General features: G+C 42.0%; 3 protein-coding genes and 3 long non-coding RNA genes across 22 annotated transcripts in view; 4 read left to right on the top strand and 2 right to left on the bottom strand.

The window, feature by feature from the left end:
- Positions 1–44,553, top strand: part of VAV3 (vav guanine nucleotide exchange factor 3) — a 214,802-nt gene extending 170,249 nt beyond the window's left edge. For 2 of the 4 annotated variants that reach the window (XM_081917452.1, XM_081917449.1), the window contains exons 21-28: positions 8,888–8,953; positions 13,362–13,396; positions 16,126–16,248; positions 17,222–17,309; positions 22,105–22,249; positions 29,012–29,095; positions 39,772–39,923; positions 41,425–44,553. In XM_081917452.1, the coding sequence (XP_081773578.1) occupies positions 8,888–8,953; positions 13,362–13,396; positions 16,126–16,248; positions 17,222–17,309; positions 22,105–22,249; positions 29,012–29,095; positions 39,772–39,923; positions 41,425–41,466 (735 nt within the window). In that variant the 3' untranslated portion in view covers positions 41,467–44,553. Of the gene's footprint in view, positions 1–8,887; positions 8,954–13,361; positions 13,397–16,125; positions 16,249–17,221; positions 17,310–22,104; positions 22,250–29,011; positions 29,096–39,768; positions 39,924–41,424 lie in introns of all 4 variants that reach the window. The other 2 variants (XM_081917450.1, XM_081917451.1) reach the window with 2 other exon arrangements.
- LOC309373348 lies at positions 30,660–37,298 on the top strand. Its single transcript, XR_014169988.1, has 2 exons — positions 30,660–31,298; positions 36,161–37,298. It is a non-coding gene; the product is annotated as an uncharacterized lncRNA (long non-coding RNA).
- Positions 44,554–49,237: 4,684 nt separating the features above from the next.
- Positions 49,238–51,833, top strand: LOC309373350. Its single transcript, XR_014169990.1, has 3 exons — positions 49,238–49,780; positions 50,996–51,136; positions 51,731–51,833. It is a non-coding gene; the product is annotated as an uncharacterized lncRNA (long non-coding RNA).
- Positions 51,834–67,031: 15,198 nt separating this feature from the next.
- Positions 67,032–279,600, bottom strand: NTNG1 (netrin G1). Of its 10 annotated transcripts, none has more exons than XM_081917460.1 (10): positions 279,590–279,600; positions 271,041–271,753; positions 195,382–196,019; positions 142,380–142,552; positions 131,632–131,658; positions 111,958–112,023; positions 109,268–109,327; positions 101,081–101,248; positions 92,238–92,375; positions 67,032–68,359 (listed from the first exon to the last, which is right to left on the bottom strand). In XM_081917460.1, exons 2-10 carry the CDS (start codon positions 271,284–271,286, stop codon positions 68,124–68,126), a joined length of 1,752 nt encoding a protein of 583 aa, XP_081773586.1. In that variant the 5' UTR covers positions 271,287–271,753; positions 279,590–279,600; the 3' UTR covers positions 67,032–68,123. The 10 variants fall into 10 exon arrangements, with proteins under 10 accessions (XP_081773586.1, XP_081773584.1, XP_081773587.1 ...); XM_081917458.1 differs by lacking the exon at positions 279,590–279,600 and adding an exon at positions 279,355–279,452; XM_081917461.1 differs by lacking the exon at positions 279,590–279,600 and adding an exon at positions 279,355–279,447 and having other exon boundaries at positions 101,091–101,248.
- On the bottom strand, positions 114,193–117,513 carry LOC309373351. Its single transcript, XR_014169991.1, has 2 exons — positions 117,383–117,513; positions 114,193–114,533 (listed from the first exon to the last, which is right to left on the bottom strand). It is a non-coding gene; the product is annotated as an uncharacterized lncRNA (long non-coding RNA).
- LOC309373345 (uncharacterized protein) lies at positions 177,250–246,896 on the top strand. 5 transcript variants are annotated; one of them, XR_014169985.1, is made up of 6 exons: positions 177,250–177,496; positions 200,484–200,557; positions 211,286–211,493; positions 223,167–223,422; positions 226,404–226,498; positions 227,681–229,093. XR_014169985.1 is itself a non-coding variant. In XM_081917480.1 (4 exons), the coding sequence occupies exons 1-4, from the start codon at positions 177,407–177,409 to the stop codon at positions 245,895–245,897; spliced, it is 294 nt and encodes a 97-aa protein (XP_081773606.1). In that variant the 5' UTR covers positions 177,250–177,406; the 3' UTR covers positions 245,898–246,896. The 5 variants fall into 5 exon arrangements, 2 of the variants coding, with proteins under 2 accessions (XP_081773606.1, XP_081773605.1); XR_014169984.1 differs by lacking the exon at positions 211,286–211,493 and having other exon boundaries at positions 223,309–223,422; XR_014169983.1 differs by lacking the exons at positions 211,286–211,493; positions 223,167–223,422.
- Positions 279,601–288,358: the final 8,758 nt, after the last annotated feature.

Below are 288,358 nucleotides of genomic sequence, written 5' to 3'. Positions count from 1 at the left end.
TCACGTGGCCAGCGTGACATCGCTGCTCTGGCGAGCCAGAGCTGCACACGGAAACGCCGTTTACCTTCCCGCTGGTAAGCGGTCCCTATTTATCTACTTGCACCCGGGGGTGCTTTCGAACTGCTAGGTTGGCAGGCGCTGGGACCGAGCAACGGGAGCGCACCCCGCCGCGGGGATTCGAACCGCCGACCTTTCGATCAGCAAGCCCTAGGCACTGAGGCTTTTACCCACAGCGCCACCCGCGTCCCTTAAAAAACTAAACATGTTTAGTTCCAAGTTAAATTCCACTTGAATTTACTGGTTTTCTGGTAAAGTTGTTGAACATAGCCTTCATCCAACCCCCCCCCCCAAACGCTTGTCTTTTGTTTTTACGGTAAAATAAACCAGTGGATATTGTGCAATTGCAAAGAGAACCTGCAAAGGCAACACTGCATCACAGCTTACGTTATATATTTTGTTATCTCTGAGAGCTTATCCCCAGGGTTAGGAATGCACCTCTTGGCTTGGAACAAATTAAAAAACAAACCCCAAACAAACAAATCTATGATGAAAGATAGGTTGTAGTTCAAAGGTCCAATATTGCAACTTTATTCAGTGCTCCAGACAAGTGTCTGAAACTCCTCCTTAATTCGTCAGTTTTGTGCTTCATTCGTCTTGCATTTGAAGTGATGTTACTGCTTGTTAAGAATGGAAATCCCCAAGACTGGCACATGGCAACCATCATGCCTCATTTTAGGGAGCCTTTTCATAATAGAAGGAATCCAGATCTATTAAAGCCAATCTGCATGTTCAGAATAATAATTTGGTAGATCCCACCTGGAATCACGCTACTTAAAAATGCAATCGGTGTATTGCTTATTTGAATGCAATGTATAATACTTTTATTGTGTGAAGAAAACTAGCACACCAGGGAGAGGATTAGGACAGAGTTCTTTTTAAAATGGATGTACTGCTTCTCTGTACACAGGGATTTCATGCATAACTCATTTGATCTGCACCTTAATACTGAACCACTGAGAGCTGCCTCCTCCTCCTATAGAGGTGCATCTATGATGCTGGAATTAGTCAGCCGTCCCAGTTTGTGGAATGATGAAGAGGCCTTGGCCTGCAGCTCCTCACTAAAATAAAATCAAGAAAGCTAATTGCTGACCAGTGCTCTGCATTGCCAGTGCAGTTATTCTCAAGGGTTGAGCTGTTAATGGCACAAGAGTTCTACTATTAAAATTTGAAAACTGGAGAATTCCGTGGACTCAAGACACTGGCAAAGGCCTAATTTTCAGCAGCGGTGTTAGTTCAATTACTTTTTAAGCCCAATGTAATTGTTTGTAGGTTCTTTGTTCAGAGGTTCTTTCACTGGGCCTACCTGAGGAGGTACATGGTTGTGTGGGCGACCAGGGAGTGAAGCAGCCAATAGTTGCTTTTGTGCACAGTAAATCCTTCCCCACAGAGCCAGGATACTTTCCTAAGTTGCTACACACCACTACTGTAGTAATTCCTACCTTTACCACTACCTTTACAGTCCCCTGTGATCTCTCGTGAGTACCCAATAGCTACAAACATTGATTCTGATACTTGAAACTGGAAATTTTTGAGCAAAGCATATGTAATATGTAGATGTAAGTTTGGGGATGTAAAACAGGTATATGGTTACTTGTACAAACCTAAATTCAAAGGTTTTTTAAAACAACAACAACAACATCGACATTATTGCTATTTCTCCATACTGTTCCTGACTGGCTTCCAGAGATCCTTGAAAGGAGTACAACTCTTTATGTACAGTGGTACCTTGGGTTACAAACACCTCAGGTTACAAACACTTTGGGTTTCAGACTCCACTAACCCGGAAGTAGTACCTCGGGTTAAGAACTTTACCTCAGGATGAGAACAGAAATCGTGCGCCGGTGGCATGGCAGCAGCGGGAGGCCCCATTAGCTAAAGTGGTACCTCAGGTTAAGAACGGTTTCAGGTTAAGAATGGACCTCCAGAACGAAATAAGTTTGTAACCAGAGGTACCACTGTACTGTGGCAATACTACATGCACAAAGTTTAGGGCAACAACTAGCATCCTGAATAGCTACATGATTTGTTAATTGCTTGTCTTGAGAGAACTCTTATATTTGGTTCACGGTGTTAGAAAAAAATGAATAAATTGTGTCCCTGTCCAGTCTGCTCCGGGAATGATCTGAAGTGACCAAATTGGACATCCAATGAATGTATTATTTATTTTTAAAAAAACTCAGGAGAGTGTGGCATTAAATATGCCCTGACACAGCAACCAGGCTTTGAGTTGCTGCTGTTGGGGATGGGGTAGAAATTTGATTCAGTTCACATACATAATCCACACTTTCCAAAGCAACATGTGAACTGAAAATAGCCACCATTCTAAATTTGCACGTCTCTGAATTTTGCAGTGCAGTTCCCCAGTCAAATAATGTGTACAAAATTAGGGCAAAACTGTACACAGAAATGCACATGTATTTTTAAGCAGTGTTTTATAGAATTGTCAAGTTGGAAGGGACCCCGAGGGTCATCTAGTCCAACCCCAACTAAAGCATCCATGACAGGTTGTGATGGGACGATGAGCTGCTTGTGCGTAAAATGCAAGTCCCTCAGAGTTTGATCAGGCTTTCAAACCTCTGCCTGTGACGGAGCCCCTCCAGCATGGCTGCGTCAATCACTAGTAGAATCCGAAAGTGGCTGCTTTCGGAAACGTTTCCAACATAAAAGCTCCTTAACGGAAACACGTCGTCTGGCCTCTCGGCGTGACAGTTTCCGTCGAGGTGTGGGTGTCCCTATAGGAGGTCCTGAGACCTCCCCACTGGTTTCGCTTGAAGCGTCTCTGAGCCATCCCTCCGACTCACTTTCCCTTGGAGTTCTTGCTCGCCCTCTACTGGTTCCCTCTTCCGCTGCTACTGCTCTCTCACCCTCAGTGAGCCTTTGCGCCTCCGGCGCTTTAGATGTCAGTTCCCTGACATCCACCTCCCCTCCAGGGCCCCCTTCACCCCCTCCCGTCTCCTCTCCTACTGGCGGTGAGGAGGTAAAACCCTTGAAAGAACCTCCCTCATCTTCCGACGTCGCGAACACTTCCTTCCACTTGTTGCTGTTCCTACTCTCTAAGTACTCTTCGTCATCAGAGTCCACTCCCTCTTCCAACTCCGACTCCGCGAACCCTTCCATTTCCTCTTCCTCATCGGTGGTGCCGAAATACTCCCTCCTAAACCTTGCTATCGGCTGAGGTTTCCTCGGGAACCTTTGATGGAACGTTTCTGTTAAAACCTCGTCATTGACTTCCTGCGCACTTACCCAGGTGTTTTCTGACTCCGGTTCCCCTTCCCACGCCACTAAATACTCCACCTGATTTCCCTTCCACCTGGAATCGAGGATTTCCGCTACATGGTTGCGGCGTTCCCTCTCTTCCAAGGCTGGTCCCCTGACGTGCTCCCCTTCACCTCCTCCCCTGTATGGTGACAGTAACGACCTGTGGAACACTGGGTGCAATTTCATGTGATTGGGTAATCGGAGTTTGAAAGCTACCGGGTTGACCTGCTGAATCACCTCAAAGGGTCCCAATCTTCTGGGCCTCAGTTTCTTACAACCCCCTTTGAACGGCAACCCTTGGGTTGACAACCACACTTGATCCCCCACCCTTATGGTTTCACCTTCCCTTCTGTTCTTGTCTGCCTGCTTCTTATATTGTGCCTTAGCCCTTTCTAAGTTGAGCTGGAGCTGCTGATGGATGGCTTCCATCTCTTCTACAAAATGTTCAGCCGCTGGGACGCTCCATCTCTCCCCTCCTTCCCCTGGAAATGCCCTGGGGTGACACCCGTAATTAGCCAAAAAGGGACTCATCCCTGTGGACACATTCTCCGCATTATTGTAGGCAAATTCTGCCAACGCCAACTTTTCGACCCAATCGTTCTCTCTGTCATTGACATAACACCTAAGATATTGTTGAAGAATGCCATTTGCCCTTTCCGCCTGCCCGTTGGTTTCAGGGTGCCGGGCAGTTGAAAAATTGACTTCCACGTGTAACAAGCTCATGAGCTTCCTCCAGAACCTGGAAGTAAATTGTTTGCCTCGATCTGAGATCACCCTCGAAGGAGCCCCGTGCAACCTAAAGATATGTTCCACAAACAACTTCGCCGTTTCTTCCGCTGTGACTGCATGTGAGCATGCTACAAAGTGGCACATCTTAGTTAACAGGTCTACTACTACCATGATGGCTGTTTTCCCCTTGGACCTTGGCAGATCCGTCATAAAATCTATTGATATCGCTTCCCAAGGCCGTTCTGGTGTGGGTAAAGGTTCTAATAACCCTGCCGGCGCCCTTCTTTCCCCTTTGGCTCGCTGACATTGGTCACACCCTCTTACATACTCCCTTACATCTTCCCTCACCTTAGGCCACCAAAATTCCCTGGTAACCAACCACATGGTCTTGTGTTGCCCAAAATGTCCCGCCGTGGGGCTATCATGCAACTGCTTGAGTACTCTCCCCCTCAATTCACCTTCGGGTATATACAGTGCCCCTTTGTAATACAATGCCCCATTTCTTTCCTCAAAACCTCCGGGGCTCTCGCCCTCCCCCCTGAGACCTCTGAGCTTATCCTGGGCATATTCATCATTTTCCGTTTCCTCCACCAGTTCTCGTTGCCCCACCATCGCCGCCCCACACACCCAGCGGTCCTCCGGGATGACATGTCTCTCTTCGATCACCCCCTCCCCTTCCCAATATTCTGGTTTGCGTGAGAGCGCGTCCGCCCTGACGTTTTCTGGGCCTGGCACATAACAAATCTCAAAGTTAAATTTGGAGAATTCCTGTGCCCATCTCACTTGTCGTTGGTTGAGCACTCGAGCTGTTCTCCAATACTCTAAATTTTTGTGGTCGGTGCACACTTGCACCTTGTGTTGTGCCCCAATTAATAAATGTCTCCACCTCCGGAATGCTTCGTGAATGGCAAGTAGTTCCCTGTCATACACCGTGTAATTCCTCTCGGACTTATTCAGCTTCCGCGAGAAGAAGGCACACGGTCTCCACTCCGACGCACTCCTCCCCGGTTGAAGAAGGACCGCCCCTACCGCCCGGTCGGATGCATCTGTTTCCACTCTCATGGGTTTTCGTAAATCCACATGCAGAAGTTGTTCTTCCGAGGCGAAAGCCCTTTTCAGTTCTTCAAAGGCTCGATCCGCCTCTGCCGTCCAAACAAATTTCTTCTTGCTGCTGAGACAGTCGGTGATGGGCGCCGTCAAGTGGGCAAAGTTCTTGATGAACTTCCGATAAAAGTTCCCAAATCCCAAGAATCTTTGCACGTCCTTCTTGGTCTTCGGTGTCTTCCATTCCAGTACCGCTTGGACCTTGCCTGGATCCATGGCCAATCCCTTGTCTGACAAGCGGTACCCCAGGAATTCCACCTCCTTGGTATGAAACTGGCACTTCTCCAGTTTCACCCACAGCTGGTTGGCTTGCAGCCTGCCCAACACTTCTCGAACGTCCCTCACATGCTGTTCCTCATTTTCCGAATACACCAACACGTCGTCTAAAAAGGCCACACAATTCTTGTAGAGCAAAGGTCCCAGAACGTGGTTTATAAAAGCTTGAAAACACGCGGAGCCCCCTTGTAGACCGAAGGGCATAACGAGGTATTCAAAGGCTCCCAACGGGGTAAACATGGTGGTCTTCCATTCATCTCCCTTCCTTATGCGTATCAGATTGTACGCCCCCCGCAGGTCCAGTTTTGTAAAAATCTTTCCCTTCCTTACTCTGGTCAAAATGTCATCAATTCGGGGCATAGGGAAAGCCAGGGGCTCCGACACTGCATTGAGGGCCCTGAAGTCACACACCAGTCTCGGTTTGTCTGTGTTCTTTTTGTCCACAAAGAACACTGGGCTGCCCCCCACCGCTCGGGACTCTCTGATGAAACCTCGCTTCAAGTTTTTGTCAATGAACTCCCTCAGCTCCTGCATCTCCCTGTCTGACATGGCGTACAGCTTGCCTACTGGGAGTTGGGCCCCTGGGAGTAGGTTGATTTGACAGTCAAAGGGTCTATGCGGTGGCAGTTTGTCTGCTTCCCTTTCGCTGAATACGTTGCTCAGATCTGCGTATTGCGGGGGCACCTTCCCTTTGTCCATCACTTCCATCCCCGCTAGGGTGACTCTGTCTCCTCCCGAAACCTTCCCCTCCTTGCAGTGTTCTAGGCAATGCGCTGACCCAAAGGAGACCACCCTCTGATGCCAGCCCACTAGCGGATCGTGTAGCGCCAGCCAGCTCATCCCCAAAATGATGGGCGCTCCTCCCAGGATGGCCACATTAAACGCTATCTGTTCAGTGTGCCTTGCCACTCTCATTATCATCGGGACAGTCTGTTGGCTAACTTCTCCCCCCAACAGCTCTCTGCCGTCAATCGTAGTCACCTGCAAGGGGTTACTTAAAGGGATAGTCTGTATCTGGTGCTCAGCTGCAAACTCCTTACTCATGAAATTACAGGAGCTGCCTGAATCCAAAAGCGCCTTGACCTTTAGTGGGTGTCCGTTTGGCAGTTCTAGTAACACCTCTATCACTAAAGCGGGTCTGGGGGGTTCTGGCATGGGCACTTTCATTGCTCTTTGGCCTGGCTGCTGTGCCCCAACGGTGGCAGCCAGGCGTTGGCTTTTACTTGCTCCTTGCCTTCCTCTTCCTTTCCCCCAACAGCTCCTGCCATCCCTTGCCATTCCTTTCTTTGTGGGCAAACTCTGGCAAAGTGCCCTGGCTGTTGGCAGAGATAACATCTCTTGGCGCTCTTTCCCTCCTTTTTCCGCCCTTCACTGGGATTTGAAACTGCGCGCGCCCGCGCTGTTCCAACTTCCATCGGCTCTGCCGGCGGGAAAGGTGGCTCTGGAATGTCTGGAATGCGGAACTCCCTCCAACGGTCTCCTTTCCCTTCCCGCTTTTCCATAGCCCTCGCCTCCTGGCGCGCTCCTATGGCCAGCGCAGATTTGGTTAACTGGTCCATAGACTCCGCCCTGGGGCCCCGGGAAAGCTCATCTTTGACGGTTGAAGAAAGCCCCTCTTCGAAAAGCATTTGGATGGGCTCCGCCGATAGGTCCCACCCCAATTTGTGAATCAACATGGTAAATTCAGTCCAGTACTCACGGACAGATCTGCTTCCTTGCTGGCAAGCCATTAACTGCCTTCGCACCACCCCCTGCTCAATATCGCTGGAAAACATCAGGTCCATGGCACGAAAAAACTTCCTCGTGTCCTTTAAGATCTCATTATTCGCTGCCATCAGGGGTCTAACCCAATCTTTCGCCCCGGATTCGAGATGGCCAATCACATACGCCACTCGCGATTCCTCATCGGGGAAGTCATCAAACTGCAAGTTTAGAGCGTATTGCATCTCTGTTCTAAAGGCATGATAGTTCCTGGGATCCCCCCCGAATTTCTGCACCAATCCTGGCACCTTTCTGGCGAGCGGGGTGGTTTTCTCCTTTCCCTTTTCTGCATCCTGAGCCCTCCTCTCCTCAAGCCTCGCCGTTTGCAGCGCCAACTGGATCTCCAACGCCCTGTACCTTTCTTCCAGGCTTGGACCTCCTCCAGCTGCTCCTGCTTCCCCGGTTCCGGCTGGATTGCTCATGATGCTTCTCCCTGCACAAGCTGGCTTTCGGAGACTTTCGGATTGCTGTGATGGGACGATGAGCTGCTTGTGCGTAAAATGCAAGTCCCTCAGAGTTTGATCAGGCTTTCAAACCTCTGCCTGTGACGGAGCCCCTCCAGCATGGCTGCGTCAATCACTAGTAGAATCCGAAAGTGGCTGCTTTCGGAAACGTTTCCAACAGAAAAGCTCCTTAACGGAAACACGTCGTCTGGCCTCTCGGCGTGACAGTTTCCGTCGAGGTGTGGGTGTCCCTATAGGAGGTCCTGAGACCTCCCCACTGGTTTCGCTTGAAGCGTCTCTGAGCCATCCCTCCGACTCACTTTCCCTTGGAGTTCTTGCTCGCCCTCTACTGGTTCCCTCTTCCGCTGCTACTGCTCTCTCACCCTCAGTGAGCCTTTGCGCCTCCGGCGCTTTAGATGTCAGTTCCCTGACACAGGTGAACATCCAACCATCTCTTTTAACATTGTACATCACCCTGATATCTCATTATACGATGGTATAAAACTACTTGTATAGTGATAGTGACACTATCTGAACCATTTTAGATCAGGTAGGGGGATCCTGGGTAGGGATGCTTGCGGAATTCAAGAATTCCGATCTGATCTGCCCTGATCTGTAGCTCCTGGACTGAAGTGTGGGGTTGGAAGGTAGTTATTCACTGGCTTATGCACTTGGAATGAAAAAATGTATATTGATGCAGAAAAAGGAAAAAAAATGGATTTATGAATTTATGTTTGTGACGTGGACCAGATGTAGATTTATTCAACCATCTCTATTCTGGGGACTAATTTGAAATGGGGAAGGGATGCAAAAAATCTGGTGTTCACCAAATGGTGGAATTCATCCCATCACTGAAAGTCATTGCCTGCAGAGTTACAGTGGTACCTTGGTTTGTAACCGCTTTGGATTATAACCGTTTTGGATTACAACCCACTTTTTTTTTTTGGATTACAACCAATTTCTCTTTTTTTTTTTTTTTTGGAGGCCCCATTGGGAAAAACGCACCTTGGGTTACAACCTGTTTTGGTTTACAACCAGACCTCCAGAACGGATTATGGTTGTAAACCAAGGTACCACTGTATCTTCTTGTAATTTAGGCCAGTCCAATAGCTATGAAATATGAACAGATTACTGTGCACATGTTGATAATTGTTACATGGAAATTTGGAGTTTCTATGGATGTGCAAAGGGTTGTATGCACAATGGTGAGCTGCATGTGTTGTTTTCCCCTAATTGGATCTTTCTGTTTCTTTTAGGGTAGAAATGTAGTGACCCGGGAACTTGGTTTCTTTCCAAGTGATGCAGTAAAGCCTTGCCCTTGTGTAAGTAGACCCATGTAATTGTGTTTGTCAATATAATTGTTTTCACAAAAATGTTTGCAGTGAGCTTGCCTGGTTCGTTCCAAGGTTTTTATTAATCCTGCCTAGTGGGATTTACATTATTTTTGTGATTCTTTTTGTTTACATGCTACACTTAATTTTATTTAAAAATGTAACATGGTTATGTTCTTTGTTATTGGACTTAAAACTGGAAGTCAGAAGGAACCCTGCACAAGAGACAGGCTTAACTCGTCAGAATTTAATAAGTTAAATTGTCTAACTAGTTTTCAAATAAAATGCAGTCAAAACCTACAATAAATGTATTTTGCAATAAAGCTGCTGTCTTAAAAGTGGAGCAAGAACGCTCCATTTCTAATACATTCCCCAGTCACCTTGGGTTATAGAGAAAGATTAGACCATAATAATGGACTCAGAAATGCATCTGAAAATGCAAAAAGCTATCAAACCAGAGCTCTTGGCCCATTTTGTCATATGTCTTCTTGGTTTGACTTTCCTGGATCCCTTCTCCTTCTTTCCTATCAAAGGCATGCATCACATCTGAATGTTTTAAATTGCTCACGACTTGCAGCTTGTGCTGTTATAATTTTATCTGCCAGCAAAGCTCTGCATGAGTCAGCTCATTTTATACCAGGTTTGTAGAATCAGACAGTTGGATTAGGACTGGAAGGAGCAACGGTGGTGACTCCAGCTATACACTGTAACTTTGGACAAAATCCCCCACCATCATTCTCCAGTTGCCCTTGGAATGTTGACTTCAGGATACTATAGTCACACAGTAAGTTCACTGAAGAAATGTGACTCAAAGGCAAATTGTTCCTCATGGCCTAAGCTAGAGATCCATGCCACAAAGGGAGTTTTAAAAGGAAGTTTCATTGAAGGTGGGCAAACCTAAATAACATGTTAAGGTAGAAATGACTTTTCAGTCTCCTAAAGGACTGTTAGCTGCTAAGAGTGAGCAATTTCCATTACTCAAGTATTTCCAATTTTACTGTAGTGGAAACCTATAATAGTGGGCAATTCCATATCTGATTTTTTAAAAAAGGATCCAGTGAGGTTAGATTTATAGGAGCCACTTTTTGACCACAACTGAAGCACCAGAATACAAATCACAACATAGAAATCGTAAGTATGGCAAATTCTGGGTGAGGTTCTTTGCTTCTACAATAACATATGCAGTTTTGCATTTATGTTAAATCAGACCTGCCATGTGTACCAAGCATGTAGGGGCTTTTTGCTGGGGCTCAAGTGCCCCAAACAAGGCCCACAGTATTGGGATGTTGCCTGCTCTACCAGGTACCCACTGCCACTTGGGCTGTATCTACACTGGTCTGGAAAAATGCAACCACCTCTCCCCCACATAATATAGGTCTCAGTGCAATTTCCCATTGATGATGATGACTGCTCTACAGCGCCCTCTGGTGATGCATATTTGCTCCTTGCTCCCTCTCCTTACTCACTTACCCAGAAGCTGTGAAGAAGTGGTCTGACAACTAAGCAGATGCTCAGCTCCTGGCCTGCTGATTGTAAGCTTGTAAGTGAGCAAAGGGAAGGGAGATGCTGCAACTTCCTCGTCTTGCTTTTGAATATCCTTGTTGCCAGAGAATTTACCCTAGCCACTGCCAGGTAACCCTCCTTGCACATGAGCAGAAGGGCAGCCTCGGTGCAGTCAGGGATACAAATGGCAGTAGGCGCTCAACAATTTTGGGGGCTTTCTAAAAAAAAAGATGAACAGTTCCAGTGGCTTCTTAAAATTTTGGGGTGTCCTGGTTTTTGAAATATGGCAACCCTACCAGATACATTGAAGGTATTCAAGCATTTAATGTAATGTGTCATTTGTTCCTAAAGGGTTCAAAACCTCCTTCTGAACTCTAGTTTTAAATTGTGAACAATCCATTTGTAGGCAGTGCTTCTTTTTATTCCTGTTCTTGAGCTTCTTCTGAAGTGAGTACATAATGTTTCACAGCTACAATTTACCTACGCGATATAACGTTCCATAGACAGGTCCACAAAAGCTATTTGAATGTTGTCATGTGTGTGGCAATTGCACATGTGCTCCCCACCCCTTCTCTCTTTTGAATCCATGTGCAAGTAGCAAAAAAAAAAAGGAAAAAGGAAAAAAAGAAAAAGAAACAAAAAAAGGAGAAACACCTAAAAGCAAAACTCAGCAAAGCCCCAAAGCAAAATGAAAATTACCGCCTAAGGTACAGTTTTCAGTGAAATGCATTCTTATCAGGGAGAAGTTAAGTCATGAAGCTTGCATAAATTTGCAATATGAATAAACATCAATTTTCAGCGTATTACAGGCAGACCCTTGCTAGAAAGATAAATTGATGCTTCACCACTGTTCACCTGGAAGGGCAAAGTATAAACATTCCCTTATGACAAATGATAACGGAGATGATGAAACATCTATCAAATTTTCAGTGCACCATCGCTTTTACTATTATTATTAAATAACAGCCTTTACAACCAGCCCATATAAAAGTGCCCAGAAACAGTATAAAATACATACATCAAAAGGCATGAAGAATAAATATTGAATGAAAAATGGTTGAGGTCTGGAATATCTATACTATGGTGTGCTCTCAGATACACTGATAAAGCATTTTTTCTATCTGCAGTATGGAATATGTGGCAGCAAGAAGTCTTCTGTATTGGATAAATAACAGCTTATAATTCACTTTATTTCTTTCCATTTTTGTTGTGGTTAGTTACCATATGTAATCTGCACCATTTATTATCTCGACAGTCCTGTGATGATGATATCATTCCAGGGTTCGGGATTGTTTTGTATATTACAGTTTAGCAGATATGCCATGGCATACCCTGTACAGAGAGGAGGCGGTGGTAGTGGTGGTGATGTTATTCACTGTGCATGTGAAATAGACAGACGATGGTGATAAATATCCTTTATTTATATCCTGAATGTGTGCAGTTGCAAAACAGTTATAAATACGTAGATCCACTAACAAATGCAATAAAACATTTCTCTAAATTAAAACTGGCAATTTTGCACCAGATATAGCAGAACAACCAAAAACAGATGGAATAGTAGAATCAGTCAACCAACCATTAAAATCTTGCCAAAGCAGTAGTCTGGGGCCCAGGCTTAAACACACCTTAGCACCACACTCGCATCTCCATCAGTGTGTATGAGTACAAGGGGAAAAATCCAGGGGTAATGTGGGGCTTCTTCTTCGTCCTGGCAACATCTACAGAAAGCCACATCTACAGAATATCTACAGAAGCCACTCATTTCCCAGGCAGAAATATCACTCTCAAAATAACTTGGCTCCTCCACCCACTCTTCCCTTTCCCCCTTTTAAATAAATGCTGTTGATATATAGAGTTTAGTAAAGGCATCGGCAACATGGTGCTGTGCCAGTATTGCTGGACTACAACTCCCATCATCTCTGACCATTGGCCATGCCAGCTTGGGTTGATGGGAGTTGGAGTCCACACCATATGGTTTGGTTGGATACTTAAAACAACTCAGTATTTGTTCATGTTTCAGTAGATGATGATGATTTTATTTTTATGTGTATCCTACCTATCTGACTGGGTTGCCCCAGCCACTCTGGGCAGCTCCCAACAAAATATAAAAACCTCAAACATTTTAAAAGTTCCCTATACAGGGCTGCCTTCATTCAGATGTCTTCTGACTGTCGTGTAGCTGTTTATCTCCTTGATGTACACTGGGAGGGTGCTCCACAGGGCGGGCACCACTGCTGAGAAGGCCGTCTGTCAGGTTCCTTCTAACTTCATTTCTCGTAGTGAGAGAACTGCCCGAAGGCCCTCAGAGCTGGACCTCAGTGTCCAGGCTGGACGATGGGGGTGGAGACGTTCCTTGAGATATACAAAGCTGAGGCTGATCAACACCAACACTCTGAATTGTGCTCGGAAATGTACTGGGAGCCAGTGAAGATCCTTTAGGACCTTTAGGTGTTATATGGTCCCAGTGGCCACTCCTAGTCCCAGTCTAGCTGCTGTATTCTGCATTAGTTGTAGCTTCCGAGTCAATTTCAAAGGTAGCCCCACATAGATGACCATTTTATTGGCTGAAGTAGGAAAATTTATTACCAAATGTAATTAATGCAGACACCCATTATATATATAGTGGGGGGTGGGGGTGGGCATAGTCAGGTTTCTAAAGTTGTCGCCTATCATAATTAAGTAGCTGTGCAGATGTATTTATGTGAACCAGTGCTGTAATAACACATTGTTTTAGTCATTAATTTTAAATAATGGGTAGAATTATAGGATTTCCTCAATTTTATGATCATTTATATCCTTGTCTTAAAGCCATAGCACAACACTATTTATTCAATACAGTACATCACAATATTATGCATGTAATTTATTTTTCTCTTGTAATTTTTTTCAATATTAGGTTCCTAAACCAGTAGACTATTCTTCCCAGCCATGGTGAGTGCTTCTAAACTATGTTTGTTTTCGCTTTTGGTGGTGTTTGGGAGTTTAAATAAATAGCCTGAGCAAAAAACCTGTTATTAATAGCAATCTAATTTGTTGTAGTTTAACCTTTCTGATCTTCTGCAGAAGGCATTTTGTTGCAATGTAGGCAAAAATAATTGAATATATGCACTGCCTGACGGCATTTTTCATAGGTTTACCATACTTTATGATTTTGACAGTCTGTTTATACCAATTTCTCTCTCTCTCTCTCTCTCTCTCTCTCTCTCTCACACACACACACACACACACACACACACACACACACAATCCCTTAGTGTGAAATCTGAGAATCTCATGCCAAATCTGAGATGAGACAGTCCCTGATCACCAGCATACTCTTTCTGTTGTTGTTGTTGTTGTTGTTGTTGTTGTTGTTGTTGTTGTTGTTGTTGTTTTACTGCCCTTCATCAAGAGACCCCAGGGCGGTTCACAGAATAAAATACAAGATAAAACTCCTCTATGCAAGTTCATGAACCCCAGCCACACCCCTCCTTACAGGTTCCCCTGATCTCAGTTTGTGGATGAGAGAGGTCTCATAGACACTGGAGGAATAGATAGTGATGTATCTATTCAGCCCAAGTGCAAATGGGAAGTAAGCATTTTGCTTGCAAATTACAGTTTCTGTTTGTCTTTGAACCGCCTGGCTTCCTGGAACCTCCTGTTTGGTGGAAGGACTGTAGCTAAGTGACAGAGCATCTGCTTTTCAAGTAGAAGCTCCCCAGTTCAGTCCTGGCCTCTCTGGCTTGGGCTGGAAGAGGTTCCCTGTCTGAAACCCTAGAAAGCATCTGCCATCAGCATAGATAATAGAGGGACCAATATTCTTACCAGTATAAAACGGGTTCCTTTCTTGCCAACTAATTGGTATTCATTTTCCAAATTTTTAACAAATTAATTCAAATTTAACACAAAATTTAAAATGGACTTTTCCACCCCCTCTTCAATATGCTTCTTTCCCCTCCCTCCTTTGCTGGTCACAATAAGGTAAAGGTAAAGGGACCCCTGACCATTAGGTCCAGTCGTGGCCGACTCTGGGGTTGCGGCGTTCATCTCGCTTTATTGGCCGAGGGATCCGGCGTATAGCTTCCGGGTCATGTGGCCAGCATGACTAAGCCGCTTCTGGCGAACCAGAGCAGTACACGGAAACACCATTTACCTTCCCTCTGGAGCGGTACCTATTTATCTACTTGCACTTTGATGTGCTTTCAAACTGCTAGGTTGGCAGGAGCAGGGACCGAGGTATGGGAGCTCACCCTGTTGCGGGGATTCGAACCGCTGACCTTCTGATCGGCAAGTCCTAGGCTCTGTAGTTTAACCCACAGTGCCACCCACGTCCCAATAAGATCACAATAAGATACTTTTTCTTAATTTCTAATAGTTTTTCATCAATTCCTGTTTCCATCAGCTGTGTATGTTCAATTCTTGCTTAGACATTTACCTAACTAGTTTCCCAATATAAAACAGCTTCCTATGTTTGAATGTCCATCCACAATGATGTTGATGATAAATCAGGATCATGTGTTATATGCAAGCATATCATGTGATGCTTCCCCAACTTTTGACAACTCTCTCTCTCACACACAAAACTCTTCTAAGGGACAGGCGATTCTTATGCATCTCTGATGAAATACAGTAACTCAGCAGAAGTACTGGTCCTCACAAGCCACTGATAGGCGAAGGAGACTCATCCAGAACCTCACAGAAGCCATTAATTATTATTGCACAGCAGTGGTTATTGCAAGTTACACTATTATGTCTTGGCACATTTTGGAATGACTAAGATATTGGTTATACTGCAATGAAGGAATCTGTATATTGTACACAGCACTATTTTTCTAGGGAAAGAGGTGCTGGAACTGATTATGAACGCCTCCCTCATTCTCTTAGAATGGCAATGGTGTCTACCCAAGAGATGCCGGAACTGAGTTCCGGTTGAAAAAAAGCCCTGATTGTACCTATACTGGAATTCCTGTTCTAATCATAGAAGCAAAGTGCCATTGCATTCACTCCAGTAAGCAGACATGCCTTTCATGTACAAAACACCTTTGTAGACCCCACACATGTGAAATGGTTCTGTGCATGCAGCCCATCGGCTGGAATCCAAAGTCCGCAATTGGTACGATGCAACACAGTCTATCTAGTCTTTTATATATTGTATGTGTTTGGGTTATTAATGTATTTGGATGACTCTGTATGATTTTATGATTTTATTGTCTAAACTTATGCCATTAAAGGCTAATAACAATAACAATAATAACAATGTAACACAGTTGAGTGAATGAAATTCCCATAATTGGATTCACCACTGAGTATGTAGCAACCAACTTAATAGAGGTGGGTATCAGTTGCTGATGAATATCAGGACGTGCATGGCCCACCTCTAACCAAGCTCATGATTCTTGCTGGTGCAATCATTTATTCTGTTTCAGTGCTAGGTTGTGACCTATGTGGAAGGGCCTGGGCACATGCCACAAAACTTCAGCAAATCTTAATTTCCCCCACGACGCCACCTCACAAGCTGCTTGCCAAATCAGCCGAAAACCCCAGCCTCGCTTGCGATGGGGTGGGTGGAGCTATGAGCTGCTCAGCTCACGGACATGCCCCTGCAAAGTGCCTTTTGCTCATCTGCTTAGTGTCCATTTTTAAGGAAAGTGTAGTTAGTAACTTCACACACTTTGTTGCAGGTATGCTGGAATGATGGAAAGGCCGCAAGCAGAGACTGAACTTATTAACCGGGTAAACAGCACATACTTAGTGCGGTATAGGACTACGGAATCGGGAGAATATGCCATCAGCATTAGCATTAAGTAAGTGAGAATTAATTCCCGCCTCCTGCAAATGCATTTCTCCTTTCCAATATTGTTTTAGCTCTTGTGTGAATAGATGTGACCAAAGGACGACATTCTCATTGCCTGCTGCAGTTACATTTGGCGAAAAATAATATATTCTGTTATTTATGAAAATCTGGATAGTTTGAGAAGTACTTTTGCCTTGTTGATACAACTCATGAAACTTGTATTGAAGGTCAGTGTTCCCTAATCTAGCAGAAGGATAGTTAAATATGCAGTGAAGCGTTTTTGCTTGTGAATCACACCGTGTGTGTGTGTGTGTGTGTGTGTGTGTGTGTTAGTCAGGATCTGTTGCTGCACAGACACAAATGCTCTTGCATTGCAACTGTGCTGCATTTCAGTCTGCACATCCTTCTTCATCTCCCACAAAGCCATTCAGGTTCATTTCCTTTGATCTTCAGGCATCCACTTTTGTTAGTAATCTGTTCAATGGAGGCTGTGGTGCAGTGCACTAATTAATGTATGAGTTAGGACACAAATGACTTTATGCTAGTTAGCATAAGGTGATTTAGTGGTCCATTTGCATTTTAACTAGAAAATGTTTAAAATTGATTTGACTACCAACTGAAGTCAAATAGAATATTTCCCTTGAATTGATTGCAAATGGAAACAAGCTTAACGTCTAAGGAATATTAATTTTAAATAAAGCTGCCGGTCTGTTTTGTCAATATGAAGTTGAATGCAATCAGCATTACAGGATCCCATAATCAGATCTTGCTGGGAGGCCTTTTCTAAAATCTGAATTGAGTCTGCATCTCGAGCCAAACCCTAATAAATGTGTTTTGTTAATTAGGTGTCAAGGGTGTATTGGCATGGATATACATTTTGTCTTAAGAATTTATTTGTGTAGTGGTGGGGCATGCCCTCAAGTAATTTATTGATTGTTGCTGATTAAAAACACATTTATATTCATGTTATTCATTGCCCATAGGTACAATAATGAAGTGAAGCACATAAAGATTTTCACAAGAGAATGCTTTTTTCACATTGCAGAAAATAGGAAATTTAAAAGTTTAATGGTAAGCATCAGTTTTGATTTCTCTCTTTGCAAATATATCATCTAACTTTATCTTTTTGAAAACTGATTCTTTGCATTTCTAGAAAAAAATACAGCAGAAGAATGCTAAAACAGTCAGTATATTTTTTTACTGTTAGAATGCATGACAAATACTTAATATGGCTTCAGTGAATTGGTTAACTTCTAAGACTGTTTGCATTCACAATCCTGGTGATCAAGTGGTAATTAAAAAGTTGACTCTATCTTCCAACTGAGGCAACAAATGGCGACCAAGCACTGTAAAGCTGCCTACCCCCTCCATCCCCAGCCCAGTAGCTGTGTGGAAAAAGACTGCCCTTTATCAGAACACATTTCGAGGTCATCAAGCAACATGCTTATATGTTGCAGATAAACAGATCAAACTGCCTTGGTTTATTTATATAGTTTTATTCCTAGCATATGAGTCACCCTACAAACATGTCAAGAATACAGGATATAGTCTTTCTCTATACTGCTAGTTTTTTCTTTGATTTGTCCTACTAGGAACGTTCCATAGTTTGTGATGTTTCATTATACTAATTAATATATTAATAATATACTTAGTCATGAATGTCCAGGGAATCCATCCTACTAGATGATTAGAATTATTTTGATCTGTAACACAGATAAAATAAAAATATAGTTTACTTTTTTCTCCCAATGCGTGGATTTTGTAACAGCAGGTTTATGATAGAGAAATGAAGTAGTTTTCATAACAATGCATAATAATCAGTGGAATTCACTGTTGAGATGGAAACTGTCAAAAAACAGTTTTTTGATGGATTGGGTAAATTCAAGGTCCACTAATGATCCCTTTATGTTCACAAACACTATTGTCTCTCAGTAACCAAGAGATGGATGAGTTATATATTCTTGCAGTTTCTGAATTTGCTTCTCAGGGATTTGTTTGGTAGTGGTATTAGATGTGATGACTCATTCTTCCTTTTGTCCTGCTACTTTGGTGCAGTCTTAAATGGGGACTTTTCCAAAGAAGTGTGTGTGTCACCAATTCTTCCCCTTTTTTATGCAAATTGTTGTATCTGAAGTAGTCCTGAGCAATCATTTGGGGTGGAGCTTTGGTCCAGTCAAACCGTGCAATTATTGTGTTTCATAAATAACAGTACATTTCCCCTCTGCTTATTTGGTCTAAAGCTTGCCCTCATTGATTTTGCTTTTAGAGACTTAAAAGTGGCTGAATAGAATGAGAATATTGAATGAATTGCTGATGAGAGAGCAGTTTGTGCATTATGCTTCCATTGTGCAAAGCAAAAAGCAGTGATTTGAAAGAACGGAATGATTAGATGTTATGCTAAACATTTTTATAAACAACTTGGATGATGGAATAGGGGATGCTCATCAAATTTGCAGATGACACCAAACTGGGAGGGGAACTAATGCTGCAGAAGACAGAATTGGGATTCAAGATGACTGGGCCCAAACAAAATGAATTTCAACTGGGACAAAAGTAAGGTCCTACACTTAGGCAGGAAGAACCAGCTGCACAAATATAAAATGGGGGACATCTGGCTTTTTGGTATTACATATGAAAAGGACCTAGGGGTCTTAGTAGACCACAAGCTTAACATGAGTCAGCAGTGTGAGGCAGCAGCAAAAAAAATGCTATTCTAGGCCGCCATCAACAGAAGTTCAGTGTCCCAATCTAGGGAAGTCATAGTCCTGCTCTAGTCTGCCTTGGTCAGACCACACCTGGAGTACTGTGTCTAGTTCTGGGTGCCACAATTGAAGAATATTGACAAGCTGGAACGTGTGCAGGGGAAGGGTGACCAAGATGATCAAGGGTCTCGAAACCAAGCTTTAAGAGGAACAGTTGAAGGAGTTGGGTATGTTTAGGGGTGTGTTTAGCCTGGAAAAGAGGAGACTGAGAGGAGATATGATAGCCATATTCAGATATCTAAAAGGCTGCCACATGGGAGATGGAGCAAGCTTGCTTTATCCTGCTCCAGGACCTGAACCAGTGGCTTCAAGTTACAAGAAAGAAGATTCCGACTATACATTGAACTGTTCAACAGTGGAACAGACTCCGTCGGAAGGTGGTGGACTCTCCTTCTTTGGAGGTTTTTAAGCAAATATTGGATGGTCATTTGCGATGGATGCTTAATTGATATCCCTTCCCTTCAAGGTGTTGGACTAGACTAGCTGACCATTGGGGTCCCTTCTAACTCCACAATTCTATGACTTTATGATTTTGCTTTGATCTCTGAACTTACTTCTTAACATAACCAGAATTCAGGGATCATGCTCAGTCTGCTTGTACAAGGAATTTCAGAGATTTCTTAAAAATGGCTCTTGTATTCTTCCCAGATCCCTGTATCTTTATGGCAGTGATAACTAATACTGTTAGGAGGTGTAGCCTCCACTACAGCCTTTAAAATGTAACAGAATGAGGTGTTGAATTAAGTTTTCCAGAATAAGTTCACCCAGAATAAATGATTATCACGTTGTGTGATGGAAGGGAACATATTGATTTCATTTAGGTTTTGCTATTTTTTTTTTGTATTGTGTTAAATTACTCGGTCCAGGAGTTAAGATCAGCCAGGTTGGCCATCTTTTGTGTCCCTTCAGTGGGATCTGTGCATTGGGAAGTGGGGTGGGGGTGGGGCTTCCCCATGGTAGCATCCCAGCTCTGGAACTTTCTATCCCAGGCATAGGCAAACTTGGCCCTCCAGATGTTTTGGGACTACAACTCCCATCATCCCTAGCTAACAGGACTAGTGGTCAGTGATGATGGGAGTTGTAGTTCCAAAACATCTGGAGGGCCAAGTTTGCCTATGCCTGTCCTATCCCTTGAAATTTGGTTTGCATCGTCACTGCTGTTGTTAGTCACCAGCTCAAAAGATGGCTTTAGACACAGGTGTCTGGGAGTTAACACTGATGTTCCTTGGATATATTTGTGGTGTATCTTAGAGTTATTTTTTATGATTTTATCAGTATTGCAGTTTCCTTGAAATTGTTTTTACTCGTCTTGAGATCTTTGGATTATAAGGGCATGATAGAAATGATCCAGTTAAATGTTTGATTGCCTCTGTAACTCAGATGATGCTTATCCCAAAACAAGCATTCCACCTAACTTGCAGTCCACAGAAACACTGGCAAGGAGGTCAGGCCAGCTGCCCATCCCTGTTCTGGCAGTGGCTTTTCTCTCTGACTCAAGTGAATTGATAACAACAGGAGGCCCAGGCAGGCTTTAAAGTTTGTTTAAGTGATTAATGCAAATGAGGTGTGGAGATATAAGAAACTGGAAAAGTGCTTAGGGTGGGGCCCCAATTATCACATCTTTGCTAACTGGAGCTTGCAGGGATTCCAGAATAAAATCCAAGGGGAGGGTGTGCCGGCTGAGCTTGATTTCCTTCGTAAATGCAAGTCAGAACAAATATTTAGAATTCTAAAATTTCAAACTGTTGCCCTGAAATGTAAGATACTAAAATCCCCAAAAGATAAATAATTAAAAGTAGAAGAGCTAGTGAAGAAAAGAGTCATGCAAGGGGTGCAGGTACGTGCTTCTCTTCCTTTAGATTTTAAAAGTTATTTGTAGGATCATCTAGCTTATCATTAGAAATGAATGGTCTTCACATCAGGGAGGAGAATTTTTGTTAAATGTGTTTTAAAACCTGCTTCTCTGCATGGTTATTCAGAGGCAAGTCCCACTGAGTTCAGTTTACTCCCTTGTAGTTGTGTAAAGGACTTTCAAGGCCACAATGAAAGCCCAAGGCAGATCGTCTTATATGCCAAAAACCTTTTCGATCCTGATTCCTGAATAAGAATAAGCCCTGGAGCATAGGTGCCAACTCCCTGGGGCCCTGGGTGCCTGAGCACCCGCAAAATTCCCCATGAAGGAACCAGGCACCCACAAATTTAGGTGACAGGGCTGCATGGCACCCACAGCCCTAGGCACCCATGGTCACGGGGTCAAACTGGCACTTGCCCTGGAGGCAGAAGTTGAATGCATGTAGCACTTTTTTATACTGAAAAGTATTTGGAACATGAGACTGAAGTGTGCCCCCAATAAAATCCCAAAACAACTGTGCCTTGATTATCTTGGGGTTTGGAAAATGTTCACATATGAACTGTTTGGTAGAATCAGAAAATGACAGCATCCCCACAACTCAATACAAGAGCCATCTGGAAATGCTATATAATTTATCTTGATTGATTTTACTACGTTTTTGTCCTGGCTTTGCTCCAAAGAGCTCAGGGTGACTTGCAGGTTCCTTCTCCTATAGCTGGCATAGGTAAACTCAGCCCTCCAGATGTTTGGGGACGACAACTCCCATCATCCTTGACTACTGGTCTTGTTAGCTAGGGATGATGGGAGTTGGAGTCCCAAAACATCTGGAGGGCCGAGTTTGCCTATACCTGCCCTACAGCAACCTTGTGAAGTGGGTTTTGAAGAGAGGGAGAGGGAGGGAGGGAGGGAGGGAGGGAGGGAGGGAGAGAGAGAGAGAGAGAGAGAGAGAGAGAGAAAGAGAGAGAGAGAGAGAGAGAAGTACTGAGGCTCATGAGTTTCATGGCTCAGTGAGAATTCGATTCTGGATCCTCTGTGGTCTTTGGCACTCAAAGCACCGCACTATACTGACTCTCAAAGGGGAATTTGGAATCCCCTTTGTCTTGTTGCTTGCACTTTTGGGGAATCCCCTTTGTCTTGTTGCTTGCACTTTTGGGGAGTCACAGTGGTGCATGCTGTTCAAGATCATGTGATACTGGTGGGAGAAGAGCACAAACTAAAGATTTCTATTCTATTTCCCCCTGTCTTCTGGAAGGAACTTGTGGAGTATTACAAGCACCACTCTCTCAAAGAAGGCTTCCGAAGTCTGGATACAACTCTTCAGTACCCATACAAAGAATCCGAAAATTCGCTGGACCAAAGGAGCAACAGAGCAAGTGGGAACAGAGCATGTGGCAACTGTGAGCATTAGAATTTGCTGTCATTTAATAACAAAGGAATAGCAGGAGGTTAAAAACATCTTCATTTTGCATTTTTGACACAGAACCAATTAATATGATAATGCTTTTAGCTAGGTTTTTGTTTTGTTTTGTTTTGTTTCCCTGCAGCTAAGCAGAAACAGGATCTGCTGACAGGTTTATGAACAGGTCTAGTTAGACTTCCTGACTGCCTGTCCTTAAATCAAATCACCGCTCAAACATCTATTAAAAATGTAAGTGAGCGATTGATTTGTAAACAGACATTTTGCATTGGCTGCGCTGTTTTCGGCTACATGAATTAATAAACATGTAATTCTAATCTTGCATTTGGCATTTAAATGAATAATTTGTGTGATTTAAAACCATAGATTATAGAGCAGAATTTCTGTGAAAAAAACTTTTAAGTTCTTAACAGATTTTCCTCTACAATGTTGCTCTTGTTAGAATATCTTTCTGGGGCCTGACGATATTGGCATGAGAACCTGAATCACCATCAAACATCGAAAATTCATTAGGGGAAAGGCTCATATTTGAAGAGAAAAGGCTGGGTGTGTGCAGAAATAATAATAATAATAATAATAATAATAATAATAATAATAATAATAATAATAATAATAATTTATTATTTATTATTTATACCCCGCCCATCTGGCTGGGTTTCCCAGCCACTCTGGGCAGCTTCCAACTGAATATAAAAACAATACAGCATCAGACTTCCCTAAACAGGGCCAATAGACAATGAACAATGACTAGAGAAAAGAGGTTTCGGAAGGGGAATGCAGCGGAAAAGCAATAGGCAGAGGAAGGGTTAAGTTTTCCCACTTCTCCTCTCCCTTAACATCTAATAACAACCTTCTGAATGTAGTCAAAATGGAGAATCCCTGGTCCTTCAGGTGTTACTGGACTACAACTCCCATAAACCCTGACCATGAACCATGTTGTCTGGGACTGATGGGAATTGTAGGCCAACAACCTTTGGGGGGAGCACAGGCTCCCTATCCCTGGACTATGGGATGGGTATCCAGTGGAGAGAATGAATAACATTTATGTCATTTGAATGTGTGCTCTCTGTCTCCTTCTTTTGTGTGTGCACACACTTGCACACCCCACCCCACTCAAAAGCATGTTTTCATTGCCACTTGATCAGCAATTGACAATGTACAGCTGTACCTTGGTTCTCAAACAGAATCTGTTTCGGAAGTCTGTTTGACTTCCAAAAATGTTCGCAAACCAAGGCATGGCTTCTGATTGGCTGCATGAGCTTCCTACACTCAACCTGAAGCTACGTCGGACGTTTGGGTTCCAAAGAATGTTCGCAAACTGGAACACTTACTTCCAGGTTTGTAGCGTTCGGGAGCCAAAGCATACGTGTACCAAGGCGTTCGAGAACCAAGGTATGACTGTATATAAAATTCATCTTTTTAGACATAAGGAATTGAGTGTGGCCTAATAATATTCCATTGATAAATGGAAGCATGTTGAAAAACTGCCAGATGATCTGTAGATGTTCTTCAAAAACAAAATTGCACTGTTTTACGCGAAGTAGGTCCATATAACACTCAATATCAGATAAGGAGGAAGGAATGCTTTTAATGCTGTTGACAAACAAACAAAAAGATCTCATTATATCCACTCATGGCTCTAATTTTGAAGAGCCCGTCACTTTTTGCTCATTTTAGATGTTCACCTCCTATTTCCGAGAGCTTCTTATTTAGTAGCTGAGGCTTGTAGGAAAATAAATAGGATACTCTCACATATGTTGCTTAAATCAAGCAGTTTTTTCTATCACTTTGTATTGCCTACAGCACACTGTAATATGGGAGACACCTGAATTGCCAGCAGTACATGTGGAAAGGATCTGGTGGTCTTAGTAGACCTCAAACTTCACATGAGCCAACAGTGTGATGCAGCAGCAGCAAAAAAAGTGAATGCTATTCTAGGTTGCATCAACAGAAGTACTGCTCTATTCTGCCTTGGTCAGACCACACCTGTGGTCTGGGCACCGCAATTCTGGGCACCACAATTTAAGAAGGATATTGACAATCTGAAATGTGTGCAGAGGAGGGCAACTAATTCCTGCATTGCTGGGGGTTGGACTAGGTGTCCCTCAAGGTACCTTCCAACTCTACAATTCTCCAGTTCTGCCTTGTCTGCAGTGGTGAAGTAAGATCTACTTGCCACTCCAACCAGCTTTTGTATGTGGAATGGGGCGGGGTGCCATCTTGTCTGTCTCAGGCAAAAATATGCCTTTGGCCATCTTCATAAATCCCATTGAATTCAGCAGGACTTAGTTGCGTGTGTGTGTGCATAGAATTAAACAAAATTATCTTGACCTTCCTATCATGTTCTCTACTCCCCATTCGGTTCTCCCCATCAAACAGTCTTTGTTGTTTTGTCAGTTTATGATTTTCTTTTCTTTTCTGCCTAACACCCCTTTCTAATGCTTATTTCAGTTTCTAATTCATGTACATGCATTCCTTTTTCCTTGCAATTGCTTGGGAGCTTTTAAAATCCCCACTTCTTTCTCTTGTCTCACTTTGTTTCATAGGTCTGTTATTTTATTCTAGTTATTCTTGTGTAGGAACAGGTACAGGTATTGTACACACATTCTTGTTAAATTAGTAAATGCAGCTAACATTAATATAATTAACTCCTGCTTCTCTTCCCCTGACTTTCCCCTGTTGAGCATGAATATCTAAGGCGGGATTGTAGGTATGTGGTTAACTGAATGTGCCTACTATCCTCCCCCTGGCTGGGAACTCTGCATGAGTATTGTAACCGAGGAGGATAGTAACTGCATTCAACCAACTGGGTTTATGACTCCCCTATTGATCTTCTTGTTTAGTGCAGGCCTGGCACTTGCTCCACAGATACAGATACATTTTGAGAACTCCTGAATAGGTCTACAGTTTTGGGTCTGATTCAGATGGGACAACAAAAAATGTGGTTTGTTATTAGAAGGAGCCACACAAAACCCTTTAGGTTCAAGGGGAAAGAGATCTGAAGCGTTTGCTTCAAGTTTTGCTTCTTCTGATGTTTGCCATTGCAGCAGAAAGTAGTTTGTGCAAGCCTCTGTTTCCAAACCAGAATCTGAAGTCACAGTTCTGTCGTGGTTTCATTTATACCTGCTTTGAACACAAAACCAGTGTGCAGCGTTCTCATGCAGTGGTCAAACTGCTGTATTCTATAACTGGAAGCAGAGGTTTGGGGAGTGTGTGAACTAAGCTTGTACTCATCATATATTAATGCTACATTTGAATTGGGCTTAGGCGTCTACTCTGTACACAGTTTTAACGGGATTAATATCCTGTTCTGACCTCATGCTATGTATCCTCATCTAAAGTTAGGTCCTGAGTCACTTCACTGTTTAAATAATTTCAATATAATAACTAATAGTTTATACTTATTCCTACTTTCTACCATGTGAATATTAGTTTATGAAAAAATTCTACTCTTTTGTTTATTCACCATGCCAGGGTGCACCAATCTTTTTGGGTCCATGGGCACATTTGCAAACTGTTTTAGGTGCCAGACACACACTGTAACCAAGTACATACCACAACCTGTTATTATGTTGAACCGTAACATAAATGCTTCTTTCAAGCCTCATTTCAGCAGGTGGAACAGCAAGGGCTATTCAGGTGCCAGGAGAGGCTTCCACCCATGGGTGCAACATTGATGACTTTTGCACTATGCCATTTTAAAAAAAACACACACACACAATTTCCAAAAGTCCAACCAGTTCATATTTGATTTACCCATATTCATCCAAGTCTCTTAATATCTAGAAGAATCTTGCCTTTTTCCTTTACAGAAGTCCTGTTGATTTGCCTTACAAATGCTTGCACACATTTCTGATACAATTTGAAAACATGATCCAAAAACACATTTAAGAAGCCACACTGAGCTCTAAGGGTAAAGTGGCTGATAAATCACCAGTGAAGTAATTAAAGGCTGGATTCTCCTAACCCAGCCTTCCTCAACCTGGTGCGCGCTAGTTATTTTGGACGACATGGAAGTTGTAGTCATTGGTCACGCTGACTCTGACTGATGAAAGTTGTACTCCAAAACATCTGAAAAGCAGCAGGTTTTCAGGGGAAGATGTTTCTAAGGATTTCTCGGTTGTGTTGCAAAAAATAAAAAATAAAAAGAATGTCCCATTCCTTAGTTTCACCAAGGAAAGACTCCACGTGCCCTCCCAGAGCCTATATGTAAAAACTATTTTCTTGACCTTCCTTTTTGGAAAAGGAATCAGTGACTTGTCCAGAGTGGGACTGGAAATCTATAGCTGATTAGGAATTTGAACCTTCATCTTCTTAAAGTCTCAGGCCAGCATCGTCTCATCTTATATCTCCATATAAAATGTTTAAAAAGAGAAAATAGTTATCTAACATGCTCCCTTCATATCAGGCTATTAGAGGGGAGTTGGCCAAGGGTTTTGCTAAGAGGCTCAGTCCCAACCCAGGAACAATTTTCCTCCATAGAATGTGAAAGAGAAGCATACCTTACCAGCCTTCCTTTTCAACCTGCTAATCCTGCAGCATTGCTCAGTGGTTGAAAAAAAAAAAAAAGGAAGTAATATTGAACTAGATTGGAAATTTGTCAGCTCTTTCTTGGTTTCTTATTTCTATTCAAAATGTGGTTGAGGCCATACTTGGGATTCAGGAAATAGCAGAGGCCCTTGTGGGATTCAGGAAATAGCAGAGTGAGCTTTACTGCAGCCTATGATGATTGCTTGTGCATTTTTGATCCTATGTGGTTTCTAGGGCAAGGTTGGAGTCAGGTATTCTGTGCCACATTATTTGTTGATTTGGGCTATGGTGAAGGTGGCGCTGTGGTCTAAACCACTGAGCCTCTTGGGCTTGCCGATCGGAAGGTAGGCGGTTCAAAGCCGCGCGATGGGGTGAGCTCCCGTTGCTCTGTCGTAGCTTCTGCCAGCCTAACAGTTCGAAAGCATACCAGTGCAAGTAGATAAATAGGAATCGCTGCGGCGGGAAGGTAAACGGCGTTTCCATGTGCTCTGGCTTCCGTCACGATGTCCCATTGTGCCAGAAGTGTTTTAGTCATGCTGGCCACATGACCCGGAAAGCTGTCTGTGGACAAACGCCGTCTCCCTCGGCCTGAAAGCAAGATGAGCGCTGCAACCCCATAGCTGCCTTTGACTGGACATGGGTCCTTTACCTTATTTACCTTTTTACCTTATGGTGGAGTACCGAGACTCTTCTGCTTTCTGCTGCACTGGAATGTCAGGAAAGTGAAGGGGTGAAGTAAGTCGCAGCCACTTCCCATATGAGCTAGTACTATGTGCAAGGGAAGGGGGACAGATGTAGCCTCCAAGGAGAGAAAGAAAAGAACATAAGTTTCTTATTCCATAAGAAGAAGAATTTTATTATTTATACCCCACCCATCTGACTAGGTTGCTCCAGCTACTCAAGGTGGCTTCCAACATAATATAAAAACATAATAAAGCACTTTTAAATCTTCCCTATACAGGGCTGCCTTCAGATGTCTTCTAAAGGTTGTACTCCATGGCTTGGGAGTCGCCTAACTACATACCCGCCAACATTTTTCTGATGAAAATAGGGACATCCTAAGGAAAAGCTGGACATTCCTGGACCACATCAGAAACCGGGATAGGCTTCTGTAAATCCAGGACGGTTCCTGGAAAATAGGGACACTTGGGAGGGTCTGCGTACCACATGTGATAGGAGAAGTTGCACATATTAAACATCTCCCGCTATGCAACTGTTAAAGGCACTGGTGTCTTCTTTGATTCAGGAAATGGCAGCAGTGAGGTGGCTTATTTATGCTCTGCATGGTGCTGCCCACAATACAAAGTGGTACATCTGTGTTAGGAGGTTTTTAGCGCCTAGCAAGTAGTGCATAAAAAGTAGCCATTGTGCATGCATTTTGCTGCCCTGTCGTGAACAGGAGTGTTGTTGAAACAACAATGCAACCAACTTCTGCGTGCATACCTTTTTGAGAGAAAATCAGTCACAAAACTGGGAAGTTTGAATTCATATTATTTTGCTTGTTTATTCTAGAAGCCACTTGCTTTATTTATTTAATTAACAGGCCTCCCCCCAATTCAAAGTGACACACGCGTTTTCCTTTCCTTGCTTCTCCCATGCCCCAAATTAATCCTGGGAGATAGGTTAGACTAAGAGAGAGTGGCTGGTCTTCCCCACCATAGTCTTGACACTCTAAGCACTAACAATGCCACACTGGCTTTCGAAATGCCCGCTCTTCCAGGGTGGAAGGCATTGACTAATGGGTTTATTCTGCACACTGTGCATTGATACTAATTCTGAGGTGGGGGAAGAAGTGGTGAGGAATGGAGCTATACAAGTGGAGGAGTTAGAGCAAATTCACAGCCTCTGGGGAGTCTGAAAAAGACACCAAGTTTCTTCAGGGAAATCCATGTTTCTTGTTAACAGAGACAGCCACACCATACCTTTGAAACACTCTTATACCATTTTATGAGGTATGAAGAATGCAGGGAACTGCAGTTCGTTGCAGGTGCTTGGGATTGCGTAGGTCTGTGAGGCCAGCACCCTTAACAAACTACAGTTCCCAGGATCCTGTAGTTAAAAACAGAAGAGTGTTTTAAATGTATGGTGTGGGCTGCTAATATTTCAATATCATTTAACCAATTTTATCAGCAGTATTATATTACCAATATTATTTTATCAATATTTCAATGTCATTTTGCTTGTCTCTCTCTTTTTCCTTTCTTTCTCTAAGCCCCTTCTTTGTTCTGTGGGTTTTCTTTTGTAACTCCTCCAGACTACAGCTTTGTTCCCCCTTCCTCCACTCCTTTCTGGTCAGGTACTGCTTTACTGCTTTTATATTTCTTCTCAATTTGCTTCTGTTTTGCAAATAAAATATTTCAGTTTCTGTGTGCAGTGCAAGCTAGGGAAGGGACGGATTCTCCCCCTGCCCCCCCCATTTGAATATAATTTGACTAAACACCAAATTGTGGTTTATAAAGATGGTCTCAAAGCCTTTTGAAGTGACTTATTTCTGAACAGCTACTCCACGGCTGGGAGAATATTTAACCTGGCCAAACAAGTGAATGGGACACCATTCAGTGGGATTGCCATGTGATCTCACACACAGATGAAGACATACAAAGTTTGGTTAGCCAGTGTTTTCTCAGCTATGCAGGTGCTGCTCTCAAATAGGTGATTGCCATACATTTTTGAGAATGTTGAAAGGCCATCAAGGCTGATCCTGGAATAATAATATGCATTCAGAATTTGCAGTTCTACACAGCTGTGGCTGAACTAAGCCCAAGATGTATGATCATGATGATACTATAAATAGCTGTTGAACATCTCAAATTACCATATTCTATCTGGACATAGTCTCAAAATCTGAAAACAATGCTTTTGTGAATCAAAATATTCGTCCCATCCCTAAGTCAGAGCTTAATGCAACAGCATTCTTTGGTAAAATACTTCAGTCTAAAAAACAACAACCTTCATTAGAGTGTTGCATGCACACTATCCATCTGTTTTTATTTTCTATGCATTTGTATTGTGTTTCTTATTCTCTTTCAAACTTTTATTGTACATCAAGACGCATTTAGAATTTTTTAAGATGCCACAAAGGGCCAAGTTTCTTTTTTCTTTTAAGAGCAGAGAGAGCTTTACGGATGTGACCTCTGCTGTTATATATCTATTTATATTTACAGCTCACCCATTCCTAAAATGTGTTTGTGTGTTGTGTGCGATATCAGTAAAAAAAGGTCCTACATAGAGTAAAAATCATCACATGATAGCTAAAAGAGACCTTCCATAGTCAGAGCGTGCATATTTTCTTAGAAATACAGGATATAACTATCCATACCTAGGACTGCCAATCTGGTAGGTTAAAAATATGAGGCATTGATTCAAATGTAACCTGGAAACAGAACCTCTGGACCGCCAGATGTTGTTGGACAACAACTGCTGCAGACCTTGACCATTAGACATACTGGCTGGGGCTGACGGGAGTTGGGAATCCAACAACATCTGGAAGTCCATAGGTGCCCCATCCCTGATGAGATGGTTTGGTGGGCCAGGAGATGGAGGCTGACAAATGTAGTCTCAGTAGCAAAAGGATGGGTGGGAAAGAAACTTCCACAAACTTGAGGCAAATCTGCCAAATGGCAAGTAGGATGCATGACAGTCAGCAACTCTGTTAGCTCCTCTGCTTTGCAAATCTTTTTGGGGCTTTTGGTTGGCTAACTGTTCTAGACACAGTGACTAAAAGAAGATTAGACATTTTTTCTGGAGGTTACTGACAGCCACAATGGCTAAATGGAGCCTATGTTTGTAGACCTGGTGTACCTCCAAGGGGATACAAGTAACAAGGAAGGACTGGTTTCTTCATGACCTGTTTGTGGAAGCAGGATTTCAAATGAAATCCTGGCTTAGTGGAACATCTGTCACAAAATCTTGCTTGATGTGAGCAACCCCTTACTTAAAGTCCTCCTTATTTAGCCTCTGTGCATTCTTGGAGTTCCTGTCCTCATGGTTGCTGATTTCCTCCTGTCATAGTTGACATCTCCTTAAGTGATGTAAGGGAAAATTTACAGCATTTGACAACTTTAATAATAAATAATAAAATTTTATTTATATCCTGCCCTTCCGCAGCCAAAGCCGGGCTCAGAGCGGCCAACAACAGTAAAATAATACAACATTCTAAAATCACTTCATTATAAAATTAATTCAAATCAAATTAATGGCAACCATTGGGCTAGAGTTCTGTGAGGATTGCCAAAGGAGGGGGTCAGGCTGTGCCCTGGCCAAAGGCCTGGTGGAACAGCTCTGTCTTGCAGGCCCTGTGGAAAGATGTCAAGTCCCGCAGGGCTCTAGTCTCTTGTGACAGAGCGTTCCATCAGATCGGAGCCACAGCCGAAAAGGCCCTGGCTCTAGTTAAGGCCAGCCTAAACTCTCTGTGGCCCAGGACCTCCAAGATGTTTTTGTTTGAAGACCGTAGGTTCCTCTGTGGGACATACCAGGAGAGGCAGTCCCGTAGGTACAAGGTGTTGGGGATAAGCAGTGTCCAGTGCACAGCGGAATGATGAAAAGTATGAGCCAACATGCTCTATACTACTTTATTTACAGTTCAAAGCTGGTAAGTTACAGAAAAACATCTTCCCTCTGCTGGAGCAGAGAAAGCGTCATCTCTCCTCTAAAGCACGGAGAGAATCACAAACTAAAACTGCAAAGAACAGTGAAAAACAGGAAACCAGTGTACGTCACATCCAGTCTCCCGTGGGAAAACCTCCAACAGTACAGACTCTGTGGAATGTAAACAACCTGTCTCGTGACAAGCACTTCGCTGCACAGAGAAGAAAGCAGAAACCAACATCCTCCCCCTTTCTGTGAACATCTCTGGGCAGCGTGTTCGTACAATATCAGTACAAACCCAACTTCTGCACATAGGTACAGTGTTGATCCCTTGATACAATCTTGGACAATACATCAGCAGGAATTTCATTACCTGGCATATAGGACACCGTTACGAGTCCCTTTTGAATACGTTCCCTAGCATGTTGCACCTTCAATTGCAAGTGCTTCGTGCTTTGCTTACAACCTTCAGAATTCAGCAAAGCTAAACATGCTTTGTTGTCCTGGTAAACCTGGATTGGACATTTGACAGGAATTTTCATGTCTTTGCACAATTGTAACAACCATTCACAATCTTTAAATGAATAAGACAGTGCATTCAGTTCAGCTTCACAAGTACTTAAGCTAACTGTTGTTTGCTTCTTGCATGACCAATCAAATAGACCCTGATTGTACTTATAGCAAACTCCAGACGTACTTTTCCTGTCTGTAGTGTCACTTCCAAAACTTGCATCTGCAAATATCTCAAGACCACCAGACTTCTGATTGTTAAATCTTAGTCTGTAATGCATAGTGCCTTTCAAATACCGCGCTATGCGTTTCAGAGCTTTCCAATCCTTAACAGTAGGATTGTTGACTTGTCTGCTTAGCAAATTACAGCTAACAGCAATGTCAGGTCTTGAACATCTGGCAATGAAGTTTAGCTTGCCTAGCACACTTCTGTACAGTGTAGTGTCAGAAAATGCTTCTTCAGTGTCATCTACCTGATAACCTGTTATCATCGGTGTGTCCACAGGGTTAGCATCCATCAGGTTTAGCTTGCTTAACACATCAGCAATTTTCCGTGACTGGTGTACTAGAATGTTACCATCTTGATCTCTCTCTATTTCCAGAGATAGGTAGTTGTTTACCTCACCAAGATCTTTCATGTCAAAGTGCTCTTTCAGTTGAGCTAGGGCGTTATTGTACATTGTGACATCTTTCCAAAAGAATAAAAGATCATCAACATAAAACAAACAATACAGTTTCTTTTGCCCCTCCTCTTTGACAAATACACATGGATCAGCTTTCCCTTGCTGAAAACCTAGAGAAAACAATACTTCAGTGAGTTTTGTGTGCCAACACCGTGCACTTTGTTTGAGTCCATAAAGGGACTTTTTCAGAGCACAAACAAATCCCTGTTTTACCTGTACGCCATCAGGTGGAAGCATATAAAGTGATTCACCTAGAGATCCGTACAGAAAAGCTGTATTCACATCATGGTGACTAATGTGTAGATTCTCCTCTGCAGCTAGCTTGAGCATAAGCCTAATGCTCTCATACCTCACTGTGGGTGAGTAGGTCTCGTGATAGTCTTCACCTGGTACCTGAGCAAAACCTCTGGCTACCAACCTGGCTTTGTGTCTGACTACCTTGCCATTTTGATCAGTCTTCGCTTTGAAGACCCATTTGCTTCCAAGCAATTTCATTCCTGGAACTACTGGAACAAGCTCCCATGTTTTGTTCCTTTCCAAGGAATCAAGCTCAGCCTTCATGGCATTTAACCATGGCTCAGCTTCCTTTGAATCCAAATCCTGGATTTCTTGGAAACTTGAAGGTTCAAAAACCTTCTTGGAGCTTTTAACAGCTGTTACTGCTATCTTAGCAAACTCATCAGCAAATCTCTTTGGAGGTCTGCCTTTTGTGGCTCTCTGTGACCTGCGAATTAGCCTTAAGTCTTCAACACTCTCCTCTTCCTTCTTAGGAGAAAAGTGACCTATTGTGAACAATGGTTCCTCCAATTCTTGATCAGAGCTTTCAGAGGGTCGCATAGAGGCTTTCGCACTCTTGAAATCCTCTGAATCATCTGATTCAGTTTCAGACTCAGAATCAGAACCTTCATCAGTGGGTGTGGGTTGTTGTGGTTGCTTTTGACTATCCTCAGTCTCATCACTGTCATCAGGATAACATTGGAAAATTCCCACATTCTCCCCCCACTTGGCATTGTACTCAACACTTCTTGTGAGCTTAATTTCCTTTGAGTCAGTCATCATTATTCTGTAAGACCCTTTCTGATAACCTAGAAAGATACCATGCAATCCACGCTTGTCTAACTTGGAGTTTTGTGGTGAGTGAACCCACATGTCAGAACCAAAAATTTTCATGTGTTTGATGTATGGCTTCTTGCCAAACATCTTCTCATAGGGGGTACAACCAATCGCTGAAGATAACCTGCGATTATAACTGTAAGTGAAACATGAGAGAGCTTCGGCCCAATAACTCTCTGGAAGATTTGCATCATGCAGCAAGGTTTTTAACCCTTGAAGCAATGTCTGATTTGCCCGTTCCGCAAGTCCATTCTGCCATGGCGAGCGAGGACTAGACAAATCGTGTTGAATTCCTTTCTCAGCCAGAAAAGCTTCAAACTGCTGAGAAGTGAATTCTCCCCCGCGATCAGAGAAAAGAGTCTTTATTTTCTTACCATGCACATTATCCAACCAAGCACAGAATTCCTTGAACCTAGGAAAAGCCTCTCATTTCTGCTTGAGATTGTACACAAAAATATACCTGGAAAATGCATCAATAAGAACCATGAAGTACCTATTCCCACCCAAAGAGGGCGCTAGTGGTCCAACCAAATCAGCATGAATAATTTGGTATGGTTCTGTAGCTTGCCTACTAGACACCTTACCTTTCGCAGCCATTTTCACCTTGTTTGCTGCGCATGCCTTGCACTTCATGTGGTACCTGCAGGGTTTAATTGTCATACCTTCAACCAAGGCAGGCATTTTAGATACTGCCTCAAAATGCAAATGACCAAATTTTCGATGAAAATCGTGAATACATTCTGCATGCAAACTTTTGTTAGAACCTGCAATGCAACAAGTGTCATCCTGCACAACATCATCATAATACAAAACAAACAAACGATCAACAAATTCAGCATGCAATTGATAATCATTTTTCTTAGTGATGATGCATCTATTGTTTTTAAAGGAAACGTCAATCTTCTTCTCAATCAGCTGTCCAACGCTGAGCAGATTATGTTTCGCATCCGGCACATAAAGCACATCCTGTATCGATAAGTCCAAACTGTGAAGAACAACAGTTCCGTAGCCTTTACTGGGGATAGTGTGATCATCCGCCTGGTGAATTGCACCTTCCTGTGGTGTAAAAGACACGAACAGTCGCTTATCGTTGCACATGTGATGCGTCGCCGCTGAATCAACAACGAAGAAAGATCTAGACTTCTTCTGGACCTCTGCAACCTCCGCAACCTTTGTAACCTTTGGAGCGTAGCGTGAGACCATTGCCTTGTGCTGCGTTGTCCTGGACACCGGACTTTTGCCTTTGCTCTGGCCTTTTCCACGCGATGAGCTTTCGCTGCGCTGCTCTGTCTTGGCCCTGGGATATTTGCATTCCCTCTTCATATGGCCTAGACGTCCACACGAGTAGCATTTCACTGCCTTCAAAGCTTTGGCGCCATCTGGTGGTTCCACTGCACTATGGGATGACGTCTGTGAAGCCTCCCCATTTCCCATGCAGCCAGCACCTCGGCGATCTGCTTCATTCTGAATCATGGCAGTATCACAAGCTACTGTGAGTTGAGCATTTGGCTGATCAGTGGTATCAAATTCCCCACTTGCTTCATCCAGCCTTCTGCAGCTAGCCATCATGACTTTGGCATTTGCCTCTTGCGTCATCAATGCTGCTTTAAATCAGACTGCTTTATACAAGCTGTGTCTGTGTACAGCTGCTTCTATCGAAAGGCAAATTCTAAACAGCCTCTGCCTTGCCTGAGCCTCTTTGCTTATCTGCAGCTGCTTCAAACTGCATTCCAAAAGGCAAGTTCAATAGCGAAAGTCCCCAAGTGCTTTCTCTATGTTGCCCTTTAATTCTTGCTGCGTCATGTCTGCAGCTGCTTTGAAACTGCAGCATTTGTAAAAGTTACTTTCACTTTCCCAGCCATCCAAGCCACTACGCTTGTGCCGTGGAAAACGGCTTTAAAAGTTCAAAATCCAGCCTTAAAGCCATTAATTAGAAGCTGGCAGGCTGCCCGGAGCAGTAGCACATACCTTCATCAATCATTTTGACGTGCAGAGCAGATACCGTGCGTTCCGTCTCTCTGCTGCTGTTCCGATACTTTGCCGGCACTTCGTTTCTTGCTCCTTTGTTCCTCTGCCAGGAGCCCGACTTCTGAAGTCCATCCTCAAAACACTGCGTTTTTCTGGGCCCGAAACCAAATATTGGGGATAAGCAGTGTCCAGTGCACAGCGGAATGATGAAAAGTATGAGCCAACATGCTCTATACTACTTTATTTACAGTTCAAAGCTGGTAAGTTACAGAAAAACATCTTCCCTCTGCTGGAGCAGAGAAAGCGTCATCTCTCCTCTAAAGCACGGAGAGAATCACAAACTAAAACTGCAAAGAACAGTGAAAAACAGGAAACCAGTGTACGTCACATCCAGTCTCCCGTGGGAAAACCTCCAACAGTACAGACTCTGTGGAATGTAAACAACCTGTCTCGTGACAAGCACTTCGCTGCACAGAGAAGAAAGCAGAAACCAACACAAGGGTCCTAGGCCGTATAGGGCTTTAAAGGTTAAAACCAGCACCTTAAACCTGATCCTGTACTCCACCGGGAGCCAGTGCAGCTGGTATAGCACCAGGTGAATGTGATCTCGCAGTGAGGACCCCGTAAGGAGTCTCACCGCGGCATTCTTCACCCGCTGGAGTTTCTGGGTCAGTCTCCAGGGCTCAACTTTGGCAAAAGTGTTGGTTTATCGCCAGTAGTGGACAATGTTTACATATTGGAAACGTAAGCGGTAATCAAATGGCGGATTCTCTTAGTCCCTCCCCCTTCCTTTTCCCCCCAAAGTATTGATGTGGTCTTATATTTATAATACTGGCTGCTTAAAGGGATTGTGCATTAGGTTCTATAGTGACAAAAATAGGGCATAATTTATTTTCAGGCTGTGATTTTATATCAGGCATTTCAATTTTGGTCACTGAAGTGTGTACAGTTATTATTTTCCCCCAAAGTACAGTATCTATTACTGTTATGGGAAAACTGCCGCAGTGTGTAAAATATTGCCTTTTGGTACCATATGAGTCCACAATAAACTATGACACAAAAGCATGTGCAGCAATTTTGGAACGCAAATGGTGATCTTCATCATAGCTGTCTATATATTTTTCTCCTTTGGATGCCATTTTATATATAACTCTTGTGGTTTTAAATTGGGGAAAGCCAGTTCTTCTGTCTGCAATGGCCTTTTTGTTTTGTTGGGGTGGTGGCTGGGTGGTGGCAGTGCTTTGCCCCCCTATGATGAAATAATTTGGGTTCAATAAATGTAACCACCACCACCCCTCCTCAATTTGCTGTGATAATGATTGTGCCTTTGCACCCAAGAATCATTTTTTGCAGTGATCTGAGAAATTTCTTTCTGTCTTCACTGCTCTAGTTGGAATGATCATGAAGTCACTTTGCTTGACTTCTAAGACTAGCTTGAAGGGAGTGGCTTTGCCTCTCTCTATCTCTCTTTCTCCACCTTAGGATCAGCAGCCATTACTTTGGTCCACACCCCATCATTTCCTGAACTGCTTCGACATTGTGCCAATGATATTTTTAAAGTAAGGAAATGCAGATTATGGCATGCCCTTCCTCTTAGCTCTACCCACTGATTTCTTCTTGTTAAGGAAGGATTTTTTTTTTTAAAAAAATCAGAATATATATATTTTAGCTGCTTAAAACTTTTTGATTTTCTGATAATTTTTAACTGGACTGATTTGGTTGTGCATGTTTTATAATGTATTCCCCCCTGCTGTTTCCAGGCTTAGGTTGCTAGCACTTGAGAGCCAGCATGGTGTAGTGGTTAAGAGCAGTGGACTCATAATCTGGTGAACTGGGTTCGCTTCCCTGCTCCTCCACATGCAGCTGCTGGGTGACCTTGGGCTAGTATTGTTAGCTGCTTTGAGACTCCTTAGGGTAGTGATAAAGCAGGATATAAAATCCAAACTCTTCATAATGCTGCAAATAATTCTTATTGACTTGATAGCACTATTCAGTCCAATTCCTGGTCCCTTGCATTTTTTTTTTTAATCTTCTGCATGGCTTCATTCCTGAATATGAGCACAACAATGGTCAGTTTTGTCATCTAATTACTTTTCTCAAGCATCTTACCCTGCCCTTCAAGAACAACAAAAACAGGTTTTCCAGAGTGAAGTAACATCCCCTCTACTTCCACCTCAGTTGCTAGAGCATGAGACTCTTAATCTCTGGGTCGTGGGTTCGAGCTCCAAGTTGGGCAAATTTTTTTCTTGCTCTACAATGATTCTGTACAAGTAGTAAGGCAGTCCTTGTGCTCAGGCTTGCAATCTAAGAGAAGTTATACAAAAGGAAGAAAAGGTTGGGGAGGGATGCAGGGAGGAAAGCAAATTGAATCAGCTAGTTACCGGTAAATAGTTTTTGTAAGGAACAGCTGTAAGGGACGTGGGTGGCGCTGTGGGTTAAACCACAGAATGTAGGGCTTGCCGATCAGAAGGTCGGCAGTTCGATTCCCCCAACGGGGTGAGCTCCCGTTGCTCATCCCTGCTCCTGCCAACCTAGCAGTTTGAAAGCACGTCAAGTGCAAGTAGATAAATAGGTACCGCTCCAGCGGGAAGGTAAACGGTGTTTCCATACGCTGCTCTGGTTCGCCAGAAGCGGCTTAGTCATGCTGGCCACATAACCCGGAAGCTGTATAAAGCGAGATGAGCGCCGCAACCCCAGAGCCGGCCACGACTGGACCTAATGGTCAGGGGTCCCTTTACCTTTACCTTTAGTTACCGATAAATAGTTATTGTAGGGAACAGTTGGAATGGAAACAGTTCATAAAGAGGAGGAGGCAGAACTTGCCAGTGTTTCAGCTGACCAAATGGTAGGGCCCTGCAGCTCCTTCTCTCCTTCTGCCTTGCCTGGTCGAATGTCTGCCGCTAGACTAGATAACATGCTACCTAGATGATGTGTGATTTACGTCCTTTTTAAGATTCTGGCTGATTGCTTGTGATCATTAATGCCCCACTGATATATGCACACCAGCCTGTGTGTGAAGGAGGTGCTCATTTGTGATAATCACATAGCTGCAGTGTGTGTATTTGTGTATGGGGGGGAGGAGGGAAAGAGGGGGATTTAAAAGCCATTTATTATTTATTTAAATTTATACATACAATAATAGAACTATAGAATTGGAAGGGATCCCGAGGATTATCCTTGCAATGCAGGAATCTCAGCAAGATAATACATGACAGCACTTGATTGTTTTTTGTTTTAAAAAGCTTAAAAGCAGTTTACAAAAAGATAAAACAAATTTGACTGGCCCCATGCCCTTTGTTTCTTACAGTGCATTCTCATGCATATTTACTCAGAAATAAGTTCCATGGGGTCTTATTATCAGGAAAGTGTGCCTAGAATAATTAGGCTTAGAATCGCAGGACGAGGAATGGGGGGAATGACTCAAGATAGAAACAGCAACACAAATTCATAGTGGAAACTTTTTTAAAATTCTAAGGCTTTTTCTCTGAGGTTATACTGCTGTACTGCTAAGTGAAGTGATTTTTTTTTTAAAAAAAGGTTGGGATTGTCCAATTACTTATACCATCCTGAACCTAAGCAGAGGTCCTTAGAAATATGTTCCGTTTATTTCAACAGAATGACAAACATCCAATGAGCCCCATATATGAGCAATTTGTGTATGTCTCTCTGTGTGTGGAAGTGTGTGTGCAAAGGTGCTGATTTTTTTCTCTTTCTTTTTGCAACCCTTCATGTTACTCGGGAGGGTCTCCCAACATTTCACATGCAAAAGCCTCAGGGTGTGTGTAGAATAATACCTATGATCCATTTGGTTCCCAGTCAATGTATATTTAGGATGATTTCCCCTACTTTTTCTGGGTTTCTGTTTTGGCTTTGTTTAAAACAAACAAACAAACAAACAAACAAACAAACAAACAAACAGAAAGGTCTAGTCAAGGAAACATCACACTGAATGGGTTTCTTTTGCACTTTTTCATATGATCAGCCTGCATTTCTGTGTTTAAAAATACATTTGCTTGCACTTGTACTACAATTGTATGTCATGCTGAAATAATTCAACAGCTACGCAGCTAGTGAATTTCTAATTATGTTGCCTTCCTGTGTTCCCAAGCAGTGCTGAGTCCCAAGGTTCTCGGTATAGCTATTGCCCGCTATGACTTCTGTGCACGAGACATGCGGGAACTGTCCCTGGTCAAAGGAGATGTGGTCAAAATTTACACCAAGATTAGTGCCAATGGCTGGTGGAGAGGTGAAGTAAATGGAAGGGTAGGTTTATGTTTTTGACAGCATACTTTTTGTATATTCCATGCTTTGAAGAATGTTAGCAAATGCTTCTTTAATTTTGTTCTGTTTATCTTAACTTTCTGAGGTTTGAGCTGAAATACAGTGGTACCTCAGGTTAAGTACTTAATTCGTTCTGGAGGTCCGTACTTAACCTGAAGCTGTTCTTAACCTGAAGCACCACTTTAGCTAATGGGGCCTCCTGCTGCTGCCGCGCCACCGGAGCCCGATTTCTGTTCTCATCCTGAAGCAAAGTTCTTAATCTGAAGCACTATTTCTGGGTTAGCGGAGTCTGTAACCTGAAGCGTATGTAACCTGAGGTACCACTGTATTCTATTCCTTGAGTCCCTTTGTATTCAGCAGGGCTTACTCTAAGCGGAGATGCCCAAGGTTGCACTGTTAGGGTCTTTAACCAAACTAGAAAATAAAATACTTAAAATGAATAGTGCTCAACAATCGGCAAATTAAAATGGCATAAGCAGCAGCAATATAGCTTTCAAAACATTTCTATGGGAGACCAGGAGCAGCTCTTCCTCACTGGTGAGTTCATTCCTGAGCCAGAGGTAAAGGCACCTGGAAGTGGTTCCAAACTGCAGAACTCAGCTGCAGCAGGGCTTGTCCAGGAAGAGGCTGTCTCAAAAGATGTGTGAGCCCCAGGCCACAAATGGCATAAAAGTAAGCACTGGCACTTTAAATTTAGTCTGGAAGCAAACCAATATCAAGTGTTGCTGATTGCAATTCCAGCTTAAGCATTTGAGTTGTCTTTCAGGACAGTCCCCCCCCATAAAGCACATTGTGGAAATCAATTCTAGGCATGATGAAAGCATGGGAAACTGTATGTGAGCATGTGAAACACTTCTCAAAGGCAGTGCAAAGCCAATGCAGATAATAGAAGATGCCTCTAGTCCCATGCTTGTCTTAGGAGCAAGACAGATGCTTCAGCCACTGTTTTGTTTGCTTGAGTAGTGTTCAATGTCTTGAGTACATTCACTGTCCTCATTGACTATGCAGTGAGTGTAATTTAACCTTCAGTTTTCTGTGTAGAGGGTGTACACACACACACACACACACACACACACACACACACACACAGAGTCATATGAGTGCCCACTTGCTGCTTGAAGTGGTACAAGCAGGTCTGCTGCCTCATTTGCTGAGTAGTGAGTCTGTGCTTGGCATGATTGTATTCCTGTCTCAGCTGAATGCCAAAAGTTCCTGAATTGCTAAATCTAATGTTGGCAGTCAGCCCTATTTCTGATCATATTTTTATTTTTTGCACACTTTGGGTCATTAACTTGATATCTTTATCCGGAGAGATGTTGAATGCTTTGCCACAAAAATTAGTTTGTCGCACCCTTTTCATCCCCTTTCTCACTGTTGTGAATCATACCTAATTTGAACAGGTGGGTTCTAAAGAAAATTATCCTGTGCCAAAGGAATATCAATTTAATATGTTGTGCCTTTTCTTTCCTGATGTTCCCTTTAGGTGGGTTGGTTTCCCTCAACGTACGTAGAAGAGGATGAATGATTTGGAGTCCTAGCTGGTACTCTCGATCATAAACTTCAGGGACTGTGAATTTCAGCCATCTGCAAAGCATTATTCGTCTTGTTAAGTATTTGAAATGCAGCGCTCCTGTCTGTTAAAACCCTCCAGTCTTAACACTGGGATTACTGAAGAAGTTTGTGTTGACAGATTAATATCTCACTCAGATCTGTGCAAAGAAGCAAACTGCCTGCCCATCACCACTGGGGACCAGTTCAAAACTCTAACTTCACCTTCCTGAAAAATCACTTCAAAACAGACTTTTTAAAAAATGCTTCTTTTCATTCCATCCTGCTGTACACATTGAATACTAAGTATGGGTATCTATTTACTAACCTTCGTTTCTTTTTTCTTTTCCTGTTAGCTAACATCTCTGATGGCATTAGGAGATGAAGGCTTGCTTTATTGTTGCCTATCATAGCTTCCAGGAGGAGCGGGGGGGGGGGGAGTTTTAGCATTCCAGTAGTCATGTGGTCAATATTATTTGTCTTGAAATATCCAGCAGCAGCAATTAACCTTGCCAATGACTGCATAGCTATCAAGGATTCAGCCTCTAAACACACTTTATGGGGACTAAGCTAAATTCAACACAGCTCTGCGTGTAATTCTGGGGAGGAAAAATACAAAGGAGTTCAGTCTTTAATTCGATGGGTCATTTTAACTGGCTTGTCTGTGTCCTTTCCTTTTTCCTTTTTTTTAAAAAAAAGGTTTTATGAAACAGCAAACTTCAGGAAGTGTTTGGTGGGTTACCATACAGTTGTGATGGGAAAAGGGATTCCAATGTATTTAAGGTTACAGATTCCTAGCACAAAATATCCCATACAGAACAGTGATTTTAAAATGCATACGTCCATATATTTTGCAAAATTCCATGTACCTAGGAGATGTTATGGTTTTATAGATAAATCTTTGGGCATGGTTTGATATTCTACCTTGGCCATTACTGAAAGCTCTGCTAATATGCAAGATCCCTCTCTCTCCAGTTGCCTTACTTGTCTCAGTGGGACCAGTAATAATATAAAAAGTTGTGCTGTGTACTTAAAGAAGGTGATATTATTACAGAAAGCAATTTGTGAGAGATATTTCCTCCTTTTCTCCCACACCCCTCCCCAAGATGAACTGTGCTTTATTTCTGAGACAAATGGTAATTTCCTCATTCACTGGCTTTCATTATTGGGGTGGACTCAGATTTTTTTCACTATAAAAGTAAACTGCAATATTTGGGACAAGTTAATAAGCTCCTTGCAATTTCTAGGACACTAACAATCAGATCTCTGAGGGTTCTCACCTTCATGTTCCATCCCTCAGTTTTGTCAGGCAGAGAGCAGAAGTGCAGAACTGTATAGGAGAGCAAGTGATTCCTAAGGCCCAGATCCCAAGAGTTAGAACAGTAGAGAATGATACCACACACAACACTTAACGAGAAAATATTCAAGCAAATTGTCTGGCAAATACATAGGGTGGGATCCAAAGGACCTGGTGCTTCCTGAACTGATTGAGGACCCAAATTTCCTATACCTGCACCTCTTTCACTAAGAAGCTGCTCCTGAAGGTCAGAGCATACTTCCACCATGGGTTCCCTACTTGTGAGAAGCTGCAAACAGAAGTGAAAACCAAAAAACTCTGGTTGATGTTTTGCCTGAGTGTCATTACCCATAAAATTAGCAGAAGCCTTGGAGATCTTTGTTTCATCTCACAAGGTTGTGCATTGTGCCTAGAGACCATCCCAACTTGGTGCATACAGCCCATTTTGTCCCTCTCTCCCCCTTGCCATTCCTAATGCTCACTTGCCTCTAGTTGCCAATTGATCCAGAATTTGCAAGCCCTCTCCAATCTGCCCCCATTAAGGAGCTTGTCATCAAGCAAAGATGATGTATACATCTCTGTGTATACCTGTAGCATACAGAAGTTCAAAATGATGTCAACTTTGATTTTATTGAATACATTATTTTGGTGGAACCAGCTGCAGCATTTGTAAAAGATTGCAGAAATGTATTTTATAAAATGACCTGATCTTAAATGTTAGATTAGGAATGCTCCCCTGGTGCTTTTTTTCTGTACTAACTAGTTTTGTCTAGTGGACTTGATCTCTAAATGGGCAAAATTGCTTTACCAAAAGCTATTGCTGACTTTTAATGGGATATGGTTTTGTCTCTAGGTCTGTGAAACGTATTGTGCAGTGTCATCAGTGTTTATCTGTCTTGTAGAGGGAGAATCAGCTTAAGGTAAAGATTAAGAAATGTATCTTTTCAAGAAAAGATTTTGATTAATAGTTTAGGTAACCTAAAGTTGCTGTTTGCTAATTTTTGCAACTCAGGGGCTTAATGGAACTCAGTGAAGTCATGTCATATCTAAATACTTCCCTCCTATTCATGCACCTCGGCCCAGCAGTTCTTTAGGGGCAGGGGATTTCCACTTGTGAAAGAGCTTCTGCATTAACTTCAGCAAGAGAAGAGAAGCAGCTTAGTATGTGCAACTGAAGTGGTCAGTTTTCAACCGCAGATAAACACCTTGCTCATCCATTTGTTCCATAAATCACTCTCTCCACCTGCCCGTTAGAACATGGAGGGACTTCTCTTTGTTTCACAGCAGTGGGGAGGAGAGGGTAGGAGAGGTGAGGGTAAGGGTGGACCAAGGCTCCATCTTCTTTTACTGCTGGATATCTCTTAAGGGTTGAACAGAGTCTCTGGATTGTGACTTTGCAATCCAACACGAAACCTTTTGCACTGCCGGGCTTTCTCTTCTCTTTCCAGGATAGCGAATGTAGGAGCTGAGTCATTCTGAAGCTCTGTGTGTGCACCTACAGAACTCTGGACAGGACTGTGCTTGTTGTGTTGTTGTTTGTAATGCCCTGTGTTGAATAAATTAAATGCTGCATTGTATTATTTTTCAAATACCAAAGATTTAATATGCCAGAGCCATTGGTTTCCCCCCTTCTTTCAGCAATGCATTTTCTTTTTGCCTCTCTGCCTGACCTTGCTCTCACTCAGGGAGCTGGGGCAGTACTTTAATTTGTAATATTGTGTAAATATGTGAATATATTAATAAACTGGTTAATTTCTTGTTTAATGACTCAGATCTTATGACTGGTTATATCACAGAGGTTTGGCTTGCTATTTTGTAAAGGTTCCTTATTATTCCTAACGTGTCTCATATCTTTCCAGAAACATATTGAACACTTGATTATGCATTGTTTTGTAAGGTTCAGTTATATTTATATATGAGGCCATCAGAGCTCAGCTGAAACATCAATTCCAGCTTCACAGCTCTTTTCATGGGCTGCAGAATTGAGCTCTCCTTTCGTCATTTATTTGTTGGTCCAACTGGGGTAGGTGGGAAGAGAAAAGGAAGAAGTCAGTCTTCTTTACTTATAATCTGCTGTTCTTAAATGCTTTAGTCTAATCATTGGTATTGTGCATTTTTAGTTTTTATTGTTTATTCTTTCACTATGTTAATCTCTGTAAGCAGCTTTGTGTGTTTTTATAACAGAGAAGTAGGATAAAAACAATACTTTTTGCAATTCTGCAGCTAAGAAATATACTAACACAATATTGGAAAATGGCTACTAACTTAATTGTAGAGGCATGATGGGATAGACCCAGGCATAGGCAAACGTGGCACTCCAGATGTTTTGGGACTACAACTCCCATCATCCCTAGCTAACAGGACCAGTGGTCAGGGATTATGGGAATTGTAGTCCCAAAACATCTGGAGGGCTGAGTTTGCCTATGCCTGTGATAGTCTATGGAATATAGCCCTTAAGGGGAAACTAACAAAGCGTCTTAGAGCAATCAGGGACACAAAAGACTGAAAGCGATTTTGACATGACATTGCACAGGTTTATTCAGCACACTGGAAAGGACATTGTCCCCTTAAATACCTGGTACCCACCATTCACTCTGAGACAATCTATTAAGGTGGAACGTAGAAGACACCTAACTGATGTAATCAACTCTAAGCTGTTACACAAACCTGCTTAACGTTTGACTGTTATTTACAATGTACAGTATATGCAAAGGATGTTTGTTGGAGGTGGGGATTGTTTATTATATGTATTTTCAAAGACCAGAGGTTAGTGAGCACAATTGCTTGGGCAATTGGGAAAGGTTCCCTTACTTTCCTGCTCAGTGCATTGAGGCTGTGAGAAAGAGGCAATTTTTGTAGCTGTGAACAATGACAGAATAAACAAAAGCAAAATAATTTTTGGGGCATTTTGTACTGTGCCTCTGCCAAATTCAAGCCGAAGGAGTACATCAGTGATATTTTGGCTACTCTCTAATTATACCTGCTCCTTATTTAACATTTCCTCCTGTGGATACAGGTCAGAGGTTCCACCAGAAACTGCATCAAGGGTTCATCAACAATGGCAGATAAGCTTCTCTGAAAATCAGTGTTGCCCACCACTATTAATTGCCCAGTTCTTTGATTTTTAAGGACTGTTTGGTGTGTTCAAGTGGGCCAAACAGGGCCTCACAAGAGCTGAGTATACACCACAGAACAAGACCCAGAATCCTCTGCAACACAGCTGGGGTGCTGTGCTGAACAATCTAATGCAGAAAGAAATTCTTTTGAAAGCAAAACGTTTGAAAACTGCTGATCTATGTCATCACTGTGAATTAATGGAATATTTTTCTTATACTACTATTAATTGCTTAGCCATACCTTTCATCCGTTAATTTCTTGATTTGCCACATCAGTAAGATCCTGAACAAGATACCTTGTGCTAAATATCTCTCTCTCTTTCATAGCTCCATTCTTTTGACACACGAGTTCAAATCTGAAAAGATCTTCTGACCCTAGGAATCATTCCCTGGGCTTTTAAAAGCCTTCTTTTATGTCCCTGCAAAACACAGTTCTGAAATACAGTCGTCTTTTTTCTTTTCTTTTTAAGGCTTAGCTGATGTGGAACACTCTCATCTTCCTTTCATAATGATGATGATGATGTTGAAATTGCTCATTTTGGAAGCCAGAAAATATTAGCAAATTATCACAGAGTCAAGAAAACATGAGAACAATCCTGCAGGATTGCCACACCAAGTTCAGATACCTAGGGGTGCAAATAACCAGAAACCTCAATAAATTATACCTCCACAACTACAAGCCCCTGTGGCGACAAATAAACAAAAACCTACAGAGATGGAACAACATGAATTTCACTCTCTCAGACAAAATAGTCACGATCAAATTGATCACCTTCCCACAACTAACCTACCTATTCCAAACTCTCCCAATCTGGATTCCCCAAACCCAACTCCGCAGATGGCAGAGAAAACTAAACTCCTTTCTCACACAGAAACCCAAGAATAAGCCCCAAATTCCTGCACCTCCCCGCCTCAGAAGGAAGATGGGGAATCCCCAACACAGAAGCATATTACATTGCCAACCAAATACACCATATAACCCCATAATCTAAAAATGTTACATGGGGGGGAAAAACCGAGAGACACTGCACACACTTTTGTAAATCAATAAAATCTTTAATAATAATAATAAACCCAACCCTGCAGGATTAGACCAAGATCTATCTATGGTTGTTGTTTCGTTGTTTAGTCGTGTCCGACTCTTCGTGACCCCATGGACCAGAGCACGCCAGATCACGCTATCTATGGTAGCGGCATCCTTTTTCAAACCATAGGGGATACCACCACTAGTAGTTGCCCATGGTTTGTCACCAGCACTTGGTATTCAAAGTAATACTGCTTTTGAACATGGAAGTTCCACCTTATCATGACCAATAACCATTAGACCTGTCCTCCATGACTCTGTATAAGCTATGTAAGTTAAACAATGTGTTTAACTATCTTGAATCTGCTACCAGTCAGATGTGATTGACTGGCTCTGAGTTCTGGTAGGATGAAAGTGCATAACGGAGGACACATTTTGTATCTTTTCTTCAGAAATGAACACATATCAAATTACATTTGTCCATCCATCCATTCATGCATGCATTGTATGCTAGGAATATTTTGAGATAAATGCATGACCCATAACTGAGAAGAAAAAAACACACTGGGAATTGCAGCGCTTGTGGGATTGTTCAGAGCTGAATGTTTGCACTTGTGCCAGTGTTCCAACCCATAGACTGGATCCTCTGAGTCCTTGCCCAATGACAAATTGAAATGTCTGGAAGGCATTTAGGAGTTTTATTATAATCCTATTGTCTCTTGCTTTGTACATGTATGCATGTCTATGGCTGTATGTGTTATATATACACATGCACTATCTCTGTCCATTATGGGATATAACCAATAAAGGGCAATGAGAGCCAGTGTGATGTAGGATAAAGAGTATTGGAGTGCTGGATTTGAGGTGATGTGAGATTATATCACCGTTCCATCGGTGGCGCATTCAAAGATGCAAGTCACTACCTTGATGCCATGGTTATTGAGCGTTGGATATAGCTTTCTGTGAGCATATTTTCTTTATAAGGATAAAGATGGCCTATGGATACAAGTGTGCTAAATGAACAGACTTAGATCACTTAAATGATAAAGAATAATTGCAGGACAGGTGTTAACTCTTAAGCTTGTTCTTCACATAGTACTTATAAACACAACAAATACTTGAGTCAGAGGATAATAAGCATTTATCCAGCAATACAGTATACCCATATTTACTCAAGTCTAATGCACCATTGAATCTAATACGCTCCTCAGTTTTCAGAAGCTTGAAACAAAAAACAAAACAAAAAAAGCACTTGCTGGCAAATGTAAACGTGCCGTTGAATCTAATGCACACCTTAATTTTCGCAATGTAATTTGGCCAAAAAAAGGTGAGCATTAAATTTGAGTAAATATAATATGGTTATAAGCATACTCCTTTTGTCATCTTCTGGAAGACCACAAAGAGATAACCTCCGTATCTGAACACGGGCATAACTTTCTTAATTAATAATCTGCAATCCCATATATGCATTTCTTTAATTGAAGAAGCCTTATAACATTTTATTCCAGTATAAATGAAAATTATTCATTGTCAGAAGCCAACCATTCATCTTGTCAAAAAGACATACGATGTTAGCTTAAGGGCGATTTCTAATAACGACATAAGTGACATTTGCCTGCATGGCATTGGCAAGGCTACACATACATCTTTGTCAAACTGTCAGAATTCGCATGTGCTAACGTTTGGGCAGTTTAAAGAGCAATGAAGTACTAATTGTAGCCCAAAGTTGATATCATTTGTCTGCAATCGTCCTTCCCCTGCACTCAAATTTTGCCTACCATATTAACCAAGAATTGTTTTGATGTGTGGGTTTATAATGGCCACTAAAACGAGCCAAAGAAATACTGGATTGCCAAGCATTTTATAGGCATTTTGGGTGTTCTGTGGACTGGACTGAATAGCCCTGTAATGTACACAGATGCTTTTAACTTACCCTCTTCCAGTTCCCACTGCTTGTGCCTTAAACATTTTACACTCTTAATTCTCTTAAATGTTTTCCAGATCAAACTAGTAACTGGCAAAATGTTCTTCCATCCAACCCTAATTCCCTTTCCTTTTCCCTTTCTCATTATGTCTTCTTTGAACTATAGCACTCATTATTACATTTATTGTGAAACAAGAAATACAAAAGTAGCATCCCCATTGCAACATTGCCGTCCCCGCTGTAACTTATGGGGAATAATTGCTGTGTGCATTTGTGCCACCCATAAGCTGACCCCCACACTTGTGCATACCATATATGCAACACGGAAACATTCAAACACACAGGCTCTACCAAGCAGTCTAGTAGTGGGCAGACCATCATTTGTAATTGGGCTCAGCCTAACTCAGATGTCTTCTTAAGAAGTTAAAAAAAGCCCAATTCAACCACATCACTTTCTCAAATAATCAGGAACATGAAGGGGTCATGTGCATTCCACTGTTACATATACTGTTCCAGTAGCATCACACAAGACCTAGGAACCATCCCGGGACTCCTAACACCCAAGCTGCAGCACATCTTATTGATTGTACTGGGTAGAAGTCAATCAATTCCCATTGCACCGCTGGAAGGGCTTCTAATCAAGTGAGTGCCTCCACTAGTGGATGAGGCAGGGAAGCAATTTTTGCTGGTTTGTTCATCACTCAGCAGAACTTCACACCATCTTCCACCCTGCTCCAGAGAATCCCCCAACTACCTGAATATGATTTTTAAAATTTTGTCATTGGGCCAAAAATTGCCTCCCCTCCTTTTTTGTTGGCAGAGGCATCTGCAGAATCAGAAGCTGCCCAGGGGACCTGCAAGGAAAGCAACTGGATTCCATCAGCTGTACAGAATGTTTTTAACTGCATGTCACTAGGGAAAATGCTGTAGGTGTGTGGGTAGATATTTTGAAATAAATAAGAATAAGCTAGTTTAAATATCTGGCATAGATATATCTTTGATTGATCTGGAGAATAATGAATCTCAGCTGGTTCAACTTTTCCACCCCTTGCAGCATGTCAAAGTCAAACTGTACCTGCCAAAATTCCTGCCTAAAAAATAACAACCTTTTTGCATTTACTCACCCTGCAAACATACTATATGTTTCTTTTGTTTTGACCCCTCCCCTCCTCCCCAAAATAGTTTTCACTTTAGGATTCTCCAAACCTTGCAAGAAATAATCTAGTTAACCAAACAGCCAGATTACCGATAGCTGCATTTTAATCTTTCCAATTATGCTTCAGCTTGTCTCATCAGCATCCAGGACTGAAACCAGCACCAGATCTAATTAGGTGAAATAATTGCATCTTACATTGCTCCAGACTGTTTTGTGTTTTGTTTAAATGATAATGCAGTCATTAGCATGCTTGCTTGTATCTGAGGGGGCATACAGATGTTTGGTTAATAGACTGAAATGTTCCTGGTGACCACAAGATGTCAGCCTTACCTGAGCAAGAGCAAATGGTTGAAGAATCACTCTGCTCAAAAGAAAGGGAGTAGTAATTAATTTGCCAGCTTTTTTGTTTGTTTGTTTTTAAAAAAATCTATTATTTTAAAATTCTGTGATTCAGAATCATGCCTCAAACAACTCAGTGGTTTAATAAAATAGGACACTTTTAGCTATCTGAATGTTGGGTTATCCTGTCTAGTGGTGAAAAGACAATTGGATATTTACCAGTTTGGCATTAGTGAGGGGGACAGGGATCCCTCCTGCAATCATTGCAGCACTGTGCTTGGAAAAACTACAATTTCTCATGTATTGCCTTTGCTGCAACAATAAAAGGAATAGGACTGTCGCTTATGGTTATAATCCTAAAACATGCTTATTAGGAGTAGTCCAGCTGAACTCAGTCAGATACCTGAGCTTACATGGTTGGCATCACTTATAGCTACAGTTGTAAGCTCACATGTCAGTGGTGCTAGGGGCAGTACTATTGAGATAAATGGGGAATCATTTCCAGGTAAAAATGGCATTGGGGTGAGAACCTAGTACTATATAGGACTAGAGGCAATCCAGTGTAGCTAAACTTGAGATCATGAGAAGGCCTGAAATGCAAGAGATGTGCTTGTTGAATGTCTGCTGAGTGCTTCTCTGCTACTTTGCAGATGCATGACTTTTGTGCCCTTGCAGTCCATGCGAGCTAAAATGGAAAAATGAGCACAAAGAAAGATGGCAAGGCTCCTGTACCCTTTAACTGTCATGTCAACAAACAGAAATTCAACTCCTTTTATCTATCCGCTTTAATGGTAAGCAAAACTCCACATTTGCCTGACTTCCGTTGGAGGGGGTGGCGGAAGAGCATGCCCTCCACGTGTCCTGATTTTTCAGGGACAGTCTCGAAATTACGAAAGCCATCCCTGAATGTCCCTATTTCTCCCTGTTGCTGCCAAGCTCAGGGAGAAGGAGGATGAATTGGCGCTTGGAATGTTCTTGGAACATCTTAGGAATGTTGGAGGGTATGGAAGAGCCATGGGAAAAAAAGGAACTTGTGTGAGCAGCTGCAGCAACCTGGGGCTTCTTTTTGCATCAGTGCATTTAAACGCAAACTGAATGGAGAAAGGGAGTGAGACATATTGTACCTGCTAAAGAGCTCAAAAACAATTTCCTTTACCTGGACTTAGGCCTTTTCATGTGGAATAGTCTGCTCACGAATAAAGGCGTCATTACAAGTGAAGCAACAGAACATCCTCTGCCTCACATTACCATCCTCAGGTTGTAATCTGGCATCCCTAAATTTAGCAGGGGAGGGCCACCCTTATGAAAAGTTTAGTCAGAGGGACAAAGGGGTTTTTTTAAATGTAAAAAAGTACTGTCTTGACACTTCATTCCTGTCATTTCAGGTTTTTGTTCACCCATGGTTGGGTGTAAAAACAAACCAATGCATTATCCTCTCTGTATATTCTGTTCCCATGACATCAACATCATACCTTTAAAGCAAGCAAGCAAGCAAGCAAGCAAGCAAGCAAGCAAGCAAGCAAGCAAGCAAGCAAGCGGCTTCACCCAAAGAAGTTTGGAGCTGTATTTTATTAAGGGTTTTGCAGATCTGTGAGGCATAAACTACAGTTTCTGGGATCCTTTAGCAGAAGCCAAGTGCATTAAGTGTATGCTGTGGATGTGACCTTGAACATACAGTGAGGTAGAGCTGAGTTGATGAGGCTGAGGGTTTTATTTATACAAACAAACGGCATGTGCAGTTTATTAAATAAGTAACGATCAACGCTGGTGTAGTGGCTGCTTGTGCGTCACATAAAAGAGGGCTTGGATTTGCATAAAATTGCACACTAATTTTATATGCATTGATGCAAATTTTGAAACAATTGCTATAATTTAAATAGAAATATGGTGCACATCACCACAGTGGGGAAGACATAGCTGGCCTGTGTGCCTTTCAGTCTGCTGTCCGAGTCCTCTCTGTTGATAGGCCTCTTGAAACACCGTGCTGTCCCTTCTTACAGTTCTTTATCTCTAAACAGGGCTTGGACTGGACTGGACAGGCAGCCCTTCAAACAGAGGGCACCTTCATACAGAGGACTGCCCTCAGAGAGCCCTTCACATAGAGGACTGACTGCATAAACTGGGACACCTGGCTACCCTCCACCCAACTTGAACAAGATAAAGCTAACTGAGCACAGTAAAAAAAAAAGCCACAGTGAGGGCCTTCTTGCGGCAACCATTCAAATGCTACTGAAAAGCATGACAAATTAGAGAAAATTAAAGTCTCTTCTTTCTCTTCCACAGCAATACAATCTTAAGTACTGAGGCTCAGTTAAACAGATTACATACTCAAATGTTTTATCCTTTCAGCTATACATTTGACTCACATTGAGTTCATTTAAATGGCTGAAATGTGACGAATCGGGCCTGAAAGGGGGAAAAAAAGTTTGGTAATGTGTTTGAGCGAGAGCTTGAAATGTCATTGTTTTCTTGCTCCTCCTCCCCCCTTTTTCTGTTTATCTTTCATTCTGTAGTGAATGGAAAGTCGTGTTCAGTCAAAGGCCTCACTTTATTATGATTTATGGGTCAATGATATTGCAATTATATCACTTTTTTGCCCAGTGCCTTTCCCCTTTCTTTACAGAGAGAGAGGTGCGGGCGGGGGGCTCTCTCTCTTTCTCCATTTATATTTCCCCTTGCTCCTTTGCTTTAAAAAAACTGCTAAATGTATACATGCCGGTCTGGCAAAGCTCTTCCTTACAGAGAAAGTGCACGGACCTAGTCATGACACCACATGCAAGGTTGATGCTGAAAATGGCAACCCTGTGCTTTGTTACCCCAGCTATGGAAATGTGTGAAATCATGCCATGCACACTTCTCTCATCCTCCAGCCTGGCATGAAAGCAAAGAAACCATCACCATATCACACGGTCATATCAATCATTCCCGTAACTAGACTACGGAGACAGAAGGAGTGCGGGACTCAGCAGGGCTTTGTCATTTTTAGTGGCAACCTTGGGGAGGTATTTCGTACATTGAATGAATGTGTGAAGTGGGTGGCGGGAATATGCCTTCTGCCCATGCCTCCCACACCAAGGGAGCTGCTGGTCATGCTGCCAGTACCCTGCAAATGCATAAGGCTCCTTCGCTCCTGATTGGCCTATTTTTTGGAGGGAGCACTCTGTGCATACAGCCCCCTTCCTCCTTAACAATAAACCTCTGGTTTCCTGGTAAGTATGCATTGGCACAGGAGGGTCATGGCAAAGACATGAGGGCTTTTGTATGAACTTCTCTTTTTATGATTGTCTACTTCCAGCCCCAGGCTACTGTTAAAGGTACAGGAGGAAGGAATTGTTGGGAAATCAAGCATTCCTAGAGCTGCTTTCGTAACAGTGAGAGAACTTCTTATTGACAGAGACACATATGCAGAGAGTTTGTTCATATTATTACAGAAAGCAGAACTGTGTGTCTCTCAGCCATCTTTTAGTCTCAGTCCTTCCTTTTAGTTTCAAAAATGAGCATTTTAAATATTTCTTTTTAAAAAAAATTATATAGCGCTTGACTGTGAAAGTGGTTTACACAAAAAAGATAGGACACCAAAACCGAGAAAAATCTCTTGAGAGGAAGCAAAGTACAACACTGTTCGCTCAAAAGAGAGAACCGAAAGGGGTAAGTCGCTTCAGGGAACTATAACTGAAGTGGTTGACATTTTGTTTAGATCCACTCTGCACACTACAGTTACTGCATAAGGGAATAAGGAGCGGTCATCGGGTTCCCAAAGCGACCTGTTTTCTAACATATTTAATAATCAAAAGGAGGCAACTAGATACCTGTAATTACACCGTGGTCCCAATAAGCTCCTTGGTGGCCTACATGTTTTGTTGGTATAATCTGCGAAGTTAAAAAATGGGTATTCCTTGAGGAATCACAAACATCATCTAGACAGATAGAGCTGGGTCAAGGATTCTAAATCAGAGGAAATGATACTCTAGCAATCCCGAGCCTTTAAAAATTATGGTAAGCGCCTCCTTCATTTATGTTGCTCGTGGAGGGTGTGTCAGCTTGACTTTCAATTACCCTTCTGTTCCCTTTCACACACACCCTATGCCACACGACACCACGTTCACTGGTGTCCCCTGACCTATGGGGGAGAGGATGGGACAGGAAAACCACCTGTTTATCCTCTTTCACCAGTTTCTCTAGAGCCAATCCATTGCAAATAATTTATTCCATGCATTATCACAATGGCCCTTCAAGGAAGGTTTGTGTTACTACTACCTGCATATGACAGACTGAGATAATACTGGCATGCCTCAGATAGTGGCTCAGGTAACTCTTCAACTGGGGCTTCACCTGTGCCCAAAAAAGTAAAGGACCCCTGACAGTTAGGTCCAGTCATGGACGACTCTGGGGTTGCGGCTTTATAGGCCAAGGGAGTCAGCGTTTGTCCGCAGACAGTTTTTTCGGGTCACGTGGCCAGCATGACTAAGCCGCTTCTGGTGCAACAGAACACCGAAACCAGAGCAGCGCATGGAAACACCGTTTATCTTCCTGCCAGAGTGGTACCTATTTATCTACCTGCACTTTTTTGACCTGCTTTCGAACTGCTAGGTTGGCAGGAGCTGGGACCGAGCAACAGGAGCACACCCCATAGCGGGGATTCAAACTGCTGACCTTCTGATCGGCAAGCCCAAGAGGCTCAGTGGTTTAGACCGCTGAGCCTAGCTCAGTTCATCTGTGCCTAGCTTACTCCTAAAGCAATTTGTTGCTGTGTGGAATATGCAGGCCAATCTTAGGCATGTTTAGTAAGATGTAATTGTGCCAGAAGTAGGCTTATGTAGGATTGCAGCTGAAGGCTAAGAAATAGAAAGATTTCATTGAATCTGCTACCAATGGACTTAGAAACCAGCCCTCTTATTTCCCAACCCAGTGCTCAGTCTACTGGCCTGCTCTCACGCTCACTTCGAACCAAGAATGGAGAGAAACAGCACAGTTAACAATACATTTGGTATTTGTTAGAAAGCAAGTGTATTTCCCTGTTGGTTGCCTAGTTATCTCACAATAGTGTCATAAATAATTGTTCTGAGGGTGGGTGGGGTGGAGGGCAGTGCTTTTTATCAGAAAAAAATCATGCCAGTTAATCTTGCCAGCTCAGTACAAAATGCTTATGTAGATTAAGACGGTTGTGGTGATGCAGCGGACGGCAGCAACTGCGGCGGTGGCAGGCAAACAAACAAGCAAACTGCAGGTGCAAACAGCTTGATTTGGAGAACTTCATTCTCCCTCTGGATTGAAACGGTATCCACTATGCTGCCCTTGCTTTTGAAATTAAGACATTTGTCACCAGCAGTGCTGTAGCTGTGGGAACGTTTGAAAGAAGATAATTTCTATTCTGCAATAATGCATGACAAAAGTAGAAATGCAGGAGGAAGAAATGGCACTGGGAAGGCAAGCCTTCTGGGGTTATTTTTGTCACTTCCCCACGTAGAACTGTCCCCCCCCCCTCTGACTCGAAGCCCATTCAAATGGGCTGCAGTTACAGTTGCTGAGTTCTCACCTGGAACTGGTGAATTGAAATAGGGCTGAGGCAACAAGAGAGGATTGAACCAGTTACCTGGCCTGGTCCTACTATTAAGTGGGATGAAGTGGCTTTTAGGTGGTTGGTGAACAGTAACTACTAAAGAACAGCAAATTGACAATTATTTTGTTATTGTAATGATACTTTTACCACCATGGGGAAGTTGCAAGTTGGACTATTCTGCCTTGGCCATCAAAACTTCTTGGGCTGCCTCTACCTTCCTACTGCAAGAAGATTCCTTATAAAGTGTCAGATTCTTGACTAACCTAGCTCAGTATTGCTTAAAATGATTAGCAGAAGCTCTCTACCTTCCAGTTCCATAGCCATGCATACGTACAGGACCTGTTTCTGAAAACATGCTTAAAGAAATATGCTGTATAACAGCACCTGAGAGGTGTATTTTTGTAGGCATGTAGGGTTGCCACTTTCCCTTTCAGCAGTTCTGCAGGGTGCAAAAGCTCTTGCAAGTTGCCTCTGAAGCAGGGGATCACCAGCATGGCACCAGTGGGCACACATCTGCCCACAGAGCTCCTCACTTGGGCACACATACTTTACCGCCCAGCCTGTACTTGCAAACTCACTTTGTATAGCATTGTAAAACTGCCAAGACTTTGTGGGCAGCTAATTTAAAATGACAACACTAAGCAAGGGCTGAAGGGCCACAAACAAACTGTGCTGCCTCCTGCCCAAGTCACACCCAGGCCAATGTCCTCTAAACTTCTCCCGTGTGAAGTCAATTCCACCAAGGGCTTGTGCAAAGTTATTTCCTTCACACCATAGCTGTCAACATTCCATTTTTTGGCGGGAAATTCCCTTATTCCAGCACTGCTTCCCGCTGCTATCCCAGATTGTTAGATATCCCGTAGACTGTCCCTGGGACAGGTGAGGCTGCTGATCCTTTATTTTCAAGGTTGCTGCTCCCTTATTTTCAAATCTGAACGTTGACAACTATGCTTCATACACCTCAGAGGAAATTCGTACTTGTGTGAGGGAGGAAATATCAATGGGCTTGAAGAACCCCAAGACTGCCCCCTCTTAGTTTACATGGGAGAATATGGCTGAGGAAAATCATGGAGGCCCTTGTGTCTATGTTTGGGGGAAATGGCTGATAGGAAACCTCTGAGGGCTCTCTAAAGTTGCTTTGAAGCAGCTAACCAAATGCAAAGAAGGAGAATAGGGTTTCTGTGTTTTTAATATGTGTGAACATGCAGGAATATTGCCAGGTGCAGCTGGTCAGGCAGGCAGGGGCGAGAAACACCACAGGTGCTAACATTCCCTCACAGCTGGGAACAGTATGAGATCCCAGTTGTTACCTCATTCTGGTCACCCTTCAGAGGTATATTACAAGTAATCACAACAATTCATCAAGTGTTGTGTACATTCAGTTCCACACCGAATGCGGTGTGCCTGGTTACGAACTTCAAAAATTACTTTTGAGGTGTGTGGAGCATTAATGTACAGCCTGAATGAGGTAAACAGAAAGAAGGAGAGGGAAGGTACCCCCCCCAAAAAAAGTCCCCCAGACAGGAAGTGGCATAAAAACCTGCTGAGTTACCACTAAGTACTTAGCTAAATTGCTACAGAAAAGTTAATAGTCTGAGAAGATGGGGACATTAGAGATAGGTAAAAGGTCTTTAAAAGTGCAGTTATGTGTGCGGCAATTCACTCTGTGCTGGCTTGAGGGTAATCTCCACCGTACTTAGACATGTTGATTTATGAACTAATTAGCTCCATACAACAAAAATACTTCCAGATTCTGTTTCTCCTAACCAGCCCCCAAACCACCTAAACAACTGGAAAATGGGTTTTACATCTGAGGAGATTAAATTCAATATATATTTATGAGGCCATTCAAAATGGAGAGTCCTTCAAAACCGAGTTTCTAGGAAGCAGAAATATCCATGTATCAAACCCCAATAATGTCAGAATCCCAGGCCTCTGCAAATGAATTTATTCTCAAGGTGTAAGAGATTTTACACATTAATTTAGAGGCTTAATGCAGCACACATTATGTGGGCATTAATAAATTTAACGAAAGGGGGGCAAGGTGTCAAATGCTTTGCAGCTGTCCAGTTTCTTTGAAAAATAAGGCAGATATATTACTGCTTTCTTTCTTTTTTAGCTCTGTTTCATTCACTCAGAAATAGGTAAATTCTAAATTGCTTCTGCTTCAGAATAATATGAAGATAGGAAACCACCTTTCAAATATTAATTGCATGCATGTGAGCTCAGTTGAGTATACTGGTTTTGCAGATGGACAGCTGTGTTTAGTCATTTGCATCAAAACAACAAAGACTCTTACAGCACCTGAAAGAACTCAGCATTTCTGTTTCATCTCTGCAAGCTGAGCTTTCCTGCTGCAAGAACATTCGGAAGCAAGTGAACAGAGGCATTGTCTCCTTCATGAGCTAGCTATAAGGGAAGAGTCATAATAAAAATAAGCAGGCTTGAACCAATCAATGACACTTATAGAAGCTGATGGTGGTTAGCTGAGCAGCTGGCACCACTGTTTTAATTAAGTATAGACATGAGCCTATAATGACACAGTGGTGGGACAAGAACAGCCACGGCATTGTATGCAATGAGCACTAGGAGAGATATTACCCTGATTGGATTCATATGTGGAAAAATTCTCACACAGAGAGCAGACTAGAACTGTGCTTGCTGGTGAAGGGAAGAAGGTACATATGAGCCAATGGGCCTTGCAGATTTCCTGTGATGAATCGTTGTTTCCTGAAGTCCTGAAGATGGAGGAGAACAAGGATCTGAGGTAATGTGTAACTGCACCTTTCTATAGTTGGCACTGAGGATAACACCTGTGGTACAGTGAGGCCTGACCTCTTCATGGGTTCCCTTGATCACCAGGTCCCTAACATTTCTGTTCAACGGTGGCTCATTTGTATCATACACATGGGATTTCTCTCACTGCTTGACCTATGGGAGGTATGGAGCAGTAAGCTGACTGGAGGGGGGAAAGAGAGGCTAGCGAAGTAGTTCTTACGCAGTGGGTAAAAATGTCTACGTAAAAGGCATTTTGTATAAAACCCGAGCAAGCAGAAACAGTATTGGGGAGGAGATTGAACTATAGTAAGCCCTCAATTTTCGCAGGGGTTGCATTCTGTGGATTGCACCTAAAGCCAAAATCGTGTACAGTTAAAACACATTCAATGCAATGGTGGGCAGGATTGCCGAAGTCATTTTTCCTGGATGCCTGTGCCCTTTTTATTGTTATTTATTTGATTTTTTTTCTTGCAACACACACAAAACTGAATGTGCACAGGTTAAATGCATGTAAATTTTGTGGAACTGCTGTACAAGGTACTGAGTTTGCCAAGGTAATGCAAACGTAGGAGGTATTTGTAAAGGAAAAACCAAAAAGTCAGACACATAATTCTTCCCATGCTTGCTGTTCTCCTCTGAAAATCTCCTTCCATTTCTTCTATCCAGGTTGTTGTTGTTGTTTTTAATCTCTTCTCCTATTCCTGAGTTAGGGGGAATTGAGTTGGAAAATGCTATTGAGAGAGGTAAAATACATTAATGGTCTGCTTAAGCTCACCCTCTTTTCTCAAACCCTTCACCACTTTCTCCAGGTTTAACAATGAGCCTTGCACCTTCCTCAGTATAACAAACAAATGAGAAAAAAACTTATGTATCTTACATTTATTTATCTGTCTTGTAATTAATCTTCTGGGTAAGAGAAGACAGTGAGAATGAGTGGTGAGGTTAATGTTTAGGGCCAACCATGTAGTGCTGCACTGTGTCATGTCAAAATGGCACCTGGTAAGCTCCAGGAGTATAATATGGAAACTCCATTTATACTCTTGAATCATCCATGGATTAAGAGATGTCATGACAATAGAAGCTTAGAATGCATGAATGCAACCAATGAAGTCATGTGCTACTTTGACATTTTCCTTATTTTTCTGTTTACTGTTTCCATCCTCCTATATTTCAATATGTCTCAATTTATTTCTAAAAGATACACATTAATGTTTCTATTAAAGCATTATTGTCCTCCAGATATATCCCAACGCCTTGCGTTAATTAACTTTGCATTCTTAACGGCAGCTAAAAATCACTTTTATGAGAATCATTCCTCCGTTGGGATAATTTAGGATCTCCTTTATTTGACTTTCACAGTTTGTTTGTTGCTGTAGGTAAAGCAGATTATTTTTTTTTGCCTGTAGCCTCCAACAAGTTACTCTGGAGTAAACCTGTTCAATTACTCAACAAAATTGCTCCAACAAAAACAGTTGGAGGCTTGCAGCCTTAGAATCATTAACGAGTTAATATGCCTGGTTACACCTACTTGTAAATTAGATGGATAATATTTTACATAATAATTTGAAGATGGCTGGTTTGATGACACTTATGGCTGACTATGATTGCTGTACAAAAACCCTGCCAAGAGTCAGATGCAGCTGTGCCAAGATGCATTACCAAAAAGAAAAACTGTGTTCTACTGGTGGTAGAAATCCATGTGACTCCAGTCATGTAAATTGGTACACTAGATCAGTGTTTCCCAACCTTTTGCCTCCAGCTGTTTTGAACTACAACTCCCATCATCCCTGACTAGCAAGACCAGTGACAAGGGATGATGGGAATTGTAGTCCAAAAACAGCTGGAGGCACAAGGTTGGGAAACACTGCACAAGATATTTGGCTGTCCCCAGAACAAATGTCCTAATCCAAAAGAGAAAACAAGCATGAAAACTGGTGTTGTATATGTGTTTCCATAAGCTGAAAAGCCCAATCTAGGTGGAGCTGGTGCTCAGAGGCCTTTGCAAATCCTCTGCCACAGTGCAGGTTATCTTTTCCAGGAGAAGGTCTGAATGGACAGTCCAATTTTAAAAAAATGCACCAGATTTCTTAAAGTTAAAACAATACCACACACTACTTTTCCATAGCAAACTTGCTGACAATTTAAGTGGTCATGGAAGCATCCAAAGACTTTGGACCATAGGCCCAAATGTAAGTGGAATCTGTCCCCTAGTCCTTCCAAAAACCTAATAGCCCTGTGAAGTGAACACTACTTTTAAAGTGTTACTCTCCCATATGTGGGAGTCTTAGGGATTATGCAGATAAAAATGGAATTTGCACATTTAATTTTCATAAATCATCCTTCCACCAGAATTTTTAGTTCCCTAATGAAAGAACAGTAAAAACTACATCTGAGAAAAATTTTATGACAAGGGGAACAAAATGGACATTATTTTTACTCTTGAGATCTCCCTAATTTTCCTCAGCAGGTCTGAATATTACCATAATTACATATCATGGAATAATGGCCTATTTCAGTAGCAATTATTGGAAGTTAATAAAATTATCACTTAATCTTAAATGTTGCCACTCTTTAATTTGCCATCCAGATTTCTACCCCCCCTCCCAGCCCCAATATGAGAGTAGAGCAAGGCAGGAATTAAAGCATTAATTATAAACTAACCTATTCATTTCATGTCAGAAAAATGTAGGAATACCAGAGCCTTTGCTTATTTAAATCTCTATCTAGAATATTGTGAAATGAAACTGGATTTAAAGTAAGCAAGAACGAAAACGGATAATGAAAGAGCAATATTTAAACACTAAAATGTCTCACCTAGGAGATTCCATTGTGCGATGCAGTATTTATACATTGAGCAGCCCTGTCCTGTTAAGTGTAATGGCATAGGCTACTGAAGTTATACCATTGTCTGGTGCCCAGGGCCATATATCTCTGCCAAATTGCTTTCTAAAAACTCCCTAGTTTCACCACTGCAATTGTTGCTCCAGTGCTGGCAAGCCTGGATAATACTGTGCGCCATAGGTTTCTTACGGCCAAACAGTGTTGATACATTTGCCTCCCATCACTCTGAAAAAAACATTTGAGTGGCAGATCTTGCTGCTAGCCAAGGCTAGGTCTTAGAAGAAGAGAAGAAGAATTTGGATTTGATATCCCGCTTTATGACTACTGTATGGAGTCTCAAAGCGGCTAACATTCTCCTTTCCCTTCCTCCCCCACAACATGCACTCTGTGAGGTAAGTGGGGCTGAGAGACTTCAAAGAAGTGTGATTAGCCCAAGGTCACCCAGCAGCTGCATGTGGAGGAGCGGAGATGTGAACCCAGTTCACCAGATTACGAGTCTACCACTCTTAACCACTACGCCACACTGGCTCTCTTAGTGCCAAGGTAAAACTTGCCTGCGTTACAAGTGTCATGTGTTTTAGATTGCCATCTTGTGGGCAGAGATGATGTCTTGATCTTATGGAAAGCAACTCCCCTTGGATCCTTTGTAGCTCAAGAGCAGTTTTAAAATGTTCTGAGTAAAATAAATAAATAGCCATTCAACTGCTTCATTTCTCAAAGTGCAGTGTTTCTCACCAGGTCAGTGGGCCTTCTAATGTACTTTGAAACCTTCCAACAACATGTAACCTACTTGGGGATGGTTTGATTGGGGAGGAAAAACATATTAAGTCTAGGTCTTGGTCCTACCGTCGGCCCCTGACTTTCAATCCTGCATTTTTGAAGTAGGCCCTGTTTTAAAAGGAAACTGAATAACTAATTTGTCTAAAATTCACATCCATTCTGTGTTTCTGTTTCACTCTTGACGCTTCGCTACAAAGGCACTGTAGAGACTACTGATGCCAAAGGATTTATTTTCCTTTTTAATGAAGAAATTCACTGTATCTAACAACCTTAGTATATGCCTGACCAAATGGGTTGTATAGCTTTTCAGAGATGAATGAAAACAATGGGTACAGTGCAAGATACGGTTAACTTGAATGGAATTAGAAGCTATTTTGTACAGGTATTCTGAATTCTATGCCAGGTTTTGGCTGATAAGTGTTAGATCGCAACAATACCTCACATAGCCCCTCCCTCCATGCCATAAAATGCTGTGTGGTGGACCGCCCTTGGTATAGGGACATCCTACAGAGCTATGAATAGAAGAAGTTTTCTGGGTGTTTTTTTTTAATGTTGTCAGTGCATGTTGTTTCCATGAATCTGGCCTATTTGTTCCTTGCTCCTGAAATGAACACACACCTCTAAGATCATTCAGTGCACAAACAGAACATCCTGGTCAGTGTTCAAAGAGCTACTAGAACTATGTCCACGGGACTGGATGTGCCTAGTGGGGTTGTGGTTTTTTTGGCTTTTTCTTTGAAAGACAAATTCTCATGCCACCCCACAAACTGCTTTTGAAATTCTCCTTCAATTCAAAGGCAGTTTGCCATTAACTGTGGGAGGCTCTTCTTAGAGAAACACAAGTTGAGATTCCCCTTAGGGTACGCTGAATTAGTCAAATGGCCGAAGTATGAAATTCATAGTAGTTTGCCATTGGCTTGCAAATTCCCCATATAATCAAACACGCACAATCTACCTCCTGAGCATTTTCTTTTCTGATAATTACACAGCCTGGGTTTTTTTGGTCTGTTCTAATAAATTTCCAGGCAGCTTAAATTCCACATTTTAATATTAGAAATCCACTTTAATTATAAGTAATCCTTGGTGCCATGTGTCAGTCAGCTGTATTTGCATTTACACTCCTCTGTGAGGCTGCAATATAATTTTCTGTTTATTATCATGAGTGTTTATTATCATGAGTGCTGGTGTAAATCTACAATTTCATGTAGGTCGTTGCTGGCAGTCAGCCAAAGCTTTAATTTATCTTTGCCTTATCTTATTCCAGTACACCCAAAAAGCCTGATGGTGCAAATAACAAACATTCCATCAGCTGTGCTGCTGTGGAGGACTCCACAAATATCACCAGTTTACTGCTACTGTCATTCTCTATATTGGCTTTCTGAGAAACAAAACTGATAAGACAGACTTCTCCCTTGGTGGGTGTTCCTGGGGAGTATTTGCCAGCCAAATCATTATTCCCTTGAGGTGCAGGCAAGTCTATCAAAGATGATTCAAAGACTATAGGCTGCCTGATTCAGAGAATACAGAGCCTGGAGGGAACAAAATAGCTGGATTCTCTTGGGCTTTCTGTCTGTGCTGATTAATTGTTTTCCATTCGAGGCTATTATATTGGTAAAATATTTGCATTGTGTGTGATAGAATATCTGCTCCTAAGCAAATTCGCCCTGTGTTGCCACTTTTTGATTCTTCCTTGTCTTTGAAACATTGCTGTGTTTAGTATTTTTTGCTTCCACTCCTTGCTCCATCTCTTGCCGTCATATGCGGTAATTGGGCTAATAAAAGGCAGAAACAAGAATTTATTACACCTTGGGCAATACTTTTAAACAAACTTTTATTTGCTAGAGCAGCACTTTCCCCACTACGTGCTACTGTATATTTTGACACTTCTTTTTAAATACTAAATCTGGCTTTATTAAAACTTAAATCATGCAGCTGTGCTCTTTTATGCATAGGGTGGGGGTTGTCCATACATTTCCTTAGGCAGACTAAGGTTTGGGATGCATATGAATATTCAGATGATGGGCTGTTGGAATCTACAGCTACTTCATTACTGTCAACCTTCTCCAGATGTTTTGCAGCAGAATAAATTTGAGTTAAGAAGATGAATTTTAGGCTTAAGTATTGGAAAAGATGACTGTGGGGCAAAGATGTCCTGTAAAGTTCTCAGTACGTGGTTCATTACCACGACAAAGGCATTCAAACCATAGTTAGCATTCTGGGGAGAGCTGTGTTCAAATCTGTTTATACTTCCACTTTTGGTGGGCATGCCCAGCTGTGCATGAGTTTGGGGAATGTGATTCATTTCTACTAAAATTTTCTCTACGCTAGACCATAGGTAATTCATAAAGCTATGCTGCTTCATTGTTTTGAACCTGCAACTCTGGCTACTTGATGCAACAGGAAAGCAATGTTTAGCATGTACTTGGAAGTCTGCCAGACAGCCTTCTAAACAGCAGTGGATTGATAATATTTGGGGGAGCATCATTACATGCAAACTTAGTAAGTGCTATTGTAAAAACCAAGGAATTCCACTTTTCTTTCTAGCATGCTGTTATAGCACCATGATTCCCACCTAGTGCCTATTTATGAAAGCCTTTCAGACTTCTGAACACATTCCAATCAAATACAGACAATTAAGGCTTTTATTCAGCTACGTATGTCCAAACACTCCCAATATTTCGATATTCAGTCTATTTTATGTCACAAGCCCAGTTCTGCTGTTTTCCCCAAAACATGGCAAAAATGTGAGTCCATCTGATCCATCTCTTACTGCACAGAGAAAGTAGATCATGGAAGGGTTATTGTAGTGTAAATCATACCACCATAGCCTTGTGCTGTGCAGGCTTCTCCTGTTATGTTGAGGCATGAAGCAGTGTATCAGGTAAGCTGAGATCTTGCATCTCACTTATATGCATCCATTAAGTTAACTATCTCTATAAAACAGATGCAAATCATTCTCCTGGTAGCAACTATTCAGAGTCTAACATTGGGGGCAAACAGATCACCTAGCAAAGTACTCAGAATGCTTATGGGGCAGGGGGGTTGCAAGACATTTGTTGCTCCACAGTGCTGGCAATCATAAAGGTAAAGGTAAAGGTACCCCTGCCCGTACAGGCCAGTCTTGCCAGACTCTGGGGTTGTGCGCCCATCTCACTCAAGAGGCCAGGGGCCAGCGCTGTCCGAAGACACTTCCGGGTCACGTGGCCAGCGTGACATCGCTGCTCTGGCGAGCCAGAGTTGCACACGGAAACGCCGTTTACCTTCCCGCTAGAAAGCGGTCCCTATTTATCTACTTGCACCCGGGGGTGCTTTCGAACTGCTAGGTTGGCAGGCGCTGGGACCGAGCAACGGGAGCGCACCCCGCCGCGGGGATTCGAACCGCCGACCTTTCGATCGGCAAGCCCTAGGTGCTGAGGCTTTTACCCACAGCGCCACCCGTGTCCCGCTGGCAATCATACCACACATCTATTAACCACAGACCTATTTTAGCTTAAGTGTATAGCAAAATGCCCCCCCCCGCCCCAGTAATAATGCTTTCAGAATTCTTGATCACAGATGTTATATTGATGTGCACATTTTTGACATATACTTGAAAATTCAGCACTGGCACTCAAAGGTTTTGCAACAATAGTCAATATATCTGATATCTGACAAGTGGCATTCAGCCCTAGTCAGTTGCTGACATGTATCCATCAGTGTTTAACAGTACTGGAGACCTGGCATGCAATACCAATCAGTGTTTGATAGTTTCTAACACATGACAATAAGCACAACAAGCACTTCATTCCGTATCAACCAGTATGTGCACTGAAGGTATCTACAAAGGTTCTCCTGTGAGTGCCTTGGTCTTCATAAGTGGGAACTAGGAATATGGCCTTCTTGGTTGTGGCACCCTGCCTTTGGAAATTCCTTCCCAGGGGATTTGCCTAGTGCCTTCATCTTCGCAGCGATGAAACTTGCATTTTCTTGGCTTTTTCAAACTGTTAAAAATGCTGCTAGAAGCTGCTAGTCTAGTACCATTTTGTTTATGATAGCGTTTTGTTCTTTTATCTTTTGTCGGTTATCCTGGGAACCTCTTTGTTGAAGGCATGCTATACAGTTAATTAATTAGATAAGTTGACTGTATCTGACATAGTAGCAATCAGTATTTGGCAGTTTTGCATAGATTACTTATACTTACGTACTTTATATTACCTTCATTCATTTAACCAGTCCAAATATTTGAATGCTGAATTTTCATGTCATAGTTTGACTTGTAAGTTTCATGTATTGGAGCTTGACTTAAAAAAAATCAACGTTGAAATATGAATTGTGAACATTGATTTCATTTCAGTTTTATAAAGCTATTTTGATACATGTATGTTATGTGTTATATGTATTACTGTGAATAAATTAGTTAGCAGAAATTATAATTAGTATTTTGACACTTGTAATCCTAGGCATCCTACTCAGAAGTAAGTCCCATTGAGGCCAATGGGGCTTGCTCCCAAGTAAGTTGGTATATGATTGTAGCTAAACTGAATTGATTTGAAGGCAATGAATTGAGCTTGTATGTCAGCTGAAACATTACCTACCATGGCCTTGCGACTCATAATTGCTGTCTCTGAATCATTTGGGGAGTTTTCTTTCACATCCATCTCATCGTGTCTGCACAATTCTGCATTTGAATTTCTATTCCATCAAACTGGTAAAATGCAGTTAAGAAATTGCAATACTAATCCCTGAAATTGTTTACGCAGGAATCTTTATTCTCTTAAATCTTCCAGTGTTAAAGCAACAGAAAACATTTAGAATGTCCTTTGGTGGAATCTTATTACACTTGCTATAATATGTAAACTGATATTCTTTGATGCCAGCACGTTGCCCATACAGAGAAATCTCTGCACAATTAAATGAAAAGCGAAAGAAAAAAGAAAAAGGAAAAAAATAGGATGAAAATAAAAAATAACTTCCCCCCCCTTAATCTGATTAGGATTAAAGTACATTAATAAATTGTCTGTTAACACAAATTGGCAATAATACAAAAAATCTACGTCTTACGTTAGTCAAGAAAAATAACTTCATTTGAATACAAAAGGATAAATACACTCTTTTTTTTTGTCCTATAGCCACTCTTGTACAGTAGGTCAGCACTGCATGAACTTGATGCAGTGCTTCTAAAATATACAAGGGTATGACTGGCTTTAGATTTATTGAGGAGGGAGCTGGTACACATGTGCATTTACTAACATCAGACAAAGAAATCGTTCAACCAACAAGGGTTACAGAGCAACGTTCACTAAAGCACAGTTGGAAAGGGAATTTCAGGGGCTGAAGCAGGCCAATATGGCAGCTTTGAAACAGATTTCCTTATACCCACAATGCACTGACAGCAAAGAATTGCCTCTATTTGGTTGGTCCACACACTGGGAAGAGGTACAGTTGCGCACCAGATTGGAGGAAGCAAGGTTTTGTAGTTTCTTTCTTTCTTTGTATTCCCGTCTGGGGGTGGTTACGAAAGCCTTTTCGATCCTGTGTAAGCTTTTGCAGCTGTGACTTAGTAGTAATAGTATTGGCAGCTGCCGACTTAAGCTTGAGTCAGAAAATAACAGTCTTGACTCGCTGGGTTGTCCACAATGGATAGATATGGCTTAGTTCGTTTGGGCCTTTATAGAGTCTATATATGTGTGGAGATTTTAGTTTTCCCCCTTTTATGTTTTTGAAAGACTTATTAGCATCTGCTTGCTGCTGCTGCTGCAATTTCTTTTCCCCAGATTTCCTGTGGCATGTTCTTTTTTTGTTTTAAGCAGTCTGAAGTTGACCCTCCAAAGCTGGGTTGCCTAGAATATGAGAAACCCACTTAATCCTAATGGAGCAATCAGTGGTAATAGGAGTATAACACGTGGTAATGATATTGCCCCTTGCGCAGAGCTTTGACTGCAACCGTCTGGGTCCATTTCGCAACTCCGCTTCTCACACAACACACCAGTGTAGGCTGCAGGGCACTGGCAGCGGACGTTGTTGTGGCACGTTCCCCCATTCTGGCAAATCTGAAGTTCATTGTCACATACGTTTGCTGCAAGGAGGAGTAGAAAGAGAAAAGCATAATCAGTATAAGTGACTTGGCTTTGACAAGCAACGAGGAAAAATAAAAATAAAAGCATTGGTTCTTCAACCCGCCCGCCCCTAAAGTCCGATAATTTCAGTACTCGGTGCATTTACTTGTGAGTAGCTTTGCTAAACCCATGGTAATTACTCACCAGCAAATGTACTGAAGAACATGGCTTGAGAGTGGGCCTGCCTCTTTGGTCGTGAATCTCTGTGACTTCATCCCCTCACCTCCCTGAAAGGGTTAGCTTTATATACGCAGCCTATAAGCAGTCAAGTGCTTGCCCCCCACAGCCAGCAGTTATGCACACTGAATGTGCTGGTTTTCCAACTTGTGTATAAACCAACCTGTGTTACAGCTCCCAGCTGAAGGCTTAAATTACCTTCCCATGTTCATGTTACCAGGGTTACCACAGACTCTGGTGTGCAGGATAGAACACGCACAAGGCTGCTAGTCTGGGGTGCATATAACCCCCCCGGGGGGGGGGAGGAAGCATCACCTTTTCCTCATGGTGAACATAAGAAAGCCAGACACGCTGTCCACCAGCCTATGGCAATCTGCTTAAGTGCAGTGGTCAAAGAGGAAAACCTAGAACATTTTAGACTGTGGAAGTTTGCACTTGTGTATTGTGCAGATTTATCCAAGCTATGCATTCAGAAAAAATTACAGTACTGTATAGACTTTCTGGGAGTGTTCCACTACAGACAGCAGGTGTAGGAGCACATGTCTGAGCTTTCCCTTCCAGAAAACTTAACATGTTAGAGAAAAGGTTACTAGTTCAACTCATTCCCTGATATGCTACTTTTCCACATGAAGGAAAACGCTATTGCCCCACCTACAGTGGTGGTACAGTCTTGGTAGGTCTATGCTTCGCGAACGTTCTGAATGTGACTTGAAAGCTATGTTAATATGCCCAAAGATCACACCACCAATTCAGCGCTAAAATTATACTGTGGCATAACCCTGATGAGATGCCCATGCAGAAGTCTTCCTGGGTGCATGTAACCGACACTCAAAAGATATAAATAATTATGTGAATAATGGAAAACCAGGCATACAGTTCTGTGTAACAGGTGGCTCTGTGTGTTTCCAAAATCTGTATATACGTTGGTAATCATTGCTTTGAATCCAAACTATAGAGCTGAGATTCAAAGAACAGTGAGTGGAAGGAAAATAGCACACAGCACTTTTCTGCAAATACATGCGGCGCTATAAATTGGTAGGTTCTATAGCAGTTCCCCAGCTTGTGCAAGGGGTTGAATTTGATGCTGCACCAAAGGAATAACAATTCTGGTTTTACGCTGCAATCCTAACCCCATTTACCTGGAAGCAAGCCCCATTGCTTTCAACAGGACTGGCTTCTGAGTAGAAATGGTTAGGATTGTGCTGTTTGCTTCATCTTTCTCAAACAAACCTTCTGTGTGCTATGTGAAATAGCCATTCTGTTAGTAGAAGCCTCCCTCTGTGGGCAGAAGGGCATTGTTGGATCCAACCCATTATGTTTACCATGCTCACATTAGTTTTTTGTTGTGAGATGGCAAAATACACCAGTCCACTTTGAATTACTGGAGACAGTGAACCTGGCTCAAATAAACTCAATCAAAGGCACATTACAGGATCTTTGAATATTTCTCTGCAGCAGTGCCTACTCCTTTAACTCAACTGATTTCTTCCTTTGACTTCTACGCAATTCTTTTGAGCGTCTATATAAACTCCAAGTATTACTTGCATGTAAATGACTTTCTTGGATGGAAGCCAAAAGCTTTAAGCGGCAATCCTATGCACCCTTAATGGGAGTAAGCCCAGATTAACACAGTGGGAGTTACTTCTGAATACACATGCATAGGATTGTGCTATCAATATTGGCTTTCTCCAGGCTTTCGGAGTGAACACGCGTGCACTTAAAGAGGGCAGGCAGGGCAGGGGTGAGCATGCAAGTCCTGATCCCAACATTCCCATGTGGACCAGCTGCATTTCAGACCTCCTTTGTGCAGAGAGGAGGGGTCTGAAGGGGGATGCTAAGCATGCTCATGAGCCCTGATACAGTCTTCCCCAAATGCAGGAAGTTCTGAAGTGAAGGCAGCATGTCCAGAAGCACTGCCGCATCTCTCCTCTTCTACCCACACAAGCATTCAGGTGAATGCTTAACCAGGGCTCAAGGGCCAAGTTAAAAAGGTAAAGGTAAAGGTACCCCTGCCCGTACGGGCCAGTCTTGACAGACTCTGGGGTTGTGCGCCCATCTCACTTAAGAGGCCAGGGGCCAGCGCTGTCCGGAGACACTTCCGGGTCACGTGGCCAGCGTGACATCGCTGCTCTGGCGAGCCAGAGCCGCACACGGAAACGCCGTTTACCTTCCCGCTGGTAAGCGGTCCCTATTTATCTACTTGCACCCGGAGGTGCTTTCGAACTGCTAGGTTGGCAGGCGCTGGGACCGAGCAGCGGGAGCGCACCCCGCCGCAGGGATTCGAACCGCCGACCTTTCGATCGGCAAGTCCTAGGCGCTGAGGCTTTAACCCACAGCGCCACCTGCGTCCCTAAGGGCCAAGTTACACAGACTCAAATACAATGGGGATTTTTTGGGATCAATGCCAACTTAATTTGTTGTCAGATTGAAGGCTCACAGTTATTCAGTAGCCAAGTAATTTTATACCTTTGGACAGGGCCAGCCCAAGACATTTTGGCCCCTGAGGCGAACCACAAAATGGTGCCTTCCCCCAGGGAAGAAGGGGTGAGTGAACATTGGTATCAGGGTCTGTTTTCCCTGTGGATCCTGCTGCCTGAGGCAATTGCCTTAGAGCTAGGCCGGCCCTGCCTTTGGAGTGCCTTAAGGTGCAGTTTACCTGACAGACAGGGCATAGCAAAGGGAAGCATTACTGTCTGAACAAAGTCTCTATATGTTGTCATTATTATTATTGAACTGGAATTATTAATAGTCATGTTTATATACAATGATGATATTTGCAGCAAACAGGACAAAACTTGTGCATTAACAAAAAGGCAACACTTAGTTGCCCAAAGCAAAATACCAATATGAGACATGATGCCATTACAAGGAGCAAACGTATCTGTGGAAGGTAAGCTGAAAGCACGAGGAGGAAATAGCAGAGCAATGGGAGCATGCTCCTGGGGAATCTCATAAGCAAGTGAATACAGAAAGAAATAGGACAAATGTCTCCCTTTTTAAAACAACACCAAAGTGACTACTAGCCACAGACGATTAACCGAGAAGTACATATGTCACATTTTAAAACATTTCTTCCTATGCATACATTCTCTTCCTTCCACCCACCCAGCATGCATCCTCTGTCCAATCTCTTGCTAATCCTTCTTCTTTTATGATAGAGATATTCTAAAAGGAGTTTAAACACTCAAAGTACCAATGAAATAAATCCCTCATAGCCTTCTTTATCGGGGGAAGGCAATAGCTCAGTAATTCAATGCATGTTGTTTAAGCAGAAGTTCTCAGGTTCAATCCAAGACTCCATTTCTAGTTAGAACAATCTCAGGGAGCAGACCTGAGTAGGACCCAGGAGAGCTGCTGCCAGCACTGGACAGGATGGACCAAACCCTGACAGAAAAATAAGGAAGTTTCATGTGTTCGCTCTATTCAAATCAACAGTGGTTGCAGCAACAAGTAGTTCTTGGTGGAATTGCTTCCCTTACAGTTGCTTATAAAGCATGCCCTTTGTTCCCGATGCACAGTTGACTTCTAATTCTGTTCATGCAAATGCGTTGAATAATAATGCTCTTTCACTTCCTCTCCAGCATACCGTGCCATAATTAACAGGAGGGCAACCAACAGGCAGCATCTAAACATGTTCTTCCTTCGTCACCTTCCTGTGTGATTCCTTTTATAGTGCTAATGTATTTTTTATGACCCATTGACACAACACTGAAATGCATCCACAGTTTCTGATCTGTAAATGTCACAACTGCATATTAAGCCATTATAAATGCTGCTTGCTCAGGGAATTGTGATGATGATGACCATATGTCTGCATTTTAGTCTTCTTTAATATAGCACACTAGACGAGCCTAATTGGGCATATTTATATTGCAGATATAAACCAAGAGAAATAATAAACCATAAAGCAAGTCTGATGAGATTTCAAGTCTGGGAAAAGATTGCAAGCAGCAACAGAAGAAATAAATGCAGAATAAGGAACTAGACTTTTTCATAGATACTCATAGCAAGATTATATTTTGTGAATTTCCACATTTGTTTGGAAATCTTCAGACTGGTTCACTCAAATATGTATATAATCCTTTGATTAGCATCTAAATTAATAAATTGACTCCAGTGAATACCATAGCATATGTTGAGTTCTATTTCTGTTTGTGGTGCTGGATGTAAAGTGATGCATTTCCAACAGCACTGAAAAGCAATGCCTCTGAGGAGAATGAAGATTTGTGTTGTTGATAAATGATTTGTCTGCTTTGCACTGCAGTCACATGATCAGCGATTATTATTCCTTACAGTCTATATCCTCAGCAAGGCTGTAATCCTATGAACACTTACCATAAGAGGTATAGTTCCATTGACCCAATGAGACCATTTTGGAGTAGACAGGTATGGGACTTAAGTGTGTGTAAGGTTGCAGACTATGCTGCTTATAGCTAATATTCACATATGATCTTTCAGTTCATTTGGCTTGAAATAAATAAAACTTTTGTAGAAAAATCCAGCTGCAAAGTCCCTTAAAAGATTTGGCATGTCTGAAAAGGGCAGCTGTGGTTTGGTGTTTCTTTGTTTCTTTCTAAACTGGGCAATGTCAGGCATGGAGTATCAATGCAATAGCATGGATATTGATCATTACTAGCCTTAAATAATTAAATGGGAAACTAATAGTTAATTAAATGCCCCTCTTAAACACCAGATGAGCTCTTAATATCTAGACGTTGAATGCAAATTGAGACATTTCCTTAAGTGAGTCTATCTCATAACTAATAATTATTGTTTTGGTTTATTTTTATTTGCAAAACATATGAGTGTTTAAGAGTGAATGATCCCTGTCTGCGCCTATGGTTTCCATCCCACAGTAACTGCAGCATTTTATTAAGTCTTATGATGAAATTACTGGCAGCTCCATTTTAATCATTTGTGCTGATACTTCTGCTTTTTCAACTGGGGTGTAGTGATATGTTTTGTGATGCTCTAACTCTTGGTTTGCCCTGTCCTAAGCACTTAGAGGGCTATATAGAAAGGATACTAGTAGCTTGACCCATGCTATGACATGCAAGCTAAAAAAGTGAAGGCAAATCCTCATGTAAAACACCTTGAAGAGGATGTTTTATGCATTGGTTTGTATGCATTGTGTGTGTGTGTGTAGTTTCATGCATTCATTATCTTATGGCTGTAATAAGATGCCTTTACCTTTACCTACCTTTGCTTGGCTGCAAATGACAATGTTTGTTACGCAAATCATATCCAGATCATCTCTATTCTTTATCTTTGATGTTTGAGTGAAGCTGGTGAGTCATCTATACCCTTCAAACTTTGGCTAGCCACAAATTTATTTCTTCCTTGGTTCTGCCACACAAGTTGCTTTCACTCACACCATCAGACAGAAGCAATATTTGAATAAATGGACATTTGGTAGGACCCATAGTAGCTATCTTCCAACTATGACTGGTTCATGGCAGATTAGCAAACACAACAACTTCAGAGGCATAATCACAATACTGTAGCACAAGTTCACGTGTTAGAAAATGGCAGTATAGATTCACAAGAAGCCATTTGTTTTCTAATCCCAGTGTCATTAATAACTGGAAATCTAGCAAAAAAAAAGGGAAGAGTTGTTTTGATCAACATATGCTGCAGTGGGAACAGCATTCTGGGGCATGTGAATCTTTTTCACTAACAGGGAGGTGATGGAACTGAGATGTATAGTACACCACTGGAGAACCCCAGAGTGTCTGGGGATGCCACAGCTTCATATGGGGCCCAGATAGATCAGAAGTAGCTTTCATGTTTTTTATGTACCTAAAACAGGATTTAAGAACAAAGGTCTCACCATCACATGACAAAAGCTGATTACTGTTAATAACGTATTGAATAAATATAAAATACTGAATACCAGTAATAAGAGAGTGGTGCAAGCCATCACCTGTATGAACTCCAATAAGGGGAAGATGCAAAGAAGCACACTGTGCTGGCGTACTTTTAGTTGCATAGAAAGGTGGCAGTTTGTCATCTACAAGTGAGACAAGCATCACCTGATGATATCCCTGCTCCCACGCGGCTATTAAATGCACAGAAACCTTGCTCTCATTAGCACTTAATAGCTGGGACTGATGGATTTCTACATTTTGGCAATGGGAGATCTGGGATGCAATTGCCTCCTGGGAAAAGCAGCCATTTCTTCCACTTGGTGGCTGATTAATGCTGAAGCAGCTGAGAAAAGGTGGCATTTGAGGCTGACCCAAAGTGTTAAGACTGAAGGGAAAGGAGCCACTCAAGGCAGACACCCTATAATCATTATAGCATAATGGATGACCCTATTAAAGACTACGAGAGTCAGTATACTATATTTAGGTGCTGCTGATTGCAGGCTTTTCATGTTTCTTAACATTTCACCTAAGGTTTACCCAGCCCAGATTTTGAATGAAGTCACGATTCCAGCAATATGGACTGGAAAATGAATGTAACAGCTTTTGACCTCTGGTACAGCAGTAGATCTTCTAAAAAGTGACATTCATTCAGTGGATTAGTATATATATACTAACATTATATCATTTTTCCTATTTTTACAATGTGAAATCATGTGAAAGAAAGCTGTATGCTGCTATGAAAAACAACCACTTACTCCAACGCTATGGAAAGAATGAATAATTATAACATGAAGACTAGGTTGAAAAAGAAATATCCCCCCCCCATGAGACAAAAAAGTGAAAGTAATGGTCTTTGAGAAGGTGAAGTAATTAATTACATATCAAGGGGGGTGGGGGTGCTTAAGAAAAATCAAGATCAGCCACAGAGCTGGAGATGGATGCATCTTCAACTATCGCATCTGAAAGGGATGTGGTAGCCACCCACTTAATTTGAAATGAAGTTAGATTTAAAATCATAAAAACAAGTTAACAACATTGCCCAAAGGCAACTCATTGCTGAATAATAACTCGATCCTACATGTGTTTACTCAAAAGTAAATCCCAATGCATTCAGTGGTCTTATCCCCAAGTAAATATTCATAGGACTTTTAGCCTGGGGCTATGCACACTTAATTTGGAATAAGTCCCAGTGAATTAAATCAGATTATTTTCAAAGCATCACACTTAATGACCTTCTGTAAATATTTATTTGAACTTATACTAGATCTCTGGAGAATGAGTTTTTTTTTAAAAAATAAAAATCTTACAGTTGTTGGCATAGCAAGTTGTTTTAAGCCAGTTTCTGATCAGGATCCACCAGCTTCTGAAGAGTAAGGCAGTGGTGCCATGTTTGATGATGATGACGACGACGACCCAATTTTGGGCTAAATTATGGAATAGGATCAGGACTGCAATAATTCATATAGACACTGCTCCATGAAAATATGGGAAGCAGAAACTTATGTTTGGATTTTCTCATTCAGAATGTTTGCATAAGGGCAATGTAACAATTTTGAAACCTCAACACTTCCTAATATGTTGAAGGAAGGAAGGAAGGGAAGGAAGGGAAGGAAGGAAGGAAGGAAGGAAGGAAGGAAGGAAGGAAGGAAGGAAGGAAGGAAGGGTTTTTTGAGACCAGGGGTATAGAGAAATAGACTTAAAACTATTCTATATCTCCTATGCTCAAAAATGTTATGAAATCATACAATCGGTTCCAGAGGTGTGCAACAGTAGAAATGCAGCTACCAAGGACTTTGAAATAACAGAAAAGGTAAAAGAGTAAAGGAACAATATCCAGCACTGCACACAAGAATAAGTGGGCACTCTCTCCAGACAGAGATAATAATCTCACATCATAGAGTCGTTTTGACAGGCCTGATAGAGGATAACAAGAGATTGCTTTCTAAAACGGACAAAATTGAAAATAAATCCAGGATTAGGCATTTTAGAATTACTGTTGTCCCAGAGGGGATGGAGCCCTCCAGTTGTTCTTAGGCAAGGGGAGGCGCGGTTAACTAAGCTTGTGCAGTTGTCTGATTTAGATCAAGTGCTTTCAGGAAGAAGATTCTTAAGGGTGGGAAGGAATCCTCAGCTCCAGCCATGCCATAAATCCTTTTGATTGTCTTTGGATACCAGGCAGTTCATAATACAGTCCTTAAAGCTGCTGGAGTCACCTGAGGGGTACAATCGGTTGGTGAAGACTGGGGAAAGCTGTAAATGTGATAATGAAGTTCAAAAGCATGAGGCTGGTAATGAAAGGCCAAAGGAACTGTGCGCATACGGCTTAGAGATAAGAAAATGAAGGGAACATAGTAGTATTCAAATGCGATAAAAGACTCCCACAGTGAAGGAGAGCAAATGTTTTCCTGTTCAGCTTTAGGTTGGACATTACATATACCGGTATCTATATATGAAAATCTGTACCAAGTATGCAGTAACAGTCCGCATGAAAATGTAGATTCTTCTTCCCAGAAGGTACTGACAACCTAATTTTTTTTGATGGAGGAAAGCCACATGTCATAACACAGAGCCTTGGGCAGCCTTAAGAGAGTCAGGAGTATGCAACCACACCAGAAGACGAAGTCTTTCTAGTAGGAACGGCTGTGGTTTGGAGTGCTTGGTATGTTTGAAAGGGAGAAATGAATCTTATATGCCTCTACATTCTTTTAATGTCTGATGTTTTATCGCATTATTATTATTATTATTATTATCATCATCATCATCAATTCTGTTGGGAGCCATCCAGAGTAGCTGGGGAAACCCAGCCAGATGGGCAGGGTAATAATAATAATAATAAATTTTATGGTTTCACTCAAAATTCTCTTCTGGTTTCCATCTGCCCACCCCACTGCATCTACTCTTCAGGAGCCCCACCCACCAACTCCCTGCCCCGAGAACACACTCCTCCTTTCCTACCCCGGGCACCAGAGGTTGACATGGTTGGGCACTTGCCTCAGGTCTTGGAAGTGCCTATTACCAGCACTACTTAGCTCATTCTCTGGGTCTCACTTGACACTGCAATGCAGGAATTGCAGCTAAAGAATCCCTGACAGATAGCCATCCAACCTATGTTTTAAAAAGAACCTCCAAGGAAGTAGATTCTACACTCTCCAAGGTAGTCTGTTCCACTGCCAGCTCTTGCTGTCAGAAAGTCCTTCTGATGTTTAGTTAGAATCTCATTTCCTGCAATTTGAATCCATTGGTTTGGGTCCCTCAGGAGCAGGAGAAAAGAAGCTTGCTCCATCTTCTATGTGACAGCCCTTCATGTATATTTTAAGATGGCTATGAAATCACCTCTCAGACTTCTCTTTACCAGGTTACACATACCCAACTGTGAGGTGATTGACAGGTGAGAGGCCTTGCTCACCTCTCGGACTTGTCCTGCTGGACAAATCCAGTTCTCCACCCTTGATATAGTGGATGTAATTTGGTTATGATGCTATAAAGATATATGACCAAATGATGATCACTGAAGGCAACTAATGTCAGTTAAAGCAAGTGAGGGCAATGACAATATGTATATTTCTCAAGGACTGTAAAGTGTGTGTGTGTAGAAAATTCTGAAATGGATTCAAAACTAGATAAAACAATAGACTTTCGAAGAAAGCTTTTGTTCTCATCAGTATTCATTTCCCAAGAATTCAGTTAGTGAGGTGGTTTCTTTCAACAAGTCTCATAAGTAGGTTTCGGGCTTGTGAAAAATGTGAAATCTGTCTTGCAGTTATCCATAAAATGGCTGTTCTGCCACCTTCATTTCAGGATCAGCTCTCAGTAAGCTGCCTCCATAGTATGTGAATATTAAATATTGCCTTGTGTATGCAACTTGGGTGCACTGTTTACTACAGAAGAGAAAAAAAGCATTCAGTACACAGTATAAACCATCACAGTTGGCAATGAGAGTTTATGGGGACCTTTGGAAAATACTTTGGACTCTGGATTATAACTATACAATTCCCCATCTTCTGAATTATTAAAAAGCGTGCAGATGATACTGGAGCACAGCTCTTTTATGGAAATCTTGCATTGGGATGTGACTAGAGGGTTACTGAGCAATATGGTGGGTTTCCGTACAGACTCTTGTCTAATACCACATTTGAAAATTGTATGCTTGACTTAAAAGGGAAATTTGTTCTGGCTGAGCTATATATGTACACTCCAGTTTTTTGTCAGGGAAGAAAAATACTGCCCTACACATTTTAATAAGTAGATTAGAATGGATCCAAAGAGGTAAGTCAAGTCTGTTATGTAAATTTTTGTGCGAGATACCCGCTGTGCATAGCAAAATGCTTATGGAAATGCTTTGAAAAGAATTATTCTACATTTGGGTAGCTAAAAGAGAATCCTTTGGATTTGGATTTCCTCACAATGAGAAAGATATTAGATTTCTGTCTGGATTATCCATGCCAATTAAAAACTTTAATTACTGCTTCACTTTAGTGTTGTGCATGGAAGCTGGTCCTATTTTTAATATTGCTTTGGCTTTGAACAAAATGACAATTTATTGTTTTGACAATTTGTGCAAATTCCATTTTAGATTTCCCTCTCCCCCTATGGTAAATCACACAAGTTGGGATTTTACTTGATATATTGACAAGAGCTGAATAGTAGCAAAGAGGCCATGTTTCCACATTATGGCTTGAAATTGAATAGGTTATCAATTAATTTAAATGTTTTGTTTTCTGGGGGGAAACCTAACTAACAACAGTAGAACACCACTTACAAGAGCAGAACGTGGCACAAATGAAAAATTAAGTGAAGGAATAAATAAATAAATATCCAGTTTATAATTGTTGTTTTATGATCTCCATATTATATATATTTTGTCATGCACTGCTCTGGGTTTGAAGGGAGGAATATAAATTTAATAAATACATTTCATGAATAAATGAATGGATAATAAGAATATGGCAGAGCCACATGTGCAATATCTTTATATCTAGCTGTAACCCTTGCTTCCAGCTAGGAGGAAAGGATTGCATTCTTGGCCTTCTCCATAGGGATCAGGGATTCCAAATGTGGTTATGGTGATATAGGCAGAAGGCCTTGTGAAATATATCCTGTGTTGCTTTACTTGCGGATGAATGCAAGTTTAGGGGGTGATCTCCACAGAACAAGATGTCACTTTTCAATCCCTCAAATTTGTATGGAGATGGAAGCAAGGCTTGGATTGACCAACTCCAAAGAATTATCTGTGGAGGTTGCAAAGTAGAGTAAAATTATAATATTACTTTTATGAACCAAGCTAACAGGTGGGGGAGGGGGAAATCAGGATTTATATTAGTTATGAGGCACATACCCCCTATTTGCTTTATGTGTGGAAAAAGGCAGATTATTTATTGCTACGTCACTGTGCCAGCACTGTAAAATATAAGGTGAAAATAAATAATCTCTCTATTGGAATGCCTCCTACTCACACCTCTTTAAATTATGATATGGTATTTAAGATTTATACATTTTCTTATCAGCGAAGACTTTTAAATAAGAAGCAAAATGTTCACAATATTTTCTCTTTTAAATACCTTTAGTAATGTAAACCAAACAGCACTCTTCTGTCTTTTCTAGTAATTATGGAAAAGTATAAGGTTCATATCTTTTTGAATACACAAAGTATTTAAACTTTGAATCTACCTTAGGTGAAGCAAGAATTGAAGTGCTATTTTCTAGGAAAAGAGGTACCAGAACTCACCATGAACACTTCCCTTGTTCTCATATAATGGCAATGGCCTATCTGAGAGGTGCCGGAACTGAATTATGGCTGGAAAAAAAGTCCTGGTTCTAATATAGTGAAGTTGCTCAAGGCTCTCAGATGATGGCTAGAACGTTAAACACTTTTCAAAGGAAACAGAGAAGCCTGCTTCTTCTCAGTATCTGTACTATAATCTACAAAGGGAATTGTTTTTATGGCTCTAGTGGTGATGAAGAAGCCTCTTTCAGTAATGACCTCAGCTGCCTTTCTGTTGCACAGCAGTTTGACATTTTGAAGAGCCTGCAGCTGCCACTGGTGGAAATGGCAGGTCAGATTATCCAAGGCAAGAAGGGGAAAAGGAGTAAGATGCGTAGGAAAGCAAGACTGGGAGTAGAAGTGCTGGAAGAGAACAGATGGGTGGAACAGAGGGGTGGGGAGAGTGCTGTTGTGTTCAGGCCCTGTGTTTGTGGGCTTCCCCCAGGCATCTGGTTGGCCGCTGTGAGAACATAATGCAGGGTTAGATGGGTCATTGGCCTGATCCAGAAGGATCTTCTTAGTTTATCATGTGTTTGAGAAGCATATTGGGAAAGACCAGGTTGGTAAATACGGCAAGGATCTGTCAGGAGGAAAGGAACCTGAAAATCACATAAAACTTTATATTACAGGCTTGGAGCTAAACATTTAGTGAGTTATTTTGAATTTCTTAAAAGTTTAAATATACTGCATGGTGATAAGCTTAACATCAGCATATCATGTATAATAGCTAGCTTGTTTAAAGTGCTATGGGTATCTGAAAATTGGGAATGTGGACAAGGTACATTTTGGGGTAATGCTCTTTGACCTTGGGTCTGCAATTCTGGTATGTTTTTGTGCCAATGAGACTAAGTTGTGTCCCTTGTATTGCTGCGTGAGAAAGCTGGATGAAGAAGAACATATTAAACTGGCACAGCCGTGTTGAAGTTAGGCATGTCACAAGAGCACAAGCCTATATGTGTCTACTCAAAAGTAAGCACCACTGAATTCAGTGTGGCTTACTGAGTATATGTAGGATTGGAGCCCAACGCTTCTGTACTTGTGCCTGTTAAAGAGGTTTGTAAATCTCTTCTGCTGTTGATAGGTAGAAGTGGGTGACTGGGCTCAAAGATACTGACCCGTTTACATTATAATATTCAGCAGCTCCTGCCTTATTCTCCAAACCCACTCTTATTGTGGTTGGGGAGGGCCACATATAGTGAAACTGTCTCTCCACAACTGCCTTGGAAATAATAATTTTTTTAAAAGGAAGAAAAAACCTAGACAATGATGACAGTTTAAGTTAAGCATCCTTTCCACTGAAAGAGGACTTTACCTTGTGACACCAAAATGGCTACTTTTCCAAATTTACCACAATGCAGCATCTCATTAACTGAACACCCTGCTGAATAATCTCCTGCTGATATATAATGAGGATGTAGTGTGTGCTTCGGCTCAAAAGCTCCTTCAATGACTGGAATCTGTGCATCTCTGCATATGTATCGTCTGCCTGGGGACATGTCTGGGAACATGTTTGAGAGATTGCGTGTTCCTGTTTGTATTTGGAACGATCTGTCCGTAGCTCTCAAAAATGCAGTTCGTTGCTTCACACTTATGTAGCCCAATCCCATGCAATATTTACTGAGATGTGAGGCTTAAACTGTTCATAGCACTTAATTCCCGGCTAAATGCTAGTAGTAGAGCTGCCTTAATTTTTCTTTTTTGTTGCCAATGGTATTTTTTTTTGTTGCTGTTGAAATAACCTTAACAGAGGCAAGTAAAGAGATTCAGACTGCAATCCTATACCCACTTACCTGGGAGGAAGTATATGTCATTAAACTGAATGGGACTCACTTCTAAGTAACAGTGTATGACACTGGTTTCCATGCTTACAGCTCATGTTTAGTGTTTTCTTTAGTATGGGATATGTTTTCTACTAAGCTCAGCATGCCCTATCTGTAAAATCAGTAAAGACTGCTTACCGTTAACAGCGGGTTCTTATCTGCACACCTGACTGACTCCATCATCAGCCTCAGCTGGCTGCAGGGGTCAACGAGATTTACCACTGAGTTTTATTTGAATTGGTCAGTCATGGCCATTTGGGTGGGCGGGCCTCTGGCGATGGACCCAGGCTTCACTCTGGTCCACTGCCACAGCATTTAAACCAGCTGCGCTGGGAGCAGACAGCAGTCAGCATGAGACTGATGCCTAGAGGTAAGTGGGCAGCACCCATGTATCACCTTGTTGTGGAATTGATGAGTCACCATATTCAGGGCCAGGGAGGAATTCCGCTGCCCCAAAATTGGGCCTGCCTTGCAGTTTTGCCTTCCTCATAGCAACTGTCACAACGCTTTGGTGGAAAGAGGCATTGGATTGAATCCTTAGTCAAGGGGGTGGGTCCCACACCCTTTCTCCACAATCAAAATTACAGGGTACCCCAGTAAAGGAGTCCAGGGGGAAGGTTGTGTTTGAAAGCCCAGATAGGGGCCAGTGAGCCATAGAACACCCCACATGGTGACCTGGTGGGTTTGCCCTATTTGATTTGCATCATTTGGTGGTGGTAGTAGGGAGAATCCTTTGCTTTCTGATTGTGGCCCCGTTGTCATTTGGGTAGTATTGTGATATAGTATTTGGTGGTAGGTAGTAGACTTGTTGGGGGGCGGGGAAATAGCTGGCCACCTTAGGTGAAGTTGCTCTGCCACCAGACTTGCCACAAACTAGGGGGCTCCTCCCATGGACATACCCCATATCTAGCAACATTTCCTTTTAATGATCTTGGCTTAAAAAAATGCAATGGAATTTATTAATAATGACTTTTTAAAAATAGTTTATATCTATTCATATTGGCCTTAATGCCAGGTTTATATATTGCTGGATTTTTGGGAATTCTTTGGTACCTGTTCTAAGTCAGTGATGAGCAAGCAGTTTATACAAAGCTTAATTTCACAACTCCTACTGAGGACAAACTTTTACAGTAATGTCTGCCCGCCTGTCATTTCACAATACGAGCTGCCCATGCCTGCTTTTGCTCAAATGAGCAATGAATAATTCTTCTCAATAAACATTATAATTTCCCCTTCAATAGATTTGCAGTCCAACATAGCAATTGTTGTTTTAATCTTTCAAGCTGTTTTATTTCATGCACCTAATAGAAGCTCTGTCTCTTTCTGTTCTAAGCTCCCTTTGCATTTTCATTCCAAGCTACTTTTGATTGCCATATCTTGTACTGAAATATTTATTACCAAGCCATCAAGTATTAACCGCTTAAAAATTATACTTTCTGAAGAGAAGAAACAGGCTCCATGTTTAACTTTTTATACATTCATTATTGTTTGCATGCTACAGAAGTGCCAATAACTCTCATGTGACTCTGCTGATAAAGCAAGATGGCCTTTTCCTTGGATTGTAATCTTTGTACACTTATGAGTGGGTATATCTAATATTTCCCCAAAATTTGAGTGAGTACCCTTGTGGAGCTTCCTGGCTTAAACCTGAGTCACTGGCTGTGGGGATGGGATTGCAAGGATATGGATAAACAAACACATAATGAACATATGAAGCTGCCATTTGTCCAAAAAATTTTATGTTAAAGGTCAGGACAGAATATTTTTTAAATGCAATAAATAAAATTTAGTCCAGTTCTGTTTGGAGTAGCAGTGGACCCCTAGGTCTGAAGCAGAAAGGGGGCTTTTCCTAGCCCTGCAGCCAAAAGTTATTTTAACTGGAGATGCTTGGGACTTTCAGCAAAGCTGAATGCCTCTCCTCCAGCAGTCAACTTCATCCAAACATTATGGGTTGCCTCTAACAAAGTCATCCTGTTAATTCAAGAACTCCCACCATGGGCTCCCTCTCTCTCCCTTCTAGATTTGGGGGTGGGTGGAAGGCGCACAGGGAGAGGGAGTCCTGATGTGCAGGAGGAAGTCTTTGTGCTAATGGGACAACTGCACTGGATACAACTGTATTTTTTAATTTGGGGAGAGGGCATAAAAATCCCCTTCTGTTTCTGCTGAGACAATCTAGGGGAGTTGACAGCCTCCTAAGAAAAGGTCGTACTTCACTGGGACCATTGTCTGAGACATCTATCTCAACAGATGTGAAAAATTATGCTTCTTTGTCTATACTGAAGTTTTACAGGTAACTGTTAGTTGTATTTCTAGTATGGTGCCCCATTACTACATTCATGGCAACACATTATACTCTGCCTGATATAAGGCCAACATATGAAGTTGTATGGAAATGAAGTGTTGTTGTTTTTTAAGATCCATAAGAAAAGCATTACTAGAGCAGACCAATGTATCTCCTGGCCAGAGTCAACTTATTGAACCAGCCCCTGGGACACATTTTGTTCTCCAATTGGCATGAAGCCCTCATATAATAACTCCACTAGATTGCCTTCACTTAAAAGATTTGATGGTAAATTCATAAGTGCAGCTTCAGGGCATCATCACATTTTTCCAACTTAGAGTGTTGCAACAAGTGTCAGACATGTTATAAAAGTTTCCTGTGTGGCTAAATTAGTGTTTATTTGCATTGCAACAACAGATCATAGTAAGAGCTGAACAAATGTGCCATTTAACTCACTACACTAAAGCAACTACTACACTCTATTGATATTATTTTGTCAAATGGAACCAAATTAAGTCTTTCTGTTTTGCTTTGTTAGAATGAGATGTATTTAGGCCATCTTTATCAAAACAAAACATTGTATTACAGATTATTGTTTAGAGCACAGTTTAGAAGTATGCAGGAATGTAATTTGGGATCTCTAAAATATAATTTCTTTATATATTGGTGGTATGAATACAATAAATAATACTTAACACTTTATCTAAATGTTCTGCACATAAATGAGAATTTTCACAACAGGGCCATAGACGTTCAGTGTTTCATGCCTGCATCCCTAATTCAGTTTAGTTGGGATAAAAAATGCACAGTAGGGAAAGGATGTGATTTGTAACCCCTCCAAATAATGAACTATTCCATTTTACAGGCAGAATGAAGTCACACATTTTAGGGGGAAAATATCTTAGTTTTATATCCCATTGAGGTCATATATGATCGCAAATGCGTAGAAAGGTTAAATACATGGTTATGAGTGAAGTAAAATGTCTAAGAGAACTGAGCTGATAACTCCTAGGCATCAAGTTCAATTCAGTCATTAATTCATTGAGTGGCTTTAGGCAAACCATTGTTTCGTAATCTTGACCATTGCCATGCAAGCCAGCTATCTCAGCACTTAATATTATGCAGAGTAGTTGCCTGAACAGTGTTTGAATGTGCAACACTGGGAGACACTTGCCCCAAGTGAAACTTGCAAATAGCTCTGCCTTCAGTGTTAATAAAACCACATCCTCTTCCTGTTCCAGGCTGGAGTCTGTGGGTATATTCCAGTCAGATGTGGTGAAATGCAATAAAGGCAGATAAGAGTCAGGACCATGGAGAGCTCCCCAAACTACAGGCTTAGGCCAAAAAGGAGACTCAGAGGCACTGGAGGTGTTTGGTGTTGACTGATGCTTTATACCAGGGATAGAGCACCTGTGGATCTCCAGGTGTCTTGGATTACAACTCCCACAAGCCCCAGCCAGCTTTTGCCAGGGGTGATGGAGTCATGGTCCAAAAATGTATGGAGGACTATAGGTTTCCACCCCTCCTTTATATAATCTGGCAAAGGAGTCTTGACTTCCTGGAATGGAGCCTCCTTGGAGGATAAGGCATGTGTGTCCTCTTATGCAGACATGCACTCCAGCCGTTTTGGAAAAGCCTTTGCTCTTACTTGACTTAGGAGCATGGATGTGTGTGTGTGTGTGTGTGTGTGTGTGTGTCCCTGGGTTGCCAGCAGCTTTAGAGAAAAGTCATTTGGAAACTAGGAGGAAGAGCAAATGTGCCTCATCCAGAAACAGAGATAGAGGCCTCACTGTCACATTGGGCTTCACTTCCATGGAAACTTCTACTGGGGTCACTGCTTTGGAAGCTGCCTCCTGAGAAGTTTAAGATTTAGCAATTCTGACTCTGATTTTCCCCTCCCCCATATTTCCTAGTCTCTGTTTGAAACATGGGAATAAGTAATATTACAAATGAAAAACTCAAAAACTGTTACATAGGCACCTGAATGCATTGAAATGTGCAACAGATTCCCTCCAGGTGAAATGTTAAAGCAGGTGATGTGACACAGTTGTTTCTATCTACATATCAGAAAAAGAAATCCTCAGATGTGCAATGTCATTATTTATTTGTCTGCTCTTCTTTGTTAAGATAGTAGTGTAGAATCAACAGATAAAAACACGGTATAGGGTGTTGATTCTTTGGTATAAATCCTATATTCACAAGGGTCATCTCTACTACCGTAAGAAAGGACATTGCAATAGGGATACAGGGAATACGTAAAGCACCTTGACATTTTAAAAAAAGAACTTAATAAAACTCTTTGCTTCCTTCAAAATTCCTTGGGATTTCTTCTGTGTAGGAACTTTCAAGTTGACCATAAAATGTTGCTGTAGGTAAATTTGGTGGCAACCCTGGTTCCACACCCTACCAGCTGTACTTATTGAATGGACACTTTCATCCCCTGCCCCCGACTAACAGCAGGATAGCAGATAACACCCACTGTCAATTTTTGGTAACATCTTCCATCCATGCTGTCTATGGTTACAAATTTGCCTTGAACATTTCACATCAGTAAATCAGTAACAACTTTATATTGCAGAGGTCCATGTGATGAATTAGGTGTCCTGTGGCTTGTAATCTTAACATCAAATTAAAATAGTAAGTAAAATCTGTAAAATAAGATATTGCATGAACATTATTGGCCCTTGAGGCATAATATTAATAAATTAAATCAAATGGCAGCAGACATATACAAAGCAACTAACCTAAACAGAATCCAGAATTCTGCAGATCTGGATGAGTTGTCAGATGCTGTAGCCCATGCAGTAGCTTGCACAAAGACCTCCTGTTTTGCCAGGGCACACGGATGTTGTTATGCTGCACTGATACAGGAGGTCTCCTTGGAAGCATGATACGGATTTCTAACACCAGAAACCTCATAGGTATAGTTGCATATAATAACATCTAGTTGAGCCTTGCAGAAGCAGATTGCCTATGCAGATGAGAACTTGACCTACAGGGAAATGTGCTGGAGGGATAGTTCTTGGGCAGAACCAGAGCTCTGTAAGGTATGTTTTAGACGTATCCACAGCCACCAAGGAACCACTATGCATCCTATGCAATTGGCAGCTGTGTCTGAATGACACAACCATGTGAGCAGGGACAATTACTTAGATTCATGACAGAAGGCCAAATTTCAAATTGCATTAGGTTGGTGTAACAGCAAGGACTCCTCTTCAACATGCATGTGCCTATTGTAAATACAGCTAGTGTTTGTAGGGTTCTCTGGGCAGGCCCATTCCCTTGACCATGACTTCACCCCAAAGGACCTTCCGCACTATCCTTTGTTTCTGAGATCAGCCTCACTGTCATTTTGCATATCCATCAAAGTACATTGACCCCAGTTATTGCATTTTGCCTGCTAGTAACACATAATCTTGTTGCCCTCCTCTTTCCTCTTGCCAATTAGGTTCCACTTATTCATTTGGTGTCTCTCACCATTCCTTCTGCCCCATGCAAAAAAATACTACCAATCCAATTTACATGCTGTTTGCTTTGCCAATTCTTCTTCCTACAGCAGAAGACTGCATAGTAATAAATATTTATAATTTTTTTGCAATAAAACTGTACGTTTTGTTCATGTTAAGCTTTTGACTTTTATCCAAGTACTGATTTTCCAACATACTATTGTAAAATGTAACCTCTCTGTTGCACACTGTCTCTGAACTAAATATTTCATTACATATGTTTGTTAAGTTCATATGCATGCTTAGATGCAAGTGTGACTGAGGCCATGGGTCCTTATATTTCCTCATTCTCATTATACATTGGACATAGCCATGCATATCTCTCTCTCTCTCTCTCTCTCTCTCTCTCTCTCTCTCTCTCTCTCTCTCTCGCACACACACACACACACACACACACACAGAGAGAGAGAGAGAGAGAGAGAGAGAGTGCCACAGCTTGTAACACACACCTCACAGCAGACCCACTGCCCTCTCTCTTCCCCGTTTTTGGGTTCCGTCTTAAAAGAATACCCCCCCCCCCAGTTCTGCATAACACCAGTTCTCTGGCTCTGTCTTCATTAACTTTGCCCATGCTACACATATTCTACTCGTTGTCATTATGGCTTAGTTTCAGCTGAGACAAGGATTTATATTGAGTGTATGTTTTGCATGCTCATGCAAGTAATCTTTCGGGAGTCTTTATAGCACATTAGAGAGATGTTGCTGCTGTTGCTGTTCTTGTAATTTTCTGTACTACTATAATAAATTTCCGTGAGAAATAAATGAAGTGAACATGAAAAGGAGCTGATTATAAAGTTTACAGAGTCCTGGACTGAAAAATAGGGAATCAGGCAGAAGACCTATAGGTAGCACAAGCTGACATCAAAACACTTCAAAATTCATGCTAATTTGAAGGCTAGTTCCCGGTGAAATATATATAATGTTGTTTTTTAAAATATTTTATGGGAAAAACACCACCTCAGATTTTCTGGCCACTCATCTGTCTGTCTGTGAACCTCCTGTAGCCTCCTCTGAAACCCCTGGTCTGACTCTTGTCTTGGCTAAGTAAACTTTTTTGGAACAGGGGCTATAGCTTAATTCAATCCAAAGTGTTGATCAATTGAAAATAGTGTGAATTTAATCAAATCAATAGCAACTATTTTTACATGCCAAGGTCCCAATCCGGTTGCAGTTTTGGGCAGCTATTAATGTGTAACAAATGGTGGACCTTGATAGTGATTCATTTGCATCAAAAGGCACTTTGAGCCTCTAGGAGGAGCATGATGTCTTCTTTGGTAAATTAAAGTGTAAGAGAGGTGGGAACCTAGACTAATAGAATGCATGGGTATCAAGATAAGTAAGGATATGAGCTGTATCTGGCACAGCTATTTCTCTTTAAAAACACGCAAATGAATTCAGAAAACATTTGGTCTACTGAGAACTCTGGGAAAGTGTTAGTTGATTTGCACCTTCCTTGAAATCTATTTACTGCTGGGGGTTTCAGGACAGATTACAGTATAAAAACAAATCAGAAACAGTACAACAGCAGCCTCTCAGTAACCTAAAAATATATCAAAATCTAACTGGATGTTACTGCATTGACAAATATTTAGATTCAAGACAAATGAGGTTTCACCTGGTGTTCCATAGGCATTGGGAACAGAACCAGTGTTATAAGCGGTTGTTGCTTACCATAACTTGAACCTCTACCAGCAGCTCATGTTGCATATTGATTTGCCTTTAGGCTAATGCTGTATGCAATACCCCCAACTTAATTGAACTTTGAGTAGCTAAAACTGCATTTGTTTACATTTGTCCCTTGCCATGGAATCCCCACTTTCCCTTCTGTCTCTGCTGTCTCCCACATTATCAAAATTTAGTATGTGATGCAGTCAAAGTCAAACACCTTAAAGTGCCATATTTCCATGGGAGATATAGGCATACATGCAACTTTAGAGTTGGAGTAGTCTTCCATTATGTTTGATAAATGTATAATGAGTAGAAAGAAGGGACTTGCATTCTGAGGGATGGCAGTGTTCTGATATGAGAGGCAATTCAATGAAATCATTTGTTAGATCTTGTGGAACCTTCAGCAGTTGCACTAGGAGCAAGGATGTAGTATTAAGATAATGTCAAGAGATTTCCAAATGACATTGAGTCAAAACAATGTAATGCCCCTACATTCAAAGTAAGCTACCAGGAAGAGCGCCAGAGGCTGGCAAGTTTACCTTTGCATATGTGCCAAAGCTACAAAACTACTGAAGGACCCACCAGTCCCCAAACTATTCTTGTACTTCACTAAGTACTTGAGACAGACAGAGGTAGCATGGGACAATTAATACTCTGCAGGAATCCACTTCCAGGTGTGGGAGGATGGAGGGACAGGATATTGCTGCTAACTTGCCTAAAGGTTGCCCAAATCATGTAACCTTTAGTACACCATTGTAGATTTAGGATGCACCCTAACTTTAGAAGATGAAGCTGATTTTGTATGCTTGCTGGAAGATGAGGGGAAATGCACAGGGTGGAACTGGCAAATAGCCAATAAACAAGGCACAAATGAAAATACATTAGCATAAAGCACACAACATCAAGTAATGAACACATCAAATCAAAGCTTGTTCTTGATAATCCACTAATGGAGAGCTAGGCAAGATGCGTTTAATGAAATGTTTGCTCTGAATAGCTCACTCTGCTCCAGAGACTTCCACTGCAAGACTATAGAAGTTGATGAATTCTAATTGGATAATTGCATTTCACCTACCTGAAAATCCATTCTTGTTTCTACTTCTCAATTAAGCTCCTGTTTTTTTGCACCCACCCTGCACTGCAAATGCACCTTCAAGCACCAGGAAGGCTGCACTATATTGGCCCAGTGGCACAGATAATATTTCCCATGCTCAACAATGGGTGTGCCCCTTTGGCTCATATACTAGTCCCCTTCCCTCTTCTCTCCTACTTAAAAGTCCTTCCCCCTTTCCCTTTCCAGTATACACTGGTGTTAGCATTATTTCTACACTAAGCTTAACACTTCACCATAGTTAGCTTTAATGATGGTTTACAAACCTGCTTTAAAGCTCCAGTTTAAAGCTAACCATGGTTTGCATTATATTTGAAGAATACTATGTTTGCGACTTTGAAACATGTTACATCTGCATGGCTTGGTGAACCACTTGGTAAGCAGACCTTTACTTAGGAGCTTCTCTGTGTGGGCAACCTTGGGACACAATTTCATATGGTCCTTGGCCTAATTTCATGTGAATGACAAGGAGGAATCTGGAGAAAAGTGAAAGCTCTGTCCCTGCCAATATTAGGCTTGGGCTCCTCCCAGGCTTTGGTCACATCCATATACATTGAAAGCACAATTTTACCACTTTTAACAGTCATGGCTTCCCCCAAAGGATCTTGGGAACTGTAGATCATTGAGGGTGCTGGGAATTGTGGCTCTGTGAGGTGTCCCCATCTTAATGCCTCTCAGCACCCTTAACAAATTACCATGACTTATGCCACATTCAATATGGTGTGTGACCTTTGTCAATGCCTTCCAATGGCTCCCATTCTGTTCAGTGTTTGCATGTGACAACCACCCCCCAAAGTAGATTACCCCCTCTCCCAAGTGACTGCAAACCCTCAATAGGGGGAAAACCACACATTTCCCACTCCTGCTCTATTGGGAAAATGAACAAGTAGTACTGTATTACTGGAGCGATCCAGAAAAAGATTTGCTAGATAGATTTGTCTCCTACAGTTCAAATGAACTTTGTCACATTTCTTAGTATTGGGTTTTGAATGGTTAGATAATAGATAGTAAACCAGAACATCCACAGTTAGGGCTTTGTAGAGCATGGAGAGGGAAAATGTGCCCTTCCAGATGTTGGTGGACTACAATTCCCATCATTCCAGACCACTGGCCATGCTGGCTGGGGCTGTTGGCAGTGGAAGACCAGCAACACCTGGAGGTTCCCTAAGCCTGTTACAGAAAGTCACAGCTCAATATATTAATTAAAATTTCTAGGGTCTAGGAAAGGGCAATGCAACGAAATAAACGTACATGCACAATTCTTCTCACCTTTCTGTTTTCAATATGCCTTTAGAACCCAGACACTGATGATACAGCTCATCATACTTTAGTTGATTGTAGCTGACAAGGTGCATATATGTGCTATCTTAGTTAAAGGTTTCTCCAGGCATTAGCAGAAGGAAAGGGAGAGGGCACTACACATACGCGGAATGTTGAAACGAAAGAAATTGCATAGCCAATTTGCTACCTTTTGAGTGCTTTCATTAAACTTCAGGCTGAAGGAGTTTTGAGACCTTGCAAAAAGGTTTCTCTTCTTTTTTAAAAAAAAAAAGTGCTGAGGGACTGCACACATTGGCACAGAGAAGCGCAGGCAGCAAAGGGTGGGGGGAAGGGGGGGAGGAGGGCAGATGTAGGGCAGTTACTTACATTGACAACCCTGGTTGTGCCAGTTATATCCCCGCAGACACTTATCACACTTAGGCCCTGTTGCTCCCTGCTTACACTCACAAATTCCTCTTTCATTACAGCGATCATGGACTGAGCCAAAACGGCTACAGTTACATTCTGCAGAAACAAGACAACACATATGAACTTGGTACAGGGGTACAAGATTAAAAGTCATTCATTACTGATAGGGGTAACAGCGGCCAAGTTTAACCATAAAGGAAGATGGTTTGATAACGGCAGACTGCTGGAAAGTCCACTTGCTCATTGGTTTAGAACGGGGTTTTCCCAAACTTGGGTCTTCAGCTGTTTTTTGGACTACAATTCCCATCATCCCTGACCGCTGATCCTGTTAGCTAGGGATGATGGGAGTTGTAGTCCAAAAATAGCTGGCGATCCAAGTTTGGGAAGCACTGAGAGTATCAGTGTTCAACTAATGCAAAGGGATCCATAACTGAGTCATATCCCCAATCCAAGGTGGATCCCAGCAATGACTCCTTTACAACACACCACAAAATTCTTTGTTGTTGTTGTTTACTCTAAAAAAAGAAAATGACAAAGGAGAAGTGAGAAAGATATGATAAAAAGATTGAAAGTGGGTCCTGTGTTGCAGTTCTTGATTAAAGGTGGGTCCCTGTTTGAACTACTGAAGACTACTGCTATACATTTAGGGTGGTATTCAGGTAAGCAGTTCTACTAGTGTAATTGACGTTTGCTGTGCAATGAAACTTTGCTCCCTCCATTTATCCTGAGGCTTTCTGAGGTCTTCCCCAGCCCTCCAGAAGGATCTCAGCATGTCCTTTGCATGCAGAGGGTCCTAAATTCAATCCCTGGCCTCTCTAGGTAGAGCAAGGAGAGACCTTCTGCCTTGAAATGCCAGAGAGCCACTACCAGGCAGTAAGCAAGCTGGACTAACAAACTGGCTTCCTAGATTCCAAAACTACTTGCATTAGTGGAACTGTTTAGTTAGGATACCACCCTTAATGGTACATTTCCATGGTGGTATGAGCAGAAAATTAGCAGAAATAAAGCGAAGAATGAAGTCCTCAGAAGTAACTAACGGTGACAGCGCTTACAACTTGTTCTTCGCGTTTTTATATCATTTTAATGAACGTTAAGACAGCTTGCTATTTCAGGAAACATCAATAGGCCATCAAGTTAAAGCTCGCTTTAAATTATTAAAATAGGTAAGACTCCACACTTGATGCTGAATATTTTCTAAATGGCAACATAAATGCACTTTACTAATTTCCAAGGCAGTCTTCCTTTATGTTTATGGGCATCGGCTTAATTTATTCATGGCATTTTAGTGATTGGAGTTTACAGGCTGTATTTTTTTTCTCCTGCAATGTTAGTACACCTTTTAAGTTATGCCACAATATCCTACTTGAGAGAACTCAATGGGCAGCAGATGAATGAGAGTGTCCCAGAGCCTTGGCCAATAATAACTTAAACCCAAGCCTGTCATTTTTGTTACCGCATTGAATGTAAAAACATACAGATGTGAAATGCACAAACTTTGACTGTATGAATTTTTGTGATAACGTGTGTCTTATAATAACCACTGGATCAGTTTTATTGAACCTATTTTGTTTTCATATTTTATTCCTAGGAAATGTATGTTCTTATCTCGCACCCCTATTGGTTCTAAATCTCTGGAGTGCTTTTTTTGCAGGAAGGGTGGGGGTGCTGCTGTAATGATGGAAGGCCAGATTACCACTGACACTCCCCCAAGGAGGCTGCTGGCAAGTCTGTACATGCAGTGCAGTCACACTCTGTTCATGTTTTTTTTTCTTTCCTGGTTGGCAACTGGGGAGTCAGATTTGGCCCAGGGCTGTAGTGTATACATGCTGGGGGTGTTTAAGCAGAGGCTGGTTGCTGCCTCTGATTAGATGACCAACTAGGTATCTTCCAATTGTATGACTCTATTGCAAATCATTATTTTTCATATATAAAAAAATTAGGTTGTCAATGTCTGGAATGCTATGTGATTTGCATCTTCCCTATATATCCTTGCCTTGTTTATCTTGTTGTTTGCACTTCTGGTAGTTCCTTGAGGATCCGATTTTGATTGCAGATACACTTGTGTAGATAGAATTGAGACTTCAAGTTAATAATAACTTTCCCAACCCCCTGATATCTGCTATCAAATGCAAAGAGTGTGAGTATTTCTTTTTGGATTTAGAGACCATGCTGGGTGAACAGCTCTATTTTTTCTTTTAATCATTCCATTTAGATTATTTCTCTGGGATTTCATTATGAATCCTTGAGATCAGAAATGACAAAACAGGAGGGGGAAACTGAGAATATTTTAACATTGCAAATAGAAATGGGGGGTGGGGGAGGAGAAGCTTAAGGGGAAAATGTTTTGAGTAGCAAATATTGCATCTATTGCTCAGGATTTCAATTTCTACAAATTACAAATGGCATTTCCAAAGGAACGTAGGCATTTCCAAAGGAACATAGGTGGTGGTTTGGAAAAATGTGCCAATTGAAATAATGATAATCCTGTCAGTTGGTTATCTGCAATACATTAACAAAGTTACTGAGAATTTTGCTCTTGGCAAAGGCATCCAACCATGTGGTATGTCACAGGCGAAAAAAGGGACAATTCCGAATGAAATTGATAGTCAGAACTTACTTTTAAATGGCTTCAGAACCAAGGTTGTCAGAGGTGGATAAATGTATTTAAAGTCAGATGTTTACATGGAAATAAGAGCTGATTGGCCTTTACCTCGTTTAACAAATGGAGGGAGAAATTCTGTCATTGCCAAAGTCAACAAAAGTTTGGCATTGACTTCAATGGTGCTAGTATTTCATCTTGGATTCAGCTACATTGGCAAAGAAAGAGCATTTTATATGCGTTATATTCTAACACTGTGACACCAGATGGTGATGTGGAGTCAACCCGATTTCTCACACAAAGTTTATAACGCATTTAACTGAAACGCTTCTTTGACATGTCTAGATCCAGCCCCAGGCAGATTTCACTCGTGCAAAGTGAGTTATGTGCCAAGGAAGTATTAAGGACTGGACATGCTGCCCACATATACAGCATGGCTGATCATTCTTGAACTGTCAAATGAGGCATCTTAGTGTGACACAAGATACCTTCCTGTGCAGCACAAGAAATCAATCACACAACTAATTGCTCCTATGCACCTTCAAATGCTGCTTGCACATTTTGCTGTTCTGGCTTTGCAGAGAAACGCAAACCAAATTATCTGTGCTGAGGCTGCCCACTGCATCTCCATATAAATTACTGTTCTGGGGTTGCCCCTTTGCAGCCAGGAGGTACCCCCTGAACATTAACCTACACACCGCTGCAGCAAGTCATGTGATATGGCAACAGGAAAGTGTGAACACAATTGGGGGGGAGGGACAAGGCTGTGGCTATAAATCTGTTGCAACCTGTTTCATACTAATGCTCTCCTCATGAATGCAAACATGCACATAGATAGGATCAGGATCATGAATCTTCTCTACACGACTGTAAGTGCAGAAGCCAATGAGAAAAAGTTAAATACAATCGCTCGACAGGCCTAATCAGAATGCAAAAACCCAGGTACCACTGGAACCTAAAAAAAATTGCTTCTGATGCTTAGGTCGCTGAAGACAGTAAGGAGAAAGTTTCTCCATCATTGAAGGGTGCTGATTGTTGTGGGAGCTGGGCCAACATCTCCATATGTTCAAGAAAGGGGGCCCCAAGCTATGATTTCCAGATAGAGTTGAGCCCTGGCACTTCTCAGTGAACCACTGTCTGGAAGACCAGGGTCCTGCCAGTGGTGCACTCAAGTTTCTATCTCTCCTTCCTTCCAAGCTGGCTTTTTCCAAGTCCAGCCAGTTCTTTAGCTATACAAGTTAGGTTCCCTGCTGGCCTTGATCCGAAACTCTTACATAGGCAATTGGTTGTCCTCCTGCTTCAGAGAGCTGGTCTAAATGAGCCCCCTCAGACTCCACTAGCTGGGGTACTGGTGCCCTTTTCTCCTGCCCGTTTCCAGTTCAAAAGGAGGAAACTATGAGGTAATTTCCTCACAGATCTCTGAAGCTAGGCACATACCTCTGATATCAGAAAGATAATTCCTTGTCTCTATCAAGCGCTAATTAGCAGATGATGCTCTGTTTAAAAGACCTGTGCTTGTCGGATGTGTTAATTGTATTGAGCAGGGCAGTATGAGCGGCTGTCTTGTTACTTGTCATACACACGTAGTTAGTATTAGTGCAGCATAATTAAGTTCAAAGGAATCAATCTTTTCGTTTCACTTAGCACCAAATGACTTTAAAAGGGATGTGAGCATTATATTGTATGTCCATGCATGTTTCTGGATGCTGTGTTCTTTTATGAAATAAGGTATTTGAAACATTGTGCACGAGAGCAAAATAAGTTGTGATTGACACCTCACCCTACCCTGATTATTTAAAAAAATTAGATTAATGTGGATCTGTTGTATTTTTATTGCACAAAATATTCTTTAAATTGCTAAAAAAAAAAAAAAATCTCTGTATAAATGATAGAAGGCATTGTGGTGGATAAAGGAAATTCTAATCAAAGCACAAAAGTTTGTTTGTTTAAGTAAAACAATACAGGGGTCTCGGATGTGCAATTAAAAAACAACATAGAACCTCCTCAGCAGATCATGGTTTTAAGACAATTTGGTAGCTAATGACCATAGAGTGAGGCTATATTTATGATAAATGTTGATCTGGGAAATTGACAATGATGCTCCCTAAACAATGTCTGAAGGAAATGGTTGTTGCTGTAGTGTAACATATTTTTTTTTGGAGACTATGCAGTATATTGTACTTGACTAATGATGTTCTACTTGAAGAAAGGAATTGGCAAACAAGTACCATCTATAGTTTATGTGCACAGAATTGTGCATTGGCAAGGAGCTGGAGTTGATGGCTGATTAGGAAAACACATTTAACTTCATGACCTTATGGCAGTCTTGCAGAATTTGTGACCCAACAATGCATGACAGCCTACTATGGACAAAAATGTGGGATAATAAAGTAAAAAACAGCATCAACAGCAACAATTATAATAATGCTGTGCTGCAAAAATAAATAAAATAGGGCTATCAATCCCCTGGCAGCCTACAATACAGAACTGGTAGGCTGAATTTGGTTTGGTCAGTCCAATTTATGAACTGTATTCTGGTCTAAAGGGCTGGTTTAGGATTGATTTCCTACATGGACAACTCTTCTGTGCAGGAAATTGCATGAACTCTATGTGTACATTATCACAGATCCTAAATACAGATTTTTCTTTTTCATGTTCTATGCACAGTTGGTACCCTGCTGAGTTGTGGTAAAAAAGCTAGGAGTGTGTTAACTGCAGGTGAGTTTCCTGCATGTGGATGGTGTGTGTTGAAAGTTCATCACACCTGAAGTGGCCCTATTGTGTGAAATTCTCTACATTTGTATTTGGGCAAAGCTTAGTTTTCAGTAATTTTGATCTATGATTGAGGTTTTGTCTAGAGCATTGCAACCAATGGAATCTAGTATGCATTGGGCCGTGTGAATAAACTTGTTCCAGGGGAATCTACAGTGGAAAATAGCTGCCAATTTCCACCTTTTTTGTGGTTTACAGGAGCGCATATTGTGGCATATTTTAAAATCATTCTTTTCATTATTTTGTGCAGCTGGTCTTTACGCCTGATATTTTCCTGTGGTCAATCTTGTTTTGCTTTTGAACATTCTTGCGTATGTTTACACATATCAATATGGGAACAGAAACAAGGAGTACCAACATTGCTCTTGTTTTCAGATTCTGTAGGTTTGAGCAGATTTCTCATTCATACAATGGAATTTACTGGAATTAAATCAGTTCCATAGTCTGTGACTGCTCTATTACAGGGGTCTTCAACCAGTCCAAACTGAAGACACACTTTAAGAACATGGGATCCACTTTCACATTTTCGCTTTTGATTTATATTTAATAGTGCTAGTATCTCACCACATATCAAACCTTGGGGTATCAGCATACTATTCTTTTTTTCAATAAAACTGAACCAATATTTCCTATATTGTTGGTCAAACTTTTAAACCCTTTTAATAGTTGTCTTTGATTTCCGGGTTATTTTTTAATTCAGGGGCAGGGGCTGTGGTCAATATTGAGCAAGAGGACAAGCCAGCACAGTCATTCATGCTTGTGTTTTGTTACCAAAAAAGTATTTCTATCACTTCCAGTAAAATGAGTCACCTCCTTTATTTCTCTATTCCTTGTTGCTGCCTTTTCCTCTCCCTACCTTCTGGCACCTTTTGTCCTCCATCACCTGCATCACTTCTGTTTTCCTCTCCTCTCTTCTTCCATCTCCTCTTTGCCTCCTCCTTGCACTTTCTCAGTACTTTATCTGTTGTCACCACCTTTCACAATCTGTCTGTTTCCTCTTTCTCTCTGCACATGCCATCTTCTACATTCTCTTCACCTTCTCAAACTTTCTTCCATTTACTTCATTTTACCTGCTCACTATTACATTTCTCCCTCCCTCCCTCTCCTTTTTGGCTTTTTCTTTCCTCACTTTCTTCCAGCTTGTGTCACCTTCTCTGCCACCTTTAATTCTTCTCTCTGTGCCCTTTGTCCCCTTCCTAATGTCAACTTGCCTGAAATAAAATTGAGCAGGATTTCTCAGGGAGGTTCAGCACCCTCAAACCTAATACAGATATCAGGGGTTCTTTGTTGCCCCTGTGTTGGATGATGATTTGAAGGAACTCCCCAGATTCTCCCTCACTGAATCAACGTAAGAGTTGTCATTTCAAAACAACAACCATTTCCCCCCCTCTTAATTTGCAAAGTCTTGCCATCTTATAATTCTTTTTAAAAAATCAACTAAATAAAGCTAATTTGCATTCCAAATCAACCCTGACATACTATAGTTGCATGCTTATTTGAGAATAAGTCCCATTAAAATAAATGGGCCTTACTTCTGAGTAGACATGCATTAGATCTGCATATTAATTTAAGATTAATGAATTAATCTGGAGAGCTGAGTCTCCGCTCCCTTTCCTTCTTTACTTTTTTTGTCAGCTTCAGTAGATGAATTTCTCTCTCTCTCTCTCTCTCTCTCTCTCTCTCTCTCTCTCTCTCTCTCTCTCTCTCTCTCTCAGAACCACCTTCCTATCTGTCCTCTCCTTGTATCAATGTGCCTGAAATCAAATGTACACAGAATAAATCAAAATGCTTCGGTAACCTCACAACCTAATCTACACAGCAATTGTTTGCTGCTGTCCTCAGGCATTGAATAGGGAGTAAGTCCCATTTAACTAAATTGACCTTACTTCTAAGTATTATTGGCAGGCAAGGGGCAGGTGCATAAGAGGCCTGAGTGTGCAAGATGCCTGGCTGCCTAGTCAATGTATAAAGCAAGCATTGCAGTGAACCTCTAGCCATGTCTACTCAGAAGGAAGCCCTGCTGAATTCCATGGGGCATATTCCCAGGTCTGCGGGATCGGCATTGCAATCTTACTTCTGAATGAACAAATGAGTTGACTGAAACTCTTCAATAATCCTGTGAGACCTGCTCTCCAGTAAACACATAGCAATCAAAATCAGGCTGTAAAGTCACAATCCTATATGGGCACATTTTCCTGGCAGTAAAGCCCCACAACTGTATACTGGGGAGTGTCTTCAGAAAATTGGATTGCAAGTGACAGCAGTACAACACCTATGCAGCAACTTTAAACTGAGAGTAAAAAGGAAAAAGGAAAGTCCTACCATAGCTGAACCCAAGTAACTTTTACTCCCCAAGTAACCCTCCTCTGGGAATCCAGCTGCAGCAAGAGAAATCTATCCATGCTCGTAATCAAAGGTGATGGGGAACTATAAAAATCTCAAGGGGACTGGACCCAAAATAGAGGGCACCCCCAAAATTGAATATCTTAGGCATGGTTGCCCATTAAGCTCTAGTGGGATCCCCTGCTGTTCCTGTCCAACCCTTCTACTCCAAGTCAAGTGTGCAGTGGAGTAGCAGTCCTTACTAGTGAGCAAACCCTCACATTTGAAGGCTTGCTCTCTAGAATTGGGGATGCCTGGATTCATTCCTGCCCTGAGCGAGTGCCCCACCAGTGCCATCAACAGAAACAATACCAGCCCCTCTTATCTATGGTGAGGTATCCCATGGCTTCTGGGCATCCTGCCGCAACCCATTCTGGGGCCATGGAAAATGGGATGGATAGCCAGGCAGCATGTTCCCAGTAGGGAGTGGGGAGGAAATAGCAGTAAGGCTGGGAGGGGCAATGTGGGGAGGAAACGCTTTTACATAAGGGGGGACAAGCTGAAGTCTCCAGGCTTGGTTGAGGAGTCTTGCTTTGATATGATCCACTTAGCATGGTCTTATGCCCACCTATGGGTCCTGAAGACCTGCACTCTATTATATGTACTGGGCTACATATGGCTGGGTGCTGTGATCTGCGAATCCTGTAATTTTTGATCCAATTATATAGATTCTCCAATGGAATCTCATGCTGGTGTTTCAATGGCTGTAATGGCGGGTTTTGGATCCATTATTGGGAACTGGTGATTTCTTAGGGGTCTAGACCTAGAGCAATTGGCAATATCAAGGGTTGGTTTTTTTTGAAGGGGGGAAATGTCTAAAATACTGAGGCATGGCCATCACAACCCTGTGTAGTCCTTATTCAAACTAGACGCTTAAGGCTTAGAACAAATGCATGAAAGGTGTGCAGATTCTCCATTGAAAAAGCTCACTCTGGCTCAGGTGGTACAACGAAGAGAAACGTTGTAAATGTCTCGCTTTTGTACTAAAGAGGTCTGAACAGCTGAAAAAAGGCAGAGAACGAAATGCCAGAATTAGAATGAAACTGACCTATGCATACATTTTCATCGTCCAGTTTTGCTGCAGCATTTCTGTAGTAGCCCAGCCTGCACAACTCACAGTGCTGCCCTCTAGTGTTGTGTTTACAGCTCACACAAATGAATGCACTGAGCAGATCGATGTAACTGCACCGGTTGGAGTGGCCGAAGCATTCACAGTCTTGCAAGGAAGAACAAAAATGTACACAAAGGGTATTCTGCAGCAGTTATAGCAATTCACATGCTCTTTTTAAAAAAAATTAATGAAGCATGAATAGATTATGAATGAACAGCAGCACAACATGTTAATTAACGTTACAGTAGCGTACATGGACAACCACAGATGTCTGACTGTATGAAGGTGGTATCTCTTTTCAGGCAGGTTAGAATGATTAGACATCCATTACATAGCACTGAGAGTAGTATTATAATCTGTAGGTCTAATGGAACAGAAGCATTTGCAGCTGTAAACCTTTCATGGGTTTTGTGGGATGTCTTTTGCACAATGTGCAATCATAGCCTCCTTTATAAAAATAAATAAATACAAAAACCCTGGTGATTTTGCCAGAAGCTGAATGCGTTATTGAGAATTTCTCATGATACATGTTGAAGGCTAAATGCACTTTTTTGGGTGGATAGGCTTGTCCTCCCCCTGAAGGACCACATTTGCAGCTTTGCTGTGCTAATTAGTCCACCTTTGCCTCTGGTGGCCCACGTGGCCTCCACAGGTTGGAGTGCCCTCTGCCGCAGCTGACACGTTTCAGCTATGACCCCTTCTGACAGACATGGCCTAGTCCTAGTAATCCATTCTCTTGTAACCTCTTGGTCAGATTGCTTTGTGGCATTTTATATGAGGCGGTCTTTGATGGTCTTTAGTTAGTTCAAAATACAGTTACTAAGATGATGAGAATGGGCGTTGGGTTCATAGCTCATCAGTGCTTAAATAGCTGCACTGGCTCCCAATCAATTTCTAGTTCAGTTAAAAGGAGTAGGTAATTGAGCCATGCATGACTTAAGGCTCGGGTACCTGAAGCTCACCTGACTCTACTTCAGCCTGCACATACATTAAGGTAGTTTTCAGAGACTTTCCCTTAGGTATTCCACCATCTGAGGTGAGAAGGGTCTTTTTGGTGGTGATGCACCAGTTATGGAATGTTCTCCTTGGGGAGTTTTATTGGGCACTGACTCTGCTATCTTTCTGGCAATAGATGAAATCAATTTCATTTCCCCAGGCCTTTAAAACCATATTCATCACTGGAGAATCTGATTTTATGCTATGCTTATATGAATTTTTAATTGTCTTTAGTTTTTTATTGTTTCTATTTTGTTTATATACGTTGTCTATCTGCCCTGGAGAATTCTTAGAAGGATGAGATAGAAATCCTTAAATAAATGAAACAAACATGTGTGGTATAAGTGGTGTTGCCACTTGGAATGTGAATGACTTTTATTTCCACCTTAATGTGTGGTGCCTCCCATCACATGTTCACTGACTGTTCCCCTCAAAATGCCCACCATGAATCGGGATGAATGGAACTGGGGGGATACTGATTGAAGATGTTTGACAGCTAAAGAAGGAAGTGGATGCTTGATGTACATGCAACTGCCTGTTTTGGTAAACCTTGTGCCCTGGAGTATCATGGAGACTTATTTCCTTCAATAGACCAGGTTCCGGGTGCATGAAAGTAAAAATTCAACATGTGAACTAACTCTTTAGCTATGGAGAAGTCAAGGAAAACACAAGATAGAAATCTGTCACTGGGACAAGGCATTCAAATGACAGGTATCACCTCTTGCTGATAGAAAAATGTAGCCCAATGCCTTCATATTTATGTCTCTGCTGTGTTGGACCAAAATCTTATGCTTGTTAGTTACTAGCTGCAACATTTTCCTCTTTCTTGTTTGAGTATAGAATTCTGACAGCTCTGTGATAACTCCCATATTTTATTTCAAATTAAGTGTTAGTTAGAATTACCAGTCTACATTTAAATAGCTAGATGAAGCCATGCTCTTATCATACTATATTAGGCAAGAATGCTGTATTTGCACAGTCAGCTTATCACATGAAATGGCTGTACAGACAATGCAAGAGAGTCGGAACTCTCTTATTAAGTGCTTATGGGGAAGAGCAAAAGCTGAGTGATAGCTTTGTGTGCAGAAGATCCCAGGTTCAGTTCCTGCCATCTCCAGGTAGGGCTGGGAGAGAACCCTGTCTGAAGTTGAGGCACTGCAGCCAGTCAGCGAAGACAAGACTGAACTCATTGGGCTAATGGTCTGACTTGGTTTATGGCAGCTTCCTAGGTTCCTATGAGGCATTTTACCAGTGGTGGCAGGCATATCAAGCAACGTGCTCATCACTGGGTTAGCACCTGATTCACCTGACTGAATGACCATGGCCATCTTGGAGAGAACTTCTGGATATTTATCCTAATCAACATGGGAGACTTGTAACAGTGAAGGGGAAAAAATGGAATGGAACAGAACCCAAGGCAACTTTCCCCAAATACATTAGCCTGGAAGTTCCTGGAAGAAAAAAAAAGTTTTTCATCAATTATTCAATTTCTTAATTGAAGCTTTATAAAGAAGAGCTGTCCTTCCAGCTATGCTTTGAGCAGCTCTTGTCTTGAATTATTTTATTTTTTTAATACAGTGAGCCCCTGTTACTTATTGAGTCCTGTCTGATGACTATCCTCTCCTGGACATGGAATTAATGCATGTAATAAAGGCGGAGGAGTTTTCCATGACAGACCTCTTTCCCTTTGTGAATTTAAGAGAGTCATTTAGGAGGAAAACACTGGATTGTTAAGTACGAAGTCAATTGCTAATTAATGGCCGTGATCCTTGAAATGGCAAAGCTGCTCAGCAAATTATAATGTAGCCTCATGTCGCCTACTCTGCCTCTTTATTAGTGACTCTGACTTTTCAAGCACATGACTAAGAGTATTTTGGACATGCTGAACAAGAATAAAGCCCTTCTGACGCACATTCACTTTCACTTCAGGTTGGCAGTATTGGTTTCTCTCACCACAAGAGGATCTTTCATGGGGAACCTCACCAACATAAAGTAGAGTTGTCTGCACATCAGGTTGGCCATGCCGTGCATCTTTTACCTATCAAAGCCAGCCTTCTCTTAAGCAAAAATGGCAATGCAGTCCTACAAGGACAGGCAGTTTAGAACCCAGACACCGGACATATCCCTTTAACTACCAAATCAGAGCAGTATGGGAAGGACCTAGCAAAGCCAAAAGAAAGGGGCTCTTTTGACATTCAGGTAACATATGATGGAGAAATAAAGGAATACTGTGAATTGACAGCACAGGTCTCTCAGCCCTAAGGTTTCTAGCTAAAACAGGTAATATGTCCCTTTTAGAGTCCCAAAGCAAAATGTAAGTGAACAGGTGTTGTTTTTTTCTTCACTGTAAAGTTAAACATACCTGTGGAGCTGTGGTTATTGTCCAAGCTCTTAAAGAGATACATTGTCCAGAAAAGAATACACCTGCCCTATTTTAACCTCAAATTCCATGCACAATATACTTTCATGCTCATTTCTCCAATATCCATGGGATCTGGCTTTTGTTACAACAGAGCAATTTCCTGTCATTCTGGCATGATTCACACTAAAACCACACTGGCCAAACCCATTGGCCAAACTCTAAGGCCATATTGCAAATAATTTCCACCACTCTGCAAACCAACAACAATCTGTTGCATAATTTTAAATTGGGAGGTAGTTAAAAGTTGTTGTTTTCAAAGAGTAGGTACTAAAAATTTCCATAGTGCTTGGAATATCTAAAATAGCATACCAGTCATTACAAGTGACAACCACCACTATACAACCTCTGTTACTATAAGGCATGAACTATGTGAATTCTTTTTTTAAAATGGAAGTGATGCTACCATTGTAACTGCATCACCAAAATAAACTTCTTTTATCTGCACAGTTTCTGTAGCACTGAGCTAGAAAAGAAACAAATGAATTGGCCATCCATGCAACCAAGGAAATTTTGTGGACTTGTCTTTATACAAGCACATGTCAATATTCTGTAGGTAAATCTCGATATAATTTTAATTTCTTAGAATATAGAACCTTCTGAGAACCTTTATACACCTATAATTATATGGCTTGTTGGTATGTCTGATTCAACTTAATATCATTTCTCAACTTTATCTGTAAAGTTACAATCCCGCTCCCCAATTCGTTGAAACTTGGAAGAGGCCACCATTTATATCTCCCAGCATTCTGATACGCAGCACAGTGCCAGAAGACACAAAAGACAGACTTCCGGGTCGGCGCTATCGCCGTATGGCGGGCTCCCTCCGAGCTCCGGAGGGAGCCTGCTCGGCAGGGGCTGGGTCCTACCGCACCGGCGATGCGGGGACCCTTAAAAACCACGGCCACGGAGGCCGTGGACATGGAGACTCGGCTGGCACCGTCAGCGCCCTCTCGATTCGTGAAGGAGCCTTTTTAAAGGCTATGGATCGGGTGCCGGGGAGGAGCGTGGTGCTTTGAGTCCTCTGCTATCCCTGCCGAGCGCAGCCGCATGCCATCCGGCGGAGAGCGCTGACTTCTTCTATTGAAAATTTGGACCCAAAAGAAGAACCCGTGAGTAATTGGAATATGGACTAAAAAGAGGGATAAATTTTTAGAATTTGGAGCGAACGGGGGAGGTGGAAAAAAGGAAGTCAGCCCCCCCCCGAATTGTAGAAGAGCCAAAACAAAGGACTGGATAACTAAGATCGAGAAGAACCTTATCTTGCCGAACTAGCAACTTCGCGAGGGAAATTTATAAGATTGAGCTGGAGGAGAAAAGTGGAATTTGTATTAAAAAGTAACCCCCCCGGAATCCCTGGAGCGATTCGTGAAAATGCCTGGAGAAGAACAACGGAGGTTTTGACAGCTGTCAAAGAGCTGTCAAAACGGAAGAATGAAATTGAGACTTTGTTATGAGGACTTTGCCGGCTACATTTGTTATAAATTGGAGATAAATTGTTTCAAATAAGGATTTATAAGTTATTTGGACTGGCGGATGTGCTCTGGAAGGGAACTTTGTTATTGTAATCCACCTAGAGGAGCTGAGGGACATTGCATGTGTTTTCGACGGGAAACTTGAACAGTTGGATAGAACTTTTAATCTCCTGGGAAACTGCAGAAATGGAACATTATTTTGTCTACAGAGGCCTACACTTTACTGGAAACAATGGATTAATCTGTTGAAAAATGAAAGGAACATGATGTAATGTTTTGCTCCTGAATAACAAGCCTCTGTAGAGACACTAGAAGCCTTTGGAAAAAGAACATTTCTGTGAGGGAACAGGGAAGTAAAAAGGAGGAGAGTGATTGACAAGAACAAGGAAACAACAAGAACTGGACAGAATGTGGGAACATTTGGGATATCCAGATTTGACAAGCTTATGGATATAAAATTGGAGTTTATACTCCTGGATATAAAAATCTGGATAGAAGAAATGGGCCCCCTTTGATAGACTCCTTCTATGATTGGACATCTGTAATTTTAAAAATGCCAGAAGTTTAATATATGCCATTTTAAAAAAAAAAAGAAGACCGGTAAAGAACCAGAGGGATGTGGGTTTAGTGAAAGGTGGGTTCATCAGGAAGACACTAGAAGTGGAAGGATAGGGGGAACGCAACAGGGAAAGAGGGGAGGGAAATTTGGAATCCAAAGGTTGTAAAATTATTGTTTGTTTTTATTCTATTTTCATCTGTATTATATCTGAAAGGGGGGAACTCGTGGAAGGGAATAGGTCGACCTTAGGGGATGGAAATTTGGATAAATTGAGTTATTGATGATGAGTGTATTTTGGGAATAAGAATTTGTTGAATATCATTGCTTTTTTGGAAGATTTGGAACACAAGAGGGGGTGGGGAGGGGAAGTCCTGGATATTGGAAAAAGTTTATGAATTGGATTTTATTTGTTTTAATTTGGAAAACCTTAATAAAAATTATTTAAAAAAAAAAAAAAACAGAAGACACAAAAGACACTCCCCCCCCCCCAATTTGGTGCTGCCTCTTTCAGCAACCTGGTGGTGGTAACTAGGGGTGTGAACAACCACAGAAGAATTTAAAGGAAAATAGATGGTTCCCCCCACTTGGGATGTGTCGGATTTTAACCCCATCTTTCATATTTGTCCCTGAGATTTCTGCTCAGCTTTTCTCACTAGCTTTTTGATTTAGTTTGTTGTATTATTACAGACAAAAAAATGGTGTGTTAACTCCACTTTTCCTTCCAGCAGCCCATTGTGGGGGAGTGGAACTTGGGATTTTCAATTTCAAAATAGCAGAAGGGAGAGGGTTGTGAGAGCTCCAAAATGTTGTGCAGTGCCTCTGGTCCACTTGTCCCACTTTGCCACAGCTATATCAGAGATATAACATTCAGTCCACTGCAGCAGCTGCTCAGGGACAAAACAGACTATGGCACTCACTTCCCAAAGGGTTACACTTTACTAAGTTACAGGTGCAATAAATCCCTTGCAATATTGTTCCTCCTTTCCCTTCTTTTAATACTTTGTTATTCCTATAGAAGAACCACCTCTTCTGTTTTCGGTTGTGCTTAGCAGCTGAAGCAGCAATGGAGGGCTTGAAAATGCTCAATGGAAGGAAATCCCCAAAAACGAACATTTCCATTTCTTGCTACCATTGTAGTAACACTATCCTATGATGATATAAAAAACATTTTAAAGCCACTGTCCCCACGCTATATCAAACTTTCTTATTCTTCTCTTGTACAATATAAATATGGAAACAAATATATTTTTCATTATCAGCTTAAAATTTCTACATTAGAAATAATCCAGGTTCGTAGTGTAGGTCATTTATCCATCCCCTGGGGCAAAACAAAGGTCAAGGGTTGTTGTTGTTGTTTTAATCAGCCCATATGCCTTGGCAACTCTCATCCCATGACTAAGGACATATTGAGAACAATAGCTTGGCTTACACAAATATTGCAATGTGTTGTTCACATGCTTAAACAAATAAAATTGGGAAGTGAAAAATAGCAAAAATAGTTCTGGTCTATAAATGACAGATGCTCAACTGGGGCATACTGTCTGGGAGCTGTCAAGGCAATTGTGCTATGCTTTTAAAATGTCAATATAATTCCATTATTTTGATAAAATATTGAAACCTTATCAGGGCACATGGAATCCGATGGATGCAGCCGGTTCACCAGGAAGTTCAAGACTAGAATTTCTACCAAATTTTGCTTAAAGCAAAATTCAAGGAAAAAACACACAATTCTGCTTAAGCAAAACAACCGAGGATGCTCAAGCAACTTCCCAAAAAGATGAGTGCAGTTTACTGTGTGTGTGGTGCAATACTGCTCACATCAGTTAAACTCCACTGAAAAAAAATGTAGCTACCCCCCCCAAAAAAAATGATGCAACGATTCATTTCAATGTACTTTGTGTGAGAATAATTTTTGGTCGACTGTACCCCATGTTTCCATAAAAGGTGTGAGAAAGTTTCACTGCGGGGTGGGGGTCAGGGAATGGATGTTATATATTGGCTATAACATTCAAGTGCAACTGAACAGTTCCACAAGGACTTTTAACTGCATTCTCTTCTCTCTCAAACCCTTCAATCGGTTCAGGGGTTCCGCTAACTCTCCAGAGCAGATTTAGGGGTTGTGTGGAGAGATGGGAAGGTGGGGAAGTTCTACTGTGCAGTTAAAAGTCCTTGTGCTAGTAGAACTGCTTAGCTGGCTACTGCCCAATGATTGTTTTGTTTGTCAAAGGCATATAATGGAATCAATTCTGCATGATTCACTTGCCTGTACTTTACTGGATTATAGTTTCTCATTTACTGTATCAAATTAGTAACACAACCTAGAGGACATTCTCTCCCCCCCCCCCAACAGCTACAATATCATTCATAATAAATTCTGTCAAAAATATGATTGCTGTGATTTTATTTTAGTGTGTGTATGTGTATATATACATATAGTGGCTGCTCATCAGTAATATATCCCTGGTGGCTTACAAACTTGACACAGCCTAGGAATCATATTTATGTGCCCCTTTTGTGGTTCATGTATTTAGCAATGCTTAATTCTTTCATTTGTGCTCACTAATGGGATGATACTAGACACCACATCACAGTTATTCCAGATTCATACAGTGCAATCTGTTACACAACACAGGACAAACGCTAGGAAACCACTGTATGAATGCAAGAATTCCTACCTCTTTTGTGGTTTGCAACTTGAACAGAAGAAACAGTAGACAAAGCTAATTTTGGAGCAACTGGATAGGTTTAAAAAATGAAGAGTAGATTAGGAAATTGTCATATAGGCACAAGTTTAAAAAACCAAACAGAGCCTAAGATGAATTTGTTGCAGCCCTATATAAACTCGCATGGGAGTAAATATTTTGAACTAAATGGGAGTTTCTTTTGCATAGACATGTACAGGATTGCACTATTGGTAATACTGGATGTGGATATTTATGTATGATATATTTGTAAAATAAAACAGGTTTATCTAAGGAGTTAGGTATTCTGGCTTAAACAGGTGACCTCAGAGAACCCTCACTACTATAAATATAAAGTTAATTAAAACCCTGAACACACACACACACAAAATATGTTGTTGGGATTTCTCAGTTCCTTTTTCATAACATAACTTCTCCTGTACTTCCATGCCCTGATCAAGAGATATTCAGTAACTTACTTTGCCAAACCTTTATTAGGCATTACAAATATAGCCCATCATAAAACATCCATATATAATTTTTTAAAAAATATATACAAATTAACAGCCATGTAAACATAGCTGTCAATGACAACCTGCAATACAACAGGCTGGGGGGGAGGGGTATCTAAGACCCCTAACTGTAGTGTTACAAATGTGTATGTGAGATGCTTGTACATCAAATATAAGTGGTCTAAAATGTAATCAGTGCTACATGTTCTGATGGCAACAGATCTATTGGTAGTGGAGGGGTATGGGGCTAATTCAGTCAGATGCCTCCTTCCTCCTGCTAAACCGGGGATTCTGAAATTTCAGTCTCCAGCTGTTAGTGGACTACAATTCACATCATCCCCTACCACTGGTCTTGCCAGCTAGGTATGATGGGAGTTGTAGTCCAAAACAGCTGGAGACCAAAGTTTGCGGAACCCTGTGGTAAACAAACAATCAGGGCTGTCAGCTTCAACAGTATTGGCCATTGTGTGTGTGTCTGTGTGTGTGTGTGTGTGAGAGAGAGAGAGAGAGAGAGAGCGCTTATTACATGCTTTTTTAGTTGTTTGGTGCTTAGACCGTCCTACTTTATCATAAGCAAGTGTAACTGTTGCTTTCTGACAAACTGCTAATGGGCTAAGCTAGTCACACAACCATTTGCAAACTATTCCCTATATGAGGATAGTTCTGTTCCCATTTTACACCATTACCTGAGCATCATAGCTGATGCTTGACCTCTCAGTGCTTAATGCTGCATTGCTCAAGATTCAGTGGGAAGTTACGTTGAAACCCAAGACCCTTTGCAATTAATTTGTTAAATAACAAAATCCATTAGACATGCTAAGTGAATCTTAATTCACTCAATGCCATCAATAGTCAATTGCTTGTGAAATACAAAATAAATAATGTGCTCTCAAATTCAGTGTCAATCTTGATGGAGAGCTGTAGAGGAAAGATCGGTTACTGTAACCTCTTCAAGGGACATTTGAAGAAACTTGTAAAATATAATATGGATTCCATGATTAAGGCAATTCTAGCTGTTAGTAATGTATGTATCTAGGGCAGGCTCAATTTCATCACTATGATCAAGGGCTAGGACTGCATTCATTCCAATCTAGCTCTCCAACAAATTGCTAATACATTTTGTTTTAGCTTAGAAGCTATTTCCTGGATCCTCTTTTGCTCATTTCCTCCTCCATCTGTATTCATTAGAGTTTAAAAGGAACATCCTGTGTATAACGATGGCAAGCTGTAGACCAATATTATTTGCTTTTAAAGAGGGAAAACAAGATAATTCCATGTGATATAATGAACGCGTTTACACCTGACTGAATGAATTTGCTGCGTAAAAGCTCCGCAGGAGAACAAACGTTTTAAATGATAGCATTTTAACTATATATGTTCTTCATTGTCTTTTTTTTATTTTTTTTTAAACCACACTCCATTCCCCACTCCCAGAATAATCATCAGGCCACAGTCTGACAGTAATTGTGTGTGTGTGTGAATGTCACTGGAATTCAGATGTGAAACTTGTGCACTAGGGATTTCAGAAAGAAATATTGCTGTCAGTGCTAGTGGAAATGTAATACTTTAAGCACACAAAAAAGGATACGGGATATGGGAAGCAACCTACAGTGTGACTTGACCTCTTGGCGGGGGGGGGGGGCGGGGAATGGAGAAGAGAAAACTCCAGCTTTTTGAAGATGCTGCATTGTTCAAAGAAATTCCCTGAGAATACTGTTGCTACCACCACCATAAGTCTGTCTCAATGCAGCCTCAGCTCTGAATACCAACCGAAATAACATTCATTTCAATTAAGAAAACAAAGCAGAAGAGAGAGACATTAAGAAATGATTTGATGGAGACAAAAGAAATCTCTGGCACTCAAAAATTCTCAAAACTTATTTATCATGCAAACCTTGATGCCTATACAATTCCAGTCTTCTCCAGGGACTCATATTCAATTTAAGCTATAAAAGCGCTTATAACTTTGGTGAAGAAGATCTGTACATGTTATATAAAGCCTTTTCATGTAAGATTCATTTTTATGATAATTCCCAGTAGTTGTTTTTGGACAGTATACTTTTTTATTAGTCCCAAGAGAGAAAAAAATGTGTTTTGTCCTTTTTGCCATCATCTCAGATTCTATGAAAGCAGTTAAAAGTATAGACCAGTAGGAATTTTACAGAATCCTACCTTGATTTGGGTTAGAAACCCCAAGGGAAGATATATTCGGCCATATCCTATCAAACTTTGGAGGAGCTGCATATATCAGGAAAAATCAGGATTTGTTATTTACATCTGCTGATAGATATTTTTTATTTGTTTTATTTCTAAACAGACGTGTATGGAGAAAAACATAAAGCACAAACATCCATTACTGGACTTTGTCAATGACACACTTGGACAATACATCAAGGCCACATTGAACAAGAACAAGCAATTGATGATTCCCAAAACATTGAATGGACATTTACATCTTTTGTGTGCACGTGTTTGTGTGTGTGTGAGAGAGAGACATTTCAGCTTTTATAATCTAACATTACCAATTTTGATGTTAAAATATGTATTACAGGAAGGGGCACTGGATAACTGGGGTAAAGCTAGACACTCATCTGTCAAGGATGATGTTTAGGGATGGTAGATCCCGAGGAATCATCAAACATGGCACAAATCAATAAGCAGAGCCTATCCTCCTCTCCACTGCCCCATCTAACATTACCAATTTTGATGTTAAAATATGTATTACAGGAAGGGGCACTGGATAACTGGGGTAAAGCTAGACACTCATCTGTCAAGGATGATGTTTAGGGATGGTAGATGGGGCAGTGGAGAGGAGGATAGGCTCTGCTTATTGATTTGTGCCATGTTTGATGATTCCTCGGGAACAATTATATCTCTGGCTAACTTGCTAGTTGCACACATCAAATGATATTGTTATAAACAATTACATGGGTGAACATACTAGGCATACATGCCAAAGACGCCAGTCCAAAGAAAGATGACTCTGACTAACGTTGATAACACTGCTACTTATTATTTGGCATATAAACAACACATCTGTGATGATGGCCCATTCATTGTTCTAGTCATCCAAGTGATGAATGAACACACGTGGACCAGTCTTAACAAGAACCCTACAAACATACACTTCCATTTTTCCTGCAACCACACCTAGTAGTGAAGCAAATCAACAAATTATCAACACTTCCTATTTAAAGCCATACTCTAAATATGAAATTAGAGTATGAGCCTAGGATAGCAAAGGCATTTTACATAACTTTTGCTCCTCCGTGCTCTTGGAAGCTAGACAAAGCCAGACGTGTTTTTTCAAAAATTATAGCAAAAGGTTTAAAAATAAGTAGACTGGGGTTTCTAGAGAATGAATTCACTTGATTTCTTATCATATCCAGCGAACTATATATGCACAAAGCAACTAAAGGGGGGGGGAATGCTTATGTGATAGCAGAAATAATCACTAAGTTTCTATGAACTTGTTGATCACAGTTTTGCTTTCTGATGAGAATTAGCAAAGGATTTTTTAAAAAATGTCCTTAGCATTAATTCAAAGTATTGCCTGGTAATTCTGATTTATTTCAGTGTAATCAGAACTGCTACATGTTAAAAAGGATTCCTAACTGGTCATCTGCCTTACTTGGTTAGGATCTACGCACATATATTTGTGATATCGAATGCTGGTCAAACTCAGAGTAGACCCATTAGAATGACCTTCTATATATGTGAGTGTGTGCATTACAAACACAGGCACACACAAAATCTCTTTTTCCGCATTCCCCTGGCAGAATTAGAAAATATGTCCTCCACAGCTGTCCTTTAGCTGCAGTAGTGTGTCTCTCTTTCTTCATTAAAACATTCCCATTATGTGTCTTATTTCACTCATGCTAACGACAACAAAAATCACAGGAAAGAAGCACCAATGAAATAAAATTTTGCTTAATGTGAAATAATACATCTAATGTTTTATTGCATTTCAACATGTTTGGGACATTTATCAACTAGAGAAGTTACAGCATTTTTGTGAGGGTAGGATTTTCTGTAACCATATTTCATATGCTTCCTCCCCACCACCCCTGATCCTCACACTGTAATCGGTTTCCTGTTTAAAGGCAAGAGATCTGACTTATGTGTGCATGGTTCTCAGTTATAAGACTTGACACCTTGATGAATTGTGCATTGTTTCTGCTTTGGAAAGGGGCAAGTTGCAGGGTGGAATGTTTGGATATTATTTTGGACTACTGATCAACATGGCAGGCTACTGCTACGTTTGTTCCTTGTGCAAAGCAACCGGTTTCACCAATTTTAATGAAGAAATCAAGCTATTTTGTGCACCCCCTGCTATTCTATTAAATAGACTCAATAGTTTAATGTCATGTGCAACATGGCAGAGCTCTGCCCCAGTCTTTTCTTTAAAAAACAAAACAAAACCCCGGCAATAATTTGTTCATTATACACACTTATCAGTTGAAGTTCAGAACAACAGGTTGCCTATTCCGATCTAGTGGATTAATTGCGTAACAGCAATTTTTTGAGAGTGCAATTCTAAGCCTCTCTGTTGGTGGTTGAATGGGAATGGAGCTCAGGTTTTTCTTCACCAGTGAAGAGTGCCACTGGTGCTGATGAGACTCTGCTGCAGCCTGGTATATGAGGTGCTGGTGGCTTTTGGAGTGGAATATCAGTAATCAATGTATCCATAGCCTGTGGTTCACCTAAGGGGCTTGATTCTTGAGTTCCACATCTTCACCAGTCTGGAGCTGGCACAGCAAATATATATAAAGAATACACACACACACACACACACACACACACACACACACGGTATATATATGGGGGGGAAAAGGTTTCCCCACTCCCTGTTTTGCTCTGGCCATTTATGTAAAAAAATAAATTCTATAGTACTTTGTAGGCCAATTGCCTCACAAAGTGGTGTGCAATCAATAAAATACATTAAAAGGCAATCAATACAACATTATAATAACCTCTCATTAAAACCTTTCTGGCTTCTGGCCCTGGGTTTGGATTGCTTTGGCTGTTAATCTTCAGTCGTGCAATGCAATCTTATGCATGACTCCAGAAATAAGTCCTCCTGGGTTCAGTGGGTCTTATTCCTTATACGTTTATTTAGAGTTGCAGTCTTGGTCACATTTGACCTTTGAAATGTCTAATATCTCCTCCTCCAACCTTGTGATGCCACAACCCCCCCAACATCTCACTGAATAGGGTTTTGGTATCTACCCCTTTATCCATGAGAACTAGATTTCAGAGGTTCTTAAAGATATCTTTATTAGTCACATCCTGTTACATTCTCAGCCTATTTTGATCTGCTCCTCCCCTCTCCTACTTCAACTACTGGATCCTTCAAGCATCTTCCTTTAAAAATAATAATGGTACAGAGCCTGTTCAGCTTTAGATTGAAGCTACTTCCACTGGGCAGAACCTTGAATTATTTTTAAGCCTTGTTCCACCGCCAGTATATCAATTATTACATTTTTTCCCCTATGACAAATATGGCCCTTATTCTAGGCATTGAGCTTTTCATTTTTTTCCCAATTTGTGGCTGGATACAGCATGAACACTACCCAATCTCTGCACATTTGGCTTTTTAAAAAATGCTTGAATAGTGGGATGAAAACTTCTGAGTCACTCAGAGATTCTTCTGGAGGCTGCCTGTGAAGTCTTTAGGTAACTGGAAAGGATGACTCATTCTCAACAGGCTTCAATCAGAATCCTTTAATAGCCAGGCCATATAATAGCCACTCATTCATTTACCGCAATTTGTTAAGAACTCTCTTTTCCTGAGCAGCAGGAAAATAACATAATAGTTCTGAGATCTCTGCAGGGGTATAGGTAAGTCTGAGAAGAAAGATATTGAATTGTAAAATGCAGCCGGTGATCTCAAAGGGCTGTTTTTTATTATTAAAAAGTGCAGGGGTTGTGGATATGCACAAAGACAGAACTTTTTATTTATTAAATTTATATGCTATTACTTTTCCTCCAGAGATGAAGTTGAGATACTTTTAATCTGATTTAGCATTTTAACTTTTGTATATTTTAAAGTATGGTCATATGTCTGTCTTATCTTTTTATTAACTGCTTAGAGGGTTTTTAATAATAATAATTAAGTGGTGTATAAATCTTAATAAATAAATGACATTCAAAAAGTACCCACATAGTTTACCAGTCAGGTACTGACAAAGATTTGCTTTGCTTTTGTAAAATTGTCTTCAGCAGCTGTGTTTTTTTGAAAGAGATGTTCAGATTCTGATGATATTTTTTTTTTAAATCACCCAATACCATATAAAACATTTTCATACTTAATTATGATGTTTTGGGCTTTATGCTGAACAGTGTGCTGTGATAGTTGCTAGTAAATATTTATTTTTCATTATTTTGATTATGACATGTATACAGGATATACAACATATGCAAAATATAATAATAATAATAATAATAATAATAATAATAACCAAATGCAAGCTTTCATACCAAAAATAGGTAAGCTATAATGTTATCAGTTACTCCAAATTATTTAAAGTGTGGGGGAAGCATATTCTTATAAAATGCTTAGCTCACTGTGCTTACCGGTATCCTCGCCACTCCTCTGGGGAATTTCTTATGGTTATTTTGATATCAGTAGTATGGGTCAGACCTATACAACTTGCTAAACAAAATGCATCTATGATATATGGTGATTTTTTCCCCCTTGCTGGAAGTGAAACCAGGAAATTTACTGAGCCACTAGTGGATTTTCGCACATGGCTGGTGACCTGTGTTAGGCTTCGTGGGTCAAAACTGAAAGTCCACTGAAAATACGGCAGGCTTCCTCAACCTCAGCCTTCCAGATGTTTTGAGACTACAATTCCCATCATCCCTGACCACTGGTCCTGCTAGCTAGGGAGCATGGGAGTTGTAGGCCAAAAATATATGGAGGGCCGAGGTTGAGGAAGCCTGAAATACGGCATACCCGCCAACATTTCTCCGATGAAAATAGGAACGTATAATAATAATAGTAATAGTAATAATAATAAAAAATACCCCTCCTGTCTGACTGGGTTGCCACAGCCACTCTGGGTGGCTTCTAACATATATAAAAACATTAAAAAACTTCCTTATACTGGGCAGTCTTCAGATATCTTCTAAAGTTTGTAAAGTTACTTATTTCCTTGTATCGGGGGTTGCATAACTCCAAAATTCTCCAACCTTTCTCTGATGAAAATAGGGGCATCCTAAGGAAAAGCAGGACATTCCAGGATCAAATCAGAAACCGGGATGGCTTCTGTAAATCCAGGACTGTCCCTGGAAAATAGGGACACTTGGATGGTCTGATATGGAGATCAGAATGAGGCCAGAGGATGCGATACCACTCCCTCTTCTATCTGTTCTGTATATATGGAAGAAAGGAATGAACAAGACAATATTTGGCATGTGATGAAAGGTCTGAATGTTTAACAGGGCTAATGGCATGTTTTGGTCATGGTATGGTCTGCTAGACAGGTGTCTATAATGTAACACATATCAACCAACCAATCACCATTCACTCCTTTTTCTCCACAATAGGCATTGCACTAATTAATGGAATTAATTAATTATTCTTGGTTCTTACCTTAGCCAAGAACAGATGTAGACTTTTAAGGGTGGTTCACATAGTCACTTGGCTGAAAAATGGCCAGAGACACAAACATAATTGATGAATTGGTGTTTGTTTGAGGGTGGTGGGCAGCACATGCTGGATCCTTGCCTAGGTGAGAGTAAACTGGCACCAAAATGATGTTTTTCTATAATAAAAGTGAGGGATATGACTGGTAGTGAGTGACATGTGGTGCTGCACAAGATGAATCTTTAGACAACTAAATATGTTATATGGCCAAAACATACATAGCACATGATATCTGTGATTGGCTCTCCTGATTTTTTCACCTTTGAGAACTTTCACCCATTTTTGAGGGGTGTGGGGAAGAAAGGGGGCGGCTCTCCCTTCTGCTTTTTGCCTTTCAGGCGATTAGGGAGAAGTTCAGCAGTGTGGGAAGAGCAGTTACAAGGATTCTTGCTGTGTTTTGTTGGCTGGCCTCCACCACTTATATTTTCCAATATTGCCTCAGAAAAATGTTTCATTGCGACATATTGTCATCCTCAGCAGCATTCTGGGAAGAAATTGGTGTCCCGTCCCCCCACTGTAGCTCCTAGCAAAGCTTAAAAAAATTGGGCCTGCCTGCCTTAGAAGTCATGAGTTTAACTTCTCCCACCAGTCCCCAGGCCCTGAAAATATGGAAACACCTATCCACTTACATAACCTTTGAATGGGTCACAAAAAAGCCCTGGTTATATGTTCCCAGGCCTGTCCACAGTTAAGTTGGACCCTAGAACCTACACTGGCAGAACGGGGGGTGGGGTGGGGGAAATTTGCCCATAGAGGAATCAACAGCTATGCTTCTCATAGCATGGAGATAAACATTCTCACTAATACCTGCTAAAGACATAGCCACAACACAGATACAAGTTGGCAACGCCAGCTGTGACCTATCTTTTTAATCTGATACGTGTTTGCTTCCTCCAGTACCAAGGTGGATAACTCTGAAAACTACTGGCAGATGGGCTTCCCTAAAGCACATGTACAAAGAAATGAGTGACCCCTTTGTTTTTTTCAGAGAAAGCTATGTGAAATCTGTGGGCTCTCAAACCTCAGGAACCAGATTGTTGCTAGAGTGATCAGATGCAACGGAGGAAAGGGCCTGTGTAAATTTGGCGGTGGTAGAGGAGAGGGATTTCCAGCAGGTGTAACTTTCCCTCACCCCTATCTGACAAGCTGCATCTGCTAAAATTCCCTCTTCTCCACACCTATTAAAAGCACAGGAGTCCCGTCTTTCTCTTCATCTGGTCACACTAATTGCTGCTGCCCTTAGGCCTCTTCCGGGGAAAGAAAGTGAGCACTGGGGTTGCTAGGCAACCACTCCTGGTCTGCTTACTGAGAAGAGAGAAGCAGGAAATTTGTTAAACTATTCCAACTGCCTGCCTCCCTCCTTCACGACAGAGGACTGTGTAAACCGTATAATTGCATACCAGTGTGCCTTAGGCTGGGGTGGGAAACCCTGTGGTCCTCCAGAGGTTGAAGCCCAAATCCCATCAGCTTCAGCCAGCTTGGCATATAGTCGGGGCAGATGGGAGCTGTAACCCAACACCTGCAGCTCCCTGTGTCTCTTCCATCCCCTGCCTTAGGCCCAATTGTGGACATTTTAATAATAATCAATCTTTATTACGGTCCAGAGACCCAACAAATCATTACAAAATTTTAATAATATATTTAGTCTTTTCTGAACGTTTATTGCAATACTTATGGTATGATACTTGTAAGCCGCTTAAGGATACCCCCCCTCCAAATGTAAAGATAGACCATGACCTAAAGTTGACATTATTTTAGCTGATAAGTATGGGCAAAATTCAAATAAGGAGATCTATAAGCAGAAGCCCTGTGCAAGGACTTCTTATTGGACAATGGGGCTTTTTCCCTCTGTGGTGGGGGTTCGGGAGATGCTCCACCACTTGGGCAAATAAGAGAGTGGGGATCATTCTGTTTAGCAAGCTGAAATGCTCATGCAGCCTGGACATTCAGAACAGTACAATGGTGAAGTCCACTCTTCATCTTCAACTGCTGTTGTTTTTTTTTAAAAAAACCCTATTAATTCTTATTTTTAATGACAATTTTAATGTATGCTTTATATTCTCCACAAACCTCCTGGGAGATTTTATTTACAGTTAGGCAGCACATGCATTTTCTGTCTCATTCTGTTTTGTTTGCTTGGAGCAAGGGACTGGGTTACTGTTCACACTTGTGAACGAACCTGAAACTGTCCTTTGGTTGGGCTATTTTTCATCAGAAAGGCTTGTCTGATTCTTAGGGCAATGTTCCAAGCAGCACAGTGGCTGTGTCTAGCCACATTTAATTTCCCAGAGCACCCCAGGGTCTGAGAATTGCTTAAGTGTCTGCTGTACAAGGGAGGAGGATGGGAGTAAGTTGAATATGCTTCAAGTGATGTCCCTGGCCTGGGCTCTCATTAACTGCCCTGCTCACCCACCCCACTAGTGATTCACTGCATTGTGCTATTCCAATTCTCTTCTAGTGCCAGTGTTAGATTAGTAGCGCCCCAATCATCAGATTAAGTTATGCACGCAGCAGCAGCAGAGCTCTGCAAGGATATTCTGAGCTCACCTGCCAAAAAGATGGCTGTGAAGGGATGGGGTTCGGAAATTCAAAAAGTGGCCTGCATTGAAAACATTTTGGGGCATCATAATCCTCATTGATTACTGGTTGGTTTGCAACATAAAAATATAAAATGCAAGCATAATAGCAGAACACCCCATAGACAGATATTATAGGGTAAGGTTTTCCTAATATAACACCATCTCGCTATATCACATGGCCACATTCAAGTTTATTTTTTCTTACTGCCCAATCCTAGGTGTGTTTATACAGAAGTATGCTCCAAATAACTCAGAGGGACTTGCTAGGAAAACATGCCTAGGATTGGGTTCTTATTTGTCTTAAAGTGAAGGCAAAATTCTTCACTTTAAGAGTTTCATTCCATTTCCCACTCTGGCCAACCATTTGCTGCTGAATATGTTTTGAATTGTAGTTCTCCTATAATGACTACAATCAGATCCAGTGTGAGAGTAAATATTGTATTAAAAAGCCTTGCTTTTCTCTCTGTTCTTTTCTTTTTTTAGAAAAGGAAACTGTTAAGATCAGCTTACTGCTGCAAAAGCTAGAGTCAGGAGAAGTTATAATACGGTGCACAGGAGGTAGGGAAGAGCCCTCAGCAACGTGTGACAACTTTTGTGTGTGAGAAAGGGGAGGTGAATGTGAGAACAGGAGTGTTACAAGTCTCAAGGGTGTCCCTATTTTCATCCATGAAATGCTGGAAGATATGATAACACAGAAATGAAATGATGTTTTCTTCCCATTTCTTCTTTCAATAAGAACCCCTGCAATGCTTCAGAGATAATCTCATACATCTTAAAGTACAGGAACATAAGACTAAACCTGCTCAATCAGACCAAAGGTCTATGTAGTCCTAGCTTTCTCTTTGTAGCCAGCCAGATGCCTTTGAGATATCGAAAAAGCAGGACATGAGAGTTACAGCGACTAGCAATCATACAGACATCGTAACTATTAGCTAGTGAAGGCTTTTCCTCTATGCGTTTATTTAATCGCTTTTTACAACTGCCTTAAGTTAGTGGCTGTGTCATGTTTCATGATAGGGAATAAGAGTCAACCTACACAGGCAGCAACAGAATCATTTGGTACAACTTTTTTACTTGGGCTGTACCACTTTCTACTCATGACAGGAGACCTCAGGTGTAGGCACTGTTCTACAAAAAGGAAACTTTCTGTGAATGGTTATGCAAGGCTGATAAAATAAACACTCTGGTAGCAAACCTCAGCGTAGTTTATGGCCAGAATGGTTTCCCTAACACTCTTGAAAGAAGAGTGGGCAGGAGGGAAATCTTTCAGTGTCTCTGAATATTACGGTAGCTCTTTGGAAACTTCTGAATCCTCCTTTCCACAGAGCAAAAGATTTCATTTTTGCGCAGAGGTACCCAAACCTGAGATCCCACTGTAGTGTATTTTTAAAACCATGTTGGCCTCACGTTATGTGGTCGACTTGCCACCATACTGACCAAACAGCCCACCTTGCAGAATGGTTGTTGCTTCCCTTCCAAGTATCTCATAATTCTAGTAGCAGGATCAGAGCAGTTTAAAAAAAACACAGTTAAAAAAATTAAAATTAAAAAGCTTTTTTTAAAAAAGAAAGTTTCATTTGAAACCGTCTGGTTTGAAAAAAAATGCTAACATGACACAAGCATGCTTTATGTAACTAGGAGCTAATAATGCAATTTTAACCATATCTACTCAGAAGTAAATTCAGCAGACCTTACTCCCAGGTAAGTGGGGTTAGGACTGCAGCCAACAGATCTGTTTCTTATGGGTATGCCTTATTTAAAATGAGGGTGAATGTAATTTAGAATGTAACAACCCAGCATTTAGCATATGATATCAGTAGCATTTTTATCTGAATATAGCTTTTTTTACTTGGGACAGAGGTGCTGGAAAGGCTTTTCTGTTGCTGCCCCCTCCTTTTTACTTCATTCTCTACAAATCTTTTTCCATATCTGGTTAATTAATGTATGTGTGCAGTATAAAGTCAATTTGTACATCTCATTAGTGTGAATTATTATGCCGAAGACAACTAGGCTTGCCAATATTGTAATCGATTACCGTAGCTGTGACTTTAACAGCAGCTTGTCATTCAGACATTAGCAAGTGGTTATATTTTTCTCCATGCTGTGAAAAGTGTCACCTGCAGATTATTATTTTTTGCACACCACTAAAGCCAGAAGAGGCGGCCTGTCTAGGCTTGTTTTAGCCAGTTGTCAACGTCATAGCCAGTATTATTTATTACTGAGCAAACGAAATGGTTAGGATAATTGAAAATCTTCTAATGCAAACAGAAATTATCTTGATTAGAATTACTAAATCAGTAGTATACCCTAGTTTCAACATTTACCTGCAATTGAAGATGGTGTCAAATCAAAGAAAATTATATTGGGTATGTAACAGCTCCCATATGATCACATTTGATGAAAACAAAACACACAGTTCTTAACAAATACAGGCACCTCCTGATTTGTGTGGGGGTTGAGTTCCAAGTCACTGTGTGCTTGCGTGAAATCATGTGCAATCTAAACACCCCATTCTGCCCCTGCTCTGTTCTGCCCTACCCCGTTGCGCCCTTCTAGTGATGTATTTTATAATGTTTCTGGGTCACTTCCAATTTTAGTGCTGTGTGTGCATGCCTAAAATGGGGGTTGCCTGTAAACAACTCCCTTCACCCTATGTTGCACCCGAAAGGGTGGAATTTGACATAGTTGTACGTAGGGTACGTATGAACAGAAGGAGGTCTGCTCATGCAACAGGGCTTTCCTTATCTCCCTCAAACCCACCTAAACCTCTTCTGTGAGTTCCCCAAACTTCCAGGGAAGATTTAGGAGGTACAGAGGGAGGAGAACAGGGAAAGTTGTATGAGCGGACTTCGTTCCACTTATGCAACAACTTAGTTGAATCCTGGCCTAAGACATTTATGCTTACTTAGGAGTTAGATGCCCTTCAGTGTAATTCTGTGTCTATTTACTTAGATGTAACTCTACCTGAATTCAATGGGACTTACTCTTAGGTAAGCGTACATAGGATTGAGCCCTTAACCCATGGCTTCAGTGACATCCATGCCACACAATGACTCTTGGCCACAATGGATCACTTGTGTGGGGTGGTGACCACCACCCCAAGAATCCCAGGAAGTGTAGTCTCTGAAAGGTGCAAGCAGTTGTAGCTCTGTGAAGGACAGTTCCCAGGATTCTCTTGGGGGAAGTGCTTTAAATGTATGTTATGTATGCAGCTTTAATTGAGGGAAACTTTACATGAACCTCCAGTGGTGCGGGATAAACCACAGTGGCGGCGGCAGCAACCACGTTGCTAACTCCTATTATACATATTGGATCCGACTCCATAAATAGGCCTATCTCCCACTCAACTTAGTGGCAATTACTTCTGAATAAATATACATAAGCCTGGACTGTTTGTTTGTTTTTAAATCCTTCAGCCTCTAGTGTTGGACATGGTTCTTGGAGAGCACTTTGCTGGGTGGGCGGCAGGGCTCTTCAGAATTGGTGCCAGCCTTACATACAATATTAATTTATCTATTTCATTGTTTATGAAAAGTATTTATATCCTATCCTTTATCCCAATGTGGAGTCTATTAATATAGTAGTACAATGACAAATGTCAACATGGCCTGCAAAGTATATTAGGTTTGATAACTTGAGGACTAATTGGAAAACAGTTGTGTGTCCCTGCCCTCGTGTGTTTGTGTGTGTTGTGGTGGTGGTGGTGTATGTGTTGGGATGGGTCCTTTATAGCACCCTGGCCAAACACTGCACCTTCTGTTACCACAATACCCCCAGACACCCCCCCCCCATAATTCCCTGTGGCAAAGGGACTTTGCTATTGGTTGGTTTACCACATTGCCAGCTTTCTAAAGACAACTGCCTTTCACTGTACAAAACAACACTTAGTGATTGCTGATCTACAGCCACTCATGCAGTAAAAGGATAGTTGTTCTTTTTCAAGTGGAAAACATGAAGTAGTAGTAAGCTGGTTTTGAGAATTGACTCTGATATACTTCCTAACATGGTTTTTGAATGTTTGGCAGATGTTAAGAGTCCAAACTTCATGCTTCACTTTGCATGGTCATAAGCGTCTATCCATTTTTAGGAGCAAGTCTAAGCAAGGACACATTTTGGTACAATTGTCTACTCTTAAGTCTTACTCAAACTAATGCCATAAGCAATATTTTCTGAAAAGGACAATCATCAGATAGTTTTTCCAAAACAACAGCATAATCATATTTCTTGTACAAATACTATATATTATGACCAAAGTAGATATGTCAATTAACACGTCAATTTCACTTTCTCATTTTCCCAACCTTAAATTTGGTTCATCCCCTTTCCTTATTTGCAAAATAAGAGGGGGGAAAGTATGCACAGGAATTTATCTGCATTTTTGCATCCCTTCTCCTACTAAACACATTTTAACACAATTTTGCCTAATTTATACATTTTCGCAAGCAGTTTCTCCTGATATAATATAGACGTGTATGTCATTTTGCCTAAGATATTTTGCCTAAGATAAATTTTGGATGGAGAACGGAATGCCACTTGAAGAAAGAGTCACTTAATACTTGGGAAAGTGTAAAAACTAGATTGCTCACATTAAAATGTGAACCAAATTTCTCCCCTTCTCCTATGTAGTGTAGGAGAAATTTAATCAAGGAAAATAGTGTGGCATAAATGACTGAATCCTCCCTTCCTGAGGCCAGCAGCCAGGAACTGACTTGTCTGCCTATAGCTACTGCTATTACTACATTGGCTGTTATTGCTGTTACTTTAAGAGGGAGATCCTGTTCATAGGTCTTATTTGGACCTACAACTGTGTTTAAAATTTTATACTCAGTCTACACCATGTGTCTTGCAGCCAATAGGTTGTGAGATGTGTGTGTCGTGTCCATGTCTTTTACTCCTTCTGTGAGCACTTGGGGAGGTGACTCCTCTGTCTCATCTCCAGTTCCATTTTGCAGCTTCAGATGGTTTGCACAGATGTGAATGAGGGGAAGGGGAGGCTCAGAAAGAAGTAGATTTTTCTTTCTCTTTCTTTCATATGCATTTGATTTTCAAGCTTGGTTAGAAAAATTGTAGTGGCGTCCTACAGCTTTTGGGTTGCTCTATTGGTCCTGGATTGTGGTTAGCAGTGCTGCCTGCATTCTTGCTATTCAATCTGTATATTGTTATGAGTGTGTGTGCTAGACACCCTAAATTCCTGGGTCTAATCGGTGTTAGAATATAATTACAATTTGGTGTTAAAACTGGTGGCTAGACCCATGTGTGTATTTGAGCTATGTACTAGAATAAGAGTTGGTGGACAGTGGAACAGACTCTCATGAGAGGTGGTGGGCTCTCCTTCCTTGGAGGTTTTAAAGCAGAGGTTGGATTACCATCTGCCATGTATGATCAAATTGAGATTCCTGCATTACAGCGCGTTGGACTAGATGGCCCTGGGGGCCCCTCTGAACTCCACAATTCTGAGATTCTCAGTTGAAGGAGAGCGTGTGCCTATTCATTTGCAAATAAGATTTGCCCTTGATCATTTGTCATCCTAATCACTCATTACCCTCAAGCTATCACCTCACAGAGGAACCTAGTCCTGGCTTAATGAGTTTTTGACACTATGTACTAGACATAGCATTGTCAGAAAGTTCTTCCTGATGTTTAGTCACAATCTCATTTCTTAAAACTTGAATCCATTGGATTGAGTTCTGTCCTCTAAAGCAGGAGAAATTAAGCTTTCTCCATCTTCCGTGTGATACCCCTTAGATATCTGAAGATGGCTATTTTATCTCCTTTTACTCTCCTCTTTTCCAAGTTCAACATACTGGAACTCCCTCAACCGTTCCTCATAAGGCTTGGTTTCCAGACCCTTGATCATCTTGGTTGTCTTCCTCTGCGCACGTTCCAGCTTGTCAACATTCTTCTTAAATTGTAGCACCCAGAACTGGACACAGAATAAAATATTACTTCCCTTGATTGGGACACTACACTTCTATTGATGCAGCCTAGAATAGCATTAGCTTTTTTCTTTCTTTCTTCTGCATCACATTGCTGACTCATGTGAAGCTTGTGGTTTACTAACACCTCCTAGATCCTTTTCACATGTACTACGGGCAAGCCAGGTGCCTCATCCCCGTCTTATATTTGCACAGCTGGTTCTTCCTGCCTAACTGTAGAACCTTACATTTGTCCCTACTGAAATTCATTTTGTTAGTTTTGGCCCAGTTCTCCAGTCAGTTCGGTGAGTGGGTTCTTAAAATTGGAGATCGGAGTTATGCAACAGATATTGTAAGTGCGGGCTGGAGAGAGTGTCAGAGAGCAACATTTGAGAACAATGGTTGAGGCGTCCTTAAAATCAAGGCTAATGTGGCTATGGGATAAGTCAGAACCTCTTGGGGTGTGAATGCTGTTAACCCCTCCTTCATAGGCTTGGGTTGTATATATGTATAAATAAGCCTAAAGACACCACAGTTTCCTAATTTTCAAGAGGAAACACTGATGCTGAGTAAGCACATTAACCTCTGGAATCTCACATTGCTTGGAGATTAGGGTAGCATGTAACAATGTATATATACTTAAACATACTACTACGAGTATTCTACAATCTCCAATATCCTGTGGTCACAAGGAAACTGGACATGTATTGGAATGCTCTATTGTCTGGGGAAGTGTGGAACATTATTCTTGGTGGTCTGCAGTTTGTTCCACAGGAGAGGGCCCTACTGTGTTTCTGAAAGAGGTAATTGGAGGGAAAATGACACGACTGCAAACATCAGATTTAACGTCTGCTGACTTTGATTGCATTTGGTACTTCAGTACATTGTTTGTTTCTAAACTCTGACTTCTCTGTCAGCGATAGCTTCGGGGGTGGTAATCACCCCCACAAAACTATCTGTGCATCATGTCAATCCTATTTTCTGCGTAATTGTGCACTTTCTAACAAACTACTTAGCATAATTAGTGTCATGGTGTACTGCGGAATACAGATTAGATGCAGTAGTTTGCTAACAAACAACTGGTTCAAATCAGGGCTTTGAAATTCCAGGAGGGGGGTGGTTCAGGGGTGATGGCTTTCCTCTACCACGACGAGTGTGGCCACATAGATGTGACAGGCAGTGGCAACATTGAGATGGAAGGCAGGGAACCAGAGAAAAACCCTGGCCAAACAGGCAGCGTGCACACAGCAAGGTGCGGTGGTGGGTTCCACTTTGTCACATTTTGTAATAAAGAAGGGTTCATAAGTGGTGGTGTATAGGCCAATCTACACTTTACAGAGAATAAGCTAATAGGGTGGTATATGATTGAGAGAGAATTATGGATTGCGGTACTTCACTTGTTAAATAGTAGTGTCACTTAAAAAAACCCCACAATTTATTTTACATGAAATATACTCACTGTATGTAGTAAACCAGTGCATTGGAAGAACAGTTTCAGCACAGTTCTTTCTCTGATGTCCTAGTTTTTGACATGCTCCGGTGTAGTTACATGGGACGTGTGAAAAATATGGCTACTGTCTGAAGTCATGCAGTGCAGTTTCAACCTCATCTACATAATGCATAGAACACCCCTGAATTGTTGGTTGAGTGCAGAAAATGTGTAAAAGGGAAGGCATGAAGGAATGGACTTTAATCTTCAGTGTTCAGTCTCAAAAGTATTTTTGACAGGTTCGTCTATACCATGATTATTTAACGATGGTCAAAGTAAGGTGCTCTGTAGGCATAACTGATCATAAAAGCTTTACAGTATTCTGAAATTGGTTTTGGGACTCATTAATTGCTAACCATCTCACTATCAGCTATCCCCCCGCCCCCAAGCCAGTGCTGAAAAGATCAGCGTTGGAATCAAATGTGCTGGAAATGATCAAAGAACCTCTTATTCAATTGATAGACAACAGCAGGTACAAATGACCTTAATGGGGAAAGCTCTGATTTAATTTTTTGTGTAGATGATCAGAAAGGATGTGTTTACTTAACAACCACTCTTTGCATTGCACTTAAACATTAATGATGTGCTGCTTTAATACAAGATCCTTTGAGATCAAAGTGAATACAGAATTATACATATATGTTACGCACCAATATATACATATTTTATTCTTCCTTGGGCATGCTTTTGATCATCTTAGTCTTATGGATGATACATGAACATCTGTTGCAATGGATTTTCTTTGTATGCTGGATGTTTTGTGTTCATTTCCCCCCTCTCTCCACTAAACTGAGCAAAAGCTCCAGGCATACAGAAGCCAATATACGCAGTTCAGTGTTTTCTAGCAAGCGATATTAAATGCACTACCTGAGAATAATCTATTCCCAGCTGAGAGAGGAAAAACCTCCTGGAATGAACACAAATATTGCATTAGCATAGACAAAAGAAGAAATCACACAGAATCCATTAAAGCAGCCTGATGTTATTAATCTTGTTTGGCATGTGTGTGTGAACACACACAATTTGCAGTCCAGTGAATCTCAGTAGATCAGAATGGGGAAAACACTGGGTTGTATCCACTGTTAGTCCTACTCAGAGCACACCCACTGAAATTAATAGGCATGTCTAATGTAGGTGCATCAATTTCATTGTGTCTCCTCTAAGTATAACTTGGATGCAACCCTCTATTATTTATGAATGGTATTTTATGCATCAAAAAGTGCTCATATTTGAATGAACACTTGTTGAAGTGAAACCTATTCCACATTTCCTCTAAGGCTATGCAACAAATTTGAAGAAGCCATATTTGTCAATAGTCACCTGACCTGTTCAAAGCAGGAAGTACCTCCAGGAGAGCAGGCAAGGTTGATTGCCCCCCCCCCCCTTTGTAGGGACTAACAGATAACATGAGCTACTGACTATTTCGGAAGGCCTGTGACGGGGGGACTCTGAAAGGTTAGCACAACTGAAACAATTCCCTTTTTAGCAAAGGCAATTGATACTAACTACACCACTGCTAAAAGTGTCAAAATTCAAAGAGGTCAGCAATGCATCCTTTCAGTTCATCTTGGATTAATCCAAGTCTATATGAGTTTCCCAATTAAGAGTCCAAGGCCAACATCTGCTGATGCTCAGAGATGGCGAATGCAGTGAAGAAAGCTATATGGGAGTGTAAAGTGAATGTCACAACCACACGAGTGCATGCAAGACAATACCAACAGTCTGTAGCACAAGAACTATTTTTACCATTTATCCATTTCTGTTAGCTATGATAATGGATTTTTGTTTGGCTACGAACCATCAGATTTCTCCCCTGGCTTCCCTTAGGCTCCTCCCCACTTTTCTTTGCATTGAATAACACAACCAGATTCATTGTCAGGGCTTCACACCACTGTGCATTTGCAGTCAGAACTATGCTGAGGAGGATACTAGGGCAGAAAAAATACATAGCACTTTTCTCCTGCATAATGCTAACACTAATTTCATTGCAAGGAAAATGGCTACTTTAACATTTAAGCCAGTACAAAAATGGACAAAGAGCACCACATGCATTCATGACATGGCTAGTTTTGAATGCATTTAGCATGCTATGTGGTGCTTAACAAATCAGCCCTAAGCCTATTTATGAGCTGGAGAAAACTGAGTTGACTTATAAATGCACGGTCAGGCCTCTCAATTTAGAAGAAGAAATGCGGCTGATAAATTATCAGGTCACTGTTTTTCAGCCAGATGTCAGGTATTGCAAATCTTCTGTCGGTAGTTAAGAAATGCATAAGGGTACTGAATAGCACAAAATCTGGACACAATCCAGCCAAAGTGGATTTAAATCCCATTCGTTTTAAGCACGTGCTTAACTCTCCTGTTGAAGTCAGTGGCATTTAAAATTGAGAGAAGCTAGATCTGACTAACTTGTTTAAAGGTTGTGCTGAAAAGAAATACGATACTTCCTAGCATGGCTGCAAAGATCTACCAAGGCCTGTTTCTCTCTTTCCTACTTTTGTGTAAAGTAGATCACATGCATCACAGCATCATGGAGAATAGAAGGCCTGTGCACACTTTCCACATTCCCAAACAAACTCCCTTCTCTTAGCTAGTTTCTAATTTGCATCACATACAGAGTGAGAAGGGAGGATTTAGGAAGTGAGCACAGACTCCTCTTTCCCCATAATGCTCTTGAGCACTGCCTCTACTTAAGCCAAGATAGAGAGAGTGAAAATGGGGCTCTATTTAGCCCTATGGGAATTACTTTTCAACCCTATGGAGTTCATGGGGATTACTCTGCCTATAAGCACTAAACTTGCATTAAAAAGGATTGTTCCCAAAGTGCATATGCTGTTTTTCCCATGTCACTACTTTACTGTATAAGACATTCAGTGACTGAGTGCACTTTATCAGCACTTGGGATTCTTTAGTATAAAGTTCCAAATTTATTTACTGTGAGATCATGCCAGATTTCTTAATTAAAACCTGAGTATCTGACTTAGGGTAAAAGTGAGATAAGTTATACATGTAGAAAAGGTGTTGAATAGAAATACTCATTTCAGGGACAAGGTGCCTTCAGTTTTCATCTTTTATTTATTTTCTAGAGAAGGGCATTCTATAAATCTTCTTTAGCAGGAGTTATTGGCCTCATCTGCATGTAATGCTAAGCAAAACCATGCTGTAGCTGGATGAGCAAGTGCATGGTCACCCAGGAGGAAAATCATGTCCATTTTGCTTATCCTCTAGTCCTGGAAAATGATAGTATTGACTTATCAGATATCTATGCCACCCTTCAAAGAAAAATAAACAGGGTGGTTTGCAGATTTGAACCTACTGTATTTTTCGCCCTATAGGGCGCACTTTTTCCCCTCCAAAAATGAAGGGGAAATGTGTGTGCGTCCTATGGGGCGAATGCAGGCTTTCGCTGAAGCCTGGAGAACGAGAGGGGTCGGTGCGCACTGACCCCTCTCGCTCTCCAGGCTTCGCGGATCTCTCCGCACGCAGCGGGAGCGCTCCCGCTGCTTGCGAAGAGTTGCCTGCATGCCGAAGCTTGCGCGCGCTGAGCTCAGTGCGTCCAGGCTTCACGGACCTCTCCGCAAGCAGCGGGAGCCAGCGCTGGGCTCCCACGGCTTGCAGAGAGCTGCCTGTTTGGGGACTGGGGTCGGGGGAAGCTCGGGCCTCCCCCACCCCAGCCCCGCGCCTGAGGGGGGGAAAATAATTTTTTCCTGTTTATTTCCCCCCCAAAAAACTAAGTGCACCTTATGGGACGGTGCGTCCTATAGGGCGAAAAATACGGTAATTTGGAACAATTACAATAAAATATTCAATGTAATCTGGACTGGCTATAGTGAAGGATCTCTAAATACAGTCCTGGTAGTTTGAAGAGTAGTTGGTTTCCTCTGCTGTGCTTGTTTGAAAGCAAATAATAAAGGATTCTGCTTTCATTCACTGTCAAACTTGAAAAATATTAGATGCGTATCATTTGAAATCCCTTAATTTGCAAAAAATGTCTGTTTAGCAATCACAATCTGCACTGGCTGTTGCGTTATGAGGTGTGTTCCTCTGAACATAAATATCCAAGATGTGCAAATGCAGCAGGAATATTAGTAATATTTATCCAGTTACCACAACTGCAGTTTTCAGGGAGAACAGAAATAGATGTTGGAAAAATAGATTTTCAGAGGCTGAACAACAAGCAAAGCTGGCCTAAGTCTGTTCTGTATTACTTACTACCAATGCTGGAAATACTGGGCATACCTGAAAAGAAAAGAGAGAATTTTGGTTAGGGATGCAGATATATTGATGTATATTTTATATTACTGCATCAGTAGACTTCATTGTTATAGCAGCAGCACCAAGGGCAAGTTCTAGCCGAAGGCTAGCTTTTCACAGTCCCATTGAATTCTATGGGTGAATGAAGCACATGTTGCTGAACTTTAAAAAGTGCTTAACTTTGCCTCCATCACTTGTTAAGTTCATCCAAATCTTCCATATGTAAGGGCAAAGTGGAACAGTTAACAAAGAAATAATTGTTTCTGAAGATTCTGGGTTTCTGTGCAGCTATTACATTACATTATATTAAATTAAATTAAATATAAGCCAATTGCAAGCAAGCAAACATATTTGTCTTGCTTTCAGGCAAAAATTGTATTTCATGTTTATGTAGGTAATATGACAAATATTGCCATTGTTGCAGTATGGATTTTTTTGGCCACCTGTTGATAATTGTTTACTGTATTATAGTTACCTTTTGCCTTTGCTTTGAACCTACTAGAGTTAAACCATATTGTGTATATACTTGCGTGTGTGTGAGAGAGAGAACATATAGCTCATAATGATCTTTGTACTACTCTCAAGTTCAATTAAAGTTGGGGAGTTGCCCATTAATACCTTTGAATTCTGGATTTTGAATAGTGCCACTGAATATGGAGATGAGCATTTTTATGCTCAGAGGTAAGGCTGTTACTCCAAGAAAGGAAACAATTCTTTGTAACTGCTTGCAAAATGCTCAAACAACTTGTAATTAATAAATATTTCACTTGCTGGCTTTAGAAAGCAACAGGATTTTTTTAAAAAATCAAATAAAACTATCATTTGAAGCCAGTTAGTCATCCCACCTCTAATTTCTTTGCACTTGCAGACAATATCATGCTAGGAAAACAGCCAGCTAATGATCTCATGCAATCGAGCATTTTTCAAAATGACCTTATTTTCAATGAGGTTCAGGTGCTATGTAGGAGGCTCCCACAGTGGTTAATACATGCCAGAACTTGTGGGCGTTTGGGAATGTTATTTATGTCCAACGTGTGAGAAATCACTGGAAATTGCAAACAGAACATACGTTCCTCTCATTAACCTTCATTATCTGTATCACAGCTATTTGGCTTTCCTGTTTCACAATTTGGTAATGGCAACAGCAAACTCCTCAGTATTGTATTATGAAGGGTGGCTTGTCCTCAGTGGTGGCTGCTGACTACTAGGCTGGTGCAGGTGGAAAACAGGGCAGAGGCAGAGGACAGAGCAGGTAGGCAAAGCCAGGGTTAAAAATTGGCAGGGGTTCACTTGAAACAGAGGCACAGACACATTTGACCCAGACAGACAGACAGACACAGACACACACACAGAGAGAGTTTAGGTAGTGGGGAAGGAGAAGGAGCAAAGCCAGGGGATGTGAAGGGAGAGTAGGATAGATGTTAAGGGATGGAGGGGGAAGAGTGAGACTAGGGGCTGTGATGTTGAAGAAATATTGAGGTTAGAGCAGTGGTTGTCAAAGGGTGTGCTGCACTACACTGGAGAGGATGGCAAGTGTGCTGGGAAGATTCAAGGACAAAGAAACATTTAAACATTTTGGTGTAGTATAACATTCTATCTATCTATTATCTATCATCTATCTATCATCTATCATCTATCATCTATCTATCTATATCTATCTATCATCTATATCTATCTATCTATATCTATCTATCTATCTATCTATCTATCTATCTATCTATCTATCTATCATCTATCTATCTATCTATCATCTAATCTATCTATCATCTATATCTATCTATCTATCTATCTATCTATCTATCTATCTATCTATCTATCTATATCTCTATCTATCATCTATCATCTATCTATCTATCTATCTATCTATCTATCATCTATCTATCATCTATCATCATTATCTATCTATCATCTATCTATATCTATCATCTATCTATATCATCTATCTATCTATCATCTATCTATCTATCTATCTATCTATCTATCTATCTATCTATCATCTATCTATCATCTATCATCATTATCTATCTATCATCTATCTATATCATCTATCTATATCATCTATATCTATCTATCTATCTATCTATCTATCTATCTATCTATCTATCTATCTATCATCTATCTATCTATCTATCTATCTATCTATCTATCTATCTATCATCTAATCTATCTATCATCTATATCTATCTATCTATCTATCTATCTATCTATCTATCTATCTATCTATCATCTATCTATCTATCTATCTATCTATCATCTATCTATCTATCTATCTATCTATCTATCTATCTATCTATCTATATCTCTATCTATCATCTATCATCTATCTATCTATCTATCTATCTATCATCTATCTATCATCTATCATCATTATCTATCTATCATCTATCTATATCTATCATCTATCTATATCATCTATCTATCATCTATCTATCTATCTATCTATCTATCCATCTATCTATCATCTATCATCATTATCTATCTATCATCTATCTATATCATCTATCTATATCATCTATATCTATCTATCATCTATCTATCTATCTATCTATCTATCTATCTATCTATCATCTATATCATCTATCATCTTGCATCTCCATCCATCCATCCATCCATCCATCCATCCATCCATCCATCCATCCATCTGCAGTCATGCCCTGGATCCCTTGTGAGTGAAACATTTTGGCTCCCAATCACCACAAACCCAGAAGCGAGTGTTCTGGTTTGCGAATGTTCTTTGGAACCCAAATGGCCTTGGTTTCCAAACATTTTGGAAGTCAAACAGACTTCTAGAATGGATTCCATTCAACCTCCGAGGTACTACTTATATTAATTTGCAAAACATGGATATATTTTCAAAATGGCAGAAAAAGCATCAAGTGATACTGAGGACAAACCTAGTTGTTGTTTATAATTATATCTTGGGAATGATGCATGTTCATATTTAACTGCATTGCTTTATACTTCTGGAAGTCCCATGATCATATTATGAAGCTGTTGCGTTCTATGTTACAAATCAAGCACCACTAGTTGTTGTTTCTTTTTGTTTTCCAATGTAATTCTTAGCAAGGAAAAAAAATGGTGTGGCGCGAGCAACTTTTCATTATGCAAGTATGGCCCAGAGGTGGGGGGAAAGTTTGGAAACCACTGGGTTAGAGTGTGGGGAATGAGAGAACCAGGGTGTGAGGAGGTGGGAACAGAGTCTAGGGGGTGCAAGGGGCCAGAAATAGCAATACTAAAGAGGAGAAGAAAGAACAAGGGGCCAGGAGCTGCAGAAACAGAGAGGCTAACGCGTGGGGAAAGCTTTTCTGTGCTCCAGTTCAGCAGTAAAGAACAGGTTTTCCTGGGGAATGCAGTGGGGCAAGTGGACCCACACCTGGAAAGCATGGGGCAAGTGGAAAAACCTCTTGGACCCATGCTTTTTAGGCTTCGGACAAGTGGAAGCGTAGAAGAACCCAATGCGATTGGCTGAAAGTTTCCTCCAAGTGGCCATTTTTCGTTGAGATTGGAAACATTTGCCTGATCATAACAGTTATTTGCATCAAGCGATTTGTTCCATTCCAACACCCACAACCAATATATTGTACTGTAACATGCAAACATGCTTTGCAGGAGGAGGAGGAGATTTTCTACATGCATTCAGCTCTTTGTGTGATGGGAGTTGTCGAATAAAAAGGTCCCAAAGAAAACAGGTTTGCATCAGGAACACTGATGCTTTAGCTGGTAGAATATATTTATAATGAGCTGAAAAGAAAAATACACAAACAAATAGCTGAATGGTTTGACGAGGCAGCTAAATGTCTCAAAATTATATACCATGCATTAAGAACTGTTAATTATATTATTAAAATAGCTAGTTTGCATTGCCAGTTTCCAGTGCCAAAATAATAAATTACACCATACAATCAAGGCAGCAAGTAAACCCAAACAGTGTTGCAAGAGCAGAGAAACAAACAAAAGAAGCCCGAGTAAAAGTTTCGGCAAAAATGTTACAATATGAAAGGCTTCCCGCAGGCAAATAACACTCTATTATTGAAACCCTGGGTTCCTGTGAGATTATCTGCAATGCAGAATAAGTTTCTTATCGCTACACCTATGGGCAATGCTGTTTTCTCACCTGTGGGGAAGTATACTTAGCAGCATGGCTGGCATAAGGGACAGAGTAACTTTTGTACAAATGAAAGCCAAATTCAAGGTTGGATGGATTGTCATCATTAGGAGCAAAGCCATCCCTCTCTGAGCCTATGCGTCTAAAATCAGTTTGGTTTGTTACATTTGTACAAGTTTGTTTGTTAGATGCCGGAAATGATACAAAATCGCAGGTGAGGCAACGTAAGATTGCAATCAATCTGGAGGGGTTTCTACCCCAGTCACATTGCCTAATAAATGCCCATGCTACATATTTTGAGACAAATATACTACACATTGTCCCCCTTTATGTCAGTAATATACCAGCTGTGAAAAATCCAAGATTTCAAGAAATCTGAGGATATCAACTCCTCTTCCACTTCCCCCCTACCAATTTGTTTGTCTAGGGTAGATCACATTATGCTTCAAGCAAAGGGACAGGCAGAAAACAAGGGAGAACTGTACCAGATTTTAGCTGAGCTTGAGAGCTCTGTCAGACACTAGGACTTATGATTTATTGTGTGGTAGTCAACGTTCATGACTGATGAAAGTCTGAAGGTACTTGCTCTTATCTTCTAGCACATGTTTGGCTGAAAACATTCCAGATTTCACCCGCAACCCCACTTTAGTGGAAATTTGATGGTGTACAAGAGATGCAGGAAAACTCCGCCTCTGATCATGTTTGCTAATCCCTTTAGTGATACCTCTGCATGCTAAGTATTTGTTTAAGATTTGTGAAGTATATATTGCATTGCAAGAGCTTGAGAGTGTCTATGTATAAGAGGGACTCAATCACTAGGGAGACACCTGGACAGCTGCATAAAGGATGTAGGATGCTCCTGTCTACAAGGAGCAACCGTGAGGCAGAGCAGAGTTGGATGCTGAGGAACTGTGTTTTTCCATGCAGCATCACTCAAGCTGAGTGATTCTGAAGCCTTTTCTAGGCTGTGAATTCTCTGTGCGAGGAGGGAGGGGGGAATCCTGTGAATTTCAAAATGTATCGTGAACATAGCTTTAAAGTATTAACTCTGTGATCCAAAGTGTCTGTTTTTCTAAAAGTTAATGCTCTTACAAAATGTTTTTCCCTTCTTTTTGAAGGTTCACTTCCCCCCCTGCCTGGTAGGAATTTTATCATAATTTCATGCCCTCCCTGCCCACACTTCATGGTTTGTTACTTAGTCTATTACTTTCACATTAAACTTGATAAGGTCCTGCTTCCTGTGATATTCATTTTGGAGGTTTGATTCCTCACAGCTGCTGCTTTGAAGTGCGAGATAACATTCGGAACATGGCACATCGCTGCTGTTTTTTTCCTTTAACTTTTCATTTAGCTGCGGCACATAACCCTGTTTCTTCAAAATAACTTTTCAGTGAATGGTTATTTCCAAAGCCAGATTTTTTTTTTTTTTACTTTTATACAGGGCAAAACTCCGGACTTTTTATAAAAAGCAACTAATAACTTCTACTCCAAAAAGGTTTGATGGCTTATTCTCTGCTTGCTCCTTTTCCCCACCCCTCTCCCTCTGAGGGATTTAGGTACATAAGTCAAATTAGCAAGGATCCGAGTTAATGTATAACTCGCTTGCCTGCATGGCAGAACAGTTTCATGGATTTCTTGCTTTTTTATGTTCCTTTCTTCTTTTTGTACCTCTTCCTGTCCCCAATCTGAAGTCTGTATTGTGCTGCTCTCAATACTATTAGTCAGAGGGATGAATGTGCATGAAATGATCCAGCCAAAAGCTAAGCACTTATAAGTCCCATTGATTTAAAAGAGAGAATTAAGCACCAGCTTTAATCTCTCCCATTTAAACTGTTAGGACTTCAGAGTACTTAACTTTGGCTGTATCATGCTCATCATTTTCAAATAACTGAATATTAGTACTTTTGGTTAAGCATTTATCCTGGTCCAGCAAGCAGACCATAATACTGGGTGCCATCCACACATGCAAAAAGAAGTTCCTGTGTGAAGACCTCACAGTAGATGAAAAGCACAGTGTACAAGCTTAACATAACTGGATCCAAGTAACGATCATTGGATGTGGGTTTTACATGGCGGTTTGGGGAACAAAATAAGGCATATACTGTATACCAACGATCCATGAATGTAAATAAAAAAAGAGGAGCTCTTGAGACCATACGCCACACTTGAACCCAGCATCCAATGCCAGGCACAATTCAATTACACAGTAAAGTGTAAGGATGTGCGTGGCAGTGGGGCTAGTCTTTGTAAAAGGGAGAACTGAAAAAAGAAAGCAGAATGAGGTGCGTGTGTGTATGTGAAGGTGAAAATGAGGGTGCAAAGGGAGGCTTGCAGAAAAGAGGGAGCAGGGGGGAATGGGGGTGCAGATGAAAGTACGGGCATGAATGTGTCTGCAGAATAGGAGAGGATGGTTGCTTCATAATGGGGGGAAGGTTCAAAGGGTGCCTAGTGGTTGCAATGTGAGAGAGGAGGGATATTCAGGAGGCTACCATGGTGGTTGTGTGCAAGCAGGGGGTGCTGCATAAAAGGAAGGGGTGAGGACAGTGGGGTGAAGGTGAAAATGGGTGCAATGCAGGGCTGCAGAAAAGTGGCATCAGAAATGGAGTAGGGATGGTGAAAAGTGAGCTTGTTCGTTGCATGGGGTAGGAAGGGGAAGCTCTAGGAGATTAATTGTGGGGTTGGCGAGCAAAGCGAGCAGAGATGCGGCGCCTAGTAATACCATAGAAACAAACTCAAGCAAAACCACTGGTCTTCTGTGATGACCTATTTGTGACAAGGAGTAGCTCACAGGCAGTTGTTTATCATGGTTAGGCAGCAGCTGTAAGATATGCCCTGTTACACTTGGCTGAATAGGATTCTTGATGTCATATTATCTATGTGGCGCCTTGGTCTAAACCACAGAGCCTAGGGCTTGCCAATCAGAAGGTCAGCGGTTCAAATCTCCGCGATGGGGTGAGCTCCCATTGCTCAGTCCCTGCTCCTGCCAACCTAGCAGTTTGAAAGCACATTAAAGTGCAAGTAGATAAATAGGTACCACTCCAGCGGGGGAAGGTAAATGGCGTTTCTGTGTGCTGCTCTGGTTCGCCAGAAGCGGCTTAGTCATGCTGGCCACATGACCCGGAAGAAGTATGCCGGCTACCTTGGTCAGTAAACTGAGATGAGCGCTGCAACTCCAGAGCTGGCCACGACTGGACAGGGGTCCCTTTACCTTTATGCCTCTGTTGCATGAAAGTATGAACCTGCACAAGCTAGTGTAGGCCAGTGAAAGTAATAGTTAGGGAGCAGTTAGCAAACTAACTTTTGCTCAGAGTAAAGGTAAAGGTAAAGGTAAAGGTAAAGGAACCCTGACAGTTAGGTCCAGTCACAAATGACTCTGGGGTTGCGGCGCTCATCTTGCTTTACTGGCAGAGGGAACCAACGTTTGTCTGCAGACAGTTTTTCTGGGTCATGTGGCCAGCATGACTAAGCTGCTTCTGGCAAAACCAGAGCACTGCACAGAAATGCTGTTTACCTTTCCGCCGGAGCGGTACTTATTTATCTACTTGCACTTTTACGTGCTTTCGAACTGCTAGGTTGGCAGGAACTGGGACCGAGCAATGGGAGCTCACCCCGTCACGGGGATTCGAACCTCCGACCTTCCAATCGGCAAGCCCTAGGCTCAGTGGTTTAGACCACAGTGTCACCTGCATCCCTTTTGCTCAGAGTAAAAGGTAAAAGGTAAAGGTACCCCTGCCCGTACGGGCCAGTCTTGACAGACTCTGGGGTTGTGCGCCCATCTCACTTAAGAGGCCAGGGGCCAGCGCTGTCCGGAGACACTTCCGGGTCACGTGGCCAGCGTGACATCGCTGCTCTGGCGAGCCAGAGCCGCACACGGAAATGCCGTTTACCTTCCCGCTGGTAAGTGGTCCCTATTTATCTACTTGCACCCGGAGGTGCTTTCGAACTGCTAGGTTGGCAGGCGCTGGGACCGAGCAGCGGGAGCGCACCCCGCCGCGGGGATTCGAACCGCCGACCTTTCGATCGGTAAGTCCTAGGCGCTGAGGCTTTAACCCACAGCGCCACCTGCGTCCCTTGCTCAGAGTAGGCCCATTTAAATCAACACCCAACTTAGGTCTATTTATTTCAATGGGTTTCGTCTGAATATGACCCCAGATGTTTGGCTCAACTCCCATCAGTCCCAGCAAGAAAGGCCAACGGTCAGGAACAATGGGAGTTGTAGAGGGCACCACATTGACTACCAATGGGGTTGGGGTGTTGGACTTCAACTGGAGACACCCAGGTCCAAATCCCTGCTCAGCCATGAAGCTCACTGGACCCTGGGCCACTATTTCAGCCAACCTACCTCACAGGATTGTTCAAAGGATAATATGAGTGGGGGAAACAACAAACATTGCCTTGATCATGTTTGAGGAAGGGTGGGATATAAATGTAATAGTTTACACCAGTTCCAAATCAGCTTATTACTGAGGTCCCCATATTTTTAAAAAGCCAAGCCACGGACACCCTACTTTTGAAAATTTTGATAACTCCATGGTTGTTACCTCTGCAAAGCAACTTTCTGAACAAAATGTGGGGTAGCCCCGAATAAGCAAAGGATTTTAGGTATACAGTGGTGCCTCGCAAGACGAAATTAATTCGTTCCGCAAGTCTTTTCGTCTTGCGAGTTTTTCGCCTTGCGAAGCATGGTTTCCCATAGGAATGCATTAAAAATCAATTAATGCGTTCCTATGGAAACCGCCTTCAGACCAGGTCCGGGGACAGTCTGTCCCCCGACCTCTTCTAAAGGCCGGCGGGGGCGAAAGTCTTTGCTTCCCCTCTGCCTGCCTTCCCGGGAGAGCGGAGAAACACAGCGCTGCGTTTCTCCACTCTCCCGGGAAGGCAGGCAGGGGGGAGCAAAGACTTTTGCCCCCCGCCAGCCTTCGGAAGAGGTCGGGGGCAAAAGTCTTTGTCCCCCCTGCCTGCCGTCCCGGGGGCTTTTAAATCGCCCCGGGACTGTCCCAGGGCGATTTAAAAGCCTCCGGACGGCTTTTGAAGGCAGGCAGGGGGGAGCAAAGACTTTTGCCCCCAGCCCGCCTTCAGAAGAGGTCAAGGACCTCTTCTGAAGGCGGGCGGGGGGCAAAAGTCTTTGCTCCCCCCCGCCTGCCTTCAAAAGCCATCCGGGATAGCGGGAAGCGCTTCCCTGCTATCCCGGACTGCTTTTAAAATGCTGGCGGTGGGGAGCAAAGCCTTTCGGCCCCCGCCGGCCTTCCTGGACCTCTTCTGAAGGCCGGAGGGGGGGAAAGGCTTTGCTCCCCACCACTAGCATTTAAAAGAGGTCCCCGGAGATTTCCCTATGGGCTTTCTTCTTGCGAAGTAAGCCCATAGGGAAATTCGTTTTGCGAAGCACCTCCAAAACTGAAAACCCTTTCGTCTAGTGGGTTTTTCGTCTTGCGAGGCATTCGTCTTGCGGGGCACCACTGTACTAAAAAAACAGACTAGGGCTGAGCAATATCTGGTTTCCAACATCGTGATATATCAGCAGCTAAACAGCATGATATTCCGATATATCACGACGTCTGAATTGGGAGATCAGGCGTGGGGATGAGGGAAGGAGCAGTTGCAGAGATCTGGCGGGTGAAGGAAGGAGAGGAAGCAGTCACCTTCACTGCAGAGTTTGAGTGGAAAGGGATGGGGGTGCATCAGGCCGCCTTCAGTGGCAGCCAGCAAAGATGTGCATCTATTGTGGCTGCTGCTACTTCCCTGCTGACTGAGGGAAAATGCTCCACCTCAGTGCCAGGGGAAGGTAGTGCCCAGTGCCTTGAAGTGAGGGCGATCTGCTGCCCTGTTCTCTGTCAGCGTGAGGGGAAGGCAGGGCCTCGCAATTGGCTGCCCTGCCCTCCCTCACACGAGGAGCAATACATTGCTGTGTATTGCTGGATCAAAATCATTACTGCGATGTGATTTCAAAACCGATTTTGGCTAACTTATTGAAAAATCTCACAAGACCATAAAATCTGTGATATTACCGGGCAAAAATTGCAATAATTTACTTGGGGAGAGGCAAGGGATGGGGCTGTGGACCCCTAATTGGGAACCACTTGTTTACACAGTGATTCTGTTATAGGCTTATCATGTGCTTTTATCATGTGGACAGGAAATGAACAATAGAAATTTCAAATGACCAAACTACATTAAGAATGCCCAAAGAATGAGATGTTGGCATTCTACTGAATGCGATAGCAAGTATGAAATATGTGGAGAAGGAAATTTGGCACTTACATTTATTAAAATGCTACATATGAGTGGATATCACAATTTTGAGGTTATTTAAAAAAAAAAAACACCAGGCAGGGCTGGGTTTTTTAAAGTTTAGCTTCTAATCCTTTGCACACTTACTTGGGAATAAACCCACCAAACACAGTGGTAATGGGCATGTTCGTTTGCTCCCAAATAAAAACGCACATGACTGGTTAAAGTTCTATTACTCCTTTAAGCTATAATGTTTTAGGATGTTTTGAGTTTGGCTGATGTTCTCTCTTAGGATCATTTTTTTTACCCACAAGGCCAGAGGCCAAAACGTATCATCACTACCGTGGCAGTTCTGCTGTGCACAAGTACTCACAGATATTTGCCGTGCCCTTAGGAATGGGAAGATATGAGCCTGCACTCCAAGGCCGCCCCTGATAGTTCTTCTTGCATTTCCCACAGTCTGGGCCTGTTGTGTTGTGCTCACATTCACATAACAATTTTTTGTTTTCTTCTCTGCAGCCGGTGGCATGGAGATTACACTTGCACCTAACAAAAGAAAAGGCAAGGTGTTATCACAAGTGGAGATTTCATTTCAGGATGTTGTGCTCCAAACTGAAGACCAGCTCTTGGCAAGAAAACATCTACTTAACAAAATACTCTGCTCTTGTTGTTGCTGGTTTAACTTCTGTTGGTTTGTTGTTGTTGTTGTTGTTTTAAGCCTCCCAGCACTGTTTCAAATTGCTTTCATACATAAATGCTGTGACAGTTGGATATTGCTGTTTGGTGTGTACTAATCAAAGAAAAAGTAACTACATTAAAACTTTCAGATCTGGTTCTCTTAAGCCCTGTGCTCAAATCAACATAGCTCCTTATAATTATCAATTGTATATTATATCCCAATCCTACGAAGAACAAACTTAACTAAAGACTTAACTGGCTTAAATTGTAATTCCTCCATCTCCAGAAAGCTTGGAAATTGGGAGTTCTGTGATGTGGCTGTATAGCAAAGAGGGATTACCAACAGGGAATTCTCTGAATGTCTCTGAGCTATAGCACCCAGACCTGTGCAGAGGAGTGGGGGGCAGCCAGGTATACTTGCCCCAGGCCTTGGAGGGCTAAGATAGCCAGAGGCCTGCTGGACTTACACTGTCATGCCAATCCCTGTGTCTCCCAGTCGTCCTAGGCCCTAGGCCTCAGACAAACTCTGCACCTGGGACTCGGGGGGGGGGGGGGAGGCTTGACAGTTCTAAGTGGCACCAAACTGAATGAGGCTGAGTGAAAGCAGCTTCCAAAAATTCTCCATCCTATTTGCAGGTGACAAAAAGCAGGGAGGGCATTTCTTGAAATACTGAAAGCTGCAAGATTCTTTAACTTTTGGTGGGCAGGGGGCGAAAAGAAAAGGAAAGGAAAGAGAAGTCTCATCGGATAAATCTCCACTCAGTTCATGCTAAATGAAACTCCATTGTTTGTCAACACTGGTGGACGGAAAAGGCAATGAGCTATGAGAACAGGACAGGAAACTCTAAGGGCCAACCTCACTGCATTATTGTGAGGGGGAGGGGGAATATGGTGTTTCCCCACCCCTTTCAGAATGAAATGGGACTTGCAAAAATGCTCCTATATGCAACTGACTTGATCGGGCAACTTGAGATCTTAACCATCATACCATGACCACCTCAAGGGAAACCTTTTGCATCAATAAGGGGCTTGGAAAAGTTCTAATTATTTTAATATTAGACATTGGCCCCAGGCTGTTTGGGCAAAAAATAAAATTAAATTTAAAAAAGAATGTATTCTGCTGTGCTATAAGTATGCAAATTGAAATGGACGGAACCAGAATATGGACCAAAGTCCTTTAATGAACCCAAAGCTTCTTAACGAACACCCAAAAATCCCCCAAGAACTGAAGATGCGTTTTTCAAAATGAAAAAGCTCATTTTATCAGCACGAAAGCATTGTTATTTCTTTCCAGTAGATGTCAGAAATGGTTTAAAATCGCCTTCAGATACATGTTGGAGAGGTGCCCAGGTATTTAGCAACTCTGGTTGATTATTTTCCTAACGATTTTACATCCGGTGGTTGGAAAGATTCTTCTGTGGGCATTTGTCACCTGTTCCATGGACTGACTAGTAATTAGGGCAAGGCAGCGCAAGGAAGGGGCAAGCATTTTTTTTTTTTTAAATAGCAAGTGCAAATGAACAGCTGCCAAACCTGACTGCCATTTAAGGGAAATTTGACCTGAGGCAAGTAGCAACCCACACATATATCCTCAGGGCAAAGCCAACTTATGGCATCTTTAAGGAATTCAGGATAATGGCAGATAGAATTGGTAACCTGGTACATGCAGTTTGCATTTCATCTGTGGCTTAAGTAAATGATACTCTCAAGAACGGCTGCTACAATACCTCATTCTAGCTGGAAATATTAACAAACACCTTTTTCCTTTTAATTAAAATGGGTGTGCGAGGGTGGTGGTGGGAAATCCCTGTAAACAGGTTTATAAATGAGGCTACGCTAAGCAGAAAGTTTAATTGTTCTATATTAGTGGTGCTAGATTCCCTGATAAAAGGCTTGTTTTCTTCGCACACATTTACAGAATGGCTTTAAATATAAACAAAAACACTGCTCAGTTCCTGACAAAAATTAAAAAAATAAAATACTGATTAAAATAGGTAAAGAATGGAAAATCTGGAAATCAGAGAGGTTCTATGAGGTGTTATAAATGAAGAGTCATCAGATATTTTGCTGCCTGATATGAAGCCCACGTGGCATCCCCCCTACACACACACACACACACACACACACATTAAAAAAAACCTTGAACATAAGAAGAGCCTACTGGATCAGGCCAATGGCCCATCTAGTCCAGCATCCTGTTCTCATAGTGGCTAACCAGGTGTATATGGGAAGCACAACCATTTTGGCTGTGAGTCCTGGAAGACCTGGTCTTACGGGGTTTTGTTGGGTGTGTTGTTCTTTTTCTGTATCTTTCTTTTAGAACTTGTTCTTTTATGTGGAAATTGCTCAGATTGGTTGTGTCTTCTTTTTTTTTAACGTATGCATGTATGAAGGCAGGATCCGAGCATAGATCTGCCATTGCATTTTTGTTCTACCAGTACTGCTTTTCCTTTCACTCCACTGAGTTTTCAAATAACAGATTTCTATGTTCAAAACGAGTAAGAAAACTCACCACATCTACAGCTTTGACTTCTAAGAGTTGGAAGAGCAAAGTCAAAAAGAAACAGACCTCATAGAGGTTTGCAAGAGCTCCTGTTAAAACATTATGAAAGCACCACGGTCCGGATAAACTCTCAGCAGAACCCACCTACTCTCATGAGCCCATAATTTAGTGGCATAGCACACAACCTGCATGCAAAAGATCCCAGTTCCAGTTCCCAGGACTTCCATTTAAAAGGGAGCAGGGCTTGGAGAGACCATTGCATTAAGTCCTACATAACAGTTACTGGAGTAATAGTCTCTAATGGTGTTAAGCAGCTCAAGGTGCTCAAATGCTCCTTCCTCTATGCAGTATTCTGGAGGTGCAAATACAGGATGAATTAGGATTATTTGTACCAAACGGGGCTATGGATAAGATGCATGCTTCTACACTTGTGTGATATGAGGGTGCATGTAAGGCAACTGCCATGTTTTTGACTACACAGCAGTAGTCAAATTGTTCTAAAAACAGCAAACAGTCCTGCAGCCCCAGCATGCTCAGTCTATGTGATCTGACGGGCAAAATGTGTACAAACAACTTTGCTTACATTCACATGGACATGTATAAGTTAACAGTACCAAAAGGAGTTCTTACACCTTCCCCTAGTTAATACAGCTAATTACCAATGGATGCTGGAGAATGTGAAATGTTTTGTGTATTGCCCTATAAACGGACAGCGCTTCTATGTAACTTTCATATGTAACATGCATAACACATCTGTACTGAATGAAGACACTACTTGGCCAGTTTATGCAGTATTCTGTTGACATCACCCACTTGTGCACATTCTCCAGCATTCCTCGGAAGCAATGCATATTGCCTGGGAAATGTGCAGACTCACCTGTTCACACTGTCTGTGTGTTCACAGGTAGGGGATTGGACTAGATGACCGTCGTGGTCCCTTCTAACTCTACAATTCTATGCATCTATGCTCATCGTTTTAAAGTGACTGTGCATGTTAGTGGTGTTTCCGCACATTCTTCACTGCACTTATATTAGGTACACTGCAGTTACATTCGCTACAATAAATGAGGCTCTGCTAAGTCACGTACATATTTGCAAAATAAAAATAAATTCTACGCCTTGAGACTTGGGGATGGGGGGCGGGCTCAGGCTTGTAGAGATTGGCAGGGAAAGCCAGAAGCTTCTTCTTCTTAAAGTCTTTTGTTGCAATTAGTTATTATGGCTTCTTCCTTCAGTCTTGTTCTCCCAGACAACTAATCTCTGAAGTAGCCAGCACAGGCTTGGTTTTTTGGATCACTGTTTGTCTCATGCTCCAACACGACCTCCTTCGTTCAGCCTCAACTACATTTAATTTCTTATTCAGTTAAAACAAAAAGGCCATCAGGAGCATGCAGATGAATATATTCAGTTTAGGGGAGAATTCCCTTTGACCTGAATAGGTTATGATTTCATACAACAACCACCGTAAACGGGAGGATATAAATAATGGGAAGCATTACATCCTGTGTTTTTTGAGGCGGGGATTATTGGCTAAAAATCCCATGTCTAATTTTTGTGAGAAGTTCAGAGTTCTGGGAATCAGTCTCTGTTTGACCTTAGATTCCATAGGACATAGCAAGAGATTCATACTCTGAGAGATAATAAGAGGACAGCAATAGCATTTTGTGCTGCATACTGAAAAGCACTGCCTTCTGAACATGGGGCTCTCTATATCTTTATCAATCTAGTGAGATGCAGCTAAACTACTCTAGTAAATTCTGTGCATGTCATTGTGAGGAAATTCATTCTACAGCTACAAAAATGACTTGTGTACTAGAGAGAATGATGCATAATGAATGGATAAAGGAAGCCAATGCACGCTCAGCTCAGCTGAGAAGTATATATGCAGTGATGGGCTTATGAATGTTTGAAGGATGTACATGCCAAAAGAGAGAATTCTGGATTCCGCCTCTGAAGTGTAAGTGGACAGAAATCAGAAAAATGTAAATATCCATTGGCTTTTCTTGAAAGCAAGACTCCATTGCAGAGCACATCTAAACCACCCATCTGTTAGTTGTCTTCATTATCTAATTGATTATTCCCATAAAAAAACAACAACTTTGGTTTAACAATATTTTAAGTCTCTTATAAGCAATATATATTTCTTTGAATTTTTATCCCACCCCATCCCATGGACCGGATGAAGTATAAAACAAAAACAATATATAAAAAATACTTTGGAGCTCATCTTGATTCATTTGCCGTGACTAGCAAAACACAATACAGTCATTTGTCTCATTCAGAGATGTCAAAGAAGTGGAAAACATTCTGTTGGATTGCAATATGCTGGCTTCTGTGGGAAAAGTTTGCATCAGAACTGGGCCAAAGTTCAACTGGACTTGGATTAGAGAGCCCTATTATTGAGCTTCGTCTGCTAAAAAGACTGACTGATTTGGAAATAAAATAAAATTGTCCAGTAGCACCTTAGAGACCAACTATGTTTGTTCTGGGTATAAGCTTTCGTGTGCATGCATACTTCAGATACACTGAAACAGAAATGATGACTGATTTGGCTAACTAAAACCCACAGTTACCAGACTCTATTCTAACTGAGGCCATCCATCTATTTGGCTTCCACCTAGGTCACAAAATGCTTCTATTTTTCAAGCCAGGTAAGATATATATCTAGATCATAAGGTCACACACCCAGCCAAATTATGAAAAAAAACCCATCCCTTCGGACACGTCAAATACCTGTCCAAACAACAAATCCCTTTGGGCAAAGCTAGCCATTTATTCAAAACCCCAAACAAACTCCAGGACCTCACATTTGCTTAGACCAGATATTTATCTCAATTCTATCTTAATCCCCAAATTCACCCCCATCTTTTGTGTCTACCTAAACCCCAAATGCTGGCATTACACTAAGACTAAAGCTAAATGGACACCCAAATCTCCAAAGCCTTCAGAAGCTTTTGTACATGGCCAGACTCCCATCCCCCAAAGCACTCCTCTGTAGGAAAAGATGAAAAGCTAGGCTGACTTCTTTCATGCTGATGAGAAACTGAGAAAATACAAAGATATGAAAGAGAGAACATAAAGACCCATTTCCAGCTGTTTATAAAAAAGAGCTCAAAATAATGATGATTATATTTCACAATTAGATAATGGCTTGAGGCTAAAAAGGAATCCAACTCGCTTTGATAGCAATCTCTTTCCTTCCTCTGGGGTACTACAAGATGGTAACCAACAAACAGCGCAACCACATGATTTGAGGATAATTCAATTGCTCTTATTAAACTATGCTTGTGTCCAGCAGTGGAGGTTGCAAATATAGATTTGGCTAATAGCCAACTCCAGAGGGTGGTAAAGTGGGGATAGAGGCCAAGACTTGGAGGTGAACAAAGGCTCTAATGAAGACATTTGAAGAGGGTCAAATGATACCATGAAGTCTTTGTTTTCCTTCTAGTCTAAGCTAGGTTTGCTATTAAACATTAAAGATACATGCATTCTTGCTCTTTTTCTGCCCAGCCCAACATTGGGTCCTCCAGAAGTTGCTGAACTACAACTCTGATCAGCCCCAGCCAGAAAACCTATTGGTCAAGGATCACGGCAGTTGTATTCCAACAATATTCGGATGGCGCCATATTGGCTACCCCTTGGTCCAGAGTAACCAAAATGCTAACTCACAGTATTATTCCATCTAAATAAAATGATGGACAGTCAAGCAATTGCCTAGACTTCTTTCTTGCTCCTAAAACTCACAAAGCCTCCAACTTCCATAAACCTCAGCCATCATAGGTAATGACCTAGGATGATGGGAGCTATAGTTCAACACTGTCTGGAGGGCCACCTATTACTCATCCCTGGAGGGCCACCTGTTACTCACCCCTGTTCTAAAGAGAGAGTTTTAGAGAGGGGAGGGAGCCATCTTTCAGCTACCAAAATCTGATGTTGACACACATTTTGCACACCTCTGGGGCAAATCCACAGCGTACATTTAAAGCACACCCAACACACATTTAAAGCATGTCTGGCTACTATGGTTTCCCTTCCATAAAGCTACAGTTTCCAGAGCCATTAACCAACTACAGTTCCCAGGATTCTTGGGGGAAGTCATGTGCATTAAATGTATGATACAAATCTTCCTTTTTATGGTCTGTCACTGTAACAGCCACTTTGTCACAGCAGAGATGGTGAAATTCAACAGTGTATCTGGAAATCTTGGCACTGTTTGTTTCCACAACTAGCTGATCTCTATCGTCCTACTCCAACCGAGAAAACCTTATTCATGGCACACAAAATATGCAGTTTTAACTCCCAGTACCTCCAAACTGCTGCCTAATATCCTGGGGATCAGCTCTTCCTCCTTGGCTGGGTCTATTTGCTTTCTTGACCACAAATCTTTGCTACTCTCATTATTTTGGCAGAACACATTTTAAAATACCTTTCTGTCTGTAAGAACTTCTTTTCTTTTTTCTTTTGCAGTTACGTAAGCATTCCGGAACACCCAAGGAAGAGGCCTTGGTTTTTGTGTGGGAACAAATCATGGGTTCTTCAGCTTCTTGCAGCTTCTATTTACATCTATGTAACTGACATTAAAGTGCTGTAAATATCACCAAGGTATAACTGCTAATAGCAAGTTGATTCACTTGCTTGTAAGTGTCAACCAGCAGGCTGGAGGTCACATGAGGGGATCTCTCATGCTGACAAAAATTAAAAACAAAAAAAATAAGGAGTGCGTGAGAGTTGTTCTTGGATACATTTTTAACGAGGAGCCATATGTTCCTCTCTTAATACGCACCTTAGGATCTTTGCATAGAATTGCCAAGGTTCGGCAAATCAGAATAAAAGCCATGTATAGACTAGTGATAAGAAACTGGGATACTGGGATACTGTTTAGTATCTAACTAAACAGTTCCAGTAGTGCAAATACTTTTGGCTGTGCAATGGAACTCTCTGTCCCTCTCCTCTTCCCACAGACCATGCAGACCTCCTAAATCTGCTCTGGTTGGTTGGTTGGGTGTGTGTGTGTTGGGTGAAACTCCACAACAGATTTAGGGGGTGCTCAGGGGAAGGAGAGGGGAAGTCCCATTGCATAGCCAAAAGTGCTTGTGCTAGAGGAACTGCTTAGCTGGATACCACCCCATAGTCTTTCTATATAGCCCAAGTTAGCATACTCATTATAGACCTCAGCTCTTTCTCCCGAGCTGAGACAAAGGCAATGCTCTTTAACCCCTCTCTTGCAATATGTACCTCATATGCTCATGCTTGTGCCCAAGCCCAAACCCATGAGAAGTGATGGCACTGAGCAACTGAAGTTTCCAAAGCAGTTGTGGCATTCCTTAGCAGAGGAGGATAGGCAGAATTAGCTTTACATTAGTAATGTTCTCTCTATAGTGTTGTGACATTACTGTGGGTTGGGCTATTCCAATGGGTCTGCCTTAAAGGAAGACCTGTTCACAGTCTGGAATTTGAGAAAATAATACAAATTGATCACAATATTCATAAAATATATAAAATGGCCAGTTCAAAAACATTTAGAATTCTTTCCCCTGCTATTAAAAATGTGATCTAATTTTGCTTTTCCAGGATGATGGGCCCTGTGTTTCTATTACTTGATTTTGCATATCCCTCCTCCATGATAGCTCCACAATACTTGTCATAAAACTGGTATCTGGAGGATATATATATATATATGCAGTTAATAAATGGAGAGTCCCACAATGGATGTAGTTATACTTTATTGGACCAGCCTCACTCCGTGTGGTGCCCCACAGATAGTTTGTAATTCACAATGGGGTAGGAGAGCTGAAAAAAGTTCACATCTGGCAACCAATGCGTCCCTTTGGTTTCAGATACTACATGGGAAGACGGGTCTAAAAAGCCTAGGACACAAATTTTCATGGCCCTCTAGTGGCTATGGTGGCTGAGCTCATCAACCCATGTACTATCTGAAACCAAAGTGGTACTGTCAGGGAACTGCCATCGGCTCAGGGGCAAGAGGGGAAAAGCCGGATAGATTATAGAGAGCCCCCAAAGATCGTGGGAAGCAGCACCTCCTCAGCGGAGGAGGGTAGCCACGCCTCTAGTGGAGAGGAGATGCAGGGCTCGGGGGAGGGGAGGCGGTGCCAGGACACCTTGCCTGAGCAAAGCAGGGAGGAGAGAGGTCCTCTGTTACCCATGCCTTCTTTGCACAGTAGGCTTCCACGCAGAGAGAGGAGGCGCAGACTGGGCATCAAGAAACTACTCTGCTGGGGAAGGTTTAAGGACCGCCCACTCTCAGATTCTGCCAGTGAATGAGCAAGACACAGAATAGAGGCACTCTGCATTCCAAAGGTTTTTATCACCGATAAGAAGGCTTTAAAACAGACTATTGAAGCATATTGCCTGATTGCTCTTGAGCGACCAACCTATACCTCTTACAGGTACATTGGTTGCCAGATGAGAGATTTATTGGCATTATTTTCAACTCTACAACCCAACTATCAACTCATGTCCACGGGGGCTGATGGGAGTTGTAGTCTGAAACATCTGGTGGGCACCAGGTCGGAGAAGGCTGTATTAGAAGGCAGCGTGCAACTCAAATATATTTGGCTACAGCTGTTACCTGGATAGACATTTTAGAAATGTTGATTGTATTGGTACTTTATTAGATTTTAAATTATAAACATCCCCAGAAAATATGGTTGAGTGAGCAGTAAAGAAATACCTAAGATGCATACATATTGTTACAGATTTGGGGTACCAGTCTATTAGGGAAGAGTAGAAATTAATGAATGTCAAGATCTAGCTCATATCTGGAGTATTGAAGGGAAAATTCCAGGCCAGTGGAAAACTACGGGCTCCACTTTATTTCCAAGCCAAGGCCTTGCCTGGGTGTTAACATGACAAAAGATGTTGAGAGCCCATAGTCAGCAAACTTTTTCAGCAGGGGGTCGGTCCACTGTCTCTCAGACCTTGTGGGGGGCCGGACTATATATTTTTTTTTGGGGGGGGGAGTGATGCAAGAACAGCACGAGCCCCGGTGGCTGCTTACCTATGTCTTGCAAGCGGCAGGGGCTGGCGGCGGCGGCGGGGGGGGGGGAGATGAGCAGTGTGCGAAAGGGCTCCGGAGAGGGGCTGCTTAAAATGGTGGCCGCTCGAACGCTGCTGCTGCTGGCACCAACAAAGCCCAGCCCCCTTCCTCCTCTAGGCAGGGCGGGGAGAAGCCAGGAGGAGGGAGGGAGGAGATGCTGGCATCACCACCATGTGAGGGAGAAGGAAATCATGCGTGAGCTGGCGATCCACACGGCGATTCCTGGACCATCTGTGGGTCCAGAAGGCAATTGGGCCTGATCTGGCCTGTGGGCCTTAGTTTTCCTACCCATGCCATAGTCCTTGGGCCTGGGCAGACAGGGGTTGCCAAGGTGATGGGGAGGTGGCAGGCTGTATTCACAGGAAAAATGTGCCTCTAAAAAACCTAGGCTTGGGATCGCAGATGGATGGGGAGGAGCTGCTTGGAGAAGAGGTGTGCTGGGAAGAAGTTCTATCTCTGTTGTCTTTTCTATCTTGGTAGGCTGGCTGAAGGTAAGCTGGGAAAGGTGTCTTGGACTCCAGTGCTGCACTGCTCTAGGGAACAAGACCTGCTTGAGATGACCATGTTGTAAGAAATTCAGGTGTAAATATGTGAATGAATCATATTTCTTAAAGCTACGGCAACCTCTTAACACTCCTTAATTATCAAAGAAACACAGAATTAAGATGTGGGCACCTGGAACCTGCATGAATCTTGCCGCAGCTCAGCAGAGATTGGAGGTGGCATTCAACCTTTGTAACAATATATTGGGGAGGCAGGGATGGAAGGGAAACTGTGAACTGGCGTTTTGTGTCCATTCATGCTGCGTAGAGTCAAGGCATAACTCTCCCATTCAGAACTCCCATAGCCTATGTGTAACACTGGCGATGTTTTAAAAGACCACAGCCATCATTTCACAAGGCAAATGAGGGAGAATGTTTTACAAGGAACTAGCTTCATAAAATACAGATTGCTGCTGGTAAAGAGGGACAGCTAGAGCATGAGGGATACGTTTAGCCTTATCTGCGGTTAAAGAGGAAGCCGTTTATAGGAGGAAGGGGACCCCATATATCTTTTCCATTATTGTTGCAATAAAAATATTGCCTGGAGTGAAATTTGAGGCAAATCTGTGCTCGCCGAGGCAAAACAAATGCAATTTTCAGAAAAACGCAAAAGGATCTTGATAAGACTGATTAGGTTTATAAGGCGGATGAGATATCTTGCATGTCCCTTGGATATCCCTGAATCTTGCCTAAAGCAAAATCTGAGGAGAATGTAGAAGTTTTTGCTTGAGTAAAATTTCTGAGGGATGTTGGAGGAAGCCAAAAAGATTTAACAGTGGTCTTATCCATTTGAGGAACTACAGTACATAGATATGGGGAGGGGGCTCCATTCTGTTTAGTGGGTCACAGATTGTGCAGATCTTCTTTAAATGGGGGGGGGGGGGGCGCAACAGGGGACAGAAGAATAGACCAGCATTTACAATTAAAGGTAATTGTTCCGCCAAACATGAATGTAGTATTATGACATTATGCATATAGCTAAATTATTCTTTAATTTACAAAGTAAGGACTAATATTGGATAAGGTTTTTAAGCTTCTTAATTCTGTAAGTAGCTTTGTGCTGGGAAAGAAGTTTGCCTGCACTGGGCAATCCTCTTTTATGTTCATATTTGAAAACTATGTGTGGAAAAGGAATATTTGTGATTTCATTGGCTGATTAGTTTTTTGGCTTCACTACTTTGGTTAGTCTTTACTGTTCAATCCTCAGCTTGAGAGGATACCGATTGGGTTTCTACATGCAGTATAATAAAGCAGAGTGTTGTTTTTAACCCAATATCAATGGATCTATTCTGAGTAAAACTTAGTTGAAGGGCACCCAGTTTCCCCCTTTTGCTCACAGATGGAAAGGCATATCTCTTTTGAGACGCTGCCCCCTGCCGGCAGAGCACAACATTAATTACATGAGGTGCAATCTTAGAAGAGACATTTCCTCCTCTTCAAAGTTGGCATCTGCCATGTGTAGCACTTCTATTTTTTAAAAAATAGGATTTTAAGTAAAACTAAATAAAAATCTAATCCTGTGATTGATTGCCAGCACCGTTTTAACATTGATCCCCCCATATAAAAACTCTTATTTATCTAGCCAATTAATTTACTAAATGGTGCTACCCTTGCAAATGTAGATTTGCTACAGAAACTAGTACCTGGAAATTTAAATGCATTCCTGGCTACACCGATCAATTCCAAGACACGCTGATCTAGAACAATACAGTTTCCTCCATGCTGTGTTCTAACCTCAATGTGGGAGAAACAGAGTGATGGCGACTTCAAACTGTACTGCCCTGGATCTGTCTGTTTTAGGACTGGAATTACCCTGATAAGGAGAGAAATGTAACATCATACAGATATTCAGGGTTTCCGGATGTTAATTCTGCACTTCAATTGCTAAGAATATCTTAGAAACATACAAATAAGTGCCCACAAACAAAAGAGGTGATATGATAGCCATCATCAAATATTTGGAAGGCTGTCACACAAATAATATATCAAATTTCTTTTGTCCTGCCCCAGAGAGTAGGAGATGAACCAATAGGTTCAAATTAGAAGAAAGGGGATTTTGGCTAAATATTAGAAAGAACTTCTTGATGGAACAGACCTTGCCCCAGAAAGGTGGTCGACCATCCTTGCTTAGAGGTTTCTAAACAAATTCTGGTCACATATCAGGAAGGCTGCAACAGTGGACTTCTAGCACTGGTAGAGGGTTGGACTGAAGGTAAAGATGTGGGTGGCACTGTGGTCTAAACCACTGAGCCTCTTGGGCTAGCGATGGGGTGAGCTCCTGTTGCTCGGTCCCAGCTTCTGCTAATCCAGCAGTTTGAAAGCACACCAGTGTGAGTAGATAAACAGGTACCACTGCAGTGGGAAGGTAAACTGTGTTTCCGTGCGCTCTGGTTTCCGTCATGGTGTCCTGTTGCGCCAGAAGCGGTTTAGTCATGCTGGCTACATGACCTGGAAAGCTGTCTATGGACAAACGCTGGCTGCCTCGGCCTGAAAGTGAGATGAGCACCGCAACCCCATAGTTGCCTTTGACTGGACAGGGGTCCTTTACCTTTACCTTTACCTAGAAGGTTGGAATATATGAGATTTCAGGTCCTTTCCAACTCTGTGATTCTATTCTAAGAAATCAGACAGTCTTTCACAATTCCCATTGCCAGATTCTCAGTGATATAATGAATTTCTGTTACTTGAACTCCACTTTATTTACTGAGGCTGCAATCCATAGGTATCTGGGAGTGCGCCCCATTGAATACAGTAGGGCTGACCTCTGAGTAAGCATGCACAGGACTGCACTGTTAAATTTCTATCCTAAGCAGAGAATTTATGGAAGATGTTCAAGGACACCATTCTTAATGCTGAAGTTCATAAAGAAATCTCATTGATTCCCAATGGGATTAATTGTGAGCAAGTGATTGATTTAGTGACAAGCCAGCCTTTTCAGGCTTCTGGCATGATTTGCTCTGGGTATATTATTGTCCAAAGGTCAAACAGGAACTCCAAAATATTGTAATAATTGCAGTAGACTTTTGTCATTTTTGTTTAGCACACTGGTAAAACGAACCCTTTATTAAAGTTAGCAGTGAAATAAGTAAGGAGAAAGAGATTGGATTGGAAAAGTCACCACCAGAATGAGCCAAGATACTTAGCTTTGCGTCACAGAGCTTACTTGCTGTTACGGAAAAAGGTAGGTTGTCAACATTTAATCCTTTTTAAGGGTTTATTACTAGGCAGTGCAAAAAACAAGGGATGCCTGCTTTCCCCCTGATGAGCACGCTTAAGTCGGAACCTGTAAAGGTCATTCTAAATGCAAATGGCTAAAAGTGATGACAAGGTAACAGCATGTCATGAGTTGCCCACAGATGATTTCAACAATGTATTGAAAAGTGAGGCAATTTAATAGATACTTTTTAGGCACTGCTTTTTGAAGGAACTCTTTTGATTAACTCGTGGACCATGTTCCTTTCTGGACAATCTTCTGAGGCCCCATGCCAGTAGTAGGCAGGGTCAGAGCAAAAGGTAGGCTGATGTCATGGACTGGCAGGATGCAGAGGAATGGTGGGAAGCACTAGTTGGGGGACCCCCCAAGGGAAGAAGGTTCAGAGCCAGGGGATTGGTGGCAGATGATGATGAGTGGTCAGAGGGAGAAGACTGGGAGGATGAGGTGTAGGAAGCTAAAGATGTAAAAGGGTTTAGTGAGCAGGGAGAGGTTTTGGAAGAGGGAAGACCAGAAGCTGAAGTAGAAACAGAAGAGGAGGGAGGCCAAGAAGCAGAGATATGTCAGGGTGTTGAAGAAGCAAGGGTGTCTCCCTTTCCTGTTGTGACAAGTTCCCCTCTCCCTGGTCTTCCAGGTCCAGGAGAGGTATGAAGTGGGAGGAGCAAAGGTGGGCGCACCAATGTAGTGCTTGGGAAAGACCAAGGAGAAGAAGAGACTTAGGCAGCTGTGGGAAGATCAAGACCTTCAGTCTCCAGAATTGCCTCACAGGGACAAGACCTATCAAGAAGAGTTACTGTGCTCATTAGGCCTGGCACTCCTGGGCAGACCTTGTTTTGTCTAATGAAATGTTAACTTCACTTATTCTGCGTAATTTATTGCTGGCTCGCTCCAATGAATATTAATTCTGCCTTTGTTCAGTAGGCTAGCCCTTCCATCCAGGCAAGGAAAAGGCATTATCAGAGTTCAAAGACGCATTCCAGGCAAGCAAACACACAGTCAGGCTGCAAAGTATGACCAGTGTGGGGTGTGGCCTAGGGAGCGTTCTGATGGCCAGACAGATAAGGGTAGAAGTTTGAAGCAAAGTACATGAGGAAGCCTTGGGTCTGGGAACATTGGTCTCCACCCACCAGCTAAAAAGCATCAGGGAGAACATGATGTGAAGTTGAGAAGTGGTAGGCCTAACCATTTTGTGACCCCACTGCTCTTCCCCCTCCATTCTCACTCTCTACCGTTGCTTTCCCCCTGCTAGGTCTCCACATGCATGTTTGTCTCAGCTGGGAGAGAAAAATGGCTGGAGAGGAGAGTGCTGGGCAAAGCAGCAGATTAAACACACTGTCTCCACTCACTGGCTCTCTCCCTTGCACAGGCCCCATTAAGACATTTGGCTTGGCTCTGTTGCACAATCTGAGCTGCGCTGCGGGGTTGGCTCGCCTTATGTTCAAAGAGCAGCATCCCACAACAGTGCAATCAAACTTCATCACAAACCATTTGTGTCTTCTTCTCTCTTTTTTGGCAGGGTGAGGATTTGGGATGTCAAGTGTTGTTGGATAAACAAGTTAACGGGCAAAAAGTTGCCAAGAAATTTGTAAAGCAAGAACAGAGAGAATTCAAGGTGTCTGCCTCCTCTAAAGCAGCAGATGTGGGCGATATAAAAAAATGTGTGCTTGAATAAATGTTTTAAAAATAAAGCAATGTTAATGCCAGGAAGCAGGGAGTGGCACACAAGAGCCCTGTGATGCAGATTTACTTGGAGAGAGGCTCTAAAGGTACCCTCCCTTAACCCTCTTAGGGGCAAACATATTGTGCTTAACACACAGCACGCAGCTAAGCCTTTCTTAAAAAAACAAAAACAGTAACAGTTGTGGTGCGGCCTGTTGTTGGGATCACAGAATGTAGGGACTGGAAATTTATACTGTTCCCTCCGCAGCTGCAACCTCACCTGAAAATTCCTACCTCTCCCAGCATGGCTACAAGGCTCGGTACAAATTGTTCCCATTGATACTGATGAGATCTTTTTTTCCTTTTTTCTTTTACTAAGTGTCATAGCTGGGTGTATGTGTGGTCTTCAGGCAGGTGCAAGACACCGCCCCCCCCATGTAATTAACTCAAGAAAAACAGGAGACATATCACATGCTACACATTAAGCATAAATGTAGTCTAACCCTATATGCATGGAAAAAAAACACACGTGAACTGGACTACGTCATATTTAACTGGATGTAGTGTCTTCTCGATTCCTCACCTTACATCCTCCACCTTTCGCCACATTGTAAATACTTTCTTTTTTAAGGAAGACTTTTGGTTAAGTGTTACTTTATCTCTGCAGTGACACCATACATGTGTACTCAGAAGAAATCCCCTCACTCAGGAATCTGCTCCAATCTCGTTTCAGACCTGGTCTGGAGAGTGGGGTTGTTGGGGAGTACAACCCTGTTAGTTCTCCTGGAACTCTAGGTGGTTTTTTAATGCCATTCAGAAGCAGGTGCTAGGGGGTTACTGTTCCATTTCATGGCTGTTGATTTTGGGGTTCCTCGGGGTTCTATCCATCCCTGATGCTTTTTAACAGTTACTTGAGAATTTGGGATGAAGTGGGTTTGGGATGAAGTGTCATTAGTATGCAAGTAACCCACAGCATTACCTCTCTTTTTTCTAGTCTCAGGGAGGCTGCGCAAACCATGGATATGAATACAGAGGCAGTTTTAGGGTATATAAGGGGAAACCAACTAGAAATTAATTCATATAAGACACGAGATACTATGGCTGGGGGAATTTGCTCATCTGTAGGGAGGTTTGTGACAGAGTTTGGACGGTGTTGCACTGCCATTAGAAAAAAAAAAATCTCCTGGACTCAGTGCTTATCAGTTCAAGGATGCACTCCCCTGGTGACTAGGATTTTTTAAAAAATCAGTTTAGGTTAAGTTGCCAGCTGCAACCCTATTTAGAGGACGTTAACCTTACAATAGTCATACATCCTAGTTACATCCAGACTAGACTACTGTAATGCACTCTGAGTGTTTGGAAGCTTTATGTCTGAAAACCTTTGAATTCAAGTGGAGCACCAAAGCACAGTCTGTGTAAGAGGTTGTGCCTGAGACTCTGATTGGGCTGAGATTTCCCCCTGGAGAGTCAGGTCTGATCAGGGTCATAGGCAGTAAAACATATACCGGTCTGGGAATGGAGGAGGAGAAATTGGTAGGAATTTACTCCGGCATTTTACCATTGATTTTTAAAGATAGCTCCCCATGAATCTGCAGGGACTTCCACTTAAACATCGATGGAACAGTGTACCCAATATTTAGGATAAACGCTACAGTGCATGGTGAGGTGGTAGTTTTCCATTTGAAAGCAATCTCTGAACTAAAAGAATTTGAACAGGAAGAAACACAAAAGCAAAGAAGAATAACCAGTAGGACAAAAGTGTAATGGTTAACATGCTGCAGATACGTAACTACAGAGAAGACTCTACAATAGTTATTTTAGTTTATACTGATGTTTAAGGTGACACCTTATCTAATTGTTCTGTACCGCTATATCATTCAGCATTTGTAGTATTTGACTTTGATAATTTTTTTATAGGATTTTCTCAACATAGTTATTTGAAGAACTATGAAGTGGTATTCTACTTGTACTATTACCACTCCTACGAGACAGAATTTTAGAGCAACTCCCTGCCTCTCCCCAAAAAGTGCCTTACCAGTAAATCAACCAGACTATGGTTCAACAGCATTGTTTTGGGGAAGGTCAGTGGGTCAATGACAGAGCATCTTGCAGACAGAAGGTCCCAGATTCAATGCCTGGCATCTCAAAATAGAACTGGGAGAGAGTATGGGATGATAATAATAATAATAATAATAATAATAATAATAATAATAATAATAATAATAATAATGTTATTTATACCCCGCCCTCCCCAGCCAAGGCTGGGCTCAGAGCGGCTTACAAGCAATAATAAAAACAAGATGAATGATTACAACTTAAAAACAAAAATAAAATACAACATTAAAATAATGGAACATTAAAATATTAAAATGTAGCCTCATCGCAGGAGGAGAAGGAAAAGAAAAAAGATAAAAAAGAGAGAGGGAGGGAATCAAATTGGCTCCAAGCCAAAGGCCAGGCGGAACAACTCTGTCTTACAGGCCCTGCGGAAAGAAATCAGATCCTGCAGGGCCCTGGTCTCATGAGGCAGAGCGCTCCACCAGCCTTATATAACCAACATGCTTAAGTCTAATTAATGCAGACCACAGAGTAAGCTGTCCTGCCAGGCTTAGCTCACCTCAGCTCAAGCCTTTGTTCCCCTTCAGTATACCTGAGAAGCTCAATGTGTGAGGAGGTCTGAGCTGGATGCTCCAAGCTCGGACCGCATGGTTCTTACAAGCTACTCTTGAGTTCCTATACAAATAATTTAGGAACATTCATCACTTTGAAACTAAACTAAGTTTTACTGCCTGCGCAACTTTTTTCTGAACGCTGTATGGAAAAGCACATGAACCTGACCTTTGAAGAGTTTCTAAGTAAACCAAATTTTAACTTACCAAATGTGTGGTCTTTACCTTTGTTGGAGAAAGAGGGAAGTTTTGGAACTCCCAAGGGCATATTTTAAGGGGCAAACAACCTATATTTCCGTGCTTCACTTTGCTGCATATTTTGCGATTTTGCTGGGGTTCTCCTACCAAAGAGTACTTGCCCCAAACTTGGATTTTGGCTGCCAGGAATTCTCCTTTCATATACCTATTTTTTCCTTACCAATAACAGAGACTCCTGCCTGAAACCCTGGGGAGCCACCGCCAGACATTGCAGACAATACTGAACAAGATGGACCAATAGTCTGATTCAGCATAAAGCAACTTCTTATGTTCCCACGTTTTCTCAAGTAGCCAACCAGATGTCTCTAAAAGCTTTCTGTGATGGCCGACTCCTGTTGTCTATTCCCAGAACTTGGCACTCAGAAGTGACTCACCACCTCTTTAGCTATTTATAGACCAATCTTTGCGGCAATTTCTGTGTAGCTAGATCATGATAAATTACACCAAGCAGCAACTTCATGGGGGAAACCGGGTGAACTAATTGATGAATGAGAATTTGCAAACAAATCAGATGAAATGACCAGAGATCAGCCACTGGAGAAAGAGATATGCTTTGCACAGGCAAGTACTTGCTTCCAGTATGAGATCTCAAAACTTAGAAAAAGCAAGAATGGTTGCAAGCCAAACTGAGAAAGTGATGGTGGAAGCCAACAAACAAAGCTGTAAGATGCGCAGTTCAGTTCAAAGCTGTGGATCCTCTGCTGAAAAGCCCATCGACAACACAGACATATGCTCAAAAAGCAAAGCAAATGAAAACAGCAGAGCCAGCAAATGGATAGGAGATGAAAAAAAAGCATGTTGCCACTGTGGATCTAAGCAGCATCTCCACCATGAATGCGTAAGTTCTACAAAATGCCCGGAAAACACAGTCTAGGTCAAAAGGCAGTTCATGTGACAGTTGCACCTTCAGTGCTGCAAATCCTGATTCTGCTCATGTACATGCATGCACATCAGTCTCTTCTAGTCACCCGGGGAACCTTTCACCCCCTTGGGTAGCAAGCAGTGGCTACTTCTGTCATGGGAGATGTCTTTCTCCTCTTTCCCCCATGCTTCTCTGAAAACCAAAGGAGACACTTTATGCTCACCCATCCCTATTAATGCTATGGTGTTTCTAACAAACACCCACATCTCTTTCACTGTGCTTTATTAGAGCGCCGATCACTGTAGCAATTCCCGTTACAAAATTCCATTAGGGGAAACTTAGATGAAATAGTTTCCTTTCTGCTCCATGGCAAGGCCAGGCCTAAATGTGTTTCTGTCACCTTGGTGATCCCCTGTGAGGAGGAATACGGTGGCAGGCACAGGAATCAGTAAAGGAAACAGGCAAGGAATGGTAGAAAAATTTCAGAGGTGTATTTTCACAGGGAGAGTTTGCTGGTGAGGAAAGAGTTTTAGCGAGGAACCTGACAGCTGCTTTTTTTTAAATGCCGTAACAACAGAGCTAGATAGTGCAAGAAACATGTTGTCTCTTTCTCCCCTGTTCCCTACAATGTATATAATATAGCATCACAGCGTATGACATGATGTCATCGTGGAGCACTGTGTTTCTTTGGCTCAACGACCAACGTCCAATTATGTTTTATTAACTTATTTGTGTGTTTTGCTTATATAGCTCTTTGTCCTGAGGAACGTACAGGAAAAGTTGAGAAACAGCAGAGGCCAGGACAAAGAGGGAAATACAGTAGTACCTCAGGTTAAGTACTTAATTTGTTCCGGAGGTCCGTTCTTAACCTGAAACTGTTCTTAACCTGAAGCACCACTTTAGCTAATGGGACCTCCTGCTGCCGCCACGCCGCCGGAGCACGATTTCTGTTCTCATCCTGAAGCACTATTTCTGGGTTAGCGGAGTCTGTAACCTGAAGCCTATGTAACCTGAAGCGTATGTAACCTGAGGTACCAGTGTAATATGTGATTGCTAACCAAGCAATCCTATCTATAGAAAGCCTGTGTAAATTTCCCCTTTTCCAAACTCAGATCAGGAGGAATTTTATTTACACCAACCAAAAGGTTGTCCTTTTCCTGCCAGGTTGCAAGGTCATGTGACTGAGCTGAAAGCCCCTTTTACGCCGGCATAAATTCTGAGCCCCAGCGTATCTCCAGATGAGCTGGCTGAAGAAGTTATACCAGCATAGCCTCTGCTGAGCCCTGCCTCAGCAGGGAAAGCCCAAGGTATACTGAAACCAAACTCTCTCATCCTTGTGGATTTTGGGTTTGGAGTGTGTTGTTAGGGTCGAATTACATGTCATGCTCAATGCATCGCTTGGTGTGGGCAGAATTTAGATTAGGAGCCACTGGTAGATCTCTGAGTGGTTTGCAGTTGCTTGGCAAGTGTTTCAGACTCTCAATTCTTCAACAATTAAAAACAGCCAAATTTGTTTTCATGGGTTAGGTTGCAGAAACTAAACTAGGTAATGGACTAGCATGTTATTTTGTTCAGTCCCGGAACTGAAAACAAATTCATAGGCTCATAATGTTCAGGGGATGCCCCGTTCTTTCATGCTAACTTTTGAACCTGGTTCTGCTTGCTAGATTTTGGGGTTCCAGGGGAAACACACACACACACACACACACACACACGAGAGCCAACACCTACAGTGTGTGTGTACTTGTGTCTGACATTGACAATCCCTTCTTTCTAATCCCTTCTTTCCCTGCCCGCCCCTGAGACAGCAATGAGGATTAATTAAAAAAGAGTTCAGATTGACACTATATCTATCTGCCTATCTATATCTCATAGCTGCCTGTGTGTAGAGGAGATATTTGGGGGAGGGGTGCAGCTGGGGAGGGGATATCAACCTCCCTGCCAAGTGATGAAATGTAGTCCAAATAATAATCTCCCTTTGCTTGTAATGATTATTGTTAATGCTATTCCCCCCCCCCAATGAGGAATAGCTTCATGGGCATAGTCAGCATTTATTCTGGGAGGCAGGCTTTATGTTGGGGGGCAAACCTGGGTTATCAGTGATGCAACTGGTTAAGCATTTTTATTTACCGGTATTTACTTGATATAGGGGTGGCAGCTGCCCCCACCCCCGCTCCTTTGGCTACGCCCATGCATAGCTTTATGCTATACATTAGGCATGATGTATAATTTGAGCTGGGTTGCAGTAGGGGAAGGGAACTAAGGGGTTAAGCCAACAGCTCCAAGGGAAGGTGGGTTTTGAGGAGGGGGGGTTTGCAGAAAATACAAGAGGGAGTCTTACACAGCACCTTGGTGTCGTGGTTTGTGCTATGTAACACATGGAAAAGGGAGAAATGATTTTTTCTTGTATTGTGAACTTTCTGCCTTATAGTTCTGCTTATTATTATTATTAATTCTTCTTCTTCTTAATATACAGAACAATCAACAAAGCAGTGAGATGCTCAGCCTGAGAGGGTTGTGCTCACGCAGAATCAGTTCACTAAATAAAAAAGGTAGAAAGGTAAAGGACCCCTGGATGGTTAAGTCCAGTCAAAGGTGACTATGGGGTTTCAGCACTCATCTCACTTTTTGGGCTGAGGGAGCCGGTGTTTGTCCACAAACAGCTTTCCAGATCACGTGGTCAGCATGACTAAACTGCTTCTGGTGCAACGGGACACCGTGATGGAAACCAGAGCACACGGAAACACCATCTACCTTCCCGCCATAGCAATACCTATTTATCTACTTGCACTGGTATGCTTTTGAACTGCTAGGTTGGCAGGAGCTGGGATAGAGCAACAGGAGCTCACTCGGTTGTGCGGATTGCCTAATTTCATGAAGTGGAGAAACAAAGGGAGAGATGGGGTGGGTGAGAGAACTATACAATGCTGCAACTTTGGCTTAGCTTTGGTTTTTAGATTCATCCAACACCAGCTGTGGCTACCAGCCCAGGTTAACTTTTCCTGAAGATAAACATTCCTTCATAGAAAATAGATTTCCTCCTACCCTGACCCAAAACAACAGCATAATCAAGAAGTCCTTCATGGCTACTTCTTATCAATAAACTGGGTGGAAACAACCTCTCAGTCTGTCTGTTTCTCCTCATGTGAGATTAAGCTGCAAAACCATTGTATCCAGCGCCTGACTCCTGCAGATAAGCATAACCTCCATTCTTATCCGTAGAAACATCACTGACCATCACTACCTGTTAAACAAGCACCTTTCTCTAGCAAGCCGTACAAAACTCAGGAGACAGCATTCTCTTAGCACAATAGCATCCCCATTGCAATGCAGGAAAAAGAGAGCTGTATTTGAGCAAATCAGCAGTAAGTACAGAAACGCACAGCAGGAAAACCTGCTCACCGCTGCAGTGCATTTGTTTGTTTTCAATAGACACCAAAGCACTTCTGTGCTCAAGACCGCCTGGGATTGGTTCTAAAACTTATCTGTGGCCTCAGGTACATTGCAACCCTTTATTTTTACATATATTTATACAGTCTCCAAATGCACTTTGGTACAATAGAGGAGTCTTAAATAGTCATGAATGGATGTTGTTTGAAACTTCCAGCAGATCCTTGATGCCTTCTAACAGGCTTCTCAATGCTAGAGTGGTTGTCTGTGTAATGTACACTTTGCTTTCTTTCGCACAACTATCATTTTCTTCCACATTTCGCATTCACACCCACACCTAAGGCTCACTGGATGATGGCTCCGACCTGGTGGAATGCTCTGTCCCATGAGACTAGGGCCTTTCAGGATTTAACCTTCTTCCGTCGGGCCTGTAAGACAGAGCTATTCCACCTGGCCTTTAATTTGAATTCAGCCTGATCTTTTATTTCCCTTTTCTTCCCTCCCCCTCCTCTTTTATGAAGATTACCCGCTCTGAGACCCCACAGCTAATTCTCCCCTGGCCTCCTCGCTGGCCCAAGTAGAACCAATTCAGCCAGCTAGCCCTGGGGATTATCTAATGCTTATTTCCCCTAAATTGATTTCTGAATTTTGAATTTTATTGTTATTGATGTTTTTGTACTGTATTTTATGCTGTTTTTACAATTAAATGTTTTGAATTTGTTGCTGCCCTGAGCCCGGTTTTTGACCCGGGAAGGGCAGGGTATAAATAAATTATTATTATTTATTATTATTATTATTATTATTATTATTATTATTATTATTATTAATTACTGGAGACTAGAACAAGCCCCCCTTTTTTCTTGCATTATGTCTAGTCTAGTCTAGTCTATTCTCAAAAGACTGACTGGCCCTATTTCAAGAGAACTCAAAGTGGAAGGAACCTTTCAGTCAGACTGGCCGCTTAAGCAAGGAAAAGCCTAATACATAAGCTGAGCAGTTAATTCACTAGACTCTCTGTGAGTCCTATGAAAATATCGGATCTGCCAAGTTCAGCTAGCCTTATGTTAACAGGTGGGAATAAATATAGGACATGCCAAGAATATGTAGACAGAGCTGGTACAGAAGGACAGAATTAAAACTGCTAGCAATTGGCAAGAAATACTGCAACCTTCTTCCAGGAATGCCCGCCAGAGAGAAAAGCTTGCTGAACTCAAAACAGCAAGTAAATACTGCTTATATTGCATTTTTGTTTTAATGCAACCATGCAGCCTTCATAATTACATATCTGGTGAGGCACTTCTCCAGGTGTACTGATACAGAGAAGGACCTATCAACCTTTTTATGGTTAGTAACCATAAAAATATGTGTGACAGGCAGAAATTCAACAAGAGAAGCTATGCTGGCCTAGAGATACAGAGGTGTTTTTTGGGTTGTTTTTTTTTTAAAGAGGCTGCCAACCCTTTCATATTTGAAGTCTTTCTTGGCTTTTTGTCTGTTTGTTTTGGTTTTGGCTTAGAATTCAGAAAATCAAGAAAATTGTTCAGAAATAATGGTTTTGAAAATTGGCAGGTTTGGAAGCATGAAACACCCAGGCTTCTTTTGGGTGAGACAGCGTTACTTGAGCCATGCTACTTTTACTTTTTTAAAAAACAACAACCAACTACTAATTATATTCATTCTATTTCCACGTTAAACAACTTTTTAAAAATCCTCTCAAAACACATATTTAAAATGCTTGAAATGTATATTTCCTGAGATTTCATATCGTAATTCACTGAGATCACATTCCTCAAGCATCTCTTAAGTATTGCTAGCTTAAATTATCAGAAGGATGACTACTGAAACTCCAGAGATCATTCACATATATTAAATTGCTCAAGGTTCCCTTCTGCATTGCAGAGGAGATAAATAGTAGTGGGTTAGCCAGTCCGTCCTGAGAATTCTCTCTCAATCTGGATAGTATTCAACAAAACCCCACAAAGCTCTCATACATAGATTTATTGAAGATCACAAGGCACATGCAGAAATATTTACTAACATTCCAATAGGCTGGTTTTTTGGCTGTGAATGAAATTGGTTAGATGCTCTTTATGAAGTTCCACGTAGAGTTCTCGGTGGAGTTCTGTAAGAACGAGTGAGTTCACCCTTCTTTCTAGGTTTGAAGAATTGAACTGAAACTAGATTGCAAAGGAGGAAGGGAGGTTTCTTCCCGATCTGGGCAGAGCCAATAGAAATTAGAATATTGAAATCCCAAAAAGGTTAAGGAACATATTTATGTATGCGGTAGTAAGCAGCTAGGATCGTTATTGCTAAAATATGGAAAGGTGACTCCGCACCCACAAAGTTACATTGGCAAAGTAAAATGTTAGAATATGCTGAACTAGCAATATTAACTGCAAGATTCCGAGACTATCAGATCAAATATTCAACAAAGAGTGGAATATTTATAGAAATTACCTAAAAGAACACTGCAATATTACCAGTTCATTGACAGGTTTGGATTGAGTTTCTGCTTGAAAACAAGAGGTTACAGAACAAAAATGCTAGAGAATCTAGGAGAGATAAAATTAAGTGTGCAGTGAAAGGGAATTTAGGAACCACGGGGGTGGGGGGGGGGACCAGAAGTCACACTAGAATTAGTAAAGGATGAAATTAATTCTGTGTCTTTCTTTTTGGTACGTAAGGAGTGTTTATTTTGGATTGTATTTTGTTAATATTGCTATATATTGTTGCTATATAGTGTTTGATTTGGTTTTCTGTTTTGTTATGTTTTTAAACCAATAAAGCATTAAAAAAAGAAAAAAAGAAACTAGAATATTGCTGTGCCTACATTTCCTAACCTGCCTTGAGGTCTAAAAAAGGGGGAAAGGCACTATCTTTTCTTAAAGGGGCAGCATTCTTCAGTGCAGCAGAATCCCCATCTAGTACTATATTTTTTCATGGCCTTTGCCTGTGATCAGGACCTCAAACCAAGAACCAGCTGCGCACCTCTGAGCCAATCTATCTGGTCCTTGGGATTCCCTCTATGCTACACCCTTTGGTGGCCCAGCTGCACATCTTCCTTGAACGTTTCTTCCAGGCTGGAATGTATCCTTGACCTCCAACCGTGCATCTTGCTTGTCTGGAAGGAAGATAGATAGAGAGATGTGCAGATGTGTGTGTAGATGCCTACTGTAGAAGGTAACATTTGCATGAGTTGCTCTGCCAGTTTTGGCCCCAGCCTTACTCAAGGCTGGAACATGGCCCCCATAAGGCTAAAAGGCAAAGGGATCCCTGACCATTAGGTCCAGTCGTGACCGACTCTGGGGTTGCGGCGCTCATCTCGCTTTATTGGCCGAGGGAGCCGGCATACAGCTTCCGGGTCATGTGGCCAGCATGACTAAGCCACTTCTGGTGAACCAGAGCAGTGCACGGAAACACTGTTTACCTTTCCGCTGGAGCAGTACCTATTTATCTACGTGCACTTTGACGTGCTTTTGAACTGCTAGGTTGGCAGGAGCAGGGACCGAGCAACGGGAGCTCAGCCCATCGCAGGGATTCGAACCGCCGTCCTTCTGATCGGCAAGTCCTAGGCTCTGTGGTTTAACCCACAGCGCCACCCGTGTCCCCCCATAAGGCTACTTGGAAGTAAATGATGGCTCTTTGGCTGGAAAGAGTTACCCATCTGAGGTAACTCTTGGCTGAGACTTGGCTGATTGACTGTGCCATGTGAATTTGGTTAGAACTGGTATTCTGGGTTGCTTCCCATGGTTAAAAATAGATCCTGGCTGGAAATGGGTTACTTAAATTTTAATATTGCACAGCTCTCTTTGGCACTGTTTCTCATTTACATCAACATATCCCACTGTTTTCTTTATGAAATCACAATCTTGGCCCATCCTGATAGGGCTTCTGCATCTTCCCGTTGACTTGTATGAACATGGAAGCAGTTGCAATGAAACAGGAAGAGGAAACAGAGGAAAGAGGCTCTTCTTTCCTTCCATTATATTTGTGCCGTCTTCAAGCTACTGGTGTTGTGTTACTGAGATGAAGGGGAATGTACTCTCAGTGCTCTCAGAAGGGATAATCTTTTTCAGAAAAAAAGTCTGGAAGTAGAGGCACTTCAGAAACTGTTTTCCATATGTTTGTTTCATAAGCCAACGGTTTATCTTTTATTGCTGAAAATATGGTATTTGTAACTACCTGTGACAGCTTGCCCTATAAAAATCTGTTATGGAATAATGCCACTGGCACTCATGGGCAGCAAGGCTCTAAGTGAACCTGGTGTTTTGTTCATTAAGATAGCTTAGTTTGCTCATCACCACTGATGCTCCAGAGAGATTTAAGAGGGCAGAGGACACATCTCAGCCTCTGTAACAGGAACTGTGTGTGTTTGCACACATTAAATGGCTGTTCCATATACCTGCTGTCTGAGTGCATGTGATGAGCACTGGATTGAGTTCATTGGGACTAACCTGAGGTAAAAATGCAATCAGCCACAATGATGAAAATATATGCATTTCTCTTCATTTGTTTATTTTTCATTTTCAGAAATATTGATTAACTCAAAGACGGATGACAGTGGGATGAGAGGTGCAATTCAGAAAGCTCTGCTGTTTGCTAATGCAAACTTAAAGCATTTTTATTTATTTAGATATTTAGTCTTGGGGAGGTAGAGAAAGGTTGGATCCTGCTGGTCTGCTGAATTTGACCCAATTGCTTTAAGATTCCATCTACCAGAAACAACTTCATTTATATTTCAAATGCTTCAAATCAATATTCTGTTGAGCCCCTCCTCCCGCTTGAGTTTGGGATCACCCCACCAGCAAAAGCAACAACAACGTACAACTGAAGATTTTAAGGAATAGATTGCCTGTTATAAATAATTTATGACTGTCATAAAGGAAAAACAGATTGTGAAATACTGCTGACGAAAACAATACCTATATTAAAGGATGAACCTTCCTGACTCTGCCTTGCCTGACTTCGCTTTTTTTACAATCCTGTCGTCTCTCCCTCCCTCTCCACCCCCTCATCCCCATTTTTTGAAAATGTCATTCAGGCTTCCCGTGCTCAGCCACACTCAGCAATGAAAAATGCAAAAGCTGCTTCTGCTCACAAAGAAATACTTGAGATAATCTGAAAATAAACAAACAAACAGGAATAGCCCACCATCCCAAGGATTAGAAATGCTTGTGTGCATAACAGACATTTGCATCTGAAAAACTGGGTTAGAGTAAGCATCTTATGTAGGGTCTGAAAGCCCGACACTGGGTGTATGCCAGTGAAACAATGAGATGGGATGACCTTAAACCTTCACTGGTCCACGAGAGCTTAATTCAGTCTGGGGAGAACTGGCCTGGCAAGCCCTTGTAGGTTGAAATTGATGGAGTGCAGCTGAGACCTTGGTTAGGCATCTCTGGCCAGGATTTGAAGCAGCTTAGATAAGAAGAAAGTGCATACGCACACGCTCTCTCTCTCTCTCTCTCTCTCTCTCTCTCTCTCTCTCCTCCTCCTCCTCCTCCCTCCTCAACAATGGAGAAATTTGCCAAGATGATAGCTTGAGTAGCAGAGGATCAGGGAATATGAAGGCACTTCTGGACTGAAGGATAGAGTAGGGAGTAGAGTGGAGTAGGGAGGGAGGGAGGGAATGGAGTAGAGTAGGGAGGGAGGGAGGAGAGAAGGCAAAGAGTTTGAATAGCATGACTGAAGGGGTGGGAGTTCTGCCCCCTTAATTTCCCACACAGGGGGAAATTTAGCTTGTGCATGAAACACATTGTTCCTGTTGACAGTCCCCTTTCTCCACAAGCACTGAAAGAACAAATTCCAGGCGAGGCTGTGCTAGAGAGTTGTGGAAAAGCAACAACAATCATGGCACCTTAAAGACTAGGAGATTTGCTGTGGCACCAGCTCCATCTGCTAGAGCCAATTTCATCCACATACATAAAGCGGTTAGTGGTAACCTCAGTGGGCAGTGCATAAAAAGTGCAAGGAGGTGAGCAAGAAGGCTGAGACTTACTCCCATTGCAACCTCATTGCTCTTCCCTCCTGAAAGGTAGCATCTTTCTAAGTTCTTTGAAAAGAGCTGCATTATTATTATTATTTTGCAAAATGTGGAGAAGAGACCAATTGCTGCTTGTTCCTCTTCTCTGCCTTGTAATGCCCAGAAAAAATGCCTAGTGTAACACAATGCATGGGATGGCATGATATGTCCATGCTACTGGGAATGAGGTAATGCATTGTGTGGTAACATCATATCACACAGAAGCCCCCTTCATGGCTGCACTGCATCCAGAGGCATCACGCTTAGGATGCGGCACTGAAAGTCTGCCTCTGGCTTTGCCCTTGAGACTTCATGGAGCCACCAGCCCTGTGATCAAGTTAGGCTTAGATATCAGCAAAGGAAAGCCTGCACGTGTAGCTCACTAAGCATTATGGAGCCCTGGTCACGTAGCATTCCAGAGCATGTGCAAGGTGCATGGGTGAAGGGTTTCTTTTGCAGGTGCCCGCAGGAGTGGCTGGTATGATGAGGTGGTGCCATGTATGGAACAGTGTCACCACCATGTATCTGGACAGTACAAGGATGAGACAGGATGGCAGGTCAAGGCTGCATGGGTGTACTGTGAACAGCATCAGATTGGACCAGGTTGTGAGCCTGTGTAGCTCACTACCCTGCCCCATCAACAGACCATCAGCTAGGTGGCAGCTGACAGAAGAGTGGCCCTATCCCACTACATGGGCCTCTTATGTATCCATGCCTAATGAATGGGTACTGGGGACTGGACCAATGGTGCCACCTGCCTTTATGGATGGAGCCAGAGGTGATGTATAACAGCCCTATTCTATATGGGATGCCCCTTCATGTGTCAAAGTCTCATGAAAACAACACCTCTGTTTTTCTTCTGATTTCTCATTCTGCCCTGTCACCTGAGCAAATGTCCAAAGAGCTCTACATGGCAACGTGGGGACATGGGTCCTTTATTGCTTGCTTCTATTGCTGCCAGTGTGTGTTGTACTTTCTTGCCTTACCACTGCTGCAGATTGCAACAATGCTGCGAACCACAGGTTAGAAGAAACAGAGCAATATGCCGGGGCAAAACGGCTACCTACATTGATTTCATTAAGCCCTAATTATTATTTTTCTTTCTGCGCAGTTAGCAGCTGTGTAGTAGTTTTGACAAAGCAATGTATCAGAATGCTGTGACAGAGACATGGAATTGGGAACTTGGATCTCTGCTTAAAATCTAGAGGGAAAAGTGGTGGATGGTGTCATTTGGGAATAAAAAGTGATGGGTGGTGACCTTTCTCCTGTCCCACCCCCAGCAATCTGCTCCCCCCCCAGCACTGAATCTTGGCTGGGGAGGAGAGTGTAGGGAATATTTAGTCAGAAGGAATCAAGTAGAAACAACACCTGCCACTTCTCCCCTCCAAATGAACTCTGCCTTCCAATGCTTTTCATGAGTTTGGCTGAGATCACCACTCGCAGCTAGCTCAGTCCTTACACACATTTTGATGAAATACTACAAAAATGACAAAGCTACAGAGTGACTCCAAAGTATGGTGCTTGGATAAACCCCCTAACAGTAGGTTTCATCGCATCATTTAGTACATTAGCACATTTGTATGATGCCAGCTCAGAAATGCCTGCATGAATTTAGCCTCCCACATGGTTGTCTTTTGTACTCTTGTGTCTACATATGAATTATATGCATGTGTTTCTTTAAAATAAAAGTAATCTAAATATATGGCAGATGTGCAAATCCCCCCGGAGGCAAATGTACTTTGGATTCAGAATGGTGACAATGTACTTGACAAAAGTCATCACGCAACTTGCTGTCACATTGTCACCTGTTCATGTGCCTTGCTGTGCCCGAAGCAGCTGTCTAGGAGCCTCACTGGTTCAAGAGAAGTCTCATGTATTTCTCTTGGGGCAACTCTTTCTCTTTTCTGTTGATCTGTTTATAATTTTGCCTGTTGCAGCTCTGAAACATTCATGCTTTGAAAAATGTATGGTTGAATACATAGTGTTGCATTTTTATTGGATTCCTAAGGCACCTGAAAGTATTTTCATTGAAAGCATTGAACTCAAAAGTCAGTTCCTATCTGTCATGATTGCAGTCAGCATTACTGGCATAACTGGAAAAGCATCAGAAAGTAGGATTTTGCCCTATCGAAAACTACCCTAGCATGTGTTCATCACGTTCTTCCCTGATTGCAATCCACTGCTCAAGAATTTGGAGGAGATGACTTCATGATAACAGAGGCATGGAATAAAAAACCCCAAGACCTGGCTAACGCAGGAGCCCCAGAGTTCACACACAGTGAGGAGCCGCCAAACAGCTGTAGCAGATATCAGCTCTAACAACCTACAAAGAGAACTCTTCCATCTCTCTCCGAGTTTGCAGCCTACTCAGTCTCCAGCATCAGTTGGCTTCTTCTAGTGCCACCAAAAGAACAAGGAAAACTTAGTCATGCAAGGGATTCCATGCAGTGCATTTTTTGTTCTTTTCTGCAACTAAGAGAAGCAGCTGGGTGCTGCCAGAAGTGGAGAGAGCAAGCAATGGCAGTCAGAGACGACGCCAAGGGGTTCTCCACATGCGGTTGTAGCAGCTGAAAGAATCAGCAGCTAATACAATCAGCTGGAGTCTTCCTATCACATGGAGACTCTATTAGGCACTCCTGTGCAAGCTCCTCCCAAGTTTAAGATAGCTGAATCTTGGGGATTCTCACTAATTAAATTTGAGCACGACACAGTAGAAGCGGTCAGCATTTGAAGGACCCAGAAATTTCTGGGAAGAAGACAGTACAACACTTCCACGAACAGAGTAAGAAAATCTACATTGAAATGAAATATGGGGAAGTATATGTTCAGTAGGAGCTGCGTAGCCAAGTATACCAAACGAGACAAGCACCCTAGTGACATCACCTTTCAGGGCTGTAAAGAAACAGCAAAGGGGTGCAGTTGCTGCATACTATCATCCCAAGTGCATCATTCAGGGTGATAACTCAAATGCCCTCTTAGTCCCAATACAGCTTAGCAGGCTCAGACACATGCATGATGACTGCAGCCATCACCTGATAAGAAACTGAGTGATGTACTTGTCTATAAAGCAACCTGCAGGAAGTGAACATAATGAAGGGCAGGTTTCCATTGAGAAGCATCGTGTTTGAGTGGGCACGACATGATACGAAAGCTTTTAATGTGGAGCCTGAGTACTTCCACTGAGATACATGAGCATATGCAAACCAGCCCCGTTTCTCTCAAGTGGCTTCACCAAGAGAGAAGAGGAAAGGAGTTGCAATTATCAACATGCCTCTGATGGCATCAGCATATCATACCTTCAAAATCTCTGTACCTGTATTGCCCTAGATTGCTAAACAGCAAAAATGAATCAAATTGGATTCGTCAGATATAAAAGTCAGAAACAATCAACAGCCCTGCTGCTGTCCTGTCACCAGCAACTCACATTAAAAATATGTAGTGTTCTGGGAACTGGAGCAATGCTCATGTTCAACAAAAGTAGTGCCAAAGTACTAGTCAAAGGACTCTCCCCACATCCTTGACAGGTTCCATGTGCCTCATTCATGCAGCCATCCTGTCTGAACACCCCTGGGTTCCTTCTAAATCAGAAAGAAGTTGTCAAGATACGTACCTTACTTTCAGTGAGCAAGTTGCTTTGTGTAAGATGACAGGAGAAGGCAGGTTTTAAGACACCCTCTTCTTTTTTCTCCATCCCACTCTCCCTTTTAAACACACAATACGAAAAAAACACACACTTGTATTTCTCTGCAGGGGATATGCACTTAATGCCCCTCACATCTCCAGGTTTCTGCAGTTCCAGTACAGGGAAAGGACTTATTGTTCAATTTCTTCAGGGAGGTGGGGTGTGTGTTCAATAGTAGCTTCTGATCTGCTACATGCACAGTCTAATACCAAGCAGTGGCCCACAAGCAAATGGTGCTTGGACACAGTGAAGGGCTGCATGCGGGTCAATAAATTTAAGCTGGATCCAAAACAGACAAGAGGTGTTCTCAAGTCTGGAGATGGAGAGAAAGGCTATTCCAGACAGGATTGCAGTTCCCTGTAAAGAAGAGATCCACAGCTTTTGGTATCTCCTGGATCCAACATGGTCACTGGAGGCTCAATTAGCCTTGATCACTAGAGTGTGCATTTCCAGCTATGGCTGGTTCACTAGCTACAGCTCCTCTTGGACACTGCACTCCACACTCTCCTCACTTCCAGGAATCTGCAATATGCTCTATGTCGGGCTGCATAACACAAGCTTGGTTGGGGGGATTCTGGAATAAATTGAAAGGTTTATTGGGAATAGAGGAAGTGACTTGGCAGTCTAAAAACAAGCTGGAAGTTAAGCCATAATGTGAGGGGAAGGCAGCTCAGTATGCACTTGAGGGTAAGATGTGCAAACTAGCCTTGACAGCTTTGCAGCAGTGGGTGGAACCCTATTGGTCTCTTGTGTCTCCTGATCACTCCTGAACTGGACACTACATCGCCACCACTGCAGTGGTGGTGGTGATGCTCATGAGAATGAAAGCCAGCAGCTATCTCGTATAGCAAACTCCTACAGTGGTCCAGCAAGTATGGGCTCTGGACTCCTGCTATGAGAGTCCCGTGTTTAGTCCTGATGCCTTGCAACCCAAAGCAACCTCATTTCCCAAAGGAAGAAGTGCTTGAGAAATAAAAAGGAACACCCCCTCTTCCAATCTGGTAAATAAGAGAGTTGTGTGTGTGTAGGAGGAAGAGATAGACAAAATTAGGGCAGGGAGTTGATGCAGTCCATGGACCAACAATTAGCTGCCCTTGCAACAGATAATGGTGCTGGTAGTTTACAGCTTCTCCTGTATAGCTTGGCTACTGTGGTATTAAGCTCAAGCAACTGGATTATTCAGCCCTTCATGTGTCCCACTGGTAATTTCCTAATGCATTACCTTGTCACTCACAAGTCTGCCTAGCAATGTTCATTAGGAAGGTATGTGACAGCATCCACTAATGTATGTCTGGGGCAAGAGAATCGATTTCCCCCTTCCTTGCAAAAAGAGAGATCTTTAATAGTAATGCTGCAGGAGAGATTACGAGATGGAAAGTGCACACTGATGGAGTCTACTGCAATACATTATCGGGCAGGAAAATGTCACTGATGTATCACTTACAAAATATTATCCATTTTTTTCCATGGGGTATGAGGCTGCTGGTAAAGCGGGATAAGAGAGTCCGATTATATTTGTGGATGAAAAGATGCCCTGGGGAGGGTAGGCCTGCCTGTTCCTTAATGAACTATTCAAAGGCAACAAATACGGCTTGAGTTTTAATGATCAAGCTGCAAGAGGCAATGGTTGCCTAGATTGCTGCAGCCCAGGATATGGTCTTGAAGTCAAGATCATGCCACCGTGCCAAATTACTTCTGTGGAAATTGATGGGAAAATGGAAAGGATATAAGGTGCTGCTGCTGACAGTAATCCAGGTGGCTGATTTGTTGCTGGGCTTACCCTCCTCGCCACTTCAGATAATTGCAGAACTTTCCCCGTGTTTTACTAAAGGAAATGCTCACTACCTCCTTTCATAAAGTTCGCAGCATCAAACAGATGGTTACCCTATTAGCAACCATTTGCATTTAACACATTTTGTAATGATTTATGCACCACATGTTGCTGAGCAACTCAAAAGCAGTCAGGGGCAAAGAACTACTCGAGTGTGAAAGTGCACATCTCAGGGTACATATCCTTGTGGTATCCAAATCTGTATCTTTTTGCATATTGTGAAAGCAATTAAATTTGAACCACAACTCCCCCTCCCCCTGTCTCCACTACACCACTACCATAGCTAATTAGGTTTGTATCATGGCTGCAATTAGGAGCCTATATATTGCAAGTTGTTTTAAACTGTTTTTAATATTGTGCTTTAATATTGTAACCCACCCTGGGACATTAGGGTGAAGGATAGGTCAGTAGTAGTAGTAGTAAAAATAGTAATAGTAGTATTGTAGTAATAATACTAATGTTCTTATGTACTGGAGAGCATATTAAATATTTCAAAGCTATTTTCTCTCATTTTTAAATATGTCTACCTCAAAAAAAAAAAAACCACAACACATTTATTGTATATCTTCTCTCAAAATATGCTTCAAAAGAAGTTTTGCTACTTGTTTTAGATGAGAACTGGATCAAAACTTTCAGAATGTGTGAAATCCAGTGCATAATATGCACTTTAATCCAAGAGGTATGGATCAGGTAAACTCAGGTCAGTATAGAAAATCAAATTACTTAAGCATGCCTACATACATAGCATCTGTTTATATAGAACAGAGGTCACTAATCTTTTTGGTCCAGTAAGCACAATGTAAATTTTGAGAGAGTGCAGTGGGTGCCAGTCACAAAATGGCTGCCATTATGTGTATGTGACACAACACAATATGGCTGCCATGGGGGCGTGGCATAACACAAAATTAGAGAGACAACCACTCCTCACTACCTTATGTTTGCAATAGGAAGTCAGATACACACTGCTAGTCCTGACTATAGTGATCACATAATATTGATAACACAGAGAATATGATGCTGTTGCTGCCCAATAACAATGGGGAGAATTCCTCTGTACAGTCAGACCTGGGATCCCCAACGCCTTGGTACTCAGACGTTTTGGCTCCTGAATGCCGCAAACCCGGAGGTGAGTGTTCCATTTTGCGAATGTTCTTTGGAAGCCGAATATCCGAACGTTTTGGAAGTTGAACAGACTTCTGCAACAGATTTCGTTCAACTTCCAAGGTATGACTGTACCAGGAAAATATAAAAGGTGCCCCCACCACAATTAGAAATCACTTATCTGCACATTTTGTTCCATAACTTTCTTTCTAAGGGGGCTAGAGACTTACATTTTTTTCTCAAGTGCTGGGTTGGCAACCCCTGAACCCATTTCCCAGGGATACATATGCAGAAGCCTGTATTCATGTGTGCATCAGCATAAAAATCTATGATCTGGAACTCAAATTCTTTTATAAATCTATTTGCTTTTCTTGCACTTTGGGTTCCGTGCCCCTCCAAATGCTACTTTCCTGAGAATGAAGTCCGTGTAGTAGAGAGGGGGAGGAAATTTCAAGTTTATACATTTCCCTTAACCCATGCTGAATCTAACATTCAAACCTGACGATATTGCATTCATTTTTATTTGGAATTGTCTCTTCCTCCTTCTGAATGCAGTCATTTGCTCCTACTGTTTCTGCATCGATAATACATTCAGTAATACAGCTTTTCAAACAGGCCACTTTTATTGTCCTTGAGATTCTGGCTGCTGGATGTTTTCTTTCTCCTTTGATTCCATAACGGAACGCTGCTACATTATGTTCCATTTCAAAGTCATGGAGAAGACAATAAAGAGCCATGGGAAATGGCCGCTATCATTCTAGGCTCCTGGTAGTCATAGAGGAATGAGAAATGTGCTGTTTGCCTTGTTCAAGCTATGTGCACCTTATAGGAGGTCTTGGGCCAGTTAATGAGGAGTATGCTATATTTGTGTGCATACTCCATTTTTATTTTTAAAACTATTTTTTTCTACAAGCTTATTTGCTTCCTTAGAAGATTTTCAATATGTAAGTTTTAAAAAATTGTGTTCATCCATATTTTGGGTCAGTCACATGTAATGGTCCAACAACACAGAGTCTGGCAAGTGATCAGTTCCAAGTCTTCTTTCAGGGTAAATCCGGTACAGTTTTTAGAGTACTAAGAATTTAACAGAAAATTGTATCCTTTCAGGATTTCTTGCCAAACCCTTTTAGATGAGTCCAGAAGATCTGAAATATGTCAGCATTAAGGATTTAACACTTCCAGCAACTTTTCTCATTTATGTAGATGTAATCAGATAATGCCACTTACAACCTCAACATTTAAATCTAAGGGACAACATGCATTCTTCTGGCCTGCTTCCTTCCTTTTTAAATCTCCATGAAAAGTAAAAAAATATATATATATTTCAACAGATACATAAGTTGAAATAATTGAAACAGATATTACAATGAGATAATTCTCAGGAATTCCAGAGGAGAAAACTCAGTATTATAGAATACTGTTAGTTGTGATAAGAGATAGTGGGTAGGTTGACTTTTCCTTTTTACTATGCTAACAAAATATTATTGACTCATAGATTATAATCTTACCCTTTATTCCTTCCATTTTTAAATGACAGTAAAATGATATACTTTTATCTAGGTCAGCTGGTCAAATATTGCTACAGAACTTGACACAAGGTAATATAGTCTGATATCAGGTAGTCCTGATCCTTTATTTAGCATATGGCAGCTAATTCCTTACCATTATTCCGATATCTCAAATTAATATTTCTGAGCATGTTCAAAAAAACAACCTAGGTAATAGGTTTATTTAATTAAAGCTACCTTCCTAATCAGGGACACGGGTGGCGCTGTGGGTAAAACCTCAGTGCCTAGGACTTGCCAATCGTATGGTCGGCAGTTCGAATCCCCGCAGCGGGGTGAGCTCCCGTCTTTCGGTCCCAGCTCCTGCCCACCTAGCAGTTCAAGAGCACCCCTAAGTGCAAGTAGATAAATAGGTACCGCTTTATAGCGGGAAGGTAAACAGCGTTTCCGTGTGCTGCGCTGGTGCTGGCTCGCCAGAGCAGCTTCGTCACGCTGGCCATGTGACCCGGAAGTGTCTGCGGACAGCGCTGGATCCCGGCCTCTTAAGTGAGATGAGCGCACAACCCTAGAGTCGGACATGACTGGCCCGTACGGGCAGAGATACCTTTACCTTTTTACCTTCCTAATCAATATACAGTGGTGCCCCGCAAGATGAACGCCTCGCAAGACAGAAAACCCGCTAGACGAAAGGGTTTTCCATTTTGGAGGCACTTCGCAAAACGAATTTCCCTATGGGCTTGCTTCGCAAGACGAAAATGTCTTGTGAGTTCCTGCGAGTTTTTCCCCCCTCCCCCCTTTTCCTAAGCCGCTAAGCCGCTTATCAGCTGATCCGCTGATAAGCCGCTTAACAGCTGATCGCTAAAAGCAGCTAAACCGCTAATAGCGCTAATCCGCTAAGCTGTCAATGGGCTTGCTTCGCAAGATGAAAAAAACGCTATACAAAGAGCCTCACGGAACGGATTTATTTCGTCTTGCGAGGCATCACTGTAGTGGTAACTGAGACCAGAAGTTTATTTCATTATTAATCACTCTTTGCCATTTATGATTACTATATTGTACCAATCTGAAAGCATTTTCAGGTACGGGTGATATAAGGGCTACATCTCTGTGTACAAATAAATATTAAATTCCTGTTACCCAACTGAGATTCCAAGAATCTCTATATAGCTATCATTAGTGATTCTATTAAGGAGAGATAGATATTAGAAATGTGCCCATTAGTAATTATCCTTACTCTGGGAAGTGTATATATTGATGATTCAGTTTGAAAGGAATTACATTCCACATTCATAATAATTTTTCTTTTAAATATCACTGGTACTGTAAATAAAGCCACTCTATTCAATTAAAGGCCTTTTCCACATCTAGAACCACTATGGCAGTTTTGGACATGGTGATATGCCATGAGGAATTCCTCAGTAGGGATGGATCTGCCAATTTTTGTTTTCTCTGTTTCTTATTTTTTCCAGTCTTAAATTCAGTTTGCCACATTTCTGTAGCAATTTGCAGATTTTCTTTTTTAAAAAATCCTCAAGAAATTTATTCATCATTTTAAGGTGAATTTCTCCTAATAAAAATATTTTTGTATGCAGCTTTGACCAATGCACACATTTTGGCAAGCAATTTCTCATAAAGTAATACGTGTTATGCTATTTTCATTTATTTATTTTTATGCAAACTTTCAGCTAATAAATACATTTTTGTAAACATTGGTTGGTTGGGAGAAGTGCACTGCAAAATTTAGATAAGTGTGAATTTTGAAGGATGGCTGTGTTTCAGTTCTCATATTGTTTCAGAAAGTGCAAATTTGATAAATTTGGCTTTAAATGTGAACTGAATTGACACTACCCCTAACAGACCCTTTCTTCAAGGATTGGGGTTGTAGTTACTAAGGCAGGCATAGAAGAAGAAGAGTTTGGATTTGATATCCCGCTTTATCACTACCCGAAGGAGTCTCAAAGTGGCTAACATTCTCCTTTCCCTTCCTCCCCCACAACAAACACTCTGTGAGGTGAGTGAGGCTGAGAGACTTCAGAGAAGTGTGACTAGCCCAAGGTCACCCAGCAGCTGCATGTGGAGGAGCGGAGATGCGAACCCAGTTCACCAGATTACGAGTCTACCGCTCTTAACCACTACACCACACTGGCAAACCCAGTCCTCCAGATGTTTTGAGACTACAATTCCCATCACCCCTGACCACTGGTCCTGTTAGCCAGGGATGATGGGAGTTGTAGTCCCAAAACATCTGGAAGGCTGAGTTTGCCTATGCCTGTACTAAGGACAATTGATCTATAAGGGGAACTGAAACATTTAGAATAGGGGTAGGTAGGAACCTCAGGACCTTGGATAAAATACAACTCTCCAGGCTGACCCTCAGGACACTAATAAGGCCACACCCTCTATCCTCAGACCATACCTCTCCCCAGACCTGTTCTGCACCCTCCTTGAGTACTTTTGCCTGGCTGGAATGTGTCCTTGAATGTGATAAAGTCTGGATGAAGGATAGATGTGTGTGTGTGTGTGTGTGTGTGTGTGTGTGTAAACCTCTGGCTTTTGCATGGCTGAAATATAGACTATATTCCGTACAAAAGGTAAGAGTGACATACACCACTTTACCCAATTTTGCTTTACCACTGGCATACAGTCCCCCTAAGGTAATGTGGCCCTTGGGGCGGAATAAGTTCCCTATCACTGATATAGCGGCTCATATTTGGGGTTGCTCCAAACAGCATTTTCTATGTTTGCATTTCAAACATCATGCAGTCCAGCATTATTTTTCCAACAGTAGTCAGGCAGCTGCCTCTAGAAATTCTGAAGCACAGCACGGATGTGACACATATCCTGTTATTCATCCAGTACCTATACTTAGAAGTGTGCTGCCTATGATCACAAGGGGATCCATTTAGCTCATCCTTGAGCTTTGAAATTGTTATACTCTAATAGCTTTACTATATTGCTCTGGAGAGCATAGTGACCTACTCCGAATAGAAAACAAAAGCTTTTACATGCTTGATACACTTCATAATTATGGCTAGAAGCCTGTAGCCAAAGAATTGTCTAATTAATTCCAGTCAATATGCAAAATTAGAGATGAATGGTCTAAACAATGTGTCCTTTGTATTTATTGTGCACAGTGTGTGCATTTTTTATTTCGGGAGTTCCTGTCTGGGAACACTGAAATATTGTAAGAACCGGCTAAGGCAAAACTATGGCATGTCCAAGATCACCTAATGAGTCCATTGCCCAAATGGCATTAGTGGATGAAGCATATTTCACCAGCTAACGCTGATGAGCTAGCTGTGTCCTCTCCCAAAGGACAGCTTGACCTCTGTTACCCAAGCTCTGGTAATACTCATCTTAAAATACTATAATGCATTGTCCATGGAGCTGCTTTTCAAAGGTGTCTCAGAAACTTCAGTTGGTCTACAGTACTGCTGCCTGGCAACCGACTGGGACTGTCCTGGATTTTGGTTTCAAGGTGTTGGAGGGTATACGTTGGAGTTATCTTACAGGGGCCCCTTGATGGTATTGCATTCAAGTTCTGGTTTCATTTCTGCAGGTGTGTTTTGACTATTATATATAATGCAGTCTGGTGATGAAATATGGCAATGAATCTAATTACAAATTAATGTAATTTCACTTATTTCACTTATTTCTTTTTAAATAAAAGAATGGTGAGGAAGCACACAGAAAAATTACCCATTGCAAGAAGATTAGGAAAGATTTTCTGGGTAGGAGGATAATTTCCCCCTGAAATGTTGCTGAAGACAAAGTGTGTGGGGAATTGGGAGTGAGTTGTTTCTCAGCAGTGGAGATGGGATAAGTGTCTGATATTTTAAAGAGAAAGGTTCTGGGGCTTTAAGGCAGAGGTCAAAAGTCAAAGTGTCTGAATGGAGGATGGCTTCAGTTGCTGAATGGTGAGGGAGAACAATCTGTATATGCTTAAAAAGGACTAGGATCTTCTCAGTTGTGGCTTCCTAACTGCAGAGTGGGCTCTCCAGCAAGGTTTGTCTGGAGCCTTCATTGACATCTTTTTGGTTTGCAGCCTTTTGTAAGACTAGGGTGATATTGCTTGTTATTAGTAAGCTGCCAAAGTGAGACCTTTGGGTAACAACTAGCAAGTCTCAAAAACAAAGAACAAACAAACAAATTCTGCTTAAAAATTATCTAAAGTGGATTCAACAGCTAATCCAGGGCTTCTCAGTCACTGCTCTTCCTCAGTATTTCTCATCTGTAAAATGAGACCACATTTCAACTATTATATATGCAATATAGTCTATGTGTGCATTCTACAGGCATTTCATGCAACTAGACTATGGATAGTTTCACTCTTTTTATTTTCAGGAGCAATCTGTTAGCAATTTAAGAGCATATTCATTTGTCTGGCTACTCACAAGTAAGCCCTGAATGAGTTCAAGTGAACTTACCCCCATAATATTGCATTGTGGTACATTTAAGTCTAGATTCTATGGACCCTACCATTGTTCAAACACATCCCTGGATGGTTGGACTCTTGTCCTTTGTATTCATGCATGGGCTTGTCTTTGTTTCATTTGTGGGACGCTGAAGGGTATGGTTAAAAGACAGGTGGTTAATCAGCTAGAAACTCAATTCAGTTGACGGCTCTACTTACAATGGTAAAGGTAAAGGTAAAGGGACCCCTGACCATAAGGTCCAGTCGTGACCGACTCTGGGGTTGTGGTGCTCATCTCGCTTTATTGGCCGAGGGAGCTGGTGTACAGCTTCCGGGTCATGTGGCCAGCGTGACTAAGCTGCTTCTGGAGAACCAGAGCAGCACACGGAAACATCGTTTACCTTCCCGCCGGAGCGGTACCTATTTATCTACTTGCTTTCGACGTGCTTTCGAACTGCTAGGTTGGCAGGAGCAGGGACTGAGCAACGGGAGCTCACCCCGTCGCAGGGATTCGAACCGCCGACCTTCTGATCAGCAAGTCCTAGGCTCTGTGGTTTAACCCACAGCGCTACCCGCGTCCCTACTTACAATGGAGTGAAGCCCAAATCCAAACATACTCAGGTTGCAACCTTTCATGCATGCATGGAACTGCTGCTAAAATGACAATACTATTTGAACCTTTTGAAATCCAAATTAGGATACAATGCATAAACAACCTGCTTGACCACAGGCAGTAACCCAAGGCAATCCGGAGCAGTTTACTCAAATGCTGCTAAACTCGGCTAATGCATGTTGAACTGATTTCATTCATTTTTATTCATGATGTTTCCTTTAAAAGCTTTTGAAGTGTTTAGAAAAGATGAGCACTCCTTTTCTTTAATGACATAGTGCAGCAGCTATAAAAATATTTTCTACCAGCACAGGGGAATTGTGAATAAACTGACAAGATCATAAGTACATAAGCTCCCCCCCCCCCGCCAACTCTATTAATGAAGTTTGGAATTTAATTGGAAGAATTGTTAGATGCAGTCACTCCAAAAAGTGGCAAAAGTCCCAAAGGAATGTGATAAGCTCATGCAACTATTTTTGTAAAAAAGAAACCTCAGGTGCTGTAAATAAATGTTTCAAACCACAATGATTTTCTAATCTCCCCTTAACAGTATGAAGTAGACGTTATTTAGAGACTTTAGCACCGCACTATAAGTCTAGCTAAACACTTTTGATAAACATGAAATTAGACCAGCTCTTTATTATAGAACCATAGAATTGCAGACTTGGAATAGACCCTAAGAGTCATCTAGTTCAACTACTGCAGTGCCTTTTTAATATTATGTTGCTGCTTATTAACATTATGTTGTTATGATAATAACCAGCACTATTAATAGTAGTGGTATTCACACATTGTAGGGAATGGTGCAAGATCGTGACTTTCCCCCCTAAAGGCTATGCAATTGGCAGCAATGTGAAGTGTGTCTGCATCGATATGCACATAAGACCTTCACATTGGTGTTGAACGCCTTGCCGGCAGGGAGCGCTACCAAAACTTACACCAGTGTAGAGAACGTATGGCTACTGGCTGCTGATCTCCCCCCTCTTGGGGTCCTGTGAACCTTTTTAATAATTTCAATGGGCATGCCCATATTGTTCAAGGGCATGTTGGTCGCTCTCTGTAATACATCCCAGGGCAGTGTGCTATCCTCTGTTATTCTCTTCCTAGGGTTTATTATTATTATTATTTATTACTATATAATAAAAATGCAAGTGTGTTGTCACACTGAAGTTTGCATTGTGGCAAGCAGGTGCTGCTGCAAACTACACTGTGACGAGAGGCAGTGAGTGGATAGCCCAGGCAAGTTGGAGAGGGTCTGCCAGGACAGGTTGCAGAAGCCCTCTCCTCATCTCCACTGCCTCTTACACCTGCCAGCATGGGGCCCAGATCTGCACACTGGCCAGTGCCACTGTCCGCCTTCCTTCTCTGCGAACTCTATCAGAAGCTGCTACCACCAACACCACTGATTAGAATAAAGAGCAGGAAGAGAAAGGCAGCTGGAAATAGCGACCTGTTAGCCTTAGGCTCTGCAGTGGAGCTGGCATGACATGGAATGGTACAGGGAAGGCACCCAGAACTGGATCAGCAGTGGCAGCAGCATCAAGTGAAAAGCCTAACCCCCGCATGCCAATCCTTTTGACTCCTGAAGTCTGATTACACAAGTTATGTTCAGTATCTACAGACTTTCTGAACCCTTGTGAGTATTTTGAGCCTTATGGTACTCAGTGAAACCATTGTCAATTGTGGGTCTAAAGTTTATAAATTGTGGGTCTCTGCGACCTACACAGGGAACAAATGAATCACTTGTACTTCTTGTTCCTCTGCACTGCATAATATTTGAACCCAATATCAGGCAATGTTGTTTCTATCATTATATCCTTTTGCTATGCAGTTACTTGGGAGAATTCAGGTATTTAAGGATCAGATGATGAAACTTCGATTGCTGTGGATGACTTCTGCTCCTCTGAGCTCAGAAAGGATTGCCAAGATGAAATCCAGGGACCATTTGCTCAGATCTTCAATACAAGAACTAGTGCTTTATTCTGGAACTTAAAATATATTTGAGTCCCTTTGCAATACATACCATTAAGCCTTTCATTTTATTTTTATGCTCTTCCCTCTGCTGGAATCTTCTGTATTTGAGCCCCAGGGCTTTGCGACTATGTCCCAGCAATAACAGGAGCTCTGTTTTTGTCCCTCACATTTAAATTTAATCCACCTCAGAGTCTGAATTAGTTACCCCAAGGGGAGGGGCTCATAGTTTACCATTCTCTCCCCCCGCCCTTCAGTCAACATGCCTACAATTTTACTGTGACTAAATGCTCACCATTCAGTAATCTGCCTGAAAATGTCAGTAGCTACTTATTTTCTCATTCTGTAGCTTAGGATATGGTTAAGGAAATTCTGGAGCATTTTCAGGAATACCTCTGCAAATGTATGGCCTTTCTTGAGACCAATTCAAGTCACAAACTGGGGACCGGTAGGACCCCAGGACCCCCATTAGTGACTGAAATCATTCAAATGATTTATTAAATTTAAATGAAACAGTATTCATGTCTGCTGGTAGAAACAGGAAAGGCGAAATTTCACAAGGGGCTGCCTGGGAGGCAAACATTGCTCACTGCTGAATGTACCGAACTACATTAGAAAAAGGAGAAACTAGATGTATTAGAGATGCAGGGTCTCATGGAAATCTACTAAGTGGATACACTGGTATATTAACTAGGTAGGAGCAAGAATGGGAAAAGAGGAACTGGTGGACAATGAAACAAGCAGAATAACAGCTTGAGGAACTTTGTTGCTTGAGATCAAAACAGACACAGGCAGGAAGGTGAGGTACACACATAGGGGTTTGGCTGGAACATCTGGTAACTATTTTAAACAATCACGTCTGAAATCCTGTACCGTACATACCTCGATTGAACTCAGTTGGACTTACTCCTGAGTAGAAATGCATAGAGTTGCACTTTTTGCCAGGATCCAACTCCATGTTTTTATGAGGGAAATCAACATAGCCATAGAATGTGCACATTCAGGCACAATGGCAAAATACACACACTGCTAAGTCCTCTCAACCGTACTTTGGTTCAGAAATCTTGTGAAAGGAAATTAATGCAGCTTATAGATGCATTTCAAATCGGGATGGGAAATGGCAAGATAGTTGGAAGAGGCATAAACATGAAAGTGCTCACATGAGGCTGAAGGTGCACAAATGAGCACACAGAAACGGCCACTCGCGTACATATAAATGCCCTAGCATGGATACAGCCTAAACCTGAACCCAGACAAACTATGCTCAGAGTTGACTCTAGTTTAGGAAAACGAGTCAATGTCAAACCGTAGTTTAGCATCCTGGCTTGATCCCCTTAATAGCCACAGATAAGATGAGCCACTTAAATGAAATAATACACTGCGATTCATCGAAAACATAAGTGAAAGTTTCTGAGCTCTTCTGAATAGCCACAGAGGGGAAGGGATGGGGAAGACGTGAGCACAAGAGACATGATAGTTTAGCATTACATCTGAACCAGATGGTTATGTTTTCAGTCACAATAGAAACTTGTGGGGGCACTTGGATGTCTTCTGGTGGAGCCCTTAGCTAGAATTTTCCACATGCTGCCTTACAATCAAATTTCTGGAGCAAACTTTTCCATTAATCAGAGTCATTCAGAAGCTGAAAAAATTGCCTTTTCATCAAACAGTTCAATAGGAAAAGCTTTCTTGCAGTTTATTCACATTGTCTAGCTTTTAAAATTCTCTCTACAGTCGGCAGTGGACAGAGTGGAAGAAGCCCTCTCCTGTCTTCCTTCCATTTCTATTCTCACTCAGCCAGACTTTATTTATGCATTAGTGGACCTTTTTCAGCCATTAGGACCATCTTGCTCCAGAAGTTAATTAACACAAGTGCCATAATTTAGTACACTTAATACTACTTGATGCCCTTTAATGTACCTTCCATTAGTGATATTATTGTAGTATTACCCTGTAAATTAAAATGAGATCAAGATGAAGAGAGACTCTCTTTAATTAAGGCACTGGCACACTGAACTCGCCTGTTATTCACCCGAGAAAATCGCCTTGATTTAGTGAAGCAGGCCGTCCATAAGTCAGAATTAGTTTATGTGGATTATTAGGTTTCCCAAATAGTAGCAGCACAATAGGGTTGCTGAAATTGCTAACAGCCACATTTTGTCTTTTTTTTTTGGTTTTGTTTTGTTTTACTCATTTTCTTAATAAACACACAATGAAAGGTAGCAAATGGAAGTTGAATAAACAGCTTGTAATGGAAGAACTGAAGTGTTTATCATGAGAACGCAGGGTTTCATCCTCGGTGCAATATGCATTAGACTCATTTCACAGCAAAATGCAGCTGGATAAGAAAACAAATTGTATATTAAATGGGTAGGTTTCCCAGCTTTAATGCACCAGAAAAGATTTTGCGTAACAGCTCTTATACTGAATGCAGTAGCTTTCATATCAAAATCACTTCCTTTCTCCCTCCCTTTCTACATCTTCAAAGGCCAGTGGAAGCAAATAGCATAATTTTCAAATTATCTATTTTGTTCCTGGATTGTTTGATTATTATTGGGCCTCCTTCTTTGCAGACTGAACTGTTTTGCAAATATAGAATGCAGTTGAATTTCAAATCTACTTAAGTCAATTGATGTTCCCCCATATATACAGTATTGAGCTCTTTTCATCTGCACATTTGGTTTTTACTCTTGGGTTTCTGTTTGGCACCACAGCCACTTTTCCTTTCCATCAGGACATTATCAGTTAGGGCTTCCTTTTAATTGAATTGTACCTCCAGTCATCTCTACATACCCAACAGAATCTGGGTGCAAACCTTGGATAGTGATAAGTATTATTTGTTTCTTTAAACCTGCTTAGGATCCCAAACGTACAAGAAACCCATAATATATCTCACCAAGGCAAATCTTGCATTTGGACATGAATAGAGGGACATCAGAGAGTTCAATCCATCACCTTGAAATGAGATAGACAGCAAAATTCTCCTAACTATGGTTTGTTTGGTGCAGGTGCAGATCCACTTCAAATTGGCTTGTATATTCAGATGGGATTAACCATGGTTAGTGCAGCACTAAATGGCAGCAGGAAGTTAAAGTTAAGAAAAAACAAACAATGGCAAGCAAACAACAGGGTTATAGGTCTCTTAGGGCTCGAGTGGTCAAGCTCTTATTAAGTCACCCAAAACAGGAACAACAGAGCTGTGATGGTTCTGGTACCGTATTTTTTGCCCTATAGGACGCACCAGCCCATAGGACGCACCTACATTTTTTGGGGGGGGGGGAATAAAGGGGAAAAAAATTACCCCCCCCCAGGTACGGAGCTGGGGCAGGGTAAGCCCGAGCTTCCCCCGACCCCAGCCCCCAGAACAGGACCCAGAGCCATGCTGAAGCTGCGTGCAGCTTTGGCATCGCTCTGGGAGCTTGCAGGGCTGGGGGAGGGGGAGGAGCAGGCTTCTTCCCCCCCGCCAACCCTCATAACCAAGTCGGGGGACAGCGGGAAAGGCGCGCTGCGCCTCCCCGCTGTCCCCCGAGCTTGTGGGGCTGGCGGTGGGGCTCTCCTGAAGCCTGGAGAGCGAGAGGGGTCGGTGCGCACCGACGCCTCTCACTCTCCAGGCTTCAGCGAAAGCCTGCATTCGCCTCATAGGACGCACACACATTCATTTTTGGAGGGGAAAAAGTGCATCCTATAGGGCGGAAAATACGGTAATTCTTCTCTTTTAAGATGCTCTGATGTTGCTGCTTGTCTCAGCTCCCATCCCCCAAGACAGTCAGCAGTCAGAAGATCCTCAATGCAAAACTAACAGCCCTTTAGGAAGCTCTGCAATCAAGTGGGCAAGACCCACAGAAAAGTTCACATCTGCCTTGCATCTCAATCCTCTTCCTATCAGCCATGGAGATACAGGGCGCCAGCAGAGCCAGACTCTTCCCAGTTGGCAGCACAGCATGCAAGCAAACCTCTGTGGCCAAGTTACATGTTAAATTAAAATCACGATTCAATTTCACGAATCTCTTGTTATTTTAAAACTGCAGCCACGGGGTGGGAGTCTCAGTGAAAAACCCTCCCCCAGGAGCTACTATTTGCTGTAGGAAGGAACCTGTTCTTGGCACCGGTGACAGATTCCACCCTGCAGTAATTCGAAGTCGGGGAGCAATGATGGTTTCTGATGGGACTGTGGTATGGGGGAAAGGGTCAGCCCACTTTCACAATCACAAAGGTCCCAATTAACTGTAATGCCTGTTATTAAAGACAACAACACACTAAGCAGATCACACATCTAAGGAAACATGTAGTTTGACCCACTATCTTAACACTGTGTGACCACAGAAAGTGCCTACACATACGTGGCAGGCTCCCCACTCCTGCCAGATGACACCTCCCCCCCCCCAATGCCAGAGCAACAGAGCTGGGCCAGTGGAGATGGCTATGTTTTCCTGCTCCAGAGTTTCTGATAAAAGACTTCTGTGATAACAGGTTTTAACTTTTTGTGTTCTCCACTCCTCATTATAAGTTTTTGACCTGCACATCTTGACCCTTGAACTTGCGTGGGGAAATAATACAGACTCAAGTGAACTAGAGGTTTTGTTATCTGAGGCTAATTGATTGTGTATACAAGCCCTAAACGAACCGGAGAGGATTTATCCAGGTGCGTTGTGGGTAGGAATCAGAAGGAAACCCCCACATCTCCAGAGCAGCATCATCTAGTAGTCATCCGGGTGAAATATAAAGCCTGCCATCTTTCATGAGGAATGACAGAGGAATCACAGCTTGCTCTTCTTTTGAAGCCGTGAGAGCAACCAGGAGCGAAAGCCATCCTTTCGCTACTTATGGGGGAATAGATTAAGCTCTTATCAGTGAAAGGGAGGCAAGGATCCAGATGAGTTGCAAGAGGGGGAAACTCTGCAAGAGGTGCTTTATCAGCACTGGTTGAGCAAAAAATTCACATGAATTTAATCTGCTAGGATAGGATTACATAGAAGATAACCCCTTTGTAATGTGTGTGTCCGATTACTGGTGGATTTAGCCAACAAGCAACACCATTATATAAATTCTCTGAACTGTCACACTTAATTTTTAGAGCCAATTTGCTATGGGATTACTGAGAGGGTTTTTTAAAAAATAAAATAAAAAAGCTGTCATTCAGAAGGCTTTTTATTTTAATTCCCTTGCAATAGGCTCCCTCTCTTTCACTCTCTCTTGTTTGACTCTTAATTATTATTAGGAAACAACCCTTTGCAGCAGGAGTACGGAAGTGTCTTTGAGCAATGGGAGTAGAGAGTGATTAGTTCTCTTGTTTGAGTATGCATAGGAGGGTGCAATTCAAACTTCCGTACGCCCAGGAAGAGTTAAAAATGTGCTGTAAAAATTTGTGTGGCCTTGCTGAACCCTAAAACATTTCTCCTATTTGAATCCAAATATTTACCTTAAAATATCCAGTGGTTGAACCCCTTTGCCAGGAATAGAGTGAACAAAATATACAAAATGAATGAAGGGATATTGTTCCTCCAACGGGTATAAAAGAGAGATCTCTAGAAAACATTACCATTCACCACCCAAACAATAGCTGTGCATTTAAATAACAATTATGAATCCAATGGCATTTTACCAGTGTTGTGACATTTCAAATTAATAACTGCTAATGCGTGTTAGAGAAAGGGCATGAGGAAAACAAACTGTGACACCAGCTATTCCCTCCCCACCCCAAATTCGAATTATTTCTTCTCATTAAGAACACAATTTCTTTGTGAAGCTGTGTCGATAGGTTCAGGCCTGACTTGCTGCCTGCCGTATGTTTTCTTTATATGCCAAGTGATAAAAAGATAAGCAGACATTTGCACTGAACTGAATTTATTTCACTAAACTAACAGGGCTTTTTTACAGCTGGAACTCACCAGAACTCAGTTCTGGAACCTCTCAGGTGGGCTCCATTGCTATTGTAAGAGAACAATGGAGGTGTTCATGGCGAGTTCAGGCACCTCTTTTTCTAGAAATATAGCACTGGGTGTTAACATCTAAAAATCAAGCAAGCTTTGGTTACACTTAGGACAAGAAAAATAATCCAAGCTTACTCTCTGGGGAGAGCTGTGACCACAGGAGCACAGGAAGTAGTTTCTGCCACTAAATTGGGAGTAGCAACCTGTCTACAAGTAGGCTCCAACTGCTTGACAGGAAAAACCTCCAAACCAAGCACCTAAGGGCATGCAGTGTTGCATCAGTTTGGAAGGTTCTGATGGCCACAAACTCTGTCACAGAAGGAAGCAATGAGGCAGCAGTTGGGAACCTCCAACCCTTCGCCCTAATCAAACCTACTAGGCTTCTCTATTTGGCCCATGAGGCCATTTTGGCCAAGACTTGGCCACCTGCCCTACCATTGATGGTCAAATATGATATCAGGCAAAGAGGTTTTCCAGGCACCATTGATAAGTGGATCCCTCTTATCCCTCTGGCAGCTGTTCTTACACAGTACCTCTGCAATGGGTGCAGAAGGCAACCTCTGGTGTACTAAGACTGCTAGATGATATTATGTGTGTGCTGGGTTTTGGTATATGCACTGTTAAAAGGCTACCAACCATGCAGTAGAACTAGGGTCTTGGCACTCTGTGTTCCTTTCCTCACTGTTACCAGTGTTTAGGACTGGGCCATAGGATTGTGACATCATGTATAAAGACTGAACAGGAGTTTGGAGAATGATCATAAAATCAATTATTGATTGCTGATAACTGCACTTACTGGACACTGCCTTTGTCATGTCCAGCCAGTTTTTGGATGGTTGTGTATAATCAGCTATCAATATACTGCATTAAGGCCTTTCTTCGAGTTTAAAAATGATTGAGAATCCACTCTATTTTTAAAATGAAAGGAAAATTATAAGTGATAGCAGGACTCAGCAAAGGAGACTGATGAAGATTTGCTGAATGAATATCTGCCTCTAACAACTGGGTGTATGGACATGGTTCCCAAGGTGAGATTCAGAGTACTACACATGAGCAGAGCAGGATACGGAACCAGCACACATGAAATCCAAGAGCATTGCACAGTTTGGATGAGGTCAGTTCTTCCTTCTCATGTATCTAATGACAATACATAATCCCTTCTTCTCATCAGGGTCACAGTACTTATTCATTATCTGTACATGACCAGTTACACAGAACACTTTTGCCATATATTTCACCTTTGGGGCTTGTGAAAGTACAATAATTAAGCAAGAGCCAAGCAATGAATGAATGAATGAATGAGAGAGACATGTCTCTCTCTATATGCCTGGCTAATCTCTTTGTGGAAAGATGCTAAGGCAGCCTTTAAACCAGTAGTGTCAAACCTGTGTCCCTGCCAATGGACTTCAGCTTCCCTCAGACCAGTCAGCATGGTCAATGGGCAGGGATGATGGCAGTTGACAGTCCAACCACAACTGGAGGGCCACAGGTTCCCCATCCCTGCTTTTTAACACCGTTCCTGAGAAGCACTTTTTTGGAAGTTCATCCCACAATACAGTTTTAATATTTAAAGGCCTATACCCATGTGGGTGGGGCTAAATGGGTGGATCATTCTTGTGGGATCAGCACCATGGGAATGAATCAGTGTTTTCCATAGTGCTCCTGCACTATACAATGAGCACTGCATGTTAAGAACTCACCGAGATTTTTAAGAAGTTTGATCATTCTGTGCCAGTGGGGAGCGGGGAGCAGTTGAGAAATCAGAACAGTAATATTGCTTCCAGATATTTACTATGACAAGGATTAGCATGAATAGATGTCAGCTCTATCCTTATGGTGATAAATGAAGGCTTGATCTGAGACAAGGCAAAATGTTTTCCTAACACTGGACTGCCATTGCATGAGTTTAGTCACATTTACAGGCAATTCTGAGCAATTGAACGTTAGCCATACTATGTTACCTGAGCCCTATTCTTATGAACATTTACTTAGAAAACCACCCACACTTGGATTTGTTTGTCCCTGGCACAACAAAATTCCAGGTATTTGAGCATTTCCCCCTGATATTTTAAGCTTGAATGAAAATGAAGTTCTATAGCAGCAAAAAGAGAGTACCAAAAGTTAACAGATTATCAGTATGGCCAATATACTTTCCAGACGGTAAGGAGAGGAGGGGAGGGAGTTAAACTATTGCTGAGCACTTGCTAGATTCTAGAAACAAAGAGAATCTATTATAAGGAAATCACATTTCCCTGGCACTGAATTCTCCATTTTGGAAATGTTGGTCAAGTGTGGTTCACCATCTTTACCCACACACTTAGAAACACAGTGGTTGCTTCTATGACACTGGTAGTTGTCTTAGTGTCATGAGCCTCCGACTGGGATGACTGGCAGCAGTCCCTCTTCTGACCACTTTGTCACCTTTCATATATTCTTTCAAATCTAAAAATTCTGTATGAGCCTGAGCCATTCCAACATCACATTAAAATGTTTAGGCATCTCTTCAAACAGAGCTAAAATAAGCAGTAGAGTAGCCTAACACTGACTTGGAGTATCTGAAAGGTTCTTCTCCCTCTCATGAATTAATATGTAGTCTAATCCTCCAGGAAATTCTCCTGTACTTGCCTCATTGACACAAATACATATAAAGAGAGTAGGTTAGACCAGAGACTGTTCTCTCAGTGGTGGCCAAAATCTGTCACCTTGCTGCATAGTAAGTAATGCCATGTCTGCTCCCATCAAGGGAAACACTCTTGTCATTGGGAAACCATTCAAACTTTTCTATTCCTCACTTCCACTGGAGATTGCATGTTTCTCTTACAAGTGCAAGAGTTCTCCCCTTCCATCTATAAGGTGGGGGGAAATGGCAAACAAGTTACCTCTATAGAAATCGTGTCTCTCCATCCCTTCCAATATTTGAGAAAAGCTAGATACTAGTAGCACTGGAAGGAGCTAACTCCAAGCTTGTGTACAGTGAGCAAGAAAACCTGCTGTGGTCACCTCATAAATGGAAAGGTGTTAACCAACTTAAAGAGAAAATCCAGTTGTAAACCAAGCAACTGGGGCTCGCCAAGCAAAATTTCTGCAGAAACCCATATCAAAGTGCAAGTCTTCAGAATTATAGTGTGCTGGCTGGTCTAACCCAGGGATGAGAAATCGGTGGTTGTCCAGATATTATTTGTTCCCACCTCCCATCATCCCTGACCACTGACCATGCTAGCTGGGGCTAATGGGAGTTGGGAGTCCAACAACATGGTGGCGGGGGGGGGCACAGGTTCCCCATCCGAAGTTGAAACCTAGCCTTACAAATTATCAAGTTGCAACCATGTAGATGTACAAAGAATTTTCTCAACGTGGCTAACAATTCAAATTCCAGTGGAAATTGCTATTGTCTTTAGAAAGGGGAGGAAAGATGGAAGCTTGCCATCACACACAGTGTTTAAAAAGCAAATGAAAATGCATTTGTTTATTTTGTCTTACCTTCCAATTACTTTTATGTCTGAGATTGCATAAAAGTAGCGTGTCAAGTGCTGTGGATCCACATATATTTCCCCTGTTGCTGGCCTGAGCAGTCGTATCCTTAAGTCTGTGACCGTAAAGAAATCTCTTAGGTTCTTGGTTGTGTCGAGCTGCCCATAGAGAGAAGCCATATTATGGAGCCGAGGCCCAGCAAAAAACGCAAATCTGTCCTTAATCTCAAAGTGGAGGATTTTACTGTTTGCCATGTACCCCATAGAATATTCTTCTGTGCAAATGATTTCTAGGACTGTTTGTTGGGACAAGTCCCTCACTGTTTTTGGTTCCATGTTGAAAGCATTTAAACAATCTGTAGCGTAATACTGATATGGCTGCCACGTCCGACCATAGTCGAGGGACTTCTCCAGGATCATTAGGTCTGGGCGGCCAGATTCAAAGGTGATGACTATGTTGTCCGTTAGCTCGATGGTTTTGTTCCAGTACAGGGTGATGTTCACAAGGAGAGGCTGGGGGTAACCCTTCCAAGTGGTAGACTGCCAATAGGTGGAGGGATACCTTCCTTCAGCATCAAACATCAGTTCAGGCGGATGCGCCAGTTCATCAATGGCTGCATCACACTCATTGCACATGTAGGGATTTCCCTGGAAAGAAGGGGAAAAAACAGCTGTAAGAAGGATGGTCGCTTGGATGAAATGATTATGAGAGTGTAGTCAGTTTCATAGGTTATAGCTATTGGTTTATTCAACTTCCAAATAATTGGCAAAAGGTTGCATGCCAGAGGCATGGGAGATTTAGATCTTTGGAGAGTCTCTTCACTATAAAACAAAAATGAAATAACTTAATCATTATTTAACCTGCCCAAGAAAAACTACACAAGATATCTATGACTTGCTGCAACTGCAGGGACCCCTGATTTTCATCCAAGCAGGAGCGGGAGGGTGTGCTCTTAACACAGTCTCTGATGCCCACCATTTTCTCAGTGTAAAGTTCTTCGCCAAAAGAGCAGCGGGTGGGTTGGGAAACAGTATGGGAGAATGGACTGGGGAAATGGCCTTGGAGGAAAGGACTAACGTCACTGCAGCAAACCAGGGGGCTCCTGCAGTTGCTTTAAGTAAGAAATCAAACAGTTGGGGGAGATTAGCTCACAGATCTCCCACATCTGATGTAGTCTGGTCCTCAGTGTATCAGAAACCATGTGGGTGTTCAGGAGCTTACATTCTTTGTGTACAGTGATACCTCGGGTTACAAACACTTTGGGTTACAAACTCTGCTAACCCGGACGTAGTTATCTCAGGTTGCGAACTTTGCCCCAGGATGAGAATGGAAATCGCGTGGCGGCAGGGAGAGGCCCCATTAGCGAAAGTGCGCCTCAGGTTAAGAATGGTTTCATGTTAAGAATAGACCTCTGGAACGAATTAAGTTTGTAACCTGAGGTAAGGTAATGGTAAAGGGACCCCTGACCATTAGGTCCAGTCGTGACCTACTCTGGGGTTGCGGCGCTTTATTGGCCGAGGGAGCCGGCGTACAGCTTCCGAGTCATGTGGCCAGCATGACTAAGCCGCTTCTGGCGAACCAGAGCAGCACAGTGAAACACCGTTTACCTTCCCGCCAGAGTGGTACCTATTTATCTACTTGCACTTTGACGTCCTTTCGAACTGCTAGGTTGGCAGGAGCAGGGACCGAGCAACGGGAGCTCACCCCATCGCGGGAATTCAAACAGCCAACCGTCTGATCGGCAAGTCCTAGGCTCTGTGGTTTAACCCACAGCGCCACCCGCATCCCTAAGAGGTACCACTGTATTATAGATATTTATTGACATAAACAACCAACTGATGCCTGCTCAGTGTTATATATGCAGATGCAGGATATGTTAACTGGCTAATAGAACTAACCAGTGACTATACATTGATGACTGGAGTGGCAAACATGTGCTATCTGTTCTAGTATGATGGATTTTAAATGCAAAAGCACCCGAGAAATGTAAGAAGCTGCCTTATACTGATTCATTATACTGACTGGCAGCAGTTCTCCAGTGTTTCAGACCAGGGTCTTTCTCAACCTTACCTAGAGATGTCAGGGATTGAAACACAGATGTTTGGTACGAAAATAAAATGCTCAGCCACAAATGACGGTCTTTTGAATTCCTGCAGTAGAGACCCAACCAATGTACGCCCAATAGTGAAATTGCCCTTAAAAACTCAATGTCCATTTTTGCAACACATCAGTGGCTACAGCTATTGCATTTGCAGATTGCCTTTTTCCACATACCTTTCTATTAAGGAGTGGATTTCCAAAATCTAAACAAGAATAGTCCTGCTTTGTCTTTTTCTTAAATAAAGCCTCCTTCCGCAGTTATGTGGTTAGCAAATTTTAATGTTAGCCTTACTGAGGTTTAAGAGGAACAAAATTGTTTATTTACCCTGAATGAGTTGCTGGTAATCAACTCACCCCCCCCACCCCCAGGAACAATGAACAAGTGCCTAGTAGCTCAATGCCCCTTGATTCTTTGTAGAAATATTGTCAGTAGTGAAGTTAGGAATGTTTCTTTCTTCTTTTAATCACAAGTGCATTGCCCAAGAAGAGCAGTGCAAAACAATGGTCCCTTCTAGGGCAAATGCATCCAGATAAGCCATACAGACTGTATGCACTCCTCTGTAAAACAATACCCACTGTGGCATTTTGGATTCCTTTTGTCCCTTGGCCTCAAATATGTCATGCTTAACTGTGTGCCTGCTTGGTGATGTCTTCCTTTAAAGACCTTTACACTGCTCACCACAAATCATTTTGTTGTGCCGCAGACTACAAGCTCAGGGGCTTGATCCGGACATCTGCTACCCTATTATTTACAAACTAGCAGAGTACTTCATGTAAGACTTATTTCTCTCTCCCTCTCCTTCTCTCTCTCCCTCCTGCCCTCCAGTAGATGCTGGCTCCAATTTATCAGGACAAGATAATCCAGCACCACTTGATTAGGGAGGTGGGCGATGACATCAACTCTGTAACTGGACTGCTCTTGAGGTGGTGGCTGGAGATATGAACTGCACTTTTATATATAATCTTGCCAATAAGCAGGCAGCTTTTACTGCCGCTTTCCCTCCATGGCAAGGTGAAAGTGAATTATTCTCCTCTTGACCTTTCGATGCATTAACTCGAGAGCTGCCACCTTTGCCTTTCGCTCCAAAAGGCTATCTTGTTTGGAGGTTGGGGTGGCTCAAAAAATGCTACTCCAAGAGCATCACAATGGGCTAAATCATGTCTCTTAAATCATCTGTATATCAGTTCAGCTTTTGGCAGCTCAACTCCATGATAAGTGCTGTTGCAGCTAAATACCGACCCTATTAGAGGCAAGGAGAGCACAGAGACTGCTCTGCTTACTGCTATAGAGAGGGGGTGAGATGACTTTGTGCCATCATATGATCCACTGGCTGTTGCAAAATCAAGCATAAGAAGGACTGCACACATGTCTACCTGCCCTGGACAAACCTGTTACCTGGGCCATTAAAAGCAAGGCAAGAAAATAGTTGAAAAAGTTGACTGTGAAAAAGCTTATACTTTGGAATCAGCTGGAAGGGGAAAACAGCCTTGCAAATAAGTCCATAAAGGTTACTGGCCCAGAAGCATTTTTGCCAGTCCTTTTGTACTCACAGTAAGAATTCAGTTCACACCGAGAGCATGGAAAAAAGAAACCAACCCTCTTCCAATTTACAAAGGCTTATTTGCCTGCAGAATAGCGGGTTGCCTCTTGTGCACTGCCAACCATGACGAAGCATATATCCAGAAAAGAGGACAAAGGAGGTTGTCTGCTTTGTATAAAAATTGCATGTGCTAATTATATGTATAGGTGCAAATTAAGAAATACTTATTGCAATTTAAACAGAAGTACAGGATATACCAGCATTGTGGTTTGTTTGCTATCAGTTTGCTATCCAGGTACTGATAACTGTTGATGAGCAACTTCAATGACCTTGATGTTTTCTGTTCTTAGTGTTCATTGTCTTGAAACAGGACCCCCCTAGAGGATTCCTTCAAACAGAGAGGTCTGTCCTCTGATAGCCCTTCAAACATGACAACCTACTGCAGAATGGGAGGGGAGGAGAAGGTCCCAAGTGCTGCAGGCAGGAAGGTTCCAAGGCCAGTTTCCTGCACGTGTGCTATAGGAATCTTACATAGGGGTCTGATCCTTTACCTGGGCATAACAAGTGCTGCTCCTAGGATTTCCCACCTGCAAAATATGAGCTTGACATGCTCACAGGATTTTATTACCCTGCATTACAAATCATAACAGGGTTTACTCATGCAGGTGTTTAAGGGCGTTTGAGTCCAACAAATAAAATTTGAATGCTGCAGGATGGTTCTTAATAATAATTTAATGACTTAGGATTTTTGGACTGAGACATGGAAAGACTACGCTGCTGGAGACACTACTTTCTCAGAAGCTGGGAAAGGTCTGTAAAGAGATGGGACTTGTTGTTTTCCTGGAATTCTTTTTCTTGAAATGATCCTGTTTTAGATGGTCTATAAAGACTTTAGCAAAAATCCAGGCACACATTCGATTAATATCACCTCTGTGCTGTTTTTCACCTGTGTTTGTCATCTTACTGGTCCTTTTTGTTCTATTTCTATTTTTGTATCAGTATTAATGTTCTTGCTGTATGCTTCTTTGGGTGTATTTTTGTGTAGAAAAGTGGGATAAAAACGAACTAAGCATACATTTTAAAAGGAGCATTGACATATTTCTTTCAGAACTTGTCCTAAAGTCTTGAGGTCAACAGGTTGTATCCAAGAAAGGCATGCTCAGAGTAGATCCATTGAAATCATTGATTGCAATGGATCTACTCTGATTATGACTTAGTTGGATACCACCCAACATTTCCAGAAGATGCCAAAATTTCCGCAAACAACATTGTATATTTCAGAGAATTGAATATTAGTTACTGAGAGGGTTAACCACTGTTCCATCTTTTTCATTGCAAGAAATTTCTGTTCTAATTACTGTGAGTTCTTTTTTCATATCTAGGTAGGGGAATAATTCTCTAGATAATTAATCTTTCCCTTTTCCACCCTGTGTAATTACTATCGTATTTCTTCCCATCTCCTAACCTTAGGGCTTTGGAGCTTTTCAATCATCCCCACTGTGTGATCCGAAGTCTCCAATAATGGCTTCTCCCCTGGTCACCAGGTAAGTTGCAAGATTTATATTCATGTCAATTTCAAGGAAATCAACTCCTCCTGCCATTCCCCAGAGCAGTGGTTCCCAACCTTTTTGGCATGGTGACCCACTAATCAAAAGTTACTTGGTACATTGATTTTTGGACCTTCGGTCTTTGGCAGTTGCCGGTTTCATGTATTTTAACTGTAAGGTTGCCTATTTTATAACTTAAGGCACCCATTAATGTGAGGTTTGTTGAAATATTTATAGTACTTTCAAAGTTATTCAGGTTTTTTTAAAAAATAAAATAAAGGGAGGGCATGAACACCAATAATCTGTCTGCAGGATGTTACTTCATAATGACTTCATGTTGTAATTTGCCAATGATTAGGTGCCTTTCCTCCTCTAAGCTGCAACCCTCCCTCTTGACTCCATACATTTAAACAAGTCCAGAACAGTCTATGTCTCTTAAATTCTATGTCTGACCATGCATGCCTTTTACTTCAAGCTTACCACAGAAGTCAGCTATGTTCTCCTGAACCTGAATGTGGAGATCATGCTACTGATCCCCATCCCACAAACATATGATGTCATTGTTGCTCCAGGCTCCTGCCCTCTTTGCACAAAAAAAAATCCCCCCTCTTTTTCTCCGTTTGCTGATGCCAAACTGGGCAGTTCATTCCTTGTATTCAGCAGAAAGGATCTACCAGTCAACCCCTGCTCCCTTAGCTTAAAAGGGATTGCGGAAGGAGTTGAATCTCTTTTACCCCCACCAAAAGAAAATCTCTAGACCTGTTTTCTGCAATTTGGAAGGCATAATTTACTCTGGTGCTTTTAAATTTAATCCATTTTGGCCAAAAGGGGTAGCAGTTGTAGCTGCTTTTAGTTTCCCCATTATAGGGAACACATAAGTTTGCATTATACAAAGCAGCTCAGAACCCAAAGCACAGAGGGAAGTGAACACAGAATGAATCAAACAGGTACATTTTTTTGTTGGATACAAGGAAAAATTTTGGGGGGGCATGCCCATACCTAGTATATGCTAAAGTTCAGAAATATGCTGGAAAACATTCAAGGAACATGTCTAAAACCATCACAACACAATCCAGCCACTTTTATGGCTTTCAGTGTAATTAACTGTGCTTCCCTTTGACTGGCTCATGCCCTTGTTTTATCATTTCCTCCCATGCATGCTCAGTAACTTTTTTTTTACACATCTTGCACATTCAATGAAATGCAGAGGAGTTTAAAAAGACCCAAATATTACAAGTAAGATTGATAGCATGCTCAGCTAGCCATTGAAAAATCAGTTTAATATATTCAGTGGCTTCCCCGACCCCCAATCAAATGAAAACACTAAATGTTTTCAACTCTGTTGGGATTTATAGATTTTGAATACCGGTATATATAAATGTGAACTTTACATAAAGAGGTCAGGATTATACAAATCACACCTTGACTTGAAATTAGGTAGCTTCAAAGTTTGTCCACACCTGGCTTGCCTGAGTAACTATTAACTTGCATGCTAGTTTTTCCTGTGGAAACCCCCCACCCAACCAAAGCACACAACTACTTTATCTGGAGGTCAGGGATATCAGAATGTAGAAAATCAAAGCTACTGAACAGCAAGTTACATACATTTATATTAAGCTGCTCTGACAGCTGCCTTTGGTCTCCTAAAGCACAGCCAAGAAACTCCGATTGTGGATCTGTTGCGATTCTTTAGATTGAAAACTAAAGCTACTCCAACACTACACAAGGGTCCCTAGATGCTACCAGACAGCAGGTTTTAGGAAGTTGAATGGATAACCTAGATTGGATACTGCTGTGTCTCCTTAAAGCACTGCCTGTTCCCTTGCAGCAAAGCAGACAGGAGCTGCTAAAGAATATTAACTACTTGATTGGGAGGAAATTGGCTGACCTTTCAGAGTGGTCTTTGAACAGGTGAGCTGAATCCCCAGGAACCTAGCTGCTGGATATGACCTTCCACCTACCATAACTCCAGTAAGATTCAGAACAAAGTTGAAAAGGTGGTCAACAGGGCTAGATGAGTGGGCAGAGCACAGATAGAAAGGATGAGAAGGAAGGGTAGAGAGAGAATGGTGCTCAGCTCAGGCAGAAATTGGTGTCTTCTAACCCATGCCCCAAACTCAGAAATGTACTAATTGCATACCAGGACACAGATGCCCCATGCCCAGGGCTATGCATGTGTGTCTGTGTGCTGCATGTGCAGAAGCACAATTACACAATAATTTATCACTGGGCAGACAATTCAGTGTTGTTGTGACCATGAGGTGGTGCCCATTTTTAGTGAAGGCCATGACAGGGTCTAAAGGCCTGGGCATAGTGCCCCCACCCCACTGCATTCTAGCAGGCTTAGCTGGTGACAGTGGCAGCAGTAGTGGTCACAATGGGAGCTGGCATTTTAATTCCCCAGCCATTAGCAGATGACTAACAGTGCTTGGTGCTACAACCACACCTGCCCAGTACTTGCATTACTTGTACAACGCAATCAGGGAATGCAGGAACCAGGTCATGGCTAGGCCTCAAACAGCAGATCTATTTTGGATGGAACCAAATGGTTTTGTGGTTCACTCTGAAATGTATGTGCTGTGTGTGTGTGTGTGTGTGTGTGTGTGTGTGTGTGAGAGAGAGAGAAAGAAAGAAAGAAAGAAAGAAAGAAAGAAAGAAAGAAAGAAAGAAAGAAAGAAAGAAAGAAAGAAAGAAAGAAGTATAGTCATACCTCGGGTTACAGATGCTTCAAGTTGCGTTTTTTCGGGTTGCGGGCCGCCAAAACCCGGAAGTACTGGAACAGGTTACTTCCGGGTTTTGGCGGTCACGCATGCGCAGAAGCGTGTTGTGAACCCTGAGGGTTGCGAATGTGCATCCTGCACGGATCACATTCGCAACCCGAGCGTCCACTGTATGAGTTGGAAATCCAGTTCTGCTGTATGCTCAGCCAGGCTCATTTGAACAACAGCTTTGTCCTTTGCCTGGATCCATTCTTCACAATCATTTCAAGTAGCAAAACATTACTGAAACTGTTGTGTAAGCAAATCACTCCAAATGAGCTTCCTGCCTAAACGGCTACTGATAAAGCAAAATCAATCAATCAGAGTGTTCTGTTTGGTTTCATTGAGCTAAATGATGTTATAGAGGTTAACAATTTGATGATTATGGAGGAGGAAAGAATGAGAGGGTGACAGTAGTCTTAGGCATGAGAAGGCAGGCAGGAATCCCAGTGCAAACCCAATAAAAGAGATGTTTTGAACTTCAGTGGGGAGAGAACTTAAACTGATCCCGGGCATTGCTGTGGGGGAAAGAATCGGGCATGTGTGTCTTTCTGCAAAATGTTTACTATGTTTATGTACAGTCAGGACTTTCCTGTAACAAGTCATTTTGTGCTGGCACCCACACCACTTTTATCATTATATGAGTACTGGCACCTCATTTTCTTTAACAAAAAGGTAAAAGTAAAGGGACCCCTGACCATTAGGTCCAGTCACGGACGACTCTGGAGTTGCGGCGCTCATCTTGCTTTATTGGCCGAGGGAGCCAGCGTACAGCTTCCGGGTCATGTGGCCAGCATGACTAAGCTGCTTCTGGCGAACCAGAGCAGCACACGGAAACACTGTTTACCTTACCGCTGGAGCGGTACCTATTTATCTACTTGCACTTTGACGTGCTTTCGAACTGCTAGGTTGGCAGGAGCAGGGACCAAGCAATGGGAGTTTACCCCACTGCGGGGATTCGAACCGCCAACATTCTGATCAGCAAGGCCAAGGCTCAGTGGTTTAGACCACAGCGCCACTCGCGTCCATGTATAATCATGACACACTGATATAGTAACACTGTCTATACGGGCCATCTACACTATACATTTAAAAGCACTGCCATGCCATACCCACAGGTATCCCAGAAAAAAAGGGGGATATCCCGTTTTCTCGTATGAGAGCATGGTGGTCATTTTGGGTGCCATGGTTTTGTACAATTTCATGGAGGGATTTCACCCTGAAAAAATGCTCTTCCCTGAAAAAGCATTTGGGGTGAGCCTGCAATCCCACACGGCACTTCCAAAACATGCATTTTTGGGCACCGTGTGAGCACAGCCGTGAAAAAGGCTTGTGTTTGGGTCTCCATGATCTTGTGCAGGAGCACGGGCAGAATTACATGCATCCCAGTTTGGGGACTCAATAAGTTGGAGGGCATTTCAGTCCCCTTTGAGAAACCATGGTTTCCTCTGCATTAAATGTATATAGTGCAAATGGGGCCATTACAAAGCATTTTCAAAGCATGCTTAGAACCTCTCCCCTTAAAAACAACAACAGGCAAAACTTACCTCCCCCAAAAGACAAAAAAAGCAGGCCACCTCCAACCAAACAGCCCCACCCACAAAAGCAAAAACAAAACCCCTTCTCAATTTAAAAATAAGTAATAATAATAATGATAATGATAATTTATTATTTATACCCCGCTCATCTGGCTGGACTTCCCCAGCCACTCTGGGCAGCTTCCAACAAATATTAAAATACAGTAATGCATCAAACATTAAAAGCTTCCCTAAACAGGGCTGCCTTCAGATGTCTTCTAAAAGTCTGGTAGTTGTTGTTCTCTTTGACATCTGGTGGGAGGGCGTTCCACAGGGCGGGTGCCACTACCGAGAAGGCCCTCTGCCTGGTTCCCTGTAACTTTGCTTCTCGCAGTGAGGAAACCACCAGAAGGCCCTTGGCGCTGGACCTCAGTGTACAGGCAGAACGGTGGGGGTGGAGATGCTCCTTCAGATATACTGGACTGAGTAACTTGTGAGGGTCTTCGCGGGCACTAGTATGGTGCCTATTGGCACTATGTTGAGGACCCCATCATTAGGGGACTATGCATCTTCATGCCACTGAAAGCTTTACTTGCTTGGTTGCTGTAGATCAAATTGCTGTTAAAGGCACAAAAGGAAAGCCATAGCCCTTGTTGCTGCAGTCAGGAGCCTCTGGCTCCACACTATGGTGCTGTAGGATGGTTTCATTCTCTGCTGTGTAGTTGAACTTAACCTCCGCAGTGCATGCATGTATGTGTGTACATGCATGCATATGTATAGGTGCAGACACGTGCACACACAAACACACACATTTAGCTTGAAAGCAGCTCAATTAAACTAAAAGTGAAGTGAAATCCTTGCAGTCTGCCAAAACGTTTGGCTATATTGCTGACTTTCCAAAGTGTGACGAGGCAAAAATAATAAAATTGTAATGCTGTGAGAAGCAATGTGCTAATTAATAGCAGCCTGAATCACTCCCAGAGGTGCCGTGGGGGGAAAAACACACTTAGAACACTGTGATACAGAAGGGCAAAAACAAAATCCCCCCATTTTCCTTGCTAATAGTTGGGAAAGTATTTAGAGGCTTTCTGTTCAATTATTTGAAAATATTTGAGATAGGTTTTTTTTAAAGGCATGCTGCCGCCCCCTCCCACCCCCATTTGGTCCAGCTGAAGTGCTGCTTCTTGGAAGTCTTTGGCAAAGATCTGTTCGAGACTGCCTGCTGGTCACAAGATAATTAGCTCCAGTTGCTTATGCTCGAGTCTGTTAGATGTCACTAGCAGAGAAAATGTGCTTTGTTTTGACAAGTAAGGGAATGGCTTTTCTCCCCCCTTGCATTCATTTCAGCATTAGGAGCATTAAGGAGGATTATCACAAGGGCATTAAAATATGTAATCAATCCTTTTAACAAAGATCCTTTTCATTCTGCTTTACTGCCACCCAAATACTAAACACATTTCCTGAGAAGCAAGCCAAATGGATTTCAGGGGAAGTTTTATTTCCTTTCCAGGGCATGGCTAATTTGTTAAAAACCCAACGTTCCTGGAAAGTACACAAACACCCCCCTGAGCCTGACCCAAACCCTCATGCCCTAATCTCAGGTGTGTGGCGTGGGAGGGCAGTGATTACCTAGTCAAGAACCCTTTCCCCATATTTAGAGATCATATTATTTTTGGTATTTAATGTCTTAGCTGCTTTGCTTAGAAACACAGATAGCTGCCAGATAGTGGGGTGCACCAGCAGAACATCTAGCCAGGCACTTGTCTACACCAGTCTTCCTCCAACCTGGAACTTCTGTCTGCCCAAGCATGCATGACCAAAGGGGTGAGGGAATATTGAAGCTTTAGCCCAAGACATCTGTAGTGGTTCCAGACAAGAGTCTTTCCTACCTGCCACCTGAAGACGTCAGAGAGTGAACCTAGGGTGTTATGCATGCAAAGCATGTGCTCTACCACCAAGCTATGTTCCTGCCCTTTGGCTCAACTGACACCTTATTGCTTCATATGCTTTAGTGCTGAGTCCTCACACGTTCCAGTTAAATCCATATTTACTCAAATTAAGCCCTGCTTCTCAGTGAGTGCGATATGGATTTATCGTTCTAACCTTACGAGCCAATACACCAGCAAATAGGTTATTAGGGTTGCGTTCAATGACTGCTACATCAGCGCCATCTGGCCAAGAGGACTCCATGCTAGCACAGTTGCTGTACAAGAGGCTGCAGCTACCCAGGCACAGACCAATGTTTCCAGCTCCGCGACAGGCGCACAGCACAGTGCTGCTGTACAACACTGAACCAATCAAGGGAGGATGCATGGAAAGGTTGGAGCGGAGGTGGTAGAGCAATAATGGGGGAAGGAGAGATGGAAAATAACGCCAATATATTTCACATCCGGCAACCAATTGGGCCCCTTTGGTTTCAGATATTACATGAGTAGTCAAGTCTAAAAAGTCCAGAACACAAATTTTCAAGGCCCTCTAGCAGTTGTGGTGGCTCATTTACCAGAAGTAATGTATTTGGCATTAAAACTCTCAAAGTGTATATTTGATTCTGACCAAACTAAGCCTCTTCGACGCAAGAGCCTGCCTGCATGCATACATCTAGATGCACAGAGCATCAGATGGCGGTACAGTATGACTCCATGTGATCCTTGCACATATACTGTTCTTCCTTACACACTCAGAGACACACACTGCCCATCACACTAATGGCCCCTTGCCTAGTGAAAGCAAATACAACATCATGACTGATCTTATATTGGTGTTTGCAGTTGTGACTTTGCAGCTCTTCTGGTTGAAATATTTATCCTCTTGCTTCCTACGGCAAGGATCCTTCCGCAGCATATTCTGTAGCTCTGAACTTGATTAAAGCAGTTGCTTTTTCAAAAAAAATTATCCCTGTATGTAACACTGCTAATACCATGTGGACCTTTAAAAAAAATAATCAGGAAGAAAGATGCAGGGTGGGGACTTAACCTTTCAGGAGCATGAACACTGGGAAGCTATATCACAGATTACATGCCATAATAGATACCTGGCTAAATCCCTCCAGAGGATTGGTGGGGGGATTTTTGCAAAGTGCAAAGACCATCAAGGTCAAGTGGGTCAAGATTCTATGGAGCTAAAAATAAATTCTGAGCAATCAAATCTCAAAAACCTTTTTTAAAAAGAATAAGGAAGAAATGCTGTTGTCTGGTGTTGTAGTTAGGATACAAGAAATATAGAACAGACCTCAAAAACATTTCCTGATGTAAGAGTAAAGTCACTGGAAGCTTTTAGGGGATGAATCTAGAGTGAGATAGGTTTACAGTTGCATAGCAGGCTCATGTCTCCTGAATCTCCAAATGATGGTAAATACCTAAAGTATCTGAACTTCCCGCTGGATTCATAAAATTAAGCTCATTTCAGACATCCAGCTGAACTTTCTCAATGTCTGCAACTGGTCAGAAATCTCTAGATTCTAATGTTTGACGATGACATAATTGCACGCTACAGCCTAAAAGCATCTAAGTTCAGACAGGGCATATTTCAGATGTGTAAAATCTGATTCAAAGCTAGTTTAGTGACATAATATGGTCCAGAAAATGATCTGGCCATCTCTGTGTTTAAGGAGCTATACCACAAAGCTTCCCCAAAGTGTGTTATAGCCTGCAACTTGCTACATGGATGAAGATGATGGGTGAAAGGTCAAATGAAAATGTAAGCACCTGCCCCTGGCAGTGAATTCACATTCCAGATGTCAATTTTTATTTTAGGAGATATTTATGCTGGAAGATGTTTGCAAAAGAAGGGCAGCAGCAGGCATTTCCCTTGAATGTTACATTCAATGAGCGTACAATCTGTGTACACAAATAGTTGAGCTATTCACCTGCATAATTATTCACATATAATATTCAATGACTCTGTATACTACACAACAGGCAAGTTGCACAAATCTGTATGAATGGGGAAATGGAAGCATAGCGCTTCATGTTTTCCATTCCTACCCAGATACAGTGGCGGCTCATGAGGAGCCGAAGTGGCAGTGGTGTGCACTCAGTAGTGGTGCTGCACTCATCAGGATAGGGTGGGACAAGGTGGCACCAAGGCCAGGGCAGTTCCAGGTCCATGCACAATTCCATCTCATGCGTATTGAGCTCTGGCAGAGTGGTACTCACAGCTGGTGAGCTGTTTTTGGCTTGGTGAGTTTAGAACTTGTGCTGTTATGCAAGTAAATCTTAATTCTGACACCCCCCCCCCCCGAGGATCTTTCTGTCTGATGCGGAATTCTTCCTGCTTTTTGCAACCAGCAAGATGGGCTGCAAACACTGAGGGAATTGAGTGATTGCTAAGAGCTTGTTTGTTTTTAATTTGCATTTTAGTAAGCTGTCCTGAGGCCTTACTTCCCTGCTTCACAGAGGCCTGGTTTCTGCTGTGTGTGTGCATGTGTGTGTGTGTGTGTGTGTGTGTGTGAGAGAGAGAGAGAGAGAGAGAGAGAGAGAGAGAGAGAGAGAGAGAGATGGAGACAGATACAGAGAACACCTTTTGATTTCTGTCTGCTCTGGGTGTTAACATGTTTCTGTAGATTGTGTGCAGATATTGTGCCCTTCATCTGGCTATTTCCAAGACTATCTTCATCCTCTGGCTGGTTCTTTGGTCTCTTCAGATTGTGCAGCTGCACTTAACAGTAGCACCTCAAAGAACCTTGAACAGCCTTGAACTGCTGAAGTGGAATTGAAGTGCCCAAGTTCTCTTCTATAGAGCAATGCTGCTATAATGCAGTCCTTGCTTACCATATGCTTGTTGCTTAGCAGTTCCAGGAATAATAACCTGCTCTTTGAAAGCCATGCCTTCTTAATGTGCTCAGAAGTAAATGGAGGCCCAGCTGTGGAATGAATGGGTGTATTTTCATCGCACCAGCCACTCACTCCCCAAAATGGTGAAGAGTATTTATGCATATATATATATATATATATGCGTAACTTCTACAGCTACATAGGGTCTGCTTCACAAAAACAGATTCCCACATGGAGCAGCATCTGTTGGGGAAGGGCCATTGAACCACTGAATCATTGAATTGTAGAGTCAGAAAGGACCTCGAGAATCATCTAGTGTAACCCTCTGCAATGCAGGAAAATGCAGCTGTCCCTTACTGCGATCGAACTTGCAACCTTGGCATTATCAGCACCACGCTCTAACCAACTGAGCTATCCAACATCCCTGCCATATCCCAGTAGCAGAGCAAATGCTTTGCATACAGACTATTCTGGTTTCAACACCTGGCACCTCTAGATAATTCTGAGAATTGTACAACCCTGTAGAGATGCTGCTGTCAGCGGTAGGTCCAGACAAGCAGTGCAGAACTTTCTTTTTCAGTGCAGGGCTGTCAAAACACAGGGACAGTGAATTAGGCATTGGAAGCAGCATGCATGGAGCCAGAGCTGATGGTGAGTGAAGCTACAACTAAAAATGGGCAGGGACACCCCTTTTCTCTCTATTTGTGTTATCTGCATCTCCCTCTCCCTCTCTCTCTCCCTCTCTCTCCCCCCCCACCTTTTCCTCCTTTGTTGGTTACAGATCCCAGCTTCCAGGTTCCTCTTTAGCAAGCAAGGCAGTGGCCATGGATTCTTTTCAGCCCTCTGCCCCTGCTACAATCCATAGTATTCCTCCTAAATCTTTTCCTCTGGGATCGCCAGGGCAATGTGGCAACAGAAGCTCCATGGGACCTTTTCAGCTCTCTTCTTCTATATGTGAATCCAGGGTACCAAGTGGCGCAAAAGCAATGCTAACAGCCTACTTTTCTGGAGCTCTTACTGAATGCATGTGACTTACAATGCACTCTCTGAGATGTGCAAAGCTACCCAAACTTGGAGGACACAGCGTGAGCAGAAATGCGGTGTGCTTTTCTGGGTGTGATCTGATCTGGGTGTGCTTCCGGATTGCAATACGTGCACCAAGAAGACAGCTGCTCAGCTAGAGATGAACAGCTGACCTCCACCAAGGGCAGGCACATTCTGACACGTTGTTTGCATCCATTGTTATTGGTTTGTTAACTAACCTGGCTTCAAGGGAGGTTGATTCAACAGAAACTTATTTTAGCTATTTAAATACTGCATTTTCCATAGTGTGCTAGAGTCACAATGGTGGCCATCTCAAATCAAACTGGTCTGTATAGGTTGGGGGTGAATGCAGGGACCACAGGCTCCTCCAGATGTGGTTGTACCACATTTCCCATCACTCTGACAACTTGACAACTGGCCATGCTGGCTAGGGCTTATGTCCAGTGGCATCTGCAGGGCCACAGGTTCTCTCTCCCTCTTGCGACAAGTATTTTCCTCCCTTTTTAAAGAAAGAAAGAAAGAAAGAAAGAAAGAAAGAAAGAAAGAAAGAAAGAAAGAAAGAATCATGGATATAGTGAAAGTTTGATAGGTTCCTTATATCGCTTTACATAAATATAATTTTGGGGTTTTAAGGTTTGCTCAGTGAGGCATCCGCGTTGTCATGAAGCAGATTATGACATGTCAGAATGCATCATATCAGCTGGCGATAACACTATACAGTCATCTGGAAGCATTTGTATTCAGCGAGACCAATCAACTCGGAGCACTGGAGGAAAACCTTACGCCATTTGAGAAACCACATATTACCATGGTTCAAATATTCATCCCAAGGAAGCATACGGTACACATTTATTTTCCACGTCTTACTTCCACCAGTTTATAAAATCCTATTTGGCTTGTCCAATTGTGCAGCTACAACAAATACACACATATATATTCTGCATAATCTCTGGGATATTGGATATAAATTACAGAAAGACAATGAACAGAGAGACAAGCAATCCTCCATGGTGTTCATTAATGTTTGCTTGTGACAGACCAATGTCAACCTTAATTTACTAAATTTTCCTGGGGATGGTTCTTGATTATACAGTGAGATTTTTTTTAAAAGGCTGCTTGGAATGTTGTAGCAACAGTGAAATATTTTCTCTCTCTTTTTGTCAAAACTGATGTGAATACACACACACACACACACGGCCTGGATTTAAACAGTGGTAGAAATGTGGTCCAGAAAGCAATTATAATTATTGCCATAATATGATAGTGCCACCTAGACTGACCTGTTCCAAAATCCTCCACAGGCTATCCTCAGTGGAATACATCTAGTTCATAAGCTGAATTGCTGAATAAATAATGAAAGAACGTTTTCCTCAGCCTCACAAAGACATCACAGGGAAGAAAATATGAAATAAATAGCTCTTCCCCTTCCCCATTATATGGGTCCCTTTCTTGGCCACGGGAAATGAAGTTATTAGTTCATTATCTATATAGCACATTACAGTGTTAAAAGTTTGACATTATTGTTGAAAGATTGCATACGTCGCTACCAGGATCCCTGATGTCAGCAACTAAACCAATTCCTGTGACTATCCATCAATCTGGTTTACTTTCCTACCATCCCTGACCATTGCCCACGCTGGCTGGGACTGATGTGAGGCTAATTCGGAGTCCAATAACAGAAAGTGGACACCATATTGACTACTCCTGTTTTAATGGATCAAAGTAGCCATTGAAGCTGCGTGGCGCTCCGTGTCACAGGCGCGTGGCACACCCCCAATCTTCAGATCAAGGCGGCACCAATGAGTGGGAGAGACAGAGAGGCATCCTTGCTGCTGCAGCCATTATGGAGAGGGAACTGCTTAAACTCCTGCTATTTCCCCTTGCATATCACTTTGCAAGGGTGCTTTTGGGTAGAGAAGCCGGTGCTGGGTTAACATTATGTAAATAACTGCCAAATGTACAATTTGGCTCTGAGAACCTCACAACTGGCACAAAGGCAACAGCACTCCGCTATTGTTTGTTCTAGCGACCTGGTACCTATACGGAGATTAATGCTTTCTGCCACCTCAGCTGTTCATCTGTATGTATTTAGCTCAGTTTGTAAAGGTAGCAAAATATTATTTTCCCTCGGTCTCAAAGAGGAAAACTAAAGCATAGTCGATAACAGAGCTAATTTGACCACCATCTCTTTGTTTTTGAGCTAGGAGCAAAATCTAAACGGCTTTTTCCTTCTTACTTTGTGGCTGTCATTTATTATTTTCAGCTGCTAATTCTATTTCTGATTCCATGGGGAAGAGAATCCACACAGCCGGGGAAGAAATAAAAGAAGGGTTTAAAAAATATATAAAGGGCTTCTTTATCTGCTGAGGGAGCTCTGCTGCTGGGACTATCTACATCTGTAGGCAAGATTCATTGTTCTCTGGCATATTATTGATTCTGTACCTGTGGATTTCATGCCAAGCCCTCATTCCGACTCTACCCATAATTTTATCTCTGATTTTTTAACAAGCATTACCCCAGACGATTTCTGACCTCCCCATTGCTACCAATGTTCTCATTGCCATTGTTAATAAGCTTTCGAACTGGTGGATTAGCCCTGAATGTCAAGCACCACAATTAGAATTGCTGATGTTATGCAAAAATAGGGTGGTTTCCCTCCTCAGTCGAAATAACAAGACTGCCTTATTGCCACAGAACTCAGCACTCGGCTTTATTGTATTTGATCATGTTTATCGTCAAATTTCCTGGCTTAGAGAACCCTGGGGTGCCTGTGAGCCTGTACAATCCTGGGCTGATAACCCCCCTCTAAAAGAGATGAAAGCCTTATAGGATGGGGCCCCTGAGAACTGGTCAGGTAGATGGGAAAGTAGGAGGAAGAAAGCAGAAGAGAGAGGCAGAGATGGAGGGAGGGAGAAGAGAGCATAAAGGTAAAGGCTTCAGTGGGGAGTAGTTGTTTCCTTGATCTGTTGTTGGCAGTCATCTGTCTTGAGAGACAATGGAGGGTACCTCTGGGAGTGAAGTCAAACTGCTGCATTACCAGCACCAAAGTGACCTCAATGGGACACAAGCCTGGGTAGTGTGTATGGAGGTCCTGAGCTGCCCAGATAACAAGACCCCGCTCTTGGCCTCGCTGATGTGGTCCTAAGGAAAGCAGAGCAATACATTTGGCACCAGCTTGAATACAGGAGCTGCCAGAAGGAGGCGCACATGGAGCCATCCAACCACCTTAAGGACTCTAGATTTGTGTAGGGTTGTAACTTTCTGCACACGTTTTTATTCTTTTATATGATACTGCATATTTTAACTGTTGCAGTGAAATGTGGGGCAGAAATATATATCAGTGATGGCAAACCTCTAGTCTGCAGGCATAATAAACTCACAGGGCCATTTTGGGCAAACCATGCCCATCTTTTCCTGCACTTGACATTATATCAGTCGTGGAGGCTTTGAGCTATGGTTTGGTGCTGTCTGAATTTGGTGCCTTTTTCAGTCACACTGCCCTCGTCTGCCTGTAGAAGTAGCCTGCAGGGGATGGGGACCCTTAAGATCCGGTGTGCCATCTGGGTCCTTTCCCCAAACCCTAATCTACATGAATTATATTGCCATAGCTCTAGTCCCTAGCATGTTGAGAGACTGCTCAGTAATCTATGGTTCTGGACTGTGAGTTGAGGAGGCCCAGTGAGTCCACTTTTTGAGAGTCTCAGGTGCTGGAGAGGAGCACAGACATTCCCTCATCTGCATATAAGCTACTGAAACTCTACTGGACTTTCAGACAGACAGAACACTAGAGCTAGAGTCTTCAAGACAGTATGTTGAGGGGAAAGCCTGTTTGAGTACCACCTGAGAGAGGTTAACCTCCTCTCATAATTGTTGGTCTTTACACATAACTCACTACCACTCAGAAGAACAGTCTGGTGGGCTTAAGCCATTAGTGGAAGAATGAAGAGTCATTTATGCAGATACAAACCCTTGGACCTCATCTCTAACAATGAAGTGTTTGAATGGGGATTTGAATCAATACATAGTGTGCTGTGTTAGGAACATCCATACTTACCCCAACACCAAGTGAGGTAGCTGATATGTGGCCCTGGATATCGTAACAGCTACACATGGGTTTTTTGTGATCATTTGGGGGTATTAAATGACTTTGCCTTCATTTGGTTTGTCTTGAGGCCAAAATAAATATTCTTTTGATGAATCACAATGAAGTGTGGAATGCTGTGTGGGATTTCTCTGGAAACAGGAATAGAAATGCTGTTTGTGCCGTAAGGTAAATGAATGGTTCCTTAGCACATGTGATGGATGGTTCAGGATTTGTGTGTGTGTGTAGGGTTACAGAACAGATTGTTTCTAAAAAGAAAAGTTACAGCTTCAATCTACAAAGAGAGAGAAGTTGAAATCATTTTGTACAAAAGAATAAGAAAAAAACCCTTGGCCCCAACAGAAACTGCAGCATTTGAACTGCTCTGCTTATATTCTTATTACAAGCTTCTTCGAACTCACCGCTCCCAACCGACCATGACGGACTCTTAAAAGAGATATAACACCATTTTAACTGATGTTTCATTTCCAGGTGCTATTGACACACTAGTTGGCCTTTGCTCGACAGATAGAAAGGCTAGAAGTATGTTATTATAAAAAAAAAAAATCAAAGCTGAAATTATCACAATATTGATCTCAAGCCTCCTAGCACATGCCTTTTAGAAATGCCCAGCACTGGAAGATTTCGAAGTTAATCCTGACAGCTCTCAGCCCTATAAATATACGTATCTTTTACATATATTTCTAATTAAGAACAGCAAGATTATATGGTTTTACAATCTCTGCAAGTTTATATAGGAGTGAGGGCTCTAAACTGAATGCAAGGGTTGTGTGTTCCTGAGTATTCTTCTGAATTAGGGCTAGGCAAAAATCAGATGTTTCTTCAGTCTCTTTTACACACACTCTGTCTCTCTCCTCCATGGCAAACAAGAGACTTTATCACAGTTAAAGGACATATTCCAGCTGGCAGAAGCACGAGTGTGGAGCAGGGCCATTGAAGGGTATAGCTTGGGAGAGAGCCTAGTCTGGAAAACTCATAAGAACCAAAAAGAGAGGCTGCATTTGGTCCTCAGGCTGTCTTAAGTTCTCCACACCTGCTCTGAATGAATGTTCTTGCTGTGTGTGTACAGTGAACGCGATGAAGATATACACCACAGGATGGGCACCTGGCAGCTATTGGCTAGTGACTCCCATCAAAAGAGGCAGGTATTCCTGCTGGCCATGGAACAAAAAACAATGTTATGCACTCAGGTGCTTCTCTCTCTTTCTCCCTGTTAAGTATTTTTATTCAAAGTTTTCAGCATAAGAGACAATAAAAGCCAAACTCATCCAAAAACGAAAAAGATACAGAAAAGCCAAAATAAGAGAGAGAAAAAACAAAAAAGGCAAGAGATAGAAAGGGGGGGATAGATATAGAAACCCTCTATCAAAATTGTATCATATTCTTTATGCATATACAAAAAAGTCAACCTTTCCAGGTCTCACCTGGGAACTTCTGTCCCCCCACCAGCCTCCCACCCAGTGCTTTTTTCTGGGGGGGACGCAGGGCTATGCGTACCCCTAACATTTTGTGTTGCCCCAACCGACGGACGGACAGACTGACATGTTGGCCGTCTCCACAGTGGCAGCTCGGACTAGAGCTCCGTCATTCTCCCCGCCCAGGGAGGTGAGTCTGGGGTGGCCACAGTGGAAGCGACGGTGCTGCTTCTTCTCCTTTTCCACCTCTTGCCGGGCTAGAGCCAGCTGGCAAGCACTTGCCCCTCCTTGCTTAAGCCGACCCTGCCATCACCGGGGCCTTCCTGTCCTCTCAGCGCAGCTGCCACCTCTAGTCCCTTGTCCAGGGGTTGGGGGGGGGGAGGAAAGCGGGGAGGGGAAGGGGTGCCCTTTCTACCCTGTCTCCCATACAGAGCCGCTCATCATCCACCTACCACCTGTCTGTGCATGTCCTCATCAACCCAAGATAGAGGACTTCTAGAAGTCAAAAATAAAAACAGATTAAGTTAACCAAAAAAGAAAAGAAAAATCCAATTCACCACCTGCCAATTGTACATATAATAATCCTTCAAATTAATCAGAACATGCACTACAGGATAATACCTAGCAATATCCCATTCTATCGCTGCTTATCATTCTGCCAGGCATAATTCTTCTCAGGCCCCACACACCCATCTTTTTTCCAAACCAGAAGTCCAAAAGTGGTTCTTAAATTTGTGTTCTCTCTTTCTGAAGCTGCCCATGAAGAGGCTCAGATTTGAGACCCCAGCTCTTACCCAGGGGCTCCACTTGTGAGCATGGAGCTACTCCCCTTTCCATTCACTTCAACAACGAAACTCCAGCATTGGGAGCTATGGCGTGTGCACTGAGGCACATGCAAATAATCCGCCTTCCTGACTTTTGAATTATGAAAATTTCCCACATACATAAGTAAGTCAGATACAACCCAAGATAAGGAAGGAGAATGATTCACCCATTACGACTGACAAGTAAAAGAACATAGCAGCAACTGGCTTCTATCCACTGTGAGAGAGCAGAATACAATACATTACTAGGTTCACCAGAGTGGAGGGCAATGCAGATCGATACTTTCTCCTCTAAGGACTCTCCTTCTTGGCCAGATGTGCACCTGTAAATGATATTCGCCAAGGCCATACACAGACAACTAGTTTTTAAAATGAAATTCTCCGCACATTGCTTCGCTTAACACATCCCCCCCCATCACCATACGGACACTTATTGTCTTGACATAAGCACCACACACACACTGGCCCTTTTTACACTTTTCTTGAGAAAAAAAGAAAAGAAAAAGAACAGCAGTTGCTTGCTTCGAAAGTGACTTAAATTAATTAGGTCGAAAGCCTGAAAATAGCAGCCATTTATTTTACAGTTATGAAACACAGGAATTAATAAGCTTCTAAACTACTGTTAACAAAGTAGCAGTGAATATAGCTGTTGGATTGGCTTCTATTCCCTATTCCACTATGAAGCTTAGTGGCTTGCTGCTGTCACTCAAACTAATCTACCTCAAAGGGTTGTTGTGAGGATTTAAGAGGGAGTGAGTCACCCTGAGCTTCTTCCGGCATAACCGTGGCATGCATGCTATAAATAACAAGAGATATGAAAGAAAAAGAACAGACCTTGGACTCCCTTTGGCACCCATTTGCCACTGGAGAAACACATTTTTTCCCAAGGAAGGGTAAGCCATTCCTCCCTACACATTGAGGACCTCATTGACACACACAAAACTTTAAAAAAAAAAATCGCTCTGATGTTGCTTCCACTACACAACATGAACATGTACTTAAGCCCTCAAGCTGCAAATGCTATTTATTGTTTCAGAAAATGTGCAAAAACACCCCCCAACAAATTGGGTATAAAATCAGGGAACTCTATGCAAGATTAGCATTTAATACTATCACATATCTTGTGGGCATCTGTCTGTCTTGAGAGACAGTGGAAGAGTGTGCCATTGCGGATAAAGTCAAAGCATTGGAGAGTTACAGCACCTGCTGTGGCTGTAGAGACTGATATGGGGGAGATATGTTTCAGTGCAGGCAGGGCAGCTGAAGGTGTCTAGTTTAGCTGGTGCACATGCACCATGGTGTTCTTCTCTCTGTGCTATTCCCAGTAGACATTTCTCCTCTGGTCGCCGCAGTGAATACACAACCTGTCTCCAGGCACTTCAGTTGTCTGCAACAGCTTCCCACACGGCGGGGTTAATGTTGCCAGGCTTCGTGTCACATTTGCAGACATCTTTATAACACAGAGTAGGTCTGCCAACAGGTCTGGTGCCTGAAGCCAGCTCCTGCAGATGACCAGCTGATTGCCAGACAATGTGCCAATGACTATTAGCTAAAGCTGTGTCAGAGCATTCAACTTGCTGCAATGCTCGCAAAATGTACAAAAGCATGAAGAAAACCTTTGGACCAACAGTCGAAAGAACTGCACCACTAAAAACCTTGTCTGGAGAGTACAGTCAAACTTAACAGAGAAATATGCAAAACGAAACAAAAAAAAAGAAAATAAGGCATGCTGCTTATGTATGATGATATTTCAAACCCTATGCAGATATTCTCCTCAACATGCAATGGATACAAATCTGCTGGGGTGCAGGGCACATATGCAAGCCCTGCCACACTGTGCCCCCGTTATGTGGTGGTGGTGGGGCTCTTCAGATCTTCGTGCAACTAATCTGAGGATCTGAAGAGGGATTCTAGGGTTGAACATGCTTAGACACCTCCCTGTCTTACAATTATGGGAAGATTTTTAAGTGTATTCAATAGAACGTGCTTAGAAACTCTCTCCAGGTTTGCACAAACAGAGGCAGCTTTAGGGGAGCGCCATTGGTTTAGTCACACTGGGCACACAGGGGGTTCAGCAACTATCTTGTAGAATGGAAGTTGAGAGGCAGGGAGGCACACAATTTTGCCGTTGCATAGGACACCGCTGAAATGTGAGACCCCAAGGACTGCCACTTACACTTTGGAGACACTGGGGTGCACAGTGGCTTACATGCACATCCCCGCCCCCTCCATGTTTTTAGTGACTCTTTAAAAAAAGTTGAATCTCAATTCCCATTTTAATGTTCTTACTGGCTTTAAAAAATATTGGGCAAGTTGATGGAGGACAGGTCTACCAATCTATTAGCCCTGATAGCTACAGGTTCAGAAGCATTGTGCTTCCAAGATCCCATTCCCACAAACAGAAGATGAGTTGTCAGAATGCTGGAGGGTCAGGGGGAAAAGTTCAAGCTGTGCCTTCTCCCTGTTCTACAATCGATTTCTTTGTGTAGAAATGTTTTGCATGGCAGATCATTCCATAATCTGAGTCCCACCTCCAGTCTGAGGACCATCCAGACACAGGTTTATCGCATCACCTGATTATTATTTTTTTGGATAAGCAGTAGATGCTGAGGATAAAGCCTGTGAGCTTCCACAGCTGGTTGCTCTTGGAAGCAGAATGCGGAACGAAGTGGCCTAATAGCAAGGCCGTTTTTATAGTGTCGCTGCTGCTATTCCTTGGCTGTCCAGTGCCATGTTAAACATTGGTTTACAGTGGACACAAATATTTATAATGCTATTCCTAGAACGAAGTGACACGTTGGAGCTCCCAACAGATCGCCGTAGGATCTGCCTAATGTTGATACATGACAGGTGACCCCAATGAGACTGGCTGAGTTGAGGCTATGTGATTTGCTTCCTGACACATGGAACTGAGGTGCTCAGACGATTTGTAAAGGTGAAGTTGAAGCAAAGTGACGGACTGCATTCTAATACGCTTTGATCCACTGCAAAAGCAGTTGACGTGCTTAGCCCCAGGTGCCCATCCTTCTTCTGGCCCGTCCAGGGAAAGTAAAGAGTTACAATATGTCATGTTCCATTACCACTTCCATCACAAGGCAGTGATCTGCAGCAGCAGAAGTAACAGATATGATGAAGGGGGTGAGCCTTCGAAAGAATAATGTGATCAGTGAGCTAAAGAAACCCATAGTCTGTGACTATAATACTTACCATGGAGTCAGACACACACAGGATTGCCCTGTATAAATATTTGCCAGCCTTCTCCAACATAGCGGCCTCCAGATGTTTGGGACTACAATTCCCAATAGCTCCCCAGCCACCATGGCCCAATGATCATGGATGATGGGAGACGTAATCCACAACAACAGGAGGCTCCCAGATTGGTGAAGGCTAGTACTTGGCCATTTTGAAAATGAATTCACCGTTGCTGGAACCAGGTGCGTGAAATCTGCTTCATTCTGAATTTATGTGTAAGTGCTCTGGGAAAAGCAGGGCTGTTGGCATGATGCATAAATATTTCTTTCTCTCTGCAAATTTCCTGCCCAGTTTTGATAACAGCAAACAAGAAGGAGCTGTTGTATGTGTTTTCTGCCAACACCTCCTAGGAACTGTTCCAGTAGCTGGACTTCAGAATGACAAGGTTCACTAATAATCCTTTCACCCCACACTTTTTTTTTTGTCTACACAGCAGCAGGTGATAAAGGTACTCCCTCTGTTGACGAGACTGTTCAGAGATGCCCCAGACACATTTCTTCTATTTTTAAAATGCAGGCAATTTATTTTAGGCGTCACTGGGCTTTTGTTGGCACCTTCTTGCATGATGTCCCCAGTTTCTTCAATTATGTTTGCTGCTGCACCTACTCTTTGTCACGTGCCATTAAACTACAATACAGTCATACCTCGGGTTACAGGTTGTGTTTTTTCAGGTTTCGGACCGCAGAAACCCGGAAGTACCAGAATGGGTTACTTCCTGTTTTTGGCGGTCACACTTTGCGCATGCACAGAAGTGCTGAATCACAACCCACATGTGCCCAGATGTGGGTTGCGAACATTGCGGGTTGAGAACGTGCATCCTGCATGGATCACGTTTGCAACCCGAGCGTCCACTGTACAGACAGGGCTACTTATGGCCAGCAAGTCAAGCAATGAAACTATACTATGTAGCCTTTTGATAAATCCAGACACAGCATTCTTGTGTGGCAAGGCAGCGGCTGGATTCAGATGGTTGACTGTTTGAAATATTAGCTGCCTCAAGGATGTATGATTCCTTTTCCTTTCCCACTTCTAGGGAGTGGTGAAGATGAGAAACTTCCATTCACAGTTTTGCCACAAGCAGGATTTTGATGTTTTCTCCAAAGATGGAAAACTATGGTTTGGGATCCTCAACTGCCAGAAAGGCTTGCAGCAGATTATGGCTATGAGCACAATTTGCTGATGAAATGTTTAAAAAGAAGGGACACTTAGGCAGAATAGCATCTGAAATACAGGAGTACATGTATGGGCACGTGCAAATATTTTCTCTGGTTTGGGGATATGTTAGAATTAGGGATGGCAAATTTTGAAATACAGGATGCAATCCCACTCGTTTTACTACTTCAGCATGGGATTAGAAAATGGAGGGGAAAGATGCATATCCTCTTAGCCAGCCCAATAAATGATGAACATAAATGCTTTCTAGACCTTGGACCTAGCTTTCAAGGGAATGGCCTGGAAAACTGAAATTTTGTCCCTGGTGTGAATGCAGGGCTCCATATGAAACAGAAACTTGTTTCAAGGTTTTATAATTCACATGCTGCTTTGCCTGCATTCAGAAGTGCCATAGCAGTGTGGTATATCATCAGGCAATTGGCCACTGGTGCACCAATACTTACACAGGTCGCCCGAGTCATGCAGAACTTTGCAGAATCTATGTGCTTGAGTCTCAGACTTTACTTCTAAGACTAGAAGAACACAGCACATAATGTGTGGGGTGGGTGGGGAAACAAAGGTAAGAACTCTGCTAAGGTTAGACAAATGGAGCAGCACCAGGAGATGTCAGGCATCCCATGCAAGGCTTCTGGCCTGCAAGTTGCCCACCTGTGACCCAAACTAAAGGTGCTTTCAGGGCACAGCCAGTTGTCTGGGTGGGGAGAACAGAACTGTCTCTGACACATAATAGTGATAATTGTGGGCAGCCTCACTAAAGACTAAAATAGAGAGCTGATAATGGCATGGAGCACAAAAAAGGAGGGTGTGAAGAACTCAAAGAAGCTGATTAAATTTTAAAGACTTGGTGACAATTCTGCTTGACATTTGTCTTCCTTTATCATTCACCCGTACGCTTTGTACTAAGCCCTACGCTTCTACTTATCAAAACCTATAAGGCCAAATATGTGTAAAGACGAGCAAAGGTCTAGCAAATCATGTCCTTGACACAGCAGGAACAATCCAAGCAAGTGCGAACACAGCTGCTGACCTGCATGGACCAAGTTCTTTTTCAAAAACTGTTTGAAGAGAAAAGGCTTGGAAGGGAAGACTGCAGCCAGCCTTCCTGTTAAGTTTCTGTGGCCCATCGCTTCCTGCCGGAGAGTAGATCCAATGCCATAGAGGCACAATATCCGGTGAGGAAGAGTACAGGCTCCCCACAAAAGAGTTCAGTTTTCCCTCACAGCCTTTGAGCAGTTTTGAACACTGACTTGATGGGCCAAAATCATACACTCTGCAGCATATGAAGGCACAAAGCCTTACACGTTATAGAACAGGTGGACACTGAGGAGGCAGAAAATCACAGGTTTCCTTAGGGAGGTTAACTACACATTACTTCTCTCCACTTGGTTTCTTAACTTTATATTTTCAGTTTCTAAAAATACTTTAAACAAACAATCCCCATATACTTCCACCCCCACAAAAGAAACATTCCTTGCATAGACATGTAAATAATACAGATAAATAATACAGATCGTCCTAGGGTGAGCCATGGGAAGCTCGTGGTGAGTTGACAACCTTGTCCTTTCCTGTGTACTGAATAAACATGCGCCATCCAGTTTCAAATTCATCTTTGGTCTTTGTGTTCCTGAGCACTCTCTAAGATGCTTATTTGTTTTTCCATTAGGGCTACTCTATCTCACCATGCCTCTAAAGTTAAGTTATTAGCTGTTTTCCTACATTATTGTATGTTATTGTATTTCTTGCTGCAGACGTGAAAAAGATTAGTAAGTCCTTAAATAATTATTTTGGCTCAGGATCCCAATACCTCATGGACTGCCTGCCTCCATAGGAATCTACATGGACCCATAGATAACCTTCTGAGCCCTTCTTTGTGTGCTTCCTCCACGAGAGGTCCAGAAGGTGGCAACATGAGAACAGGCCTTTTCTGCAGTGGCTCCCCATTTGTGGAATGCTCTCCCCAGGGAAGTTTGGCTGGCACCTTCATTATACACCTTTCGGTGCCAGGTAAAGACATTCCTCTTTAACCAGGCCTTCACCCAATGTCCTTTTAAAATGTGTTGTGGAAAAGGGGGATTATTGGGTTGTTCTTGTTCTTATTTTTATTATGTATCTTGTGTTTTTATCTTGTGATTTTATGTTGTGAACCACCCTGAAACCTGCGGGTATTGGGCAGAATATAAACTGAATTAATTTGTTGTTGTTGTCATCTTATAACCAGATTTAAGAAAGCTAGCCTCAGACCAGGTTGAATCGCCTGTCCTGTAATAGGAGGAACTTCTTCAAAGACAGTTTTCTAAAATGAATTGTACAGGTTTGCATCCCTGTCACATATGGAAATATGAAACGAATTGTTTGTAATGCACTCCAACATAAAGGACTGGAAGGAGATATTATTAACCTGTGGCATTTATTGGTTGTGAATTGTGTGAATTGTTATGAAACTATTTTCTCTCAGTTTAGCCGACACTGATTTAAAAGGTTCCTCGAGTTTGCGTTACCAATTTAAGAGTGTAGATCCAACTCCCATATAGATTTTAATGAGTTTAGATCCCCTGTCATCATTACTTCTTGAGGTCTTTGATGCTAGACCAAGATCATTTCAGTACGTCCAAAGCTAATAGCATGGGTGGGCTGAAGGGGAGAGCGCGAAAGGGAGTGTGTACAACAGCTAGCGTTCTAAAGAAGATTTATGTCTTTCCAGTTAAGCAAGAACCAGCCAACCGACAATAACAGTCATGGCCGTAATGTTTCTCCAGCATGAAAAAACTCAAACTACCTCTCAGGTCCGTGCTCTGAAAGAGTGAGACAGAGTAGAAAAAAACTAGGCCTGTGCATTATGTAATGTGTGCAACCCAGAGAAAAGGCACAAGGGTTTAACGCCAGCTGGTTCAGAGTCTGAGGGGACCGTCTTTCTGCTTTCAGAACAAATAGGCTGTCACTGCAAGGAATTGATTTGCTCTATGCAGGGACTTGCATCTTTTTTGGTGAAAATGAGTAATCTGTTTCAAGCGGTTGAAGCATGTCCGTTGTCATGATTACCTCCCAGGAGTGCCTCCGTGCTGGCGAGATTTGTCAGATCCGAGTAAAATTTCTATTTCTAGTTTTGAAAAATAAAGTTTTAATATTGCAAAATAATAATAATAATAATAATAATAATAATAATAATAATAATAATAATAATAAGGGATGCCTGTAAGACAATGAAAAACGTGTGGTATAATGTAACAGGGTCAAACACACTAAACACAGTGGGTGCTAAACAAAAATCTTCTGGGAAGAATTGTTGGATCAGGGGGTTGAGGCTGGGTTGCTGCATTGCTGGATGTTTGCTAAGGCCTTTTAACTGAATATGATGGATAGAGCCGGTTTAGTGCAGCACGCGGGGACTCACCGAGCGGGTGGCTTGGTTCAGGGGTGGCTTGTGGGCCGGTTAAACGACCCCCATGGGCTGCTTGTGGCCCATGGGCCTTACATTGCCTACCCCTGCCATAGAGTGGGCTACCCTGCCAGGCTTAGCGATGTCATTTCCCTTATCTTGGGAGGAGATAAGTAATCCAGCCTATTGTCCACCTGAGAAACCCAGCCTGTGAAGAGGTTTGAGTTGGTTGCCTCAACTCGGTCACATGGCTCTCACCAGCCATCCCCGTCTTCCTATATTAATAATTTAGGAACTTTCACAACTTTGTAACTAAACTAAGTTTTACTGCCTGTGCAACATTTCTGAGTGATGTATGGGAAAGCACTTTCTCATTTGTGACACAGTAAATAGCATGCCCATCTCTAATCCATTTTATATATTTATTTCTTTTTTAAAAATATATATATCAAAAAACCACCACACAGGCACATAGGATTTCAGCCTACTTATGAATCTTTTCTCCAAGGGATGGGATAGGATGAAGGCTCATGTCTTCCCTTGTGTGTATAACCCCCTGATGCAAAAGGAGGAATTCCAGGAAGACAATGAGAAGAATCTTATTAGCTTGAACTTACTCCTCACTGCCACCCAAGCGTGTGATATTAAAAACATACTGCATTTCTGGAGTATGATCCATTTGAACAGCAGACATTTCTTGCAAAAAATACCCCTACAAAAGCTTCCCTTTTTAAACCCTGACAAAGCTTAACTAAAGCAGACCTCCACCTACATTAAAAGTATGTGTGCTGTGGGATCTGTGAAGTGTATAAGGAGGGTAGCTGCTTTGCACATCGATGGCGTGGCATCACTAGGCTGATTCCGATTCCCTGTGCTTGACGCCAGCTGTTTTGAGCTGTGTTACATCACCACCCCTGCTTTCCTTCTTGAGTGCTTTGGGCAGCAGGTTTATACCTCCCTGGACTGGGGCTCTAGCCCCTGAGGACACTTTCTCATTTGTGACACAGTAAATAGCATGCCCATCTCTCAGGAATGCGTTAAATTCTGAGAACTACCTTTCTGCCTATTAATCAAATCAGTTAATTTATCCATTTCTGCCAACTCTAAAAACTTCATCAGTTATCTCCTTATAAACAGAACTTGTGGATGTTTCCACTTGGGACACCACACTATTTTCTGCTACTATTCAAGATTTCACTTGGTTTGGAATAGCCTCTCAATCCAATTAAACTAAATCAACATTGGACTAAGTCCCAATATAATTCATCCGATTATGGTATTGCCTCCCAAAACCAGGTGCCATTTAACACTCTGACACATGTTTAGTAAATGTATATTTATAGCCAAACACTTTTGATATTTGAAACAACTGTCCAACTATCTTCATAACTACCACAATAACTATTTGCATCATTTTTATATGCTCACCGACAACTCTTTTTTACCAGTCACCAAGCATATTTCATTTATGTTCCATGATAATAAAACCAAGTTCTCTTCCACACTTTGCTCTAATCACAGAGCCTCTTGTCCCTAAATCCCTAAGTATTTTGTAACCCCCCCCCCAAGTATGCCCTTTACTAAATTATATGATGCTATCTTTCTCCAGGGTGACAACTGCCTTTATGGAAATGTGAGACCAAATAGCTCAGATCAAAGTACAAAGAGCAGAGGATGCAAAGCAAGTACTGGAAATTCTTAAAGGCACTACTTAAACTAGAATGAGGGGGGGGGGGAGTCTTAACATAAGGAAATACTTCAGTTTTGAATTGGAATTTGTATAAATGAAGAGGATTTACTGGTGTAACAAGGTACAAGGTCATGCAAGCCCACAGACGTAACTAGGAATTTTATTTTTATATGCATGTTCTGCATGACACAGTGTAAAATGTCATGTGTTGTTGTTCATCTGGGGTTGTATTTACCTACTTTTAAGACCTTTTAAGGAACAGATGGTTGCTCTTATGCCTTCATTTGTAAAACTACAGAATTCAAAGAGGGTGCACTTTCTTTTCCCCCATGACCTGGTGCATCAAAATTCCCCTGTCCTATTTGTTGGCAGAGAAATTGCAAGGAAATTTTCATTGATTTATCCCAAGGAAAGAAGAAAATCTCCAACAGTTTAACCAGGATGAATCTTGCCAACAGCAGTGGCAGGAGCACAGCTTCCCCACTTCTGTTTTTGGTGCTACTGCAAGTGAACAGTGTTAGCTGCGTTGGCAGTCTAGGTACCATTTTGCATATCCCATGATGCCATGGATACTATCATTCTGGGGCATTCCAAGGGGAAGTGGCTGCTCCAACACAAAGGCAAAGGAAGAAGAAGAGTTTGGATTTGATATCCCGCTTTATCACTACCCGAAGGAGTCTCAAAGTGGCTCACATTCTCCTTTCCCTTCCTCCCCCACAACAAACACTCTGTGAGGTGAGTGGGGCTGAGAGACTTCAGAGAAGTGTGGCTAGCCCAAGGTCACCCAGCAGCTGCATGTGGAGGAGCGGAGACGCGAACCCAGTTCACCAGATTACGAGTCTACCGCTCTTAACCACTACACCACACTGGCAAACCCAGTCCTCTAGATGTTTTGAGACTACAATTCCCATCACCCCTGACCGCTGGTCCTGTTAGCCAGGGATGATGGGAGTTGTAGTCCCAAAACATCTGGAAGGCTGAGTTTGCCTATGCCTGTACTAAGGACAATTGATCTATAAGGGGAACTGAAACATTTAGAATAGGGGTAGGTAGGAACCTCAGGACCTTGGATAAAATACAACTCTCCAGGCTGACCTTTAGGACACTAATAAGGCCACACCCTCTATCCTCAGACCATACCTCTCAAAGATCAAAAGGGTGCATATAAGTCAACAAAGCATTTGATGCCATTTCAGGTCTGCACAAGCTTCTACCAAGAGATCAACACGCAATTCCCACTTGCCCTCCCTGACCTCAGTGTGCTTTGAACTGACGAAATGCAAGCACCGGTTTCCCCCGCAGAAGCCACAAGGTAAATGTAACAAGTAATCAATCTTCTGAACAGCAATCAGGCAACCACTTAACAAACACGCTACACAAACATAATAATTAATCTGAGCGCTGACCTGAATAGCAATTAATATAATCAGCCTCAATTGGCATGCTCATTGTACACTGGTTTTTGTTTCCTAACTTGTCAAAGTTAGGACGTTATGCTCCATATAAATATGCTGGCTGGCACTGGGGAATGCTAATTTCAGGTGGAGGAGGTGACACCAATGTACAAACAGCACGGGGCGCTCACGCTTTTGTGTTCAGAGTAAAGCGAAACACGGTGTCGGTGTCAAAGTAGAACAAAAAGGACAAGTGCTCTCTCCAACTAAAAGGGGGGGGGAATGTAGACTCCTAACCACAAATGACAGACAGAGCCTTGTGGCCTGTGAATATTAAATGAGACAAATAGTATGGAAAAGCTATTACTGTGGCCTCAGGTTCAGCATCAACTGATATGCTTGTCTTTTTCCTTTTCTTTAATTAAAGGCACAGGGCCACATACAGAACCAAGAGGCTTAATATTCACCTAGTGCGAAATTAAAGCACCTTGGTTTAACCACAAGTGAAGAACATAGGGAAACATAAAGAATGGTTCTCCAGAATATGGGGAAAGACCACTTTATGTATACCAAGTGCCTACTCCCACCAGAGAGAGATTAAATCAGTGATTTGTCTGCCTTTGGACCACAGAATTTAAACTTTCTGGTTTCTTGTGTAGGCAGGCTTCAAAACTGGAATTCATCGTAGAGCCCTTGTTTCTTTCGGTTCCACATTTCAACATTTGAAGGTGCAAATCTCAAAGTCCCTCGCCTTAGTCCCAGTGGAAGCAGATGGTATTTCAAAGTGGATAGGCAGTCCCCTAGGGATCCTGGCAAAAAGCTGACAAATCTTGAGACTTTTGATGGAGAAAAGGGAGTTTTTCATAGGAAATATGTTTTGAATGAATTCTGTGGGGGTTTTTTATATTCAAGAGCCCAGTGCAACCACCGCTTCCTCCCTGCAAATATCAGATCTGGTTTTTAATAAACCTGGCATTAGTCCAAAACAACAGCCCTCATTAAAGTCACCAACTTCCCTTTTAAACAGCATCTCCATTATGTCCTCAAATATCTGTTGCAGCAGTTTGCTGGGCACCAGAGCCCAGCTGCCAGGTTAGCATTTCAGAAAACAATGTCCATCTCTACACCAGCTGTTGATGGGAGCTTCTTCTGCTACCAAGCCACCAGCAGGTATTTTTTTGAAGAAATGAAAGGGAAGGCAGGGGGACTGGCTGGCTAGGAAAGCGGGGAATGGAAGAAGCTAAGGCACAAGGTTTTCCCAGTAGTGATGTATGGAAGTGAGAGCTGGACCATAAAGAAGGCTGATCACCGAAGAATTGATGCTTTTGAATTATGGTGCTGGAGGAGACTCTTGAGAGTCCCATGGACTGCAAGAAGATCAAACCTCTCCATACTGAAGGAAATCAACCCTGAGTGCTCACTGGAAGGACAGATTGTGAAGCTGAGGCTCCAGTACTTTGGCCACCTCATGAGAAGAGAAGACTCCCTGGAGAAGACCCTGATGTTGGGAAAGATGGAGGGCACAAGGAGAAGGGGACGGCAGAGGACGAGATGGTTGGATAGTGTTTTCGAGGTTACCAGCATGAGTTTGACCAAACTGCGGGAGGCAGTGGAGGACAGAGGTGCCTGGCGTTCTCTGGTCCATGGGGTCACGAAGAGTCGGACATGACTAAACGACTAAACAACAACAACAAAGGCACAAGCTAAAGGTAAAGGGACCCCAGACCATTAGGTCCAGTCGTGACTGACTCTGGAGTTGCGGTGCTCATCTCGCTTTATTGGCCGAGGGAGATGGTGTACAGCTTCCGAGTCATGTGGCCAGCATGACTAAGCTGCTTCCGGCGAACCAGAGCAGCGCACAGAAACACTGTTCACCTTCCCGCCGGAGCAGTACTTATTTATCTACTTGCACTTTGACGTGCTTTTGAACTGCTAGGTTGGCAGGAGCAGGGACCGAGCAACGGGAGCTCACTCTGTCAAGGGGATTTGAACCGCCGACCTTCTGATCAGCAAGTCCTAGGCTCTGTTGTTTAACCCACAGCGCCACCCGCGTCCCGAGGCACAAGCTAGGTAGCACTTAAGTTCCATGTATGTGCCCTTAAGTGCAGGTTGTTGTTTTATAACACAAATTGCCAGTGCAGGGTCCCCAACATGAAGCAAGACCCAAGCAGTGGTGGTGGTGGTCAGGTGTTTAGAGGGTTTTCAGCTTTTGCTTCCTGCTTCAGTCCCAATCTGGACGGCTCACCTGACCCAGGGCCTGCAATTTCCAGGGGGGGGGGGGAACCAGTTGAATCCTGTGGGAGTTATTTTCCTTGTAGAAACTGCCAGCATAGAGTCCTGTGATTTGGAACCATAGTAGGCAACAAAAAGTTGGCACTACTCCTTTCCTGTGGTAGGAAACCAGTCCAGATTAATACCTTCACCATGGCAACTTGCATTTAAAAGCCCTGCACTTAAGGACAAAGGTGCAGATCTAATGTTTTCTCTAATTTGGCACTAATAGGACAGGATTGCTCTTGTTCCCATATTAAACACGTAATAAATTGTAGGAGTGAACATGCCATTCTGCCTATGGTACTAAAGCTATTCTTATGGGGCCGGTGTTATTCCACCACCCTATCTGTTTCCCATTCCTCTCTTTTTAAAAAAATCTGTGCTAAGAAAACAGCAGTGGATGAGCTTTTCTCTTCTTCCTTAACCAATTCCAAAACTTCTACAGTCTTATCAAGGGGCAAAATAGATGAAAGAAACAGAACTGAAGATTTAAGAAGCATAAGGATCTAAGCAGAGGCCAGCAAGCTGACTCAAAGCTACAGAGAGCAAGTTCATAGAGATGTCAACAGAAAGTTCAAAAATCTCAGATAGGTCAGCATTTAACTGGAGCTAAAGTGACAAACTGGGCTGGGGAAACTATTGGCTTTTTTGCTCTCTGACATGGAGACAAAACAACAACAGCAGCAACAACAACAACCATGTTTTTCTCACTAGCCCTGTTGCACTTCTTCTCCTGATATAAATGATTTATTAGGAAAGCTGAGCAGCAGAAAAATCACACGGACAATGCCCGAGCATCCCTTCAAGGCAATTCCGATGCAGCTCGTAGTTCTCATCCCCAATGAAAACGATGGCAAGGTGGAGAGAGAGCAAGAGAGCGAATTTGGCACTTGTCACGAATATATGCGCTGTCAGATGTACAACCCAAAGCCTCACCCCAATTAAGCTTAAGTGCTTGGATTTAAACCAATTTAATTCCAATGACTTCAGGAAGACCCAATCTGTTTATGTCCAAGTGCTTCATCTTAACAAGGTTGCAGATCGAGCGGTTTGCTAGCTAGCACTCCTGAGCAAAAAGAAGAAAGCGATTACACTCCCACATCCATACGCAGAGGATTATACCAGGCAGGTTTTAAATCACTGTAAAATGCATCATAATACCTTTGGGTTGAAAAACAAGGGTTGGTCAGGCACATATAATTAGGCTCTGTGCTAATAAGCTACTACTCTATGAACCAAATGTTTCCCAAACTTCTAATACACACCTGTTTTCTGGATTAAAATGCTCTACTCTTCTTTCATCCCCAAAGGCCTAGTCTTGTCTACTGTTTTTGAAGGCTGTGCCACAGAGCCCTTTGATGCTATTCAGTGGTATGTAACAACGATATTAGAAGCCTAAAGGAAGTTTCTGAAAATGATGCATAAGAAAGATAGTAAAACGAAATATCCTTTTGGAGTATTCGTCTTAACTGTTGAAATGTCCACATTTTGGCATTAGGAAACAAACATGGGTTTTCACGCTGGTACGGAACTGACATCACTGTGTGTTGCTTTCTCCTATGATGATGCAAGTTTTCCAGAAGCATCAATTAGAACATATTAAATTGACATTTCTTGCCATTTTCAGGATTTCTCCCTCAGTGTGAAGAGCAAATCAAATCAAATCAACAAATGGAAAACTAAAACAGCCAGCATTTTGTGTTGCCAAATGATTAAGAAAATGCTTCCTTGGTTTGTATGTATCCTGAATGGAGTGTAGTGATTGAAGGCGGACAAATATTCGTTATGCAATTCCAGTATTTTGTATGTTCCTTTTCTTGTGTGACTAGAGAATTTAAAAAATCTCCACAAACAACAAGATTACAATTTGGAGGGATGTTTGAGAACACGTCTAGATATGGACATCTTCAGGCAAAGCTGTGTCCTGAAACACTCCACAGGGAACAGACTCTTCCTGAAGTTTTTCCCTCAGCAGAAATCTTATTGTACACTCCCCAGGCTTGTTCTATACTGTGCTAGAATTTGCAAGAGCTAGATGCATTTGACTCCATGTGTCAGCTTGCTGTGTCTCTAAGCCTTGGCCATTGTGGCTGTTTCCATCTTCACTTATCTCATTTTTTTCTTCCTTGTCTAAAGCTTGATGGTCTGTTGTCTGGTTGCATGCCCCTTACACCTATCCATCCCAAACAGCAGGTCAGGTCATTATACTGGGATAGACTATTGATCCACATAACCCAATATCATCTGCTCCGACTGTCCCAAGACCAAATTAGGCTCCAGGTGAGGAGTTCCTTCAATGTACCCTCCATTTTCCCCCAGCCTTGAAATACTTTGTATAATTGCATTTATAGTCTACTTCACAATTTTGATACAGCCTACTACAAACCTTTTCCTCTTGCCCCACCCTTAAAACAATAAAGTAATAAAGAAAGTAAAATGAGATTTTAAAAAATGGGAACTTCCCCCACCCCATCTCCCATTTCCCCATAAGGTTAGCATGTTGCCAACTATATTTTTGAAATGTGGTTCCATGCACCCCTGGGGTTTTAAACTCATGCTGAGTCTTTGTAGCCTTATGCATTAGTGAGGAGCCAGACTCCCCTGAATTCCTGGATCCAGTAAGTGCTAGAATTTAATCAAGCCTCCTGAACCCCTGGATCCAGCAAGGATTAAATTGTAAGCCAGGCTGGTTTCCTGATGAAGTAATCGCCTGGAGTGATGAGCCATTAGGAAAACAAAGGAAAGTCAATGGCCCATTAAGAAGGCAAAGGCTCTGTGTCAGATGGCAAGTTGGTGGGGCCCCTCATCCAGCTCCAAGTTAGTTAGAAGACAAAGCCAGTTTTTAGAATTGGCTGGGATGTGACCGGGAGGGAAAAGGTTGCAGGTTGGAAAAGACGGCAAGCTGGAGAGAGGGCTGAAGCATGATAGTTGGCTTCTGTTTGCATCCACGGCTGTGGAGAAACAAGTCTCTCTTGGAGTGTTAATGCTGGGAGCCTCTCCAGCATTGTAAATGGTTGTAAATGGTTGATTCACATATAGGTGTAAATCAACCATAAATCAAGACTCCACAGTTTCTGCTGTGCCTCATTTCCAAAAGGAAACATGGACCCTAGGTAAAGTGCCTAGCACCCCTGGAATCTTGCACCACTCAAAGATTGGGGTGGCATGCAGCAACATGTACTACAGGCTTGTCGTCCAGTTTGGGAGCAGGGGTGGAGCTAATACACTGAATGCATGAGAAGGCTATTGCAATGCTAGCAAGCTCCATTAAAAACAACAAGGCTTACTTTTGAGTAGAAAGGTAAACGATTGCATCATTAATGGTGTCCATTAATGCACACAGGAAGAGAGTGGGAGTAGATTTTCATTTTTCATTACTTGACGTCCCTAGAGCACCTTGAGTAGGCATCATAGCAGCATTAAGCACATCAATTAAGTCGAAAAGTGCTTTGTTAAAGGGTTACAGGAGGCTTCCAAGCTCCTGAACCAAACCTTTTAGTTGTGGCTGTATTAAAATCCCACAAATGCATAAAACATGAACTAGTAAAGTCGTCTGTTTTAATTAACAACTAGTACATATTAAAGGATGCACTGGCAAAATGCACCCTTCTTACCTTAAGTGCAGAAAGGCTACACACCTTTGCCAAATATTTATTGCCTTTTTATGCCAGAAAGGATATACTTTCCAACGGGCTTCGAATCAATATGTTATGGCAAGCCTGGAATCTCCTGGGTTTCTGACACTATATATGTTCTTTGAAGCTTCTCCAGTTTTAAGAGACGGACCCCCCTCTCTCTTTTTGTTTAGCTTTCAGCCTTCATGTGCTCTTCCATCCTTTAAAAAAAATTAAAATCCTGTTCTTTCTAGCTATGAGATGCAGAAATATTCTCAGCTCTTTTTTCCCCCAAATAAGAGATGAACTTTTAGAGAATCAAGAAATCTTTAAGCTTGTGCTGCTTCAGAATATTGATGGGAAACAGAATCACTAAAGGCTCGTGAACATCAAAAACTCACTGAATGGAAAACGAGCACATTGGGATGACCGCTGTCCCTGAAATGCTAGGTTTCAATGGGCAGGGAATTTGTGGTGTGGCGAGTATTCAGTTGTACAGCTCCTCTGCCAACTTTGCAATGTAGTAGAATTCCATCAGGGCTGTGCCAAGTGCTTTCTATGAAGAGATGAAAGAATAGCTATTATAATTCCCCCCAGCTTTTAAATTCTGAACAAGTCCATAACCACTGATGAGATAAACAAAGTGGTTTTGGGTGGATTTGTTTGTCTTTTAATGGTAATTAGTATGAGTTGTGCTGCCTTGAATATGGTTTTTTCAACAGCGAATTCTAGATTTTTAAACAAAAAAATAAACAGCGGTGAACAGTAGTAAGGGCAACAAAAGCACAAATTCTTCCAGTCTTGCTCTTTCTATCCCAGATTTGGCTGTTCTCCTGTGCAAGAATGCATTAGCAATTCATCAAAAGAGCAAGTGTCATTATGCACAGGAAGCCTAGGGAATTATTTTGCATTTGATTTTCCACTTCTGATAGCATTATTATTGATTTAAATATTCTCCAGCTTGACATAGGTCAGACACAACAGATCACTGTATTTTTGAACTGTCAGTCATAGTAATCCTGGGCTACCCAAACTCAGATGGTTTTAGAAATTGTAACGATGTCAGATGCAGAGGTCAGACTCCCAGCCCAGTAGCTCTCAAACTTCAACAAAAGCCCTCTTACTAAAGCATAACTCCTGAAGTTCTTGGGAAAGCTAATCATAAAATATCTTAATCAATATACTACATGATGGAAAAGCCAAGGGTGGAAAACAGCTCTGTGTTCTTAATATTAGTAAAAGAATAATGGGGGGAAAATAGAATAATATTAATAGATTTGTATTCTTTGTAAACAGAAGTACGCCATATGAGGCATGATCAATACTAAAGTCGTTGACAAAAGCAGTCTCTCTAAATCAACTCAATGCATGTAAAATTGTTTTCATTTTATATAATTTAGCTGAGTGAAGCTATTCACCCTTCTGCTGTCTGTCTGAAATTACTCTAATTTATTCTATAGGTACATTTGCTGGTTAATTGAAAGGCAGTTATTCAGTAAATGGCTTACAATGTAAGCCTGACATCAAAGAGCGCCCAAACTGTTAACATTAGCCCAGGGATCCCATTTTGGATTTGGGACCTCCGGGAACCCTGGGAAATGTTATTTTTACAGCCTGCTTGATGTCAGGGGAAATTGTGTTCCCCTAGCCTCTGACACCTGGGATGCTGGCAGCTGACATACTGCCAAACCAGTATTCATTTGAGGCATTAGAGAAGAGAAAAGGGGGACAAGGATAGACTTCCACTGCTACCACAGAAGCCATTACAGAAGCAGCGGCACCCACTAGTAAAAAGTGCTTGGGGTTCAAGGGAAGGGTAACGTTTACAGCCAGATTTAGAAACCTTGAGAAGAACAGAACCATTTTCCCCCCTCCAGTGTTACTCATAATTACCAGCCACAGTGATACAGATTTCCTCCCAATCTTGGAACTCTATAGAGAATGAGGAAACTCCGACTCTCCTCAAAATTCAGAGGAAGACAGAGTGTGGGCTTGTTGTTGTTTTGGATATGTGATTACTGGGTTCATGGAGAGACCAGCCAAAGCAAGCCCTGCCACCCCTTTCTACAGCTCTGGGCTTGCTTTCACATTATGCACAATTCTCCCCAGCTCCTCAACCTCTCATTTTTGAGACACGGTGTGAGATATAGGATAAGGCACTCCTCTGGAGGGAGGGCGTAGGATTCAAATGACCAAAAAGTTTAGGCAAGCTACCAATGATAACCATAATTTTGTGGACCCTTGTGAGTCCTACTGTCCTGTTATGCAGAAGGACATGTGGATCCAAAATTGGCATCCATGGTCACTTATGGACTCACTGTTAAGACCATGTTCATGGAAGACAGTCTTACTCGTCCATGAGTGATCGCCGAAGAAGAAGAAGAGGAGGAGGAGGAGGAAGAGGAAGACTGTTATGCAAAATGACCTCCCTTTTGATAATGGTATGATATTTCCATTTGATAGATGCTGAGCAGAGAAGATACTTGGAATTTGAGCCATACCAGTTCTGCTACTTTGTGCATCAATAATAAATATTAACATAATAACAAAAACAAAAAGTTTACTAAATAAAAGCTACATTGTTTGTTATAACGTAATCAGCTCTCAAGCTTAGTTTTCACATTTTGACAGTGGAGGGAAGGCAAAGGGAGTTAACGACAGATCAGTGCTAACAAATGCCATTCTGCTTGCAAGCTTCCCCTATGCATCCACTGGGAGAAGGGGATACTGAAAAATATGACTTTTGAGCCCTCTGGCCCAAAAATGGCAACTAGGCATTCCATTTTGGCAACTGTAACTCTGGTTTATGGAGCCATTTGGCGCCTAGATTATATATCTGAGTTTCTAACACTGCTTGTGACCTTATGTTTCTTTGGTCGAGGACGTTTCATATTATGATGTGAAACAACCTAGGAGGAAAATATGCTACTTCCATAGCACCAATTAATTGTGTTGCTGGTGTATCTGTGCATCAATGTGAGTCCATTGGCTCACGTCTGCAAGAAAGTAAAGGTTTCTATATATGAATTTAAGGGTCCGCAAGAGATTGGGCCTGTCAGTGAACACACTATAAGAACCTGACTCTTTTCCAAGATGCTACCAGCACATTTCTCTTCCAATAAGGGATGTAATATATCAATTGTTAAAATTGATTTTCCCAGAAAGCTCCACTCTTATGGACTTTGAAACTGTCCGTGCTGCATTTCATTTACAACGTACATTACCTAGGAAGCCTCGCTGCAAGCTTCAGAAAGTTTGGATGCTATTAGAATGCTTTGGGAATACTCACAGTTGCGAAGCCAAGTAAACAAGCATTAATAATAACAAAACCTTTGGAAAGAAGACACCTTGCTCAATGAAAACACCTGTTCCATGTGCAGTGGGGTTTTCTTCAAACAAACAAACATGTCCAAAATTGAGAAAACAAATTACAAATGTATCAAAGCTATGAGAAAAAGGGGCCACTGTCAACTAGAATATTCAGATTGGTCTAAGCAAGCTCTTTGGGCCTGTATTACCTTGTATGCATCACCAGAAACTTTTCTGATACCAGTAGGCATTTTTAATGGAAGCTTGCTTTAGGACATGGATCATCCCTGCTGAGAAATGAAATCCGTTCTCTTCAGACTTGAGGGAACTCTTGAAAGGTGAATGTTCGGAGCCTTAGTATATGAATGTTGCCCCCAATGCCAGTTACTGTGCTTGTACAGTACAATCATGGAGTCCTGGGGCAAGCCAAGTCCCATCAATACTATTCAGGATATTGCAGCTTGACAGAGATCTGTTTCTAGGGTGCCAACCTGCAGAGACTCTCCCTAAAATGCTTTACTTACTTTGACAAGTTATAAGCTGCCCTTAAGTATTAGGATTCTTAAGGGAAGTGTACAAAACAAAGCAAGTAATAAGATTGCAGGATTAGTGTGGGGCTGCTGCCAAGCATACTTTCCTGAATACACTCCACAGGCTGATGTGGTATCATATTATTATTATTATTATTATTATTATTATTATTATTATTATTAAACCCTGCCCATCTGACTGAGTTGTCTCAGTCACTCTGGGTGGCTTCCAGCATATATAAAAACATTCTAAAACATTAAACATTAAAAACGTCTCTATACAGGGCTGCCTTCAGATGTCTTCCGAAGGTTTCATAGTTACTGATCTCCTTGAAATATGACGGGAGGGTGTTTCATAGGGCAGACGCCCCTCTGCCTGGTTCCCTGTAACTTCACTTCTTGCAGTGAGGGAACCACCAGAAGGCCCTTGGAGCTTTTATTGGTTTTAATTGCCACTTTATTGTTTCATTTCATTCTTGTACCCAGCGATGGGACCCTAATAAACCCAATAAACAAATTAAAGTCACAGGAACCATTCCATATCTAGCCTTCTCTTCACCACCTGCCTAACTCTTCAGGGTAGACAGGTATGATATATCCACATAAGGCAGGGATGAAGAACCTGTGGCCATTCAGACATTGTTGGGCTCCAACTCCTATCAGCCCCAGACAGCATGGCCAGCGTAGTGCTGGGAGGAGTCCAACATGCAGAGGATCAGCAGTTATATCCCTGATATAAGGGGACAGTGTGAAGTTTGGTATTTCCTATGAAAATTCAGGAATTCAGGTGGCCACTGGGCTGAATGTAGTCCTTCCTCTACCAATATAATCAAGGTGTGCAATGCTAGAGAGCTCTGACCACTGTTTCAATCATAAGGAGAAGACAAGTGGCAGATTGGCTCTTTCAATGTCAGCTCTGTTCAATGTGTGAACTCTAAGTGGACAGTCTTTACACCTCCATTGTACCATTGCTCTTTTTTCAGTCTTCAAATTCCTATTCCCAACATTTGTTGCATATGCCTTAATAAGGAACGGGCAACTCTGGAGGTTGCGCCCTCCAGATGTTGTGGAATAGAACTTGCATGAGGCCCAAGTAGCATGGGCAATGGGAAGGAATCATAGGAGCTTTAGTCCAAAACATGGATGGGAGGGGTGAGCGCACCATGCTGCCTTCCTGTGATTTAATGTAAGAACATAAAGATCACCTTGATGGATCAGAGTAAGGGTTCTTCTAGTCTGGCATTCTGTCTCCCAACAATGATGAACTATAGACCTTGGAAAACTGACCGGCAGGGTATGATGTATAGCTGTGCTCTGTTCTTTAATCAGTGCATAATGCGCTTGCAATATTAAAGCAATGCAAACTACAACCTACCATTTGTTGTATAAACAATGACCTTGTAAAGGGAGCAGAGAAAGTTCTGAAGAAGTCAAAATCCAGATTCGGAATCACGTAAATATGTTTTGCACTCTGGTTTAAAATAGGCTTTTGTTGTGACCAGACGGTATCTCTGGAGCTGGGTGTCATTAATGCATTCTGTTATAAGGTGTGTAATTATAAAACCAACGAATTTATACTTCACTCATAATTGATTTTGCTTACGAAGTGGGCAATCAATACCTACTATTGAATATAAAATGATGCAGAAAAAGAAAGAAAATTGCTCTTGATTAACCATTCAAAAGAACCTGATTTTGTTCATCATTTTACAAGAACAAAAGTAATTTACAAGAGTCAACCCTTGCCCCCCGCCCAGAGTCCAATTTTATCTTGGGAAAAATTTCCCCTTATAATAAATTAGAGGTGTGAAAGCTCAGAAGAAAAACAGGAAAGTTGACGCAAGGATCTGTTCTCCCCCATTTTTGTTTTCTGTTTCTGTAAAAATGGAGGGAGGCTGATAAAGTGTGTGTGTGTGGGGGAGGAGGTTTTCTTTTCCTTTTTTTTCTGTTTCACCCGCAGCCTTTACACTCTACAACAAACCAAAAACTTCCATTCTCACATTTTTCTATAGGCAAATTTGTATAGCAGATTCCTCTGATGTTTGTTTGCCCTTGTAAGTATTTCTTGACTACTTAGCTACACTCTACCCTAAACACCAAATATCTGCAGCAGCATGCAAGAGAATTAAAAGAAAGTACTGTAGTGTCTGCTAAGCATTTTACTTTTTGACACAGGCCACGATACAAAAGTGTTTACAGTCATACCTCGGGTTAAATATGCTTCAGGTTGAGCATTTTCAGGTTACGCTCCGCCGCGACCCTGAAGTAATGGAACGCGTTACTTCTGGGTTTCGCCACTCGCACATGCACAGACGCTCAAAATGAAGCGGCGAATCACGACCTGCACAGTTGCGAGTTGCGTTCTACTCAGGATGTGAACGAGGCTCCAGAATGGATCCCGTTCGCATCCAGAGGTACCACTGTACAAGCCACTGTCTGCACACACTGTTGAGTTCGTCTGTATATTCCCCATTCAGTGCCTTCACACTCACTCCCTGCAATGAATTACCAGCATTGCTTTTCAAAATTTACTCATAGTTCACTTTGCTGGATTGCAGCCACAATCTTTTATAATCATTTCTGGTGTAGCCAGGTGAAGGTTTTGAAGGTCGTGCCACAAAGTTTTTTTCCTAAGAAAAAAGTCCTTTGATATTATTTAGTGGTATGCTGTAAAAAATAATAAAAAATAATAAAAATCAGAAGCCTAAAGAAAGTTTCCAAAATGATGAATCAGAGAGAGAAAGACTGTTAAATGAAAAATCCCTTGGAGAATTCATCTTAACTGGCAATATGTCCACACTTTGGCATTAGGAGATAAATGTTTTATTTCTTTCTGCTACAGAAACGACATTATGGAACATCCACCAGAGGTGCAGAGAATGTGCTCAACTTCCTGCTTTACTACATAAAGGAGAAGCACAATGAAAGTTCTAACAATGTCCTTTCTTTTTGCTGGGCAGTTCCAAGCTAGCAATTTAGGCGGAATACTTTCTTGACCCAAGATATTTATGAATAGCTGGTAGGAGCTGTTTTTAAGACTGCTTTCCAGCCTGCCCTGAAATTGGAATGCTGGTCTCTGGGTGATTGACACCCACCCACCCACACCCCGCTGCTCATTGCTGGGCAAATGGGATGCAGCTGCATTGGACATCTAAAAGGATTCCTGCGAGCTAATAGTCTACTTGTAAGTAAAGACCTGGTCATGAGCCTACTCACAAGAAAGCCAGGAACTGGGCGTGGCTGGAGAGTAAGGGGTAAAAGGGGAGAGGAATTAGGAAGCCTCTCTTTCCCTGCAGTGGTAGCTTCTGGAGCCCAGGGATAAGGAGGATAGAAGATGTTCTGTTTGGAGAAGAGATTATTTGAAAGGGACATGCCCAGTTTGTACAAAAGGAAGAAGGAAAGGCTGTATTCCATTGATATAACTGAGGATATTGCATGCTTGTGCACATGGGAATTCAGGGACTCATTAAATGAAAATAAAGTCACCCCCATTATGCTGGTCTGTTTATGGGGCAGCCAGACAATGGAGACAATGGAGCTGATCCTGCTGCTATTCCAATACAGAACTCTCCCATCACCTGTTATAGACTGATGATGAATCCTGCTTGGTGCATTTTTAGAGCGGCGAGTAGTAACTCATTAGAAAACAGAGAGATGTCTGTTTAATTACTTGAAAAATGTCTCTGCCACTACCTTTCATGGCACCTGGAGGGGATAAACATGTCCACAGTTTTAATTAATTTTTATTTCTTTCATTGCACCTGTATGGCTGATAGAAATTGAATTCTAATGAAAGTGCAATCAAACACTCCTCCAGGCATCCGAAACATGTTTTGGCAATAACCAGAAAAAAACCGAAGCATTTCTCTTGGTTTAATTAAAGGTTTGGAAGGGTATATTTCTGGGTGGTGGGAGTTGGAAAACACAGCTTTACAATTGTAATTATCCTAACTGAAACCAGGAGGCTAACTCCCTCATCTCTATTCAGAAAAGGGCACATTTCCCCACACATTGTGTGTCCAATTAAGTAAGATAGCAGTGTTTATTTCTGCAGTGTATACAGTTTAAAAAATGTAGTAAATATTGCTTTCCTAGCTGGAGCAAAAGGCGCTGATGGCACACAGTTGGTTCTCAGCTCTTTTGGATGGCTATTATAATCCACATCCATCCATCTATGATTGAGGGGGGACCTAAAGACAAAGCAGTTCTTTATTTTAGATTATTTAGATACCACACTTCATAATATGTCAGGGGGCAGTTTAGTTAGAAGCTACAAGCGGGTAACCCACATGGTGCAAAAGAGTAACTATTCACACTATCTGCAATTGCCCTGCTTTCCGTTTTGCTTATCAGAAGAGTGTGTGTTGCAGATTTACCTATTATCTTCCACGTGCGTGGTCCATGTCATCTAACTAAAAGGCCAGCTTTTGGTTCTCTTAACATCCTGATTCTCTGTTCTGAAGCATCCCTTTCATGGACTGTGGATGGCCATGGTGCGGAATGCTCAAGGTCTGCTGGAGCCAAATGGTCTGTGCCAGCCCCATCCCATAGCTATTCTCTTTCCTGGCTGGGGAATATACAAAATATATATACACATTTTGTATAGACACATATACAAAAAAGACCCAGACAAGTGAACATCGTTCCTTCTACTTCCAAAGTTCAGGGCTTATTTTTTATTAAGTTTCAACATTATCAAAACACAATTTCGTCTTTCCTCTTATTTTTATCGACTTCCCACCCTCTTTTCCATGGAGTTGTTGTTTCTCCCCCTTCTGCTGCAACCTACGGTAACTATTAGATCATAACCATGATATCATAATCTAATTACTTCCGTTGCTCATAGCTCAAATCCTGCTCGTGAGTTCATCATACTATAATATTTCTTTAAATACAGTGGAACCTCGGTTTACGTACCACCACGAATGCTTCAGGTAACGAGCTCTGCTAACCCGGAAGTAGATGCTCCTTGTTGTGAACTTTGCCCCAGGATGTGAGCAGAAGTCATGTACCAGCGGCGCTGCGGCAGTGGGAGGCCCCATTAGCAAAAGCGCGCCTCATGTTGAGAACGGTTTCGGGTTAAGAACAGACCTCCGTAACAAATTAAGTTTGTAACCGGAGGTACCACTGTAGTCCGAAAAAGGCATCCATTTTTTCTATTCAAAATTGCACCACACGAACACACAAGGTATTGGCAGGCTCAAGGAATTAAAAAAATTGCAGGAATACATAAAACGCAGAGGACATGTACATGTAACAGCATGGGGAAAGGAGGAGGATACAGATCTAGAACACAGCTATCTCTCCTTCAGGCAGGAGGGTGTCCCAGGATCTGCTCTGGACAGGAAAGGGGAGTTCTGAAAAGGTGAATCACATCATGGGGCAGCACAGTCCCAAAAGGTGCAGTGTCTACCTGTAACTCCTCATAATTATGCCACTGTTTCACACCATGCCAAAATCAGGCATGAGCAGAGTTCACCATGCCAAGTGACCTGCAGATTTTTCGCAGTGAATGGGGGCAGTGGTGTATTGGTGAATTCCAAAATGCAGGAGCTCATCATGGCAGACGCCCTTTAGTCAAGTCTCCAAGTCTGTAGCCACTCTCCCAAGGAGAGCTAAAAATATAGACAGCTATCTGCATAGGCCTCTGGGCATATGCATAATTGGATACCTGCTCTCCCCAGAACACACACACACACATACAGAGTGCTGGTGGGATTATTATACATACATGAATTATGTTGCATTTATAGGATATTGGCCCCATTTTATAGCTGAGTAACACCAAGGCACAACAATGAGAGACTATCCTGAGATCAATCAGTAAATCCACAACATAGGACTCCTAAGCAAAACTAGCGGTTTTAAAAAGTGTTTCTCTGAGCATATTCAGAGTGCTTTTCTCTCGTCACTGAGCAATTGCATGCTCCACGCAATCCACATATACATACACACACAACTGTCCTCTTCATTCCCCCCCCCCATTCAGCAGCTTTGCATATAAACAGATTGATGATTTATTGTTACAACTCGATGCCCTTCTTGTCATCAGGGACAGAAAAGCTCTAAAAGTCTCCATTTCAATTTGTGCCGAGAATTCACCAGGATTCAGCCAAGGAGGCTGCTTTATGTACTAATGCTAAGTCCTAGAATATGAGGAAAGTTCCTCTAAGAATCAACAGAGTGCCTTTACCCCACCACCGAATAACTGAAGTCTCCTCCCTGCTGCTTCCTTACCAATTTATTATTATTTTATTGGGTTACCTTGGAACACATTCTTTTCATTATTACATCTGAGAGAATAATACTTTTACTCCCTTTCCTCTCCCCCCCCAAAAAAATCCACCCACACATTCGCTTCCCTAATCAGTACACAAGGTGCCTTTTCAACTTACCAGCCAGGTAGTAATTTTCATTTATTAAAGCATTTACTTTGGTGCTTATCTGTGGATATGCAAGGCTGAATGAACACTTGGCTGTACCAAGAAACCTCTTTCTGCCTTCTTCATACCCACTCCCTCTCTGTACTTTCCTTGCAGTTCCCGGCAGTGAATGTATAAGGAGTATGGAAAAGCCAATAGAAAAAAGATGTATTTTGCATGTTCACTCTATCCCTTTTTGAGGCATTTTCATGAACACACAAGGTATAAAGCTGTGTAGAGGAGTCTGGGCTTGCACACAAGCCATACTCAGAATGTTCCTGGGCGCCTCTAAGGCCTTGGCTGTGTACACAGTCCCAATTACTTTGCATCCAGTTTGCTTCCACCACTCGTTTGGGAAGCAGTGTACACATATCTGTCCACATCTGTCTTGTATCTATCCTGCTTCTTCTTCTGAGATACTGCTCTTTGATGTGTTTCCCCCAAACCAGGTTTGATTCCATTCTGAGAAAAAGAGCGACCTGCTCTTGTGCTTTAAGTCGCGAGTGTGTGAAGCGTCTGATAGCTTGTTACATGAGCCAGAGTTGTTCAAAGCTTGTCATTTGAGGGCCATTCAGAAACGAGGGATGGCATAGGATGGTGTTGTGAATCTAGATTTTGGAAACCAATACCTTCCCCAAGGAAAGGGCACTTGTACTCTGTGCACACTAACCCTTAAGTGGCAAATTTCCCTCTCTGAACCAGAAGGAAGAATAAGAAATAAAAGAGAATTGAAGGTACAGAAGTGGCTTAAGCAAGCCATTTAAGCCTTGGTACCAAGTTTGGGAACAACTGCCAGCTATGAAGAGTTACAACATGCGAACACGGCCCTTTGCACATTGAGTATGAAGATCTAATGGAAGTTTCTGCATGCACCCAGTTAAATGCACTTAGGATGCCTGATAACATAGAGGTGCTCTAAGAAAGAAAGAAAGAAAGAAAGAAAGAAAGAAAGAAAGAAAGAAAGAAAGAAAGAAAGAAAGAAAGAAATTAAATAAATTATACAACAATATACATTAAAGAGTGAATTAATAACACATGTAAATTATCACTGACGGATTGGTAAATCTATAGTTAAAATAATATATATGGGTAAAGGTAAAGGGACCCCTGACCATTAGGTCTAGTCGTGGCCGACTCTGGGGTTGCAGCGCTCATCTCGCTTTATTGACTGAGGGAGCTTCCGGGTCATGTGGCCAGCATGACAAAGCCGCTTCTGGCGAACCAGAGCAGCACACGGAAACACTGTTTACCTTCCCGCCAGAGCGGTACCTATTTATTTACTTGCACTTTGAAGTGCTTTCGAACTGCTAGGTTGGCAGGAGCTGGGACCAAACAACAGGAGCTCACCCCGTCGCAGGGATTCGAACCGCCGACCTTCTGATTGGCAGGTCCTAGGCTCTGTGGATTAGCCCACAGCGCCACCCGTGCCTAAATTAACACAAATGCATAAATAATATATTTTAATTAGTATGATCTCACAATCCCTCTAACTCTACCTTATTGAAGGGTTGGGATTAAAGATACACTGTGCACAATATGGCATACCCTGCAAGTGTCCTGGAAAAACCAGGCATCTTTCCCCATCCCCGGGACATCCTCTCTTTCTTTTTTTTTCTCCCGTGAGAGCATGGCAGCCATGCTTTGCACTTCAAATGACTGTGCTGGAATTGGAAGCTCTAGTCCAAAATATCAGGATGGTACCATGTGGGTGAAGGCTACTTTAGAACAATATCTTATTTATACCTCAAATCAGAAAACTGTATGTTTGGTTTCAACTTCCCCATAATCTAGGTATCAGTCTACAGCCGTATATGCCTCCTTGCCAAAGATTTAATTTATGTTTCCTATATATTCAGCTTTCACAGTTTAAAAGACTACTGCCATGGTGCCACACACCCCGACTCTTCTGCCACAGAAGCAAAACTTAATGTCTCCTAAGGTGGAGCTACCGAGTTCAGAGGAAACCAGGAGGATTTGCAATCTGGGCAGAGGACAGCATCCCTCTATCCTTGAAAAAAAATGGCACACTTTCCCCCTCAACTAGGCTGCAGGTGAGACAGCAAACATACAGAAGATATCAACACTTCCCTCCACATCCAAGTTCATTAGTCAATCTAGTCTGGAAGAAAAAACAAGAACCTTAAGGGAACCAATTTGGCTTATTTTGCCACTCTTGAATTTGGCAGTCCCTGATTTGGAAGAGGTTCACTTTTCCATCGTAACAATATTTTAAATTAGTTGATTTGCATGGGAACGAAATACAGCTCCCTTTGCGAAACTGGAGACATGTGCAGCCTGGAAGTGTTATCGTTTTATGTCGGCATGGCTGGCTTCAAGACACCCGTTAGATTGATAGAATAATTGCAGGGTGTTTTGTTTAAAGTAGCTCGGTGTTTTAAAAGATGTGAAAATGGACAGCGAGTAGGCAAGGGTTCAGAACTGCAGCCTGTCTTGATAGCTTTGCTTCCTCCTTCGCGAGGGATATGCAAAAACAACATGCAGTGGGATTTTGCATATTGCAGGCCTGGCTCTGAACTCCTTAATGAGGCAAAGATGCCACTCATTTCAGTGGGAGTTTGGCTGAAAAATGAGGCAGGAATTGGCCTTCTTCCAATGTTGCATACTGAGAATTTGCAAGATGTGTCTATTTACTCCAGACAAATATGATGAGAGTGGAACTATTACAATATAAATCTCCTAAGAAGGAGTCCCATGAAACCAGTAGAGTTTAATGGAGTGCATACGCCACACACCGCTTGAATGTTCAGGTTATTAAAAGTCATTCTGAAACCTAGCAGTTGTGCACAGACTGTTTTTGGAAACGTATCGAGTGTGCATATGAAAGGCAGGACTGTATTTTAATGCACTTTTTGTGGGGGCTTTTTTTTTTTTTGCTTGTTAAGTACAGTGGGCTTTGGCAAGTGGTAAGAACTTACCAGAGAGCCAGCTGCTATTTTTATGCCCTCTTTTGTAATTTGGCTTTTTAGCGATGCACTTATGGGGCTATCACCAGCTGTCCTAGTTACATCAAAATACATTGGTCCAAAAGGGGCGATTCTCTTTTCATCCCCAGGTTTTTCTACAGCTGTGAAGGCAGTATCCTCAAAAAAAGCAGACAGTTTGACCCTTGGCGTGTGAAATTGTCCTAAAGCAGTGTTTCTCCACAGGCTGCTAACTCAAACAGGATGAGCCAAGAGGGAATAGGGTGTGTGTGTGTGTGTGTGTGTGGAATGAACTAGAATTCCTGTTTAATCCTTGATAGCAGAGAAATCTCTGACTTCCATACGTGGCTGTTAGGACAAGGGGGTTGTTATCCACATCTATGCAAGTAAATCTTGGGTCCTAGCGTACAGTGAAATAATCAGGGACATTATGTGGATTTGTGAAACTCTCAGAAAGATGTCTGATCCATTAACTATTGGGAAGGATTACAAGGAAGTCTATACGTAGTATAACATGCATGCACATGTACACCATAATCTTTCTGCAGCATTCAGTTGTGTGTGTTTTTAAGCAAAGCAATAGCCAGCCAGCTACCATGATGGCTATGAGAGATGTATGCTGAATTTATTTGGTCCAGAGGATTCACCCTAATGTTTTCCAATTCCAGCGCATGATGATCAAAGGGATATGTGCTAAAGTGGTGCAACTGATGCTTTGTGCACCACCATTTACACCATCCTCCTGAAATTGGTCCTCTCTCTTCCCCTGCAATTCTCCAAAACTTTAGCAAGCGTTATATGCCTACATCCTCCATAGACTCATGTGTGAAGATAACAATAACAGTAATTGTAACAGCATCTTTAATAGGTAGCACCATAATGGAAATGGCTGTTACAGGATGCATTCACACCATACTTTGATACCTCATGTCCAATCTGCAAGCAAGAGCTTTGGATACAGCAGTTGTATTGCCTTCTGTTCCACACACACACACACACACACACACACACACCAATCTTAAGACTGTAGCCTAAATTCATTTAATCAAACCTGAAATTCTTCTTCCTACCCACCGAGCTACATTAGCCCTAATAAGAAACTGCTTTCTCCCATATATGCCACCCCATGCACTCCATTCAATATCAGAGGCTTTGCTCCTGGCACCTCTGACAAATGAAAAGGCAGGTGTCCACTAGCAGCAGGGCCTTTTCAGGTGTGGCACCAATACTACACTATATAATCAATCATTCATTCATACGTACAATTTACCGCCCTATACACACAGGTCTCATGGCAGTTCGCAAGATAAAATCACAATATAAAGACACAAAATACATAATAAAAATAAAAAAACAAGAACAACCCAGCAATACCCCCCTCCCCAACACATCTTAAAAGGGCACTGGATGCCAATCAGCCAGAGGCCTGGTTAAAGAATAATGTTTTTACCTGGCATCTAAAGGTATTATTATGAAGGTGCCGGCCAAACCTCCCTGGGGAGAGCATTCCTTTTCTGCAGTGGCTCCACAAACAGGGGGCCACTGCAGAAAAGGCCTGCTCTCATGTTGCCACCCTCCAGACCTCTCATGGAGGAGGCACACAAAGAAGGGCTCAAAAGGTAATCTCAGGGTCCAAACAGGTTCATATGGAGAGAGGTGGTCTTTGAGGTCCTGAACCATTTAATCTAGGGCCACAGGCTAAAATCTAGTGGTTTTGTAAAGCATTTGGGTAAAAATTGTGTTGGTTCTGCTATTGGGTTTTGTTTCTATAGCCTCAGTTTGGTTGGCTGTTAAAATGTTTGTTTCTGCTTTAGCTTCTGATGGCTGTATTGTTTTCTGTCTTGTTCTGTTTCGTTCAGCTGTTTTTGGATTCATCAGTATATTGTTCCGATATACTGCATATTGTTAGACGCTGCGCATCGTCATCTGACAAGAATAGTGGCGTATAAATGCTTCAGGGTGCATCAGAGAACAGTAGAGCAGCTTGTTCTTTGCTCTTGGCTGGTCAACCTCATCTTTTAACTAGCACTCACACTGTCTCCATTAGAAACACGGGAAGGAAAAAGCTATTGCTTCGTTTCTTTATAAATAAACTAGCCTGGCACAGTTCAATAATGCCACGCACAAGGAAAACAAAAAATGTGCATAGCATATGCGAGTCTAAAACTCGTTAGATCTTCCCTCCCCCCCCCAAGCTTTTCTAATTGAATAACTGTGATTCAGTGCTAAGCACAATGTAAATTAATTAACGAGATTTAGGAGGAGGGAGGAAACTCAATCCTGTGTTCCTTAACTTTCAGAACAGCTGTCCTATCGAATGAAAGACATAACGTCCTTAACAGGCTAGTACTTCAGACAACCTAAATGGCAGAAAGTATTGCAGATGTTATTAAACAGTGTGCAAACACTGCAGCAGGAACAGCCCGTGTATCTGAAGCATTGCCTTATAAAACTAGCAGCCAGCCTGCAATTAGGGTCTAATTGGATGCACCGGCTAACAGGGCTGTATTTCCGTCATATAAATATATTTTTTAACTGCGCAATGAAGGAAAGGAGCATATTTTTTGGTTAAACGGCAGAAAGCTGCATTTTACATAAAGAGGTGATGGCGCAGAGTTTTTGGAAGCCTTTTTGTGATCAGCACCGGGACCCCCCCAAAAAAACACCCCCACAAGCCAGACAATGGTGGTGCTCTATTCCCAAACAGGCGATATTAATATCGTAAAAATTTAGTAATCTCAAGAACTCTCTTGCCGCGAAACAGAGACAGCCACGACGAGATGCAAATCAATGCTCCTGCCTAATGAATAATGCAAATGAGCACTCTCGCAGCAAGGCTGTCTGCAAGAATCTTCTCCTGCCTCACCTCACATTTCTGGAGGATTTTAGCACCATGTGTCACAAGAAATTAGAGAAAGGCACTGCCGAATAATGACAAAGCCTCTGAGTCTCCAAGTCGGCGCAGCCAGCCAGGTGCATTAAGATGCATGGGACAGCAAGGGTGAGATCTGACATCTCATTAAAATGAAAAGCTGGCTATTCCCCCATCTTCTGGTTAATAGAGTTGTAAGGCGCTGCAATTTGCAATTTATTTTATTTTTATTTATCTTTTGGCAGCCAGTGCTTAGAGATATACCTTTCCACCGTGTTCTTCATTTTTTTTTTATTTTTTTTTTATTAAGTTTTGCATAAATATATTTCACAGACATACAACAGACAAAAGTAAATGAAATAAACATAAAAAGAAAAGAAAAAAAGAAAAGAAAAAGAACATAAAATACGTACAACATGAACAACACAACTTACATTAATTTTACAACAACATTGATCGACTTCCCTTTATCTCGATTTCGGATAATGTTATCTTAATTATCTTTCTGCTGTATCTATTCCAAAATAAAATTTATAACATAGTAAGCGTTATCTCATGCCTACTGTGAATTTTTTTTTTTTAGATACATCTATATTTCTGATTAACATTTTGATTTTCCCTTTGTCTCTATTTCCATATATATTCTAAATTTATCCCATTCATTACTAAATTTTGTACGTTTTTGATTTCTTATTTTCTGAGTCAATTTTGCCAATTCTAAATAATCCATTAATTTAAATTGCCACTCCTTTAATGTTGGGATTTTTGCTGTTTTCCAGTACTGTGCTATGAGGGTTCTAGCGGCCGCTGTTGCGTATTGAAGAAGGGTTCTATCTTCTTCTTTAATATCTTTGCCAATTATCCCCAGCAGGAAGGTTTCAGGTTTTTTAAGAAATGTATATTTGAGAATTTTTTTTAATTCATTATAGATAGATTCCCAGAATTTTTTGAGAATCTCGCACGTCCACCACATGTGAATAAATTCGCCCTCTTTACTCTTACATTTCCAACACAGTTTGTCGCCTGTTCTATAAATTTTATACAATTTTATCGGCGTTATGTACCATCTGTACATCATCTTGTACATATTTTCCTTAAGTGTCGTGCATGCCGAAAAGTTCATATCTTTACACCATAAAGCCTTCCATTTATCAAACTCTATATTATACCCTAGATCTACCGCCCACCTCACCATCACCTCCTTTACTTCCTCATCCTTGGTGTCCCACTCAAGCAACTGGTTATACATTTTTGATAATAATTTTGTTTTACTTTCTATTATTTCAATCTGGAATCTAGATTTTTTCTCATTTATTCCAATCTTTTTGTCTTCCGTCCACATTGAATTTATTTGATGATATTGAATCCAACCAGTCAACTTATTTTTTATTTCTTCGTATGGTCTGATCCTCCACCCGGATTCTGTTTTAGTTAGTAAGTCCTCATACGTCCATCGTTCCCCCTCAATGTTTAATTTTTTAATTGTTAAAATATCAATTGGTGATAGCCACCAGGGTGTCTTCTGCTCCAGCAATTTTTTATTCCTTTCCCAGACTTCCAGTAGTGGCCCTCTGAAAATATGGTTAGAAAAACCTTTATGAACCCTTCCCTTATCTCGCCATAGATAAGCGTGCCAACCGAATCTTAAATTAAACCCCTCTAGATCTAACATCTCTCTATTTTTAATGACGATCCAGTCTTTTACCCAACAAAGACATGCGGCCTCATAGTATAACCTCAGATTTGGGACCGCAAGACCCCCCCTATCTCTTTGGTCTGTAAGTAGTTTAAATTTAATTCTGGGTCTTTTTCCCTGCCAAATAAATTTGGAAAGTAGTCTTTGCCATTCTTTAAATATTGCAATTCCCCTAATTATTGGAATGTTCTGGAATAAGAAGAGTAATTTGGGTAATAAACTCATTTTAATTGCCGCCATTCTGCCCATCCACGAGAGATGTAATCTGCTCCATGTGTCCAAGTCCTTCATTATCTCTTTCCATGTTTTCTTATAATTATTTTCCATCAAATTTATATTTTTCATAGTCATCCAAATTCCAAGGTATTTTACTTTTTTGGTTATTTTAATTCCAGTTTGTCTTTCAAGCTCATTTATGATGTCTTCTTTCATATTTTTAGTCATTATTTTGGTTTTTTCTTTGTTCAATTTAAATCCCGATAGTTTTCCAAATTCTTCTAGTAATTTTATAACTTTGCCGATGCTCTCCTTTGGTTCTTCCAATGACAACATAAGGTCATCTGCATATGTTTTCAATTTATGTTCATTCGCGCTGATTTTTATACCACGGATCTCTGGGGTTTTCCTTATCTTATTTGTAATTGTCTCTAAGACTATGATAAACAGCAGCGGTGATAGAGGGCACCCCTGTCGAGTACCTTTTGCTATTTCAAACTGTTCTGTCAGGTTGTTATTTATAATTAATCTGGCTCTTTGTTGTGTGTATATTGCTCTAACTCCTTCTAGGAATGTGCCCTCTATCCCTGTTTTTTCCAGACATTTTATTAGAAAACCCCAGGAGACATTATCGAAAGCCTTCTCGGCGTCGACGAACATTAAAGCGGCAGGGATTTCGTTATGACATTCTAGATATTCAATAATGTCTATTGTGTGTCTGATGTTGTCTTTTATTTGTCTATTAGGAAGGAAGCCGGCCTGATCATTGTGTATAAGGTTAATTAAACATTTTTTAAGTCTGTGTGCCATTATGTCTGCAAAGATTTTATAATCATTGTTCAGTAGTGAAATCGGTCTGTAATTCTTAATATTAAGTTTATCTGAATCTGGTTTCGGGATCAAAGTAATGTAGGCTTCTTTCCAGGATGTTGGCATTTTTCCCCCTCTTAATATTTCATTCATAACGTCACATAGTACTGGTGTTATATATTCCTCTAGGACCTTGTAATATTTAGCTGATAAACCATCTGGTCCTGGGGCTTTTCCTAATTTCATCCTCTTAATCGCTTCTCGAATTTCCTCTATTTTTATAGGTCTGTTTAAGGCGGTTCTTTCTTCTTCTGTTATTTTTTTTGGACTATTTTCTTCTAGGTATTTTATAATGTTCGTTAAATCTTCTTCTTCCCTTTTGTATAAATTCATATAAAATTTAAGGAAGTGCTTTTTTATTACTTTAGGATCTTCCAAAACTTGCTCATCTACTTTTATTTTGTTTATGATGCTACATTTTCTTCTTTTCCTCAGCTGCCACGCCAGAAATTTTCCAATTTTATTTGCCGATTCGAAGAACTTTTGTTTCATTAACTTTATTCCCCATTCAACCTCTTGGCTTATTAATGTTGAATATTGTGTTTGGAGCATTTTATATTGTTGTTTATGGCAATCATCTTTTGGATTTTTTATCATATTTTTTTCACATTCTTTCAGTTGAAGGATTAATTCTTCTTTTTTTCTTTCCTTAGCCTTTTTTCTTTGGGAGTTTTGTTGTATCAGGAGACCTCTTAACACTGCCTTACTGGCATCCCATACTGTATCTATTCCAGTCTCTTTGTTAATATTTAAAGCAAAATAATCTTTTATAGTGGTTTTTGCTTTTTCGATCACTTCTTCTTTTTCAAATAGGTAGTCATTCATTCTCCATCTGTACAGACCTTGGGTCTTCCATTTTAATTGTAATGTTATTGGGCTGTGATCCGATAAAGTTCTGGGTAAAATTTCACATCTCTCCGTTCTTATTACTAATTCTCTCGAGATCCATATTTGATCCAGTCTGCTCCAACTCTGGTGTGGTTCAGAGAAGTGGGTAAATTGTTTCGTTGTGGGGTTTCTATATCTCCATATATCTATTAAGTCCAGATTTTCTTCCAAATCATTGAACGATTTTGGTAATTTCCCTTGGTTTAAATTTTTTTCCCTTGTGTTTCTATCTAATTCTGGTGTCGGCACTGCGTTTAAATCTCCAAGTAGGACTAGTTTGTTGTTATCTAAATCTAATAAAAGTTGTTCCAATTTTTTGAAAAACTCCATTCTATTTGAGTTTGGGGCATAGACTGTTACCACATTTATTCTCTCTCCCTGGTAATTAATTTGGATTCCTAAGATTCTTCCTTCCTCATCCTTGCATATTTGTTTGGGTTCTAATTTCTCTTTCGCATAAATTACTACTCCTCTCTTTTTCTTAGAATCTGAATTGATGAATTCTATTCCCAACCTTTTATTTATTAGAATATGCTTGTGTTTTTTAGCAACATGGGTTTCTTGGCAACAAATGACATCAATGTTTTTTTTCTTTATAATCTTTTCAAATTTATTTCTCTTGGGCTTATCGTTAAATCCGTTCACATTCCACGAAAAAAACTTAAGAGACATTTTGGGTTATTGCTAGGTTCACTTTATCCTTATTTCTGCTTTATAATCTGGTATTATTCCTTCTTTTAGATTCTCTGCCTTCTCCTTCTTCTTCTTCCTCCGACTTTGAATCCTCTGTTTCCTCCTCTGACCCCCCACCCCCGTCCCCGTCCCCCCCGGCCCCCCCCACGACCAGGTCACCTCCTCGCTGTCTTGCCTCCTCTCTACCCAAATCTTTTTCGTATCTTCTCAGGAACTTTTCTGCTTCACCGTGTTCTTCAGATGAGTTATGGAAGGGGGAAATTGCACAGCTTTCCTGCCTGTCTTCAATGCTGTGTGCCTAACATACCCAAGAGCCTGCCTGATCCATTATGACGTCCCACTGCGATCTCTTATATCAGTAGCAAGGATGCTTAACGCGTCCAATCCTTGTCAATTCCAAAGCAAGCTGACTGGATCTGCATCCCCTAGACTAATGTGTAGACTGGAAAATACAGTTGTGAAGTTAAATAAGTAGGCAAGTGCAAATTTTACTGTAGATTTAGTCTTTTTTGGAGGGGGGAGCAGATTGACATGGAAACAGGACAGAGCTGAGCTATAGATGAAAACCATTGCAAATGAAACAAAATAGAAATAGACTGAATTGAACACCCCTAATCAGCGAGCTTCAGTCTTTCCAGATCCAGGGTGAGGGCTTGACTTTAATCCCATCCTGCCCCACTTTTAATTTGTTAGCCCTGAGGATGGGCAGTATCTGGCTATGAGTCCCATCAGTTCAAGGACTTACACTTTCACAGTGGACCTTTCCCTCACCGCACCCTAAACCAATTCTAGGGGTTCCCCAAAACCTCTGGAGCAGATTTGGGGAGCACATGATGCATGAGGAGAGGTGAAGGAAGTTCCAAGGAATAAAAAGCAATCATTGCACTGTTTTAAAGTGTTCACATTCTGTTGGGCTTTTACTGTATTATGCTAGAAGCCACCCAGAGTTGTTGGGGCAATCCAGTCAGATGGTTGAGGCATGTATGTACGTACGTACATACATACATACGTATGTATCATAAATACATAGATAGATTTCTCCCTCACTCACTCTGATTGTCACATTTTTCTCGCCTCCCACCCTGCTCTCGTTCTCTCTGTGTTATTCTGTTTCTCTCTCTCTCCAAAAGATAGCAATGCCACCACTGTGGTGACTCACTTTAGATGAAGTTGTGACCCACCATTTGAAAACCAAGCGTGCTGTATTAGGTCAACAAATGATCAAGTGAATACTGAGAGCAATTCATTTTCAGGGGCTGCCCTGCGTTACTATTATTTTAACAAGATTTTCATGGCGCTTACCCCCACCAAAGGCCTAACCTATCCACAATAACAATAATAGAATATAAAAATAGCCTGATCATCTCTACACTCAGTAGCAGGACTTTGCAGGACTGTTAATTTGTACTCCACAGTCCTTCTCCACAATTGCAAGTGCACATCATTAGGAACAGCAACAGAATTCTCATATTCTTTCCCCCAGTTCAGTTCAGAGAGAACACACACTGGGAAATGACGAAAAAGCACATGTACGTTCGACGTTTGAGAATATCGCAATGCCCCCAAATGTAGCAACATAGAGCTCAGGATTTCGTGTTACCCCCATCACCTCTCAGCTGCCTTCAAGTTTTCTAATAGCGTTTTATCAGTTTTGATACAATCTCAGCGCCACGTTACTTTTGTTCTGCTTGCAAGTTTCCACACCTGCTGGAGACAGATCAGTATGTTGGCGAAAGAAACTCGCAAGAAAAGGTTGATCTTGGTAATGAATACAAAAATGAGATTAGAGAGATTTTATCAGGCATCCGCTTAGGGGGCTCGGGAAAGAAGCTCTTTTATCATGAGCTGGCAAAGAAATCATAGCTGAAAAGAGGGTCTCAATGCTTAGCTTCTTTTTATAGCATAGCTGGTGGTTTCTTTCTTTTTTGGTAGGTTTTTTTTTGGGGGGAGTTGGATCATTCTCTAATATTTGAAATAGAAACACTATAGTCACCACAACAATTTTTAATGTTGTGTAGCTGCTTCTGCTTGCATTGTCCTTCCTTATTTCTTGCATCTTCATCCCTCCCCTTCATCCTTCTCTGCAAGCTTTTGGGGGACAAGACCTGCCTCTTTAAAAAAAAAAATTCTTTTTCAACAAAGTTGCTACAGGACTGTATTTAACAATAATGATTGCATTATGTTTCAATGGCATCAATGGCACTGTATATTATTATTAGTAGTAGTATTATCATCATCATCATCAATAACAATATTGATGGTTATTGTTTCTTAAGAGTCCTTTGATTAACCTGCCCAAGATGCTAAACTGTGCAAGGCATTTAGTAGGCCTAATGTGATGTAATTAATTTTTGCAGTCACAGAAGCAACAGACACTCTATTCCCCAGAGCATATCTCAGAGTGGTGGGCTGGGTTTTTACCATTCTCTTTCACTTCTGTGACATCCGTTGGATGGTCTAACACAGGCTTCCTCAACCTCGGCCCTCCAGATGTTTTTGGCCTACAACTCTCATGATCCCTAGCTAGCAGGACCAGTGGTCAGGGATGATGGGAATTGTAGTCTCAAAATATCTGGAGGGCTGAGGTTGAGGAAGCCTGGTCTAACAAGTGTGCTTATAGAATGAGACTTCAGTTCCTCACTTTGCCACAAAGTTCACTAGGTGGTCTTGGAGCAATTAAGTCTTTCTCAGCCTAAACAAACTAAGTATAAAATTGAAGAGGGAACCACATTCTCCTTCACCTTCTTGAAGGAAAAGTAGCATAATGGTAATGACGACGACACCCACTGTGTAATGCATGTTTGGTGCAACTGTAGTGTTTCAGGCAGTCGTGTGAAATGACAGTTGTATATTTTGCCGAGGACAAGTGGTTACAACCCCTGGTCGTAACCCAAATCAAGATGGGGTGTGGCTGGGCTGCCTACCCTGGCTTCCCAACACCAGGTCAGTGCAGGTTACTAAGGGGGAAAGGGGAGAGATGGCAGGGAGGTCAGTGTGGTGTAGGCACAGTGGCAAGAGTGTGAAACCAACTCCGCTACTGCGACCGCACCACAATGACATCCCCACATGTACAGCTGCTTCCAGTTACTGAAGCCATTGGTGCATGTGCTCATTGGAGTGATAGTTTGGTGCTCACAAATGGCTCCAACTTTTTGTAACTACAGAATAAGAATAAGAATAATAGTAATAGCATACTTCAGTGGGGCAGATGTAGCTCAGGAGCAGACATCTGCCTTGCATGCAGATATCTGCCTTGGATGCAGGTCCCAGTTTCAATCCTTGGCCTCTCCAGGTGGGGTTAGGAATGTGTGCTGTCTGATACCCTGGAGAGCCACTGCCAGTCAGTGTATAATCACAGAATCACAAAGTTGGAAGGGTCATCTAGTCCAACACCCTGAAATGCAGGCATCTCAGCTAAAGCATCCATGAGAGATGGCCATCCAACCTCTGGTTAAAAACCTCCATGGAAGGAGAGGTCCACCATATCCTGTGTTGTGATCTTATGCTGCCAACCACCCTGAGACCTGCGGGTATAGGGCGGTATACAAATTTTAAAAATAACCACAGTGCTGCTAAACTACAACTCCCATCATCCCACCCCATTGACCACGCTGGCAGAAAATGATGGGAGCTGTAGTCCAACAGCATCTAGAGGGCACCATGTTGGCTATTGCTGCCCCAGGCCATGCCTCATAGTTACTCATCTTCCTTCATTAGTTGATTGGTTTATTTCCTAGTCACCCCATCCTACAGAGGTGGCGTATAATAAGTTAAATCGAAAACTATTTCACAGCTAAAGTCGAACCAGCATGACAGTATAGAGCAGCACCAAGCACAACAACTCATTTTGCACATTGGAAGAGCTACTACAAACGACGTTGAAAAGTCCGAGGATTTTTTCACCAAAAAGCAAGGTCAGCAGTTAAAAGCACAACAAAGGACTAGCTGGGAAGAAGCTAAACTGCCAATCTCAATCCAAGAAACAATTAAACCTTGACACTTTTGAAAAGTAATAAAAATGTCAGGATGAGTGAGTGATATGTTCCAGATCCTTGGTTTCCAGCTGGGAATCCAAAGGATGCTTGTGTTTAATCTGTTCTACAAGATTGATAAAAGGGAGGTATGGGAAATTGTGTGTGTGTGTGTGTGCACGGATGTGTTTGGTTAAAATAAAGCAAATGTCGTATGAGCAAATCATGCTACAATTAGAGATACATGTTGCTTGTTTTTTTAATTGGCACTATTTTTCATTAAATGGTTTTGTACAATATATGTATTACAAGAGGTTGTATGTTCACACACACCTCGTTTTTCTTCATTATGCCTTCCGTTTGTTGGGGTGCGTTTCCTTTTTGCATTATTTACAAGGTCACAGAACCGTGATTCACAAAACAGATTGCATAGGTGCATTTCTGCAGTAGCATGCACATCATAAATAAACACACCAGAGAGTTCCAGGTGCCGATACTCAAATGTCGAAGAAGATTCGACATTTGGTCTGATATTCCTAAATAAGTATGAATCTGTTTGCTTTTACTGCGCTAGTGATGCTATCTCTGTTCTGTGAAACATGAGGCCAAGGGGGGAGCCTAGGATCCCCCAAAAAGAATAGCTTGGACGGACAGACAAGACCCAGGGACACATAACCAAAGTTTTGCAGTTGGGTTATCTGAACTATTTATTTCTGCTTACCAGTTTTATATGATTACAAAAACAGTGGGAAGGTCTCTCCCCCACCCCTACGAAGATAGAAATGAAGGGTGGTTCTAGTTAGGGATGCTGAAAAACCCACAATGGTCAAACCCAGAGACTGCAGTTTATCCCAAGAGGAGGACATGCACGACGACGTGGAACTAAGCCAGGCATCCCCAACCTGCGGCCCTCCAGATGTTTTGGCCTACAACTCCCATGATCCCTATCTAACAGGACCAGTGGTCAGGGATGATGGGAATTGTAGTCCAAAACATCTGGAGGGCCAAAGGTTGGGGATGCCTGAATTAAGCCAATAACAAAAATACTCCTCCAATAAAGTCTTCTACACAAGGCGCTGAGCTTAACCCTTTGAGCCATGTTCCTAGCTGCAATGAAGCCTCAGTATGTATAACTGCATTTGCTCCCATTGATCCCATCACTTCCCTTCTCCTATCTCTCTATTGCCTCCCTGCATTTAGAGTGTTAATGCCCTCAGGGGCAGCTCTGTAAAGTAACTATTCCCACTGATGGTACAGCATAAACCATGTTTTACATCTGGGTATTGCTTAGTGAGATCTCTCTGCTTTTGAATAGGCAATGTGGTGTGGATTTAGGTGCAGATAGGACGCATGCCATTTTGCAATGATGTTTTGACTCTCTAATACTAAAAATCGCATCCTTACATTTGGCGAAAAGAGTTGTGAACATCAGCATGGAGGGAGGTGGAGAAAGGTACAAGAAACATAGGGGTTGATTTCACACGAAATCTTATTCTTCTGATCTGTTACAAGAACAGCAATCTGTATTTCTCCCTCTGCGGTTGAACACATGATACATTTCAAAAAATGAATCATTTCCCCCTCCCTTAGTAGCTTGCTGTTTAGATTTTTCTTTTCTTCCCCCGCCACTTCAGTCCTCTGTAAATGTCAGCCATGAGCAGCTCAACTGCTAATAGTCACCAGAAGAAAGATTCCTACAATCAGGTGTTAAAAAACCCCAACTTTTAAAAAATCAGTTTGGATGATGGCTCTCAACAGTTTTACAGATAAAAAGAGTTTAAAACATTCAAATGTTAGAAAGCACCACCCTTATTTGTACGGAAATGCTCTTCTCATCATAAAGCGTCCTTTCTAATGCTTTTTTAACTACCTACTTATAAAAAGGCTTACCTTCTGCCTCTTGGAATAAAGGAACATGTAATTAAAAGTAGCTGCTGTTTGTGTTTTTTTGCATGCAAATTAGAAATCTGTATAGGCAAAGATGTCTAAAGAAATATCACAAAGACATATATTGGCAGCAGGGTGGGGGTGGGGTGGGGGTGGGGATAGGCGGTTGCAAGTTAAAACTCTGAGAATATGATGGTGACATTGCCACAGCAAAGTTATTCAGAGTTTTCCATTAGGGTATCTGCAAATGTTCATATTTTTTCTAGTTCCAATGTAAAAACTACATGCCCACTGTTACAGGTAAATGTAACATCAGCATGGCAAGGTAGAAACATGCACAGACTACAGGAACAGGTTTTGCATACCTCTAACTACTACGATGACTACCATGGATTCAAAACACCAGCAGAATGCTTGACATGGGCCAGATTCACCCAACATACTAAAGCTGGGATCACCAACTTACTAAACTGGGATCGACAACCTGGCACACATGGGTGCCCTGCCACTAAAGTCTTTATTGTCAGCCCTGGACAGGGGCCCAAGACTCTCAGCTTTCTTTCTTTTTTATTAAAGAAAGTTAAGCCTCTAGCCCTCAAGTTAAGCAATTCCTGTGAAGTGAGTCAGCCTGGCTGCTCCTGCCTGTCAGTATTTCACCAATGAATGAAGTCAGAGCTGTGATAGATACATGAGTTGTTTGCACACTAGCAAATAGGAATTCCTGGTGTCTTGAAGATGTGCTATTTCCCCCTCCCTTTTAGTGCACTCTTCCTGCTTCTGTGTTCTTTTCTAGCCACTGGAATCTCCATAGTTTCCCCTTCCTTTCCCCCTAGAAACCAGGAGGCATCTTTCCTGTTCTGGGTTCATCTAAGATCAGGTGAGATCTTCGTGACCCCATGGACCAGAGCACGCTAGGCACTCCTGTCTTCCACTGCTTCCCGCAGTTTGGTCAAACTCATGCTGGTCGCTTCGAGAACACTGTCCAACCATCTCATCCTCTGTCATCCCCTTCTCCTTGTGCCCTCCACCTTTCCCAACATCAGGGTCTTTTCCAGGGTGTCTTCTCTTCTCATGAGGTGGCCAAAGTATTGGAGCCTCAGCTTCAGGATCTGTCCTTCCAGTGAGCACTCAGGGCTGATTTCTTTCAGAATGGATAGGTTTAATCTTCTTGCAGTCCATGGGACTCTCAAGAGTCTCCTCCAGCACTATAATTCAAAAGCATCAATTCTTCAGCGATCAGCCTTCTTTATAGAAATACAATTATGGGGAAAGCTGCACCATTACAACATTCTCTCTAATTTTGTGCTATGCCCCACCTTACCACCATGGCAGCCATTTTGTGACTGGCACCCCAGCACTCTCTCAAAATTCAAATGTGCTCACTGGTCCAAAAAGCTTACCAACTCCTGCCTTAAGTGACATGTTTATCTGCAGGTTCCTGGAGAAAAGCTTGCAGCTTCTTTGCTCCTCAAATCAGACTGATGAAATAGTCTCCAGTCCACATGGTGGTACAAGAGACCCAGATGAAGACGTGGGCAGCACAATTTTGTTGGTGGCAGCTTCTGTTTCCGTAATGGAGGACAGAGCTGTTACAGGAAAGCTGTAAAATGTGCAGGTGTGTTGATTTTAGAGGTGATCTTACGGATCATAATGGGATTTAGGAAAAGAGATAGCATCCCCGGTAAAGAGAGCCCTGAGTTATGCAGGGTTCTGTAGGCCAAGAGCAACATCTTGAATGGTTTCGGACAAGAATGAAAAACCAATCTGCATATTCTGATCAAAGTACATTATAAAAGAGCAGTAATCCCACCAAATATACACACGAGTATACACTACTTTTCTATTTGGAATATCAAGATGGTCAACAAAAGTAGAAGGCTCTGTTTCTTTCTTCAATAGTGGAAAAGTTCATTGCTTGTTTAAGTCTTCCTGCCTTTTTTTTTTTTTTGGAAGAATGAAGAGCTTCCTACCGCTAAAAAAAATCTACCGAGGATGATCATAAAACTGATTAGAAATAAGCAGGTATTCACTCAGATAATAGAAGCATTTGGTATAATTTGACTCCTTTTTTCAGACAGGACAAAAATATGTATCATATTTATTTTGAGCAGATTCATTTTCTGAATGGGTGAGTTTTTCTATCAGCAAAACTGATGATTTGTCTCTGCATTAGCATACTGCTTTATAGAGTCTCAAGTCTTTTTAAACTGGTGCTGCCCTGTGATTATTAAACCATAATAGGTTGCTGATACTTACACATGTTTAAGCTGGTGATATATCCCGAAGCTGAAGCCCAGCTATTCCCCAGCCCTACAAAGCAACCCTAGTTACCATGTAGGCTTCATGTATTTCTTCTTCTTTAACTACCTCTTCTATATCTTTCGCCATGCTGAGATCTATAGATTTGTGATCTGATATAAAATTACTTATCTGCTTAGGTATGTGCAGAACTGGACTTCAGACTATCCCCTGCAGACTGAAAGTCACTGAGCACCCAAGTAAAAGAAGGAGATTAATAACCAAAAAGTGCAAGAAACTATCCTCTTCGTAGGGCATACATGTTATTAAAATTCATTCAAAGGCCTCTCTCTATAATTACATTCACACTGTCAGGACTTAAATATCAAGACAGTGTCACTGCCAAGTGACTGTTCCCATGTGGATTTATTAAATTCTGGAGACAAAAAAAAGAAGTAGTACTAAAAATATAACCTTAAGAGATGATGTGTTTATGGATATTTCTGCCTGGGGATATTGCAGAACCTTTTGCTCTTAAGAGACTAACATTTTTCTATCCCAAGCTTTCTCTGCTTCACTCCATTAGATAAAGCATCTAGGATTTCTGCCAATTTTTCAAAGTAAAATACTGTATGAAGGTTGGGAGCTGATGCTCCCCTAGCTAAACTGTCCAGTTGCTAACTTGATTTATTTGCAAGGCGCAAGATTTCTCTCTTTCTTTCAGGAATTTCAGCTTTCCTTTAAAACAGTATGGTGTGAGAAGGATGAATTGACCAACCATCGGTGGAGAAAAGGCAACCAAAGCATGGACCAGCTGTCTCTATCCGGATGTTGACCCTTGCACACAATTATCTGCTGTGCATGGATTGTCCTTCACACCAGCTTCTGGGGCTGTGTACAAAGATCAGTTAGGAAAACTGGACACAAGTATTGTCTCCATAGGCATGCCTGATGTGGTTCTTATTAACAAATACACCAAAAAAAAGGGGGGGTCATTTGGCTAGTTTGAAACCAACTTCAGCTAAATTCCAGATCTGGACAATGCAATGGATTGCTGACCAATCAATTGCTTAGATCAGGGTTAGTCATTTTTGTCATTCACAATAGCCACTCTGGCCTCCATATGGCTGTCAAGGGACTAGAATGATGTGATCCCAGCATGGATAGTTCATTTACTTAGCAGAGACCAAATCTCTCTCTCTCTCTCTCTCTCTCTCTCTCTCTCTCTCTCTCTCTCTCTCTCTCTCTCACACACACACACACACACACACTCACAAACCTCTGTAGTGCCATTTGCAACCCGCAGATAGGGAGAAGCATTTTTGGCACCTCGTCCGATTTTTGCTCATTTTTGACAGGGGAGGGGCAACTGCCATTATTGGTGGTTTTGTGGGTCCCCCACCTTGCTTTTTCTCAGGACAGAGTGGCTGGGGCAACCCAGTCAGACGGATGGGGCAAATAATAAAATTAATCTTAAAATTATCATTCACACATTGGGCCAGTCTGCAGTATATGGCAGTACCATCATTCTGCTTGGACGGCACCTGCACTGTCACCTGAATCAGCAGCAAAGCTCCCCGCCCCTTGTTTAAGGAAATAATGGTATTTCCTTAATAAATAAAGGTACCCCCCCTTTCCCCAGGTTAAGAACACTATCAGCAAGACATCCTCCCTCATGAGCAGCCCAGCGCCAGCAACCTGATAAATTGGGCATTGGCTGATGAGCCCAAGGGTTTGTAAGGGCTGTTCACTGGCTATACCATTATTCTCCACAGAACGGCTAAAAATAAAATAAAAATGAATGAACAAAGGCAAGTTCATCATTCACCCATCAGGCTGGTAGTTAACCAGCTGCCCACACCAGGCTTAGAATGCTGAAGTATTATTAATAGCCCTTCTATGGTTAGGATTAGAAGACACCATGCACTGAAAAATAGATATCTGGATCAGGGTTTCCTGCCTATGGAATCATCTATGAATGAGTGAACTCATGAGTCACTATGCAAAGCGCTTCCCCAGAAGATGTTTCTATTAAAAACCATTTTATTTTACATAACTGTTGTAAGATTTCAGCAATATGGTGTCCAACTACTCAAGTAGCATATTTGTTTATAAAATCCTGACTTCACTTTAAAAATGTGTTTATGTGATCCAGAGGGGCGGGGGGGGGGGGACTCTTTTAGTTGCATTTTCTCTCACTTGAAAACGGAGCAAAATAAAACCAAAAACCTTGCTTTTAGAAAACAGATTTACAGTCAAATTCATCATGGCATAATCCTGTTAATAATTTACAGGCATGCTTTTAAGTGGATTAATGAATGACATTAGAATCTGTTTTTCCTGGAATGTGGCTTTTTAATTTTGATTCATGAAAGATATATTCTTTTTTGCTGCTCTTCCCGTCGGGGTGCAAAAGAAACAGGCATCCCACAGCAAGCCATCACGGAGGGTTTAGCGATATTAGGAGCATTTATATTCCTTCAATGAGACCAAAAAGTGTGCCACTACAAATAGCCTATGAAAACTCCAACACAGACATACAGAACATGCATAGTATTTATCACTATAAACATATTCATTCAGTATTCTAGCTGGGCCAGAAAGAATGACATTTTGAATGTGCATTTGCATAGGACTTTGAAAAAAAAGATTCAGATGATTTCATTCAATGCACTCATTCCCCTTGATCCCTTCCCAGATCCACTCTCAACCTGCAACTGTATGCCTGCAACCTACATATAAACTTACTCCTATTTGCATTGCTCCTATTTGCATAAAGAAGTGATATGTACCCCTTCTCTCCACCATGCAGATCTCATGGGGCTATGAAGTGTGATGCTCTGAAAAGCATTATCTTTCCATCCATAGAGGTGCATGCAGACCTTGGCATGGAGCCTTCTCCCCATGATGGGAATTATGAGGAAACACAAGGTGCGCATACAATAACCTTGCTGAAGCTAAAGAGGTCTGTATTGGAGAGAAGCATCTAGGAATGCTATGTATGCTAGCTGGAGTCCTACCATGGAAAAAGGTGGGGTGTAGGAACATAGATCAATTGTCTTCCTACCTAGTTCTGTATAGTCTGCAATGATTGGCAGAAGTTATCCAGGGTTTCAGATAGCAGACATTCCTGGCCACACCTAGAGTTGCCAAGGGATTGAACCTGGGACCTTCTGTATGCAAGGAAGAAGCTCTGCCACCAGTGCTGTGCCAGGCTATTTCACACCCTAGGCAAGGCTAGCTACTTGCAGCCAGCATTTGAAATTCACCAGGCACCAGGAACATTATGCACCTGGCTATCAGCCACTTGCAACCAAGTGAATATGCCCAGGTGCCAGGAGGTGCATGCCTGGGGATCCTTGGATCTTGACTGTTTTCACACACTAGCAACACATCCTATAGAATTCTATGCATTATATTCTGGTTCTGCACAATCAGAACCAAAAAGCCGCATTGAAAAATAAGACTTTAGAGCTGTCTGGCCCCAAATGACAACTAGACATTCCATTTTGGCGACTTTGGTTTAAGGAGCCATTGGGCGCCTAGCCTATATATCTAACACTGCCCATGACCCATGTGGGAAACAGTGCCATTTTACTAATATTACACTACCTTTCAAAATACTCATGGTGGATTCATATACCTTTTAAAAAAGCATGAGCATCAAAACGCAACCATAATAAAATGAACCACAACCAAAGGAAATGCAGTGTTTAGAGGTCACATAACCTTCATTCATAAAAAACATGAAGATATTCACCACCACCCCCCTATTTTCATCAAGAAAGGAAGGGGGAAAAAAGAGGGAGGTATACAATCTGAATGGGTTATTTTCCCCTTCATGATAAATTACCAGCTACCAACCTTCCATACCAGATTTGTTCTTGATATTGCTGCTGCAGTGCTGTATTGATTTGTTGTCCTTAGGCATCCATGCATATATTAGGGCATTTCCAAATGAAACCCCAGATTCATTTCACTTCTTGCCTTATAAACTAGTCTGATGAATGGAATCCGATGGTTTAATTATTTCAGTAAACATAATCATGGCACTGCTAACTACACCAGAGAGCCCTTTATTTCCCTAATTTTTTAGCAATGCGAGCCTACTGGTAATGAAAGGCTTGCTGCATTAATGACGCCGAAAATCTCCAAGGAAAACATTTAAGGTCCAACTCATAATGTTATGCTAGAATTACATGCACAGAAGACTTTTTAATAATCTTTGTTTCCTAATTTAGTTTTGATTGGCTAGGAAATCCATAGTGGCACTCAAAGGCTTGCTTTTACGCTGCCATCAGCAACTCAGCTCTATAAATTGTACAAACGTACACAGACTTCCTCCATCTGTAGGCTCTTTCAAAGTCGCTGTATAACCTCTCCAGGAAAAAGAAAGAAAGCTAAACTAAAACTGCAGCATGCTGCAGATAATTCCAAGGTAAGTTGCAGTTTTTTAAAGACACTCGGATGTTGCACTGGGCTGTGGCAGCAAAGGCTGCCTAAGAAAATAAAGAGTTCCTCTCTTCTGGTCGCTATTACTCTTTAATAAACTACTGCTTATTGCAAATTACAAGTGGACACTGGCAATTTGCTAGCTGCACCTCTGCTCTTTCAGCCTCCTTCACCCACACAATCATTCCTGCATAGCACCATGTTCTTTGGGCACCTAGCCACCCAGGGACCTGGAAACAATAAATAAATTGTCATGAGAAATACACATGCACAAATATCAGGAATATAGGGAGCTGCCTTGGCTCAAGTCAGACAAACAGTCCATCTAGCTCCCTACTGTACTCCTTGACTGGCAGCAGCTCTCCAAGGTTGCAGGCAGAGAAGGAAGTACACCAGCATCCTGCTCTTTCAGACGTAAGGTCTATCCAGTTCAGCATCTGGGAAGCCCACAAGCAGCTCTTTCTCAGTCCTTCCTGGAGACGCCGGGAACTGAACCTGGGACTTCTTGCAAGTGCTCCACCAACTTCAAGCAATGGCCCAGGAGTGATGCTGATGAAATTGGCCCATGTGCACGTTTTGTTGGGTTTTGATCTTCTGAATGTCCTCATCTTGTTTGCAGCATGACCTCATCCGATATTATTATTATTATTATTATTATTGGCTTTATCTGCTCATGTACAGCTTGCCTTTCTTACTCCCCCTCCCTTACAGATTGCCAATGCACATTAGCACATATGTGAAATTCCTTAAAACACAGGATGAAAAGGAGCCTTGATGTGGTCACGTCACACAAGCGCCCCCAAGATTCCTTTCTGTGATGTGATTTAACTGAGGTGCACATGTACATGTGTGCATTGATAAAATAATAGGAGGGTGGGTAAATCCTGTCTGAAGCTCCTTTTTTATTTTTTTTCTTCGTATTTTTTAACATTACAAACATCCATTGAAACAAAAAAAAATACTGATACAAACTTGGGGACCCCCAGACCCCCCCCCCCGGTTTTCAAAAGTCTGAAGCTTCTTTTTACCCACTGTTTTAATGAATGCATATATAAGCTCTTTCAAGCTGGAAACTTCTGAGGAGGAGGAGGGGGGGGGAAGCACCAACTGTAAACGGCTCATTATTGAAAATAATTTTAGAAATTCTCAGTTTAGATCTGAAGGAGAGCGAGCTGAGCACAGAGCTGAAGGAACCCACAGAACAGCAGTGAAACGGAAAGGGGGATATCCACTCTTCCTTCCTCCCATGGAGACTGGATTACAAAATGTTTCATTCTCTACACAGGTGAACATGATGCTAGCCAGTGTGGTGTAGTGGTTAAGAGCGGTAGTCTCTAATCTGGGGAACCGGGTTCGCGTCTCCGCTCCTCCACATGCAGCTGCTGGGTGACCTTGGGCCAGTCACACTTCTGTGAAGTCTCTCAGCCCCACTCACCTCACAGAGTGTTTGTTGTGGGGGAGGAAGGGAAAGGAGAATGTTAGCCGCTTTGAGACTCCTTAAAGGGAGTGAAAGGCGGGATATCAAATCCAAACTCTTCTTCTTCTTCTATCATCAGCTTGGCCAAGCAGTGCCGCAGCCATCATGATCATCAAAAGAACAATCTTGCACAGATGAGGAAGAGCTGCAATAGAATATTGCTATGCACCTTCTCTTCCTAAAAAAAAAAAGTGTTTCTTCTCCAGGTTCTAGCCAGTCAGGGTGCTCTGGGGTACTGGGGTATTATTTCTCCTAACGGACTTTTCTTAATGCCAAGGTTCCCCTTGGCGTGTTGATACCTCCCCACTTGTTTCCCCCTCTTGGCTCCCATGCTGTTGACATCCCCCATTGGTACCCAGGCAGTGAGCAAGCATGGAAAGAGGAGAGGCATAGCAAAGCCTGGAATTTCATGCTTCCTGTATGTTGTTGGTCCTTGACAGTTTTTTAAGCGAGCATTTATAACTTTATCTACACAAGTATATTGCAGCAGAAAAGGGATTAACAATGTAAGATGCACTCCTAACCCCACTTACCCAGGAGTAAGCCCTATAGGACTTACTTCTGAGTAGACAGGGTTAAGATTACAAGATTAGACACAGCAGCTTTGCGAAGAAGCCCATAAAAGTGAGTAGCCCACAATTTTGGTCACCTACAAGCAATTCCTGTTTGCCACAGGTGATCAAGCAAGTAGCTATTTTAAAAACGCAACAGGGATCCTCTCCCTCTTTGTTCTATTGAAGCTAATCTGCAGTCTCTGATAAATACATTCCTGGGAAACCCAGCCAGATGGGTGGGGTATGTATGTATGTATGTATGTATGTATAAATAAATAAATAAATAAATAAATAAATAAATAAATAAATATCTTCTTTGCATACAAGCACAAAGAAACCAAAATCTCAACCAAAGGCTGCACTATCCGTACAACTCACTCACTCACTCTAAGGTGCTACTGGAAGGAATTTTTTTATTTTGTTTCACTCTAGTTCAGTTTATTAACTTTTTGAATAAGCAAGAGTGAGAAGAAGCTGCAGATGACATTTTCTTATGACATTTTCATTCATTCGTATGCCTGGGCTACAGACTGCACATGAACCCTTCCTGCTCTTTGAAACCTCAGGTCAGGGTCTGGAGACCAGAAAAAGTACGTGACCTGTCAAGAGTCTCGATCAAGGCCAAAAAACACTTTAAAGGAAAGCCATATGCTAACTGTGTGCCTACCATGACTGTGATTTGGAACATGCTAAATTTAAAACATTCTTGTGAAACCTGCATCCCATTCTCAGCATGTAAACATTCCTCAAAGCAAAAGTATTAAAAATGAAATATTCCTGTGACTAGATCACATTGCATGTCTCCATCACAGCAAACAACAAGAGTTTGCTTTATACTGAGTCAGACCATTGCTCCATCTAGCTCAGTACTGTCTACATTAGCATGAAGTAGCTTTCCTGGGTTTCAGGCAGGAGTCTTGAGTTTTCCCAGCCCTATCCAGAGATGCCAAGAATTGCACAGAAAACACATCATTCTACCAGTGAACTATCATCCTTCACCAAACGTGTAGCTCTCAGTCATTTCAGAAACAGGGCACTCAACTCTTTGGGGAAAAAACCACACACTTTACTTTTTAAAATTACATGAATTTATCATGGATCTGCAATATTTCATAGGTGTTATTAACCCAATTCCTTGGGAAGCTCTCCTGCCCAAATGAAATGAATACCAGAGCTTGTAGCCCTCTTGTACCACTTTTGCTCATTTCAATGTGGTACACACTGGGTAGACTATGCCCTAAGTGAGATTCCAGCATGTGTGTACAGGTTAAGATGGAATTGATATGTCCAGCATTTTGCATATTCTGCCTCTTACTTCTAGCTTTGTCCTGTGGTTCTGTGGTTATCTCAAAGTGTACATTACAAAACACAAGATGAATGCTTGTCACCAATTTAAATAGCCCAGGGATGCATGCAATTTATAGCAATGTATAATCATTTGCACAAGAAGTAGTAGATGACAAAACCAGAGCATACGTTTTCACTGCACCTAAATTATAGAGGAACTTTACAAATGGTGAGATTCTGTATATCATGTATACCAGTTTAGTGAAACTGTAGGGACTCATATGCAGGTCAAGTCAGCATTTTTATCCAATGCTGGTTTAAATAGCTAGTAGGTTATTCATCTTGCTTAAGAGAAGCGTGCTTCTAACTTTGGGATTTTGGGTTCATTCAGTTATAGGAAAACAGCACACACACTCAGAAATAAATAATAATAATGATGATGATGCTCTGAAAAAATAGGATTGCCAGACATGTAGGAATGTTTCTCAAGGAATCTTACTTTTTGCAGAAGCTTGTTACCTTCTTAGGGGAAGTTACCTGGCAGAGTACAGGTGCTCTGCACCACTTAACGATGCTGGCAACACCAAGATACTCTTGAAATCAAATCTTGGTAACCTTGTTTGCATTTTTATCCCGAGCTGAAACCAGGTGCATTTCGACTCAAAATATTGCAGTTGTGAAAGGACACACCTTTCATTTAAAGGAACCAGGAATGGTTTTGCCATTGATACCAACCGAACCTAAACAAAAACATACTGAATGACTACTTATCACCTCTTCATCTTAAAAAGCTGATGGCTGCTATTTGCCAAAGGTTTTTCAGACCTATAGTATAGTGTGACATGCAAATTTTGACATAAGCCTAAATCCTTCGTCTTGGTCCACAAGACTGAAGTTAAGGATATTCGCTTTGTTGTGCTGAGGGATCTATCCTTTAGGCCACAATTCAACATTCAGGTTTTTGCCTTACCATTCCGCAGAAGGTCTCTGGTGGATTTCCACATGTTATGTCTGGTGGATCCAGGCTCACCTTCACATATTTCATCATATCTATGGCTTCTGGCTGACAGGCCGTGTAATCCCAAAACTTCCCTTCATCTGTGTAAATCTGGGTCTTACACACATCGTAATGCCCCCAAGCAGAAGTGTAGTGCTGTATCACCGACGACACAGTAACCCAAAGGGCATGAAGTGACAAGAATCTTGACAAATACATCTCTAAATCCTTCACAGGTGCCTTGACAGCTCTATAACCAGTAGCAATCAAAGGTGTAGTCTATATTATACATGTATGTACACCAGGAGTTGCGAGTTACTGTAAAAACATGTTCCGGACCAGAGCAGAAGAGTTAGGTTACAGTTGTTGCTTTTTTAAAGTTGGAAACTTTGGTGGTAGCCTGGCATTACAAAGAGATGTTTTTCATCTGAAGGATTCCACTGCCTTAAAAAGAACGTATCAGGGCCTTAATCACATACGTAAAGGATGTCCAAAATCAGATGATAGCTTAGCAATGCTGCCAGTCTTCAGATGGGTAGTCAGTAATCCTGAGCGATCCTCCTCTTTCGCGGCTCATGAGGAATGGCCAGCCAAACCAATAAATCAGTTGTTGGAGCAAAACGATGAGCATCTACAGGCCTGTGTCTAACTGCCATCAATCATTCTTTTCTTCTGGCACCAGCACCCTTTTAGAAACAATAAAAGTAAGAGTTATTGTCCAAGAATCAATGCATTAGAAAAATATACGATATGTTGACATTTCAAGAGCCTTTGATACAATATAAGGTAAATTGGAATAATCTGGATAACCTTTACTGGAGGGGCTTTTACTGGAGTGAACAAAGTACCGGAATCACTCATCACCAAAACTATTTTGACATGAAAGATTTAACTCCTCTCTAACAAAGACAGATATGTAGCATTCTCAGTGAGTCCTGAGTCCCTCTTTCCCTTGGTTTATTTGCTTCAGAAATGGTATTTCCATCTTGGCAAAGCCCGAGAGCAAGAAATAGCCCTTAAACGGCTTTTGAATTTCATAACCAAAAGGGGGATAGAAACCCCCAACCCACCAGAGGTAGTGGATCTTTTATTACAGCGACAAAGGGCTGACAACAACTTGTGTGCTTTTCATCTCTTGGAAAGAAGGCCTGGGAGACAGCTCCAAGTGTCTAGTACACGTCTCAGCTTTTGTTAGCTTAATAAGAGAGATATTATGAGCACACTTCTGTCTCTTTGGATTTTTTCTCATTAGTACTGGAAGAGCTTTGCTTCTTTTGTTTAATTGTGTTTAATGACAAAGATAACAGTTGGCTCATTTGCAGCTTATAATAATTTCCTCTTTCTATAGGCCTTCTGTATTTTCTTTTTATTATTATTATTATTATTTTAATGTCCTTTTATGTGTCAATTTGCAGAGCAGAAGCCATCCTCTCAAACCCCCTCTGTTCACAGGAGAAGGACATAAAACACTGTGCTGTAAATTAATTAAATGCTACAACTATTTTTTAAAAAATACAATATCATGCACAGAATCATGGGACAGAGATGTTCACCTGACAGCCATAAGGCTTAAACAAGTCCGTCCCCCCCAAAAAAGTATTCTTTTCTGTCCTCTGGGGTGGGCAGATGGTCATCGGGATCTACTGATAAATCTCTGTACCAGCAGTAGATCAGAAAGGGTTTCTGACTGCCAGTTGTTAAACAGTACCAGCAACAAAATAACTATTCCCACCTAAATTAATGAAAAGAAGTGAAATGAAGAGAACTGGGAGTGGACTTTCTGTGGAGGGGCTGTCAGCTCATCTCAGTTCTGGTACTGAAAACAAATTCCTACGGCATCTTCTGCTTTGATTCTAAATATATGTCTTAGTAAACAACAAGAAAATAGAATCGACAAGCTTGAAGTCTGCCCAGCCCTGCTCTACCAGATTTTAGTTAAGTTGTGATCAAAAGTTCCCAAAGGTTTTGGATGGGGGGGGGGCAGAGTTTACAGGCTCCAAGAAGTAAAGGCATTCCACACTTGGTGGTGACATCTCTCTTGGATTTTGCACACAGCTTGTGCGTATGTGTATATAATATGATGTTTGAGCTCAAAATCTGTGAAGCCCTTAGCTTTAAATGGTGCCAATTGGTTCATGGATCCAGAGTATCTGCAAGCAAATCAGATTGTTCCAACTTAAGAGTCTAGCACCTGGAGAATAGTGTGGCCCCTGAAAATATGCGAGTTTAGTTATTCCCTGGTACAGGCCACAGTCCTCAGACCTATGCTGGGATGGAACCATTTCAATGTGCCACTCTGTTTGCCATTAATGATGCTTTCTGAACGTTGGGGAGCCTGATCTACAGACTTCAAGGGAACAAGGAGCTGGTTCTTTCTGGCAATTTTCCCCAAGGTGATGCATTTAATCATATAGCCCCATTCTTAACAATCTGGTATTAAGCCACCATCCCCCACCAGCTCTCCCTGAGCTCTCCCTTGGCATATGGAAGCAGCTGTGCTTCATACAGCTGCTTACCTCTGTTAGTTTTGATCTTCTAGCTAGTTGCATTATTGAGACTATGATGCCACATATATGGGGGGAAAAGCTCCCCCACATTATAGTAACTTCTTACAGCTCATTCCAGAAAACATCTACTTCCAGGGAAAGGGAACCTGGTCTTCAAAGCATTTTTTTTGTAAACAAGTTCCTTCTATTCAAAGAAGGCACCGTCTTGAAACTGAACTTAGCTACAGAGACTACGCAGTGCCAACAGATGGCTGAATTGTGTTTCCATAGCAAATTACAATAATTGCCTTATGGACGCAAGTGCAATTTCCTATTATATTCATTTCATAAAATGGTATTGTACAGCTGTTACATGCATTGCATTGCATTAGAAAGTGTTCTGGCTACTTGAATTTCCTTCCAGCAACGAGCTGCACAATGTTGGAATTTTAAATTGTCACAAACCTAGAAGCATTTTTATAATATATTTTTCAACGAACACACCTTTAAAACCATACCATCTTGTCCAACATCTCCCTTCAGTTTTGGTATGCTTAGTCTTGTGTAATCATCACCAAGCCATTTCATGCATTCATTTGGTAATTTAGAAACAGCGTTTGATTCATTTCAAATCTGCTGTTTTAGAGTTTCTTCCATTGTATAGTCCAAAATGCACCTTTTTAGAAAGAAGGCAGATTTTCTTTCCCCGCTCCCATTCATCACTGGGGTAGGGAAGGGTTTACTAAAGAAATAATTCACTTTTGGGGTATTATTTGATCTTTTCTTTAAGAAATAAAATGTATGATTACCAGAAAAGCGCTATATATAATGAATGCTGAAATGATGAAGTACCTTTGTGAATAAAAAGATGCACTTCTGCAAGTAAGCCCTATTATTTTCAGGACTCTTTACTCCTGAGCAAATGTGTGCTTAAATACCTAACCTTTCTTGTGGAGCTTTCCTTTTTTTCATCAAGATGTCAGCAGACACACAAAGCACAAATGCAGAAAGTGGAGACTAAGAGCAGCACTGAACACTACCCCTCTTCACTAGGCTATACCCTTTCCCCTGTATAATGAATCCTCATTAAGGAAAGTTTAGAGTCATGATGATGGTCATTACGCAGAATTATAGACTGTATCATTGATCGAATTTAGTGTGCTGACAAGGGGAAAGTGGAGAAGATTCTGCAGGTGATTTGAGAATCAGACAGATACCAGAACATGTGAATGGCATGTTTGACAAGAAGCAGCCAATTATAGCTTAAATTTCTGGCACCTGTCCGGTACATGATTAATAGTTTTTCATTACATTACAGACATATTATTAATGTATTAAAAATGTCATGCTTTGGCAAAAGCTAACACAGCATACCTTAGCTAGTTGGCAGCGTCTCATTATTAATGAGCTCTCACTGACACAGGGAAAGATACCGACTTAAGATCACAGGCTAAGGGTCGTCGGTGTTTGGGGCAACAGCATCACGTGACCCATGTTGCATTTATGCATGGGAGGGGGGAGAGCAACTCATGAAAGCCAGGTCTCAGCTACCTACAGTCGTAATGATTTTATTTTCTTGCACGAACTCACAAATTTCCACTTTGATCCTAAACAGAACAGCAGTTTATTTCAGCACAATTCAAATAATATTCCTAGTTGAACTTCCTTAGGATCATAAACTTTTTGAACATTAACATCTGTAGTGGAGATAAGAAACTTTGAAGAATCAAGTAGGATTCCGCCACCGCCACCCCCACCCTAGCATTTTCCGAAATTCATATTTGATCTATAACAGAGAAGTACAAATAACTGACAGACGTCTGGTGTTGTGAATCCTCCCAAGATTTTATAACCTCTGTGTACTATCTAAAATTGATCCACAGCATCTCACATACAAAAACTAGCATCTTCCTTAGTTGAAGGAAAGGTAATTGCAATCTGCTGGAAAAATAAATGGATTATGCCAACTGTATTCAACAGTGCCACAACACACAGTGTGTTGGAGCTGTCCTTTGTTTCTGATAGCTCATCACTCCCGAGGTACTTTGACCCTTTAATTTTCCACCTATGCCCTATTCTCCAGTGTCTGAAAAAAAAACCCAGCAGGCATTTCACACCCCACCCCCACCCCACACATTCCTAACTTGCATTTATCGTGACTTAAAACAGTGATATTAATCGCTTCGTAATCAGCAATCTATTCTTAGGCATGGACGGGTAATCGATGCCCAGCCTTGCATGTTGCATTCATTACGCATACCAAATTTGATACCCCAGCTCAGACACCAAAAGCGAATGCCAGCTGTAATTAATTATTATAAAAGAGAACTGTCAATTCTCATTAGCATTTTGCTGGCAAATATAGCTTCTTGTAGTAGGCTTGGTCACTGGGAGCCGCATCATCTTCCCACACTCGCAATAATAATCATCTCATTATAAAAACTGTCACCCAAGAATGAGATGATCGGGGATGCTGTCAGGAGAACTCTCCAAGGTAAGGGTTGCCTCTACTACTTGGCTTGATTTTTATTTTAAAGAGAGTTTTTTTAAAATTAAGAACCCAAACCAGTTCTAGTTATATTTACTTCAAAAGAAGTAAAGCGTTTATGCATTTTAAGGAAGTGTGGTCAGGTTTGCAGCCTTTTATTACATTGTCACATGCATATCAAACATAACTTAGTACTGTAGATAGCTTGGTAGATAAATAATGAAACCATGAAGCAGATATGTGTCAACTGTTTTCTATGCTATTCTCTACAGATTTTCTTTAAAAAACTTTCATGGCATTTTGGGTGGTGTTTTCTTCAAAGGCTCCAATAATACTGTTATGAACACAATTCAGAACGTGCAATAAACCACCACAATTTTCCACTCCCCCCACCACCACTCAGGAAATCAAATCTGGTAGGGTAAGCCAGGTTCTTGGCATTTAAAACCAGCCCACATCTTAAAAAATAAAATAAAGGTCAAGCTCAGTCAACTTTGGAAGCTAAAACGGGGCATATATATAAAGTAGGGTTTGCACTTTACCTCCTTGGATGTGGGATCAAAAATGGAAAATGCCAATTTTGTACAGTGCCCCCACGACTATGGAAACCTGGTGTATGCGAAACCTCTGCATTTAGAACTAGCCCACTGCTTTTCATAAATACTAAATTAGCTGCTGAACAAGCAAAAATAGGACCATATGGATAATTGGGTATATGCTTTATGCCCTTAGGCTTGGAAAGTAGTAAAATACATTGGGTGTGGGTGAAATATATAAGAGGATTTTGATGGTAAAGAGTCTAGCTTTCTTTTTTAAAAAAGCAATTAAAATTTTTGAACTGTGGAACAGTGCAGATATTTTTCCCTTGGGAAGGTAAGAGGGATTTTTGGAATTTTAAGTTGTAAGGAGAGAGAGAGAGAGAGAGAGAGAAGATTTGAAATTTAATCACGAAAACCAAGGGCTCTAAAGCAACCTAACCCCCAATGATGACTGTTCCGTTTTTTTCTGTCTTGCAGCATTATCCGGAAAACACAGTACACGAATGCCTCATAGCGTAGCACAGTATTCAAATTGGAAGGAGAATGAATCACATGCTTTCATTCGAGGGCGATATTATCAGTCACTGTTGGAAGCACGTATTGTTATAACTGCCATAGATTGCTGAAGTGCTTATTCTTCATTTAAGTAGCTGCTACAGAATAGCCTATTGCTTGCAACAGTTAGGCACAATTACCAGGGAAAGATTAGTGCCTGCACAACATAAGAAAAGTTGTTGGAAAGTAACAAACTGTGGCAACAATTCTGCATGTAGCAATGCAACCCTGCCTACAGGATGGCTTCTCACGACACTCATAAGAAAATTTCCCAGCTGAATTTCAATATTCGTTACCACTTAAATATATGCAAGGAATTGGCTGCCGATAAGCTAAAAAGCCCTGGCTTTGTTTAAAATAATAGTAATACAGTAATTCTACACCTTGGATCACAAATGCAGTTGCATTTTTAAATGTGATTTAGGTGTGACAATTTGAGAAAGAATGCATGAATTGTGAACTGATGTGTAAATAGTTCATACAGGATCCACGATGATTCAAATGACACATTTTGTGGTGTACTTACTCAACTCTCTTGTTAGGGCAAATACATAAATCTTTCAAGTTCCTAAAACTTGACAGAAAAGTATGGGCTGAATTTATATGACTTCCAGGAACACATTTCGAGTCTAACAAGATTGTGTTATGAAATCTATTTGACAGAATCATCTTTTACATATCCACTCAAGGATAAAGCTCAATTAAGTTCGCCGTGGCTTACTTCCAATTAAGCGGATCTAGGATTGGGCTATTTTCTAACAGATCCTAAAAACAAGGAAACCTATGAGGAAAGGGGCCTGGCAACCCACAATCTGCACCACTGCCTTATTTATTCTCCTACTTTCATATATTTGGAAAACAGAAAGATGAAGAAACAAATATTTATCAATACATGGCTCATATGTTTTCTTTAAGGGAACAAGATGTAAAGCATGCAAACTTTTAAGAGTTGTTATCTGTTGAATACACCTTTTCATCATAGCTCACTGTCATCTGATGCTTTTGTTTTTTTTGGGATAAACTCATTTTCCTCTCTCGCCGCCCCACAACCCCAACACTTATATCTGACCAATTTAGAAATATTGTATTTCATTTCACATCAGAACGAAGACCCAGTGGAGCTGGGCTTAAGCCGCCTCTCCCAGTCTTTTTGACGTATTTTGAATCACATTTCCTCCCTGCACAAAAATCTTTATTCACAGAACTGAAAAAGCTACTCGGTTTCAGAATGAACGGTGCACTTTTTTTAGCAGCATTGGCTCAGATGATCCATTAAAAAAAGTAGTCTGTATTTAGCAAACATATTCCCTTTTCTTACTGCCTGCCATCATTTAAAAAAAAAAAATTTCAGGGAAAGATCTCGTGCTGAGGATAACCCTTTTTCGTAAATTGCAACAGTGAGGTTGTCTCTCTTCTTTAAATCTTGTGCCATTGATTCTGTGATTTTAAAATGAAATTCTAAGCTAGCAAAGGTCCAGAGCAGGAAGGTAACAGATTGAAGGTTTCCTTATGAAGCATAATTTAATTAGATGGTTCAGAATTGAGGACACCCCACTAGCAGAACAATGCATTTCAGGGGAGACGGTGCCAGCCCAAGGAGTACATCTCTAGCTTCATTGCCTTGGCAGAAAAGATGCCCGGATCCCCGCCACCACCACTGAACATATTCGGTGTTAGATAACAAAAGGTCAATTGCCCTCTTTCCTAGAAACAACCCCTCTGAAATACCCCGCTAGCACATTTCCGCCCTTTCGCCAAGATTGCAAATCTGGTCGCCTTCCCCACGGAAGACCCTCCCGGACGAACGGCAGAGGGCGCAGTTTCTATTCGTATCTAAGTTTGATCTCCTTTCCCTCTTCTAAATATCTCTTAATTGGTTACTGCGGGGAGGAGAGGGGGGGTGGCGGAGAAGAGGAAACGCCAGAAAAGCACAATAATTCTGCTTGCTACGGAAATATGCATCTGAAGACGCTGCATATTAAAAAAAAAGAAAAGTATATGGGCAGATAGACAGATGAACACCCGCTTCCTCTGAGCAAACCACAGCGCTGCATCCAGATCCAATGCCACCGAAGGCTCCCCACTTCCCATCCCTCCAACCCGGGATAGAAAATAATAATAAAAAGAATTGAGCATCCCCTTCAGGTAGCCCTTTGCACGGTGGAAGGGAAAGAGGAGGACGCAGCAGCAGCCAGTTAGGTGGGAAAGTCCCAACAAACCTCGGATGGGATCTCGTGCCTCTGTGTTTGGCCAACAGCGAAGTTTCCCCCGGGCAGGCTGCGAAAGGGTCCTCGATCTTTCCAGCTCTGGGATCTTAAGCAAGCGAGCCGAAGTGGGGAGAAACCTCCTTTTGGGGTGGGGAGGGAAGTTTACCCCTTCCTTCCTTCCTTCGCACAGCGCCGTCTGGAGGGCGGGCAACGGGCGGGCTCGCGTGGAGCGCGCGGTCTTACTCACCGTGCGGGGCGTCGGGCAGGAGGAGAAGACGCCGAGGCCGAGGAACCGGGCGCCGCCTTCGCTCGGGACCCCCTTGGCGGGAGCCAACGAGGCTGCGGTGCCTCTCCGGCAGCGCAGGGACGCTGAGGGGGAAAAACGAGGGCTGCCCTCACTGGCCGCTCCTCCCGCGTGCCGTTGCCGCCGCCGCTCTCCCTTCGCAGGCGACTAACAAAGTTCCACCTCACGCCCCCCAAAAAGAGAGACTTGCGCGAGCGAGGCAAGGGAAAGCAACGCGAGCCTCGGGCTGAGACTGGGCGCTCCCCGTGCGCGGCGCCCGGCGGGGATTAGCCACTCCTCTGGCGCGGCCACTTTGGAGCAGCAGCAGCAGCCCAGCTTGGCTAACAACGGGGCGGGAAATCCTGAGGCAGAGGGAGGGACCTGGCTCGGACAGAGGTGGCGGGAAGGGCGGCGCGGGGAGACGGCGTCCCTTCAGGCGTCCCGCTCCGCTGGGACTTTCCCGCCTTCCGCGGCCGGCTTTTCCCTCAGGCCGCCGCACTTCTTGGCGTCAAACTTTTGGCGGGCAGGCGCGGGGCGCGCGCTGCTCGCCCGCCGGCCGCGGCGGCTCCAGGTGGCGCGGCTGCTCCCGTCGTGATGGTGGCGGCGGCGGCGGCTGTCGCTGCGGGACCCCCCCAGCTTTCATTTTATTTTCGGCCGCCGACGTTGAAGGTGCTCGGAAGGGACATAAATCACCGCAATTAGCCTTGGCGCCGACCAGAACCTCCTCGCCTCTCCCAGGGCCCCGCCGCCGCTTCCGGGGCGCGTCGCGGCGCTCCAGTCAGAAATGTCACTGCACATCAGCGTCGACGGCGAGACGCGGGGAAAAGTCCATCGGATGAAATATACATGCAACACACCCCTCCTCCTCCTCCTCTCTCTCTCTTGCAGGACTGCAAATTCTCCTTGGGTACTACTCCTACCGGCAGCTCCTGGGCGCTCGCCGCGGCCCCTGCAGTGGCGAAAAGAAGCTCGCAAACTTAAGGACAGGACGCGATCAATGCGAGAGGGAGGGCGAGCGGCGAGGAAGGCGCAGAGGGGGTGGCACCGCCGTTTCACTTAAAAGCAATCTCCTCCTGCAACTGGCAGCGACGAGAGAGATTGCGAACCTTATACCACCTCCGGACCTGAGCGCGCCGAGCGGTCCTAACGCCGATGTTATCACCAGCCGGCTCCATCGCCAGCTCCACTTTTTTTTGCTTACCACCCACAGCGTCTCCGGCACCTACCACGCCCCTCCTTCTCTCGCTTTAACAACGCACAGGTGTTTTCTAACACACCCCGTTACAGTCGTATCCATCTTATTAAGAATTAAGTCTGATTGCTGCAAAGCTGGATGGGTGGCCCTTGAGATGTTGTTGGACTCCAACTCCCATCAGCCAGCTCAGCCAATGGTCAAGGGGGTTGGGAGTTGCAGCCCAGCAACAACTGGAGGGGAGCATGTCCCCCCCCACCTCTGGTGCTAATGGCACGTCACTTCCAGGTAAAGTTAGTGATTTCCAAAGGTTGAGGGAGTTGGGTAAGTTTAGCCTGGGAAAAAGGAGATATGATCGCCACCTTCAAATTTCTAAAATGCTGGCACATGAAAGATAGAGCAAGCCTCTTTTCTCATCCATAGCCAATGGCTTACAAGAAAGGAGATTCCGACTAAACATCAGAAGGGGTTTTTTGATAGAAGAGCTGTTGGACAGTGGGACAGATTTGCACTGGAGGTTTTAATGACAGATGGATGGCTGTCTGTCATTGATGCTTTCATTGAGATTCCTGACCCCTGGGGTCCCTTCCAATTCTATGCAACCTGAATCTCGACCATCACCAGACCACACATGCAGCACTCCTTGGTCATGTAGGTTCTTCATAGTTCCCTGGAGCATTTGAGGTGCTTCACACTTTGCTTTAAAAATACTGGCACCAAAATGAATGCCCAGCACTGCCACTTGTGAATGGTGCACTCATGTATAAATCCCCAGGGTTTTCTGCATTTAACACTAGCAGTCGTCTGGAAAAGGGCTGGGCCACACCTTGCCTGTTTCCTTGCGCTGATGTATGTGTCTGCACCCTTTGTGACTGATGGCGTCACATTGATATTTGCTCTGATTGGTTTTATGTGACATGATGAAATTTTTTGAGGCGACAGCCTCTTTCATATAGTCCTGATTTTCCTCTAAAGAAATAGGTTGTGTAGGTGACAATAGAGAATAGCACAGCTGAAGTTAAGTTCTTTAATGTCCATGTGATTTCACTGGGAGAGGACATGCCTAGCTCTTTCACTGAAACCAAAGACACACCTATGCATTTCACTTTGGTGGCAGAGCCATAGCTCAATGGTAGTGCGTACATTAAGCATTTTTCAGCATTCAAATTCCAAAAAATGAGGGGTGCTAAAAAGTTGTAACATGACTTGGGAACTCAAAAGCTGTGGTTAAATTAATAAAATTTGGTTTTGTTTGGTAAGTGAATTGTGTGTAAAATTGCACAGAAATCCTTAAAAATGATAGCCAAGTACTTGCAGTTATATTGTATATTATTAATATGTATCATCATCATCATCAAGCATTACCTAACGTTTTCAAAAAGAAAAATTAAAATTATTTGGTTTTCCGATAGCAGTTTATGTGCTTTCTCATCAAATGCAGACTTACCAAGCTAAATGTTGTCCAGTCAGAAAAATAAAAGCAGATTTGAATTTCTCACACTCTAAAACATATTTTCAAGACTGAAGAAATTTGCAAAAATAAAGTTATACCCTCTAAAATGACATGCCCTAAGCAGGAGTCTCAGATTCTACCCCTGGCAGGTAAGGCAGGGAAGACTCCTGTCTGCAGCCCTGTCACCTCTTGTTGACAATACTGAGCCTTAAGACTCACAAGCCTGAAATCTAAAGTATGTGTGCTGTTCATTTATTACTGGTGATACACTTTATTTAGAATACTCCTATGACACCCTTCAGTTCAAAGCTCTCAGGGCAGCCATTATCCACACAATCAAGAATACAACAGAATAATACCATTCCTGCTATAATAGTGAACTCGTCTAGAAGCGAAATTGGGCCACCCAAAAGTGTGGTAGTGGCTTCTGAGTACTTGAAGTAGGTGCTAGGGCTACAGAAATGCAGAACATGACATTCAAGGGCTGGGGGGGGGGACCCTGTGTGTCATGAACTTGTGAGCTTACAGAATGCCAATTAATTGAGGGGGGCTCTAAATCAGAGGTGGGAAACCTCTGGGGCTGATAGGTATTGAACAACAGCTCAAAGACCACAGGTTCCCCATCCCCATTCTAATTAAACCAGAGTTTGTTCAGCTTATCAAAGACAAAATCAGACCTGCTGAGAACCAAAGGTCCATAAGACTGTTACAAGGAATCAGGGACCCATTCATGTTTCTCCCATGTAACTGGGACAGAATCACTTTCTCGCATCATGGTTGTCATAGATCCATTGTCTTTCACAAGCTCTTGATGGCTACTGCCTCTCTGGATGTGTAGGTAATCATTCACCACTATGAACTTCACATTCCCAAGATATGTAAATGCTCACATGTCGATCATATTATACTGAGCTTAACTTCAACCATCTATCAAAGTGAACTTAAATTCCTGACTCCTGTAAACACGTTTTGGCTGACATTTAGCTTATACATTTGGCAGTACATGGCACATTTGGGCTGACCTCCTCCTCACTAGGTTTATGGCACCCCTTAAAAGAATATTGTTCCCAGATCACAGTGACCCTAACTGTATGTTCTTGGCCTTGATCCTTATGTATTTCCTGAAAGTCAAACACATTTTTCTTTTCTTCCTTGACCAGCCAAATTTGCTTCCCTTGGTACTGATTCCCTTGGTCCATGCATCAGCAGTGCATACTTGCATATTAGCAAAGCAAACCATTTTGTTTGCTACAACTGAAGCAAGAAAAATCAACATACCATGGTACCCGGGGTTACATATGCTTCAGGTTACATACACTTCAGGTTACAGACTCCGTTAACCCAGAAATAGTACCTCGGGTTAAGAACTTTGCTTCAGGATGAGAACAGAAATCATGCTCCGGCGGCGCGGCAGCAGCAGGAGGCCCTGTTAGCTAAAGTGGTGCTTTAGGTTAAGAACAGTTTCAGGTTAAGTACAGACCTCCGGAATGAATTAAGTACTTAACCCAAGGTACCACTGTACAGCTAACCTATGTCACATATTTTAGTGGCACTTTCCTACACCTTCGCCAGTTTTACAGAGGGAGAGAGTAGTTGGCAGTATGTTGGGGCAGTGGCGCTTACCTAACCTCCTGACAGCTGAGTCGCTCCTGCTTAATGGGAGGGTGAGGTGTGAGGTTTCAGAGCTTGGCACAGTGCAAACATACCAGCAGGGGCACAAGATTGTGTGTGTAGGGCCTCAGGCAGTGGTGTACACTGACATTTTTCATAGGGAAACAGAGCTAGAGGCACCAGCTGGTGAGGGCAATGGGGGTCCCCCCCTAGCATTGTGCCTCCTTCCCTAAGTATGGCAGAAGTTTCCAGGGCTTTGGGAAGGAGGTGCCTGGGGATCATTTAGGGAAATAGCCTAGTCCATTGACTACTTGCCTCTGACTTCGGGAGTACAGAGATGCATACTTCCACAGAGGACAGCTGTATCAATGGGAGAGTGGGTCAGGGAAACAAAGCAAGTTTTGCTCTCACTGCAACAGTGTCCCCAAGCACAACACTTTACTGTTTCCCATAAGAAAATTGAGAATGGCAGCCTTGATTTTGGTGTAGCTTGCTTTGGGATTTTAGCCATGGTCTTTGTTCTCAGCCAAGTTATAGCAAAGCTGTATCTATGCTAAGTGTATGTGTCAGAGTGGATTATGGGAATCTTCTCACTTCCCAGAAGTACGATAAAAATAAAATAAAATGCTAGGTTAACTATTCCAAGCTTGCTCTTTGTGTTGGAAAGCAAAACATGGCACATTATTGCTATATGGTACTATAACAGTCAAGGCGTGCGGACTGCATTAAGAAAAGGTGTTGGAAATGAAGGGTAGGATATTAATGGTCATCAGTTGTACCTCTGACCCTGACACACTTCCATCTCAATTCAACAACAATAGTTCAAGAAGAAAAATGCAGCAGCTCATGTCCCTGGCTCCCAGGGCTGAGCTGGCTCATCTGATTTCCCATTGATTTATTTTGCCCTAACTCAGCTCCCAATTTGCTCAATCAATAGGCGATTATTTGGCTATTGATCCAGGCCTGTGTTTTTAGTGCCTGCAACAGCTTTATTTGCTGCTCCCAAGGGAAGACTGGGGAGTGACCAGGGGGGAAGGGGGAAATGGTGCTAGAGAGAGAGAAAGATGTCTTAATCCAGTGAATACAGGATTCTGCAGGAAAAGAATGTCTGCCTGGAAGAGTTGGGGCAAATAAGAGTTCTGTAGCACAATAAAGACTAACAAAATATTTGCATGTCTTCTCCCTGACAGATACACACACATATATAGAAAAAGGTGTGGGTGCAAAGGACACTTTAAGAGATGTGTACAGTCATAGCTCATGTTGCGTCCGCTTCAGGTTACATGTTTTTGTGTTGCGTCCCGCAGCAACCCAGAAGTACCGGAATGGGTTACTTCTGGGTTTCGCCGCTCGCACATGCGCAGAAGACTAAATCATGCTGCACGTGTGTGCAGATGCAGGACTTCGGCTTGCGTCAGTTCCATGTTATGGATGGGCCTCCGGAACGGATCCTGTCCATAACACGAGGTTCCACTGTATGTTTCATATAGATTTTTTTTATATACATGCCTTCACCTTATTTTGCAAGGAGTTCCAACTGATTGATATAATGATGGGAACAAGCATATATTTCCCCAACCAAGATAAAGCTAGATGACATTGTAACAAGTCTTTATTGCAACAGTACTTTGCATTGGATTCTCTCTCTCTCTCTCTCTCTCTCCCCCTCCCTCCCCCCCCCCTCTCTCTCTCTCTGTGTGTGTGTGTAGAGTAGTGGTGGTGTAATGATCAGATAGTAAAAACACTGGCAGCCTGGTTTTCCTCAAGCATCTTCTCCTAACTGCTGCCAGAAAATTATATCAAGAAACTTGGGTTTGAAAGAAAGCCCCCCCCCCTGCCCCACCCATCAAATTGACAGTGAAAGGTTGTTTGGCTCGATTTTACCTAATCTTCCTTCTCGGCTTGGAGTTATCCCCCCTCCCCCGCTTGAGGGTAAGAAGATCTTTCCCATTCCTGTCTGTGGAACCTTTGAGCAAGACATCTCCACCTAAAAACTTTCCAGTAGATATGTGCAAAAGCCAAGAAGAGGGAAATAAACAGACTTCATTCCAACTCCCAGTCTAGGCTCCTTGTTTCTCAGGGTTGGAATGAAAAGAAACGACTTGTGTGTGGGGCTGTGGTCTCAGGTAACTTCAGAAAAGCGCCTCAAGTTCGGTTGTTTTTTTTGAGGGGGAAGGGAAGTCACTTTCCTCACCTGATCCAACCCAAAGGAGCGTACCATGGCTTGCCAGCTCACCTCCCATAGGAATGGGGGCGGATATATTCAGTTTCGTGTGTGTTTTAATGGGAACCTGCCTAATCAGCAATCCCTGAAAGAATATGCAAACAGATTCACAGCTAGCTCTTGAAATTGCCACCCTTCCAAATTTTGTGGTGCCCTTCTCCAGCCAGAGAGCGTGCACAAAAATGCATCTATTAGTGAAAATAGCATACAAAGATCCATTATATTAAGCAGAAAGGCTGCAAAAATGTGTGTATAGGGCAAAATTGCACACAAATATATGTATATAAGAAGAAGTGGACATTTAAGCAGTGATGGGTTTTCATGAGGGCTTTTTTTAAAAGGTCACAAACTGATGTGGAAATGTGGCAAGCTGAATTTGAGATTGGAAATGTGAGAAGCTGAGAGAAACTGACAGATTCACCCATCCAGACCACCTGACCCGACCCAGATCAACTTAGGACCACAAAAGTCTCAATTGCCCCTGTTTACCAGTGATGGCTCCTGTCCCATATAAATCACTATCTCCATCTTTCTTTTTCACCTCCCTCTCCCAGGTTTTAAATGTTGTTAAGTAATTGCTAGAGTTGTCATTTTCTTTTAGAGAAGAGCTTCCTCCAGAGTGTCTGTAGAAGTCAAGTGCCTTAGTGGCAGAGGGTGGAGGTTGAATCTTCTCTCATGCAAATTCTTTCATGAGCTCAGACTGCTAAATCACACCTTGGCTCTGCACATTTTGTACTGTCGATAACAGGTTGGAGGCTGATAGTATTTCCCTAACCAATAGGACGAAACACTATTTTGATTTTTCAAACAGCGCATGTCAAGTTGCTGATGCGTACAAGACCATACAGCGGATGGAGTTGAAACATTTAGGAACATGTGATTGGGAACCGCCCAGGCAGCCAGGCTTGTTACATGTTGGGGTGTTACAAGCTTGTCCTCTGAAATTTTGGAAAGTTCATGAATTACATTTATAGCCTTCCTTTCTTCTGTCATGGAGCACAAAGTGGATATTACAGGGTTCCCATGTGATTTCCCTTTCAGGCACTGACCAGACCCTGATCCATTTAGCTTTGGCAAGGTTCCTGCATCAGGTGCCTTCAAAATACTATATCAAGAATGTATGCAATGACAGTAGTGAGGATACTACTGGTCTAGAGATGGAAAGAAGATAAAGTTCCAACCAGAGAGGAATGACTGACTGATGAAGATGATGGACTATGCTGAAATGGTGAAAATGACTGGGAAAATCAGAAACCAGGAAGAGAAGAATTTTAAGAATGTACATAAGAGAAAATTGTAAAGAACTAAAAACTTTGGCAGGATTAGAGTAATGCTTGTAATGTACAAAAAACAATGGAAAAATGGATAATATTCTTTTAACAACTTAAAGGAAATAAGATAAGCAGATGGAAAATTGGATTGTTGGTAACCATGGAAGGGCGGAGGGAAGTCAAGGGATTCAGAGGTGACTGATGTGTTTGAATTTAAATTTGTTATGTAAAACTTAATAAAAATATTATATATATAAAAAATAATGTAAGAAGAGCCTGCTGGATCATGCCAACGGCTCTTCTAGCCCAGCTCCCTATTCTTTCACCCAATTATTTGCCAAGTTTAAAATATTAGCAACATTTATAGTTTGAGCAGATAAGAAATTAATTGGGGATATATATGCGCCAAATATCCACTTTGAGCATTATACAAACACTCTTTCAAAATGAGAACCTTAGAAGTATAAATTAGCACCTCTCACTTATCTGAAAGTTTGCAAAAGGGCATCTTGCTTTCTGAGAAACCATATGCCTCCCATGAAGTGTATTCTAAAATCAACAGAAATAATGTTGAACTAGGTAACAGGGAGGCTAGGAATGGATACCCATGAGCCTTCACCGCAAATGAAACCAATGCCACAGTGTCAAGCCTGCCTCCTATTCCTTCCATTTTTGTGTATTGGGAATCATATGGTGGAGACCATAGAGTCATTTTCATTGGATACATGGTGTTGTACTTAGAACCAAAGTTCTTCATAAAGTTTAGGTGCATTAGAATGTCGCATGATTGCACACCTGTGCACAGTGCCAACCCCAGAAGATGTTGCGTAAAGGGGTGGAATGAGGTGGGCCATGGCGGGAGAGGAACAGGGTGCGGCAGGCTTATGCACACTCCGCTAATACACATGCAGAGAGGGGATGTCCGGAACGGAATCTCTGCACAAAAAGATTTACATGTATTTAAAGGCTTATCCACATTTAC

This window comes from Podarcis melisellensis, assembly GCF_964234715.1.
Source record: "Podarcis melisellensis genome assembly, chromosome: 6".
Classification (NCBI taxonomy): domain Eukaryota; kingdom Metazoa; phylum Chordata; class Lepidosauria; order Squamata; family Lacertidae; genus Podarcis; species Podarcis melisellensis.
This window is presented reverse-complemented; position numbering and strand designations above follow the sequence as displayed.

Excerpts from the sequence above, each read along its gene's own strand:
- NTNG1 (XM_081917460.1), bottom strand. The coding sequence starts at position 271,286 with ATGTATTTGTCAAGATTCTTGTCACTTCATGCCCTTTGGGTTACTGTG. Across the intron at positions 142,553-195,381 it reads GACATAAAAGTAATTGGAAG|GTGCAAGTGTAATCTCCATG; the intron begins GTAAGACAAAAT and ends TTCTTTTGTTAG. Across the intron at positions 112,024-131,631 it reads CAGTATTTCCAGCATTGGTA|CTCCTCCAAAGTTTGATAGG; the intron begins GTAAGTAATACA and ends TGATATATGCAG.
- LOC309373345 (XM_081917479.1), top strand. The coding sequence starts at position 177,407 with ATGGGGAGAATTCCTCTGTACAGTCAGACCTGGGATCCCCAACGCCTT. Across the intron at positions 200,558-227,680 it reads GCTTCTCCCCTGGTCACCAG|GTCTGCACAAGCTTCTACCA; the intron begins GTAAGTTGCAAG and ends ATGCCATTTCAG. Across the intron at positions 227,797-231,779 it reads TCCCCCGCAGAAGCCACAAG|GATTTCTCCCTCAGTGTGAA; the intron begins GTAAATGTAACA and ends TGCCATTTTCAG.